Source organism: Nothoprocta perdicaria, unplaced genomic scaffold (genome assembly GCF_003342845.1).
Source record: "Nothoprocta perdicaria isolate Ctin4 unplaced genomic scaffold, notPer1 scaffold_13, whole genome shotgun sequence".
In the NCBI taxonomy this organism is placed as follows: Eukaryota; Metazoa; Chordata; class Aves; order Tinamiformes; family Tinamidae; genus Nothoprocta; species Nothoprocta perdicaria.
In genome coordinates, this window is record NW_020454427.1 from 6,612,149 (window position 1) to 6,882,405 (window position 270,257).

At 39.2% G+C, this 270,257-nt stretch overlaps 6 protein-coding genes and 4 long non-coding RNA genes across 17 annotated transcripts in view; 5 read left to right on the top strand and 5 right to left on the bottom strand.

The window, feature by feature from the left end:
* Positions 1-2,717, bottom strand: part of LOC112942615 — a 23,769-nt gene extending 21,052 nt beyond the window's left edge. Inside the window, exon 1 of the long non-coding RNA XR_003248415.1 lies at positions 2,528-2,717. This is a non-coding gene — a long non-coding RNA (uncharacterized LOC112942615). The remainder of the gene's footprint in view (positions 1-2,527) is intronic.
* Positions 2,718-8,135: 5,418 nt separating this feature from the next.
* On the bottom strand, positions 8,136-27,515 carry LOC112942614. Of its 2 annotated transcripts, XR_003248413.1 has the most exons (6): positions 27,359-27,515; positions 23,612-23,725; positions 15,073-15,131; positions 12,857-13,001; positions 11,920-12,015; positions 8,136-8,309 (listed from the first exon to the last, which is right to left on the bottom strand). It is a non-coding gene; the product is annotated as an uncharacterized LOC112942614 (long non-coding RNA). The 2 variants fall into 2 exon arrangements; XR_003248414.1 differs by lacking the exon at positions 23,612-23,725.
* A 94-nt stretch (positions 27,516-27,609) lies between these two features.
* TLR3 (toll like receptor 3) lies at positions 27,610-39,137 on the bottom strand. 3 transcript variants are annotated; one of them, XM_026033591.1, is made up of 8 exons: positions 39,125-39,137; positions 37,367-37,459; positions 36,253-36,308; positions 33,032-33,092; positions 32,243-32,691; positions 31,670-31,861; positions 28,955-30,783; positions 27,610-28,435 (listed from the first exon to the last, which is right to left on the bottom strand). In XM_026033591.1, the coding sequence occupies exons 5-8, from the start codon at positions 32,681-32,683 to the stop codon at positions 28,207-28,209; spliced, it is 2,691 nt and encodes an 896-aa protein (XP_025889376.1). In that variant the 5' UTR covers positions 32,684-32,691; positions 33,032-33,092; positions 36,253-36,308; positions 37,367-37,459; positions 39,125-39,137; the 3' UTR covers positions 27,610-28,206. The 3 variants fall into 3 exon arrangements, with proteins under 3 accessions (XP_025889376.1, XP_025889374.1, XP_025889373.1); XM_026033589.1 differs by having other exon boundaries at positions 33,032-33,118; XM_026033588.1 differs by lacking the exon at positions 33,032-33,092.
* Positions 39,138-39,414: 277 nt separating this feature from the next.
* On the top strand, positions 39,415-92,728 carry LOC112942627. The gene is made up of 3 exons (XR_003248419.1): positions 39,415-39,477; positions 51,475-51,620; positions 92,599-92,728. It is a non-coding gene; the product is annotated as an uncharacterized LOC112942627 (long non-coding RNA).
* A 1,963-nt stretch (positions 92,729-94,691) lies between these two features.
* SORBS2 (sorbin and SH3 domain containing 2) lies at positions 94,692-210,018 on the top strand. 2 transcript variants are annotated; one of them, XM_026033599.1, is made up of 22 exons: positions 94,692-94,722; positions 139,170-139,219; positions 145,717-145,809; positions 147,787-147,813; positions 148,770-148,891; positions 161,014-161,158; positions 163,410-163,585; positions 168,263-168,329; positions 169,255-169,299; positions 170,422-170,605; positions 172,286-172,400; positions 183,492-183,544; positions 184,091-184,278; positions 186,645-188,222; positions 191,205-191,296; positions 192,246-192,292; positions 193,079-193,193; positions 193,298-193,426; positions 194,397-194,600; positions 204,907-204,956; positions 208,140-208,246; positions 209,010-210,018. In XM_026033599.1, exons 2-22 carry the CDS (start codon positions 139,210-139,212, stop codon positions 209,069-209,071), a joined length of 3,609 nt encoding a protein of 1,202 aa, XP_025889384.1. In that variant the 5' UTR covers positions 94,692-94,722; positions 139,170-139,209; the 3' UTR covers positions 209,072-210,018. The 2 variants fall into 2 exon arrangements, with proteins under 2 accessions (XP_025889384.1, XP_025889385.1); XM_026033600.1 differs by lacking the exons at positions 94,692-94,722; positions 145,717-145,809; positions 186,645-188,222 and adding an exon at positions 121,397-121,444.
* Positions 201,488-228,985, bottom strand: LOC112942625. Its single transcript, XR_003248418.1, has 3 exons — positions 228,937-228,985; positions 203,379-203,531; positions 201,488-201,620 (listed from the first exon to the last, which is right to left on the bottom strand). It is a non-coding gene; the product is annotated as an uncharacterized LOC112942625 (long non-coding RNA).
* PDLIM3 (PDZ and LIM domain 3) lies at positions 223,499-243,479 on the top strand. 2 transcript variants are annotated; one of them, XM_026033601.1, is made up of 8 exons: positions 223,499-223,604; positions 228,244-228,395; positions 229,872-229,956; positions 234,359-234,426; positions 237,623-237,886; positions 240,231-240,358; positions 241,432-241,543; positions 242,310-243,479. In XM_026033601.1, exons 1-8 carry the CDS (start codon positions 223,512-223,514, stop codon positions 242,497-242,499), a joined length of 1,092 nt encoding a protein of 363 aa, XP_025889386.1. In that variant the 5' UTR covers positions 223,499-223,511; the 3' UTR covers positions 242,500-243,479. The 2 variants fall into 2 exon arrangements, with proteins under 2 accessions (XP_025889386.1, XP_025889387.1); XM_026033602.1 differs by lacking the exons at positions 234,359-234,426; positions 237,623-237,886 and adding an exon at positions 233,753-233,931.
* A 4,736-nt stretch (positions 243,480-248,215) lies between these two features.
* CCDC110 (coiled-coil domain containing 110) lies at positions 248,216-255,971 on the top strand. The gene is made up of 5 exons (XM_026033641.1): positions 248,216-248,275; positions 252,016-252,081; positions 252,704-252,814; positions 253,450-255,499; positions 255,964-255,971. Exons 1-5 carry the CDS (start codon positions 248,216-248,218, stop codon positions 255,969-255,971), a joined length of 2,295 nt encoding a protein of 764 aa, XP_025889426.1.
* Positions 255,972-257,687: 1,716 nt separating this feature from the next.
* Positions 257,688-268,566, bottom strand: CUNH4orf47 (chromosome unknown C4orf47 homolog). 2 transcript variants are annotated; one of them, XM_026033555.1, is made up of 8 exons: positions 268,459-268,566; positions 266,355-266,548; positions 265,233-265,452; positions 263,215-263,352; positions 263,053-263,128; positions 262,010-262,189; positions 259,887-260,059; positions 257,688-257,924 (listed from the first exon to the last, which is right to left on the bottom strand). In XM_026033555.1, the coding sequence occupies exons 2-8, from the start codon at positions 266,449-266,451 to the stop codon at positions 257,876-257,878; spliced, it is 933 nt and encodes a 310-aa protein (XP_025889340.1). In that variant the 5' UTR covers positions 266,452-266,548; positions 268,459-268,566; the 3' UTR covers positions 257,688-257,875. The 2 variants fall into 2 exon arrangements, with proteins under 2 accessions (XP_025889340.1, XP_025889341.1); XM_026033556.1 differs by lacking the exon at positions 268,459-268,566 and adding an exon at positions 268,243-268,344.
* Positions 268,567-268,699: 133 nt separating this feature from the next.
* UFSP2 (UFM1 specific peptidase 2) overlaps positions 268,700-270,257 on the top strand; it is a 12,120-nt gene continuing 10,562 nt past the window's right edge. For both annotated transcript variants that reach the window (XM_026033593.1, XM_026033594.1), the window contains exons 1-2: positions 268,700-268,821; positions 270,090-270,168. In XM_026033593.1, coding sequence (XP_025889378.1) covers positions 268,792-268,821; positions 270,090-270,168 — 109 coding nt within the window. In that variant the 5' untranslated portion in view covers positions 268,700-268,791. The remainder of the gene's footprint in view (positions 268,822-270,089; positions 270,169-270,257) is intronic.

Consider the following 270,257-nt stretch of genomic DNA (forward strand, 5'->3'; position numbering starts at 1 on the left):
CCATCTTCATCATACAAAGCTATTGAGCAAAATACATCTTCCACTTGTGTTACAGGTTTCAAAATCTTTCCTGAGAACAGGCAGCCGTGTTCTGAGGTCTAGCCTAATCCCTAGAAACTTGAAAACATAGTCCTTCACTCAAGACTAAAGACATGTTTATCTTCTCCAACGTCTCTATGAAGATGACGTAATCTTAACACATACAACCTACTTTCAAAAGCTTCAGAACATGGCAAATTGCTGGTATTGCTTAAATTTTCAAAAAGCAGTACTGCCCTAGGTCAGATAGCTCTCAGGAAGACAAAGGGCTTTTGAGCTCCTGCCCACTAGATAAAAGATGAACTATATCTAATTGTTTTCTTCAGSACATAATTTTAAATCCCACTTTAGAGCTCTTAGACTTTATCCCTGGTGAAATAAAAAAGTTAGTCCACTGTAATCAGGTACTTTGTCTTTTGTCACTGCAGATTTCCTGAATTCCAAAGGCATGTTAGGCTGTTAAGTACAGAAAATTAAAAAAAGTATTGAGGACATATGTTATATCATCCGTGGAGCAGATTTAATCCATGCCTCTCTGAATTCTCTGAACTGTTGTTTGCATTTAAATGTACTGTAACATCTAACCAATGCTCATTCCAGCTAAACAAACATCCTGAAGAACTCAACCAACACAGACAAGGTCAAATGGAAGACAGAAGCTCTGTGGAATAAGTAATGATGAAAGTTCAGGTGGTGAGAAAGGCAGAGGATAAAAACCCTGAAAGATGCAGACAGATATTTATCACAGAGAAGCTCCAGCTTACCTGCACAATCAGTCAAGTCCTGCCCAGGGAGTAGTTTTTAAGCACAGCAATTCAGGACTAAATATTAGCACCCAAACTCTAGATAAATTGCATAACAAAGAAAAAGACAAAAGAAAAAAGGAATTTTGGTGCATCAGCAACATGCTGAATCTAAGTTAATTGCCATTGGCATCCAGCAGGGCTAATTTGTCATGGGAGAATATTAAATGGCTTCCAGGTCCCAAGCTTAGTCTCTCACTCTTGCAGGGCAATGTGACAGCCCAGGGCACCACTCAGGTGTGCCAGCTTACACAGACTCAACTCACAGGTTTCATCAAGGAGGCAGCCCATGGTGCTCTCTTGCAGCAGAAAAAACACCTAAAAAAAATCATCCTCCTCATACCACTTAACAGCCYAGAATACACAGTGTAAAGATGCAGTATGAAATCCTGCAGAGCAAGTCTTGGCTACTAAACTGAAAGATGAACTACCCCTTGACTGAAGAGGGTCAGAATTTCCTTTTCATCATAGCTAAACTCAGACTTCTTATACCAACATCAGCTACCATTATAGTCAAAACTTTATTTTGACTTTAATGTAGCTGGAAATTCGTCCTTAATGTGTATGGATCATTTTAGCCATATCGGAAATGAGCTAACCCTCCGGGCTGAAAGTCTTTGACATCCTTTTCATTCTTGCAATATTTGAAAGCTTTTTTTTTTTTCTCCTTCAAAGGATGAGGCAAAGAAAACTTTCTCAAATGAAACTGCAAGTAGAAGTAGGAGTAGGAGAAGGTAAATATTGCCTTGGCTTAAATGTGTAGGACAGTTTATCTGTATTCTTGGAAAAAAACTGTCAGAATTATCACAAATGGCAATGCTCTTGATTGTGCTTCCTCCAAACTTCACATATCCATCAACAAGTGTAAATTACACCACTACACTTTTATTTTCTGTATTTATGTATATTATTATATAGTACTGATGAACAGAACTGGACCTGTGTATTCCCCCTTTTATCRTATCGCTATTTGTCATGTTTACGAAATAAAGTTGAGAAGTCAGCATTACTTCATTTTCTTTTCTTGCCTGCTTTATTATATGCTTGCATGCTTCAACTGCCAAAGTATATCTAGAGCTCTTTCAGTCTAGTCTTTCTTTACTCATCAGTAATTTCTGTGTAAGCACTAATCTTTCCTTCAGCCATAAATTTTAATCTTTTTCTATGGTTTCRAAATGCACTGGAATGGCAAATTTTTCTGCTTGTACTACTTAGCACTAGTATATCCTTTAGCTCCTTCTAACTCCTTCCAGGACGTTGAAGAGGTTTGCCAACCTTCAATGCTTTTGTCTTTAACAAAAAAGTATTTCAGCAGAATACTTAATTCCTTCATAGAAAGGGTTTTTTTTTTTTTTCTAAGCTCTTTGCTTTCTATTTCAAGTTACACAAGAAGAAAAGCAATATAACCCTTCCAGTATAAAGGACAGTTCTGAAACAAAAATAACCTCTTCTACAAAAATGACCTCTGAGATGAGGATGCTGGTATCTGGAGTCAAAAGRATAAATAAAAGCTCAGAAAATGGCAAGATTATTTATCTACACTTGGGTTCTTACAATTGCTTACAATACAAAGTGAAGGAGGAGTTTAATCAAAGACCACAAAGCTTAAGAATACCATTTAGCAAGCAAAGAAGATGTTAAAGCTTAGACTGTCGAACAGACTGAGAAACTGACTTCCCACTTACCTTATCCAGACTTTTTTCTCCAGGGGGCAACTGTCAGTAGCATCATTGTCCTTCCCTTGTCCTGCGTTTGCCTCAGGTGAAAGCTGCTCTGCAGAAAGGTTGTTCTCAAGCAGGTTGTGAGGTAACAAGAGAGTGAGACCCACACGCACCAGTGGGCAGTTTCTTCCAGTTACTGTAAGCGCAATATATCTTCCATCTGTGAAAAAAAGGAATTAGGAGGTCAATTTGGATACAGGKGTCTGTTTATGAAAATAGGTGCAAAACAATCAGCATTCAGAAGCTTCTGGCAGTTATCAAGAGCCATATTGGGTTTGAAAATTCAGTGTACATTTTCTGCTGATATTTCTTGTTTTCCATTAAAGGGCTCACATATAGGCCAGATGTTTTCCCTTGAGATAATATGAACACAACCAGAAAAATAATCATCCAAGTAAAAATGGAAATTTGCCAAGATAAATTCAAAACAAGATTTGAATGACATTTTTCTAAAATCAAATATTTCCTACATTACAAAATACAGAATTAGGTACTTTTTTTTTCTCTTTTTGGCACAGGAGGGTCAAATCTGTCACTTTCCCTCAGCCAAAGGAACTAGGGTAAAGTGAAAAAGTAAAAAAAAGAAAAAAGAAAAAACAACACTTGAATAAGCAATAAATTCAAATATTCCATTTTATATTTAAAATTAGGCTTTTTCTAGAAATAAGCCTACCTTTAATCATGAGAAAGSAATGAATGCCATCAAAACTTACAAAAATCATTTAGTGAAAATATGTTTTTCTCGCAAAGTATTTGTACAGTGTACTGAAAAATTAAAACTTTTAAAAAATAATACTGAGCTCAAAATTAAGGGAATATATTTTAAATACTTAATCAAAAGGTCATAACTCTCATTATAAACATTAACAGTCTAAAAATACATCCACACACTAGCAAAGCCTCTTATAATACTGCATCAAGAAGGGTAATCAAGCACACTAATTTGACTATCATCTCTCTAATTATTCATTCTTTACAAAGAGACTTTTCTTCTTGTATTTCTGACAACGTTACCAAGTTATGCAAGTTTGATTCACAACTGCTACAAAACCAACAGGGTTATACATTTATTCTCAAATTGCCACAACCTGTTTACCGTATCTCTACCATCTAGAAAATCTTTGATTTGTGGGAAACGTTTCACACACTGAATGCTAGCAAAATGGAAAATGAAACCATCCTCACCATGCAAAAACTTCTGATGACAGCACATAAGAATGAAGTTGCATAAGTAACACTGCACAAAAATCTCAGGTCAACTACTTACACAAGCAATCTTGTCTGAAACACAAGCCAACATTTATTTCCATGAAATTCCAGCAGCTGATTTTAATATTGTCTACTATAAGTTGCCATCCCAGCTACTAAAAAATAAGTATTCTGATCATTCTATTCTCCGAGAAAGAATCTTCCAATGAACTCTTTCTGTTAAATTCACAAGAAGTTCAATTCAGTTATTGTTGAATTTAGGTTTTGTGATGGCTTAGATTTATATTTCAGCAGTTTCATCTTCTGTATAAAGGTTTAGGCAGGTAACAGTGAGGGTTTACAGTCAGAACCACACATGTGACAGCTGAGTCATATCTCTTAAAATAATGAAAACAAGTTTCCTCAATATCACAAGGATTTTTGTTCAGAAAAAAATGCTTACAAGTACTAACTGTAGCTTATAAGCCTATGGGATGACCACAGGTCACAGTTTCTAGCTTTTTTCCTGCAATCACAAGAGACAGAACTTTTAAAGTGTAAAGGTGACCTTACCCAGTCCTATGAATTTATCAGTTCCAACTTTAAGAGAAATATCCAATATAGAATATTCTATAGAAAATTAAAAGCTGATCAACCCCATCCTAGCACAAAAATCATATATTTAGATATAAATCACAGTATGCAGACATTATGAGTTATTTATATTTTACCAGTGTGTTTTCATCAAATAGCACCTGGACGCCAGCTGAGAACTTTCCTTTGGATTAATGCAGATTGTTGCAACATAGGAGTTCAGAAGCAATAGCAAGAGATGCAGAAGTATTTTCCTAGTTTTCAGTTGAGAACTGACAGTTCTCCAAAGTGAAGTTCTGCCACCCCCTGGGATTTTCTTCTATTCTTGCTTTCATACCCCAGTATACACAAGGTCAATCTCAAGCAGACACGGTTAGAAACGTAACAGTGGCTTTTTAATTTTTTCATATGTATTTATGAATATGTGCAATGCCCTAGAATTCCTTAGGAAGGGAATCATGTGTGAATAGTGCCTGGCTAGCCTGATTTTATCAGCTTTCTTTCAAGGTCCTACTGTCTCTTAATTTCTCTGTGACATACAGAAAAGTGGATCTAAAAATATCCACCGTCTTTGAACTTGTTGAGTCCTATGAATTAAGTTACTATATATTATCCGCTATTATTTCCCAGCAATACACATAGAAGTGAAAACATTTATTTTAGACATAAGATATTGACTCTTATTAAAGCTCCTCTAGAACATGATCCTTTTCTCACCAGAGCTAATAAACGCARGACAAACTAGAGTAAAAGTGCCATCTAGTGACAAAACAATTCCGAGTGACATTAAAATACATGAAAAGTTTTCTGCCGTAATTTTAGCTCACTACACAATAATTTAAACAGATCGGAAGTTTACTCAGAGCCACGGTAAGCTTTCTGCAGATAGGAAAATACATTCTTTGAAAAGAAACAGACATCTTTTTTTTTCTATGTTTATGGTTCTTTCCATGCTACCCATTCTAAAGTTGTGCACTATATGAACTCTTTCATGTAGTAATTATACGAATTGTATAAAATTTTATTAAGTTAACCAGAAATCAGGTTGACCACCACTCTCCTAGCAAGACAGTTGAAAAGGCAGCTTCATTCAGTGAACCCCTACAGGTTTGCAGCTTCAAAGCATCTGTCAAAAGAGCCAAATCCCAGAAAGCTTTAAGGCTGGCATACCTTTTTTGTTGCATACTTTCCATCCTTCTCCCTTGGGACATCACTGCTTTCTCATCATATTAGGTGAGGTGCTGAATATACCTCTACTCCATATGCTGGGCAATACTCCAAAAACAAAGTATCTATGCTTGAAGCTTTTAAATGYTGAACCACGTGTAAGGCCAAGGGCGTTATCTACAGTTCAGGAACACAAAGGTTTTGTGGCAGGACTGCATATCAGCTGGCTCAACAGCTTCTTATCACACAAAGCAGAAAGCAGGTCTGTGCATCAGACCTGTGCTCATTATTCTCTAGATCTTGAGAAAAGTTTATGCATAGTTGGAGATGCCTGGGTGCTCTGTCATATTTTCAATTCCAGGTGACCAGAGATGGATACCTAATCCTTTGGGCTGCTCTTCATTCTGCAGATATTCTTGCTTGTTCCAATACTTTTGCCAATTTATTCAATTCAGTTGCAACTTGTCTTCTTCCTTCAACATTATACCTCCTTTTCTAAAAAGAATTGAACTGAGTCAACATTTAACACAAACCTAGCTTTGTTTACATATTTCCCTATACTATCTCTATGTGCTTTTCCATATGCCTTTTTTTTAACCATTCCCTAAGTGCTGCCACGACAAATGTGGTTAAGATAATTAAGTTATTACATTCAAGGGAAGAGAAATAAGAAGTAAAAGGGTGAAAGTCTTCAGGTGCGTGAAGGATAACAACATAGAAAGAGTGTTCCTTTCCATTGTGTCTAGTATAAGAACTGCTAGAATTAAACTGCAGGAAAGATTTAGGCCATAAGGGARAAGAGTACTGAGCAGAGATAGAAATAGTTAAGCATCAGAATAAACTGTGCAAGGTGATGGTAGAATCTCTTTCACCAGAAGCCGTTAGGGAAGAGGCTAGAGCAGCCTTGGTCAGGAGCGACACAGAGGTGGTTGATTGTGCCTCAGGGCAGGTAGGTGACTTCCCAAGACCCTTCCCAGATCTCTCTTCTAGGATCCTACAAAAGTTTAGAAAAAATAATAAATGGAAGGCAAGTATGTTTTATCTCCACAGCAAAACAATTGACATGAAAAAACTCACAACATACCACATTCCATAGTAAAATAATAGATGTATTAATATAAATAATGAAGTTGCCACCATAAAAAATGAGACAAAATCAATTTACTATTCTAGGAAATGCTTGCATATAAATGTATAATATTTCATTTCTGATGCTATTCCAACAGCCAAATTAATGTTGCCCTCTATTTGCAGTGGAAATGCATTTTTAAAATCACATAACACAGATATTTTATAAATGAAATGAGCTAGTTCCAGCTTTCTAAAAAATTCTCTATACATACTGAAAATTAGGTGGGGAATAAAAAWCCACATTTTAATTTAGCCAAGTTGTCCTCAAGTAATGACTGACACTATGAATTATTTTCTTTCCATCCAATACCTTGCTTTTATACATTTTTCATTACAGGAGAATAATCATTCTTACAGAGTAAATAAAGCTTATACCAAAAAAATTCCTTTGGCCATGAAACAATTTATCTGTGATACAAGAAAGTTCTGATCAGAACTGAAGCATCAATGAATAAGAGTGTATGGAAGAACTATTGCACTTTACCTCAACATTTTACTTTTCTTTCAGAGAAAAAATTAAGGAAAATCTAGATAAAAAATAACAACAGTGCTATAGGAATGTATCTAAAAATATCTGCTTTCTAAAAAGAAAGGTGATTGCTCATAAATATCTGGCTTCTGCTCTCTTACAGTGTCATGGTGGGGTTTGTGCTGCTTTGATTTGATCTCAGTATAAAAGATTGTCAATGATATWTGCCATTAACCAAAATATCAAAGCTTTAGCTATTTATGTTCTCTGTTAATATAAACAAACTGAAGCGCATTCTAAATACAAAGCCAAGGGTTCTTTATCAAAATAGAGATTATTTTGTGATTTCCTGCCCCCATCCTGAGAAATGGAGAGAATGGGAGAAGACAAAGGTTGTAAACAGACTCATTTACAGCAAGATATCAGAAAGCCTGAGCAATGTAACGCATATTAATGCCAATGTTTTTATCTATGAGTCTAAAGGTCTCAGTGAATTACATATTAAAGTGGTACATAAATATACAGAAAGGTCAGGTATTCTCTAATGWAGCTCTTTGTAAATGCAATCAAAAGGATCTCAGGTAGCAACCAGGGGCACCTGTAGGAGGCAGATCAAGAAAGTTCTGCTTTTCTGTTTCTATCATGTTAAAAATCTCAATTTTTACTCAGTCATGTAATCCCATTGAAGGTGTATCAACAAAGCTTATCTGGGTTCTCCATCTGTATCTATAAAAGTAAGTAAAATCTGTAGCAACTAATCTAAATTAAAACTAAAGCAAATATGCAATGTGATTTAATAATCTGATAATCTGTGCATAGTTTATTCAGTCTTTATTCAGCCTTAGCATTTGTGCATACATTGAAAAAGGTGACCTGAGATATATGCCATCTCAGCTCTGCTGTTCCCTGAAATTTCTTTGATGTTGTACTCTTCAYGTCAGTTGTGTGGAATTTAGTTTAACTCTTCTCACTACTAAATACCAAAAAAGCAAAGTTTAAAAGGAAATATTTCATACCTGTTTACTTTATGCAAAAYCCTTTGAAGTAAATAACTTCATAATCAGATGTCTATTTTAACAATYTCATGAAATATGGTTTTAAGTCATTCTTATTCTCACTTTAATGCTTGTAACTTCTCAGATGAACATCAGATATGCAGCTACATTACAAATGCCTGATCAGCGAAATTCCCAATGCCTGACAGGTGAAATTTCCACAGAAAATTAGGAAGATAAAATACATAAAAAGCAATACTGGAAAAGCAATTTACTGGAAATAACCTTCTAGCCTTAATTTAAAAATATTAGCCATAAAACTATTTTWAAAATAATGTTAATAAGTAATAGAATAAATATTCCACAAATAATATTTATAAATAAAATTTTATAAATAAATATATTCTATAGATAGATAAAAAATAGCACTTACAATTTAATTATTTGTATCTTGGTTCACTTTCCTTTGCAATTATGCTGCAAGGATAACATTTTAACTAGAAAAATATTTCTTATTTAAAAATCACAGCATTTGTGCACATGCTTCAGTACTCCAAATTACTCTTCAAGCAGGAGTTTCAAAGTGCTAGAATTTTTCTTCTAAGTATGAATGTGTCTTTCCAGTCTATTTACAAGGCATCCCTTTGAAAAAAATCTTTCCTCCAATCTTTCTTCTACATATATACACTGAGGGAATAGCTGCATTTCTTCTCTTTACACTCCACCTAAAAAAATCTTCCTTCCTTTCTTACTTTTCACATTTCATTGTTAGGAGCAGAACTGTACTGTTGTTTGATTTTTTTTTCTTCAAAGTTTAGAGATTACTCCTATACTACTCCTACAGTGAGACTATAGTAGTCTAAAGAAAACATGTCAATATAAAAAGAAAAATGGAGGGACCTGGAAGATACAAAAGGTAATTTAGATTTAGAAAAGATTATTTATGAATTTCAATAAGACAACATAYAGGAGACGACTATAATCATTAAGAACAGAAAATATCAGGCAATAAGACAAGAAAGAGGTAGCTAAAAATACAAAAGTGAAGCACAATGTTTTAATTGACAATAACAAGGTATAACAAAACCTGTTTGATCCTACAAGTATTCAGAGTTTGGCCTAAGTAATGACCAGGAACAGGCACAGGCTCTGCTTTCATTGCAAAGCRCAGAATGCAGCACTTCATATTAGCCAATTGTACCAAAAAGCTTCAAGCATTCACTAGAAACTTTCAAGTGCATATATGACACAAACAGAATTAGAAAGCTTTAAGTTCCTCCTGATCTTTGAAATGGATGAGATTCTACCTTTCATTTTTGTATCTGTGATACAAAGACAAAATTGCAAAGTAATCAAACTAATCTTATAAAAATCTTCTTTAGAACTTCAAAGTGAAGAACTGGTTTTATAACACAGAATAAAAAATGGAGAAAATCAAAAGATCAGAACCTCTTTAGTGCCTGAGTGATAGTGCCTTTAGTACCAGTCTAGTGCCTGACTAGAATATCTATATCTATATTTTTATATATATATCTATATTTAGAATATTTATATTTCCAAAAAATGAACAAGATCTTACTTTTACTTAAAATATATATCAGAGATGAAGAGTACCTTGGTATCCATAACCCTTAAATCTAAACCAAATCAAAAGACATTTTAATAGTTACCTATTTCAGAAAGTCGGCATGACTTTCAAGACAACACAAATACAATATCATCAAGCACTCTTATGTTGGTTGGAGTTCTTGAATTGGCATGTTTTATTTTTTTATTAAATGAAAAGGAATAAAGAAAGTAATAAGAGAACAGGCCTACAAGATCCTCCTGACATCTTAACTCCTACCATGCTGAGCACTCTGACCAAGAAAAAGAACAATCTCCAGCCTCTACAAGAATTTTTACATGAAGAACAGGTCTAGCTGAACAATGTTTAACTTGCAAAATTAGGCAGACTAACAGCTCAAAGACAGCACAACTAAAATTATAAGTATTTATCTGCACTGAAGGTGCTATTTTCAGAGCAGTAAGATTCAATAGATCAGTTTAGCTGCTCACCTACAAATAGCATTTATATTTTAATGTCTCCAGCAGATTAATTCTTTTTCAGTACTATGATAATCACCTTAGTCTTTCTCACAACAGATGAATGAAACCTAATTTACTAGTTATTCTCCTGTTGAATGCTATACCAKGAATACTATGGATAGTTTGAGTTTGAATCAGCATTTCAAGAAAGACAGGTAAAGCTAAAACCTATTTACTTGCATAAGGTGTTTCACTTCAGACTGCTTTGAGATTTACCCTACTAAGCCACAGTGCTGTCCCAAGAAAGGGATCAAACCTGCATTTACTCAGGGCTCGCACTGTGAAACATTTCTGAAGCATATGTAAAAAATTGCCATGGTTGTCACTGGTGCATCTTTTGTGACACTCTTGATAAGTGTCAGGCACTAACATCATGATTTCCCCCTTCCATATGCAGTCCTTTGCAGACACCTGGACTGCAAGCTGTGAAAAACAGGCAAGAATTCTGAAAGCATCTGCTGAAAAGTGTTCACATGATGCAAGCATTGTGAACTAGCACCTACTGCCGGGGCTCATTTAAGTTACRTTACTCTTCTCAAATGCTTTCGTTAACAAAATCAGAAGTATGGGCAGGATACAGTATCACATGGTAAAGGAAAACCCTACAGACTCCAATCTTCACCTACATAAGAGAATAGCTCTAGCATCTGTGGCTGACAGCATAATGAGATGTATCACGCTAATTTAGATTAGTATYAAAAAATATACTTTCTTATTTCTAAAAAATCAAACAGTAGTTTTAAAGACTCTATCCTTGCAAGCCATATTGATTTCTCATTTCCACAAAAGGAGAATTTTGACCATGGAGCTGAAATAGCTTTCCCCAGTGAAGGATACATTCTACCTTGCAGTCACTAGATTCTMTTCATAGAATGCAGAAGTCTGCCAATTGTAGGGTTTTTTTTTTCCTTCCACGAAAACAGATTTTGGTTTTGGTGACATTAGTCTGATTTTAGACTAACTCCAACAACATCAATTGCCTAAGACATCATTAAAAAAACACCCCACTGAACGATACTTTGCAGGTGCAAAGCTACTCAGAAGGACAAGTGAGACAGGCTGCTGGCAGGAAAGCTCTTTTAAAAGTCCYGAAAGCTCTGGAAGGCAGGTGCTCATAAGAAGCAAGCACAAGTCATTAGTCAACAAGCTTCAGGGTAGAGCTCACACAGAGCACGATGCATTTACCCTGGCATGTTCAGTACTATTCCAATGAAACTCAGGAATTATGCTGACATCCATCAGGCTACATTTGGCTTCAAAAGCAGCAGCTGAATATTCCTTATTTGTGGACAATATTTTTCTACAGCATCGTGTTATGCTTAAAGCTGATCTCCATGTAATGACAATATGATGGTAGTACAGGCTTAAACAACATATTCAATGTGCCCACTGATGATTCCTAGGCCTATGTTGACACTAAGACTGTGTATATAACATGCATACACTCAAAGGTGGAGTTGCTAATAAATTATTGCACTGGTGACATCATCTCCATGACTATCCTTGCTTCAAGCCTGAACTAAATGGGACAGTGACTACAGTAGCATAATTTCCCTATTACCTTGATTAGTAGGCCTGAGCAATAGATAGTTGAGGCTGAAGGACAAAGCAAGTGGAAGCATTGTTAGCTACTCTTGCAAGAGATTTGACAAAAAATATCCCAATCCCCACACACATGCTATGGGATAGAGAGCATAAAATTTATATGTGAATAAGTATCTTACCATTAATTTTGATGTTACACYGCTTTAAGGAATGTCCAGAAATAGTGTCATCCATCTCCACTGGACTCCAACACTCCTKATAGTGTTTCAGCATTGCTGTATTTCAAGTAAAAGGAAAATCTGTTTTAAAATGGAGCCGTTCAAAGCTTTTGCAGTATAATACAGTCCCTTCTAATTCTCTCTCAGTGAAAAGTAGGCCATGTCTTGCTCCTTCAGCATTAAGCAATTGCAGTTTAGAGAAAGACAGGATAGAGAGCAGCATCTGCTTGGTTGGCACTTGCTGCTTGTTGGCAAAGTAGAACAAGTTATGAGGGAGCTTGCAGAGAAACACATCCAGCTTCAAGTGGTTTGTAACAGGCCTCTGAGGGTACAGATTTACTGGGCATACAGACAGATTACAGCATAAACTTGTCAGGCTAGTTTCACTCTTAGCTGTGAGAATAAAAAAGGGAATGAATGGTGGGGAAGAAACAGATTACATAGTAGGAGACAGGGGAACAGCTGGAGAAGCAAGATGACTCCCATTGTGTCTCAGCAACACACAGCGCAGAGGAAAGAGTGAAGAGTTGCCCTTATTCCCTGGAAAGGGTTGCTCTGCGAATGTGAAAGATCAAGCATTACCAGATTTAATTTTTCAAGATAGGAAACTGTCTTGTAAATTAACGGTTTTTAAGATATATGACACTATTTTCCAAGGCAACCACATAGCCTTCCTTGCATGCTTATGTTCTGATAAAGCCGTTCTGAGTTCCTAAAAATATCACACACAATCAGAAAAAGCTGCACAAACATGAATATGTTACCTTTTTGTGGAATCATTAGTCCATGTTCCTGGCACATAGGTGAAGAGACATGAGAGGGCAAGTACACACCACTTGACAATAATTGACATTTGGCATAAAAACAATAGAGAGAGCTCCTCCCTGGAAATACCTACTTTCATAGTCACACACTCTGATATGGAGTAACAAAACACAAATTATTGTGGATAGCAGTGCACACAGCTTTCCAAGGAGAGGGTTCAGACACTGCTTCTCTGTCAGGTAGACGGTTCCAGCAGGTATCAGGAGTGGCAGCAACATCTTTCGAGAGAGCAGAGGCCACAGAATCATTAAGAGGAAAAGTAAGAGTCAGAAGAAAGTACTGGGGCTGAAAAAGTTATAGTTGTATGTGAAGATAATCCCAATGTCCTAATTCTAAAGCTGAATTCAAGCTGAAGGTGTCAATCTACAGGGTTTCAATACAATTGCTCCCAGCATTTTATTAATCTGCTGCTCCCTTATGACTCGCCCTGAGACCAGTCCAATTTGCCTCACAACAAAGAAAATACTCTCTATTAAAGGAGAGGTATTTCAGGAATAGTGCAAAATCAAAATAAACTTTTGCTATAAAATAAAATCTGAGCTATAAGCAAATCAGAATTTGTAAGAATTCATCACAAATCCTGTATCAAGTGCTCTGTAATAGAAATCATGCACATTGTACCATTATTTTGGCCCAAATTAAAATATCCAAGCAGCAACACATTTTTATATAAGAGAATACACAAGATTTCCATATAAAGATATAAGAGCTGCTTCACAGAGAAGTCCATGCTTTGTGCTTCTTATACATAGCGTTGTAAAGGGGGTAACAAATAGGCCAGTTTGTAGCCTGTATCTATAAAATTGATTTTTCTTAGCTCAAAAATGAAGAGAAAATATTTTTATAGAACATAAATTCAACTRAAAAAAAATTTAGCTAGTAGCAAGACTGTGGTTTTACAGCTCTCATTGCATCAAAAGCTATTCAAAACAAATACTTTAAAAAGGTTTTTAAATGCTACAAGAGGATTTAAATAGATAATCAATAATGTAAATTACCTTATGGAATTTGATGTTTCCTGTATAATATATAATACCAAAAATGTCTTYTGCTTATCTTCTAAGTGTAAATTTATATATACATATCAATGTTTTACTTCTAATAGTAAGAAAAATTACATCACTTCTGAATACTTTATTATCACATGTTTCTTGAGCCTTAGAAATTTTCCGAAAACTTGTTTTACAGCAATTCCAATCCAACTAAAACATTTCTTAAGTATTACTATTTGTCATAGATTTTGCTAAAAAACTGTACTACCCTAACTGTTCTCAAAGAAAATAGTTAACACATTACTGAGCATAAAACTATTACAGCTTTGCTCTGATTTATCAGAACRGGGAAAGGCAATGGCATTTTGTAGTTTGACATTTGCTAACTAAAGTAAATCATTAACATGCAGTTGCACTGAAATATGTACAGTTACTGACTTTCCAGGGTTTCAAAGGAATTCTACAAAACCATGCCAACTAAAGCAGTTATTTCAAGTGACTCGTGCTTACTGCAATAATCCTTTAGGTCTAATAGTATGTGGGTATTATACAGATACTGCCTCAATCACAGTAATTTCACAGAAAGGAGGAGATTCTGAAGCTCAGTTTCTGTCCTTCTCTGAGGCTGCTGAGCAGAGTAGCTTCCTCGCCTGACATCTGCCCTGTTTCCCACCACGGGGAATTGGCAGAGCCTCCAAGAAGAGACCATTGACTYCCAGCTATGCAGCTCACTGAGCCCCATCAGTCAAAACAAATCACAGCAAGTTGGGTTAGAGAAAACAGGGCTGTAACTTCCAAAGGGGGAAATTGTGTACAGCATAGTAAGCGCAGAAACATGAAGCCCCCACCACCACCTCTTGGACTCCATCAGCATCTAGGGCTCTATTCCAAAGGTGCTGCTAAAATTATTAGCCTTGCTGTTGGATGTGCAACTTCAAACCTCACAAGGGTTTCACAAGAATGAGTTAGAGAAAGCCTTAGTACAACATAAAAAACTTGCTCACACATGCGCGGCAGTGTGAAAGCACARAGCCAAGCAGGATGGTGTTAGTAAGGCTCCATTTCTGGTAATGGGGTTATGAATGTTAACTCAGTTCAGTGGAAACCAAGAGAATATCAAACCACTTCTTTTAGGACAAGACTGCAAACACTAACATGGACCCTCCCAACAAAATTGCTTTGCTCTGTGGTTCTGCTCACTCTTCACGTGCTGTTGTGTGTATTAGCATCTTCAACCTCCCCTCCTAAAAGGTTTACTAGTCTCTGTGTATATTTTTGGAATTATATATTCACTTACCATTATGAACTGAAGCAAACAAAGAGATGAAATAGAAAGTCAGATAAATCCAAGGCATCCTAAATAAAAAAACAAATGATTCTTTAGGATATGCTTAATAAATGGTACATTATTATTTTCATAAATTACCATAACACCTAAGTCATTTATATATATATTGTCTACCATTAATTCAAAATGGTAAGGAGAGTTACAAGCTACCACTGTGATAAGCAATTACGACTTAAATACAGTAATATGCAATATCATCAAAAGTTTTGGACTTTAGAGTTGCAAAGACACAGTAAGACTTGGATAGTCTCTCATTTTGCAGCAGAATAGTTCTTGTTGGTTAAGCTGGAAACAACATTTTATTAAGATGTTATTAACTATGACTCTCTCCTGAAGTCAGGCAGATACTACTATCAAGATAGCAGGCATTTGATTCACACACACCATTTGTAGCAYATTACATAAATCTTGTATCATTTCCTTTTTCCACATGCTACTGCTTAAACTGTGAGAAACTMACCACACAACACAATCCCTAGAGAAATCAACATACACTGCCTTGTTGCTATGAAAGCCTGCACTGAATATCAATTGCAATAACAAGGACATGTCTGAACATACAGTAGGACTGGATGAATGGATGAGGCTTGTTCTCTACTGAAGTAAAAACCAAAATAGTCTACAATTTGTTACATGTTACTGTGTCTGCAATGCTAGCTTGTCTTTAATATTTACTTGGAAATCCTATTCATTTTGTCAGTATTGTTACTGACTTTTGGCCATGTTTTCAGAGCGTAAATCACCAGCCTTGTAGAGAAATCAATAGACATGAATTCCACCAGCTGAGCATTAGTCTCTTGATGAATTTTTTACTAAAAGTCTAACCCCTGGTTCAGATCAGTCAAACTCTCTACTGTTAGCACAAAACCTACATAAAAAGCATAAACTTCAAGAGTAAATCCTTAACTGAGGGCATTAATGTGAAAGATTCAGACCCAAGTAAACAAAAAAAATGGTGCAATGCATGTGAATGAGCAGGAAATGATCCGTTGCTCATCTTTACCATTTCAGACACAGCCCAGAAAAGTCCCATCACCCAGCAAAAGATGGGACTTTTTATAATCATCACATCTGTGAGCTGCTGGCAGCGTGAAAGCATACCTCACTTGCTTTGAATAAGCCACTTACAGAGATGGCAGGTCCTTGTGCAATTACCTTACACTAACTAGTATTTAGGTAATCAATGAAGGAACTAAAGCTAAGCGGATTTATGCAAGAGGAGATTCTAGGTTATTTTTAACAGTGAAGACAGTCAAGCACTTGAGCAGACGCTTCACAAGCATGTAAGAAATGTTTAAAAAGACCCAGTACACAAATAACTTCTGACTTCGGTCACTCATCCAACTCTAGTGCCTAATTCCACTACAGGCAGCACAAGCTGTTACTTCARCTGAACAAAAGATTCCAAAAAGAGAACATACTAACACAAGAATAACAGCAGGATACAGAAGGAGATAATACAAGAGCTGACGTGAAAAGTAGTGTCTGCAGTGGGTATGACTGAAAGCTAAAAGGAACATATGTATGATCCACTTCTCTAAATCCCAGGGACTGTGGGGACAGCCATTTTAAACCACAGCTTATTAATAAGTGGGTTCAGAACAAAAACAACATAGTTAAAAGCCATATAACAACTCTAACACATAACAACATAAAAGCTATGATAACAATGCAGTCATCATATCAAAATAACGATGTAAAAGGCTGGATTAACTGCACAAGCAAGCCATTCATTTTGGTCTGCTGTAAAGAATCCCTCCGTTCTCTCAGAAACTCCTGAAACAACGCATGAAACAACCGCAGGTTTGGCTAGCCGCTTAAATTAAGAAGGAATGAATAAATAAAGTCAGCTAAGTAAAAATGTTTCTGAGTTGCAATAAAAGCCAGATTGTACTCCAGAGCTATTTATACCACAAACTTTACAGTACTATAAAGTAATCATTTGGTCTACACATTCAGAAGAAAAGAGGAAGTGGGGAAGTGATACAAGGATGCTAAACAGGAAGAAAAATGGACTGCATGGACAAAATGCTTAAATAAAATATATTGAAAGCTTCAGGGTTTTTTTCCCCATTAGAAGTCAGGAAATGTGTCTTATCACAAATTAAAGGCTTGATATAAGGCATAAATAACAAGAAAGGAATTTGGTGCTCTATAAAAAACACAAGTAAAGCATCAAAYATGGAAGGAAGGAATATTTTAACATTAAGGGAAAAGAACAAGATGAATGTGGAAGACCTGGCACAAAAGACAAGGGATTAACTTGCATAAAGTTTTAAAGATGAGGAGCTTGAAAATGATACAGGARGTCAAAGCCCTGGAGGAAGACTGAATGTTAAATGTTCAGTAGCAGATGATAAACAAAATAAAGGATGAAATTAGAGCATTTAAACAAAATTCCTGCTACACAGTAAGAGTTTCTCCAAAACCAAGATGAAAAGTTGAAATGAACAAATTAGATGGCATTTAGAGTTATCACAGTTTCAGTTTCTTATTCATCCTAGTTAAACTATTTTTAAAACATCACTTTTTGCCCTGCAGAGGAGATTGACTACAGCACTCTAAACACTCAAAGTTGTTACAAACTTCAACTTCTAATGCTGTGGACTCAAGGGGGWCAGGGGTGGAGATGGAAAAAATGGAATTATTCTCACTACAAATCTCTTTGGTACTTTACTAAGGAGACTGCATGAGAGGTCTATGCACCTCTGGGTTTATACCCATCCGATTGACAGTGAAGGTCAYGCTGTTTCCTACAAACTGAAACAGCACAGACATCTCACTAAGTAAAGCCAGAAATGCTTTCTAAAACAACAGTGATATTTGGTAGTTACAAGAATATACATCCYGCAGGGAGGACAGAATCTCCACTACAAATTAGGTCAGGTTCCTTCTCCCAAAGGGAAAGGCATGGGGTTCAGAGAAGGGGCCACAGTTCAGTATTTTAAGTTCTTCTGTGTCTCATTTGAGACACACATCACCAAGTCTTGACATTAGAAGCCTTGATATTAGGCCAGAGATCAAAAGCATTCAGGACATTTCCATCAGCCTGCTCTGCAGCTAGGAACAAATCAGACAGCTGAGTCCCTCCCCCACATAGTTTTAAATCAATTAGTTATGGACAGATTATCCTGTTTGCAGATGACTCATACCAAGTTGCAATGCAAACAWTTTTTTTCCTTTTTATTATCTCATTCTACATCCTACATTACTAACATGCAAAAACTTTCACAGACGAATCCTTTATTTAGCACATCTGTCTAGAAGAAGCTTCAAAAGCCAAGGAAAACRGCATTCTTCAGGCACTGCACACTATTCACACAATTGCACCCACTACTGAGGGAGCTTGGAATAAAGTTTTCAACCTTGAGAGCTGCTTCCACCACCTCCACATACTCACACACACACAAAAGCCTTTTATTTTCATCACTCCTAGCAGTAATCTTTGTCTACATGACATAAGAATGTGAGAAATACCCTACTGGATCAAAGTGATAGTGCATTAACTCCAATGGCAAGAAGTCATATTATTCAGGGAAGCAAATCTGTCCAGCATCTACAGTACATATTCCACTAGTATCCAGTCATGGGTCTCCAGGCATTAGAGACTACCATCCCTGCCCAGTCATTTGACATCAGTTTAAGAACATGTTTTCCATCATGAATTTTGAAAAATCTTTCCAATTTGCTGGTACTGCTTTACTTCTACAAATTCCTGTAGCAACAAATTGTGAAGCTTAGTGTCTGCTCTCTACCAAAAAGTCTTTTTCCTCCCTCCCCCAACCTAAACTCTTCACACTCATCTCCTGGCTTTCCATGCATTCTGCCTAGTTCTAGTGTTACAGAAGCTACCCACGTTGATTGCACTCACCAGTGGTATGCTATGCTCTTCCTGTATACGCTTAGCAAAATTCTCTCCCCTCTCTGACACTGAGACGATTCTTCAGGAGGTAAGAGCAGCRTTTCCATCTTGTAACACACAAGCACAATCGGCATGAACTGCCAAGTAGGACAGACAGTAAAGAACTTCAGTGCTAGATGCTAGAGAATGTGCTTCTGAAAAGTCTGCTGTACCATCAGTGTTCAGGGCTGAGTGTACATACAGGTGACTAAGATGACAGCATCAAATCTTTCCTTCAGCAGTCTGGACATTTTGAGAGAGATCTAGTGGGCTTTAGAGTTCCTGAAAGCACTGAGTTTGAATCAGCCTTTACTTACTGTGGTAATGCAAAGAAAACCAAGGTAGATGAAAAAGCATCCATTCCTGTTTACAATTGCTGTTCTTCAGCTTTAACAAGGTTAAGAAAATTGTAGCATACATTCACAAGTCATCCCTGGAAAAGCTTAACCAAAGTCACTCAAGAATATACACAGCAATTGACCCAGAACAGTAAGAAATTTAACAGATTATACATCTARCCTTCCACAGAAAAGTTATTTTAAGACAGCTATTCTATGCTTGGCTTGTTTCCTTAGAAATGACATAGGTCAGTGAAAGAAAAAATCTACCTTGGATGGAGATATAGCAAACATAACGTACCTGCTGAGCTTCCAGCACCACAGCATCTGATTATAGTTACTGATAATGCAAGAGGTCCCATAGCAGGCTTGACAGTTCGCAACTATGCAGCAAAATGACAGTACTTACCCTTTGTGGGTGACTGTCACTCCAGGCCCAGGAATGATTTTCATTTTGCACTTTTATTTATTAATGAACAGTGTCAAAAGCATTTCAGAGCCCTGAGATCTTGCTGTGAATGTTCTGATRTTTTAAGTATTGTTTACCTTATTTTTTCAAGAGAATGTTCACTCCATTTGAAGCTTGAAAATAAGAATCTTTCAACTGTTAAACTTTTAGTACACCACCTGGCAGGTCCCCTTCAYGCTGAATTACCACTTACTATCTTCAAACCTATATGTGGGTTATTGATGTTTTGGTGATTAACTAGTTTGGCAATGTTCATACAGTTGAGTTCTCAGTAAAATTCTGGGTAATAATCTTTTTAACTGCATGTTAACAGCTTGCCACAGTGTGGAATTTTTTCATATGTAGCTGAAATATTTTCTTAAGTAGCCTAAAAGTCACATTTGGCTCAAAAGATACCTTTGAAATACATCTCAGCTCCCAAGATGAGATAATGCTGAAAACCTTTGCCAAAAAACATTGCTCAGTGCAATGCAGCTCATCATCAGTAGCCCCACTTCCATTTATGTCACCGCATTAGTCGTGGTCTAAGCAGGAAAACCGCCTCCTGCTAGGCGGCTGTGACTTCATCTTGTGTCTCATTTTTTGAGAGCAATTGCAGAGCAGCTATAGGTAAAACCTACCAGAAATAAAAGTCTTGGTCAACAGTATATAGATATTTACACCTTCATGCACAGATGCAGCCATTGTCTTTGCCCCCAGGTAACAGCAGCTTCTTTCAGATCCAGAGCCCTGAGATCACTCAGGGCCTCCCAGAGCTGTCACTGCCTCTTGCTACTACCAAGTCCTCAGTGGTGGTTTCTATACAGAGCATTTGCAAGCTGCACTCAAAATCACTTGCATCAAAAGGGTGCTGCAGCTATTCCAGATATTTATCCTTCCAATATACTACACTTCAACTAAAGAAAAAGTGGAAATAAGGGAGCACATATTTTTAAATCCTTGACAAAAAGAACCACAATAACACATGTATAGCACCTTCCAGCATTGTCAGGCCTACTACTACAGAAGTTGAAAAGAGTAGATGATTTTTAATGCACTAWTAGGAATAATACCCTATATATACAGCACATCTTTAACATGGCTTGAACTTGTGCAAAAACACATTATCTTTTACCTATTTCTAACTGTGGTTCATTATAAAYAAGAATAAGTATACTACTTAGTTCTAGGAAACAAACAATTTCTTAAAGACAGACATTAACAAGTTACAGAAGAAAATGTTTAAATTATGAATTCATGCCAAGAAAAACACTATCATCTTAAATGACTGCAATAATAACGTTAATTAGTGCTTAGAGAAGGTGCTTTATTTCTTTCAATCTGATAGGAAGCATTTACCGCTGTAGGATCAAGTGTCTGAACAGGAGACAGGGAGGTGGCAACAGATGAACAAAACACTTGGAAGTGGTCCACAAGACCCTGAAATGCACATCCATAGGAAGATGATACAGAGAAAACAGTTGATTTTTTTATAATAGACTTCTTTCACCAGCATATTTAAGATTAATTTTTTTTCCATTCTGTTTATTAATCTCCAGGAAAGCCTAGTTGTTCAGCAAAGTCATAGAACTTGCACCTCTCTAAGGAATGTATTTTAAAAAGTCCTTGTACACAGCCCTGCAAGCACAGGAAGACCACAGTCAAAATACCAAGAAAGTGCTCCTTTCTCTGGGACTAAACCTTTCCTTTACCCTTGCTATCACCCCTTGCTTGGAGGATAGTCTTGAAGGGAAATGAGGTATTGCTGGAACAAAACACCGCCGTTTGCCTACCCCACAACTCCCAAATCTCAAGACTATACCCTGTAAAGGCCTTTGCTACCTTGGTGATGGACCCTCCATAGCACTTCCCTCATTTACAGGKGTAGAAGTGACAGCATGTACACCAAAGCCACTATAATCTCCAGCAAATACTCCAGAACTGGCCAAGAATACTGAGCAAATCCTGCTAAAACAACACACAGTCTTGCTGGAGAAGACTGCCCTGTAATGTAACTGGAATTCCCACCTTCTCCATCATGCTCTGCTGCAGACATGCCCACCTGGACCTTGCCTGCTCACAAAGAAGGGAACTTTTTTCCCAAGCCAGGATGCTCAACAGCACTTATTGTAAGTATAGACCATCTCTCTACCCCATAGCCTACTGCAAGGATTCCCTATGCAGGAAAGGTTACTWAAGCTAAGGAACCTTCCTTCCCCTAGCCTGACCCGCTTACAGAAGCTTGACACGCTACCTTAGAAAAGGTATGTTTCTACAYGGAAGCCTGTTATTTAAAAAGGAACAAGTCAGATTTTCAAAATATTCCCTACCACCCAATTTCACTGAATGAAGAAAAGGAAGTATGGATTTTAGATCCAGAGTAGATGTCAGTTTAAAAARAATTACACTGGAATTTGATCTTGAAACAAACATAAATCTCTAAACTACCCCCTCCCCAGCATTCTTTTCATTTGATAGTTTACTTAACTGGCCTGAACTGCCCCCCCATCAACAAAACATTGCCACACAAAAGAATTCCAAGGCATAAGAATTTTTTAGGWACCAGATCCCAGGATCTCTAATTCAAACTGTTTGATGAAACAGAGAAATGGTTGTTTGCAACGAAGCTGAAACGACTGTTAGTTTCTAACAGGTTACCAAAAGACCCCACCAAAGGTGCTAGTATCAACCAAGACCAAAAAAAAAAATCAAACTATGAACRAAGAGTGGACTTCAGCCATTTCTTGGAACAAACCTCAAGACCATTAGAGGTACTTTTTTTGTAATCAACTGTTTATAGGTAAGTTGCTATGRGAAATTGTATTTGTTTATCAAATTGTAGTTGGTTACTCAAGATATTAGCACACTCTCTACAAAAAATGCAACTAATTGCACACTAAATTCACTAATACTAGTGATCCAGCTCACTRCACATTGAATTAGTAATAAAATGCATATATGCAAAAAAAACAACCTTAGTATCCACAGCAGCAAAAGTAAACAGGAAAAAGCTCCTAGCATTTCAAAGTACTTTGAGAAAAATATTTCTTGCTTTTATCTCTTTTTGATATTTCACCTCTGACTAGTTACCTGCCAAAAAACTTCACAAAGCTTCACAGAAAAAAATAATACACAGMATATCAGAAAAAAGTTCAAGGCTACTCTTACCATCACCAAGGTAGGAGAACACTGGTACCTAAATGTTAATTTTGTAAGGTACTATACCTAAGTAGCACCTTAAAAATATATAGGAAATAAATACTTGGGTAGTACCTTATAAAATTAAAACTTTCCTCTATATATTTTGCCCTTATTTGTAAAGAAAAGCACATCCCAAAACAGTACCTTATTGCATTTATTCTTTTAGATCTGTGCAGTAATTGAATGTTAAGTGGCACTACAATGCTCTATATAGGTTAGCATGCATTATGATGCTACCTATTACTTTTAGTAGTTTAAAACAGGAAGCAGAGTCTGGGTTCTATTTCCATCTTCCTCTTAGCTCATCAAGTCACTTAAAACTGCATTTTCTAAGTGATTACTCATTTTGAAGCCAAAGCTTTTGAGCTACTGAGAAAATAAAGCTGGCAATAGAAGGGCATTCTTATATGACAGATAAAACTACCTCTTGTACAAAGTTGACAAGCAGCCTTTCCATGCAGATTTGCAATATTTCACAATATATTTTTCCGAGTAAGCAGATTTTTTGGCCACTTGAAACAATAATAGTAATAACAATTTTAAAATAGTTTTATTCATTACTATTGCTTCAATAAGATTAGAAGAATATGGCCTTATTACCTAAATGGCCAGCACATATAAAATCCTTTTTTGAAGTACTTCTTTAGTTTAGGCATATACATTCCCAGATAAGCATGGATCTGCAAAATTGAGGTCCTGGGACATGCAGGGTATCTACGAGAGAGAGGAGGAAATGAATTCAAGATATGAACTATTTGTGCTCTTTTGGGATACTTTGATTACCATCAACTAAAATACCTGACTAAAAAACAAGCATAATATGAATACTTTAATTTGTTAACTGATTATTCCTAAYAGATGGTTATAAATTTAAACAGTCTCTTCTAAAATGTTACAAATAACAAAAAAGCTCGGTCACAAAGGAATTCCATCTGGATGAGCAGAAACTTATGTGTAAATGCTAAATGATGCAATACCATAGTTGCCAACTTGGATAAATTCAAATCTGAGGTCCAGGTAAGGAATACTACAGTTTTCAATAATGCAGAGGCCTCTCCTAAAAGCTTAAGTAGAACCATCTAACTAAAAAATGCTAACAGAGGCATAGATTTTCCCTGTCAAAGTGACATACCCTGTTCCTTCTTCTGTACCTGTTTTGTGTGTGTTTTGGGTTTTTTTGACAAAGCCTAAAAGAATAAGCTCGAGTACTATGAATAAAATACTTGAATTTCTACAACGTGTCCAGAAAAATATATTACCATACTGTTCTTTATAAATGCAGATTAAGTCCCAAACTGAAAGCTCCCAGTTTATTCTGAAATAAAACCAACAGGCAGACAAAAAGACAAAGGCAGCAAAACAAGAAGGATTTGTGTTAGTCATATACAGTTTGATTATTAAACAGAAAATTTTCATCTATTTATTAGAATAAATTTAGAAATGCTTAAAATTGTTACCATCATCTGAGGGAAAACCTAAATCATCCCTACATGATGCTAGATGTTGGGCTTGACATTTAGTCAGGAAAGATCCTGGTCATCAGAGCAATTTACAGTGAAAAACCAAACTGTTACGAAAACACTGGTCCCCATCAATAAAGATACTGGGCCAAAAATAGAGAGCATCTCTTTGTTGCTGTGTAAAACTTGATCATTCTCAAAATACAAAACTGTGTGCTATTTGTTTTCCCTGAATCTAAAAGGGAGGTATTGGAGTTGGATAAGGTCTACAATCAACTGAGGGAAAGAGAAGTTGCCTGCAGAAGGATGGCTAGAATGGCTCAACTCTTCTTTTCGGAGCAGAGAAGGCTAACAGGCTATCACTCAAACTAATAATAGAGCAGTTGAAAAAGATTAAAAACCAAAACAAAAAAATACCCACAACTTTTCCCCTTCTCAATAAGGCAGGAGTGACTTTCAAGAATCAGTTGCTGCTAAAGCTTAGAGGCACACAGTATTACAGCAGGCTCAAAAGCTGATTAAAGGTAATCAGAGGCATCAGCTCCACAAACCACTTCCAAAAGGTATATAGTTTTTATCTTACCAACTCCAAAGAACATGAAAAGAATCACAGCTGAAAAAACAAGCATGGAAAGCACTCACTTACTGATTTGGTAAGCCACTGCACTACTGGTTAAACAAGCAGTTACATGGAAACTAAAGTAGAAGTACAGGTCCCACAAGCCACCTTTGCATTAGTGTGACAGAGGAATAGAAAGATGTTCTAGTCCTGAACAGTTAGAAAATTGAAAGTGTTTTCCTACTGACAAATAAAATATTTGCACTTTTCTAATTGCTAATATTAGCAAAGATAAGCACAGTTTAGCACCACACCAACAACAATTTCAGAGATTGCTAATATGTACAGCCTTGCACCTACAGCATTTTCAAAGCTACCGATAGGCTTTTTAAGGTTAAATACGCAAGCATATAAAGATTTTATGTTCCTCATAGCTATTTTAGATTTTTACAAGGCAGTTACTACAGCACGTGCTTCAATGCCCAGCTGCAACCTTGGCACACACTTTCACATTGCACACAGGTGCACGATCCATGCAGTCAGAGCCAACCCTACTCACACTTGCCAGCCCTCCAACTTTGGGCTGCTCAGTCTCTCCTGTGAGCCCGAGACTCCCTCTGGCAGCACAGGCAAAGGTGGAGAGAGCAGCCAAATCCCACAGGAAGGAAGGAGGGAAGCAGAAATCCTGCCGCCCCATATGCCAGGCACCCACTCACATGGCAGGGCAGCAGGCTGCAGGCAGCCTCCTCCACCTTCGTCTCCACCACCACCTCTTGCCCAAAGCCAAGCAGGGCACTGAGCAGGGCCTTGGCACTCACCCAGGTACRACCATGGCCCCACCAGCAGGCAGGAGCACAAGGCAGGGGGGAAAGSCCACCACAGCTTGCCCAGGAGAGGGTCCAGCACCAGCACCTTCATAGCAGCAAGGAGGGTGTCCCAGGCSCCAGGAGCAAACAGGGCCAGAGGGGCCTGCAGTAGGCAGCAGGGCAGCATTGCTAGGCTAAGCACACACAAGCCAGGCCACACTGCTTGCAGCAGCACGTCAGCAACAAGCACAGGGAGTAAAATGCAATGCTTTCTCTTCAATTAAATTCCTATCTAATATTAATAGACAAAAACAAGTGGCCTGTCATGAGTATAGCTCCCACTCGCATCCAATTCCACCTCTTTTCCAGTGCCCCGTTGGGTGCTGCATGGAAAGCGGTTGATAATGACACATTCTGCTCGCAGAGACTCTCCCTGTCAAGTCCCAGCCTGGCATCAGCCCCATTCAAAGACTCCCAGCACAGCAGCAGAACCATTACAGTCTAACCTCTTTTTCCCCATTGCATGTAGAAATGCTGAGACAAAATGTTTTTGTGGGTTTTGCTATAAAAGCAAACTGCTAAAATTTTCTAGAAAAGCCAAATTGAGACAGAATGACTAACCTGGATATTTCTTGTTATAGTTCAGATTTTAGAAACACAAGAACTTTCATTTCATGTAGCCTTTAAAACACACACACACTTGACACTGGGCATACTGAACATCCCATCCTTACACTGCTCCTCCTCAACCTTCAGGGCTTAAAAGCAGACAGGATTTGTCACCTGGCTCAGGGAGGTCAAGGAAAGGCAATGAAAGCACCACAACAGGGATTATCCTGTTACTGTAATTAGGGACTTCTGCCCTACCACTTTTCTTTAAACAAAGCCTTCCCTTTTCACTTCAGGATTTCCTGAGCAATTGAACCCAGTATATATACTTTTTTTGCTCATTTGGTTTTAATCATAAACCAAAAGCTTATTAAAAGTCAGTGCTTTTCATTCACACATATAAATCATTAAAAAGCTGCTTAATAAAAGTGAAATATTCATCTGAAAACCTATTTTCTAAATCAGTATTTCAGAATTCTTACAGCTAGGGTAGTATGGTATTGAAATGGATGATGGAAATGCCAACAAGAAAAAATCTCAAGGATCAAACACCTCAAAATTGAAACACATGYACAAGTAAACTTTAATAGAAATAAAAGACTACCTCAACTCTAATTTAAAATTACATGCTCAAGCATTCCACAAAACCAAAAGTGGTTCCAAACACTGTGAACATATTTCAGTAAATTGCTTTCTCAGTCTCCAAATCACTTCTAATCTACGGGTTTGATCCTTAATGCTTATGCAATTGCCACCTGACCCACCTGTTTCTATGGAATGTGTCAAAGTAATTCTATTTARGTTCTTAAACTACAGAATTTATCCAGTTTCTTCACAGTTGTTTTCAGCTAAAAATAAAATTACACAGAGAAACAAAAAAATTAATCTAATTAAGTTCCTCTGCCACTCTTACCTGTAATTGCAATCAGAGATCTATTTATGTTCCAGAAGTATCTGTACCTTTACTCAGGTCATACAGGCATACCAGGCCTTGACATGTTTGGTGTTGAGTTCAAGTTTCACTTCAAGGTCTGCATATAATGCTTTATATTTGCATATATCTTGAGACATCTCAAGATAGATGGCCTTTTGGATTTCTGAATTTCAGTAGAAAATAACTTTCAAAATCATTAAAAGTTGATTAAAACAGTTCATAGCCATCTGTCCTAATCCCATTAAAAAGGCTTAAGTAACCCTTCACCGCATGTTCTGAACAGTATGTTCCCAGGGTAAAGTTTCTTTGTTTCTCTCAAAGGTTTTTTTTAAATAAAGTTTTGCTGAATTCTTGCCTTTACCTCTAAAAGTAATATCCATATAATTTACAGTTTCATATGGAAAGTTTTTCAATCTATTTCACTGTTTCTCCTGTCATTTTCCTGAGATAAGCAGAATAGGGTCCATTCTACCTTCTCCACAACATTTGTTATCTTATTACTGCATTCACTTTGGTTTATTTTGAGACAATTTTTTTTTTTTTTTCATTACTTCTAGGACTTCAGTGATTTTCATGCTTCTTAATTCTGCWTTTTTTGATACAGACTGAGATGACTATCAATCACGGTCCATTTAAATATGTCATTTCAGCACAGTGAATCAAAATATCAGCAAGAATGTAAGTCTGGAAAAGTAAAATGTTACAGTAATGATTATATATTTTTCTAATATAAGCAATTGTTTTTTCCTTTCCCCCTGGCCAAGGCTTTTCTAATTGCAGAACACGCACAAAAGGGCTCCATGATTTCAAGTTTATATTTTCAAAATTCAGTTCACTTTACTATTAGACTTAAGTGCCATCATTAACTGCTGATGAAATGCATTGACTCGTTCTTCTTGAACTGGCCAGTTCAAAATGCAGCGAGATCTGAACATTCCTCTTCTCAAGGAAAGTGYATGATTCAACTTGTAGTCTGGGATATCATCAAGAAAGATCAATATAATGGAGTCACGACATTGTTCAATAGCTTGCTGAACCGCATGATATATCTTAAACCTAAAAAAAATAGTACAAACAGACTTTTTTTTCATAGGAAGAAAGGCCAGCATATAGTTCCCTTAACAGGGCAAATAACACATTGCAAAAACAAGTGTCAGGCTCAAAGTCAGGGCTTTTTGTCCCTTGTGTGATAAATCTTGTTCCTGTTTAACAAATTACCTTTTAAAACAAGAAAAAATCATTCCCTAAAAATAGCCAGTCTGCTCTCTCAATATAGGCTTGTTCAACATGGCTCTTTTCCAGAATGCTACTGAAAGCAGCAAAGATTTAAAGGCAAAAAAAGACTGTCACAAGCTTAACATCTCACCAACTATTGTTGTGCTTTAAGCACCATTCCAGGAGTGATGATAGTTTTACTTTCTGAAAATAAACTGAAAAAACAAAATTGCTACTAATGTATACATGGCACAATTAACTTCAAWTTTTGAAACTTTTAAAATTATGTAGCAGAGTTCTTTTAACTTACATTGCAAACTTATATTAAAGAAATTTATACAAATGTTATGTCCCACTCACCTCTTGCACCAGGGATCCTTCAAAAGATGTTCAGTCACAATAAAAATAATCTTCCTGCTCCTTCTTATACTCTGAATTGTGGCTTCAAATTCAGATATGCCTGCTTCAAAATCCCGTTCTTCTAAACAGAACTTAACACARAACTCATTATTTTCTTCCAAAGAAATGAAGTTCTCAGACACCCAATCCTTGTCCCTTTTTGCGTGAATAACATAGGCATCAAAAGCAAACTCTTCCGGCTGTCTGTCAATTTCTTTAAAACCAAGTACTCGATTTACTGAAATATTCCAGTAAAAAGCTATTCTCCAACCTTCAAAATGGATGAGAAGAACAATAAAGATGAGCAGCATTACTAAAGTAGTAGTAATCACAAAAAGTAGTTGAAATGGAGCACTGTCTTTACACGCTGCACTATCAAAATGCAATACCAGACTACCATGATATTTAGGTGGAGTGTTGCAAAGGTAACGGTTTTGCAGTCCAGGTATATATGTCCGGGTCACATTAAGCCACCCAACAAACCAAGCAATACTTTCACAGGTGCAATCAAATGGATTAAAATCCATCTCCAGTATCCTCAAGCTCTTAAAAGCTGGGCCAAACACTTTTTCTTCAACAGAGGTTATTAGATTTTTCTGAAGGTTCAATGAATTCAGAGAAACTTGGTCATCAAATACAGTTGCTGGAAGCAAATTCAAATTATTTGATCCCAAATCCAAATCATTTAGCTGAAACAAACCCTTGAAGACCTGAACTGGAATCTCATCAAACCCATTTGATTTTAAGTTAAGAATACGCAGTTTGGGAAGATCTTTTAAAAAAAGCACAGGGCCACCTGGATTTGCATGTTTCCAAAGCCGAGCTAAATTATTGTGCTGCAAATCAAGAATATCAAGTTTGTGAAGTCCATCAAATAAGTCATCTTTTATGTTTGCTATGTTGTTGTTGCTGATGTCCAGGACTGTCAGATTTTGTAGAGGGTGAAAGGGTGAAGGAGAAATTGCCARACTGCTGCAACCTACCTTTCTCAGCATCAGTTTTTTAAGGCTTGGTACAAAAGTGAATGATTCACTTTGCAAAATCAAGTTTTTGTTATAGGAAAGGTAAATTGTTTGTATATTATCAAGACCTTTAAATTCATGACCTGTGAGCTCCTGGCTAATTTCATTGAGGCCAAGATCAAGAACYTTCAGGTGTCTCAAGTAAGAAAATGCTCCACTTTCTATTGTAGAAATTCTGGTTTTTGTGAGGTTGAGAACCTGCAAACTGGAATTAGCAARTGATGAAAATGTTTTATTGGTTATTCTTTGTAAGTTTATGTTGCAGTTACAAAGACTCAGATATTTCAGGCTGTTCAGGCCTGTGAACATATTAGCAGTAATTCCTGGAAAATTGTTATTGTCCATTATAAGGTATTCCAAGTGCTGAAGCCAACGAAAGGAAAAATCTTCAATTTTCCCAGTAAGAGAATTTTTCAGATTCAGATATTTGACATTGGACAATCCATAAAGTGATCGAGAAGTCACATCAGTAATCTTATTATCTGCCAAGTTCAAATATTCTAATTTTGAAAGCCATTGAAAGGAGTCAGCTTCTAAGATGGACAGAGAGTTTTTGGAAATATTTAAAACAGTAAGATTTGTTCCTTGTAGTCCCTGGAAAGTTAACTTGCCAACACTTGAAAGCTTCACTTGGCAGAGGGAGAGTTTCTGAATTGCTGTGTCTGATAATTCCGTACAAAGTTTCCTTGTGCAATTTTCACCAAGCTCAACATTGTCCAGCACGAGGCCATACAGTTTTCCAATTGCACGTAAACATCCTGTATGAAACTTAAAAGAAAAAGAAAAGAATTGACATAAACAAGGCTCTCCAGGCTGATGCAGTGCATAGGCTCACTGAAACTCATACCAACAAAACAATGAACAAGTAGCCAGAGACAAGGGAATAGCATCTCAAGTATTGAAAGTTTAGGCCACTTTAAAMTACTTTGCAACTGAAGTATCAGTCATTTGCAGATGAATTCATGTGCTGAAGGTCAACCAGTTGAAAGCTCTGCAGCACTTTCACCAACACTCTTCAAAGAATCACATTTTAACACTGCTATAATCAGTGGGTATAAAAAGTWAGCAAGCAGTAAGATAAATGACACTTTTTAAAGAGCAGAGACTATTTTTTGCAATGCTCATTTCTGTAGAATAGCTTGCATGCCTAATACAAAGTTTCTCTGATGAGCAGATAGTTAAGATCCAAATTATTTAACTAGCCTTGCATAACACTTACCACTGGAAAGAAATCAAGGATATTGCCAGTCTCTGAATAGAAAAACATTATCTGCTGTTCCCCTTGAGCACATACACAATTTCTCTGCACAGAATATATCCAATTACTGTCCACAGAGCTACTGGATCTAACTCTTGCCTGAGACAACTCTTCTAACTTGAGTTCTTAATTTCTGTGAGAAAAATAATTTTATGCATTACTGACTGAAGATCAGGGTAGTACTAGCTTAGTTATGGGGCATGTTTAAACAAAGAGGTCCTTCTAAAGAGCTAAGTGCATCATAAAATTTATTCCTCCTGTGCACTGTGGACTTTATTACAACAAAATATTYATCTTTAACATCAGTAGGTTCAAAATTTAACCAAAAAAGCTGTACCATAAAGGATAAGAATAACTTCACTTTTACCCAGTTAGATTTCTCAAGTGTTTCCTTACCTCTTTCAGTGGGTTTGAGGACAAGTCAAGCTTACTCAAGGAAGTACTTCTAAGAAAATAGAAGTCTTCCTTTTTCAGTTCACTGATCTTATTTCTAGATAACACAAGCTCATGAAGGCTCTTCAGCTGTTCTTGTGATCCTAGATTTGCTGACTTCAAATTATTATGAGATAGATCCAAAGTATCCAAGTTCTGGAAAAARGTATTATATGAAAAATTTTTATTTACAAAAATATACTGAAATAGTGCATTAGCCTACAACTAAAAATATGTCACATGGCTACAATTAAAATAAATTTGTAATAGAAAAGAATTTCAAGCACAGTTTCTCTGTTAAAGAGGTTCCTCAATGGGATGCAGTAGGGAAAAGGGGATGGAGAAGCAACTTATAAGGATGGTTGAAACTCCAGTGCACTCTGATGCAGGACACTGTTGATTTTCCAAAGGAAAAAAAAGAATATACCARGCCCTTTTCAGAGGCAGGTAGGACATACCTTTTGTTCATACATCAGAATAMAATAGAACTACCGCTCTATACTTTATTTATACAGAAAGCATGCTTTTAAAGCTTACCTTCAAGGTTTGGAAAGGATTATTTTTAATTTCTATTATGTTATATCCTAAATTGAGCTCAGTCAAGTTGGTGCAGGAAGCAAAGACTTTGTCAGAAAGTTCATGCAACTGATTATGTTCTAACCTCAAAACCTGCAACAGAGGCACATTCTGACATAACTTTGGTTGCAGCTTGGAAATGCTGTTGTACCCTGCATTCAAATAAACCAACTGGTTGTAGCGGGTGAGATTCACAGGAGACAGCATTTTTATCTGATTATGAGAAATGTCCAAGCCCATTATATCCTCTGGGAGATCAGAAGGAACTTGAGTCAGTTTTCTGTGACTGCAATCAGCCATTTTATTTTTGATCTCACATGGCTCTCCAGTTGATATACACAGCAAACAGGTAGACACCAGGCTGAAAGATAAGCTGATCCCACAAAAAATGCCACTTCTCATTGCTTTATCTGAAAAGGCAAAATGAAAACAGTACAAATTATGTTCATTGACACAACCAGCTTGTCTAGTCCATAGATTTAACACATGCATCCAGATATCTCCAGGAGAACATTTTTATATAAAGAATTTTATGTTACATTCTCCACTACATCCTGTTTCTGTCATCAGTTGCTCTAATTTCCAATGGCTCAGCTTCTTTCTATTTCACTATACTTGTAGAGAATCAGATTTCTTATTTATTGAGTTTCCATTTAGTATCCATGAGACGTAAAATTAAGCCTTAATAGCTTTACAGGGGAAAAAAACCCTCARCATAGGTCTCAGTTCTTCAACAAATTTAGAACCTACCTGTCAACTTCAGTTTAACAGTGGGTTMGTCTCAGCATGATGGGCCACCAGATATGGAAGACTGTAAAAGCCCCACCACAGAATAAGCTATAGAGAAGATTTTAAGAGTATAAGATTTAAGAGAAACCCACAACAGCTTCTCAAAAGTCTAACCCAAAGCCAACAAGCTTCCTCTACTCAGCAAGCTGCATTTTTCTTGCTTAGAACCTGTTTTTTAATTATTATGATTTAGCCTAAAGCTCATTAGATTAACTCTTCCAACCCCATGACCAGTAATAACAAAACAACAAGTTAAACYGGCATGACATATGTAAGAAAAAAAGACATTTCTGAGCTGATGTTTTACACAGAAGCACCACCCACCATGCAGCTCTAGTACCATAACACCCCAAGGCAGACATCAAAATCTGCAGCCAGACAGGGCTTTAGCAGGCCCCAGTGCTGCCTGGCTCCACAGAGGACACAGCCATTCAAGAGGGAAAGTCACCCTAACACAGCCTGGGAGATCCCGCCAATGCCTCTCTGAAAGCAGCCTCCTCCACCTAGGGAGAGACATTGGTAAAAATCCAGTGTGAGGTGAGACAAGCAGGGAAAGAACCTAAATCATTTCACAAAGGACCACAAAGGAGAATTTAAAGCACACACTAATGAAGCCCCAGTTCTCTGTCAGGTCCTGCCTGGCACACTGGGAGCCTCCTCTTCCCTGCTCCTAGCAATCAGACTGACAGGATGGAATTAAAGTGTGAGGGGGGGATGCCCTTCCTGCAGGCAACCTGACYTGCTGCAGCCACTGGCCAACACAGCAGCTCCATCGCTGCAGCAGAGGAAGAGTGAGGACCAGTTCTGCTTCCTCATTTCTCTGCGCTGCCGGAAGAGCTCCAGAGGAAACCCAAGTGTGAGCCCATCTGTAACAAGGGCTTCATTATCACTGACTCCTCAGAAGGTCTTCTGTTTTAAAACAGAGAAATCAAGTAGCTGCCAGGTACACACTGCTCATGTGTACATATCATCAGCCGATCCTTAGGTTTCAAAGGAATAAAAATCTATATAAAACCACAGACATTTCTTAGGCAASAGGGAGGTCCTTTTGCTGCTTGGTCATCTTGGCTGCAGGAAGCCTGGAGGCACTTTGAGTGGGATAAAAAACAGGAGTGGAGTTTCTTCACTGGATCCCCTTCCAAAGCATGAAAAAAATCAAAGGAAAAGGCTGCAGAACAATATTAATGAACAGAAGTGAATCAAAGTTTCTAAAGCCACCAGCACAGATTTTAGGAAGTGAAGAACAGCACAAACATACAGTGAGCCTTCTGCAGATCCCAGGCTGACATTCTATCAATATTATTTTTGTGACAAGAAATACCTCCAGCCAGCTGGGAGCAAATGCATCTGAGTATAAGCATTAAAGTGTACACATTAAGTAAACAACAACAGTATTGATTTTGCTAACTTGTGTTACACAATTTCAGAGAAAACCCACGTCCAAATTATTACCTAAACTCACTCACCTTTTTTTTTTTTTTCTCTTCTTTGTCCCTCCCCCGATTTTCAGTGAAAAACAGTATTCACTTRCCACTGAGGGCTTCTTCAGCATTCGCACATGCAGGCATAGCACCGGCTGCAGCCCGCGAAAAGCAGCCGGGCAAAAGCGTCAGGGAGAGGGAACAAGAAATGAAAGCGAAAGCAGGAAGGGYGGCCCAAGGTGCAGGCCGAGGCAGGCCCAGGCACACGGCGCGACCACAGCCCGGCCTGGAAGCGCCTCCAGGGTGCTGAGCACCCCAGGACCACGGCTGGGCAGCCACAGGCACTGCAGGGAACCCCCTTGAAGCCCACCGAGGTTTCACAGAAGATGCATGATGCAAAATTATTCCTAGCTTATTCCTAGCTACATTTCAGAGTCTCTAAAAATCCTAAGTATATGAAACTTCAAATTAAATGTTTTATATTAAGTTTGACTGTGGAATACTACTCAGTCTGAGAACACAAAGCACAAAATGCTTCTACAATACCATAATTAGTTTCCYTTTTAAAAAGGCAATTCCTTTTTGTAGGAGTAACATTAAAGTTGAGATAATCAAGTATTTTCTATTGTATTAAAAATAGTTTTCAAAGATCAAAGTTATAGGTGCCACTCTTAGATGGGTCCTTCGGACACTTACTTCCCTCCCTTCCTTGGGACTTGATCATCAGTTTGCCAGAAGAATCACTCAAATGGCAAAGTACTGGGCCTGGTACAATTCATTGAAATCCATTTTTTCTGTTTTGCTAAAGAGGCAATACACTGCAAGAGGCTGAATTTTTTCATCTGCTGCTTAATACTTTGAGATAACAAAAATAACTTGGAACAAATTGTGGTTCTCAAGGACAAATGGCCATCAGGACAAATTACATAGTACCACGCACAGTAATAGCTGAGCTCRTCTCATCTAGTCCTGCTGACAGGAGATTTAATTACTTCATGCTCCAATCACTTCACTATCATTTTGCTTCTGGAAGAAATTTGAAAAAATAGTAGTCTACCATTCATCCTGATCTGTGTGAAAGTAAATTAAAATTGCAGAACCACCTAAAGAAATTATGAGTCACCACTTAATTCAGCACATATGGAARGAATAAACACATATATAATACTGGAAACCGGTATTCAGTATCCAACTAGTAATCCCCAAATCATCTAGGTTTCTAKATCCTCAGATATTACTGAGCACTCGGTAGGCAAGACAGAAGGAAAAAACCCAGTTCACTGTGCATCTACACAAGTAGCAAAATATTATACAAAGTTATAAAATTGAAATATGGCTCCTCATTGTCACAGGAGGACAGACAAAGGTTCCCTAGAGACAAATACGCTCAGCACTAAAACACAAGAAAATAAAACTAGAAAGGAGCATCCTTATCCCTGAGATGCATTTTTCTAGACTGTTGGAAAGTCACTTAGACCACAAAGATCTATAGAACATGTTCACATCAAAAACTATAGTCACTCTGTAACAAACGTAATACCTCCAGTAACTTGCTTTGGGACTGTCTACAACCCCTGTACAGAGCAAATTACAGAGTTGCTCAGCTCTGAGCACACAAACAGTATTCAACAGCTTGAGCCCTGAGCAAGTTTAATGCAATGACAGCCACACTGCATACTGCCTGAAAACCAGGATCTGTTTACACAGATTCAGGAGAGGATTAAAAAAAGCTCTRAAACAACAAAAGCTTAATAACTTTACCTGAGAACATCCTATGGTATGAAATCAGTCCAGGCACAGATGTTGGGTCCCAGACACTGCAGGAAGAAAGGAGGCCTCAAACATATTCACTCTCAAGGACTCCTTGCATTCTTTTGCATTTGCTTCCAACAAATACTGAAATTCACTAGAGAGCAATAGAATTCACAAGAGCAGTAGAAGCAAAGAAATAGTTTTAGATTCTTAACTCACTCAATACTCAGAGATACTAATCAGTATAGAAGCATTTTGTATGATCCTTGACAAAAGCTAACCGTCTCTCACATACTGAGAGTTTTCAAYCATCTGCTAGGATCCATTCAYAGAARTCTGATTTAGTATAGTTGATAYTCCCTAAAACTRTAYTTGAAGCTATTKTRCCAGTTAAGTTTCTGCTTATGGTAGTACTTTCAGCCACCTCTAACATCACCATGAATTTACAAAAGAAAATACCACTAGATGTCAGCATTAACCTTCTGCAAATTAGAAACAGCCATTCAGTTTCACAGAACAGTTGAGTTGGAAGGGATATGGATCAACCCCTGACTTGCTTGCAAATACACACAAATTAGGAAGATATTTCATAAAATTCAAGCTCCCTTAAGGAAATTTTCTAAGCTCATTTCCTCCACACTGAGTATTTTCAACCATCTGCTAGGATCCATTCACAGAAACCATCCTGCGAATTACAACAAAACTAATTTAGTATATTTGATATTCAGCTCCAAGGCTACTTGCACTGATGAGTATAACAGTTCAATTTGCTGAACCATATTACTTTGGTGGAATTGCAGAATACCTCATTCTTAATAACTCTTCATGTAATCYACAAAGCTAAGAAAATAAAGAAAAATCCAATAAAGCAAAAAACAGAGTTACAATAGTATTATACCAATGATACACCTCACATAATTCTGAAGAAACACTCCTTAGCTACTTTCCCCAAGACTGCCTACAAAATACTTAGCACAATTTTCTGGGGGCTGACTTACAAAAAAGCACATGGAAAAACAGAAAGCTGCAACATTTCACTTCATAAAATATATGCATAAAATATATGCACTTCATAAAATATTTGAGGAAAAAAATTCTCAAGTGAGTTAAGTTGCTCTCCTACCTTCATGCTTCCCAAGAGGATAAATTCTTTCTTAAAAAGCCCTTGACTTCCATTTCTTTCTCAGTTCTTAGTCCTTCCTTGTAGAAGTGAGATCTGGACAAAAAGGTACCCAAAGTTGTAATACTGTTATCAAGATTTTTACATGACTTAAAGTTGTTCCCTACAAAATTTAAACTCACCAACAAAAGTAAATCCTTTTATTTGCAGAGTATTTCATTGAACATTTTTAGATTTGTTTTAAGACAAGAATTCTGCATCTAAGACAGATAAATTAAGGAAGCAGTGGAAAATAATTTCAGTTAAATACTTTCGTCTCATGCAGTATCTGTAGGAGATTCATCTTATTAGATTGATCTTATTCATCTTATTAGATTGATCAGAGCTGAGGTACATGCAATAAACAGCCAGTATACCCTAGCTTAGTTAAATGAGAACAGTTGGACATATCTAACCATATACAAAATTGTCAGAAGCAGAATGTATTTAAGCTACAATTGTTTAACTATACAGTAATTTCTAAAGCCATTACTCTGGAAGCTTTGCTGTAGCACACACAAACTAAGTCCCTCCCCAGGCACCCACTAAGCAACCCAACAGTCCAGAAAACTGGTGCTTYTAGGCAGGCAGCTGGGAAAGAACATGGGTGAAGCTCAAGCCCTACATGGGCTACAACAGCTYAGTGCAAATGCTGTCTGAAAAGGCRCTCAAAGCCTAGAAAATTCTAGAAAAAGCTGTCTCAGTACAAAAACCAGGAACACTAGCACTGAAAATATCCATAGAGTAAAATAGCATGAGAGGCTAACTTATGCTACATGATCTATTTAATTTTTTTCCTGCTTCAGGCCCCCCTCACACAGGGGAGCATTTTCTTAAGTCAGCTGGATGAGATGCATCCTGCACATAAACACCATCTCCAGCACACATCCAACTCTGCTCCCAACCGCTCCCTCAAAGGCATCTGCTACTCCTGGGGAAAGGCCCTATGAGCTCTCCTRGAGGCCCCTCACCCTCCTATCCCCTACATCACCCACACAGCACACCCAAGTTGGATACAGCCACATCCTCTCCTAGACAGCCACCTCYACACAAGGCTGCCTTTGACAGGACCACTAACGAGCCCAACCTGAGGCACTTGGCTAAAAGGCACAAATGCCCCTCTCACAGGCTCCTTTCTCCCAAGAATACAACCCAGCTGATGACTGCCCTTACTACCCACTACCACTACACAGCCTCACACAGCCAAGAGAAGACATTCAGCAATGTTTGCCTCTACACAAGACTATCCAAACAGTCTCTACTCTGCATACTCAGGCCAGTGGAAAAGCACACACACACACCTGCAGCTCCACAAACAAAAAGAAGCTCTGCACTAGCACCTACTGCCAAACCACATCCTATCAATTCATATTAAGTCCTTCAAGGTTTTTAAGAAAAARTGACTAATGCACCACATTGATTTTTTGCTTTTCATCAAGACAAAGCTATTACCACCAAAAAAAGCCTTTTTTCCTGCTGTTGCCATCCCCCCCCCCCCCAAGGCTCCAGCAGTCTGCAAGTCCTTGTCAGGCTGAATCAATGTGCAATTGACAACAAAAAATTTCTTTACATTTAGAACAGTCCCAAGCTGAGACTAAAAGTAAGTGAGRAGATGCTGTAAACAACCAAATTCCTCTAAAAAGTAGGAATCAGCTTAAAAACAAAACACAGACCTCCATTACTCCCCATTCCCTCCCGCAACGACAAACCACCATCTCCTACCGAGATCTAAAAAGGTAACAACTCCTGCGGAGCACGGCCGGCCAGAACCCACCCCMGAAACGCGCCCCTAGCAGGGACAAGGGCGGTGCCGACGTGGCCGCCTTTATAGCCCCCAAGTCTCGACACGCCCTCTTCTCGCGAGACCTCGAGCAGCCTATAAAAGYGGCGCCCGACGCGCGTGTCGGTCGTTACTTCTGCACATGGTTGGTAACGGTTGCGGTTGCGGCGCGAGTGGCTGGTAACGGCTGCGGCGCGCGCTGCCTGGTGGAACGACTGCTTAAGATGTGTTTCAAGTGTCTTTATTTTGTGGATGTAGCTGARGAAATTTGTTGGGTCTTTAGTGAAAAAACCCTGTGAGAGTCTTTTTTTCTCTAAGTTTTTTTTGTTGTTGTTGCAAAACTGATATTGTCTTAGATGGTATAGCAGCTATAAGGAAATAATGGGGCTAGTAAACGTTTATTGTAGAAAACATTTTTCTGYGTTTGTAACTTGGATTTTAAGGCAGCAACAGTGGGAGATAAATGCTGTAAGAGGCATAAGTAGGTAAACACAACCTGATGTATTCAGCTGCTGCTTAAGATCAAGGGCCCAAAGTGATTTCTGTAGAGTTATGTAGCTCAACTTCTGTGAGGCATGAAAAAGCAGCAGTAAGTACCTTTATAAACARTAAAATATCTGTATGTCCCTAGTGYAAAAGCTCCAGAGAGCCAACAAGTGTGAGGAGATTACTTTGGAAGTGTAAAAGTTGTGGGTCTTGTTACAGAGTGCTGATAGTTGGTGTTGTGCTAAGGCCATTGCCTAGCTGTGACTGATTGTAAGTGGGAGATGTTGTAAAAAAGTGGAAGTTTGCACTGTGTTTCTATAAATATAAGTGTAAATATCTGTAGTGCTGCTATAATTCCCTAACAACCTTACCAGTGGTCTAGAAGGCAAACTTCTTAGAGACTGCACTTATTGCACTTCACTATTCCTATGAAAAGCTTACAAAATAGCAAAGATAGCAATGCACTGAGGATGTGAGCATCTCTTATGGTGATTTAAAGAGATACTTTTTCTCCTAGAAAAATCTGTTTTGATTCTTTGTTTCAGGAGGCAGAACACTCCAGGACACCTTTAACTAAAACTTTTGTTTCCAGAAGAACTGCAGCAGTTCTATGGAACTTACTTTGCTAAGTATAGAGTCTTGTGAGTGAAATAGGCATGCGGGGGCTGCAGCCTGGCGCAGGCCCTTGCCCTGCGGCCGCAGGCATGCGGGGGCTGCAGCCTGGCGCAGGCCCTTGGCCTGTGGCCCCCATATAGGCTCAGCAGTAGCCTGGCAGCCCTGTGTGGTCTCCAGTGGCAGCCTCTAGCCTTTCTTTTGTTGCTTTCCTCTTTACATTTCATGGGATGTTTCTTGAGTTTCTTTGTATAGCATATAGTATAAAACAGAGTAGCAGTCTTTGAGGGCTTTCAAATATCTTTTTATTTCTCTCYGTCCAGTATTATGTAATCACTTTTTTCAACTTAGTAGCCCAAAGTTACAGGTTTATGGTGAATCTTGGGAAGATATTTGTATAAGAGCTGCTGTATTATAATGCTTGACATTATTTTCAACATCATTTCTGCTTCTATTGCTTTGCTGAGAAGATGAGCCCAAGCCTACTGTAAAAGTGGCACCAGGGATTTTTGGCTTATTGTGCCTTAATTTTTATGTTGATCTGCTTGATAGAGGGACTGATTTTTTTCTCAGTGTTTCAGGAGTAGCTTCCTGTAACTTGCATTTAACTAGAGTATTTGCCTAGTGTTGTGTGTATTGGTTATAAAGAATGTGCTTGTAAGACACATACACCTATTAGTACACWTACACTAGACTTATTATGCTGGAGTTTATGGTAGAAATAAAAACACCTTGTGAAGATTTGATGTTTGTTTGATGGCTTTTGTTTTCACTTGATGCATCTATTGAATCTGAGTCTGACACTTTTCTTTCTATAGCTGCTGGTATTTCTTTGGTCTATGTGTTTGTGAATTATTTTCAACATGAATATGAAAAACAAGTACTGGTTTATTTGTGTTCTAAAGGGAAGATAGGGAATTATGAAATGGCCAATCAAGCCCTTTTTTAGATGCTAGCTGCTCCACTGGAGTAAATTCTCCATAAAGCTTTCACTTTAATGCTGAGAGTTCTTAAGTAATTTCTAAGYTGTGAAATAATTTTAGTATAGACATCTAAATTCAGGAAGTTACTCCAGGAGCTAGAACTTARCTGTTTGATCTTCCTGTAACCTTGGGAGCTAGGATTTATGTTAGCCTGAGGATTAGGAAGTAGAGAGGGAGGGTTAAAAAAAGGATATTGTACTGCCTTTGCACATACTGAGGAAGCATTGCAGCTTTGTTAAGGCTAAGCACATTAGTACCAAGTTGCACCAAAACCAAAGCAGCTTTCAGAAATTGCTTCTCTGTCTAGGTGCTTCTTCTGGCATCTCTGTTCTGTAAGTGCATTTGATAGTAACTTCAGGCTGAATTTCTCAAAAATATTTAGGTATCTTCCACAGGAGAGGGTGGATAGTAGAGATACAAAACTAAGCACTGAGAGAGCAAGTGCATGTGGTTTGAGTTTCCTTTTAATGTGAGGAGGCTCTAAACTGTTTTCTTAGACTTTTTTCTAGTAGCCTATTGGCTGTTTTGGTTATGAGCTCTTAAGTAAGCTGAGAAATGGATTTTACAGGTAAGAAGCAGGCCATTGATATAGGCAGGGAGGCTTGAGTGTGAATCCTCATTCCATTTAAGMGGTATGTCAGCTAATGAATATTATATCAATAAACCATAACCAATGTAGCAATACTGAACATTGAAAAGCTGCAAAGTTATGTAAGAAGTTTTGCTTGGTTATAGATTGTTTCCCACGCAAATATTAGTTGTTTTCAAACTTTAGCCTTTTGAGTTTTGAGAGTTTGATTTGTACACTTAGAGTGCTTCTGAATGCTTAAGACTTCTTGTTCTTTCTAAATAGATATAGTACACTATTTGATAAACCAAAATTGTTGCTATCTACTATGTATTGCAAAATTAAAGGAAGACCATCTGAATGAATAGTTGTTCATGCTGGTTAACATATTTATTTTTCTTGTCAGAATCTGAAACTGTTATTTTTATTTGAGACTGTACTTTTATTTGTCTTATGAAAACCTAAAATAGATCTAAGAAAGCTATTTTTGAATAAGCAATGCAGTTCATAATACCCTTCTAAGGTGGATTAGCTAACCTCATTTAACTATATCCTCTAGAGGTCTTTAATAACCTTAACATATTTTGTCACTCCCATCTGCTTTCATTTAAGGCTGATTATACTAACATGCCTTAAAACTGGAAACCACCTGACCACTCAATATTGTTTTAAGCAGATGCAGCTTATAGTATTTTGTAAGTGTAAACACAAAGCTTGCTATTATGAAGCTAATTCATTTTATTGGACTTGTCCTTATTTAGTCTACCTGTAAGCTTGGGAAGCTTTTAGGCTTTCTTGAGAAGCTGTWCTTAACTGGGACATGCCTCCCTTCCCCCAAGCAGCTATTACTAACTTGCTACTGTTGTAACTTAATTTTCTACATGAGTCCTCTGGGAAATAAATRAGCCTAACTGAGAGGCGAGGTGTTAGCTGCGAGTTCAGCATCTATCAGCTCAGACTAATGATGAGGTTTGATGCGGTAGGTTTGATGCTTCCCAACAGTGTAACAGATGTTGATTATGCTACTTTATTGTGCCTGAATTGAACCTATGTGTTAAGTGCCTGAGGCTGCCATGCAGATCACATGGCTAAAAAGAGGTAACACTGGTGGTACATGGAGTGTAATTCATTGCTCTCTAACAGCATGTGACAAGCAGACTGCAGCATTTCCAAGCTGGAGTGATCTCACTTCAAGGTATTCATCTTTGCAATACAAGTAAATGTTTCTGTCATAGCAGAAGAATTACAGGGATTGCCACAGTAGTAATGTGTTAGGCTGTATAGTGTATTTTAGAAGTAATTTTATTCYGTCTTTATTGAAGCATCAACTCTTATTTGACTAAACTGTGGATAGTTTCACAAACTGTTTTGCATTTACTGCTATATCAGGAAGTAGGGTAAGATGTGCTGACTGTGCACTGAAGTCTCATTTGTACTGTTTTTATAACTTCAAATGAGACTGAGATGTATGAGATTTAGTAAGAGGCTGGTACTAAGTGGTGTTATTACTGGTCTTCAGTCATATATTTAAAGAATGGCAGAAGGACTAAACTGTTGACTAATAGCTAATATTATTTGTATCCTGATTGCATAGTAGTTTGCAGTAATGGGAGCAGGGTTCTCTGGAAGTAGACTGATTTCTGCATGTCTGTACTCAGTGTTGCTGTTGTGGACTTGTGAGTATTGTCATAGATGTCTAATGAGGAAGCATCTATTGCAATGTTGACAATATCTTTTGTTTGCTTCTAGGACAATTTAAAGGTTAAATTGGTGGGTCAGGAGTTAAGACTTGCAGTAAATTGGGCTAGTATTTCTACAGGATGCTTGTCTTGTGATCAATGTCATCTTTTGTCTTCTCTCTGTAGCATATCTATCAATATTAATTGTTCTGCATTTGAATAAACAATTCTTCTAAGCTGGAGCTGGTGTTCCTTGTGCTGATAGTGTTATTGTTATCACAACTGGTGTTTCTGTGTGTTRACATTTATATTTAACTGGAATTTGTTTCTAAGTAGATATGGTATGTGTATATGTAACTAAATATTTTGACTCTGTCCAAATGTGCCATATCATGGAGTTTGAAGTTGTAAACAGGTATAATGGAAAATAACATATTGTGAAGTGATAGGGATGAATCAGAGTTGTGATCTTTGTCACCTTGCCAAGGTTACATCCTCTAAGCTTGTGTCAGTTTGTTTCCTGTGGTTTCCTCAGCAGCAGCAGCTCTGATTAGTGAATGGGATGTAGAACAAAGGTGAACAAAGATGAAATGATGTACTGATTCTTCGTATAAACAGCAAAGCCTGCAATATTGGGAATTGGAACCAAGGTACAGAATAACCTACTATTAGATCTAGTCCTATTTTTTATGGGCATATGAAATCTCTAAATAARCTCTACCAGCATCAATAATTCTTTRTATTTTGCTCCATATSATTGTCAGAACACTGGTGTGTCTGAAGTTGAATGAATGCCAGTTATACTGTGTTATTGGTCAACACCTACCAAGTTTGCTGAAGTYTRCTCTTAATTGCAATAGGCTTCCATTTATAGGTGCCACACTTCATTTTAAATTACTTTCAAAGAAGAATATTGCTCTTCTAATATAGCCTTGCAGTCTACCTTTCCAACCACCTTTAGTACAAATACCGTTCTGTTTGTGCTTATTTAATTTGTGAATTCTCTATGGTAAAGGTTCTTAGAAAAATTTGGGAAGACTCTGTGTAAAAATGTGAGCTTGATTTTGATTGTTTAAGGAGTTCTGGTCTTCAGAAGACAAGTTTGTCAGACTGCATCTGCATTCTGCGTAAGTATTAGCTTACAGAARTTATACTATGAATACTTGTTTAAAATTGTCAAGTCTTCTCAGGATACTAATAAAGACAAAGCYGGAATTGTCTAGAGTTAGGATATCAAGTAACTTTCCTGCAAATTGTTGTCTTTTGCAAGTTTGATTCAGTCTTAAACACTGTAGCTTTAAGAATTTGTAAAGTTAATTCTCTTGCTAGTATCAATTTTCCATTGTTATTTTATATGCTAAATTTATTGCATCTGCACCTGGTAGAACTGGGTCTTTCATTCAAGTAATGAGGCAGGAGAAAGGTTCTYCATTTAAAGTCATATTTACTGATTCTGTTAGACTGAGGTAGCTGTATTTCATTTGTAAATACTGAGGCCGATGACAAGGCTATCAAGTTGATAGGAATACAAATTAGAGGCCTCTAATGATGGAGTATCAAAGCTAACTTATAAAGAGGCTTTAGTTGCATTTCTATTAACAAGTATTGTAGTTGCAGAGGAATAGGTTTGTAGAATAAAACAGATGATGCTGAACACTAAATATCCATGCWACTTAAACATAGGAAATACTTCAAGATGATCCTAGAGTTAACCTGCACTGAATATTGCTGGGGGTGTACAGTGCATTAGAGACCTTGCACTTAGTGTTCTGTGTTGGCTTGTCTGTCAGTGCTAGGTGTATGTGTACGAATGGTTAGAGGAAGGYGTTTCCTGTGCAACTGTTGGATTCTCTATTTCTTTCTTTAGATGTATTGTTTCCACACTTTCAAATCTTTATATTCAACATGACAGTTGTATCTTATWATAAGCAAGCAATGCTTTGAATGTGAGTAAATTACGTTTTACATAATGAAAAGTCTCTGAAGAAACACTTTTCAGGGAAGAAAAAAGAAAGTAAACCAGGTAATATACCTAGTCAGCATGCATGGTGTTTTTAAGAGATTATTGGCATTAGCTAATAGGTAGATAAAATTCACATTCAGAGCATCTTGTATACTACAGAATCATAGTAGCAAAATACCATTTAGCTTTATTCCATTTTCTTAGTTTTCTTCTGTAGATGCTAGCATGATCAGAAATGCTTCTTGAGAATAGCAGGTAAGTGGATTAGGATGAATCCAAATGTTTATAAAATTTTCACCGTAATGTGTGCTTTTAGGGATGATTGAAGTCAAGTTTTTATATATTTCACCATATATATTTGGATATTGAACACATGTTCTGTGCTTTCTGTAGAAATGTGACTGCTTGTAAGTGACTGGTATGGCAGACTAATGTGCCAAGCTGCTTTTTTCTGAAGCTTTTGTGCTTACAACAGTGCTAAAATCTTGGAAATTACGCCCTATGTTTCATAGCAACAGATTAAGGAAATAGAGATTTGCAGCTTGTGCCAAAGATTTATGAAATACTAAACACTTGACAAGTATAGGAATATATAGAACTGGGTTTCTAGGTCTTAAATGTCTTTTCATAAAAATGCCTGTTTGCTTTTGGCACCAATAACACAATGTCTTCGGCATAAGTGTCAAAACAATATTTTAGTGGTGACATTACAGAGCTTGTTTAAGACCAGCTTGTGAAATGACTATAGGGATTGCGTGAACACTATCATTGTCCTATTACAGAAATGAAACTATAGGCATAACATAGAGACTTGGACAATCTGATATCTAGAAGTCTGTTTTGGTCTATGTAAGTGTTATCCTACCTGACATAAACTAATTTTGCTGATATTGGTCAGAAAATGATCTGTGTCTAGAGATTATCAAAACTTTCTTAATTGCTAATTCAGTTCTCTATTGGAATTGTCAGGTAAAAGTATATTTGGGATGAGAAAGGAATGGGCTGTGTTCTTGGTAAATGGAATGGCAGTTCTTTCTGGGTTTCCAATGTTAAAGTCAATGAATGAGCTTTTATTAAAGCTGARCTGTAAGTGTTGAGATTCAAGTATGTGGATACATGGTGTTGCCATAAYGTGGTGGGAGGAAAAAAGCTGCTGTCTATACTGTATTTCAAAGACTCTCTAAACTTTAAATCTTTAATATTCCCCATAATATTTCTCAGTTCTCCGCAACAAATTTTTAATCAATGTCCACTGAACTGAGGAATTGCTATCACTTGAGTTAGCTGCTTGATGAGCTCCAACGCTTCAAGTAATAGAAATAGTTTGCCAAATAATCCAAAATTCTGCAGATCTAAAACCATTTACCATCTATGAACCATTGCTATCAAGTTAAGTATTTAACGGTTCACTTGCTTGACCMTGAATGCAATTGTAGTTTTAAACTGTAAATGGCTTTGCACCTTCCTAATATTCAGATTCCTATTGACTATCTGCTTTGTTTTGCACTTAGCAAGAAAAGTTTTGTTGTGCTCAGAAGTGTGAATTGGTTTGCTCTGTTTGTGGCTGTTACCAGTTGCTTTAAGATCTAGGCAGTCGAAGTGTGARTGTCCTAGCTTAATCACATTCAGATATGTCCATGTCAATATGATTCAATATGGTGTTCATCAGCATGTATATGTATAAATTTATATATATTTGGACATACTGTATCTCTATTAAATTGACAGTGTACATACCCTCTGGCATGCGTGGGTTTGATACAAGTTCTTGTGCTTTCCTTTCGCACTCAACTCTTCACATGGTCTTTTTATTCTATAGGTCATGCTTTTCATAATTCAGCATAATGGTGTTTTCAAAGACTTCAGCTAAGTAAGATAAGCCCTGAAAAAGACAAAGGAAAAATGGTATGGCAGTATATGCAAACAGTACATCTTAAACATGCACATGTCTATTTTTGTCTAGAATAAAATAGTTTTTGAAAAGCATCTAGACTGTAAACCAGTGTATAMATCTGTGCAATACTAAGTTTCTTGGAACTATCAATTAAACGTTAGAAAAGGACAAGAGGAAACAGCTTCAAGAACTAAAGCGTGCCCCCAAAAAAAGTGGATTTACAGTTGTGAGAAGTTGGGGTAAGTATCTTTTCGTAAAGGCTTAATAGAAATGGTTTTGTCTAAAACAATTGTGAAGCAACCTGTAAGTGTAGTGCAAATGCAGAAAGACACAAAGGGCTTGAGTTGAAGAGAAAYAGAAAAGTAACTAAATAGCACCAGTAGTGCTCATGAATGTGGATTGTAATGCTTAATGGTTCTCAGCTCAGCTTTTTAAGAAAGGTGTGTTTTTAAAACTCACGCTTGAATATTACAGATGGTCTGATCGTTTTTCTCTAAAATTTTCCATTTGCTGTTTCAAAGTAATATATTCAACTGATGCATTTGTCAATGGTTCTTTCATGTTAAAGATAGGAAAGAAATAATATTTTGCAGGCTTGTATTAAGCAAGAAAGGACCTGTTGGGAAAGCTCTGTTGGTGAAAAGAATGTGCTGCTTTCAGTGCATTGTGAATGGCTGGATTCAGATTACTTCAGCTACTAGTATGTTGCAAAGGTGGAGTGCTGATGAATACAGCTTTCACAATAGAAGATACTTTGTGCTAAAGTAAACTGATCTCCTCAAGCTTCTATTAGACTAGTCCACTGACAGAAATGGTGGGAACTGGCTTACATTCAGGGTTTTCTGACCTATTCATATTTTGTGAAGAGATGGATTGAGAGAAACTTCTCTTTGATATGAAATATAATAGTTTATGCAGAATGTATGAACCTGAATAAAGATATATTCAATTTGAGATTATTGCAGATATATGTGCTTCTGATTGTTGTAACCACCTTCCTAGCATTCAGGTATTCAGAGAAATGATCTAGCTTTGCATACTAGAAAACTAGAAGTGCTTTCTATAGCATTTATGCTGTGCTTTATGGACAAAACCAGATTTCATCTAATTCCTGAAGGTATAATCTGTAAGAATTAGTTTATTTGCATTGACATTTGTGTTGCTGGAGCTGTTTTTTTCTTGTGTAACCTTTTTTTTTAATGCAGCAGTGCTTCAGTTAAGATAGGCCATAAAGTTATCTTAACATGCTGGGAAGAAATACTAACTGCAACAATTATTATGATTTGTACAAAGGCAATKAACAGATGAAATTTTACAGCCTGAACTGGAAAGTAAGTTTATGTCAATAAGTAGCACTAGTCTGGGTGCTACTGGCACCTGTGTAAGAGATGTGCTAGATATTTTTGTTCTTCAACTATGCAATGTCTCAAATGATTTCTAATATTCTCTTCATCCAGCTATACCAGGCAAATGTCATTATGCCAGTTACTTAGGCTAATTAGCAGTTTTCTGTTATATTTCTATACTGTCTGCTAAATTGTTTTATCCAAAACTGATGGATTTTTTGAGTGAAAAGCACTGGAAATCTCCTATTTGATACCCCCAAAAGGAAAAAAAACCTGAAATTTTAATCTTATCTCAGTTTTGGAACTAACTTTGGAATAATAATCTTGAAGTCAGATGGTATATGGAATACTCATTTGCTACATGAATTATTTTTTCTGAGTTCTTTTAAATCTTTGAAGTGCTTCATTGCTACCCTAAATGATGAATGTATAAAACTATCTCCTCTGTCCTCAAAGAAAAATGTTGTCCAACTTTACTAGAAGCACTCATTTTTTTCTCATTTGGAACAGAATGAGAGGCTAAGAAGGCTTCTGGGGTCTGATTCATCTTTGACTARACTTGCACAGTGAAGGCAGTCTCCCATATATTCTACAAAAGCATTTTCTGTTTAATTTACACTTTCTTTCAACAAAGTTGCATTTTTCTTCATGTCTTATAGCACTAAGCAAACTGTAATCCATAAATAGCCATAAAAGAAAATGAAGCATTAGTAGGTTGCTTTAGGATTAACTAGCCAAGTAGCCCTAGGTAGGCATCTTTTTCTCATGAAGGTTTGTACTTATGAGTGGCTGCAGTCACAATGTGTTGTGCTGCTTTTAAGGCTTTCATTAGTCTATTATCAATGCCTTTGCTTGTCCTGTGACCTTGCTTATCCTTGAATGAACTTGGCTTATGACCCTGCCTTATATTACAGTGAGCATGGTTTTAATTATGACTGCCAGCTTCCTTTGACCTTCATTACTGTGGTCTGGAAATTTTTCCTGCTGTATTTTTGAACAGCACTTGCAAAGCCTTTTTATTAGATTTTGCTATTGCTAACTTATTTTTAGCCTCTCCAGCCCAGTGCCTGTGTGTGTAAGACAAAGTTTGTCCTGCCTTTACTGGAACCTAACCTGTGAAAAAGTTTTTCTGCATATTACCTGATTGACCCAAGTCCCTTTAAGACTTAGTTTCCATCCAGTTGAACCATTATAAGTATTTCCAGTCCAAAACAAAGGGCTACATTTTGATTGTTTTTAAAAAGGATACCTTTAATGTTTTTCGTGCGTGGATTTTCATGRACAGGAAGAATAACAACTCTTTTTCCTTCTATTATAAATGAATGGAGCGGTGAACTCCTGGGACTCAAAACAGCATGATATTCAAAATGTTAACTTAARAGCCCTGAAAGATTAGTCTCCAGTGTTGTAACCAAGTCTGCAAAAGCTCTCAGCTTTCAGAGTCTAAAAGCTGATCTAGAATTTCTCAATGAATGGATGGAAGGAATGCAAGTACCACCRCTGGCTGCTGTGGCTGTGTTCCCCAGCTCTCAGTAGAATACGGGACAGCTTTCCCCTAGGATCTTCCTGTGGCTTTGGAAAGTTTGTCAAAATGAGGCTAATTGTCTGCTTTTCTGGTTTAAAAAATAAAGCCATCTTGGAAATTTACCCCTCTGATTCTATTACTGCATTGTAAACAAGTATCTGATAATTGRGCCACTATTGTTATTTGACAGTTTCTATTCTTGTGACTTTGTTTACTGGTTCATGGTATTTGTCACTATGAAAAGCTGTCTCACTGAATTCCAAGGAAGATTGCTTACCTTCATTAATTCATCTTCAGTATTCAGTAGCAAGTACTTTTACCGTGTTTTTTTTACATGCATCTGTCATGACTTGTAACTTCTAGATGCTGTCCAGAATTTAGTCYTATATTCAGGTGCATAACTTACTCCTTTGGCTTCTTTCAGAAAGATARTACTGACTTCTGAGTTGTAGTTTTGACTTAGCGAGATATTTCTGCACAGCAGTATGCATATAAAATTAAGCCTTTGCTATGTCTTTGCAAAAGCTTCCTTTTCCCTGTGTTGCTCTAAGAAATTAATTACACTAATCAAAAGGTTTGAAGACTTTATATATGAAAGCCTGTCACAGAAAAATGTTTTTCTGCTACAAGTGGAAATGTAATGCTTCCTTCTAAATTATGAAAGCTACCTAACAGTTCAGACCTCAAAACATATGAAAGGCAATCTGACAGGAAAGCATTGTAATTGCTTGAGTTGATTCTTCAGAGATATTATATTTAAAGGTGCAGGTTTAAAAACAGAATGTAGACACTAAAAATGCTTGCTCTGATGTAGAACTTAAGGGCTCTCTAAGGAACAATCTTTAGAGAGRATATTTTTCTTAAATTATGGATCTTTGATTGCTTTATTGGAAACYTAACATTTTGAGCTAGAATTTTAACATGAATACATCTTGCAGATCTGTTTGGATATAATGTTGCTATAACACAGAAATGGGGTTGAGGTTTTGAAGCATAATGCTGCTAAAAGCAGTTAGATAGCTTCAGTTATTGAATGATTTTGATATCCTTAGAAATCTGCAGTAAACTCCTCTGTTCAATAAACAGTGGGCTGAAGTATGTTCTTGAATATATTGACCCAGCTGTTAGTTTATATGCAAATTTGAAGGAAGAAAATAATCCTATTATCCTAGAGCTTCATCAAAACAGTTCACTTTGAAGAACAAGATGACTAAATTAAAAATGCATGCTTTACAGGCTATATCCCAGCTACCAGTGTGGATAGAAGGAATATAAGCCTTRCAGAAGGAAAACTGCTGCTTGTAGCCTAGATATATCCTATGACTACTGATCCTCGTTGGCTGAATTGTCTTCTGGGGAGTTGGCCTGTTGTGAAACATATGGTAAGTGTTTTTATTTTGTGCATACTTCAGGAGTGGTTTGCTRATTGAATGCAAAAAGTGATTTTGCTAACTTAAGAAAAATGATGTGAATTATGCTTTTGTGTCAAGAAAGCAGTTACTGTTTTCCAGTCTAAGACTGTCTGGGTGTTACTGCAGTAACTTGAAGAGAAAAGCCTTTTGGAGCCGGGGAAAAAGGAAGGCTCCCTTAGTTTGATAGAAGTTGCAGGGTAGTCACGACTTTCCATATGAAAGAGTAACTGAGCAGACTATTTGCCGTTTCTTTTATCCTGTTCTCATAACTTGTGAATGAAGGTAGACATTTGTATAAAGCACAGTTGGGTGACATGCCAATAGAAGCAAATCATGGTCTAGCTCCTAAGGGATAGATAAAACCCTTAGCAATGTAGTTAAAATGTTTTTTGCATGTTTTTTTCTAATTTTTCAAGAATTGCAGAATTCATACTTATAAGTTCAAACAGACTTCACAGTTAGGAATTAAACGAGTGAAAGTAGGCTTGAAAAAATCAAATTCCTTAACTGGACCTAATCCCTTGTGAGTTCAAGGTTTATTTCCTATGGCCAAATGCAAGCAATGCATTGGATTAGTTACTGTGGCTTCCAAAAATGCCTTAAAGCAGCAATGGAACTAAAAATGTTGTGTGCTTTCCTAGACAATATTATCTGTTCCCAGCAGCTCTACAAGCCTGTTAACTGTACAAAACGCTCAATGATGTATCCTGTGTGTCATTCTGTACATGACAGTGTAAGAGCATGCAGCTTAAATGCTGTAGAACTAGAGACCTGTGCTGCACCGGGTCTCAAGCACTCCTTAAGACAAATTCACAATACTTAARCCTTAATTTTGAATAACAAAGACCTTTTGCCATATTGCCTTAATTTCAATTGTCCTGAAACTTTGCTTTGTGTTCGTATGAGTTGAAAGGCCAGGGAGTTTTAAGGCACTTATGTAGTTTTGATTTAAGTTGGATGTTTCTGAGAGCAAGAAGACATGAAGTACTTGCATCAAAAATACCCCTTCTATAGACTGGAAAAACTTGCTTATGTTTGCTCAAGTCAAAAACCCTTAAAAAAACTCCTTGTGGTAATTTCGGTTAGGATTCAATATTAGTCCATTCCATTTTGCCTGTTGAGAGTTGCATTTTTGATAAATGTATTTCCAGTGATTGTGTATGAGGAAGTCTTTCATGTATCTGGATGCCACTTAAATCATGTAAGTATTTGTCATAGTCTTTTTCACTCTTGCTCATTCTGTGGATGTTTTGTCTGAATGTAGGACTAAGTGAAAGTGCACCAAAAAGGCTGCTGCTGTCCCAGAAGGTAGGACAGTGGTGAGGCTCTGAGTGCTTGATCCACTCTCACATGCCAGGATAGAGGTAGCCTTTCTGAGAATTGTTGTGATAGGGTGTTCTTGGGCAGTGCCCCTTGAAAGGTCATTTATTGTTTCCAAAAAACGTTAAAGTAAATGCACTGATATAATGTCCTAGGATTTAGAACTGATTGAAACATATCYGAGTTATTCAGAAATAGTATTAAATATGGCTATCTGATTTTTTATTGTGCCTTTTACTTGACTGCACTGAATGTCAATTGCTTTTTTAGTTTGTGAACTTCATAATTCTAATTTTCTTTTTGAAGAACTAAACCTTTATTTGCCAACTTCATAATGTTGCAAAATATTTAGCATCAATGATGAGTCAAGTGTCTCCAGTTCTGGTACAGAGTAACTCTTTCTCTATCTTTAAAATCTGTCTATTCTCTTGCTACTCTCAYTTAGAGTAAATGGGATAACTTTTCGTGTGTGGTTGATGCACTTAAATTTGCCCTTGGGTTGTTTTGAACTTTTGGTAGAAGGAAAAATTCACTTACTGGTTTGACTGCCATATTAATTTTTTCTTTCCTAAAAACATATTATCAAAGTGTCCAGGTAAAACATTTTGTTCATTGTTTTTCCTGGTGCTGACTTGAATTTCATAGYTTCTACAGTTCGTCAACTGTGTGTTAAAGACTATCACAATGGTAAGCAAGGAAACTTCTGGTGATTTTATGGTACTGCTTTCTGAATGTCCATTTATATAATATTATCTGTAACTTCTGTCAGTTATTTGCTTTAAGATTAAATGTGGTTAACAAACATGAGCTATGGTCCAAAAAAAAAAAAGAGCCAATACAGCTTTTGGTGCGTGTAAGCACTTGCTATTTTTGACTCCAGCTCTAGTGTGCCTGTGTTGAATGTTTGGTTTGTAATTAAAGGCAGAGAGTTCAAGTAAAAGTTACTGATTCTCCTGACACTGAACCATCTTGATGATGAACTCCTTTTTTATTAGCAGTTCTTGTTAACCTTGGTAAACACTGTGGTCCAAAGCAGACTGTTCCAAAAGCAACTTSGATGTCTGTGGAAAGTACAGGAAATCTATTGGCAAAGGCAACAAAAATAACAAAAGCTCAGATTTTTATGGTCCAGTTTTGGTGATGAAATATAACAAGTTTAAATCAAATGTGGCAAAGTTGGATAATGTTCTATTTGATCAAAAAAAGAGATTTTATATTTTTTTCCATGAGTGCCAAGATGTAGGTTCTCCAAACTGCCTGTTTTTGTTTAGAAAATGTGAAACTCAGATGAGTTAGACTGAGGGAGTTGGAAATTGCTGTCAGTTCAGAAACTGATAAAAAAAAAAAACTTAGTCTTCACACTTAGGGGAAAAAACAACTAAATTCCATGATTAACAAAAGCCATGGTGGAGCTTAGCTCTAATGAATTTTAATCATTATCTGGACCTGCTCGGCTCAAGTGAGCATGCATTAGCTGCTATAGAGCTTGATGCTCTTAAGATATCAAGGTGATCAGGCTCAAGATCTTTAAAGGCAAAACTGGAGTTTTTATTTATCTGTATCATTCTTAATGTTCTTGCCACTCTTGGCACTGGTATGTGAACACAACTGAAGTTGTGACTTTTCCTCAACTCTTTAGGCATCCTCATTCAATATTTAATATTGTGCTGCTTCAGAGGAGCTTTTCGGTATTTGGAGAGACTTGCACATTCCCATGTTTAGCAATGGCATCTGTCATGGGACCCTGATGCCCAGTAAAACCTGTAATGAACAGTGCATAGCATAACTGAGCTGCATAGGAAAGGAATTTCTAAAACTGAGAATGTTAAATAGGAACCATGTTACAAACCTGAACTCATAAGAAGGGTGTATAAAAATGCTTCACTGGATCTTAGGACTTTAATATTAATTTCTAAAGATTCATTCATTAATTTGCATGTGCAGTTAATGAGGAGGCAAAATCTCAAATTTACAAATATGAATCATTCAGCTGGGAAAAGAATTGACTTTATGGGATTCTGACTTCATTCTTTCTCCCTGAAATTGTCAGAGCAAATTCTATGGTATGTTTTTTCAAATGSGTGGATATATAATTTGTAGAATAAGTGCTATCTGCTATTGCATATAATCTGTGAATTCAATGTATTGCTAGGTTTCTTCATCTGAGGATAGTATTGCCCTCTTTATTCTCAATATGCTTGGTCTTGGCGCAAATTCAGATATTGCCATTTGAATTATTCATCTGTCCTTCAGCACTTGACARGGCTCAATTGCCTGCAATCATAAAAAGTGTGGAATAATGCCAGGGAGAGGAAAAAATCTTTTCCARAGGATTAGCATGTTTAATTCTGTTTAATATAGCAACTACTTGTTTTTCCCCTTAAGCTTATTTTTGAACCAATTCAGAAATCAAAATTAATTATATATTAATTCATTAAAATTACATTTGAAAAAGGTTATGGTCTGCAATTAAGATAAGCAAGTTGCTTGTTAATGAGAAACTAAATTAGCAAATATCACTACTTTGAAGCAAATTTGAAATACCAAAGGTTTCTACAGCTCTTTTTCCAAACAATACAGCAGTGGTTTATGTATTACCTAAAAGACTATAAAGGCTTATGAAGCTTTGATATTTTTCTGCAGTATGCCCATCCCAGAAATGTTCAGCATCTGGGATGCTTCCTGTGTATGATGTTTTTATTCATTACACTGTAAAGAGTTGCTTGATTGTTTTTAAGGGCTTCTCTTTTCTGAGTTTCCTAGTGTTGGGGGCTACCTTTCATTTTATTCAGAAACTGACAGTATTCAGATTTTTGTGCAGTTCTATAGTCTGTATAGAAGCTCAGAAACATACTAGGAAGAATCCCAGATGATTTTGTGAAACTTTTGAAGGCTGCATGTAGAGATATTGTTTAGTATGGCTGGTTTCAAGCTTATACTTCCTTTTTTATAYTTTTAGTTAAAAGTTTTCAGGTAGTTCAAGATTCCAAGTATGTGATTGCAGCTGAATGCAACTTATGCTTTCCAAGTCTGAGGGGGGAAAAAAGATGGCTGGAAACAGCTGGTAGCAGTGATTGGTCTTAAGCAAATCCATAGGGTTCTGTCTAGTATCTCATAAATGTTTAGAAAAATGCTTGAGTTGCCAATGTTGGAGTCATTCTTGTCCTGCTAGGGATTCCTTAGACAACATCCATTTCTAAACTGGCTGTCACTCTGCAAAGTACTTACCATGGGAACTGAATTTATATGACTAATTTTAGATGAATTAAGCTGTTGAGTGAAAGCATCTGGTTAACCTGGTGTCTTGTGTTTCAGCTCAGTATAGCAGTTGTCACAAGATGCTGATGAAGCCTAAATTTTTCTCTAAAGAGATGACATGCACTGCCAGTTGACAGTTGTTTCATAGCATCAATGAGGTAAGCAGATTTAAGCAAGTACAACTAACTCAGTTGTCTTAGAGGTCACCCAGATCTTCTCAGCTTGAAGCTTGAGGTGAAAAACTTCATGCTGGCTTGCAGTGTGTAGTCTAAACCTTTTCTCTTGAGAGTAGGTGATGCCAGGCAGTGAAAGAATCAGGATTTTTTGTAAGGATCAGGGAATTGTTGTGAGACCGCCCTGATTTTGTGAACCTGTTTTTAAGGTGCTTCATCTGGCCTATTTATCATGTAGGTTGTATAAACAGCAAATGGATGACTGTAAGTCCTAGAGTTATAAGCATGCTGGTGACTACCTTCTGTGAAGCCTGGATTAAGTTTGCCTTTGTTCTTGGAACTGCTTCTGCATAAATGTTGCATTTCTGAATATGATGCTCATGAACTGCACTAGCCAGGAATGTTGCTTTGCCAAGCGTAGTGATAAAATTCCTGGAAAASATGCCTGTGTGTTTAGGGAATGCAGATTACCACAAATAAACAAGAATTCATAGGCCGTCTAACATTGGTCCAAGTTAGACTTGAATTGAKTTACCCAGCTCATATGAAACTAATTAATGGAAGTGTGGTGCTTCAAGTTGTGCAGGCAAGCTAATGAAGCCATGTTATGTGAAAAGAAATGGTGTCCAAAGGTCTCATGACAATGGCATGCTTCCTACATAGTCAAATTTTAGTTCTATAAAGTTGCTTAATACTTATACCTGTTAAATTACCTCAGCTCCTATTCCTTTTTTTCTCCTCAAGTTCTTTTCTGTTATTTTGGGTATAGAAGATATATTTGTTACCTAAAATATCTGAATAGGATGGTGCTACCTGAAGCAAGAGATACTCCCTTGATACAAGTCAACACTTGAGTGCAAAGTATGGATTTTCATACACTTAACATTTGTATTTGTGTGTTGGTGTACATCTTAAGAATATAGTTTGGATGGTATATAATCATGTGAAGTGATTATAGAAGCTTTCGTGATGGCTTCTTGTGCCCATAAACATCTCAACAGTAGAAACTTTAACTGGTTTGAACACTCATCACAAATGGGTTTAACTTAAAAAAAAGCTACAATTGATTAAAAATGCTTCAGAATAAAGCTTGTAATCTTTGTCTTGGAATGCTTGGAGGGGAGCTACAGTGATGCATCATGAATGAGGAATTGTTAGTCTGCTGTGTGCATTGTGATCTTGTATGAAACATGACTTCAGTCACGCAATTGCATGGAGTGGGATGAATCCATTGTCAGCAATTTCCAGCTGAGGAAAGGCTTCTAAAGTTTTTTGTTTGTAATTGATAAAACTTATTACCAAGAAATATACACCTTTATGACAGATTTGAACCTCTGTGGTTGTATTGGTAATTGTAATACAGGCAATCATGTTACCTCAAGTGTTTAGGAGATGGAGTGCTGTGATGAGAATGGCCATGTTGCTTTATTAGCTTGTGTTGGTAACAGATGTCCTGAGTGATCTTCATCAACAGAGTAAATTTGTCCAGGGATCTCAGCCTTTTTTGAGTGATGTTTTGAGAGTATTTTTTAACTTCTAGGCTCAAACTAGAAGGCTTGAATCTTTCCTACAGTGTTTCAATCACGTCATTGCTTTGGTAATACATATTTAAATTGAGGTCTTTCAAATAGTTTTGTGTATTTTTACAGTTGAATGCAGTGTTGTATGCTTTCACAGTTGAGGCTTGGATGCAACTGAAGTTTTTCTCCAGTTGCAGTTGTTGAGCCATGAGTGCTGTGAGGGAGTGAGTTTTCCTTGTCCTAAGTCAATCATTAACATATTTAACTGCAGTAACACTGTCAACTCTACTAGTTTAAATTGCACCTTTCATGATGCTTTTCACTGAGCCAAAAGGTGAATGATTGYTCCATTGAAGGACAAGGATTTTGCACAGATAAGAATTTGGAACAGTATGTCTCCCATAGACTGTTTTTTGTGATCATGAAAGCCTCTGACCAGAGGTCTTGCTCTGAGGCCATTAGCCCTTAAAATTTAGGAAACAAATTTAAAGGTTGAAATGTTGGAAGAGATCCAACATAAAGAACCTTGTAATATTCCTTGTGCAAACACTTTTCAAAGCTCTCATTTGTAGAATCATTGATGTTGTGAAGCATGGGTACTTGGGGAGTGCTTACCATTGTGTCTGTAATCTAAAACACTATTATGGGGAGGTTAGCAGAAGTATGTGTTTAGGGATGTTTAGGAGAATTAGATTCTGTCTGGAAAAACACAGACTTCTTTCTAAATATGTGCTAGGATTGCGTCAGCTTTCCGTTATGCTAAGGCTTTTTATAGCTTGACTASTGCAAATGATCTCATTCTCCTAACCTGATAGTAAAGGAATCCCTTGATTAACTTGAATGGCAGCTGATAGTATGATATGGTGGTAAAAAAATGAACAGTAGTGCAAGAAGCTGCCTTTTTGCCTTATAGAATGAATTAAGTTCGAGTGATGATGCGTTTTTAAAAGACTGGAGGCTTTGTGCATCTTAGAAATCCTGCGTTTTCTTTTGTATAACATGAAAAAAATGAGACAGGGCCARTATGGGATGTGACCCAGAATGCCAACAGCATTGACTGCTTTCCACAGACAATAGAGTACAGGCATGGAAAGCCCCCTAGATCGGACTTAGTTCTGTATGTGCTGTAGACTTGAGAGGCCTTATGAGCATAAGCACGGGAATACAATTTCTGTGTCTTAATATGAAAGTACTACACAGAATTTTGGGTTGAACTGTTAAAGAAGATACTATAGGAAGATATAACTATGCATTTTAAGAGCTTTTTGAACCCTCAATCAATCCTTGTTTGCATATCAATTCCCTGCRGAAGCACCCTCCCCAAGGTCAGCAGGGACTTGGTCACTGTTCAGTCACTTCCAATAACTGGTGGAAGAGAACTTAAGTGCATCAACCATTCAGCACCAGACAATGTTCACTTTGAGCTATGGGATGTAGTGATTTAAATCACTTGATTAAATCTTTCTGAAGATAACTTCTCTTCATATACAGCTCTTTTTATGTAGCTCTGTAGCTACCCAGTTAAGGCTCCTAACTACCACTTAACCAAATGCTAGTGCTAATTTTGGCATTTCCTGTAGGTGAAAACCCTAGTACCACAACAGTTGTCTGTTTTCTTCCAAAACATACTTTTAGCCAGCTGCAGTATTTCTATAGATAATAAATTAAGCTGGTGAGTCGCAAATGTGCATATCACTTTGTAGACTCACAGTAAAAGTGAAGCCATTGACAAAGTGTAAAATAGTAATTTTTCCTTTAAAAAAGGGAGTCTACTCTTTTGTTTGGGATGTACCTGTTGAGATTAACTTGCTGAAGTGTGACATGGTTGATAATCAAAAAGCTAGGCTTCTGACTTCTGTTTTTAGTATTCTAAAGGATACTGAAGACAATTCTACAGTTGACTTGGTGTCTTGGGGGTACTAATATGAATATAAGGTGCCTTATTTTTGAATATAGCATTTTTGCTGCTTGAGCTATAAGTAAAATGTTAGTTTYGACTGCAGGAGAATTTCAAGAGGAGAAAGTAGGAAGGTATTGTCCATAAGGATGCTAATTCTATTCATTATTTTGAGCTGCTTATCAACTTAATCCCAAGCTAATAATGTATATAATGATTGCTTAATACTTGTGATACCAGTAACCTATCCTATAACTTCCAGCTTTAAAAGCAAAACAAATGTTTTCTAGGATGGGGAATGATGAAGTAGAGCAAACTAAGGATCTCCTTATCTGGCATAGCTAGGTCCAGACTAGTATATGAATGTTTGCAGCAGTACTTCAGGAGTATTGGAAACTGAATACATCACAACCTGCTGACTATCACTGTATTCCCATGTACATTATAAATATTTTTGACCCTCTGGCTATSAATAAAGCCTGACTCTGCAGTTGCAAACATCTTAGGTAGCATGTACAGATAATGCTTTAGTTATGTCAACTGACAATTTAATATCACCTTGAGATTTGATATCAGCATGAGTCATCTGCCCCCCTTTGATAATATTGATCCACCTTCTGTGGTTGGGAATGTGCCCTGCTATTTCTCTAGTTGTCCTTAACTTCAAAAATCATYCTTAATTTCTAGCTAAGCAAAATTTTACAGGCTTCCAATATAAATGCTGACCAGAATGAAAATAACTTGCTTAGGGATCATATTTTTAAAACAGAATACTTGCAGGGAAAGACTAAAAGAAACAATGAACAGAGATTGGAAGGAGTAGTGCTAAGGATCAGGAAGAAGAAATTGTGTTTCAAAGCAATAGATCACCAATAGACAGGACTTGAGAAGAAATTGTGTTTCAAAGCAATAGATCACCAATAGACAGGATTTGAAGGACTTGGGATGGGGGGGAAAAAGCAGCATATATGAAACAGTGCTTCAGAAAAGTGTGGAATTCCAGCTTTATTGTCCTTTGTAATTCATTTATATTAGCTAAATGAGATGTGAATTGTCCTTGGCACATACTTTTGTCTTGGATGCAACAAAGTTGTGGAAGATTAGTTTAGTTTCAAGTAAAATATAGACACATTGGGCATGTCCCAATATCTGGTGATATGGTGGTAAGCTCTGGTGATGGTGGTAAGCTCAGCAAGTCACCACATTTGAATGACTTGGTGCTAATGTTAGCAGAGTTGTGTACCCATTAAAGGTTTTGACAGGAACAGAGCAGTTGCCACTCAAATGTCTTGGCTATAGTTTAGATGTTACTGTTTTTGAATTTCATGCTGTATAAGTTATGGGAAAGGAAAATTCTTTTCAAACAAGAACTTAGAATCCTGAGTGCTCTTATTTGGGAGACAAATTGAAACTTAAATTAATAAATTGACARTTAATGCTTCTAAACTTGGCTTTAGTGTTTCAGTTGTAATGAAAAGAAGGATTTTGATAATTTTTGTTCCTTTGCTCTGGTAAACTTATTTGTATTTGTATGTCCAGACTACACTATTAGTAAGTTCCAAACTATACCCCCAAATTAATTTCTAGTTGATTGGAAAGATAGGAAGCTGAAATTTAGAGAAGAAGCTTTCTGCTKTTTCCTGATTTGTTCTGATTTTCAAAATTGTTCTATAATTCACCTGGCCTATAATAGAGTATGATAGTATATGGCTGAATCATAGACAGCAAATCATTTTCATCCTGGAGAATTTGGAAGTCTAATATTAGAGCCCTAATAAGTACAGTGCAATTATTTAAATTATCTTGTRGCAAAATTGTTTCTACCTAAAAGATGACCAATTCTCTAGAAAACCTATGTTTGATTACAAATACAGTGCAAGAAGTTCAGTGTAGTATGACTAATCTGCATATTACTCAAGTGTTGAATATAAACCTGGATTTATTGGGCATGCATCAGACTTGGCAAGCCTGAAGTGAATGTAAAGGACTGTTGCTGGAAGTGGGTGTTTCAGAGGCAAGCAGCTTGGGCTGTTGACTAACCTGGCAAAATGAGACAGCAGTGGAAGTAAAAATACCTGCTGCTTGAGGGGAAGGACCAAATTGGTCTTAGTATAATGGGATATTATGCTAGGGGATTGTTTGGGGAAATAGGCAAGCTGATGATGAAAGATCTAGGTTCCCACTGAGCCATGTAGTCATTCCTGCCAGCTTGCTTGTCTGTGTTGGCTTCTACTTCAAAATTGGTGCTACTATCTTTGAAAATGGAAAGCAGCTCAGATGAGTATCATTCATTTTGTTGTGTTGGATATCTGGTTTAATTGGTCTTTTTCTGGATYTCTTGAGCTGCATATTGATCATTTCTAGCTGGCTTTAAGAGGCTGAATGCAGTGTAATATTGAGCCACAGACTGATCTGAAAAGCATGTCCTAAGGAAACTACAAGTATAATCCAGATGCATTCATATGGTGAATCTTTTCACATCTAGTAAAGCCTTTAGGGATCTCATGAAAAAGTATAATAAAGCAAAGTCTCTTCAGTTGAGTATAACTGCTGGGTTGTACACTTAGTTGGTTTTGCAGTTTGAAAAATGCCAGAAGAACCTTATATCTTCTTTCTGACTGTGGCAATCTTTCTCATCATGCTCTTGCCATGAAACTTAGTAAAGCTCTTCTATTTGTTTTTTATTGGTACTAAAATGCTGCTTTTTGAGTTAGCAGTTAAGCTGTTTAAGAAGGATCAAGATTTTCATCTTGCTGGTCTCTTTCATCTTTCCCCATGAAAAGAATGAGTTGTAATAACTTTATCTTTACTTGCCTTTTACTGTGGCTATATCCAGAGTATCTAGATGGCTGATTTCTTGTTTTTACAGGGAAAATAGTATGCGTTTTCCAAGTGCTTGTGCATACTGTGCTGCTATCCTATAGTCAGAGACAGAAAAGACTAACCTTGTATACTTAGCACAGTGGAATTAAAAGTTATTTTACTGAATAAATATAAAAAAGCTTTTTCCAAGTAGCATCCCATTTTTATTTCTCATGTAAGGATTTTGTTAGAAATGGGTATGTTCCTAAGCAGGAGGATATGGACATAASTGCTTCTGTTCTTGTTATGAAATTTAAAAAATTGAAGTCATTATTGTCTGGAATAGTTTCTCCAATCTCTGTGGCTTGATTCTTTATGGAAAGGCAGTGAGTGGGTCTCAAGGGAATTCCCTTTTTGTTTAATGCACAGCAAACTGAGTGWCACAAGATAAACATTTTCCTTGAAGTAATAAGTATCATGGTAGGAAATGAGTTATCAAACTAGATGTCAGATCTTGGTTTCTTCAGCAGTGATTATAATTCAAAATGCCAGTCTTAATGCTTATTGAGATTTTGCCAAGTAAATTATCATTGTTTTCAGATAATACTGTTTTCAAAACTATAAAATCCACTGCTTTCTGCATGTCTTGACAGCAATCTCTTTAGCATCTCTAGGGTAGTCTTTGTCTAAAACTGAGATTATATCAAACTTAAAATGCATGTTTTGTAAAAATGGAATGGTTTCAGAGGGAATTTAAAACTGCATCTGAATTCTATTTTAGATGTCAGCTTCAAAAGCAATGAAGATCATGCCACCAAATCATCTGTTAAACACCTAAACAGTAGTCTTCACTGTAGTTGTTCCAGCCTTAAAGGCATCTAGTGTTATGCTGTCTAGTGTCTTACAATGTACCTGTTTAAAAGTGGCATCTGCTTTGCTGTGTTTTCCCTTGCTAAGTCTTATTGCTGGCCAAGGCCTGCTTGTACTTTAATCACTATTTCATRACTGCTCCAGAGATGACAGATTATCAGCTGCTTCATGTTGGTTTAAAAAAAAAGCCCTGACCTTTTCTACAAATAATTAGTGTCAATTATATTCCTCACATACGTTCTTTTCATCACTGTAGGAAGAGATTGAAAAAAGATTTTTCTGTTTTTGTTCTGGCAATGCAAGTTAAATAGCAACACAGAGCAAAGGATTCTTTTGCCTAGTTTCAGTACTGAGGTATAAAATAGGAAATGAGCTAAGAATCATCTGAAAAGGTTTGGGGTAGATGTTGCCTTTCCTCAAGTGTATTGGCTTATTGAAATACACTATTGTGCTAGAGCAAATGTTTGAAAACAATATGCTAGACTGTGGTTTCTASACACTAACAGAACAGCTCTGAAGATCCCTGGCATGTTGTGAACACGCTTCTGAAACTGAGCTTCAAACTGTTTCCATGAAGTTTCCTTTCATGATGTCTAAAAATATTTGCTATCCAAGACTTCAATTAAGGTAGTTGTAGGTAATAATCTGGCTTTTGATTTGAAATTCCTTTGGCTGCGTCCTTGGTCACAAGTCAGGATGAGATTGGGTATGCGTGATAATGCAAGGTAGATAAATAACTTGAATTTTTCTTCCAAGTAATGTTTATACTGTTGAAATTCTGGAGGCTTGTCCTGCATCAGATGTAGCATGATGCAGTGCAGAAATCTGCCAACTTCTACTTTGAAGTTTCTACCTACAGAGTTTAGGTGCTTAAATTACAAGTTTGTTGCTTCAGAAGTAGTGATAGGTGAATTAAATACAGGGCTTTACCTTTTATGAGGAGGCAACCAACTGGATATTAAGAGTTGTGGCTGTATGCCTCTCACTTTGGGTTTGGTCTCAAATAGGCTGGTGTTAAGACCTTGTTCCAGCAGAATTAATGTTTCTGTCCTGTTAGTGCTGAGCTTTTTTCAGTGCCAGGTATACTTCTATAATGGCTATTGTCTGCCTTAAATTTAGTAAACATAAAATATCTTTTCTTTCTGCCTTTTTGGAAAGACTAGAATTCTACTGAATATCTCAGCTGCATAGTTAAGGAGGTAAGAAGGTAAGCAACTAAGCAATGCAAACCARCTGGATCATCTTCATCTTATTCAGCTTAGAGCAAGGTATGATGCTTCTAGATTGTTGATTCCTGTCTTTTCTTGGGTTGTTTAGGTCATCCTGCCTGAGGAGGGAGATATGYTGAGGGTGAGTGCAGCACAACTGCATTTTTGGGCAGTGCAGTGTTCATCTGGGGCCAGCCAATATGCCATGCAGTACCTTGCTAGTATGTTAGATGGGTGCCTTGTATTGAGTGTTTCTTATGGTTACTTTTTTCACCCTTTGTTAGTAGGGTCTAAATTGCTCAACAAATGAACGTAGTAATTATGAGTTACTATGCTAGTTCATGAGCCTAAAGCTTAGTCCTTCAGTTGAAATACACTATCTGTTTTTAATCTACATTTGATGCTATCCTTTAAAATCCTTATGCTGTTTTTCCTTGCTTTGAAGTGTTTTAGTTACTATGGAAACATTAGTGAAATGAGCTTCTACATCTTGAATACATTGAAGACACTTTTTCTTCCTTGTGTGTGTGAATACAGTAGCTCTTTTCCTCCCACACTGTTGAATCAGCATCTCACTTCAGAAAGTGGTACTGAGCAAACTCATTACTGTTACCTCCTTAAAGCTGAATGCTAAATTTTTATAGTATTTGTGCATCTTGGTATTGGAGACTGACATTGCCCCCATGGGAGAAGGAGTGTCCAATTAAGCTTAAGCCCAACTGTGATTACAGAAGGAAAGAAGTTCAAGCTTTGTCATAAGCTGAATCTCTTGTGGTAGAAGACATACATGACAGGGGCGATGAGATTCCTGGTATGTCAAGGTATACTCCATAGAAATCAGCTACCAAAAAACTGCAAATTGGTAATCCCTAAACCAAGGTAGCCACTGTTGATAGTAGTTGAAGCAAGTCGGGAGTGCTGGGGCATTGTTTTGCTTTCTAGCATAAAAGGAGAAATGACTCTTGATGTAAAGAATGCTGCRGATAAGCTGGTGGGTACCTTATCAATGTGGCAGTTGTAGCAATGCCAGCCAGACATGGTAGTGTGACTTAGATACTCTGCAGTGGTATTTATACTTTGACAGGGTGTTTTGAGATKGATTTGTGACCTCATCTGGCATAAAAAGGTGCTGCCATGTTCTCAGAGTTGATAAAATAAAATCYCCCTTTGAAAATTTATTTTAAAACTTCACAGCTTCAAAGAAATTTGGAAAATGTGGCTTATTGGCTTTATCATACCTATTGGTTACAGATGTTTGCTCTTCTGTGTTTTCCACATCTTATTCCTTTTAACAAGTGATTATGCAAAGGCATTGCTAGCAATATTTCTTTCACAAGCTATTGAACTTAGGTTTTGAATAATTATTTTTCAAGGACAACCCTACATCAAGCTTGTCTGGGCTGGGAAAAAATCCTCAATGCAAGCCATATGAATTGTCTGCAAGCAAGGGCAAACTTACATGAGCTCTCAGGAGTGTCATAGACACACAGGACTGGCCCAGCAAGCTTTCTGTCACTTGAGCCAATCTAATCAGGCAAAACCAAAGTTTCTAAGTTGAGCTCCATAAATGTGGCTGTATGTCTAGGGAAATGTTCTCTATTTTTAGTCAGCTGGCTATCATCTGGCTCTTAACATTATGCAATGCTAAAAATATGGATAGGAGGTTGGGAAAAGATTGGAGATGCTATTGTATTTATTTTTCTAAGCAGTTTCAACCAAAATTAGATTGGTCAGAGTATTTAAGAAATGGATTGATAACCTGCTGGGCAGTGGTGCCTGGAGAAGTAAAATGCAAGAACATGCAGGTTTTAGGAGTAATTTGATAGATGGAAATGGGTTGTTAATTTTAAGCAATTTAGCTATTCCTGAATTTCACTCTGCCCAGACAGTGGAGGAAGGTTTGAATCATTAAGGCCTGTGTTCTAAGCAAGCTTGAAATAGGATGAATGATGTGGTGTTCTTGATAGAAATGTTTTGCTAAGAAATATCTTGGCAACACTTGAAAATCCATATTCCTGCTCTACTTTCTTAGCACTGAACTTGTTTCCACACCAAGCCCCTTTCCACTTCTCACCATTGTTGCCCACTGCTAAATCAGAAGCTAAGGGTCAATTCTTAAATAGAGGGTGGCTACAAGTCCCAATTACCTCAGTGCAAAGGGGGTATATAAATTGTCAAGAAGCTTTGGGAAGGAATATGCAGAGGAAAGACACTAACAGATTGCTAAATGGGGATAATGTCCTTGAACCTTTCTGGCACCTGCCATGAAGAGAGCTTGTAAATTTGCAGGTGGGAATTAAGGAAGAGTAAGAAAGTGAAGGCTCAAGTCAAGGGAAAAAGGAAAAATGGTTTTTTTCTTTTATTCTGAACTGCAATTTGTTTCTACCTTGCTACTTTGTGTCATGATTATCAGGTGAGTGCAAACTTACTCTGCATAGGAGTTGTCAGCAGGAATTTGATATTTATACATATGAAATCAAGAATGAGCAAACAGAATTTAATCAATCTGATTCTTATAATGAAGATATTCTTTTCTAGATGCTGGATTTGGTAAGACAGATTTTCAGTCTTATCCCCAGAGCAAGCATCAGAAGTCTCTTGTAGGTATTTAAGATCTAACCAGACTTAGTGCTCTTGCTCCAGTTCTTGAAGCCAGTGCTTTTATAGATTTCAGGGGATAGTTGCTAGTCTCTAGCAAGATACTTTTAACTGGTAATGATATGCTCTTGTACTCCACTGATTATACTGGCCAAAGTCTATGGTTTGACTTTGATGTTTCCTTGACATTGACACAGTTGGTCCTAATTATTTTACAACTTGGGCTAAGTAGAAATCTCTGCCAAGGATTGTGTGTGCCTGTCCAGCTGTAGTGGGGCAGCAGGTACCTAGATACCATAGACAAGGGTCTGTTCTACAGAGAAGTGTTGCTTGTGATAAAAACCTACTCATTTTCTTATCCAGTGACTAGATGGCTTAACACTAGATTGTATTTATCCTGTTTAATGCCCACTAACACTTTGGAATTGTTGCCTAAGGTGTGTTCAGTGTCATTATTTGGATGTTATGCTTGCAGTTTTTTGATATTTTTCCCTGTCTCAGATTAGAATAAAAAAATCAATTATTCTGAAAATAGTGGAACTTTTCTATTCCTTTTTTCTGGTTGATTGTGCAGAGATGGGTCTGGTGCCTGGGGAGTGGTTTGTGTCATGATTAGGATGCTTTTTTCAGCCAAGTGTTTTAACTATGACCCTGGACTCTGCTCACCATGAATATAAGCAAAAATTCCTAACAATGAATATCAATTATTGTGATGTCCATATCATATTCATGAGTTATCCATAATCTAGCCATGAATTAAGCTATGCATTTTGTCAGAATATTCTTCTGAGTATTCGTGGGAACTTAAACTTGGGCACGTAGGGATCCATTGCTTGAATGGAGGAACAATGATTTTGTATTGATGCTGGGAAATGCTGGTGAGAAATGATCTTAAGAACCTAATATTGATTTAAATTGAAATCCACTTTAGGTATGAATTCCTCCAGGTCTGTGAATTACATAGCTCTTCAATAAAACTGTCAGTGTATGACAGGAGATCAGGACTGGAGACATTTCAAGTAAAAATTCAACAAATAAACTATTAATCATCCTGACAATATTAATTACATAATAAATATATGATATGTCAGTTGTTTTCCCTATCACTTCACTAGGATTACAATTCACATATTACTGATATTTTAGACAATGGGAGGATAACCTTTATTTTGAGACACTCTATTCACCTGAATAGAAGTCGTTCTGAATGTTTGCTGTTTCATGTTAAAAGCAGACATTTAGAAACCTTGCTAAAGATCTCAAAACAGCATTTGTCCATTCTGCAGTTGACATGAATGATATCAGCTCAAGATTCTGTAAAAGACTGATGTTTTCTTGTTCCAAGTGGGTAAAGTGGCCTGGTAGGTAGATATGGGACATGTTTATGAAACTAGTTAACCATGTGACTGAAGGAAAATATTTCTTTTCTTCTCTAATTTAGCTACAAGTAATCTGAAACAATTTCTACAAATAGCTAAAAACTAGCACAGGACTACAGTCAGATTTCATATTAGCAATGAGGCTATAACTGTTTCTTGTGTACTAAATCATATCTGAAAATATTTTCTATATATGGAATAGAAAATAGTGTGGAAATTGCTCTAGAATTTCAATAGCTTCTTTAACATTTCTTATTGAAACATGTAGTAATACTGCAGTGCCTAGAGTTATTAGGTTAGGACACTTTCATCTTTAATTACAAAAGGACTTCAGGGTTTTCTTTAATTTCCAAATATGTACTTTCAAAAGAAAATCAGAGCTGCTTGTCTCTTCTGTCATGGTTTTCTGCCACACACTGTGCCTGTGTTACTTGCTGCGAGTTGCTTGTTTTAAAGAAATATCTAAAAAGTATATTTCCTGTGGAAAAACTTAACCAAATCTTTAGAAACAGATCTGTTGTGCTTTTGACATGTCGCATGTGAAAACAGCTGCATAGGATTGTGTCTGTTTAACAAACACTTGCACCTGCAAATACTTCAGTGTAGAACAATGTACAGAGTAGCTATTGCTGAGGAACAGAAAATATAAAGCAGGAGTTGGAGTTCGGCTGAGTGCTCAAGTACTTGGAGAATCTATGAACAAGTTTGTTCCTGGATAAAATTAATTCTTGTAGTGTTTTAGTTCACTTTACTGCCAGTTACCTGTTAATATTGATATGTTGGGAGTCATAAYCTGCAGTTTGCTTCTAGGCTTGTAGTCACCTGCCCCTTTGGAAAAATGCTGGTAACTATTCTATGCCTCAGCTTACTCATCAGCAAATAAGTCATTCTGGTCAACTGCTGCTTTGCCTGACCTAATCAGTTTGACTAGCCAAATGGAAAAAAGTGCATTTACCTCAGGTTGGGAAGCTCAGCACTGTTTTGATGGATGGTGCATTATTTGTGATTAGAGCACTTGAGTGTTCCTTTATGGAGCATTTTTCACTTTAATACAATATGAAGTGATTACAGAAGTCAAAAGGTCAGAAACATCTGTAATTATGTTAATGTTATTCAGGATGGCTGAGCAGTTGGCATTTTCTTATTTGGATAATCAATTATATCTAAGAATAATTACAGCAGTGCAGGAAATATAATGCTCTTAATTGCTACTTAGCTATGATCTGATCTTTTGGAAATTGTCCTGAAATTCCAGTTGCTTTTAGATTCGACTACAGTTTGTTTTAAAACAATTGCAGAATGCAATAAAGTTGCAGAAACTAAACTTCAAGTTTTGTTTTATGGAAAAAAAATCAAATTCTTGATGAATTGACTGAAAGTTCTGAGAAACTAATATTGCTTTAATGGAGGCGTATAGTTTTGTGTTCTGTCAAACCAGTTTGAGACAGTTGTGAACTTTGTGAAGGAAAATAGAGTTCAATTAAGTGACAAGTATGTTGATAAATATAAAGTCTAAAGACTTAGAGGTTTGTCATTTCTGCCTCCAAAATGAGGACTGTCAGGAAAGTTCTGGTGAAGGTCTAATGAGTACTGTTTTTCAGGTGTGAGGATTTGGGGGGGAGGTCTGAGCAACTATCCCTCTAGCAGCTTTACAGTGAGATCTTATTTGAATTAAGTGACTAGAGCTAGTCTAGTCTTCACAAGCTAGTGAAGTTTGTTTGAATTAAGATGACTAGAAGTTGAGCCAGGGTAGCAAGCTGTATTCTCCTTTGAGTCCTCTTAATCTAGCAGGCGCACAGTTATCTTCAAGCATGTAAGTATTTTGTGACTATATACCTTGCCCATGAATTTTTATATGATGGAAGTGGAGTTTCAACTGCTGCTTCTGTTGTCTGACTCTAGACTTTCCCTAGACTAAGGGGCACTGCCCTGGTGGCCTGTCTGAAGTCAATGCAGTCTCTGGCAGCATCTGGGCTTCTGCTCCTGGCTTGATGCTGTGATTTGCATGGATTTTTACCAGGAGGAAACCTCCTGCCGGGCTCTGCAGTGCATTAAACAGAGTTTTTGTTATTAGGACTCTTATGGAGCTTTTGAAATCCTTATATTTGGTAAGAACTGTAAACTTTACAAGGTCATCTCAAAGAGTTAGGTTCTCTCATGCTATGCTTCGGCAGTTTGAAATGCAACTGTAACTTGTTCATGCATTCATCTTCTAACTTTTACCCACTTATGGTACTGCAGAGAAGGAAAGATTGTCTGAGGATATGTCTCAAGGCTTATATATATTTTGCAGACAAAAGCTCAGGTCTTAACTGGAGGTACACCTACATTAGGAATGTATATCTAATCCTAAAGATTGAATTAGATAGATTCATTAAGTAGATTTTTTTAAAGCAACTTCTTTTCTACCAAGTTATTGTCCTTCCACCATGTGTTATAATGTGTTTGTACAGACCAACATCTTCCAAACCTCTCCCAGTTCTAACCTGTTTTAAAGCTTCTGTCGTCTTTTAAAAGCTGATGTGTTAGCCTCCTGTGGAGACACTTGGCTGCCTACCTTAGAATGGGTCAATGTATTAATCAGATTAAAATTTACTTTTTATTGCAAAGAGCACTTTGTGCAGGCAGTGGCTTATATGAATGCATTAACTAGCATGGAAAATGACTGACTACTGTCTGTTTCATGTTGCTCATTAATGAATGAGCTAGTGAACTAATGGAGAACTGGTATTACTATAATGCAGAGAGGTTTTGTTTTAATATTTTGTGTTAATAATTACTGGAGTAGTTTAATGTTCTCCAGCCAAAAGTTTTAGAATCAGCTTGCCAAATCAGCATCATTCCTGCTTTTCTGATTGGAAAGTACAGTTGGACAGTAGTCCTGGCACAGAAGGTACAGGACTGAATCACAGGAGCTGGAGCTGCCTGATGCTAGCACAGGCCTTCACCACCAATTGTGGGTTCAGAGATGTGAGCAATTAAATATTAGCAGAGAAAGTCCATTCTTTTTTTATGGAGAATTAAGAAAAAGAAGCCAAGATAGTAAATAGTGGGATTCCTGTTAAAAATGTTCCCAAATACTAAATGATTCTGGCATGCTAGAGCTCAACACAGCTTTCTTCCTCTCCTGAGGAGATGAGCACTCAGTCCCCTGCCCCAGGACATTTTCTTCTGGTAATATTTGAATGTTGGAGAAACTAACACTTGCTAACAAAGCTCCTGAGTAAAACTGCTGAGGAAGGAAATCTGTAAAATCTACTGCAGTGCCTTACTTGCTTGGGGCACCACTGAGTGACGGCAGCCCCCATCCCAGAAGGAGTCGGAGCACTTGGAGTGCTGGAGGTGCAGCAGCATCTTTTTTTTAAGCTGTGCTCAGAGGGGTCAAATCTGGTGTTGCTCTAAAACTGTAAGACCTAACAAGAAAAATGTCATGATTAATTATCCATACTAACAAAACCCCTGTTGGTGMCTGGGAAGGGATTGTAATAAAGCTTTATCAAAACAGATATTTGGCATTATTGTCTATTTAATGCAGCATGCTTAGCAGTCTCTAGATAATGTTTCTCAATGGTTTTCTAAGAACTTGAGGATTAATACCACCGTGTACTTACTAGCAGTTCTTTCTGCCTCCTGATGAATTGAGAAATGAGATAGTGGCACCTCTTGAGCAGTGGAAGTTTTTAGATGTACTTAGATTTTTTTCAAATGCCTCCTGTTGTTCCTGCTCCTAATGGAACTGAGAAACATATCAGGTAATACAACTATTCTACATGATGTTCATCAAAAGGAGACTTGGGAAAAAATATAACAGCTAGAAAGTATATGCAGCATTCTTTATCCAAAGGTTCTTGGAGATCTTGAAGCAACGGCCACACTTTTATCTTGAAGGCTGAGGTCTATTTGACCCTCAGAGTAATTGTGTTGACTATCTTGGAGTGAGGCTTGATTTTACTGATGGAAGGCTGAATGTTTTGACTTAAGTAATGGTGTTTCCTCAATCGGGTAGCCTTAAGATTTGTCCTGTTTATTGCTTTACCTGTGTAAATGAGATACTAGGTATAAACAAAGTATTTTCACTGTACACTTCCTATGGTAATTTGTGTTGAAGGGAGATGGTCTTTCTGCTTTGTATGAAAATATCGGCACTGCAAGGCAAGTATAAGCAGAAAGCAGCTACTGGGGTTTATGCTTGCATGCRTAAGCCTGCAGCAGGAGGGGTGCAGGGGGCTGTGCAGGAGGGGTGTAGGAGCGYGGTGTGCGCTGCCTGTTGGCGTTGCCATGGCTCCTGAAAGCCGGGCAGCCCAATGAGCTCTCTGCAGCAGCGCTGAACGGACCAGCCATTTTGCTTATGGAAAACAATGTGGCATATTTTGCTGTGCTTTACCACAGAATAAACAAAAAGAAATCTCCTCAGAAGAGGCAAGGAAAGGGCATGTTAGTAACTGCTGTAACTGAGCATGCTTGCAAGCTGCCATTTTGACAGCTGGCTGCTGCCTGTTGGTGCCCACTGAGCTGGGAAGGTGGAATGCAGAGTGGTGATAATGCTGCATATCTGCTGTCAGGCGCCCGCGGAGGGGTTTGTCTGGTAAAAGCTGCGTTTCTCTGTGGCAGCATCGCAGTGGCTCGCTAGCTGCTCACCAGGAGAGCTGCTGCTCTGCCAGAAGGGTGGTGCCCTTGCTGGAGTCACAGGCGCTACGGAMGAAGCAGGTGTGCGGCTCGGCTGGGCTGGGCAGGAGCCCCTCGGGTCGGTCTGCTGCCTGCTCCCGGCTCKGCTCCGCTGTGGCTGCCCGCACTCTGACACAAAGGGAAGCGGCCGTGCATCGCGCCCTGCGCACAAGGTAYGCCTGGCTCCGCGGTGCTTGTGTGCTGCGAAACAATACTGAACAGGGTTCCTGGCGAGAAATAGCCTTCGCTGATAGCTTTCCAGGGAAAAGAGACTTTGGCCGGTGACTTGCTGAAAGCTGTTTCTGAATTGATATAATTGGGGRTTTGTTAAATATCTTATCGTGCTGTGCCATATGGTTGCTGATTCAGAAGGGTATTTCCAATACTTGATAAATCCAGTGCTTGCATTTTGAGTAAGACAAAAGGTTTTTGATCCTCCTTTGTTCTCTAAAGTGAAGATAATACAGAATATAAAGCCAAACTTGTGGTTGCCTTAAATTGATTCTGTAGTCATGGAATTCATGCATTGTGTTCAGTCCCAATGTAACTGGTTTAAATTGTCCAACTGCTGCTGTGCTGTATGTAGGTCATAATAAAAGAAAAGCTTTTTCACTAGCTTTTGACAGAGTGCATACCTCAATGTTGTGCTTGATCAGTTTGTGGCACTTGTACTATGGTAGTGGTGTTGCAGCCAGCTCACACCTCCTCTTTAAAGATAATAGCACAGACTGTGCTACATGGAGCACAACACACCCATTGTGTCCTTCTGTTTGGCTTTCAATAAAAGGAAGCCAGCACTCCACATGGAGCACAAGCATGGCAATAGCTCGAGAAGGTTAAACTTTATTGATCAATCTGTGCTAAGGGTTTCTAATAAAATGGCAGAGAAAATACCATAAAGACCAAAGCATAAGAATAGCAAGTGGGTGAGTCCTTTGATGGGACTGATGCAGACCTAGAGTTCAAAAATGATTTTCTCTGAATTAGATATTAACATGTGCTTCTAAGATAAAAACCAGTTTGAACTAGGTCAGTAAAATGAGTCAGTCRGTACAGCTAGTGCTTATATCGAAAGTAGCATTTCATTCATGAATGACTAAGTGTTCTGAATAATGCAGATTCTAAAGTGCCTAATACAGAGATGCATTAAATAGCACTGACAGTTGAACCATTCTGATTCATTTAGGGTCTATGAAAAGGTAAATGATATGGTGGTATGAATTCCTACCTTATATTTATGTAGATTTAAATCAAATAATTTGTTTGGATAGTTGAGTGGGCATGAGATCAAGAATTTGAGGTTAGCTGTCCTAACAGTTCAATTAGTAACCAATGTTTTGTAATTATAAGCCAAATTCCAGTCTGTTATTTCTGTATTATGACTTGCAAAGGTATTTGGACAAATGTGTTCAGCAATTGTCCCTTAAATGAGACATTGCATTTGAAAACAATACAGGAATTGGTTGCTACTGTGCAATTTCTGAAAGTTGCGTCTTTATAGTTATTGTTCCAGGATTTTTCTTTATTAGGGAAATAACACCCCTTATGAACTTCTTAGGTATTTTATGGGGGACACATAGTACGTTGAAAACTACCGTGTTCCTTGTTCTATAAATTTGTGTCTACATTTGAGATACTGTATTTCAATTTTTGTAACTGAGTCTGTTACTACAAAGAAAAGCCTTAAACAAGCGTGGCTAGTTTTTTCCCTATTTTTTTGTGTGTAAGAGCTTTCATAAAAGAACACTAAGAAATAGATTTAGCTGATGTTTAATTAGCAAAATTAGCAATTTAATTTCTCTAAGATCTGTTTCCAAAGTGGTGGCTTGTCAGTAGTGGTCATAGGGTGCTGCAGTAGAATTTGTTTTTGAGGAGGAATTTAAATGAATTGGAGTAAGAAACACTAAGTTATACAATATAAACTAATTCCACATAATATAAATATAAATGAGTAGAATTTAGCCACTTAGTAATTAAATAAGCGTAGGGGGATTATGTGACGTTTTTTCCTTTGATCATGGTCAAACATGGTATATCTATAAACAGGTTTCCTAGAAGGCCTTGATATAGGGCAAATAGGATTTTTCTGTAGCAAAAAAATGATTTTCAGCCTCAGTTGAAATTTTGGAGGGGTTTAGTGACACTGAGATTTCCATCTGGTTTTATGTGGTTTAGAAGTCTGTTATGCAAAAGCAAAACTCTTCATCTGCAGTGATGTAAATAATATCAGCTGTTTTTAATATTGATCACCTTTTAAGATGACTCAGGGCTGATATGCTGTAATCATAAACAGGGTACTAGCAAAGTAAAAGCAAGTAGATTAACCCTAATGTATGTTATTGTAATAGAAGGTAGAAATTGTAATAGGAATTATAACAGAAATTATAAAACAGGATGACCAAAGTAGAATTAAGCAGTTTAGCAGTTGGTGTGTTGTTTATTTAAAAAATCATTAGCTTTGAGCAAACAGTGATAAGCAGCCACCAGAGCTGTGCAGGCTGTGGAGCACAGTAACCTTGGGAACTAATGTGGGAATGTTCCCCCTGCCTTGGCCAGCAGACTCTCCCCAGCAGTAGCCTCTCAAGTGCAGTATCCTGTGACCAACCTGCGAGTGTGAAGGGTTGCTGTGTCCAGAGAACACCCTCAAATATCAGATTAAGGTATGTGGTGTCATGTTACACTGTGCAATAGCCCTGCCAGATCAGGTGTAGAATATAATAGACCAATGATGAGGTTGCCATGATGAGGGGGGCAAATGGCATCTAATGTCACCTTGGAACAATATTTCTGCTCYGGGAAGGCTGTCTGTATAATGTGGGAATATTGGTTTATCATCCCTATGTGCTTATAAATTGGAATTGAACAAATGTGTGCTTTGACACTGTATCCTACTACAGAGCTATTGATCTTTTTCCATGCTGGTATTTCAATATTGCATTAAGCTTGTTTACTCATGGCCAGTTTATTTTCCCTGTGTGCTGTTGGGTATAACATGTAAAATTACTATTTGAGGTGACTCWCATAACTATATTCCTTGCTCATTTTTATTCAAACAATTAGTGCTTCTTCATTAAACTATTAGAATTAAGCTACTGTGGTGAAATACACATAAGGAAAAAGATGTCTTGTGAAATTATCAAGTTCCTTAACTGTAGCTTAAGGCTGGGCTAAAGCAAAAGCTAAAGACTTTCAAGGCTTTGATGTAATGGAAAAGCTCATATATGAGACTATGGTGTGATAATGGGGAGAAGTAAATACTGAAAAGGCCAACATGAGCCTTGCAGTGAGAGCCTGCTGAATGAGAGTTTAGATCTACTGTTTTATTTCTTTTCTAAAAACTGAATTGTAGTGTTTTCCTGTCCACATTGTTCTGTAATGAATACCCCATAGTTAGTGCTATTGTAAAGCAGCATATTCTAAAGACAAAGCTTTTTCTGTTATTCTGAGTTCATAAATAGATTTATTTTGTCATATTTCAGAACTGAATGAAGATAGTGTTCTGATTCATCCACCCTTAAACACTTCTTTAAMCACCAGGGAACACAGATACAGTTTTTTAACCAGATTAAAAATATAATTTGAAAAATGGTACTGAAGATGCCAGAAGTCAGAAGATAAAGGAAAAGTGAGATAACAAAAGCAAGTCTTTCTTCCCAGTAAGAATCGATAAAGTAAGCTTAATTTTATGATCATTTTCAGCAGATGATGTTGAAATATATTATCCAAGTTTTGCTTTCAAGTAAGACATTTTATTTAAAACAGTGTACACTGGTTAAAAGGGTAACTTAAACTATCCTAGGTTTAGCAGCAACCCCTGATTAGTGTTATCTGCAGGCAAGGCCTGTGTGCTTTGCCTTTTTCAGCACCCAAAATCTGACAGATTGCTGAGAGAATGCAAGAGAGAGGGAATCARTAATTGCAATTGTCATGGCTGAAAATCAAACCCCTGCAGGCTTATAAGAGGGGCAGAAAAAAATGTAAAATGAACTGGTGTCTAAAGGAGGATATATTTGTTTATAGCCTCAGTAGTTCTGCTAATATGGAATTGGTAGCTGCTGCTGAAGGTCAAAGCGAGTGGAAGAGTCYGTCTTACCATAGAGTTTAAAAAGTGTGTCCAGGTCCTGGCCCAAATCTGGTTGGAGTGGAGGGGTGGTGGTGGTTCAAGGGTAGCGAGCCTTAAAGGCAACTCTAAGGCTGCTTAAGGGGCTAGGGCTGGGTAGTGTAACCTGTGCAGAGGAGGGGTACCAGACCTGTATCATGAGCAGGCCAGCCACTGAATCTGCTTTTCAGTGTATCTCTGTCTTGTCTGAAGACTTATTAACCTTACCCTGAATTAAAAACTTCCCCGGTCAAGTGTGCCTTAAGAGTGTGGTTGTGTTTAATTAAACCATGTCTTTCTCAAGGGGATAAGCATCAGTAGGTACGAGCMTGAGAAGCCCCAGGAAGTGCAGCGTGTCACCTTGTGGAAAGGGTGTAGGTRTCTGCTTCCCATTGTACTTGTTAATAGTGTGTGATGAAGATGTGTTGGGTTTTTTCTGTATTGCTGGGGTAGATATTTGTACCTGGAGCAAGAACTTGAAAGATGCCTAATGACAGAGATCTGATAGGTGTCCTTGGCTGAGTCAAGGTGACTTACGTCTCAGTTGAGTGAGGAGTTATCAGTAAAAGGAGAAATAGGCATTGCTGAAACAAGATAAATAGGTAAAATTTATTTAATACTTTAGTTTATCCATTAAAATACATAGAAAAAAAACTTATAGTGGTCAGATTTGTTTAATATATGAAATGAAGTGTAGAGTAGATAGGAGATATAGGTAGACTAGATATAGAGTAGACTAGCAGAAAATATCTAAGGATATGTCAGTGTATATGGCAGTTATTAATAGGCCTTATGGTCTCTTGCCCAGAAGATAAACTATGTAAATATTAACAGAACAGCTCATGGCACACTATTTGAATTSTGTTCTGWTAGGAGTATCTTCCTAAAAGCTTATATTTTCATKTTTGATATTAGGGGATGGTTCTAGATTAGTTCTGATGACTTAAATACCTGAATTGGAAAATATGTGCATTACTATATGTTGTGCATACAGATATTAAACTCTATTGTCACTTATTCAAAGTATCCACAGAGGAAAATAACCCAGGATAATTGTGTAAGTGGTATAGCTAAGCCAGAAGCTTGACTGTTGTTYTTCTTGAAATATTTTTGCTTTCCCTTTTAAATAAGAAATACTAAGAAAACATAAAACTTAAAATACTTGTATGTAAATATATGGCATTAAAATAGTACTGGTAGCAAGTTGTCCAGTGGGGATGCAGAATGAGGTATATAGGGTACTGAAGCTTATTTCTGTCTGTATTTCATGTTTGTCTGTGAACCTTCTTCTCTAGTCTTTTGAGTTGCTGTGGTTCCTTAAGCCTATGGTAGATGGAGAGAATGAGGAGTTGATGTATGGTGACTTAATTCCTGAGAATGAGTGCTTGATGAAGGCTCTTTTGTGGATCTCTAGTACAGAATACTTTGATCTCTCTATTCAAGTAGCCTGTGTGGGTTATCATAAAGGGTGACCCTGGCTTTGGCTTGGGTTTACAGCTGCAGCTTTTAGAACTGAGGCATCTGTGAAGGTTTTCCTAAGGATTTTCAAAAGCGGAGTGTAGCTTCTGAGGCAGTCCAGAACCATGGTGGTTGGCCTGGGTACAAGGGTACAAGTACATAATGGATACTKCCATTCTGAAGGTAAAGATCACATTATTGGCCTTTTTAGTCTCAAGCAGTTAGTGTCTGATGTAACAACTTTTTTTCTGATAGGAGGTATAGTAAGGGCTTTATACTGGTAAGCAAGCACTAACATCCCAAAGAGATGCCAGTGGAAGATGTTTAGTATGTATCCCTAAATCATAAAGCATGTGTATCTGACAGTTGCTACTAATCAGTCATGCTATTTTACCCATTTTAATAGGCAGCTTCTGACACAGCAGCAGTTATCAGCACATGTTTTTATTTCTAGCTTTAGTTCTAGTGAATTTCCAATGAATGGGAAACTTGTCGCCCTAGTATTCTTCCAGATACCAAATTCATGGTAACTTTGTTCAGATTTTTCGGAAGGAAAGCAGACTATTTTAGGAATCTCTAAGAAATTTCAACGTAATTGATGCAGTCAAATGGCTAGCTTTGAGCAGGAAAAATCTAGGAGGTTAATCAAAGCAAGTGCTACTGTACAAGAGCTAAGTGACATCTTGACAAGTTTGACAGCAGAATAAAGACCAAGGCAAGGACTTTGTTTTGACATGCACTCAGATAATAAAGCAAATCAAGTCTGTTGAGGACTTGGTTCTTTGAGGGTCACTTTGCAGATCGAGATCGTGCAATTTGAGACTTAGCTGTTACCAATTCTACCTTAAGCAAGTGTGAGGTTTCTCATTTCTCATTTGTGTACCTGTAGATTTACATTCATGTGCTTTTGACAGTGGCGTTCGGTTCACAGCTGACTTTCTTTTTATGGCCTTGTATCTGAGCAAAGGCCATGTTTCAGGACAATTTGTCCTTCTATGTCCTAAGACCAAGTTGTTTTTAATCTTGCACCTATTCTAGTTAATGCGTAGACTAAAGGTACTCTTTGGTGAAGCATTAGGAGAATGTCTCCCAGCTTTTAAGGTAGTTTTTGTATGAAGAAGACCAAAATATTTGCAGAGATACTGTATTAATCTCATAAATTGGTTTGCTTTTCCTGCTATTATTGGTGTCACTATCCTAGCAATTGATTTACATTTTAGAAAATTAAGAACCACAAATGGACATAAATCCAGTAGTATGACTAAATGTTATGACCTGAACTACAAGAGTACTTTTCTGTTCATGTGCAGATATTTTACTGTACTCAGAAGTACAGGTTGGGGGCTGACCTGGAAAGCTTCTTGGCAGAGGACGACTGGGGAGCCCTTGGTGGAAACACTTTGAGCATGAGTCAATTGTGTGCCCTCGTGGCCAGGAAGGCCAGTGGTGCCCAGAAATAGGATGAGGCAGCAACTGAAGCATAGGCAGTTGCACTGGAACATGAGGAAAAGCCCTCTTGCTGTGAGGTTGGGTGAGTGCTAGAACATGCTGCCTAGACAGGTTGTGTCATCTTGCTTAGAGATGTTCCTAAGTAGCCTGGGCACAATCTTGAGTCTGCCCAGGTGACCCTGCCAGGGAAGAAACTAAAAGATTCCCAGAGGTTCTTTCCAATTTGAACTGCAAATCAGTGTCTCTTAGTTTTGACAGGTGTTCCCTGTATGATTAGTCCTCAGATAGGAGATACTGAGATAAGTGAATCATTTCTTAATGAATGCATATTAAGGATTCATCCAAGTTCCTATTTGAACAGAGGTTCTTATGTTTAAGTAATTGTTTCTATTAAATTTTAAATTATTATCATGTGTAGAAGGCAGTGTTGGGGTAGAGCTCTTGGCAGTAAGTGCTGAACAGACAAGATGGAGCCAGCTTGATTTCCAAGATGAACTTGAGCTGTTTGCACATCAAGTGCTCTTGACCTCCACTTAACTGTCCTGCCACTGCTTTGATGGTTTCCTGTAAGCAGCTGGGCCAAAGCGTGACTGCAGAAGAGGTTTGAGGAATGAGAAGATAGCAGCTTTAGACAAATCTGGGAAGCATTCCTTATCATAATTCCATCTTTGCATAACAGACTAATTTATCTGTGGCAAAACTGAGGAAATACTGTAGAGGGCTGTGAGGAGAGCTTTGGGAACCACAACAGAAGACAAAACATTAAGAAAACTCTTGATGAAGGGGAAGAGGAAGGGGATATAATGGGTGCTGTGGGAAGGAGCCAGCAGGACTGTGTTACCACAGGACTGGCACTGGCATCATTGCCCCAAAGCAAGAAGTTGGAGTGGCCTCATCGGGTGCATTTTGCCTAAAGCACTACAGAAGGCTGGATGCCCTGAATTACTGTAGCTGCCTGACAAATGTCTGGGTAGTAGCATGCCTGGTAAGGGGCGAAAAGGAGGCCAACCTGTTTTCTCTGGAAAAACGTTTTATTATTTAGACTCGAGAAAAACAGATATGGGTGGAGGGGAAAAAGATGCTCCTTGAGAAACTTGAAAGCTTGGTATCTAAATCCTCTGTTAGAAATTATAGAAAGGCCTTACTTGCATTGCAGTGAAATATTTTCTGTGACCTATACATGTTCTGCCAAGGCCTAGCATGTATTTCCTTGTGTTTTGGTTTTAAGAGGTCTAATCCCTGAAAAACCGATTTCTTCTGCAATTGTATCCCTTCCTATTACATCTTAGCACTGGGAGACCCAAATGCTAGCTTTTAGTGTCTGTTCCCAAGCACCTGAAGCATTTTAAATTTGACCCAAGCTTTCAGTTTTTCACGTGTTGGGTAGCTTGGGACAGGTGACAATTATGCATGGCTTAGCTTTGTGGTGTTTTTATTATACTTGGAAGACTAGTCAATCCTGGCCATTAAGGAGAAAAATTTAAATTGGAAAGGAAATGTTTTCAATTCATTTTTGGTTTGTCATTTTTGATTGCTCTATTAAGGCTGCCAAGTGAATGCTTTGTGGGAAATGTCTATTTGCCAGTGCACAGTTTTCTAATCACATGAACCTGAAGTTGAAAGATGGCTTGAGTTCAAAACAGGACTTAAGAATGACTACTGTTGGCTTTATTACACATAATCTTCTTGCTCTAACTTCCTGACATCTTTGCTTATGTATCAGTTTTGATCAGACTTTCCTAGGCTTTTATTTCCAGTATGTTTAGGAACAGCTCCTCTTTGTTGTAAGTATGCTTCTCAGCTGCTAATCATGCCGTGACAAAGTTGCCCATTTCGGACCTAAAATAGTGCTCTAATTACTGAGGACCTTTTTACACATGCCCTTTTGGTTCGTGAATGCCAAAAGCAAACAGTGCTATTAATGAACCCTCAAGGCTAAGCGTGGAACTACAGTGAGGCCCATCTTCCTTTTGAGTGCACTGATGGTAAAATTTATGCTCTTCATTTTGTACAACTAAGCCTAACAGTGAAAGTTCTTGTGATTTTTCTCTCTGAATGCAATGATAATCCTTCCTGAATTTATTAAAAGTAGCTACAGGAAATGTGTGCTTTTAAAATTGCGTTGAAAGGGGCTTAATCTTTTTTAGTTTTCTAATTAAGTGCTGCACAGAAATTACTTAAAATTACTTTTGGAGTGTTATGTAAGGAATTAAAAGTGAACAGAAGTGGATACACTTGAGTCTCATTTAAGCATTAATACCTTTAAATTTAGATTGCTATTTAAGCCCTATCATTGTGTTCTCTGTGCTTGGTAATATGATGCCATTGAACGAATTAGCTAATGCAACATCCAGTCCACTTATTCTTGGAAATGTCTGTGTGGTGGCACATGTGTATGTGTACACACCTGCAAATAGTTTCTCATTTTTTTTGCATATTCTTGTAGATGCATGATTAGTTCTGCCCCCTGGAACTGGATGAGCACTAGATTTAGCCTCAATTTTTGTTTGCTTTTTCATCTGGGAGCTGGCAAATGCTTAAGTGGCCTTTTACATTTTCATTGTTTTAATTTTGTATCTGTATGAAATATTGAGGCTTGAAATGTCACTGTCTGAAGAGGCTCAAGGCTACTGTGTCTCAATGTTTTAAATTTATGTATTATTATTATAACAAATGTGTATAAACCTTATGTATTGCTTTATATGACATCATTAGATATGGCCCAAGGGAGTTGTTAGCCTAGAGTTTTAATAATATTCCAAAGACATTTCTGTTCAGAAAGGTACTATAAGAGTTGGTCTGAAATACACAGCTTACAGTTTAGATTTTTTTGACCTGACTTGCACATGTCTGGCTCAATCCAACATTCTCTTTAGCTGTTTTTATAATGAATAAAACTATGAAGACTGCATAAAAACTATGTTGCATCTCCCTCCTCCCCACTGTGGTACTCTGGTTTTGAATGATAGTCTTGAACTGTTTGGTATGTGCCACTTCTCACTCTACTGATCAGAAGAATGCAAAGGCTTAAAAATTAACATTAGAGGTTTTCTTGACTTTCTGCGCAAGTAATTGGTCTACTTCCTCTAGGACTGAAATATGTGAATCAGCTTAATTTGCAAATTGGAGGCATATTTCTTACTAAAAGGTAATATGAAATTTCATATATTTTAAATACTATATTTGTAATTTTTGACTTTACTATCCCTCATTCTTTGTGTTTATATAAAGTCTTGAAAGCTAATATCTTGATCTGTATTATCTTTGCGGAGAAATCCGAAAAGAGAAGTATGTTTAAATTTAGTAGAAAAAAATACTTTAGCTCTGCAAATTTCTGTCTTTCCATGTAGGTAAAGCTTTTGAGACATTTAAAAAGTGGAGTGTGGCAGAAAATGCAGATGACATGCTTTAAGTGCAAACCTTTGTCAATCCATCGTTCCTTGCAGTGATCTTTGCCTAAGGAGGAGAATTGAGTATTTCTGGTATGGACAGGTCTGAACTGATGAAAAACTGGAGAACCTCGAGGCAAGAAATGTTTGAGTCTTTGTTAATGACTGAGTGACTTTGAAAACCAGAGGCTGCTGAAGTTCTGTGCAAGTAAGCTTTCTAGGAAGGGAAATACACCTTTCCAGAGGAAATTGTGACTAGACTGTGAAACTTTGGCCATATGAAATGAAATAACTGCTTTAAATCATTACGTGTTGACTTCCACTTCTAATGGATATTCAGGCAAGTCTTTTTTCAGCTTGTTGAGCCTTATTACTTTTACTGTCATGGACTTAGGTTTGTGGTATATAGAGAATTGCTGCTCTCCTTTCCCAGTATGCAAAAGAGATTAGCCATGTAATTTTAGTTGTTGGTTTGCTATTTAGAAAAGTACATACAGCCCTTCAACATGTGATACTATGCACCAAAAACTGAGACAGGAAGAAAATGTTATTTTTAAAATGACATCTATATCTTGTGGAAGAGGCTATCTGTGCACAGAGAAGTCCAGTGGTGGAAAAACCTGACTGCAGTTGGTTCATTGTGTTAATGAATTCCATTAGTGAACTAAGAGGGGAATGAGGAAACTAATGTTTAAAGTCCTTCAATGCCATCCATAAGGACTTCTGTACTGTTATCACTGCACCTGTCAATTAAACAAGGATCTAGCTTTGTTAGCTGAAAATAGTTCTGACTTGCAAATAAATCAACTTAGAGCAACCTGGCAATGTAGCTTTAACATCCTGTGTTGCTTTATACCCGTGAAACATCAGCTTATTCCTCCTTGAAGGAAAGTAAGAATATAGTTTCAATGAGTAAAACAGCCTTCACTCATTTGGAACACAATTAGTGGTGTTGCAGGGAATACAAATACCAAACACATTTTGTAGATTTCTCATTTAGCAACAGTTGAAGAAAAATGAAAACTATTTATTTTGTATGCTGCTGTTAACAAGCAAAATAAACAAGTTCAGCAGTGACTTCCTGAGTCATCCTCAGAGTCAGCTAAGACTAATTTATTTATGGACTATCCACTGGAGGACATTTTAAGCATTTTTTAGCATTTTGCTAAAAATGCTGAAGTTCAAGAATTTCAAGTATTCCTGGAAGCCAGGAATTCCTTTCACTCCATCCTACTAACCTGAGGAGCTGTCATATCTCTACCTGCAGAAGTTACTGTTTTCAGGAATGAAAAACTGAATAAGGAAGGAACAGTTGGTTTTGGGAATGGTATGGAATTTTTCTCCCTGCGAATTAGGCTGCAGGAGGTGATTGTCCTGGTCACTTTTCACCAAAAAGAAACATGATTTAGTAGCTGTCTGCCTGCTGTGACATTCCCCTTCTCTAATATATTTACATGCCTTTGATTTCCTTGTGATTTACATGCCTTGTGATTCTGCCCCTCTACTCAGCTCTGGTGAGGCCGCACCTGGAGTTCTGTGTGCAGTTCTGGGCTCCCCAGTATAAGAGGGACATGGAGCTTCTCGAGAGGGTCCAGAGAAGGGCAACCAGGATGATTAAGGGAATGGAACATCTCCTGTACGAAGAGAGGCTGAGTGAGCTGGGCCTGTTTTCTCTGGAGAAGAGATGGCTGAGAGGGGATCTGATTAATATGTTTAAGTTCAGGAAGGGAGAATGCAGGGAGGAAGGGGACAAGCTGTTCTCACTGGTGGCCAGCGATAGGACGAGGGGTAATGGCCACAAGCTGGAGCACAAGAAGTTCCGTCTCCAGGTGAGGAGCAACTTCTTTACTGTTAGGGTGACAGAGCAGTGGAACAGGCTGCCCAGGGAGGTTGTGGAGTCTCCTACTCTGGAGGTCTTCAAAACCCACCTGGATGCCACCCTGTGCCACATGCTGTAGGTGTGCCTGCTTGAGCAGGAAGGTTGGACTAGATGATCTCTAGAGGTCCCTTCCAACCTTGAATATTCTGTGATTTTGTGATTTCCTCAGTTAAAACTGCTTTGACACAATTGAGGTGTCAAGGTTTTCTTAAGATCAATTGAAAATTTTCTGAGATGTGAAACAATTCCTTGTGTAATTCCAAGACCAGCATATGCTGTGAATATCAAGGTAGAGAAGCTTGGGCCTTTTGAGGCAAGTGTGAGCATGCTCTTAGGTAATAGCAGTAAGCTGTGTATATCCTGTGATCATGCTCTTGTGATTAATTACAGGTGAATCTATATATTGAGGCCTTATTTATCTACTTAAGTGCAGATGGGTGAGAAAGCACGAAATTACTGTCTTGATCTTTCTAGGAATCACTAGCAATTTGGTACATGTTAAAGCCTGTTCTGGGGGGTGTGGGTCATGCTCATTTTCAGAAAGCTTTGAAGCCTGATGCTTCTGGCTAAGATGTGCATTGACCCTATCATACTTACGCCTTTAACTTTGTGTTCAGGATCTTGCAGTATTAAAGCATTTGAACTTCTCTGCAAGTAGTTCTGTTTACACGCTGTAGGTAACTTTTTGTTTGGTTCTTATTGTGCAGGCCAGTGTCACGAGGCCGGAAGCTGGTAGGCCCATTTGAGCTTATTAAAAGCTTAAAGGTGAGAGCAACCAGTGCAGTGGCCCTTGCTACAGAAAAGGGGATTGATTCCCCTATTACCTTCCAAAACAGTGAATCAACTCTGTCCTTGGATAGGATGATTTAGATACTCAATTCTGGAAGATTTTGGCCAATGAATTCTAATTTGTCTCTTGTTATTTTACTTGTTTTTCTATCGATTGAATCTTGGTGATAACAGTGGTAGTGGCTAGACCTGCTTCTCAGATTCTCCTTTCCTGATACTCTTGTGCTTTCAGGCACAAGCTGCAGGTAGCAGCTTTCTTGGAGGCCTTAGGAGCAGGAGTTAGCTTGTCTGGCCCACGCTTTTTTACAGGACTTTTCTCCATCAGTAAACAGCCCAAAGTTGAGCCAAGGTGGAAGCAGGGGGATCTGCAAATGGCAGAGTCCAGTAGTGACATATACCCGATTTCTTGAAATCTGTATTGTCCTTGCGGCCTGAAAGATTCATGATTGTCGTGACTGAAATGGTGTGAACAGCAGCCTGACTTAAATCACTGAGGCAAGTGTCTCAGCTTGGCTGACTTAAGTAATTTCTGTGACCTTAGTTGGCTGTTTTTCAATTAGAAAAAAAAATCCAAATGCTGGTCTTGCTGAAAAGCTTATTTTGTCCTTGAGCTCATGATGCTTTAAAAAAAAAAAAGACCTAAAACACAAAAGGGAGTTTGGGCTTATGTTCTGAAAGGCTGAAACATTACCTACTTGTACATGGAAGTTTTCAAGGCTTTGTACTTTTTGAAGTTTGGTTTTAGGCTGTATTTTCAGTGGATTCTGTTAACAGAATGAGTATACCTACCTAGAAGAAAGTTGAGGGAAGATGATTAACTCTACCTTGCCCTGTTGCTTGACTGCCTCCTAGTGATACTTCTGTGCTTGAGTTGACAAGTATCATTCCCTGTTCCCTGGGATCTGGTGCCTGAAAGCTCCAGTTGTGAATCTACTACAACTACTTTCTGTATGTATTTTAAACTTAGGTGAGTAGTAAAGCCATTTTTTTTTCTGTGGGACACTTATTTTGTCTGTATAAACTTGGCAGCATAGCAGTTTTTCTGAAAACTAACTGTGCTATTTGAGAAGCCTAAATTCCTATTAGTGCAATATGTGGAGGTATAAGACAGGCTGTATCCTGGTGATTTACCTAAGAACAGAATAGTATTAGGCCTTAAGTTGCTATGTAATATGGAGCATTGTGAAGCAGAAAGAAGGACTAGGATGAATCAGTGTCAATCAGGTCTGTTTCTCATGGAAGAGCTGGCTTGAGGATAAGAGGGCAGCCATGGTCCTGCAGCCTGAGAATGGCAATGCTTGTTGATCAAGTGTTAGTACTGCACAGTCACTGAAAGACAGGAAATTATCACCTCTTCCAGGTGAGTACTCCTAGATATTAAGCTAAAGAGGGTCTGGCTCTTGCTCTAATACATGAAGCCTGTAGTTCATGGAGGATTGGATGGTGTCCCCGCACGGCTGGATTACAGCTTGCTGGTGGTTAGCTTGCCTTTCAGCAAGGTGTGAGAAGTGACTGTAAGAAAATCGTTCTGGAACGTCAGCCCTGCTCTACAGTACCTGTGGCAGAAGTTTCAAAGAGCATCAGCGTGAGAAGTAGGGTAACACAATCTTCTGCTGTTCATGATGTGTAATGGCTGCTTGTGCCACTCAGGCAATGTTGATCAAAGTCAAGTTTGTAAGTGACAATTGCCATTGTGGCCTTATCCAAGGTGAGATACCACTTGCTGGACCTGCAGGAGGATTTGAAAGACCTGGTGTCATTATTGTGAAAACGTGCGCTCTTTGCAAGTTGCTTTCATCCAGAGTTAGTCTTTTAAACCCCCAATTAGCAAACTCCGGATTTGGGCACAGGAAACCCTTTTGAGCAGTTTGTCCAACAAACCCAGTCATTTAAGCTTGTGAATTACAGTGAGCTTAGCAGGTTTATGGTCCTTGTTTGTGTGTCACCTGAGGTTAAGGTCTTAGATTTGCTGTAGTAGGAAGAAAATACAACCAAAAGAAACCCCACCCCACAATAACTGAGCCCAGCACTCAGAGTGCAGGCAGTGACCTTGTGCAGAGTTCTTGGAACAATAGCCTAGCAGTGGATATTGAGCAAGACACACAATAGCTGCCTGTTTTCTGCTTCCTAAAAAAAGCTTCATGTTTACTTCCCTATGTACTTTTAACTGTTTACTCTTGGAACAGGGCAAGGTAACTTTACTAGCAAAGTAATGCTTTGAGCAGGCCTATCATTCTGCCCAGTTTCGCAGTGATAGATGCAGTGACCTTTTTTTTTCCCTATATTAGAGCAGTAATGTCGCTTGCTGTCAGTTCTATGCAACTGGCACAAGTGTTGGAAGTAGGTTGCAACAGATGCTCAAGATGACCTACATCTCTAGGTAATGCTTTTCCTCTTGAAGTGTGCAGCTTCAGACTTAAAGTTAWAATTAAAGTTATAACTTTATCATTTTATATATATAAACAAAGCAGCAAGTACATTAAAATATCGGGATTCTCTTAATTTTTAGTGTCATATATTACTCAGAATGTATTGTAAATTGTTAGAAACTTTAGTGACTAAGAAAGCTTGGTGTTCTTGAATTCTTACACCGCATACTTAGTTTTGATGAAGTGAATTAAATTTTCTTAAAGATGACTAGTGAAAAAACCCTAACACTATTCTTTCTAGCTTCTAGTTAAAAATGCATTCATTTGCCAGAAAGATATTCTTTCTTGATAAGCATCTGAGGTAGGTTTCTTTGTTCTTACCCTGTTGCATCTCAAGCTTAAACTTTATGATTTTAGATTCTGACTGTCAAAGCCTTTTAGATCTTCAGAAATATCCAACCATCAGTATAACCGATAACATTTTCTATCTTCTGTTAATATCTATTAAGATTCCCAAAGGCAATTTTTAAAGGTATATAGCAAAATCAGGTTAATGTGATAATGAAGTTACTCATTCTCAAACCTTTTCATAAAAGTCTAGAGTTTTCAGCCTAAATTGACAGACTGCACTTTATCATAATCCTTACGGAGGGAACAGACATGACAACTTCCAGGCTGTATGTCTGAAGGCAGCTGGTGTCCTTTCAAAGAGCACAGATGGACTCTTCTGGAGAAAAGCCAAGGCAGTTCTTGGGGTAAACTGGCAGGTGTCTTGAGCATTGGTCCTGTGGGTGCCAAATGAAAGCCTGCTTTTTTGCTTGGTCTCTTGAGCAGTCTCTGTAGTGTGTGAGTTGTTAGTAGAAACACACCTGTAACTGGTTCTGAAGGTGTCTTGGATACTTTTTATTGGGTCAGAGTCTCTGATAACTCCTCAAGTAGTTTGTGAAAGCCATTTGAGCAATAGAATTCAAAAAAGAGGTAAGGGAAAAAACAAAGCTTAACAGTTCCAAGTTTCCTTTAGTCTTTTACAATTTCCAAGTGTTTCTAGTGTGTTCCAGAGGAAAACAGTATTCCTATGTTTCTATATAACAGAAAATACTTGTAGTCATCTTGCTACCTCAGCTGTATTAGTGAGGCGACCAATTCATGGTCAATATTTGAGGGAATTGGTGGAAAAGTGCTAAGGTGGGGACCCTGTATTTGTTTCTGAATGTGGAGGGCTATTTTGGGATATTCTGAGATACTGGAGAATAGAGTTGTTTATAAGGGGAATGTGCTAATAGCAATTAAAAGTAAGTTTCCTTCATGGACTTCAGCTAACTTCATACTTTGCTAAGCTTTGTGGAAAATAAGAGCTCTCTAACCAGAGAGCCCTATAGCCCTGAGATTATGAAGCCATGAAGTAGAGACAAGTGCTCTGTCTCACACCTGTAGTATCCAGGTGGGTTGCAATTAATTGTACCTGAGGGATGCAGATAATTTCCTGCTTCTTGATGTCTTGAATGAAGAGTCTATTGCTGCATGTGCTGGCACAGATATACGTAGGAGGTAGACGGCTTCCATCAACCACGGGCTTCAAGCATCTGAAACATGTTTTGCTCAAGTTGAGAGGGAGAAATATGAGTGTTATTCTCTGAAATATCTTCATACAGCAGTCTTGGTAACTCTGGCAGGGTTATCTGTTCTATTAACACAATCAGGTGATAAGGTTTCTCTGAGGTGGCTGGCTGGTACATGGGATATTTATGACATGTAATGTTTCTCAGACAATGACTATCAGATTTATATCTAATCTGTGGGAATCCCAGTATATACTGAAATAGCGATATTTAAAAAGTTTAATAAATAGTAAAAGTAATAGACAAGCCATAATTTACGAAAATCAGTTGCAGAAAACATATGAAAAATGAAGGGTACAAATGAATTAAGCTCTACCGGTAAGTCAGGGAACTTGGAATATGTGACTGTTCTGAGAAAATGCTGCAGGAAGGAAGTAATGAATTGCCAAGTGCCTTGCATCAGTAGCTTGGTAGCAAACTGCTATGGCTGAGCAGTGTTTTTATACATTCTACTATCTTCAAGTTTGTCTAGTATGAAGATGTGGCCTACAAGTACCTGTTGGTTTGGCTTGTAACCACAAAACAAAAATGTTTTGGTTAATAATAGAGTGTGGCATCTGACGCTACAAGATTTTGGTAAAATACAGGTCATGTATTGGTTTCATGCCTACAACATGTAAGCTCTTGGAGTTATAAATTACTTCAACTTAAGTTAAATATAAACTGGGCTTTTTAACTTGTGTGAACAAGTTTGTGGTGAAATAAGTCCTAAACTAATACTGAGAATAAAGCAGCAGCAGTGATTAAACAGGTTGGTATTTAGTTTGTGGCATTGTGTGTGTGAGATTTTTTCTAAATGGCTGCTTTTACCTGTAGCAACACAAATGGTTGAGGTGAGAGCAATTTTTTTCAAGCTAATACACAAAATCACACCTGGCAGCTTCTCAATTTTGAGTGAACTTCAGCTAGTATTTTGAGTCTTGAGCAAGTATTTCTGTTTGTTTCTAATAGCCAGCATTGCTTTACCACTTCAGTGTTTTACTAAATAGCTTGTGAATCTGGCATCCTGTTTCAGGTGCCAGTATAACTCAAACAGTAAGTATTTGTAAATGAATAAGAAAATAAAGTGACACGGGGTTGTGTTACAAAATATTTTCAAGTAAGTCTACTTAGCTCCAGGGAACAATGAATGAGAATGTTATATATAACGAAATATTAAATAATTTTAGGTCACTAGCCTGTGTTCTAGATTTTAAGTAGAGAATAAGTTCAGATCTCTAAACTTTCCTCTGAACATAATTAATAGTCTCAGTGGCACTATTTAGCTATGGGGATGTATGTGAAGAATTGTTTTGAAACAAAGTGAGCTTTATCTGTCCCAGTTGCTAAGGCTTATAGAGGAAGCCTTAGGAACCTCCAGGAAGTTTTTATCTGCAGTGGAAGATACTGGAGAAAAAAAAAAAAAAACAAGCAAGTATGGTGGATTTTTCATTTGTTTAGCTTTACCTCTGTTGTCTGAGGTTTTAAGTCATTAGCTTTCCTGTACCAGCCAAAAGATTATTGGGTCTTTTTTYATAATCATTAATTTGCTTTGCTTCACACTTAACGGATATATTATTATTGTCATTCACTACTATTATGTGAGAGTACCTGCTTGAAATGTGGTTAAGAAAGCAAGAAGACTTAAGTCACTGAATAGCACCTGGTGCAGGAACAGTGTCAGCAGCTCTGGGTTGCTAACCTTCCAAAATAGCACTGGTGCTGAGACTGGAAACTCAGATGCAAGGTGGAAGCAAACATCTGGCTTCAGGCTTAGTCAACAGATTTATCCTCAGATATGTATGCTAGATGAGTGAGATGCACTTAGATGTAAACAAGTATTTCTGTTTGGAAGCTTTCTTTGTGTAAAGACAGCAAGCATCTTCGGAGAAGGCTGTTCTCAAAGCTAATTTTCTGACTAAATATCTACGGTGACTCTTTTGCTGAGCTGCAAATAATGTAGTCTTCAAATTCCYAGTCTTGTTTTTAATAAGTTTTTCCTTCACCACTGGTGCATGTTTTGTACTGTTTCTTTAAGAATTTGGACAATGAACAAAATCTCTGCTATGGATTTCCTGGTATTTTTTTAGTTTGGGTTGAGAGTCTGGTTCTTCAGTACTGCATTTTCATTTTGATTGTAGGCAAGCCCATTGCTGCTGAAAATAGCTCAAATGTGCTTAGAACAGAAGCAGTCAGCAGCTGAGATTCTTTTTCCTTCTCTCTTGCAGGCTCTTGTAGGCTCTTGTATGCAACATAAACTTACTAGGAGAGAAACTTTCATTAAGGGCTAAATAAACAAGATCTGCACAGACTGAAAGTTCTCACTTCCTCTGCACTTGGGGCACGGCACAACTTGTCCATCTGGTAAGTTCTATTTTTTTTAAGGTTTTGTGTTCCTGCCCTTATCACTGAATATCTTGAGTTTCGAATTCGTAGTGTTCAGATAAAAACTCACTTCTGTCTTCTGTACGTATGAAAGTATGAGWACTTAACTAAAAGCATTACTGTGCTTTTGAAACTCTTCAAAATAGATCTTTTTTGTTTAAGACTTGAAGTAGATTTCTTAACCTGTTTATCTAGTATTTGTTCTTAGTTCTTATAATGACATTATTAGATGTTTTAATGTGAAACTGAAGATGGGTTTGTCTTTTTGCCTTTGTTAGTGAATTAACATTCAGATTTTTAGTACCAAGTATATTGTGTTATGTCTAAGTTTAAAAATATTCATTCTTGAGTCATTGYTTGCTTCATTTTGTGTAGATAATATAAGCACTATAAGCAATATTGATGCACTAAGGGAATAAGCATGTTCCTCAGCACTTGCCTTTGATCTGGTTATATAATAGTTGTAAATTTTATCCTGTTAAGGCTACTGACTATGTTTTGCGTTTTTGATCGTTATACTCCAGACAAACCTTGATCTTATAGGTATTACCCGAATGCTACCTAAAACATTAAGGTTTTGTCCTCTACCTTCTATTTTGCTTTGTGACTCAAGTCTTTGAAAAGCAGCAGATCAAAGCTTTTTGAATATTTTCTAGGCTTTCAAATGATCAGCTTTTTTCTGTGACTTTTCTAAGTAGCTAGCATTGAATGACAGCCTTACAGATACGTAGTTCAACAAATCACATATACTGTGGTCCTTTGGCTTAACACAATTCTTGTGTGTGTGTATATATATTTTGTGCCCATGTTCTGCATTGTTTACTTTCCAGGCATTGCTTAAAAATTAGTTCAAAAAATGAAAGTCTGATTTTCAAAATATAACTTAATTTGAATGTAAAGTAGTTTCTGCATTATTTTCACAGGGGAAGAAATCAGACCACTGCTTCTACATRAGTTATTTTAGGAACTTTCTAATTCATTTAAGTTTTACTAGGAGACTTTCCAGCTTTCTTATACAAAAAGTGGTTTCACTGGAATTTTTTAAGTCTGTATAATTTTATCTTGTTCATTTTTTCAAAARCTTCACTTAACTCAAGTGTTTTATTTGACAGTTTTTCAGAAATAGTGAAAGCAAATCTGGTTCAATGTGTTGTGTTAGTGTGGTGTTTTGGTGCATGTGAATCATGGATCTAATTCCCCTTTCTCTCTTTCCTGGTAGAAGGCATTAACAAGGAAATGTAGATATTCTCCACAAAGCTATGGAATTTCCAGTGGCAAACTTTAATACTTCGTGCTTCAAAGAAAACCATTTTCCTTTTCTCTCTCACTTTCAATTAAGCTGTATCCTGTTTGGATTAAACTATCTTCTACATCTGTCTTCCACCTAAAGCTACCCCTTTTTCTGTACTGTAGATCAGTCACCCTGTCCTTATATTTGCACTGTGMCTTTCACCATACTCTAGTAAATGCTTGTCTTAAAGTGGTAGTTTTTATTTAGAAAGAATGTACTGTCTTCTGAAGAACTGAAGCTTTCAAAGAATTTAAGGCTGTTTGTATGGCTTCTGAAGCAAGTGATAGATTTGAGGGAAACAATGCAGAAATTTAACAGGCTTTGATTTCTTTTTTCTTGCAGCTATGTCTTTTAGAATAATTAGCCTTCATAATAGACAAAATATTTACTAAATGTTTTCAGTAAAAGTAGTGCTTTGAATTGTGTGAACTAAGGGCCGAGGATAGTCTATTGATGGTCATTTATTTCATGTATCTTTAAGTGTGGTAAGACTAAATTTGCCTGGCATTCAATTTTTGACTGAGTAGCCACCCTCACTTACAGGAACTTCTATCTGGCATGTGGACACAACCCAAGCTTGAGCTGTGTGAACTTGGCAGTAGTTCAGCTTACAGGAGGAAATCTCAGGAGAGCAGTGGAATTTCTGTATTTGCTTAAGTCTGCCTCTGCATTCATGGTGAGCAAACAGTAACATTTTGTGCAGGTTCCTGCCTTTGACAGTGTATCTTTGTTCACTTCCCAAAGGTGGTGTCAAAGGTGTACGCCATTGAAAAAAATAAACTTGATTTTGTGCTCTTACTTTACTCAATATGCTCCTGAGGAGCCCTGTGAGTGTGGAGCAGCCTAGCACTGCTGCTTGTAGCTCTTTGTGCCTGAAGAATAAAGGCTTGCTCAGAGTAGGGCAGGTCATGCAAGGAGCTCCCTGCTTGCTGCCCTTTATACTTCAGAGGAGGGCTGCGAGGCAAGGGGAGTTGAAGTTTCTGTTTCTGAATACATTTGGTCAAAAAGTGCCTCAGAAAATGATGTTTTCTTGCCTGTGTAGAAGTTTTCCAAACAGTTTGTGTGGTTTATTGAGCTGTTGCTGTGAGGGAAAAGTGCATCTTGATAGTTTCTTGTCAATGAGGAACTTAATACTGATCTATTCTTTAGTCACCATGTGCCTGTTGTTCCCACTGARTGGTCTAAGCTCCTAAGTTTTATGCTTCCTGTTTTCTAGGGGATCCAGTCTGAGCAGGCTCAGAGTGATATGGTTGTGCTAGCAGATCAAAAAGCTCAGACTACATTATTTCTGTGTTAAACCAATCTTCTTAAAAATGGCAAGCAAGATAAGGTGATGGAAGGAAATAATTGGTGTGCAAGGACATCATRCAAGTGCACCTTTCTCCCAATCCCTTTGGGTGGGGCTATAGCAAATTGGAGCTGCTGAGACTGTGCATGCTTATGTTAGAGCCTTGTTCTTTTTCCTCTGGGAAAACGAACATTATTTATTCCACAGTCTGAGGTGGCAGTAGCTCAAAGAAGTTTGGGATTATTTTTTATCTACCATCGGTGCTTTATTAGAAAACTGCTTTTATTGCCAAAGGTTATCTCCTCAACTGCAGTAATAAAAGGTGGCAGTTGTTTCCAGAGCTTAGGCTCTACTCTCCTTTTTTAATAGATRTAAGTGAACAAGGAGGAGGGTAGGATTCTTGTATTCCTACAATGGTTCATCATGGGTTGTTTAAGGTTGGAAGGGACTTTTAGAGATCATCTAGTCCAACCCCCTGCACATGCAAGGACACCTAGAGCACGTGGCACAAGGCTTTGAAGAAAGTGCACTTGTAYGCTGTCTCTTCCTGAATAATCACTTGTCCATGCATCTTTCTACCCTTTAATCTTTTTTCAAGATGGCTTAAATAAGGTCTAATATGCTTATGTTCATATGCAATACTGCTGTTGTCTCTGTATATTAATGACTTAAGCTACTAGTGAAACTTTAATTCTTAAGTTCCTAAAGACTTAAGAATGCTTAGAAACCTCTGTTGACCTTATTACTGGAGGCAACTTGGGTGCTTTAACTGCTTCAAAAGTTAAGATTGCTCATCAGCACTTTTCTATAAATGCAATATAAATGCTTAAACATTTTGCAGTTCCTAAATTTCTCTTGTCATGGATCATTTTACCACCAGAAGCTGCCTACTTTAAACAAATCAAGTAAAATGAAGTTTAAAAGTATAACTAGATAACTTGCCTGAATTCCTGGAGCATAGGCTTTAAATATGCCTGGTGAAGTATGTACATGCTAGTGGCAAAACATTCTGCCTTCTGCCGCCCTGTGTGGATTTCTCTGCTTTGTGCAAATAGGATAAACACAAATCCATTTACTTGGGGGTAGCTGTATGGTTTGTCACTTGGTGGCAGCTGACTTGCATGGTGATAGCTTAGCAAAATGGTTAAGGGACAGGCGGCTGGTCAGCATGATGTTGATCTGCCTGCCTGTGATGCTGGAAGTCTCATCCAAGTGACTTTAACATCTCTGTTTCAATAGCAACACGTGCCAAACATTTGCTTGTAAAAACAAATGTTTGGAAGTCAAGGAACATTTGTCCATGTAGGTATATATTAAATTACCCACAGTAGTAATAAGGAATGAGCCTGTAATGAACAGAGTTGACTTCTGATTGGCATTTGAACAAGAACTGTCAACACTTTTTCCTGCTGAAGTACAGCGATTATGGGAAAGTTGGCAAAAGCCTTGCTTTTCACTAATTATTTGGATCTCTATACTGCTTGGATTGAGATTGAACAAGAAGCAATTGAGCTGAGTGCAAGTGGTTGAAGCCTTTTCATGCTTAATGGAATAGACTTCAGTATATGCTTGACCAAAAGGTTTATAAGAGTTGGAGCAATATTTCCATTGTAAGTCTGGGATTTTTTGAATAAACCTTTCCTGGGCCGGCAAACAGTCATGCAAGTTGGGAGAAAATGTGGATCAACTGGTTGAATTGTTTAAAAAGGTTTATAAAGTATATATTTTTCTATAATGTTATTTTTTAGAACTTAYGGGTATTCAGTGTTGCAAACTTTGTCTATCTTCCTGGTTGCAAGTTATGTGACCCAATGATGAGTCTCTTCATTGTAGATGAATAGACATACAAATCAGTAGGGTGTGCAGTATAGAAACATTTGCTCATCAGGAGAGATTTACTTATCTGGGTTATGTTTTAAATGTTTCTCCCTTGATTATATGAACTGAAATACTAGCTTTTGCTTCTGCTTAAATTGCTGTATTTTAAATGAAAAGTTTAGTAAACTGGTCAGTAAATGCTCTGCAGAAGTCTTTCCTATGTGTTCACATGACCATGGTTAGTTGGCAAAGAACCTACTCTAGGAAATTCTAAAACCTAGATGCTCTATAAATAACGTTTCTGGATCTGGCACAGTGGACGCTGAATTTTACTGCCTTTGAACTGATGAAATTTTTGTACTTAATTTAATTTTCTCCTATTTCAGTTTCACACTTGATACTGTTGTGATCTATTCAAATTACGTGGTTACATCTAAGCAAGTCTTCGTGCTTATTAATGATGGATTGAGTTCAGTGGTGAATAGAAAAGATGTCTCAAGTATTAGAATGTAACATCCTGCATCAAAGAGGCACTTCATTTATTCATTAGTTTTCCTGACAATAGGCATTATGTGCAACCTTCTCTTTTGTAACTAGAGTAGCTTAAACAGATGTTTAATGCATAGCTATTTCTCTCATCCTACCACTACATAATTTCACAAGCAGTGTGAATAACTTGCATGTTCCAATGTGTGAACTGCCTGCAATGTGACACTTAAAACTTGTGAGTTTTCAGGCAGGAACTTACAGCAATAACTCCTTTTCTCAAGCAAGGGGGAAAAGATTCCATGAATTAGCATTTCATTAGCATTAAATCATGTTGTGAGCAGTATATTCTCAATATACTTCCAAGTCATTGGAAATGCATTGCTTCTGGTGGAGCAATTCAAATGAAAAACGATTCTGGGAAATTAATAATAACATGCAACTAAGGAAAAGCTTATCCTTTCTGTCCCTTCTGTTGAAATGATTGGTAAGGAAAATGTGGTATGTGCTTGTCTTGACAGAATTGCATATAATGAAGCTGTTATGGTAGCTGGCACTGGGAACTACTGGTGCTAATCAAATTTAAATACTCCTAGCCTAACCATGTAAATTGGTGCCCAACTTTGGGCAAGTGGACAAAACAAGAAAAGCTCAGTATTTTGTGCAAGAAAAACATCTCTAATATTCACAAAACTATGCAAGGCTGTGTTCATCTAGACTGTGGAAGTTGGCTTGGCCATTCGTACATGGATATGCCCAAACTCCAAATATGGGCAAATATGTCCAATTTTTAATCATTCTCTTACATCCTATGTTCTATGTGCTGTTTAGGTAGCTTAGGTTTCTTCTATTCCACTGGCAAATAACAAACATTTCTTTGATCCAGAGACCAAGGGAATTGCTGACCATAAATTGTGACTTCAAGTTGTGACTGCTTTTCCATGCCCTATAGTTTACAGTCAGGCAAAGGATAGATAACAGCAGCCCTAGGTTTCTAATTTCAGTCTAACCCAGACAAATGATGAGAAAATTGTTACACTCGCATAGCAGTTGGCCAGCTAAACAGTCAGCTAAGGGCTTTAGTGAATTTGACATGGGCACTTCTGTGCTGGCAAGGCAGTAATTCCACAAGTGAGACTGCCAGTATTTCAGTTTAGCTGTGGCCACTTCTGTGTCTCGAGTAAGCGAGAAATTGCATCTACTGTGTTTCTCCAAGTCCCTGCTGCAAGCTCAACTTAAGATATTGAGCTGATTTCTCATATCTCATATTACAAAATCTGCCTTTCAAGCCCAGATGTCTTTGAATGTTTAAATAGGTCTATGACCCCATGAACATAATTCAATTCCTGAATTAGTTTCAGATATGGATGTGACAGCAGGGGAAGAGAAGGATAATGTGCTAAAGGAAATGAATTTCCCTGTAAGGATATGCTTATCTTGACACGTCAAGCTGCTCATCACGTGGTTTTTTGAGTAACTATCCCTTGAATGTTTCAATTGATATAAAACTGAGATTCACAAATATAAGGGTTTTTCTTGCTTTCTAAATAGACTCCAGAATTTGACCTTTGCTGAAAATAACTTCTGGCTAGGCGGATGCCACAAGAAGACAGAACTATGTGAGGGCATGTGGTCAAGGCCCAGCTGTTTGGCCTATGTTTATCCTGCTGTGCATGTGATAGACAAATAGAAAAAAATCATGAAATTTGGAGCTAAAATCTTGCCTAAATTGCTACTCTTCAGGCTTAATATAAAAAAAAACCTGCATTAAAATATTACTTGAATCCATTCTGTTTTCTATATTCTATCTTTGGTTTTGCTCTTACAATGAGGATCAAGGGCTCAAATTTTTKGAATCTCTAGGTTATTTCCCAAAGGGGCTTGTACATAACATAGTTGTCTCAATGTAACTATTTTTGGTCAATGCTTAGTGACACTGTTTCAAAGCTTGGGTTTGCAGACATAAGTTGTCTGTGCTTAGAAAGCTCCTTGGAAATTTTTGCTTGTTAAGTTTTTGATGGTTCAACTGCCTTTAAAATGTGTTAATGTTCTTTGAGATGCTTTGTTCACTTTCTTGTCTCTACTACATCTGTTCTGGTTGACACGAAGTTAACCATGAGTGAGCAGTGTGCCCTTGTGGCCAAGAAGGCCAATGGGATCCTGGCCTGCATCAGGAGGAGTGTTGCCAGCAGGTCRAGGGAGGTGATTCTGCCCCTCTACTCAGCTCTGGTGAGGCCGCACCTGGAGTAYTGKGKKCAGTTYTGGGCTCCCCAGTATAGGAGGGACGTGGAGCTTCTCGAGAGGGTCCAGAGAAGRGCAACCAGGATGATTAAGGGAATGGAACATCTCTCRTATGAAGAGAGGCTGAGTGAGCTGGGCCTGTTTTCTCTGGAGAAGAGACGGCTSAGAGGGGATMTGATTAATATGTATAAGTTCAGGAAGKGAGAATGCAGGGAGGAAGGGGACAAGCTGTTCTCACTGGTGGCCAGCGACAGGACGAGGGGTAATGGCCACAARCTGRAGCAYARGAAGTTCCGTCTCCAGGTGAGGAGCAACTTCTTTACTGTKAGGGTGACAGAGCMSTGGMACAGGCTGCCCAGGGAGGTTGTGGAGTCTCCTWCTCTGGAGGTCTTCCAAACCCGCCTGGATGCCACCCTGTGCCACATGCTSTRGGTGTGCCTGCTTGAGCAGGAAGGTTGGACTAGATGATCTSYAGAGGTCCCTTCCAACCTTAARTATTCTGTGATTCTGTATGGTTCCAGTRAAAAAATCCGATCTCCAAGGAATATTTCTTGTCCTAGTGGAGAATGTTACTGGAGCAGTTACTGGGAGCTACTTTGTTTCAGTGTGTAGCATGATGAAGGTTGATAAGTAGGGAGCTCCGTTTTGGCTTCACTGTGCAAGGCTCAGCTTCTCCAGCGGGGCATTTCTGCCACATCCTCACTCAAGAGACAGCAGGAAGGACAGTCAACCTTGTGAAGATGACTGACTCTATAAGCATTGCCTCTAATGCCTGAAATGACTCATGAACAGAGCTGCAGATGATACTCCTTATCAACAGATTGCTTTTAAAAGCTGCGTATTTTTCTGATACACAACATTCTGCTGGGTAAGGAAAATTGTCTGCTATTGTCTAAATGCGCCTACCAAAATGCATTTGTTAGAGTTGAAGGTACATGTAAATGCTTTTGTGAGATGTGTATTTGTAACAGCAAGGGGGTGCTATAAGAACTGTCTATTCTTTATTAAAAGTTAGAACAATCTTTAGGAAAACTACTTTACAGTTGAGTGAGATTTGACAGGCTTGGTGCTGAGGAAGTGGTGTGGAATAGGGTGAACATGTATCAAGACTGGAGGAACTGGAGGAAACTTTCATCATGTGATTAAGGAACTTTTTGTATCTTAGATGATTTGRGGTATTGGGCTAAATCCTCTGGTTTGGGGAGGAGAAGACTGGGAGTGTGAGGGTGCAGGTTGCTCTGCTTAGGTGAAGGAAAGGCAACCTGTCTGGCAATCACCCACAGCTGCGTTTTTGAGAGCTTCTGTAGGAATAGCAGTGCTTAGACCTCTGTAGAGGTTGGTTTTAGTGGAAAGAAACAAATATTGGAAGAAAAGGAAAGGATGAAAACAGGTAGTTATCTGGAACCCCTTGACTGTGCAAATATTTTGGTGTTCGACAAGTGGACATGTGTATGTGCACATAAGTCTTTGCATGTGGCAAAATGCTTCTCATGATATTGGAGTGGATATTTCATGGCTGCAGCACAGATGGGAAACTTCAGTTTTCACTGGGTTTACTTTTTTAAGGAAAAATAGTTTAACCTTGTTGGCATGGTTTCTCATCTCTGAAAKAAATTGTCTAGTGCTTCAGAGATTCAGGTGAAGAGATGCAGCTACCATGTGTACTTTTCTAGAGCTTTCAATTGCATGATTCTTGCAGGAACAGTATAGCAAATATTTGTCATGTATGCTATGGACACAYTGACACTCAAGAAATCTTGTCTCTGGTTTAGTCAATGCTTTTGAACAGCCTGTATGGCTAAACAGTTTTCCCTTCCTGGGCCTGCTTAGCTTGCACTTTTAAAATGATCAGGTCCTCATGACCTGGTCAAAAATACTACATTGGCCAAAATTGAGGTCTCAAGCATTGCTGTCTTGAGCAGTTGCTTGTTTTCACTTAAGTGTGTTAGGCTAAGAACTTGGTAACTGGTCCTTTTAAAGGACCAAGTTGAATTTGAAGTCAGTGTGAACCTGTCATCTATCCTTGTATTTTCATAGTCAGTCTTAAGTCCATCTCATTTGCTCATCTATTTGAAAGTGTATGTGCAGAACACTGTTAGGTTTGGGGTTAATTCTCATTTCATGCAGATACYGCATGGGGTGTCTTCTGGCTGTGAACGTATGTGCAACATGGCAGGATATGGGACCTGCCTTGTCCTCCATTCCCATGGGTCTACATGACCTGAGGACTAAGGCATTTCATCAGGAATGATCCATGCTGTCATTAGACATGTGGACTCTTCTCAAGTTGCGGAGTTGCTTACCTGAAGTCATTAATGATCTTCGGTTAGTATTGCAGTATTAGAAAACACAAAAAAAAAACTATTAGAGGGTCATATTCCATTCTTTTGGCAGACCTCTCCTCCATTCCAGTTTACTCCAATTTTTCACTAAGATTCAAGAATAAACATTAATTTTTTCATGATTGTATTTATAAAAAYAGTTTTAGTGAAAGTTTTGTAGGGCATAAGTGTTTGCAGATTGCTTTGAATGTAGCTCTTTCMAATTGTAAAGTCTACTGTCTGATTTCATAATTGTATTACCCTAATTAGGAGGAAGGTAATGAACTCCAGCAGCACCAGGATTACCATGACTGTCTGGGAGGGCAGGCAGGCTTGTGGATTGTTTTTAGTTCTACCAGAGCAAGGCTAATTACATCTGTGTCCTGCTAGAAGAAAGCTGTTACCTAAAGAAACATGTTAAAGAATATGGACTAAGCTGAATTTCTAAAGAGTGTATTTATTCCTTTGTTCTTTTCAGGTGGGATATAGGTAGGTGCTGGTGACCTGAAACTTGACCTCTGTGTAAGTAAATARTCAGCACAATCCTGTGTGTGCTTCAATGCAGGCAGCCCAGCAGCAGGGCTTGGGTGAGAGCAGGCGTGAGCGCAGCGCTACCTGACTGGTGACAGCAAGGTGGACTACGTAGAGAAGTCCCCCCCGCCCCCCTAAACTGTCCTCTGCCACATGAAGGATTTCAATACTGGCATGTTCAGAAACTTCCARTGCAGAAATCTGGTGTTTGATATGCTGGGAAAAATGTGAGMAATGACAGAAGACAAATTTAAAAAAGGTATTACTGTAAAACATCTGTAAAGAAGCACTGTTGGAGCAGTTTGGTGTTGATTGTGTTAAGCCATAATATGTTATTAAGAATCTAAACTGAAGTTCTAGGGTGGTTCCTTGTTTCATCTGTAAATTCTGTGCAAGGCAGTGTCAATGCTGATGTGTTACATTGATTTTRGTGGATACTCAGATGGATCTTCCAAGAGGGATTTAAAAGGGGTATCAGGTCTTTAGTTTTTCTGAAAAGGAACATTTTATTTAAAATTATTGRCTCTAATTTTCAGTTTTAGAAAAATTGCAAAGCTTCAGTGAAAGCACTTTCCTGGTGAATAGCCTGGGTGAGGACTACTTTTTTGCATATTCTAGTAGTATGTAAACATCTCTATGTTATCTAAGAGCTGGAAGCTCTAACTTTTCTTAAGCTCTTATCTTTGCAGTTAAATTATAAAGATATTTTGTTAGATCCAATGTCTTAGAGGCTGAAAATAAATTATAAGTCTTGCTTCATTTTAAGTAAAATTATTTCTTTTCCTTTGAATGTCCTATTTTGTAAGCTAAGTAGTGCTGATGATGGGGTTCCTTTGACCTTATGAATCCCTTTCATGAGAGAATGAGCTAGGATTATGACCACATCTTATTAGCAGAATACCACTCCACAGGGATTTCATTGGTTTTACTTGTGTCTTTGCTTGTGTACTTGTCAAAATTCACAGCTCTGAACTAATATGTATCCTCAATGTCTAGACCTACTGCAGTTGCACTGTATGCAGAACAGTTTTATACTCTGTGGAGGATAATGTATTTGGATTATGGTGTGTGCAAGCACAAGCTGGTGTTGGTGTCTGCAAAGCTGGAATAGAATTAAGCCATGTCCAGTCAAAAGGTTACTAKGAAAAATGGCAGTGGGTTATTGTTGAAAGTAGCAATTTATGACAGTGAGAATAGAGGTAGATGAACTCACTGAGTTGTTTTAAACCATCTGTTAGAAAACTGCAGGTGGTTTGGGGTGCCTAAGGCCAAGGCTTTTTAAAAGAAGAAATCTCCTCAAGGGAATGATCCTGCAGTTCTTAAGTGATGTAGCAACTTGTAACCAATTAGTGAAATGAAGGATTCTCAGGAATCAGATTGTAATGACAGATGCTGGGACTCRCACAGATGTGTAGTGAGAATTTCGAAAACACATGAACAATGCTAGCTCAAACCACTTCCAGCATTTAAAATATTTCTGAAAAGAGACTGGAGACCTTCAGTCAGAGGGTGACTTTCTTAATTGAACACTTGAATTTCACTATTTAAGATATTGTCGGGATACACTCTGTTAGTAATAAGTATTTGTGAAAATTATTATAAATACTTTACATGGTCAGTACTTTTCTATATTCCATCAGGAGGAAATTTCATCTGGAATAGGCTTAATCACATCTTRAAAGTGTCTGTTACTCAAGCAAATATGAGGTCCTAAGGAAATCATTCCAATTTAAATGCAATGAATCCTCTTCCTAATCTGTGGTGCCATCTGTTGTGATTTCTTGCATGAGTCTGCCTCATTAAGTCRTGTTTTTCCCATGGTATTTTTTGAGAATTTTGGTTTTACTTGGCCAAATGCGAATTATCTAACCACAGTTTGGAAATACACTACAATTGGCACGTAGTCAGAAGTTAGGCTAGCACCAGCTAGGAGGTGGTTCTGAAATGTTGTATTTAGCCTAAGTAATTTCATTTAAAGCTCTACCATGTTCTGAATGGCTGGCACTGGTGTTACTGGTAACCTTGGAATTGCAGGGTACACATATTGGTGAAAAAAAGCCATCTTTTGTAGGTATGTAGGGGAAAACACTTTGAATGTTTAAGCTAGGTCACCTCACCTTAAGCCTGCACATTGCCAATACTGTCTTATGTAAYGGATGGTTTAGTCAGGGTTGTTCAAGGGAAGAAACTTTGTCTGTTTCTGGTCATCTTTGTCCTGTGTTTGGAAGATGATGTGCCAGAGCTGCTGCAGAGGGCACAGGACCAAGTGTGCAGGGCAGAAGCCCCCTCTGGTCAAGGTGATGGTGTGTGTGCTTCTCCCTTGGCTGTGGCACCCCCAGGTGTGTATGTCAAGAGGGAAGGTATCCAGGCAACCAGGCAAATCCCTCCTGTGCTGCCACCTGTGGCTGTTGGGGATTTTCTGATAGCTAGAAAATAAGCTGTAGAGACATCTTGAATGCTTCTTAACACAGGAAAGGTATCGATTTTTTTGAAGTGAAATAGATGTGAAAGATGAAAAATGAATACCAAAAGAAACAGCTGTGAAATTACCTTGATGTAAGACTGATAATTTGAAGCTTTAGGTGTTTGACTTGAGGATGGTAGAGGGAAATTCTGGTAATTTCAGAAGCTCTTTAGGTTGCTCTTTTCCTTTTTGCCTTAAAGCTATCCCTGAAAGAGTTTGAAAGCAATAATATATTAGCATTTCTTTCAATGGAAAGCAGAGCCTCAAGMCTTGGAACTTCAGCTCCCCAAGGCAGTGTTGGTTTCACAAAATTCTGTGTTCCTAGCTGATTACATGAGTTTTCCATCTTAATAGTATTCTTTCCAGTCTTCACAAAGCTAGAAAAAACTTTCTATTTTCAAATATGAAATTTTCTGATTATAAGGTAATGTCAATTTATCACTTCATATTAAAGATTGCTGCCATTGTAGGAAAACTCCTTAATTTCCTGATTAAAAAARGTGACTGAAGGTTGAAGTAAACATGCAGACTCCAAAATTTCCTCAATTAAAWATCTAAAAGCTGTCTCTTCAATCTTCAGATTATAATCCAGTACAGAATATGTAGAGAGATTTTTATGCGAATACTTTGGTTTCCATTTCAAGTGGCTCCAGGATACTAAGGCTTTTGGTTACCAGTTAGATGTTTTTGGGGTAGTGATGAATCTAATGCAGTCTCCTGGGATGCATTGTGGCTTGCATATCCATCTAGCTGCTTTTATAGAGAAAGTACCTTTCATGTTTACTTACCTTTAAACAGAACTGGCGCTGGCTTCTCAGAACTTAGCTTGTTACTCAGTGATGTGTTAAAGTGTCAGGAAAATCAAATGTGGTCTCTTGTTGATCTGCAATGCCATCTCAGAGGTAGAGAAAATCATTATGTTTAATTGAGWTCAAATATTTATTAAGCACTTTTAGATCAACTGTACTCAGTGATGGAGAAATTGTTTGTGGGTAATGTGCTGCACTAGTAATGTATGAGGCAGGCATGGTTCAATAAGCCTGTGCAGAGGTATTTCTTGTGGAATGCTTTTCATCTAAGGAAGTTCTATTTACTTGATATGTCTTTTTCCCCATCTCTCAAATACCTGAATCAAAATATATTAAAAAAAACCTATCCTATTAAAATTGATAGACTAAGGTGCTTACGGACACTTCCTCAAGCACTACATGTAACTTGTCACCTGTAATATGAGTATGGGGTTACTGGTATGTGAGGTAGTGCTGGAAATTTGTTCTGTGACTTCAAGCTGTGGCCTTCAAAATATTTACACCACAGTCCTTCTCTTTCCTGTTGAAGGCTGGATTCTTAGAATTCTTCCCATCATGGGAAGTAATGAAGCACAAATAGGGATCCTCTTGTGTTAAGCATTTGTAAAGCAACTTGCACAAAGGTATCATGATTAGCACTGGGGGAACATAGGTGCTGGCACAGTGCAAGTAGTGGCTTGAAAAGCCAGAAAAATAAACCTGGATCCAAGCAAAACTGAACACTGAAGAAACTGAGATCTCATTTCAGTCTCTTGCTAGGGGACCCATCTGCAGCAGGTGGAACTGAAGAATGACTGGTTCAGACTTGCCTCACTCTCTAGCTGTGATACTTGGCTATGGCTTCTGCAAGATGTGCAACATCAGGTGTCAAGATAGGAGACAGCTGAGCGCGAAGCTGTTCAGTCTGTGGTATTATGCTCTTGTTTCTCAGTGGTGTAGAGTTCTCCATACGGGAGCTGAGGCTTTCCTGAGGTGACCACATTTTGCAACAACAATTGCAATTGGTTCTTTGTACAGAGTCATAATTCTAGCCAAGCCTAGATTCTTAACAGTAATCACAGGGCAAACTGACTTCTCTGCAAAATGAAATTTCAAAATTAGGATTGACCTTTGCAAAAAACCAAGGAGTTTCCTGCTCAAAGGRAGTTGCTTTCTATGCTAAGTATAGTCTCCAAACCCCAAAGAAATTATATTTGCAAACTAACAAAGATAAAAGGAAGCCTTATAGCCTCTGGTACTCCTTCAAAGCTTCAAATGTAAATGGAAGGATTGGAACTAGGTCAACCACTTACCAGCTGTATTTTTTTAAATAGTGCCAAGTGTTCTGCTATAGAAGGAGGTCACTTCTGTCCTCCCTAAGTTGCGAGGCAGTGGCAGAAGAATGCTGCTTGTCAGTGCCCTGCAGGCCATGAATGCAGCAAGTTTCTGACGTGGCTGCTGCAGTGCAGTTATTTAAGGGGTAACGAGGGGTAATGTGATCATTATTTTAAAATCAAGTGGAAAAAGTACAGGGGCTATATGTGAAAGAGGAAGTGCCAACTGTTCAGATCTGTCAAAGTGAACTGTTTCTTTCCATCAACAGCCCACAGATTAACACTTGTCATAGTAGTGGCCCCATTCAATGTTTAACAAGTAAGAAGAAACTGCAGTTTTTAAATGTAATAAGGACATTATAATATAAATGCTAATTTTGATATCARCACAATCAAGCTATTGCTTGTGCTCTGTGGGCTTTCTGCTTTGGAGGGGTCTGTTTCAGCTGCAGCAAGGTAGCTCTGCAGTCACACCCCCAGTCTGGCATCTGATGYAGAGCAGGGCAGGCAAAATATTCATGTGGGGTGTGTGAGTAGGAAGGAACTTGGTGGGCAGTCACTGAGGGATCTCTGGCTACCTGTTCCCACATTTGAGATTCAGCCCAAGTCTGTGTAGTGCTTTTCATCCTGTTGACTCTAATTCCTGAGAACTTTCCAATCAATTGAATTAACATTCTCTTACTGCACTATTTTGTCAGACATKACGTCAGAAGTAAACCGGGTCTGATAAGGTCAACTGCTAAAAGAAAATGGGATGTTAAGTATTTTTATGGCTTTTGGGGTAAAGATGTTTCCAGAAAGTCTTTTATGCCAAGGCAGGAATATTTTCCTCAGAAATATCCATATTCTACTTGTCAAATGCCACCTGGGCTCATGCATGCTTTTGTTTTGGTATTGATGCCCAAAATAGAATTCTGGGAAACAAGAAAATGCTGTAGCTGTATGAGCACTAATAATAGGGACAGATGTGTGTAGAAATCTTAATAGTATATGAGAGTTATATTTGGTTAATATTAATAAGCAGTTCCTGAGAAATTTGCCTCTTTCAAGCCTAGGCAAATACTTTGTGGTTCCTGGTATCTCACTGCAGGTTGTGTTACAGCTGAAAAGTGAGCGTGTGCCTGTAGAGACAATTTGTTGTGAATCCCGTTATGTTTTAATCAAAACAGCTGCAATAACACTAATATTGGTAGTCCAAATTAATAACAATTTCATTAATTTCTTAAATAACACTGTACACACACAACTTGCTTGTGTGTCCTTTTCCTGTTCTCTGGTGTTGTGCCCACCTTTCCAGTGTCTCCCTGCATCCCTAAGCCTGTCTGTTTTGGTCTTTGGGAGAACAAAGAAAGCTACTGTGAGTTGTCAGCATCCCAAGGTTCTTCACGAGGAGGACCTTTATGGTGGGTCTCTTCCATTTGCTGGCAGGCCTCTTTGACAGAGTATTCCTAGCTCTGAAGCTAAAGCGGGTCTGGCAGCAGCTCTGGCTAGTGCACAACAGCTAAACCAAGCTGAAACCYAACTCAAGCCAATATTGGCAAGTTTCAAGACCCTGTGCTACTCAGTGTTACACAATGGGCCTTTCAGTAATAGTGGCAAAATTTATATTTATGCTTCTATGGGTCTGAGCAAGGTGTAAACCTAGAAACTCATTTTTGTCACTTGTTTGCACTCCTGCTTTCTGCAGTAAAAGGAATAGCAGTGTTTACAAGCTATTAGATTTGAGTCTATTAGACTCAAGTTGAGTCTATTAGACTCAAATCTTAGAATTTCTCCTGTGCTTCTGGAAGCTACCTCATCTTTTGGCTTTGTCTACTGCCTACTTATGCATACAACTAGATTTTGTTCTCTTTTATGCTTTACCAAAATGAGTCTGGTAAGAGGTTTTTCCAGGTCAGGAATGTTTATTTTCCTATTTTCTTTGTATATTTAGTTATGAAGTGTGCTGTCCTTCCAGCATTTCTGGAAATGCTAAGCTTCCAATTAACCTTTCAACTGAAAGTTGTTCTCTTTGTAGCAAAATTCAGGTTGCTGTGTTTGGTGATAGAACAGTTTGGAAGGAGCTAGCACAGGGAAATCCATGTAGTATGGGAGGATTTTGCAGTGGYTGCTGAGACTGACAACTGACCTTCGCTAGTGACACAAGACCTACAATTTTTACCTAAGAGCAAAAAAGTGACTAAAATACTCTCAAAGTATGTTTGAAAAKAATGGAGATTATTGAGATTTTGAGTAATTGAGATTATTGGTATGGTGAAAGCACCTTTTAATGGATTTATTAGTTGTACTTTTATTTCATCATTAAATAGAATACCTTCTGGGACTTTACAATCTGACTTYGTAACAGATGACATGATGTACATTAGGAGAAAATTTTCTTCTCCACATTACAGACTTTTCCTTCTACAGTGTAGGAGGAGTCTGTATTAGATTCTGACATTGCAGTTCTAGAAGAAGAAAAATGTGATACCTATGACCTCTAAAGCTGAAAGCAGATTTAGCAGATTCTCAATGTAATTGAGTCAATATTCCTGAAGGAAAAGACACTCTCAGCAGAGCCTGACAGCTGCTGTTTAGCCAATTGCTCCACTGATGAGGACAGCAGCTGAACCACCAGCTCTCTATGGACTAAACTAGGATAAGTATTTGTTGATGAGTGTCTGAGAATGGTAGCTGAGGGCAAAATTTTTGGCAGCTGGGCCAGTGAATATCAAGGCAGTTGGAGCTAATGCCTTGAGGAGGCCGATGCCACAAGTCCCAAGGACCAGATTGCTGGCACAGAAACGCTGGAAGGGCTGTCAAGACACAGGATGTGTTCTCAGATCCAGCCTAACATTATGTGCACTGTTTCATATGTGCAGTACTAATGAAGTGCGGAATTTTGGGCTGCTAGCCCATGTGCATCCAAATACAGGATTTACATGTGATTTTTCTTTTTGTCTATGCAAATTTTATCTMTTTTCATACATAATCATCTGAAAAACAGTAAGTGTGTTGCTGTATGTGCAAAGCTGACCTCAAATATGGGTTGGGTAAGGGCTGTGCCAGAACTATACCTGGCTATTTGAACSTAGGAAGGAGATATATTCTGGTTATAAAAGAACATGATATTTAAAAGTAAACACTGGAAACAAAAATTGAGGGCAGAGCCATGAGGTTTTAAATTGGTATGTACRTGTGTTCCAGAAGCAGTATCATAAAGATTACCTTGATGTAAAGCAGATGCTTCATTAGTTCTGTGATGTTTTGTGCTACTTACTGTGGCTGATTAAGCATTGTATGCTATTGTAGGGATTGCMGCTATAGCTTGGTATGAAAAAAATTGACCTTGACACATTTTGAGCTGCTTAATTAACAGTATGCTCAATAGGAAATCAGCATCTTATGTCATGGTGACATTGCACCCACATGCACATGGAAATAAAGCTAAAGAGTAAAGCAACTTACCTACCTTTAAAATGGCCAAGTACACTGCAATTCAATTTACTGAACAAAAATTGTTGGCAAATTATAAATCGAGATGATATCTTTAATCTTTTCAAGTGGTTAATGAAAGTCATTAGATGCAATCATAGATAAATACAAATAAGATTGTTTTAGTGTACATAATTACATTTTTATCTATAATATAGATGACTGGAATGTGGCCATGTGAGCCTGAAAAGCTTTAGGCTTTTCAGGAAGGACAGGCCAGGAAGGYGAGTAGTGGAGTTGTGCTTTATCTGAAAGCAACTGGAATGTATGAAGCTCAGCATAGAGCAGGATGAAGCGCAGGTCAGGAGCCTGGGGGTGAGGATTAAAGGGCAGGCTAACAAGAGCTAGATCTGTTAGAAACAGATGGTCTGGTGGGAAATGTGAGAGTTGGGGACAGTCTGGGCTGCAGTGGCAACGAGAGGTTGGAATTTATGATCCTGCGTGGAGGAAGGTGAGCAAGAAGTAGGATTGCAACCCTGGACTTYAGAAGAGCCAGCTTTGACCTCTCCAGAAAGCTCCTTGGAGGAATCCTGTGGGCCAGAGCCCTAGAAGGAAAGGGGGTCCAGGAGAGATGGCTGATATTCAAACACCACTTTCTGCAAGCCCGGGATTGATGCATTCCTACAAAAAAAAGTTGAGAAACAGAGGATAGGAGATGTGCATGGAGGGCAAGGAGTTGCTGGGTAAGCTTAATGAGAACTAGAGTTCATGCATGATGTGGAAGAAGGATCACCTTCACATGAGATGAATGTAAGCACATTGTCAGAGAATGTAGGGATGCAACGAGGAAGGCCAAGGCCTATCTGGAATTAGAGTTAGCAAGAGATGTCAGGGACAACAGGAAGGGCATCTACTAATATATCAGCAGCAAGAGGAATATTAGGGAAGATGTTAGACTGCTGCTCAGTGGGGAGGGTGCCTTGGTGATGGAGGATACAGAGAAGGCAGAGTTACTAAAYGCCTTCTTTGCTTCAGTCTTTACTGCTAAGGCCACCCCCCCATGAACAACAGAGCCCAGATTTGAGAGAAGCAGAGACAGGAAGACTTTCTGCTGTTTGAGGAAGACTGTGTTAGGGATTATTGAGTCAAACTGGTCACCCATATATCTACGGACCTGGATGAAATGTACCTAAGAGTGCTGAGGGAACTGGTGGGGGTTATTGCTCAGCTCCTCTCCATCTTAAAGAGGCCATGGAGAGCAGGGGAGGTGCCAGAGGACTAGGAGAGCCAACATCACTCCAGCCTTCAAAAATGGCAAGAGGGAGGAGCCAGGAAACTAAAGGCCAGTCAGCCTCACCTCCATCCTTGGAAAGGTGTTGGAGCAGCTCATCCTAGAGAGCATCTCTAGGTATATGAAAGAGGAGGTAATCAAGAGGAGTCAGCATGGATTCACCAAGGGGAAGTCATGTCTGACAAACCTGATAGCCTTCTATGATGGGATGACTGGCTGAGTCTGACAGAGCGCACCGTGAGCAAGTTTRCGCATCATACCAAGCTGGGTGGAGCGGCTGGAAGTCTGGAGGGCTGTGCTGCCATCCAGAGGGACCTGGACAGGCTGGAGAGTGGGGCAGAGAGGAACCTCATGAGGTTCAATAAGGACAAGTGCAGGGTCCACACCTGGGGARGAATAACCCCAGGCACCAGTACAGATTAGGGGTTGACCTGCTGGGGAGCAGCTTCACAGAAAAGGACCTGGGAGTCCTGGTTCACACCAAGTTAACCATGACAGCAGTGCCCATGTGGCCAAGAAGGCCAATGGGATCCTGGGCTGCATCAGGAGGAGTTGCCAGCAGGTCAAGGGAAGAGATCCTGCCCTTCTCTGGTGAGGCCACACCTGGAATATTGTGTGCAGTTCTGGGCTCCCCAGTGTAAGAAGAATGTGCAGGTTTTAGAGAGGGTCTAGGGGAGGGCAGCAAAGATTATTAAGGGACTGGAGCCTCTTTTGTATGAAGAAAGACTGAGCTGAGCCTCTTTTCTCCGGAGAAGAGAAGACTAAGAGGAAATCTGATGAATATGTCTAAGCACTTGAGGGGAGAATGTAGGGAGGAAGGGGTCAAACTCTTCTTGGTGGTGGCCAGTGTCCTATCGGACAAGGGGCAATGGGTATAAGTTGAAATACAGAAGTTCCATTTCCATGTGAGGAAGAACTTCTTTCCTGTGTGGGTAAGAGTCCTGGAACGGGCTGCCCAGGGAGGTTGTAGAGTCTCCTCTGGAGATCTTCAAACCCACCTGGAGGCCACCCTGTGCCACATGCTCTGGGTGTCCTTGATCTCTAAAGGCCCTTCTAACCTCGACTGTTCTGTGATATAAGCCAAACTGCAGCCTGCTTCCTAAATTTTGTAGGGACAGGGTAGTTTATTTACTTGGGTCTAGAAATCTAATGCCTGCTATGTTCTGTGGTGAACCTACATGGGACAGTGAGCTCAGTCTCTGAAATGGGACAGGATGTGTGATGAAGGATTTTGATGCCTGAGCAAGCAGGAAAGCGTGCCAGGTATGGAACAGAAAACACATGAAMATGGCACTGTACCTGAGCTCATTAGCTTCATAGGGAAGATGTTTTAAAATGAATATGCATCTGCTGACTTCTTTGAGCAGCTGATAGACTTTTTGCATGTGATACTAAAATGCTAAATGTACAGAATGAGCTGTATTTATGTGCATTGTTCCTACAAGTAATGTGCATTGCACAACCTGTCAGCCTCTCCTCTCAAGGACTTGAGTTTTCCACCATCCATATTTTATAAGTGTTATTTAACCCATTGCCAAGGGTGGCATTCCCCTCTCCTGCTGCTCCCTCCCATATCTATTGCACTTCTTGCTCATTTTTTCTCCAGGAATGAATGCTGCMTTGTTTGTTAGTTTGTTTGAAATCAGTGTGCAGTAAATGCCTGTAGAGCATGGCTTTTAAATATTGGAATGAGTAATTCCTATGGAAGAAAGGAAGAGCAAATTAAGAGACTAGGAGAAAAGTCTGAGTATCAACAAAATCTGTTGACATTTGGAGTTCCTGGCAAGCAGCAGCTCTTAGATGTTAGCAAGCTTATCCACATTCAGCCCTGAGGTTTTTGTCACTGATGTTACTTTGTTCTGCAGATACTTATGTGTGAAACAGGGTCTGAGGAAAATGGCTTTTGTGGCAGCTCCTCAGAAGAGCCAGGCCCCTCATCTACATCAGCTGTCTCTCTTCCTTATTATTATACTTTTTTCTTAAAGACCAAAGTGTCAGAATCATGCCGCGAGCTTTGTATGTGAGAGCCTTTGAGCAAAAAATGAACACTAACAAGGAAAGGCTAAACAGCATTTGGTATAACAACCCTGTTTTCTTGTGTAGGTTAAGTGCTTCATTCCTAGAAGTAGAGCACTGTTATAAACATATCATAAATAGCCCACACGCAATATGTGCAGTTTATGGATTTATAAACTGTTTGTTGGCTGTGTCCTGTGTCAAATATTTAATAGTATTCAAATAAATGATCAGTGTTTTAAGGAACCTTTTATTGCTGAGGAGATTGTCAAAACCCTTCTGAATTCAAAGGTGTTTTGCGTTACATTGGCTGTTTAGCGAAATGTGTTTTTAACAATATTACTCATCTTGCCTTATAGCCAATGTAATATAGCATCAAGAGGTGTAGTGGCCAACTTGGCTTATTGTTCTCTATGTATTAAGCCAGACAGCTAATTTGCAAATTCTTTCCCCCTGGCTCTTGTAATGCCAAGCTGTTAATATTCTGATGGCTGAACCCTCTGACTCCAACTGCAAATTCAAATTTAATGTTATCAATAGGACACACATAAGGAGCTGCATCCAGCCAGTGAGATAAATTGSTTTGCAGATGGGGAGAATGGAGGACCAAGAAAAGAGAGAATCATCTTGTGATTTCCCCTGGGAACTGCAGTGTGCATGAGCGATATATCAGGTATGTAGGAAATCTGCCTTTAATGTTCCCACCTAACAGGGCTGCCCTTTTGTTGCCATGTACCAAATGAGAAGGCTTTGGATGCTTTTACTATATAAAGATATGTTTACGTCAAGGAGTTTGACATTTTGTAAACTCAAATATTTTTTATTATTAGAAAAGAAGCATCATCTTGTGGCTAGATATGGCGAAAATATTTGCAGTGGACTTTTTTGGAGTGAATTATAAAAATATAGCGTGTATAAAATGCCAGGCAAAGCTGCAAGTGTAAAAATATCCCCAGACATGCTCTGTTGCAAAGTAACAGTTAAAGCTGCTTTTCCAATTCCTATACTGACCAGAAAAGTTTAGAGCCTTTAGATAAGGTTGTGTGCAGCTGAGTGTGCAGCAGGAACGTGTCTGCTTTCTGATACCCTGGAGCATTGCTAGAAATGTGAGTGGTGGATTTCCCCCCTGCCTTGCCTCAGGCCTAAATCAGGTGCACAGTGCCTGCTTGCTTTTCACTTGGAAATAACTCCACTTTACGCCAACTATCATCATCATGTATCTTTGAGAACTGTGGAATTCAAGAGTAGATACTCAGCACTTTGAATCAGAACCCTAGTGTTTTGAGATCAGAAAGTTAGGAGCAGTGGCTTGTTGCAGTCTGGATAGCTGGTGTTACCACTTGTAGGAGATGAATGGGAGCCCAGTTTGCCCAACATCTGTTTTTCAGACATGGCCATATAGAGGGATCTACTGGAAAACATGTCAACTTGTGTTTGCTAGAAGAATAAYGATAGAATATTAATTTGTCCTCACGCTAATTTTTCTGAATTTCTTAAATTCATTGTAGATGGTTCTTCTGTATTGGCTAACTGTATCTGTATGGAGCAACTCTTTTTATTTCACAGTACGCTTCTAATTTGGCTAAAACTGGTCAGCAAGCAGTCCTTAGACTGCCAGCTCTGTTTGCCACTTCAGGAGCAAAGTTCACCCTGGACTCCCTTGTTCTGAGCACAAATTCCCTGTGTTTGCCCAAACAGCTGGCAGTGGCACAGGGAGAGCCCACGGGAGCCAGCAGCAAGCCCGGGTGATCCTTGCTGGTGGAATAGGGCTGATCAAATGGCCCTGTGCCACAGAGCACACAATCTGGAAATTGTTACAGTAATTGCAAATATATCCCTTTGTCTAAGAGCAAATCAGGAGACACTATAGAGACTTTCCTATAATATGATCATTTTGTGATTTAGGCTTTACTGTGGGAAGGAAAGCAGATAGAAAAAAGTTAATAAGCACACGCATCTGAGCATGGTTCTAAATATTGCTTCTGGCTGCCTGTGGCCTTGCTTTGTATTGATTTAATTTTCCCTTTCTCATGAAGAAAGTTAAAAATCACAACCTCTTCCCTGCCTTATTTTTAAGTCTATACTTAAAAAATTGTGTGGGACTGGGACTTTCTGATGCACCTTTCTCAATTACAATCTGAATGCTTCCTCATGCKTTGTATAGAATAAAAAGAGTTTAATGAAAGGGTTTAATGAATCTCACGAACAATTGTTTATGTACAAAAAGCTATTTGCACGTATGCAGGCTGGGCATGTTTCTGAATAGGACCTATAGTCACCTAATTAGACACGCATGGCATTAGCAGGAATTTGTGGTACTTGCAGGACTAGTCCAAGGACAAGGGATCCCTGCTGAAAATTTTCCATTAGAAAGATAATTGCAGAGCACAAGGCCTTTCTGAAAGGCTTGCCTCTTTTTTTCTTGTTCTTTAATTAGGTGGTGAGATCAGGATCCAAGAAGACTGCAAATAAAGAAATGTTTTCTGGGTAGTAGAACTAAATATGCTGGCAGTAACGGGGGAAACTGGGAGTCGGGTGGGAGGGCATCTAGGTGCTTTGCTTACAGCTTCAATATGGCTTGTGATATTTCTCTACTGATTGAATGTGTCATACTGATGACTTAGTGCTTTGTGTTGCCTTATGTGGTGTCTTGCTCTGGTTCTTACTGATAGTTATCAGTAGGAAGATGGTCAAAACATTTCTTCATAATTCTAAGGTGAGACTTCTGGGGGGTTTATTCCTTCACCAGCTCCTTATTGGGCTAGGTTGTGTGGAAACACAACCAGGGGTGTGAAAACACTGCCTAGTGCGATATGCCACTTAACTCAAGCTTACACAAAATGTAGCCCTTCTGTGGATTCCATGGGGAAAGTGAGCTCTACTCCCTGGAAACACTAGGGATAGGCAAAGCAGCTAAGTGCGTTAAAAAGTTCTCACTGGTATCAAGGATAGCAGGAACTGCTAAAATTGGATAAATGGGAATTTTTCAGAGGGTACCTATACTTCTGGCTGATGTTGGTTAAAATTTCAAAGTTATTGAAAATCCTAACAGATACTCAAGTGACCCAAAGGTCACAAGTTCATAAGCAGCTCAATATAGATACCTATTGTTTTTATATCTTATATTGTAACTCCTTGCAATAATTTGTTCTTCCACCAMACTTTATGTAGTTATTGATATAAAACTGTGGGTGCTATGGGAACTTGTGATGGCCATGAATATTAGATTTCCTATAAGCAATGATAAAAGCTTTAGTTATGAAAGAATGCAAACCTGGAAGCAACATATGGCTGATGATGTCCCATTAAAAATATCTGATCATGTTGGTCCTAGCTTGTGAGAACAGCTGTGTGACATTGCTAATGAGAAAAAGCAAAACAACAGAGATAACTACCTATTTCTGTCCTTTCTTCTTTCAGATATATATATGGTAGTTTGAAATATTTATTTTTCCTTCATCCTAAAGTAAGCATTATTCTAATAGGTTAAAACAATCTGTTTTTTTCTCCCACTTAAAACAAGCTTAATGGATTCTTTCTAACCAGCTAGACAAAGTGTGTTTCATAGTTGAGGATTTGAAAAAGAGAAGCACTTAAAGCTGGCATTAYAGTCATGTTTTGCCTTGATTCAAGCTTTGCATCTTTTTTCCACTACCAGTATCCTCATTGSTTCTTCCTTAGATGAATAAATTTAGGAAAAAGAATCAATGTCAAAAATCAGTCAAGCTCCTTTAATTAAGAATGACTAACAAAGCTGTTTATGAAAAAGCTAAATATGACATGATGTTGCTTGCCTTGGAGTATTCCTTCTTGAGCCATGAGCTGCTCATATGGCATGGTAGCTTTGGCAAGTAATGCGATAGCAAAAACTGTTGAAACAGGAGTCAGTTGCCACTGTGTGAGCTGTGGTTGMTAAATTTATGAATCTTTATGGAGAAGAGCAGGAGTCTCTTTGAAGCTACTTGGGGTGAGTCTGTATGATGATTCTGTCAGACTGCAGCACTGAGAGCCCTGTGGTGCTCACATTGGTCCCAATGGGAATGTGCCTGGTGACAGACCATGTTCTGTGAGTAATCAGTGATTAAGAAGGTAGTCTTTGATCACAGATCTCAGTTCTTCTGCATTAGGACTTCTAAAGACTTCTCTGCAGAAACTCGTGTTTGCCTCTTTCAAAGATGATTCTTGAAAAAATAAAATCTTTCCAAAGATTTTGCCAAAATCTTTTCTTTCCAAAAATGAGCTTGTATAAATTAAAATTGATTAAATGTTCTATAAGCAGATCCCAGTACAGTTTCTTACTGATGAAACTTAGAATCTGTATTCTAAAGCTAAGCTACATAAAATGCAATTATTCCTTATCTCTGCAGTGTTCACTTTCACTCTACTAATTTTACACAATGCACCAGTTTCAGGCTCATTCTGGGGAATGTCTAAGCCCTTTCTTTTTCTTCCCAGCTCATTTACTTGACTGCTGCTTTCTTGGTGACTATTAAAATTCTTTTTTGCTCTTCCTCCTCTCCTGCTGTTATCCTYTTTTTAATACTAAAGGCAGAAGAATGACCATTGTTTTTAACACTGCAGGGACTTCCATAGCCAAGAGCAGCAGTGCTGTTCAAGCCTGCAGCTCTGGAGCTGTCACACTGTGCGCTTCTGAAGCGCAGAGATGCAAGGCATGTCTGAACAGGACTGCAGGCCCAACCTGCAGTTGTTAGTAATGTGTTTAATCACTTAGTGCTGTAAGGCCATTTATTTTGAGAAACTATTTGCAAGAKTTTTGTTAAGTTCACTTGATGCTAGTTGAACAGCTTTTTTGGAGAGGTTTTTCAGAGCATTTGTGTGATCTGGCTCTGGCTGCATGTAATGTGAAATTAATTTGGATTGGGGGAAGGAAAGGGATCAGGATATGCAGGCAGAGAAAGGTTATAAGATTCTGCAGAAAGAAAATGAACAAACTGTCTTTGGGAAAAGTGTGTTGAGTGAGGAAGAGAAAGGATGATGCAAAATTACAGAAACCAAATTGTGGTCTGTGATCCTGAAGGAGCTACTCCATTGCAGATCAGAGCTTTGTGTTTAGACGTCTAATTTTCCCCACTGATATCTGCTAGGTACTCGCCCATAATACACTATTACTCCTTCTGTTTTCAGCGTCTTCCTTGCCACTTGTTTTTTGTGTCCTTTTTTTCTGCCTGCCATTTCATCTGTTAAATGTTTAGCTTTTCACACACCTATACACCTGTGAAATCAATGTACCTATTCATAATTATCAGGTGTATCATGTGCCTTGTTCCATCATGATACCCAAATATTGTCATGCTACTGGTGCTACACCTTCTGTTGATTATTTTCAAAATTTTAATACATTTGCTAAGGTAAATGGGCTGAACCACAGCACAAATGAAATAGAAGTCTTAGTGTTTAGGCAGGTGATGCACCTGTGTGAGGAGTTTTTGATTGGGTTTTTTTTGGGTGGGATGAGAGACATGACATTTGAGTGTTGGGTGATTTCTTGGCAGCGGGAGGTGTAAGCACTTCTGTCTGCTGAGGTTCTGACTGATCCTCTAAATAGAGATAGCCATAAAAACATTTCCCTCTATTTTCCTCTTGGACATTAACAGGTTTCCTTCTGTGTATTTAAAACCCATATTCTGACTGGACTTCCATTCTGTAAAATAACAGGAAGGTGAAACATTCTCCATTAGTGCACCTTACCAGAACCAAATCCGTCAYAGAATGTCAGTCATGGGGATTGACAGATCTCTACAGAGATCACRTTCTCTCTCCTGCCCGGAATGGGGCTGAGTTTGCAGTAAATGAGAGGAAGCCTTATGTGACCTAACATCTGCAAGAAGAAATTTGTTCTCCATAAAGCTCTTGGTATGATGGAAGATAGGCTGAATGTATGCCATGTATTCTATGCTGTGACCTTYTGCGACATTCCTGTTTCAGTACCGGTTTAATATTGGAGTGGTCAAAACTGGATGCRGTATTTCAAGTGCAGCCTCACCAGGAYGTGAGATGAGGGGAATAATCACTTCCCTTGACCTGCTGGGAAGCTCTTGCTAGTGTAGCCTCCTTGGCTGTCAAGGTGTGTGGATGGCTGATGTTCAGCTTGATGTGTATGCTGATCTGTAGTCCTATTTTACACAACTGCTTCCTATAGGCTCCATGTGCTGCATTGACTTATTCCATCCCAGGTGCAGAATGTGGTGTTCATTTGGGGAACATCATGAGGTTCTTTTCAGTCTTTGAGATCCCTTTTTTCAGTCTTTGAGATCCCTTCACTGTAACAGTCACTTTTCCCAGTCTAGTGCCCACCACAGCCTTCAGGAGTGTGGAGCTGGTCCCTCTGGTGAAACCTCCAATGAGCACTGATGTGCTCTTGCAAGGACTCCTTTGTTTTTTGGGTTGAGACAGATTTATCAGAGTGGYAAGCTGACTTTTGGATCAAAGGAAAACAAAATTCCCAAAGTTCAATGCAGAATTTCTGGTAAGCACATTTTTTTTCCTGCTTCCTGGTCAGAATATTTTCATTCAAATATTTTAATGGAATGCCAGACTTTGCCAGAGGTCACAGACTGATTCATTGTTCTAAGCTGAGAAATGAATCCAAATATCCTGCGTTGAATCCAGCACCTAAAACAATAAGTATCTAAAACAATAATTAATTTACTCTGGAATCTGTTATGCTTAAAGGAAGCTGTAGCAGCCTAAATACAGAGAAAAGCTCATTTAAAATATGCCCTGGATTGTCCCTTGTGGCTGTGTGAGTGAGCTCATGTCCAAAGCTACTGCCAGGGCTGAATGGCTCAGGCTCCTGGTGTTGGCCACTTAACCAGCCTTGTTGAAAGCAGTGCAGGGAAGGTGACCCTCATAAAGCCACTGGCTGCCTGTGCTGGTGTTAAACTCTTTCTGTATCAGTTTGCTCACAAATAGCTGCAGGAARGAGGCAAATAAGCAGCAGAGTTGTTGGGTTAGGGGGAATTGGCGGCRGCTGTGACATCGGCTTGATGTGGTGAGTCGGCCCCGGTGGAAGTGGCGGACAATGAGGCCTTGTCCCGCTACGCCCATGTTTGTTTCCTGCTGCGACCTTGAAGGAAGTGCTGTGCGTCCGTGGCTGCCTGCAAAGGGCCCGGAGCTGCTCAATGGGAGCAGCTGGGAATGACCTGCCTCACCGCTCACCAGGCTGCTGCCTGTCCTCCCTGCCTGTGAGTCATTCAAGCAAAACCATGAAATCAAGTAGCTGCTAAACTTACTTGAGAGGCTTTGGAGTGTAGCACCTCGCTACAGCTTAGCTTGGCATTCCTTCACCCAGCCTTCTTGAGACAAGCTAATGCTTTTAACTTTCTTGCCACTTTGGGCATGAACTGCATATAAAAAAAGAATGCCAAGGAGTCCTTTAGGACAAGGTAGGCCTCTTTCTTAAAGCTCTTTGAATTTTATGTTTCTTAGTCCTCTAGGGTTTGATAGATGGGATGAGCTTTCATGCATAGCATGGAAGTTTTCAAGGATCCCTTAGCAGACTGAGGCTGTGTGAGGAGGAGGGTTCTGCACTTTCTCCACCACTTGAAAAGAGGCTCAGAAAAGTGCTGTTTACTTGAATGTGTGTTGATGTTTATGTAGCAGGTTGCCAGATCAATTTTGGTTTAAAAACAGAGTCAAGTCTGCAAGTTCTGTTTAAGATTTTGTTACTCTGATAATAGTTAACTCTCTCAAGATAAGGGAATTTGGGTATTCAAATTACAGGAGAAGTTGGGGTATGGGCTTGCTGTGCTCAGGTTTTCAGAGCACAGAAGTGCCCCAAAAACAGAAATGTGGAGTCTTCTCTACTTCAGCTACTTTTACAGCTGTGCTCACTTTAGTTAGACACTTGAAGTTAGACACAGCTAAAAAGGACTCTGTTAGCTTAGAATATAATTCCTTAACTGTGGAATTACATAGGTACTGAGGAAATAGTGTATAAGCTTTGCTGTCTCGAAGTTTCTCTAATAAAAACCCATACAGAAGTGTTTCTTCTTAACAGGCTCCATTTGCGTTAATAAAGTCTCCACARGCCATTAGTAATTCTTGGCTGTATGGAGATTGTACTTCTGTAATGGGAGAAGATTGAATTTACCATACCTGCCTCGGTAGYCTGGGTGGATTTGCTAGTCACTAATATGTGAGATGCACTTAGTTTKTGTGAGCTATTTTAAAAGCTGTTATGTGGAAGGAAGAGGTGATTGAATTGCTCTATAATGGTACTTAATAGCAGTGGCATTTTTTGACTGAGGTTTTTTAGGTTTGTAGTAGTGATTCTTGGAAGGCTTCTAGTGCCAGTTCTATATTGTTCATGTGAATCAGTGCATATGCATGTGCTGTAAATGAGAATAAGGCAAATGCTCTTCCTTGATTATAATTACATTTATTGCAAATCAAAACTGTAAGTTGTCTGACAAAACTCCAGAATTATTTTATCAAGTTACCTGTCTTGCTTCATGGKGCTTCCAGGTGCCAGTCCTCATGTTCGTGTTCAGTGGGATTCAATACATCATTTAACTCCTGYATTTGCTTTCTACTGTCAGAAGGGTGTAATTTCTAATACGTATCCTCATATGTCTTWATATATAAACTTAAAATGTTGTCCTGTTTAATGTTGAGAGACTATTGCAAGTTTTGATTTACTCAAGAACATGAACTGTAACCAGTAGGTGGGTACTGTAGATGATTTATTCATGTGTTAGAGTAGTTTGTATTTACACAGTGTCTTGGAGAACAAGAAAACCTGTGTGCTGCAGGTGGCGAGAGAAATTCCACAGTGTGCAGTTTCGGCTTACACAGGAGTCTTTTTGTCCGAAATATTTGAATAACTGTGCCATGACTAAATGTTTGGACCCCTAACTAGTGCAAGAGAACATTATTGACTGTCAATTGGACTGCACTGATTGCAGTCAATTGGACTGCACTGATTTACAGCAGGTGGGGAAATAACATAGTGTTTGTGTACTTCACTATTTCCAAGAAGGGCTAGAAAACAGAAGAGTGTCATAGGTTGGTAAATAGACATTTTTTTCTAAGGCCTAATCTTCCCCTCTGGTTTTTGTTTCTGCTGATATGGCTCAGCTGAAATCAGTACATATTTGTAGCAGAGTGCAGGTCAAGCATATAGGTTACTTTACAGGGCATCCACAAAGTGTCTTCCCTTGGGAGTGGAGTGTTCTTGAATGTGACTTTTGAGAATTCCAGACTGTGTGAATGAAGAATAAACCCAAGCATCTTAGACTGGTGCTAAATATATCTGAAGCATTAGAGAAGGGTGGGATTTGATTACATAAAGACTGTTTTCTGTAAAACAATTCTAAAAGTTGGTTATAATTGTGGTGACCAGATCAGTAGGTATTTCTTGAGTGCCCATATGTACCAAGTAGCTCGTGTTTCTTCATCCTTCTGTTTCTAGCTCTGCTGGATGAAATCTTCCAATGAGTTTAGGTAGTAAAATAGCTTGTCCCTGTAATCTTATGTTTATTGTTTATAGTATTGTTCTTCATAGCGATTCCTAATGCTTATTTGCTTTGTTACCTTTCTTGAATACTGCAAACACTTAATCTCACAGTGGTTCTCAGATCCTTCCCTGCAGTAACAGCAGCAAACACAGGAGCCTTGACTGCATGCTGCACTGTATGAGAATAAAACCTAGTTTAGGTTTAAAACTTTGAGTAGTTTTCTAAGTTATTAGATGAGCTCCAGAAAGTTATCTTAATATCAGTGGAAATAGCTGATGTTTTGACATTTCATAGTATTCTTTGTGCTAGTATAGACAACACAGCTGAATGTATGTTTATATAGTATACTTCTGTCCCTGTTCTAAGCTTTTCAACAACTGCAAAAGATGAAAGTGTTCATTTCTTTATTTTTAATGTCTAACCTATAGTAAAGCCATGTTGTTTGGTTTTACTGTATGATTAATGACTGGAATATGGCCRTTTTCCAAGCAAGGTTGCCTACGTATTTCTATTTTTACTTGATAGTTAGAATGAGTACTGATAGTTTTCTGGTAACAGCATTGGATTTTTATGTTACACAAATTATTATTTCAAGAATAACCTGCTCTGCTGTCTTAATTGTATTTCTTTGAATTTTTTTTTGAAATAGTCRTTATTTTTCTCTTTTTCTGTGAGGCCATGAGTATACATGTGGCTTCTCAGAAGTAATTGTCACCCTGAGCACCCATGCTGGACACAAGCCAGCAAACGCATCAGAAGCAACTGTCCCTTGCCTGAGCACTTAATGGGTCAAGTTATGTTGTTAGGTATACCAAAAACATCAAAGTCCAATTAGTGCATTACCAGTGGGAAGCAGTGTACAGGGGCTTCAAAAATGTATGAATGTATGGAGGAGGAATTTAAGCATTTGCTGCCAGAGAGATGGAATTTACTGTAATAACTCAAGAGAGCAGGGAAAAGMAAATGTTTTATCTTTGCTGTATAGATGTCTGGTAAGGCTCTTGTTTTACCTGGTGTGGTTGAAGTCTTCAAGGTAAAATAGGCTTGTAAGCAAGCGAGTGTTGCTATATCAGTATTTAAGCAAAGGTGCATCTTAACCAAAGGTATAGGACTGTGTGGAGTTGCAGAAATTGTTGGGAAAGTACTACTTTGTTTTACGGGAGAGACTTTGACATTTGAGAAAATCTTCCAGACTTTTCAGCCAAATCAGGACTCCAATTTGAGTCCTGATTTTCCAATTTGAGTGGAAAGACTGGATTTTTTTCTTTGTTTGAGGGGAGTTTGTTTTGAGACATGTCATTTGTGTTGCGCTTTTGGGAACATTTACTGTAAGCTAACATTCATAAACCTCAGTCTAGCCTTAAAATAAAACATTTCATTTTATGAAAATGAAAACAGGATCTTTCAGGAAGATAGTAATTTGGGGCCAAATCATTTTTTTGTATGACTAATTCTGACATTGTTTACTAAACTCTACAATACCCATTAGGAATTATCTGAATGTGCACTACCAGTAATGTTAAACAAGAAGCATCCAATCTTTGAGGAACAGACATTGGAAAGAGGACTCTTAGAAAGAGAGGAGGCTTCAAGGGGATGAGATGGAGTAGATGAAGTTACAGCTGAAAGGCCAAAAGAGACTGTTGCCATAGCCAAGAAGTGGCTTGATCTAGGAAATGCTGCAGTCATGTCATTGCTGGTACTTGGAGAAAAAAAGGTAGGACAACAGCTATTCAACACCAGACCCTTCAAAAACAATGATAGGGCAAGACAGGTTAGAAAAACAATAGCAAATATAAGTAATGAAAAGGAGAATTTTAGCAAGAATGTGGAGTAGGAAGAAGCGACACAATTTAGGTGTCAGAGCTAGTATAAATCACTTGCCCTCTTCGTTGCTCAGAAATAGATTGGTTCTTTTKTGAAAAAAGATCAGACCATTCATGTGTTGTAATTAAAATTCCTTCACAAGCAAATTATGTTACTATTTTTTATATATATATGAAAATATATATCTCCACGAGTTTTCAGAATTGCTTTGTTTTCATTAGTCCACTAGATTAGAGATCATCTCCTGAGTTCTTTTTATTTAAAAGTAGGATAGAACATCTTCCTAAAGATGATACCGGTTTTTCAAGTGTAGAGCTGATAGTACTGCAGGCTAATTATAAGGTAATTGCTTTGCGGTGGTCCTTTTTTTTGACTGATATTGCATTTTTTAGGTTTGTAGGTATCTTGTATGCTGCTTCCTAAGCAGCACCAGTGCCTGGCATGAGAAACAGAGAAAGCAATTGTGTTCTCAGTTTGTTAAGCTGAGGAGTTTGCCAGAGTTGCATGGATAGGCTTACTTCATGGCTTTGTAAGACTTCAGAACTAATTATCTTAATTTCTTTACTGGAGGAGAGGAGTTCCTTTTAAAAATAGGTGTACTGTACATTTAAACCCTCTTGCCTTTTCACCAGAACAGTGCAGGTGAATATCAATAACTCTAAGCTTCTTTAAATTCATTAGCATTGATTTAATGTTGGCCCTTTGATTGATTGGCCTGATCCTTTAAGGCAGCAGCTTGCATCTCTACTTATCTGCCCTGCAGATCCATCTGTATGCAAATAATGTTCATGTATGCATTTGCAGAATTATTCAGTATAAAATAAGGACTTATGCTTGGGGCTTCTGGGAGTAAAAATGGTCATATCTGCACATCCTTGTGTTGCCTTTTCTCCTGTGCCAACACTGAAGATGCTCCATAGGCTCCTGGGCTGTTCCCTCTGGGAGGAGCYGTGAGGAGCCATGTGGGCGAGCGCTGTTGTCCAGGGCTTCCCCGGTTCCCGGCTGCAGGCTGCTCCCCTCAGCATAAGAAATAGTCGAATCTTCTGGAGAAACCCTGATCCTCAATCTAGCTCCGAGTGAAAGAAGGGAAAGAGTAGAGGCCTGACCAACAGATACACCTTGTATGTGGTGCTCCCTCTCTGTTGTTTGCTGGTAGCTTTGTGCTAGAAAAAAAATGAATTTAAGACTACTTGTTCAAATGAAGTTTATAGCACATTTAAGCAGCTAGTTTTATTAAAAATTATAGAATTTATTTACCCTTTCATTTATTTTGAACCTAAAGAAGGTCTCTTACAAAATCTCTAGCTTTCTGATTCTAATTTGTTCACATTGAAATTTATTCAGTTAGTTTTCCATTTCTTGGGCTATTTGAATAGCTTTTCAGGGGGAAAATTATTATGAATGCTTTTTAGTGGCTTATGCCACCCTAGTATGTTGAAATAATGGAGTGCCCTTTAATGATATTTCTTTTTAGTGTTTAAAAACCAAATCAGTGTGCCAGTATGTTTGTATTTGTGTGCACTCACCCAAAATAGAGGTTATCTCTTTGTCGTGTGAGTTTGGGTTGAGAGGTTCTGCCCTAACCGGTAGCAGCATCTAATCATCAAGAAGATACCTTTCAAAGTGACACTTTGCAGTCCATGGTATGATAGGTGACTGTAGTTATGAAACTATAATTAAGTGTGTGGGAACTGAGAACATCTGCTAAAGGAATGGCACTTACTGTAGTCAAATAAAAAAGGAAAGAAAACTAAACAYTGTAAAAATAGCTTCAAAAATGTTACAGCTACCAGGTTAATTAACTAATGTCCTCAAATTTTGTTAAATTAACTRGGGAGTTAACTCATGAAGGCAAATGTGCTGTGGCACACCCATGTTATCTATCCTCTTTTGTTATCCCTCCTGTGCCTAATGAGGTTGAAGAGCTGGTGTCATAGCAAGGCCTGGAACTGATTCCCACCTTTCATGAACCTGGCAGTCCCTTGTACTGGCACTCCCTGTGTGACACTCGCATGAGGAACAAAGACTCCCTCAGTAGTGGTTGTGGCACCTTAGGAGAACAATTGCAGGAACATCGAAACTCATCTGATAACTTTGAGACAACATTTCGTTTGGGACTTGGCCTAAAGCCACTGAGAGTCAGTTGAGGGTTTCTATGGGCCTCCCCAACCCTGGGGACTTACCCTTGGCAAAGTTCACTGCTGTTAAAGCAGAACAGGCAACATGTCACAACACTGTTGAAAGAAATTTGACTCCCAAACTGCAAAATATTATGTGCAGAACTGCATGATGAAAAATMTTGCATTGAAATATTTCATTGTTCATACCAATTATTGAAGTCATGCAGCATTTCATATTTTAGGTTCCTGGTTTGGGTTGAATGACAGATGATATGATAGCTTTGAAAAAGTTCACCTATAGCATAGCAAGGTTATAGGCTTAGTTGTGGCAATGTGGATGTGAACTTAAACACAGCTTTGTGAGAATGTGGCTTTACCTGCTGTCACACAACTTGTCCCAACTCTGTATGCTACTGAAAAAGCAGAGGGCTGACAAAGTCAGAATCTCTGAAGATTCATTCCCACTGCACATGAACAGAAAATTGGATTTGAGTGCTTGAATGCCTTTGAGTGCTGAGGGTAATGTAGGGACCGAGTGGGACTATTAGTGTAATTGCTTTCACAATGAATCTGGAGCCCTCTGAAAATAAGGTGGCGATTTTGTGTTCTTTTAGACCCTCTACAGACCAGTCTTTGAAGTGGAAACGGCTGCCTGTTGTTTGAAGCCTGAGGGGAGTTAAGAGCAATAGACTGACAAATTGTCTCTGGCAGAGGGAGGCAGGATGGGAGGCAGAGAAGGGTTTGGTTTGGAGGCTGTTGGCAGTAAAACTGGAGATTTAAGCGAGTTTAATGGTTAAAGGTAGGACTGGCAGGGAGGGAATCTAGGGCTTACAGTGTAGAGCTCAAAGTTTGCTGCAGTTGCTAACTTTGTTAGGTGAAAAGATGGAGACTTGTGCAGTGATACCAGCACATTCAGTGCTGAGATGGTGCCAGTCAAACTCCTGAATTTCCTCTTTCTTTTGGAAGAAAAGATAATCTAGGAAATGATGTAAGAAAGAACTACATTTGCGCTGTGAGGCTGCAGAATGGAAAATGCCATAATTAAAGCTATCTGTGTTTTACTTTTTCTGTGCTATATGGATGGAATTGTTGTGTCTTAGTTTGCTACTACTGCAGGTGCTCAGGCCTGACCTCAGCTACTGGGAGATGGAACTAGAGTTGTGTAAAATAAATAATAAAAATGAAGTGGCCTCTTGTAGGCTTTTTGTGGATCCTTCTTTCGTTTGCTCAAAAGAGATTGCATGGTAGTGGGAGTGAAATAGGAGAGTCAATAGTAGTGGGAGCAGGCACTCCGCATGGCCATGGCGCAGGAAACCCTGACCGTGAGCAAGAGCAGCTTCCRTGTGAGGGGACCTGAGCACTGGATCAGGCTGCTCTGCTTGTGGTGTCTTCCATGCAGCGACTTCAGAGCTGTCTGGACATAATCACGGGCCAGGTGCTGCAGGTGACCCTGYGTGAGAGGGCTTGAAATAGATGGTCCCCAGAAGTCTCCCAATATCAGGCACTCTGTGCCCTTGTTCTGCATTGCTGGGTGATCACCCAGCCCTTTTCCCCATTCTAAATTCTCAATTCTGAACTTGGTCCTTGTTTTTATGGGCCTGGTACAGACCTTAAACTACATCTGTGGAAGTGCTGAGCACTTGTATGCAGAGTTTGATATTGGAAGGAAGTTTGGTTAGTGCCATCCAAAGTAGTCTAAGAATTTGGGCCCCAAGTATTGTCAGTTCAATTACTTAGATCTTTCTCATCTTTGGTCTCTCTTTCAAATGAGGATGCAGTGGCTTTCTGACCTAAAGCTCATGTGTGGAAGTGCCAAGCTATTGTAATGATGAATGTTTTAAGGCAACTAACAGTTCTGTCTTTGCTTGGTTTCAGTTGTTATAATAAAGTTAAAGCTATATGCTGGATAATTATCACATGTTGTGAAGATCCTTATGGGCTAAACATCATTCTTAGTGTAACAGATAACTTAAACATGGCTTTTTAAAGCAATTAAAAGCTTGTTTTTTGCTAAAATTCTTTAAATACAATTTAAAAAATTGCTCATAGCTGCATCTTTTATATACAATCTATGTGGCTTCTCTAGAAATGCTCAGGGAGAACATGCTCACTAGAGAAATACCGAGGGTTTGACTAGTTTTGAAGACTTCTGTAAATTGCAAATATTCAAGACAAGTTCTTAACTTTTTTCTTTTTTTTTTTTGCATTGTGCATGGTCTTTGACTTAAGTCTTCAGGCTGCCCAAGAATTCCATTTAAATATTCTTGAGGTTGTTATGTATACACAGCATGGCTTGCAGCCTGTTTTATTATTCAACTTACAGAAATGAGAAGCAACAATTTCATGTTGATAAAGGATGATCTTATCTCTGGCCTTCCTGAACCCATGTATGGAGCCATTTCTTTCTCATTGTGYGAGCAGTAAGAATAAGAGTGACAGTGCGTTGTATGATGATTTCTCACCAGACTGGAAAGTCAGATATTAAAATAATGGATATGTGTATGTAAAAGCATGAATTGAGAAGGGATAAGGAGATAGAATGATCATAATAAAATATTGCACTGAATTAGTCAAGATTTTACTCCACTAGTAAAAATACATTATCTGTAGTTGCTGGAGGAAACGGGGTGGGGGCTGCTAATCAGTGCTTTGCTTAGTAAAGTTAAATCTGGTAAATGTAAATTTGACCTCACAAAAAATATGTTCAGGCAGAAAGTAAGTTATTGCTTGTTATTTGATTATTTCAAGTATMTGCAGCCCATGTTGTCTGATCCAGTAACCTCTTCTGGTTTGGCTGGTCTCTTGACATTTCTTAACCTACATTGTTATGGGGAAGGATTTATGTTTTGTTTTTGTTTTTCACTTTGCCTTATCGCATATGCTCTCACTGTAGGTAGGGAACATTAATCAAGGGTCAGCATCCCATAGCTCTTGAGGCAAGACCTTATCTTTTATCTTTCATGGTCTCTTTAGTGTATTCATAGGTGCTTTGTAGGTTCTTGTTTGCTTTTAAGTCATTTGTCAGCTCCTCCCATATTGGGGATTATCCTTCAGGCTTCTCATGTGTTTTTTTGTTCCCTTTCTGGCTCTAACACAGTAGTCTCTTTGCAACTGAAAAATCACTTTTTCTTTTCAAGTTTGTGAAGGATRAGCCTTTTTTTATGCCTTCTCTCCTTGTTTACTTGAGCTATACCACTATGTTTAAGCTTTGTGCACTTCAACAGGGTGCTGTTCATCATTTGGTGTGAATCAATGAAGGGTGAGTTAAAAAGAAATCCTAAATGTTCTTGTTGAGTTAGGAATCATTAGCTACTTGAAATGAAAGTCTCTGATTATGCAGTTTGGGAAAGTGTGAAATATATTTGTAAAAGATGCAAATAAGTTTGCCAAGCTGGTTGTTCGGTTTTGATGTGTRGACGGCTTTTTTTCCTGTGTTTTAAGAGCACACAGTATTGCTGCTACTAAATACTGTCCTGTAAGCAGTTAAGCCTTGAATGGGATTGTACTTGTGCTAAGAAGCACTAAGATTTTTCAGATGGATAGAGAAATAAAAGCTAAGATTTGGACCAGTAGCATGGTATAAAGCAGTCTGTTGACATATTTGTTTATTTTAATGAGCTTGTCAGGAGGGAAGATAAAAGTTTATAGCATCTGAGCTGCTTGAAAGCATCTGAACAGTGTCTGAGTCATTGAGGCTCTGCAGCCAGGATATTACARGGGCTGAGCAGCTGTGCTGTGCCAGGAGGCAAGTGTGGCTTTAGCTGCGTTTTACTGGTTTGTACTGGAGCGTAATGCTGCTCATCTACAATGTGATCTGTTGTCGAAGTCTCGTGTGTGTCATGTACAGGGGGGCAAGGCTGCAGCTCCATCCTTGAGCAAAAGAGAGGCTTGTTGTTCCATGCAGCCTGGCAGCTGGGGAACCTGCTTTAGCTGTGGCCTCAAAGCTAAGCTCCTAATCTGAATTAAGGTGTTCTGATCATGCCCCATCATCATGTTTTTTGATCAAGTTTTGTTTGAGAAATTCATTGTTCCTTGCTAATGTGAACACTGTCTTCTGAACTGAATCACACTAAGGCAGTTCAGCATTCCAGGTGGGTTAGTGGTCAGAAAAGCCATACAGGAGATGGACACAAATACTTCTAAAATGCATACTGCTTTGGGTCCAGTTTGTGCCTTTTTTTTGACACCATGGGCCTACCCCTTTGTTATCTGAAGCTGTCTTGTGTCTGATGAGGTTCAACCTTCTCTTAGAGCTTTTATTTTTTTCATGGCACCCACAGCCCCCGAAACCTTACTTTCTATTYCACATGCATTTTATAGAGTTAGGGTATCTTATTCAGCTGGACCTTGATATGGTCTGTATTATCCATGGGAATTTYTTGCAAAACTTATTGCCCTTTAATTTTTTGAGACCTCTACTTCTCTGTTGAACTTTGCTGAAATTGGCCAAAAGGTTTAAGTGCTTGTTAAGAATACTGTAAGTTACTCTGTGTAATCATATTAACTTTGTTAAAAAATAACAAAGATTAAAATGTTACGGGAATATTTTAGTTCATCTAAGTTACCCAGGTTTTATTCCTGTCTTTATGAGTATGTTACTAAAAAAGTTAAAAAATGAATCCTGATACTTCAGCATACTTRCTAAGAATATGTTATGCTGTCTTATGTCATCCTGTACATTGGTCTAACCCTSTTTAAAAATACCTACAGTATTTTTATTTATTTTACAGTAATTAAGCATGTTTTAAAATGCAAAAACTATGAAATAGTTTTTTCATGAGTGAACACTCTTTCCACTGTTTCTGATGGTAGTGGTGTTGACTCATGGAAAGTACTGAGATATCCACAGAATGCATTTTCAGATGGAGGTTTATGCATGTTTAGTCTCAAATTCCTACCCAGTAGAAAGTAGCAGGAATGCAGCATTTACTRTCTTGTATCCATAGAGGAATTGACAGTTCTACTTATGATACTGGAAACTCAGTGACTACTCATTTGAAAAGGTTTTGAAATAAGTGGCAAAAATAAAATTGTATTATGTTTTTTCTTAAATGCAGAGGGTCAGTGAACACAAGTGTAATATCACAATGCATTTTAAACAAGAGTACAGCTCTAATGTTACCTGGGGTTTATGTCTTGAGAAAGATGAATAAACCTGGCATCCTACATCTAATTTTCTTGGTCTTCCTGCAGAGATTTGGGGTTAAATTTTAAAGCATGTTTGAGAAGTTGACATAGTAAGCTGAGTTCTAGGCACATATGTGAACGGATGCATTCCCTAAAAGATGGGTCACCTGCTCATGGTGGAAAGATTGGTGTGCCCTAAGTTGGCTCTTGGTGGCTCTTCATTGTATAGCTTCTGTGTTTCTAGAAAGTSATCTCAAACTTGTGCATCAAACATGGTACCAGATAGCAGTAGCCACTGASAAGAAAACTGGCACAGAAAAGGTGAATGAAATGTTGAACTAAAGACACACAATAAACAGCCTTGTCTTCTGGGCATCTGGATACTGAGATTTTCTTTGGAGCATCAGTGCCTCACTGAGCAGAAATGCTGCTCCCCCAGGGAGAAGCAGCCTGTTGGGCTGCCTCTCTGAGCTCTGGCTGGCCTGACAGGGCCTCTTCCATGCATGTGTTAACAARTAAGTTTACCTGATGAGAGAACTTTCAGACTGCCAGAGGAAACATCTGCTGAGTTCTCAGTACTGGGAGTGCCCYGAAAGCAGATGGTTTTTTTTCCTCTTACTGAATTGTGTCTGTGGACATTAGTGCTGCTCTCCTCATGACCTCTTCTTGAGCAGAATTTGTGGCTTGACTGTAGGCAGGTCACCTCTGAGGAAAGGCAGTCAGTCAGTTTGGCACCTTGGAAAATACAATCCTTGAAATATATTTCCAGAAGTGTATACTTCTGAAAAATGTTTGGGACTAAATGTTATTAGGAATTCACTCTGCACGCATCTGCACTAATAAAATCTAATGTTGGAAGTTTTGGCTTAAGAGAGTCCTGTGGTGTTCYGTTCTGATATCAGTTCCATGTGAAAACTCTTTATCCATTGCTCATTGGCACTAGTAAGTTAGGATAAATCTGTGGATTAGAGATGCAGTTGTGGTGACTCCACAAATTTACCCTGGGTAGGCTATAGCACAAATATGTTTAATGGCTTCATATGAAAAGGAAAAAAATCCTTTGAGTTTTTTGAGGAAACCTATAATTCCCTAAGTCTGACTTCTTTTAGTCAATATGAGCAATAGTTTTTCCCACCACCTCCTTTTCAAGCACTCACTTGCTGATGTGCTGTGTATATACATCAGCATCAGGCACCCATACAATAATCTTAAATCATTTCCAACCTAAAGAGCAAGTTAATTTGAACAGAGTTCCTGTAAAACTGCAACAAAGGAAACCAAAAGTAAGAACCAAAAATAACCTTCACTGAATGTTTTTATATTATTAAAAACAATAATAGATGCCTCAGGAAAAGAGYGAAAAATATGAATTATGTTCAAAAGGGGGACTCCTTGTTTGTCTTTATACTGGAATTAATAAAATTTCCTGTAAGGTAAAAGTTATTAAGCGGTTGCGGAGTATAAAAGTAGCAGTCCTCTTTTGTTGCAGTAAAAGTCTGCTGTAAGATATGCAGAATCCTGCCTGCTTGAACAACACTCATAGTATTCTTCTTGCACAATTGCCTTTTATGAAAAAGGTTCTGCTATTGAAGTAACTAAGATGTATTTTGAGATGAGAGTCAAATTACACATGTATAATTAAGTACAGATGTTCAATACCAGCTAGTCAAAAGAATGCACAGCTAGTGAAAAATGTGCTATAATAGGAATAAATGCTTCAGCCTCAAGTTCTTTGACCAGAGATCACAAACTGCAGAATCTGTAAGTCAAGTCATTGCTACTCCTGTTTTCTGCTCTGCCTTTGAAGACCCTGCATGGGCATCACCAGCCCCTTGGTTTCCGTGAGCACACCAGACCCTGAGGAAAGCAGAAAATCAGATTGACTCAAAACTGTTGTCACAATGCAATATTTGTAAATAAGCCATCTTCGCTGTCAAGACTATTTTCCCTATGCTTGTCACATACATTAACAATATGAGATTGTTTAACTCTCAAAAGAAAACAATGATGTTAGCTGGAAATTTTTCACTGAAGTGACCAAAAATGTAATAGAAAGCCTTCACAATTATATGGTAATTAGTTTAAATTGAGAATACCAATTTTAATGCATCTGTTYAAATGTTTCCTACTGATTCTGTATGTAATAGCCAAGATTGCCGTAAAGAGGTCTTAATTTAGAAGCATGTTGTCTTCCTGCTGTAGACTTTGATTGCTTTTCTTTTCATCAAATAGTTTTTCTGTGTTTCATGAAGAAAAGGGGAAAGGCAGAATGCCAGTGTCTGCAAGGCTTGGGTTTATAGCCACCTCAGTGAAAAATGCCCATTGGTAAAACAGCTTAGGGTCTGTCCAGAAGTCTCCGTGTCATCAGATTTGGCCCCTTCTTTGAGATCACCACATTTTTCACATAATCTTTCTTCTAAGTTTGACCCCAGCACTCCAGTGCACGTGAGGGCTCCAGACGTTACAGCTGTCACGATCAGCACCCACTTTCTAATTTTCAGCTTCTGTCTATGGCAAGTGCAATGGTTGTTGGTGGGACAGTGCAGGCCCAAACACCTTTGCCCTCCTAGCACTGTCCACAGGGCCTGCAGAGGATCATCACATCCTTGGCAGTAGTGGGAGAGAGAGCTGGTGCTTGTTCTTGATACAAGATCTCACCAGAGCCTTGAGTAATGATCTTAATATTCTGGTGGCTAGGCCAAATATGCTGCATGTCAGATATTTCCTACATCAGTTTAGTAACACAGTGGAATTGGAGGGTCTTCAACTTTTTAGCCCTGACTGTGACTTAGTAGAGCACAGCAGAAACATGGTCCAGATATCCATGATMTTTCCTTCATCATATATCCAGCCTCTATATCTGTTCTTCACCCAGGCCAGAAATCAACTACGAAGTAGACTCCCTGCTAAACAAGCTCTCCTGATTGTTAGCTGCCCCTTGTAAAAGAACCTCTGCAAACACAAATCTCCTCTGCTTCTCCTGTGAGATAGGCCAAGATTTCTTCTGCTTCTCCTGTGGGATAAAGAAAGTTGTTTTCTTTGCATCCCAGCTATCTGTTTCCCCTTGGGTAAACCAGCTAATGCAGGTTTTGTAATAATAGATCTCTCTGATCTAATGAACAAACAAAAATAAATCAGTTATTTTCCAGTCAACTTTTATTGTAATTGGACAACCCATCTGTACTGATTCATCTGCACTTTAATGTATGAGAGATGCTCATCTTGATAAGGTTGGATGTTGGAGCTCTTACCTTAGCTCTCTGGGTGCTCTAAGGTCTCATCAGGAATGGAATCAGTCTCTAGCAGTGGAGACAGGCAGCTTTCATCCATGAACATASTGGGGGAGGCAGAAATTTTCATGACTTCTCACTAACCCTTTTTATAGCTCCATATAAATGTGGAACAGAAGGGGTGACAGAATGGTTCCCTGCAGTTACCCCACCGTTCAGGACTTTTCAGGAACAGAAGCAATTGCAACAAGCTCTCGCRGTCTCCTTTGAGAAAATAGAACCAGTCTTGGTGAGATTCCTGCAAGGGTGTTTTCAGCGATCAGCTGAGGTCATCTCTTGATAATGTATGTAAGAGATAGGCCGGTTTCATGGAATAGCCTTTAGAGAAACTACAGCAGTTACACCTGTAGTTTTATTCATCTAACAGACCTATTTTTGCACATTAGGGCAAACATCTTCTTACTCATCAGTTCTGCTAGCCAAAGCTTGTGACTGGAGTCCTAAAGATGGCCCTGGGTCTTGCCATGGGAAAGCCAGCATGCWGCTGTAGTCCACCAAGTCAGCCTTCCTTTCCATCATCTTCCAAGGTYAGGGGTGAGGCTGGCAGAAAAGCCACCTGCCCCAGATGGTTGGAGAGCCAGCTCTGACCTTGCAAACTGCTGGATGCTAGTAGCACTTTGTGGCCACACTGTCACCAGGAGCATTCCCTCTGCTACRGGGGTAGCTCTCTAAAGGCAACCAACCTGCCCAAGCTGGTTGGTAGGCTCATTCTTTGGTCAGTAGAGACTTAGGTGAGAAATTTCATCTCACCTGTTTTAGGGGATCTATATTGAGAGCTATCTACAAAGTAATTTGCACAGAACCTCTTGTACAGAAGTATAAAGCAAAATTTGATAATGTGATATTATTCTACCCCACAGTTTTGCTTGAAATGCTATGAATTGATATATTTCTTGGTATCTTCCTGCCAGCATCACTAAGTGTTTGAATGCTTCACTAGCTCTTTACCAGCCATGAACCCCACATCATTGTGGGTGAGCTCCAACGTTTCGGCCAAGTGGCAGGCTGCTTGTTTGGGTGAGGGGAGTTCATATTGCCGTATATGTGTGCCTGCTTTTCAGTTTTGCAAGGCTGATTTGTTCTTTTGCAGAACAAGCTGACGGAGAAATCCTAGTGGCCTGTGTGCAGTCTGTCTGTGAGTGTCAGCAGCGCGGCCTCAGCTGTGCAGGCAGAACAGCTCCTGTGGAGGGCAAGGTTGTACTAAGAGCAGGTGCAGTTTGTTAAGACTYGAGCAAGAGTTAAACACACTATGTAAAATATGCTGAAGCCACCTGCAAGAAATTCTCCTGGCAGTGCACTGTTCCAGGAGTTCAGTACTTGGCTGACCTGAGATGTGTTTTATAGCTCATTTTTGTGGTATCATCATTGCTTCAGTTGCAAGCTAAAGGAAGACTTCAAAATGGTCTCTCCTTTAGCTGCCTGAAAACATTCCAGAAAGGAATTAAGAGGCTTTAAGCATAATTTGTAGCTGTTAAGCAAATTCAAAGTTACAGTCAAAGATAATTTATCAAAGCCAAACAAAATAAAGTGTACTTGCTTTAATCTTTAAGCAGTCTCTTGGGAATTCTCAGAAGTGATTTACTGGCAGCTACAGCATAAATAGAAGATAATAAAACTTTATTTACCACCCAGATTTATTTCTGTAGTTCTTAGTAGTCTTTTTTTTATAGCACGGGTCRTTTTGGTCCCCGGATGGGCTTTCAGTAGCAGCAGAGTACAGAAAAATACTTCCGAATTAGGATTATGATTTATCATTAAACAGTGTTTCAGTTTTCCAAGCAGCAGTGAATGTGGCTCAAGTGTGGGTACRAGGGGAGACTGTAACCCACGTATAGCTTCAGGGGTGTAGTTAATGAGAGAGTCTTGTGGAGGTTTCTTGGAAATTTGCATTGATATTTGGCTGTTTGTTTGTTTTAAATGTTAGTGTTTTGAGTCTCCTGTTATAAACAGGATCTCTGCGTGTCCTTTCCAKCTTATTCCAACATATGTAGTGTTATATTTCCAGAAAGTGCTAAAATGGGTTGAATAAAGCTCTATTACTTCAAAAGTTCTAATTACCCATTTGCTTTATCTTCAATTTGAGGAGACAACAGCCCAGGGTGTTTGAAGATCTTCTTTACCCCTTAATTTTTTGGCCCCTTAATTTTGTCAGCCCCCTCAGTAGGACAAACTGGAGCAGGCAGCAGCAGGCACCACACGCAGTCAGCAGCGTTTTCACCAGGGCTTTTCTTTGGAAACCTTGTGTGTGCACCACATCCTCCCTCCTACCTCCCTTTATGCTCCTGCAGTATCTCAAAGAGGCAGGAGAGGAGAGAAATTGAAGTGTCTGATCTTAAGATAAAGCTATARTGTAACCTGATAGCAGAAGGGAAAATATTTTTGTAGTTCACCCCTTGATACACCTTGGTAGGTAAGAGTAGCCTTTTGGTTAAAGCAGCATGTCCTGCTTCCTCCTCAGTTGTAATTTTTGTTTTGTTTCTACTTGTTTGTTTGGCAGCACTGTGCAGTGTTGGGATGGCTAAATAAAGGGGTTCTAGTTGTGTGTGCTTTCTAGGTTAATGCAATTTGTGCATATTTGAGGGTAAATTATTGCTCTTGAAAAATGAACAAAGATGGGTTTGGAAGCCAAGCATAGTGGCTTGGTTCCATGGATTTGGAAGTCAAACATAGTGACTTGGTTCCTCACCTACTAAATTCCTTGCAACCCTGAAATGGGTCCCCATGGGGACCAGAGGCGGCCCCAAACCTGGGCTTGGCAAGAGAGCAACAGTCACAATGTCAATGTTTGCAGAAACAGCTTAAACTCTGATTGAAAATAAGCACAGCTCGCTCCCATAGCCTTTGGAAAAAGCTAATAACTTTGGCTGCTTGAAAAATGTCAAAGGCTTGCTCCATATATCTTTGTTTGCATAAAGGASGGCATGAAGTCTATAAGCAGCCTTGAAAAATATTTCCACATTCCTGTACCTACCAGAGTTCGTTCTAGTTCATAGTTTCAAGACCAAAAATGAATCACTTCATAGCCCTGAGCAAATGTTTAGAGCAGAGGATTAAAAGTTGAAAATAGCATCACTTGTAATGGAAGCAACCAAAAAATAGAGTTGTTTGTGATGGAAGCTCATTTTTAACATTGGAGGATCAAGTGGTGCCGATTTAATTAAAGCCGTGTTAAAATGGGACTGTCGTTTGTTTGACGTTGATTCTCCGCCCCTCCAGAAAATCCTACTGCCATTTTGTACCACGTTCTCTTGTCTTGTCCAAATTAATAGATGGTTTTATTTTCTGCAGGGAATCTGAAGACTTTTATAGCAAATCGTCCAGGGTCAAAATGAATACAGGTATGCTGCTTCTATATGTTAAATTTTTCTTGTTTCTATACACTGTTGAATAAGCAGAGAAGGTTCCAACTTTATATGAATGTTCATGGATTAACACGTAGTTGCTGATGAAATTAAATTGTCAGAACATTTTAACAATGTCTGCTTATGTGCTTTTGTGTGCTCCATATATAAAATTTGCATACATGTTTTCATATGTATGAATATATATGGTTATATGACATATACATGCATGTTTAGCTTTGTGTTTAAGTTATCAGTTGTGTTAGTTATGTGTTTGTATGGCTTATGCAAAGATATATTGTGTAGTGGTGTGAAAGCCTTGGAAAAGGGATGTTAAAACATCAACTTTTCTTGGGAAAAAAGCCCAGGTGCTTTGAAATGCTTTTATTTCTCTTCTCTGCTGTCCTTCAATTAAACATATAGASTGACCTATGTTATTTGTTACATTTGTATAATCAGGAGCGGTTAACTATGTAATTAACTTGTATTTTCACTCGGAGTGTTGTAATAGAAGTGTTGTCGTTTGGACCACCTGAGGTCCTGTGCTCTCTAGAAGGTCCTCTAAAGGGCCTGTGACAACGTGCCTCGTGTTTGAGCCCGTATCACTGAGGTCAGTGAGAGCGCAGCTGGCCCCAATGGAAGTGGCAACAGGCCATTAGAGAGCAGCCTCACGAGGACCTGGCCCTGTTGGAGTCTGCTGCAAACTCAGCTGCCTGCGCGTTAGCTGCGCCCCRTGGYGAGAGGCGCTCGCCGCTCTGCGCTGCCCGTGGGGGCTGCGGAGCCCGGGCTGCGCRTGCAGGGCTCCGGCGGCTTCCGCGGAGCCCGGGCTGCGCGTGCAGGGCTCCGGCGGCTTCCGCGGAGCCCGGGCTGCGCGTGCAGGGCTCCGGCGGCTTCTGCAGGCTGGGAGGTGGCCGTGCAGCCACTCGTGGTGTGACAGCACTGTGCCCGCATTCCTGCAGCTCCCAGGGGCCCTTTGCTCTTATCTAGACTGCCCTGTTAACCGCACTTCCTGGCTTCCTATTGTCTTGGTAAGGGCTGGAATTCAGTAGCACAAGAATCTCGTGCGAATTTCTTATACTAAGTTAACATATATTGGCTATTTTGAAACTACTGCATTCCTAAATACAGTGGTAAATAGGAAAACAATGCATCTCAGTTGAGTTTGGGGTTTTTTTCCCCCACAGTTTTGATTGTTCTCCTGTGTCTCCAGCACTAACAGGTGGGGGAGCTTGTGGGGAAGGCTTTGATAGGGAGTATGTTTACTGAAATAGTATTCAAAATCTTCTCTATTGTGTTTTTTCCTAAACATGTCAGTTTGGGTAATTAGGGTAGTARTCAAAGACTCCTTCCTTAGCAGAATTGTGATTTCAGAAGTAACTCAGCTAATCATCACAAATTTGACTACGATTAGGTTGTGTATTGCGGTTCTATGAGTAAAGTGACAGATGTCATTTTATAGCTTGTGCTTTGAAAAAATGCAGATTCAGCATCAGTGATTTAAATTACCAGTTTGTGTTACTGTAACTCTGCAGCCCGAGTTAATTGTTCCACATTGTACTGAGATTTCTCCTCTAAACCAGAAAATGTAATCTAGGAAGCAGAGCATAAAGTGAACATCTATCTGTTGATAAAGTGAACAACCTATCTGTTGATAAAGTATCAGTTTACTAAGGACAAAGATGGCTGAGATGAAAGCTGTTGTGTGCATTGTTCTGCTCTGGTTGGTTCTCCTCTTGTTCAGATGTGCTCTCTGCAAACATGAAGTGACTGCAGCAGCCCTTTTAAACTGCCGGATGTTTTGCTGCTTTATGATAAGTGTTTGCTAATGATGCAATTGGATTTTGTCAGATATTGATTTGCCAGGTATGCTGCAAATTGCTTTTGCGGATAAATGTGTTTGACAGCAGCAAAGCTGGTAGACTGGTGCATATGCAGCTTTAAAAAGAAAATGTAAATCTACSGCGTGGAGAGGGCTCCTCTAATCCAGTGTTCCTTGTGGCTGCAGACTTGGCAGTGTGTCYGAGCCAGCCCCACGAAAGATATTTTTGTCTACAGAGAAAATGTTTTGAAGAGCTTTGATTTTCATTACTCAACCATATATGGGAGGGATTTTTTAGCATTTTAATTCTGTACCACAGGAAGGAAAATTCAGCAGCTCAAGGCAGCTATAAACGTGTTTGCAGAGGCAAGGCAATAGACAGAAGCTGAAGGGGTGGTTTTCAGAAGTACCAAAAGCACTTTGGCTCATCGTTCCTTTCGACGTTCAAATTGTGTCCTAGCTTAAAAATAGTAGTGTCATAGAATGCATGTCTTTTTAAACTTRGACTAAGCAATCATTAGCAGAAGAATATGCAGAAACGAACTGAAGGCTTTTAATCTACAAATCTTCAAGCTCTTTGCCTATTTCATGAGCATCACTGTCTTGATAGTTTGAGAAACTGAGGCAAAAGTTGATTAGTCTGTGAAGTTCACTTGAGATTGCAGCTCAGGGTAGATGTCCTTAATGCTCATGTTATATATCTATTCATGTAAAGCTGATGCTAGATGTGAGTTAATTGCATTGAAAAGTAACAAATGAATATAACCTAACAKGCAAAAACACATACTTTGTGACTATCTATAAATATTTTTGGCTAGAGTTTCACACAGATAGTGCTTGATAAATGCATCCAGTTTTAAAATGATTGAACAGGTCAGCTGTTCGCAGTAAAGGAAGCACATAAAGAGCAGCCAAGGTTGGAAAGAGATGCAGTTCTGAAAGCCTGCAGGCATTCTATGCTTGTTAAAATTATTAATGTAAGTCATCATGTGGACTAATGTGTTATATTTTGTCTGGGAGACAAGAATAGCAATTATTGGGTCCCTGCAGAGTGCCTGAATTGATTGTGAAGCCATTTATAGAGCACCGTAGGAAATTATATGGGCTTGATTATTCAAGCCTTCTCCTACAAAAAAGAGTGTTTTAAAATCATTATTGTTGTGATTTAGCAGCATGAAGAGACCGTCTAATACTAGGTTCCCCTGCATAGTCAGCTTGCAAATGGGCAGTAGGATAGAATCTCCTTGGTCTAAAGACCTCAGAATTTGAAAATCTGGTATAGGCCAAAGTGGGGGGAGAGCAGTGAGCAGAATAATGATCAACAAATGTTATGTTCAGCTACTGTTTCTTTCAGTTGTAAGAGCCTGTTTAAAAAGGTCCTTACACCGACTGCTTATTCCTGCTTCTTCACAGGAGGTGACTGTCCTTTCATCTGTGCCAGCTCAGGAGTTTAGGCTGCTGCCTTAACTGAACTCTTACCTTAACTCTGAATGGTGTTTAAAAATAAAAAAATACTTCTTAAAAGAAAGTGGTGATTTGAACTGGCTTCATTCTGATTTGGAACAGGCTTTGACCAATTATTAAACCCGTGCAAGCCCCAAGAAGGCATCTTGGCGATCTCAGCCACTGCCCCTAGATGCTGGTCAAGTAGAGATACAGCTCGGGGCGATGCTGCTTGTAGTGGGAGCAGATGTTGCCTTGTGCATTTGGGTGGAAGAGGTTTCCAGCACCTAGCACTTCTGGAGGGTACCAAACTGGAGGGATTAAGGAGACAAGGAAGTGAGGAAAGRTGATAAGGACTGGAGAAAGGCTAACGAGAAGTGAAGGTCAGCAAGGACAGAGGCAACAGCGACCTACAGAAGGGAAGAGAAGGCAGCCGGAGGCAAGCTGTGGTCTGCGGCCGGGTACGCGTGCAAGGGCGCTCACGCTGCTCGCTGGGAGCAAGCTGACACTGCTCACCTGCCTTCTCCTGAGAGCAGATGTTTATTCTGCACTGGCCTTRGCTCCTTTCTGTTCCTTCTCTAGAGGTAAATTTGTTCCATTGATGCAGCTTTCAGGAAAGGGGTCTCTGCTTTGCRAGGTACTGGCAGAAAGGCGTATCCTGTGGGGATGCTTACCTCCCTCTCCTTTCTCTTCTGCGGGACCTGCTAAGTGTTCTTAACGTCCTTCCCTTGGTTGAATGGAACCTATAGGGTTTGCAAAAGGATATGTATCTTGATAGGTCCAGGTTTGAACTGTATGTACATTTTGATTATGAATTATTGCCCAGCTTCATATTCAGTTATCACATCCAAAACTGAAGTGATTCGGCTCTCTTTTGTTTAAATGTTGAAACAATGCCTAGGAATACGTTACTGTCAGCCCTGAATAATTCATTATGGTAAATGAGAGATGTAAAAAGGATGGAGGATGTGGAAGGAGTCTGTGTGTACATGCATGAACATGTGCACGCATGCATGACACTTTAATACCTGCAAGCATTTYATATGGGTTGGTGTCTTGCCTCTTTTGTTTGTAGAGTAGCACTTGTGCAATACTAATTGTTTGCAGTTTGAACATGAAATGAGATGGTAATCTTTAATTTGACCTCCCTTTCATCACTGTTAGTATTTATATTAATATTTGCTGGTAATTTGATGGAGCTGTGAGCTATGGTGGCTTCTGTGTGCGGATGAGCTGAGCAACTGGAAAACTGGCATTGGGGTGCAGCATGTGGGGCTCCTCCAAGCCTTGCTCGGACATTAGGCTCAACAGGAGCCTGGCCTGAGTGAAAATGGAAGGAGAGTTGCAGCAACGCTTGCGTGCCCAGGCCTTCGGTTCTGGCTGGGTATTCTGCACTGCTCCATCTGGTGCATTTCTGCAGCTCTCTAACTGATCAGTGCGAGCTGATTCCCTTCTGTTATTGCTCGTTCACGCTGGCACTGAGTGTTGTTGCTGCAGGTGTGGGTTTGCCTATGGGTTCCTGTAGATAGCAGTAAGCATTCTGCGTATATGCAGACAGTCAACTGCAGTGTCCGTTTCTGCTTTCCTGTATGAAGCCACATGAAACACTTTGCTAGGTAAGAAGTCTATAAAACTTTGACTCACTTATATCAGAAAATCATTTAAAGCAGAATTTCTTGACGTTATGATGACAGAGTATTTGTACTATTAATTCCTTTTCTACAAGGTGCCTTCCTAAGATGCACTTTATTTTGGATGGGCTTTAGCAACACCTTTTCCTTTCTTTTTTCTTTGCCATAATTCTCTCCTCTCCTCTATCCTTAGTTTATCTCTTCTGAAATTCAGGAAGGCAGTCCTAGAAAAGGCAAATAAAATACAACTTAYCGTGACTAAACATGTGACAGAATAACAAAATTGTATGTCTAGTAGCTTATTTTAAGCCAAGTATGCTGTCTAAGCCTGGCACGTTTGCATTCCATGCCCATAATTAATTCCAGGTAAAGTCTTGCTTTATATTATTGCTGGCAGAAATGACTTGGGCTTTTGCCTCGAGTGTAAGAGCTGGCGGTGATTTCAGAACCACTTCTGCCTGGGGAGGGAGGTGACTCAGATGTTTGTCAGCATCAACAACCACTTTCCACCCATCCCAGTAAGACCTGTGGCCGGGCGCCCTGCTCTTTCGGGGGAGTGTTGGAGTGAGCAGGAGACACCAGGAGCTGCCTCTCCTTGGAGATGTGGATTAAATACAGCCCGGTGGCTCAAATTACTGATRGAATAGTAATGCTTTCTACTAATAGTAACAGGCTTCTTTTTAAGTTTAATTTTATAAAGCTTCATGTTCCTAGAACTGTATTCCTTTGAATACATACAGCTGAAAACCTGTAAGGACCACTATGATGGTTGTGTCTCCCCTTGACTCCAGTGGTGGCCTGCATTGACATCTTAGTAATATTAAAGATGCAAGTTAAAATGATGGTTCTTATATTGGAGAGCAGAAAAAAATTTTAGTTAAAGATAAGAAGAATATTGAAGCTAAATTGTGGGAAAGCTACCTACTTAATTGTAGCAAAGAATAAATAGAGAGATATGCAAGCCCCAGATGCTGTAGAGGAAACCTCCCTATGTTTCTAGTTTTTCATGGTGATTTCAGATTTCAATTTCTAATTATTCTCTCAGGAAATTATTGGGCTCCAGATATTTCCATTAGATAGAGGCAGGTTAGAACAGGGATGTTCCACCAAACTGAAGAAGTACATGCCGTTCCTAGCAATTGGTTCCTTGCGTTGAAGGGTCCAAGGAAAGGTACAAAAAGGCTCTGTTAGAAGCTTAATTTATGAATAGTGTCTTTCTAATGCATACAATAAAGTGATTTGCAGATTACTGATTAATATCACCCTGGAACGTTTAATCCTTCTTCTCGATTAGTTGTTTGTTCTGAGTAATTAGCCACAAATAAACAGTCTTGCAGCCACCAGAATGTATGTATTTACCCAGTGGATTAAGTATCAAATATTTGCTTTCCTCTTTTTCTAGGGGGTGTTTATTGCATTGAAAGCTTGCGAAAGCTTATGTTTTCTGCTGACCTGTTATTTTTGCCCATGTACATGCAGCTGCAGCGGTTCCCTAACTGCATGCTTATTTTCCTGTGTGTTTGGCCTATGTCCATGTGCGCTGTGTGGCATGTGCTTGCTCCTCCGTCCGGGCTGCTGTCTGTGTTGTTTTGTGCTTCCAGATAGCGGTGGGTGCGCTCGCAAACGCGCTGCCATGTCTGTCACATTAACAGCCGTGAAGAGAGTTCAGAGTTCTCCAAACCTGCTGGCTTCAGGTATAACAACTAACCAGTGATAAGCTGCCCCTTTCTGTCCGCACCATTTCTGCAGTATTACTCCACAAGGAGGAGAGGGGGGACCATATTTTCCATTCTGCTGACAGCCCTGTGAATTAGTTCTCCAGTGCTCCTTAAAACACAGTCTTATTTTCTGTCTGACTGCACTAGTCGGAGCGTTAAAAGTTCACACCAAACAAGTACAATAGGGGAGGATGAATGAAGGATGAGTCAGAAAATACTTGCAAAATCAAGTCTTTGTTTTGTACATCTTTTCAAGTATGAGACAACTCCACAGGAATAAAAATTCTGTTGGAATTTATGGAACAAATTTGGTTGCTCCTCTGAGGAGAGTGGAAGGGTCATTGGGATTACTTTGTATATAAACTTTAGGAAACATTGGAATTTTGTTTCATAGCAACTCTTGTCACCAATTTCTATCATTCCAGCCTATGGTGCAAGCCTCTCAGTATCTTGGGGKTTTTTTTTGCACTTACAAGTAATGATAAATAGTGCTATTGGATCTGTTATTTGAATGTATTAGATGAGTGCTTATTTTAAATGATTTTTAGCTTGTTTAAAAATGTTGCAATTTAAAATTCTTTTTAAAATATTATAATGATAAGAAATCTTTAAAAGATCAAATCTGCCCTAGATTGATAGTATGTTGGTCAGACAGCTGCTGTTTTGCTTTGGACTGACAAAGAAAGCCTAAGGATCTTTCTGTGATGGGCCACTCTGACAGGATCTGTAGGCATCCTTTAGGAATTAAAATAAGCCTTTCCAGCCCATCTTAATGGAATGATTTTTTTCCTGATATCTAGATTTAAAATGACAGAAAAAAGGAGAGAAAAAAAAAATTATTGACTGCCAGAAATAGCAGTGACTAAATAATAGTAGCTCTCAGTGCACTATCATAACCCTCTGCAGAATYTAGTTGTGCAATAAATGCCAGTTACCTGTGGCATAATATTCTGAGGCATAGTTAGGTAACAGATGGGAAACTGGACATACAAARCTCATATATGTGTATATTATATGTATAGAATAGTCTTTTCAAAATACATCATTCAAAGAATTTTCCTAGGAAAGGGAATTTGTCTTCATTTTAAAAACTGCATGTTTGACGCCATGACAAGTACTGTTTCACAAGATTAATTGGTACACTTGGAATTACACCAGAGCCTTTAAAATGGCTTCTGAAAGATATTTGGCCTTAATATGCAGTAAACTGAGTGATGATGCCTTTGAAAGACATGTATAGGAATGCTTCTGTCTCAGCAGCTGGACCTGTGGGAGAGGGGGAGTATAGCTTTTTTAGGGGGAAGGGTATAYGTTTTTCTTCTCCCATTCCTTTACCTATTGCCTGTAAGTGTCACTGATATTCCTTGAACTCATAGGTAGATTCTTTTAGTAACCATAGCTACTGCACTCTCTAAAAATATATACATATGTGCACATGTAGGTATGCCTGTATATCTGTAGGTATCAAATTCCTAGCAGGGTCCCTATAACCCACCTAAATTTTAGCTAGCTCACAGTTTGTAATGATTAGTTGCTGTTTGAATCAATAGTTTAATTATTAAAAAGAAATAAAACTCGTACAAAGATTTACTTGGTGATTTACAGATGTTTTCCAGTTTTTCGAATTTGGTATTAACCTCTTCATTGGRTCACTGTGATGAAATTAGATTTGATACCCTACCTGCAGAGTCATAGCAAAAGAACAATAAGTAAAAGTAAACATGTCTCATCACTCAGATCACTGAATATTGGGCCAAATTGTTTTCCAGCTATAAATATGTTATATGGAAATAGCCCTGTGAAAGAATCTCCATACTAGGACACCACAAAGTATTCACAAGCTAGGAACTTCGAACTAGATGCCACGTGCAATTCCTTGGTTTAAGATGTTGTCATTCTTTTTATTGTTATTTTTATTTCTGATACAAATTAATGTTGATGTTTCTTTTTTAGGTTCTGAATCTCAGTCTCCAGATTCAGGTAAATAAAACTGTTCTTTATGCYTCTATGTTTTACCAATGTAACTGTTTTGTAAATGGATGAATTACAATCATTTATTTGATTTCATTCTYCCATGTATCTACATTTCAGGAAGCACCATTAAGCTTGTAATAATAATTATAGGTGGCTCGAGACCTCAAATTCCGGGCTTGCTTGAGAAGCAGCCTTTCCTGTAACACAGTAGCATGTTGGCAGAAAGTGAGTTTTATAAGAGATTACAGGCTGCTGATTTGCCACCTTTACCTCGAGTGGCCCTTGCTGCTTCATTTTTAGACTCTTCCTCAGGCGTGCATGTTGTGCCCACCCCACTCAGCAGCCTGCTCACATATGTTTCTCACCATCTTTCAATATTTTGCCGTTGAATCTGTAACTTGCTGAAGCAGAAATGGTATTTCCCTCTGCATACTGGGACAATRTCTCGAGGCTTCTTCAGCTTAGATGATAAAGCTAAAATGTAGTTGCTTGGCTAAAAAGTAGGAGTGTCATTCAGATTAGGAAATAAGGCACACTTATTCTAGCAATCGGATCTTGTCATGAAATTGCCATGACCAGATGCCTTTATGTGAGCTGGGATGTTCTGCAAAATGTGTGGCCCAGCTGTGAAATTCAAGAATTCATCTGTTGGATGTACTTTAGCCTGCTTTGTGCAAGGGCTGAAACAACAAAATTCATTTATGTGTGTGCTGTCGAGAGCATTAAACTGCTGCCAACAGCCTTGACAATGCTTGAGTTTTCTTAATTTTAGAGATAAAAGGGGCAGCTTTAAGGTTATTCTCATACTTCCTTGATAATATCAGCAGCAGCGTTTGTTCTGCTATAGCTAAACATTTGTAGCTAAGTAGTTGGTTTGGTAGTTAGGTTGCTTGGTGATGATTGATGATAGCAATACACAGATCTACTGATCACTAAATTGGGCTTGATTCCCTCACGAAAAGCTTGGAGGTCGTRTGATGGAAGTAGAGAGACCCTGAATGGAGACACTAGCAGTTCGTCTCTCACAGCAAAAGGTTTTAGGAGTGTGCGGCCAAACCTCCAGGATAAAAGATCACCAACTCAGGTAAGCTGAACGCTCCAAGTTGCATGCTTTGACATGTGTGTGGGTTGATTTGGGGTGATATCATATACAGATGGGATACCCCTATAGAACATTATCCTGATGTGTTGCAGACGGTGCAAGTCACCTGGGGACATGCGCTGTCACGAACTGCCTTACTGCACAGATCAATTATACTCTCCCAGGGTGCACGTCTGCAGCTTAAGACAAATTGTTTCAAAGAGTAAGATAGCCCACTAAAGAGAGTAGGTGTGTACAAATAAAGCCTTTAGGAGTATTGCCAGATGTCAGAGTATTTACTAATATTTTCTGCTTCAGAGAAATGCATCTGTCACCAAATAATMCCTGAAAAAAAAGGTTTTGTAATTTTAAGGTAGATGATGTCTGCCTATTTTGCAGAATGATATAATGAGAGCATGATAAAAAAAAATGCTTGGAAGCATACTTATTTATACAAAAATGATTAACATTTCAATGTTAATACTCCTTCTGTTACTATTTTAATTCAAAAGTTTTAAAAGGCTGCGTGTGTATGTGTGAGCTGTGAATAATAGCTTGTCAGCTGAGATCATGGAGGAATTTTAGAAATAATTTGCACATATATGAGCAATTTCAGTCAGAATTCTCTTTCAGTAATAATTTGTTAAAAAAAGAAAAGACCAGAACGTTGTGGGCTCCCTTCTGATCCCACTTTGCTTTTCCCGTGAGCAAGTGGAATATTTCGTTTTCTAAACACCAGCTGTACAACTCTATACCAAAACAAGTCAGGAACCTGAACAATTTATTTTTCCATTGAGTTGAGCAATGTTGAGATGAGGCCTKAGTTCCTTTTATAGAAGATAACAGGAAAACTCAAGATTGACTTCTAACATTTACTTTCTTTCTGTTTCTTCTTCCTCAATGTTATTTTGCTGTGTGTGGATGCTTTTGGCAAATAAGGTGCCTCTGCCTCCCCCTAGAAAAGAAAGTTTTCAGAGAGCAAGAATAACTAATCACAAGGAGGACAGAATTAATCTCCCGGCAGTAACAGCTGGGCCAACTAAACACCTCCCCATAGAAACTGCCTGCTGCACTAACGAGGAGTCTGASCAGAAGACGATGTCTGCTCAGATATCTAACACAAGTGTGTCCTATGTGCAAAAAATCACCAGACCGCTGGTCCCGGWGTCCAGTGTGGGCACGAGCACCGTAGCTGGCATTAGTGCTGCTCTCTGCCAAGGCCACAGGCAGCAGGCTCAAAAGCGTAGGGTATCTGCCCTGAAATTAACCCACACACAAGACCCAGCAAGTAGCGTTGCCTGTAATGCCCAGCAGCAGCTCAAGCCTGTTGAAGTGCCAGTATTTCCACAAAGGCCTGTTTCACCTGCCTGTAACCCCGTGCCTGAGATACACACAACATCTCTTTCCGTTCAGATAGCTCCCATCCCTGACAATAAAGCAGAGCCTGAAACCCAAGAACATCCACCTAATATTTCTCCAGACACTTCAAAGATGCCTTCAAAGGATTTGGGACAAAAGTCTACAGTTCCACCTTCTGCACAGGCTGCAGAATGCCATGTGGTATATTTAACTTTTCCATCTTTTATTTTAGATCAGTCATGAATCATTTAACTCTCTGTTTAGTTTTACTTACATGATCAAAGTTAGAACCTTGTGTTTTCTGGGTAAAACTACCTGTTGAGTGAAACAGAACTGAACAAAACAAAACCTCAAGTTTTTAGAAAAGCATTTCCAAAAAAAAAAAGAAAAAAGAGAAAGAAATTTCAGCACAGTTGGTCTGGAAGGTAACTTGTTCCTGTGAGAGGTCTTAATGGAGTGCAGATGCTCAGTAGGTCATGGCTGCGTTATAGGTGAGACATCTGTTTGAGTGGTCCTTCTAGGACTTGATTTAAAGGTTTTATGCCGCTGTAGGTGCTGCAGGAATCGCATATAGATGGAAAAGGGTTATGTTTTCTTTTGTTTCCTCAAATGCAGCTCTGCCAATTTGCTAGACCCATAAAAAAGCATTTTCTGAGTCAAGTTTGAGCATTGAGCAAGGCTAGACACCACTGTCTGCTTTAGAAGGAAATAGGTAGAATAAAATCTCTTGAGTTGACCAACTCTATATCAAGCGTCACAGCACATCACATCTTCTCTGTGTACCCTGTACGGCACGTACCCTGTGCCTGGCATAGAGAAATTTCTCTCAAGCATGTTCATCTGGGAAAGGTCTCATCCACACAAGATCATATAGGAAAGATGCCAAAGGTCTCTCTGAAGGGTCTGTATGTTTATGCTGTAAGAGATGTTGTCAAGCGTCATAGCAAATATGCACACTTGTGTGTGCATGAGAGATTATGTGGTTGTATTTAAAAAAAATACCTGCAGGAGGCCAAGATTTTTCTGATACATGTTTTGCTGTGCACCAGTGATACAAATTGTGCATTTTTCTATAGTTCTTCTGCTATTTATTAGTTTAAAACAAAAGTTAACAAAACATTTCTGAGACCTCCAGCTATATATTGGAAAGAAATGTTCAAAACCATCGTCAAATGCAGCTTAGAAATAAGTTTCTATTTAAAACCTGCAGAGCAGGACATAGAGAACTTGACTCAGTAAATTTTGTCAAAAGCAACAAGTCCATTCAAGTGAAAGCCACAGTGAAGGAATAATGTCAGAAACAAATGAAGGAGCAAAAAAGCCTTTTCTGGTGAATGGGACAGTACTGTGCAAAGATTATAGGAGGCAGATTTGCAAACATTTCAAATATGGGCAGTGGTGGATGCCACCAGACAGTAAAACTCAAAAACGTGACTAATACAAGTTACGGCTTTATATGTTTTCACTTAAATAGCAGTTTGGCCTGTTCATAGAATGATGCATTTCAAATTCTCTGAAACAAAGTCCTTGACAGCTAGAAAATATTAAGGAAAACATCTTTTATCATCTAAAATAATATTTATTCAAACTCAACATGATGAACAACAATTTATTTTCTAGCTTTTCTTTTCCCGTAGACATTGCAAGGACAAATTTTGCTTTTCTGATTTTAGAATCAAAAAAAGCCAAAATTTTATACAAAGCAAGCCAAAATAATACTTAGGCTGGTATGACAGTTCTGCAAATTTATTTTTCTACTTTTCCCTTGGTTCTGTTGCAGAGACAAAGATTGGAAATATGTCAACTGCATTTCTTTGAAGAAAATGATAAAATATGAAACTGATTACAGAGATGAATTAGAATATAGTCAACTTTTCAAGCCACATCCCTTGGCTGATCTCTTGCCTGCAGAATTCAGCTGACATTTTCCCAATGTTGATGATGGAAAATATTTCTAAACATGGGTGTGAGAATGTATGTCTGATATCACAGCCAAGCAGTAGGACTAGTGGGTTTTGCTAGCTGTGTGTTAAAACAGCATATGCAAAACCGGAGCACAAATCAATGTGAGTAGTGTTATAAACTATAACATCAGGTGAGATCCCAAAGCCAATGACCTGTTAGCAACAAAGAATACAGCTGTATGTCTAAACAGCTTCCTGATGGGGATCTCTGGTTCAAATCTCAATGTCTTTTAGCTGATGCCAGAAAATTTGCCCCCCTAGCCCTGTATGTCATGGTAGTTGTGAAGTTCACTATTTGTGTCATATGGACAAGTCATCTTCCGCATATATGTGTAGTAGCGCTCCCGTTAATAGCCCTTGTTCTGGGAGCTCTACAGGGCTTTGCACAGCAGTTTCAAGCATTTGTGTATGCACTGATCATAGGCTGTCAACTCAAAATTGCCTCTTGTTAAGCTAAATCCTCGAGGATGCTCTCAGGCTCCACATTAGGCCTAACAGGAATTTTCAAAGCTGCTGTAGAAGTTCTCAAGAACAAAAACATCCCAAAAGTCAAAGGCACCATAAAACCCAACAACTCTCCCTCCACAACAGGGTTTGTGTTTGGAGGGTGAAGGGATGGGAGTAGCTAATYATCACTTCTCAAATAGTAGAGATGATGTACAGAATAGATTAAATACTGCTCACATGTGTGGGTGTCTATATATGATAGTACAAGTGCATTTATATGAAGCCAGAAAGTGTGAAAAAATACAGCTGAGCATGAAGAAACAAGAGACAGCCAGTATGTCCCATATGGTCCAGCAAGCTCCTACAGAAAGACTTTGCAATGTTCTGGAATGTATCTTGTCTGTGCTCCTGTTTGCACTTCATTTTAGAGCTCATCTGCTGGGACGTTGGGAGCAAGCAGAAGTGTGGTATGACTCACTGAGTGACATTTTATAAACACTCCTACTCAGAAAGGTTAAACCCCTTAGAGGTGTATGTATAGTGAGAAGCATTCAAGCTACTTAATATCGGACTTACTGGAACAATGCTACTGTCATGAGAGATGCTGCTCCTCTAAAGCCTGCTGCAGATATAGGGGAAATAGCCCAAACTGCATGAGCAGAGAAATTAGTAGTTGTTAATATGAGATTGTGATTGACAAATTTAGTTGTCCACACCTCCTATTAAGCACCAGTTCTAAATTGATGAAAAATTGAGCAGCATCTTCTGTAGTAAACACCTGGCATTTTTATCCTTCATTTTGTTCCTGCTTTCATCAGTGTCGCCTTGTTCTGGACACCGCTCTAAAACTGAGGCTGCAAAACCTGGCTTGACTTCCACAGATGAGYTGACACTTGGCTAATGCTGGTGTCATGAGAGGAATAGAGGCTATTAGGCTGGATGCTTAGGAAATTTTCTTTTGCCAGCTTTATAACTAACCTGTCAAACTGGCTCRAATGAGCCTAGAATTCAAAAAAAAATGTTCCTGAATTGATTTATATAATGTAGACGTTACCGTTTGTTGTGTATTGACAAGGTACTGAGTGGTGTAGAAAGCAGAGGAGACAGGCTTCAACATTGTGGGGACAGGCAGCAAGCCAAGGAAATTGAACACATAATTTTCATTTTACTTTGTGCTGAACACCTTCCCTATACTGAATTTAGAATATGCAGATTAGTAAAAATGGATATAGAAATACAACTTGCAGCATCAGTTTGGAAATTTTGACATCAGCCTACAGCAATGAAACGTCAGAGGTATTTTTACCCATTTGTGTAAGTGTATGGGTGTAATCTGAATGTCTACTAAACTTTGCGTATGTATTAACAAAATGMATTCATTTATCCTTGAGTTTTCACGTGTCCTGACTGTTGAAGCAAGGCCAGCACTTTGGTGTTATTAGTAACCTTGCACCACACTGCAGATCTTTCATTAATATGATTAGTGTCTGATTTTAAAACCAGTACTAGGGTCACCTGTCCAGTTAATTGAGTTGGGTGCATAGTGTGAGCTTCAGGCCTGACGTGCTACTGTTSTATGGGAGGTGAGCATTCCTAGGGAACAGCAGAAAGCTTGGCTTGAGATCTTAAATTCACACACAATGTTGATACTCTGCCTCAAGGGTCAGTAGTGAAACTGCATCCATCAGCTCCACAGCTCAAGCTAATTACACAATTTGCATTATTTTACATCATTCTAATGGATGAAGTTGTGTGGCAGCTAATCCACCTGTTTCTGGTAGCATTTTGTGGGATATGACAAGAACAAACGTCATCCGAAGGACAGTGAATTAACCAATATTAAAAAATAAAAATTAAAAAAAAAAGAGGCTTTGAATGTGTTCAACCTGGTCCTTCAAGTATTTTTCCCAATGATCATAAATACTGATTAGTAGTAGCCAGGTATTTAAAGTTTACCAACACTCATGTAGAGAGAAGCATTTTTTAAATGATCGAWTCTGTTTCTGAAAATGCTGCTTTCAGGCACCATTTCAAACACTTGCAGTRCTACAGGGTAAAGGCTCCACCAGCCAGCATATTAAAATTTTACTTTACAAGCTGTGAGACTTCATGTTGGGAAGCAGTAACCGGAATTGCTGCGTTCCTTAACACGTGATACTGTGTTCTCTTTAAGAATTTAGCTTGGTGAAATCAGCTACCATTTGCCAAACACAATATACTTAATTGTGAGAATCTAATTTTGTTTGCTCTCTGGATGCACCCTGAATATCCTTTCCTGTATTGTCTGTCCCTCCTTTTCTCAGGTTTGCAGGCAGTAATCTCAGTTTGTGTTCAGAAGGCTGCTTTAGTTTTCCTGAGTCTCTAGAATTACCTGTTATCATGAAGGTTTAGAGATTGATCTTGGTATTTTGGCTCAGACACATTTAGCTACTTCTGTGGATGCTGAGAGGATGTCTTGTCCCAAGGAGGTCAGAGCTTCCTATTGATACTGCCTTAACTGCAGTACCTCCAGGTTCCTGTCTTTGGCTGGAGATCTTGATTTGAGACTTGAATGCTGGAATTGGGCATGAGTGCCAGTTCAGTGTTCACATTTTGTGTCATTTTCTATCTAGCTGTGAGCTGCAATACTGTGCACCATTACCTGCTATTTTTTATGGATATGCATGAATTCATGCATCTTAAGCCCCTTTATTAGGCTATAAAAACASCTGTTTAGGCTCCACATGTGGTTGCTGTTCATGAAATTGTTTTAATAGTATTTCATTGCATTCCGAGGCATCCACTGGTAAATTAGTTTTCTCAAACTCAAAGCTTTTGCAGTCATGCAGTACTTAACCTCTTTGAACTGTGTGGAAACCTTTTGTTTATTTTTTAAGCTGCAGGTTTGAAACATTGCTCAGAATAAAATGTGCTAACTGCTACAATTACTGCTTTTAGCCGTAGCTCTCGGCTATTCCCATGCACTCTGTAGGTCCGGTAGCGCCCAACAGGTTTTTTCCAAAGCATTTGGAGGAAGTGATGGATATATGTTCACTTGCCTAGATTTTCTGAAATGTTTGTTCATACAGATGGCCTTACCTCATTAAGACTATTTGTGTAAATTCCAGTTGATCTCAACAAGAATTATGGAGCTGGGCCCCCAATCACCTCTAATAAGCAGCACAGTTTGGGTTATGTTCCAAGTCTTCTATAAGAGATTTAAAGATATTTTCAGATTGTGGATTAAAATGCCAAAATGGCATTTTAATCTTAGATTAAAAACATTTTCAAAAGATTAACGATATTTGCATACCCCAGAACACAGGAAATAAGCATGGTGTCATCCATGACAATGTGATATCTTTAAATAAAAGCTGACTTTATTAAGTAGCAATTACTGACTGTAGTATCTTACTGTCCTCTATTCTGTGTGTATTTAAAATCCTGAATAGCCTTTCCCTGAAGCTATTCAAGGGTTCCCCAGCTCTATCAGAAGCGAAGCCATTAGTGCTGAAGTGAGTAGTATTTTGACATACTGGACAACATGATGGAAAGCTTGTGGCTGACAGATGGTGTAGAGGGATTTGTAGAGCTGTTTAACAAAACTCAGCTTGGAAGCCAGAAAGTAACACGGACTGGATGCCAACAGGCCTTTCCTGGGCCTTTAATTGAACAAGTTGAATGTACAGGACTTGCTCTAGCCCACCGTCCTGTGACTGATTTGAAACATGGGAACATAAAGCTCATACAGGATGTGTTATCAGAATTGCTCCCATGAGGTTGTTCTCTTGTAGAACAATGCTGAAACCATGCAGCTGCTGTGTTTTGTCTCAGGACTAGATCATCCCTGTCCTTTTCTGTTCCCACTCCTTTCTCYTCACACTTAAACCAGGTACCCTATTAATCCTTGTGTCCTCTAATGCTGAATCTGCCAACCTTGCACTGTTACCCAGTAGGCTGGCAGGGTGCTTCCAGGGTGCTTGAAATTCTAAGGCCATCCAAACATTTTTATCGGTGAGGCAGTGGAGAAGATACATTCAGTTATTAATAAAGATTATAAAGAAAAATCTTTATAATCTATAGTTTGCAGGTCATGTGAACATTCAATTCTAGGGTTTCCATTTAGCTTACAGTCTTGTCAATCTGTACATGACAGTTCATCTTAAAATGATCTTTTCCTTGGAGGGGAAAAAGGGGCAGCGTTTCTGCTGCTGGAGTTGCAGAGCCCTTTTTCCKTGTAGAAACGAGACGAACATATGGCATTCACTAGTCTCATATTTATGTAAAGTATAAAATAGTGTGAACTTCATCAGGGCTCAAGTGAGATCATTTAATCTGTGGAGCACGTTATGAATATTCATCCCCAGCACACTATGGTTTCTGGCATTGCTTCCAGTAGTATTTGATGAGTTCCTTTCTTTCAATTTTTTTCCTGCTTTGTTATAGTGCGTGGTTGATTTCTTTCCTAATCCATGTGAATGTGAACTTCCTAGGGCTGCTGAAAAACTTAGGCTTTTGTAATTCTCCTACACACAGCAAGAGGCAAAGGGAAAAGGTTTTATTCATTTGGTAATCTATTTTCTTTTCTTATTTTTTTTTTTCCTTCAAAACTCAGCTTGGAAACCAGAAAGTAACTGCCCCTGTGATGGAGGTAAATGCTTCACAGACACACAGACAATCAGCAACAGAAGCTTCTCCACTACCTCCTCCTCCTCCTGTGGTACCAGTTAACAGAGCCTCTTTCTCACCAGACAGTGGCACCCATCTAGTGTCATACTCTTTGCCAGCGCTTGGTGATTTGTTGCCTTCACGCTTTTATAAACCCCCAGCCCTTTCCCCTTTTCCATACAAACCCCCCTTCCTAGCTCCCGAAGGCGCAGTCCGCAGGAGCGATGCAGCCTCTGTAAGCGCAGACTCTGCCCTGAGCGAGTGCTCCTCCCGCCCGGCGAGCGAGTCCTCCACAGCCCTTCTAGACGAGCTGCAGACTTGCAGCTATGACACCACTGACTGCTCTGAGACACCTTCCCCAACCTTGAGCCAGATGTCCGCGCTCTCAGATGGCACCACCTTAACCAGCACTGCTGCCACCTCTCATGTAATTATCCTTCCTTTTTTCCGCCTCCGTTTTGTTCAAACAGGTTGTCAGAGGGGAAAAGGATTCAAATTTGTCTTGTCTCATTATTCAGACACATATTCTGTTAAGAGTTTTCAGTGTCTGCAGCCTGAGAATACATTTTGCAATAGTTATTAGCAAAAATAATTTGCATAGCAGATACAGTAATAGTCAGGGAAATGACACCCAGTTGTTGCAGAGATCAGTGCTCAGCCAAGGTTTGTACCGGGCATTTAGAATAAGTGAGTCATTCAATAAGTATCTGATCCAAGTGCACTAAATGAAAGGGGGCTGTTGAATTTTAACAGATTTGTTTATAATACTTAGTGGTTTACAGGTTTGCAGAGTAGCCCTTTGGGCTACTAACATTTTTTGGTTTACAATGATGTATAGATTTCACTAATACAGCTTGTAAATTCGTAGTAAATATTGGCCGTACTTAACACATTTTTTTTCCTTCAGCCATGACCACTGACTGCATGAAGTTGCTTCTGTTTTCTCTCCTCTAACTAACCTTTCCCCCTTAAACACAGTTTCTTACAGGAGTGAACTTCATAAATAATCTTGTAGTTTCTTAGTATCTTTTTCCTTTTCTCTTGGTTAAGTCAAGGAGAACAGCAGTTTCCAATTACATGCTTTCTATGTACATTCAATTTTCTCTAGTTTAGTACACTCATGTATGAGTAAACAGAAAAGGGATAGAATTTAGGTCAAATCTATATCATTTTCTCATTTCTTTTGGGATTATCTGTATGATGAAAATGAGTCAGAAGTGGACCTTCATTTAGACTCAGCAATCTGGTGCTGAATAAAAATTTTGCATCAAGACCAAAGTTTTACGAGGTCCCAGCAGTGTTCCAACTTGAACTTACCATGCTGAGGTATCAGTGCAGTCATTTACAAGTCTAATCAGAACACTTGGTCTATAAAGAGCAGAAGGTGTATATGTTTTTAAGCTTTGTATAAATCTTCTGAAAAGTAGTTTGATCTCCAAAACTTGCAAATAGCCCCTGAGCAAGTAGCTACCCACAGTCAATGCTCTGGATGCTGTTTAAAAGATAACAGGCATGTAAAAGCTGTCATTCCTAACTCTTTCCAAAGAATCAGCCCTGTAAATCTGCATACAGCCTGGCCTTGTAACCAAAGAGCGTGTTTGGTAGGGACTGGTACTGAAATAACACACTGCCACTACGTGACTAGCTACGGGCTGCATGGAGCATCTGTCTTTTCTGCTAAGCTACTTGTGAAATAATCAGCTAACTGCATTTTTTCTTTGGGAAATGTTTTTGTAAGCTGAAATGAGCAGCCCTTCCCTTTTCCCATGGGAAGGGATGTATCATAGTCTGCTCTGGCCAGCACTCCTACTCTTAATGGCCAGGCAGGTGTGGACTTAACAGTGTTTTGCCATTAATGGATAAGGAGGAAAGGATGAATCTTCCATCAAAGGAAAAAAACCCTGGGACCCTCCTAAGATCCTTATAGAGAATGTACCTGAGGTGAAGATCAATCAAGAGGGAGCATAAGGAAAAGGAGGTTCTCCCCCTGGGCTGGGCACTGCCTCCTTCACCCAATGGTGAAGTTGTCCACTTATCGTGTAGGGGCACCTACATGCACATTCGTGACTGTGCAACCTGTCTTTATGAGAGGGAGCACTGCCTGGTGGGTGAGCCCTGCTGCCTCACCCAGCCATTGGGGAGAGCCCAAAGATCACACCAAGATGGAGAGGTTTTGTTACAGAAACGCACAGGAGCAGCTTCCCCGTTTGGAAGGACTCACACTAGTTCTTTCCTAAGAGAAAGAAATACCATATTAAATACCTTGCTAAGGAATAAGCTTTCCAGAAACGGCAACATGAAGGAGAAGAGAACAGGCTCAACCTCTAAATAGGGTAGAGATACATGGCCTTATCTGAGAACCTCATCTGAAAACATTTCTCCTCATCTCTTGAAACGTTCCCACTGCTTATTCAGCTCTAGTGCTCTAATCGCTTCAAGTACTTCTGGAGGATGGGTGTGAGAAATGCCAACTTTGTTTACATTTTGGGTCATGATTATTCAGAGATTAAACCTTTTGTGTTTAAATGTTTAATGGGCATATCTCCACAAGACAAACTCTTCAACTTAGCTCTAACAGATGGCATTAAAATGCCAAGCCCTTGAGTGCATCGCTGAGCTCACGTGATGCCATGGCTTTGCTGTCTTAGCCCCTGGAGGCTGAGGTACCAAAAACTTTATTTTTTTTTTCAAAATATAAACTAATTTTTAAGAATATAATATTAACGTGCCTTTTAAYGTATTTTTTCTTTGCTGTCCTAAATAGTCTCATTTTATTAGYAAAATTCATATTGTCGTACAGATTCTTGCTCTTTCAGTTTCCTGGTTGTATAAAACTGAGGAAAACTTCTAATGCTCCCAGTTCTGTGCAGATGTAAAGAAAATAACTATTCTGCATGAACAGAGGGGCTGCAGGGAGCATCTTGCCCTGTCCTGTGGAAGTGCCTGCTGCTGTCTCACGCCCTGCAGGGTGCTGCCTCCTGTTAGAGCCTTGCGGTGCTCCTTGGAAGAGCTCTGCAGCCCAGGCCTGCGAGTGCCAAAGTCAGGGGCAGGGAGGGAAGGGGTTTCAGAACTATCTCCTGTGACTAAAGCACCAGTGGCTTGTTATGCTGCAGGATTGCCAGTTTGCTTTTAGCTTTTCCTCTTCACTTACTGTTTTTTGCTCTCTTTTGCTGTTGGGAGGCTTGCCTCAGTGGCTCTTAGTGTAACTGCGATAGCTGGCGCCGCAGCGTCCCGTAGTCCCTTGGGCTGCCCGCGCTTTGGAAGGAGGCTCCATCTCACTTTGCTTTGCGGCTCCTGACAAGACGTTTCCCGTTCCCCTGCAGCGTGTGTACAGAGCCCCGTTAGCAGCAGCGGGAGCCGTGCACAGGGAGCGAGTGAGCCCAACAGGAGCCTCTCCTGCCCCTTTGTTCMCTTCCAGCATCGGACTTACCCAGACCTTGTTTGTGCAGCTCCTCTTCACTGCTCGACCACGGTCTTCGTGCCACCTGCCGTGACCGCAGTGCACTTCCTAGGCAGCTCTCTCAGGGGAGAAGGGAGGAGGCACAGGATGCAGAGGGAACATATTGTGCTTGCTTTGCCTTGAGTTTTGCGTTGCAGCGAGCGCAGATCCCGTTGCAGCGAGGTACCTGGCAAGGGGTGCCCGCTGCAGGGGCAGCCGCGCGGGGGCTCCGCGTCTCCGTTAACGGGATGTTGTTTTGTCTCTCTCAGGCTCAGGTCACAGTGAATGGCAACTCTGGCACTGCTGCCAGCCCAGTGAGCCACTTTCAAAGGCCTTTTTCCCCTTCTTCAGCCTTCCCACCACCAGCTTCTCTCAATTCCAACGTTGTTATCATGCAGCATGGCAGTATGATGGGTAAGCCTTGCACGAAACGTTTACTTTATGTGTTATGCAGCGTATTCTGATTTGTTTGGCTGGGATTGCAAACACTTACAGAGTACTCTAGAGCCATAGGCAAGGTACTGTCTGCTCTGTTATCTTGGGGGCCAAAAAGAAATAATAGTGCAGGAAAGAATAGTGTTTACTGTTAGCTACGTGGAGTTATGAAGTTGTATCCCTTGGGTGCATGAGAGTGGCCACTCACCACTCTTTTTCAGTACCTGTGCTGAGGAAAGAGCCTAAATGCAGGTCAACTCRCACAACTCCCTTAGGATTTTGCCCACTTTAAGAAACCAGTGGCCAATTTTCTACATTGCTGCTTCCCACAAGTTCTGTAATCTGCAGTGAACGCACTGCCACAAAGTGTGCATCTCTGGGCCTTTAAACACCTGAAGTCCTATCAGTTTAAAATTTATTTTTCCTTTTTCCAGGGCATTGCTTTTTGTTTTGTTTTAAATATTTAAATGATCAGTCGCACAAAGAAGCTTTCCATTTTGTCAGTATTATCCAGTTTTGTCAATACAGTCACTTGCTTGCCCTTTTCTTTCTGCCAGCATTTGCATTTTTAGATAACATATACATGCAAAGCTTCTTTGAATGTGGTCCTAGCGTTTGCTTCTTGGTTGTGCAGGCAGGCAAATTAAATGACAGTTCCAGCTCGGGGACTTAGGGCTCAGGTAAATGCTGCTTTACCGCGTCCACGCGATAAGCGCAGAACCTGCCTGCATGGGCTTCTCCACATCCCAAAGCCCTGGGTTCTTTGTTTGCTTCTACTTTTCTGATCTTAGTCTTTACCAATTTTATTTTAGAAGTATCTGAAGCAAAGGAAATGTCTTTTAGTTTTGTGCATTGCTCATGAAAAATCCCACTAACGGCAACAGTTCGAAGCCTACAAAGAGTGAAGGCTTTAAGTCCCAACTGTTTTCTAAATTTGACATCGTGCGCTTTGGGAAAAAGGCCCAAATATTCAGACATTTGCCCCACAGAGCTGCCCCTCACCATATATGTGTAGTACTGGGTTATTTACAGGATTTYGAACTTTGAATAAACAGTCGAGACAGGCATGCCAAGTACAACTCTTTACAGTAGTAACAGGCAGAAATATTTGAATTAAAATTAGAGCTTACTGTAACTAGACACTTTTCACTGAATTATATCACAATTCAAATCTTTTGCTTCAGAAAAATCAAAGATTTTTAATATCACCTGAAAGACGATTGTAATCTTCACCAGTAGCTCTRGAAATTTATCTTTGCCCCTACTCTCCTTTATCCTGCAGTAGGGATGCATCGTGCCTGCTCTTGCACAAAAACACAGTAGTCCTAATGGCCCACAAGTAGTTTGGTGAAGAAACCCTCTGCTTGGGGACACGGGCTCTTTCTCCTGCATGCAAGAGAAAATTACCTCATCTACACACCAGAGAATTTCACATGACGCATCCTAGCAGTGAAGCGTTTTTTGTTAAATCATTGACTCGCTCTGAATCTGAGGTGAACAGTAACAGCGATGTATTAATTTAGTTAATTATTAAAGGGAGATTTGCAGGAGATTAATAGAAATATTGCTAGGGACCAGCAGCAGCTTGCAGTAGACCTRAAGCCCAATGGATGGATCATCAGATGGATGCCAAATTTTGGAGGTTCTTTTGTACAGACTGCACAGTGAGGTACTTGAACATACCAATAAGGACATGAAAACTGTATCCAGGCATTTCTTTCAAAAAATTGTTATGCATCAGAACTTAATGTTTCTAACATGTATAATGTRAATCTTTGTCAAATGTTGAGTGAAATCTATTGCTCTGCTTGCAGGACAGTAATTTTTAATATTGTGCTACTTTGGGGCAGGGGGAGGAGAATATTGTAATTAAATCACTACTTCAAAGCAGGGGAAGGAAAGATGCAATTTTGCCTTATAGCAAGAAAGGCTGTGCTACCACTGCCTCCATAGATTTTGCAGGACTTGTGCTTCTTTTTTCCTTTTTGCATGRTTAAGAAGCTGTGAAAAAGTGTCTCTAGCCTACGAAATTCTGAGCTGAACAGCTTAAGACGTTATCACGCCTCTAGCTCAGGTGATGTAGGAGGGAGCCGGGGGCAGCCCCGGCTAAGGTGATATATTTATGAATGCGTGGTTGTCATCAGCCTCCTAGCGCACGTTGGAATTRTGAAGCTTGGCTGCTGAGCCCCACTATGCCGTTACACAACGTTGTGCCACGTTATCTCCACAGAGTCCACAGAGACATACTCGCAGCACGTYGAGCCTCTTGGCAGCAGCGCCGGCACCAGCACAATACCCATCTGTAGATCCTCAGAGGAAGAGAAAAAAATTACAGTCATTAAAGCGCCACATTATGCAGGGATTGGCCCGGTAGATGAATCTGGAATCCCTACAGCAATTAGAACGGTAGGAAATTCTGGGGAATCTGTGTGTGAACTCGCACAATGGTGTGATTGTTGGTAATGGGTTTTTCACATTCTTCTGGTCTTATATAATGCGGGATACAGCGCGCGTAATCACGGGGCCCATGAATATAATATTGTGTATTGAAGGAAAAGGAGCCTGCTGACAGGGGCATAATTGAGCAGCCTCATGTTTCTAGTGTTAATTATGAGGAGTCAGAATTTTGTCTCTTGTGGCCTTGCCTTTTGGAGATGGGCAGTAATTGCATTTGTCATGTCATTTTTAAAAACTAAAGAGAATTTTGCACACGCTATATATATGTATAGGTGTTTGTGTGCATGCAGATATAGTATATACATATATTTATATGTATACATACATACATGTGTATATATAAAAACCTATCTCCCTCACGTTCCTGCATTTTGGGGCGGGTATTTTTCTCATTCCACCGGCRTGGCGTAGAAATGAGTCGTTTCACCCGGCTAACTACCGGCGCGACGGAGGGGAGCGGGGACGGGAGCGCCGCACACGGGAGCCCCCGGCGGCCGCTCTCCCGCGGGATTGCGCCGGCGTGCGGGACACGCTGCCCGGGCAGCCTCTCCTGGCTGCTCCCGGGGGCGCAGCCGCGGCTGCCAGGGAAGCGCCCGCGGGCCGGGCCGCTCCGAGAAGAGGCAGCTGGAGCGGAGCSGGAGGCAGCATGAAGGCGGCGGGGCCCTTGCAGGTGAAGGTTCGCGAGGTACAAGGATGGGGCAGCTGTTGGGTTTATCCTGCCTGGCAACCCTGGCGCGCGGGGCTGTGTTGTACCTGCCAAGAAGTGCTTCCGTGCATTGGAAACTTGGGGGGAGAATCAGGAATTGATGCAGAGAGGCAATAGGGAAAAATCAGAATAAGTGGTAAAAGGGGATGTTTTTAGTAAGAATGGGGGGAAACTTTGGCATTTCCTGCTGTCTTTATTTTTGATGTAGACAAATAACATGAATAGAAGTCTTCTAAGCAAGTAAATTTACTTGCAACAGTGCTGTAGCTTCCTACCCTTTCTTAAAGCGAATATGTTCCTATATGTAAGATGCAGGGTTTTCTTTCCTTTTCTTTTTTAAATAGCTGATTTATTTAATGGGTGGATATTAGTTATATAAGAGTATAACAGAAATCCCCCTCAAGTGTGCTTAATGGAGCTGGCAAGCTGCCAAACTATATTTAACTTTCAGATCAGATGGTCTGAATCTSTAAGATTTTCTCCTGAACGCCTGCATGCAATTTGAAGAGTGACATTTTTCAGCCRCTCTTCTTTTATGTCGTTTCAGTTTCACAATATCTTGCAGCCTTTAACTTTAGTGTGGCAGCAATGAGTCCCATGATGAGATACGAGTGTAAAGATGATGCCTGTTTGTCTGAGGGTGTGTTAGACGGTGTGTCTGCCTTAAATGCCACTTTGTGCAGCTATTCTGCCTCCTTAGGATTTAGCTGGAGATAAGGGTGCTTTCAAGATACTCATCTGGGATTGCATTTACATATTGACAAGCGTAGTTGAGCCCACGGTACCCTAGTGGTGTGAGGACCAAGGGAATAGAGTTGTCAGCAAAAGTGCARGTGGGCAGCTGGGCAGCGTCTCCGCGGAGGAGCGCGGCCCCGTGCAGGAACTGGCCGACGGGCCGGAGCCGCGATCCCCGCGGGCTGCACGCGGCTGTAGCTGCAGTGCTGCTCTTTATCCAAGGGGATGCAGTGCTCCCTCTTTCTGCAAGGTCAATGGGACYCCAAACAGGAATCCTCTCCAGGGAAGTTCAGACCTGCTCTGTGTGCAGGGATAGAGAAGGTACAGAGTGGTAGAGAAGCTTTGAAATTAGTTGAGCACTGCGTGAAAGTTCAGACATCTCTGATTCATCGATCCTTAGGAAAAAGGCAGCAGCCTTTCAGAAAAGGAGCAAATGCAGATTCAGGTGTGATTGACAAACTCTCCTCCCTTTCTGTTCCTGCAAAGCRCCTCTGTGCAAAGCTGCAGAGAGGGAAAGGCTTCTTGTAAAGCGCTTCCTTCTCTGGGAGCTTATGTGCCATGTTAGCACGCAACCCCGGGAGCCTTTGAGCTCCTTCCAGCTCGGGAAAGTGCAAGCCTCAAGCCCAAAGTTCAGGTCATTGTTCAGTGTTGCTGCAGTGCCAAGCCCTGCCCCAAAGGTGGTGAAACTGCAGGGCATTAAGATAAGGTCTTTGCAAAGGAGTGACTAAAATGTTCTCTCATTAAAGCTTTCAGTCAAATGGCTCAGGCAGACTCTGCCGCTGCCAGCTGCCTAGGAAAGGAAAAAAAGAGATTCATGGAAAGCAGCAGGACTGCGGTGTTCTAGTAGTATTAAAAATGATTGCTAAAAGGATGAATTTGCAGATAACTATCAAAACAAGCATGCAGAAAACACTTTATTTTGTCAGAAGGAAGAACTTCTCTTCCATAGCTGGCGATGGAGCATTTTAGTGAGGAAAAAAAAAAATTATGTCCGCTGAAAGTCATAAATGAGTCCTTTAATTGTGTGGTTCTATGGGCTGGTCACTTACCACAGTGTTGGGGCACTTGTGAACCCAAATTGCAGATGCTTTTGCTGTCTGGAGTGCTGCCTGGCTGCTGGTGATGCAGGTCCGTGGTTCGTGTGCTTGTGGTGCACGTGCACGGCCACCATTTACTGCAGCAACACATGCAAAGCAGTGTGGCATCTGCAGTGACTTGCTGCCTTGGCATGCTGCTGATTTCTCAAAGAGTTTGGCTTTTGATGTTAGCGAATATAAACTGAGAGAGTATATTCTGGAATTCATTTTTTACATAAGGATACATCTTGTGTGGCTTATAATATAATGCAGATTGTTGACAGAGGCTTTGATGGTGGGGAGCGGGGCAGGACGGACAAGGAAAACATGTTGGGAGAGAGGGTAACACAACCTTCTTCCCTGGTCACGTGGAAGCTGCTCCAAACCTGCCCTGCGTGTGGCAATTTTTGTGGGTTTTTGGAGAACCTGGCTGTTCAGGAAGGTRTCTCTGCATGTTTGTCACTGGGCGAGCAGCAGGGTCCTCACAGGAGTATTTTTGCACTGTTTCCTATCTCTTAACCCTGATTCAAACTCAGCTGGATGACTCCTGCAGTCAGAGGGGTGGTGTGGGCCCCTGACACCAGCGCTGTCTCCTGCTCCTGCAGGACGGGAGGGATTTCCCAGAGGGAAGGGTCATGTCCCTGGTGCCATCGGAGCTGCTGGGCTTCCCTGTGAGCTTTAGAGCTGGCAGGGCCTTGAGCACCCAACAGCCTCCCTGCTTGCAGCCCTGAGAAGTCCTTTCTACCTGAGTTCTGCTGGGATTGATGCTTAAATTCTTTGGGAAAATAAAATGGCCCAAATTTACTTCTGAGAACCACCTCTTTGTCAGAAATCAAAATGTGGGTGGATGGGGAAGGGGCCTGGGCTGGACACAAAGCTCTCTCCTTCGTTTCCCCCAGGCAAGCCTCGTGGAAAGCATAACCTGCCACTACAATTATTGTCCCCCCAGCAGATCTCTGAGTGTTCAGATGACCCTCAGCTTGGCCTTTAAACAGACTCCAAAAGCCATTTATTTGCAATTTAATGAGCTGGTTTTTTGCAATCTCTCCTCAAAATGTGGAGGCTTCTTCTGCCTAGTTCCTTACAGTAAGAGCTCACCAAGTTTAACAATATAAACATATGAGTTTTAACAAGAGCAAAATTCAGGGCAGAAGTGTGATTCCTATGGAGCCATATATGAGGATCTTCAGAATACCTTTGGTTGTAAGATAGTTTTGTTCATCTGAATTAAATATTTTGCTAGTCAGAAAAACAATTAAAATATTAGGACCTAGGAAGAAGTAGGAAATGCTGACAGTATATTTGCCTTAGAACAGTCCATATTGCTTAGATTTCTGAAATACTACCATCATGTCTCAAAGAAATATGCCTCCAAAAAAGAAAAGGTAAAAGGGGGAAGGAGAAATAAAATCTAAAGCATGAGCAAATGTTAATGTGAAAAGAGCTTGGGACTTTGGGACTGCTTAGTTTTCCAAAGTAAAGATAAAAATTAATGGGTGATATTAATAGATAAATTATATATACCTACTTTCCTCTTTGCGAAACAGAATAAGACAAGACTAAGTTTCCTGGAAGGGCAAATTTCATATTGATAAAAGTCAAAACCGTTTGCATACAACCCAAAGCTTAACTCCTAAAGGTCATGTCGTCTTAACTCTTTTCTTGGTAGCATTCCCAAGTATCTGCAATAACATTTTGAAGATAATTTAAGTCAGAAACGGGCAGGTATTAAAAAGAAACTCTTCCTAGAAGCTTGTAATAGCTGAGGCTCTGCAGGTCATGCATGGAGTCGCTGTCAGGTGTAGGGCACTAAGGTAAACTCTCTTCTAGCACCAATTCCTACATTCCTAAGCACTGCAGTTCTTCATGGTCAGAGCCCATARCTGCGTCGGTGCTGAATGCCTTCCAGAATTGGTTGCAGAAATTTCTAGATGAAAAAGCAGAATACACCCTTTGAAGTAACAGGTGTCAAAACTGTAATGTCGAATAGGGGGACAAAATGTGCGAGGTTTAACTCTGTGTCCAAAATAGCTTTAAAGGTTTGATCAGATCTGTCCACACAGATAACTTTATTTCTTTGTTAATTGTTGAAAACTGTATTTTATTTAGACGGTTGACAGGCCGAAGGATTGGTACAAGACAATGTTCAAGCAAATCCATATGGTTCATAAGCCTGGTGAGTATCTCTTTGTTTTGGCTGTGTGTTTCTCAGTATTTAGAAATGCACTTTTCTGCCTTTTTGTTGGCTGCCCTGTAAAAACCCAAATGTTCACTGAGTAGGTGATAGTGGATCAAATCCAAGGGTTAAATTGGATCACATATTCGATTTCCAAAGAGTTACCTTCCTCTGCTAAAAGCTGAGCCTTTATCGTGGGTTTACCTTWTTGCTCAAGATGAGTAAAAGCCGACGTGCTGAAGGCAGGTGCGGGAGCCGCTGGGTGCCCACGCGCCGCGGCCGCGCGCCTTGGAGCCACGCGCGCTCATAGGCCGTTCGGGGGGGCACCTCCTGTTCAAACTGCCGTTCTCCCTTTCGTGCCATGTCAGCTTGTGTTGAAATGGAGCCTTGGTGACGCTACTGGTTTTAGAGTTACCTTCCGTTGCCACGGTCGACGTCCAAGGCTGTTAAGAAACYGCATGAACAGCGTTTGGCTCCTCGTGCGCTGGGGAAGGAGAGGGCTTCACTGCGCTGAGGTGCAGCTTGCCTCCAGCGTGGGGGCACYGGGGAATAAACACCGGCAACAGGGAAAAATTGTGGCTTCCCAGCTCTGTTCCCAGCTCTAGTCACGTGGACAGACATTTGAGGTGGATTGTCTAAATAGTTTCTAATAACACTGACAAAAGGAAGAAGTGAGGAAGGGAGAAGGGCAGATGAGCAGCTATAATTTGCAGCTTGGGCTTAACCTGAGACCCTGCAGTGCGGGTGTCGTGGCCAGGCAGGGCTGTTTTCCCCAGCGAGGCGAGGGGCGTGTGTGTAACGGGGAGAAGCGGTGCAGGGGCCRCGCGCCTGCGGCGAGGGGAGAGCGGCGCTTGGTGCCTGCCCCTCCGCGTGGCCGCGCCGGGCTGGCCGGGTCGCACGCCTAACGTGTGTGTTTCTTTTGTAGATGACGACACAGACATGTATAGCCCTGCCTATGCATACAGTGCTGGTAGGAGTCGTTCCTCCCTCTCTCCCTTCCCAAGGATGCTTTGTTCATGTCAGCAAGTAACAGGGGTAGCCRGCCAGCCAGCCAGGCTTGCTTGGGGGGGAGGGTTGATGTAAACATGGCTTTTAATCATTTTGTTTGGTCTCCGTTGGTGTTTTTCCATGTCATTTTTCCCAAATCAAACAAGTTTAATTTTGGTTTCATCCTTGCTACAGAAATGTATTGCAGCTGTGGGTCTCCTCCTGCAGATGGAATACATTGTAATACTGTAGCTTCTGACTGCACTGCATTTATTTTCACTAATAGTTGTGACTAACTCGGCCTTTTCATGTCAAAATGAAAAGGGAGTTGCGGTGTGAATGTACAAATGCTAATTACATATATGGAAAGACAAAGATAGTTGAGAGGATTGTCCTTACGGCACCTTTTTAAAATATACAGTAAGATGCTTCTGTTCTGCGCTCTTGTTCATTTGTGCTATAGGCACCTACGTTCATATCACTTAGCTGCAGGAAAGACATATTCATCCAAAGCTTATGTAATGCATGCATCTTTCAGAGGTGGCAGAAATATTTCCAAGAACCAAAATTAAAAGTGTGATTACACTGTATGCACAACCCCCCATGATGCCTTTCGCAGAAATCCCATTGGAAATTCTTCCATTTCAGTATTGGTGTCGCGCCAGTGCGAGCGCTTGCATGTGCCAGGTTTTGGAGATGTTGTTGGAGGGCTCCCGCTTCCCAGTTGTGCCAGGCTGGAGTGAGCAGTTCCACAGCCGTGGGCTGCCCCCCTGCTCCTCCCGAGCCTGCCGGCCACGCAGAGGCAGCGCCAGCCCCGGCTGTTAGCAACAGGTCGCCATTAACAGCCCCGATAGACACACACGGCCCTTAACCCTGCACCCCTGCTAGTTGTTAGCCGTGCGTACCTACCTGCGGGCCTGGAGAGGTGTTGGCACATACCCGGGCGTTACAGTGATCCACATATTATGTAAAAACAACGTGCTTTTCCTAAAGCCATAATACCTTTTTATAACATGACAGCTCTATGAACTGTGAGGTCTTGCATGTCTCCTGTGCTGAAACGGCCTCTCACGCTGTGACTCTCTGTGTTTGCCACTGTCATTAGGAAGCTACAGTCCATCCTTCTCTGCCCAGGCGCACCCAGCTGCCAAGACGCAGACGTACCGGCCGCTGTCCAAAAGCGCCTCTGACAGCAGCTCCGATGCCTTCAAGGTTTCCTCCCCTCTGGCCCCTCACGTGCCGCCTCCGGTTCCCCCACATCGTCTGCGGGAAAGGTCCACGTCAGAAAAGTACGTTAATGTATTTTCACTCTTCTTGGCACGTGCAGCAATCCCATAATTACAGGATGTCACGAGGGATGAAACACCAGCAGTACAAGTAACGTGGCTGCAAACATACCGTGACTGCCTTTGCTGAGGGAGGGCGATGTGGTCAGGGATGTCTGCGCTGGTGCTGGGGGTGTCCTGCCTGGCAGTGCCAGCTCCTCAGCATGACCTGCTCCTGCAGGCAGTGCCACCGCGAGCACCGGCGTTTTGCCGGCAGCCCTGACCTGCAGGCTGTGCCTTGGAGCCATCTGGGCCATAGCGCCTGTCCCGCACTGTTGTCCTAAAGCAGGAAAGGCTCTTTGTGGTGTCCACCAGGAAAGGGATGAGACCTAAATGATTCAGTAAATAGGAATTCAAGGAAGGGGAAGCGCCAAGGGTATAACAGTCGTCTCTCATTTCCCCAGAGCTGTGAAGAATTTTATATTCCCCATTTTTTTAATCTCCATCTGTGTTTTTGATAGATGAGATTAAAAGGACATTTCAGATTTCTTACCACTTCTCACTTGCTGCATGAAAACAGATAAATCAAGTCTGGTAGCGGTTAATTCCTGTTAGTTCAGGAAATAACTGCTTATCCTACTGATAAAAACATGAAAAATGCTCTGGGTGCATAAAAATCTAGAATCCTCCCCATTGCTGTTGGGACTAGGTCAGGAACACAGTTTTTTCTTTAGTGTTTATGTATTCTTTGTGTTAATATAGTAATACATTATTCTATATTTTTATGTACATCTACGTACATGTACATTTCAATATTGAAAACATTTGTTCTTGTGCCATTTGGGTGCTTGCACTTAGCTTATACCTGCTGAGCTGAACCACTTGGAGTCGTGCATTTTAACCAGGTTTGGTTTTGTTTGTCCTTTCAGAAATTTATGGAGAGATCCTCTCTTTATTTCTCTTACCTGTAATCCTGTGACTGAGCTTGGGCTTCGTAGATACCTCGCTCAGCGACTGTTGGGTTTGGCTGCAGYTGAGGGCAGGCTGTCCAGACACCTGCCTGGCATTGGAGTCGGGCTGCCTGCCAGAGGCCACGAGGTCTGGATTTTGTTAGCCAGCCCTAAGTGGTTTTGGTGGCTTCCTAACACCGAAAGGGAGACCCCTCAGAGCTCCTTTTGTGGAGCTTGATGACAGCCCCTGCAGCAGCCAGGCTGGATGTTCTGCTTCTCCTCACTCATGTCCTGTGCACGAAGACACGTGGCCCAAGTGCAGACCCTCTGGGCTAGAGGATGCCCAGCTCCTYGGTTAGGCTGCGCCTGCTGCTGAGAGCTACTGCTAGCCAGGCCCTTCGTGTCACTGGAGAATCCTCCCTAAATAATAATAAATTAGAGATTTGAGGAGGTGCGTTGTGGTATTGTGAGTGGATATGTCAGAAAAAAAATTAAACTGATCCTCTTTAGAGTATGAGGAGTATGGAAAATTTCCATAATTTTCCAACTCTACTGCATTTACCTGCAGCAAGGGGGTTCAGGTGACACAGTGGTCAGAACGGGGGGCTGCTGGGCCAGACCTTTCACAGTGAAGTCTGTAACGAGAAGGGCTGCCGAGATTCACCTGTGTATGATGTACGTGTGATGAGCGCAGCTCTAAAGCAGTTCCCGTGGGGAAGCCTGTCCAACTGAATTGCTCCTATTTGTTATTTAGAAATGCCTGGGACCCCCCTGACAGAAAGGTGGACACCCGCAAATTCCGTTCCGAACCAAGAAGTATTTTTGAATACGAGCCGGGCAAGTCCTCAATCCTTGAACATGAAAGACCGGTAAGAGACATGAGCGAAACGGTGACGTACAGGAAGGTGTGGTGAGAGATCTTGTGTTTATTTGCTGTTGATTATTAATGCTTTGATTATTGAAGGTCCTTTGTCAAATGTGATTTCATAGGAATTTTTCTCTTTTCTGCTTTTTGTGTTGAAAATGTGTGTTTGGTGTATTTGTCAAACTTAATTATTCCAGCATTATCAAGAAATTGAAGAATCACTGTGCAAACGTTATGGATGATGCACAGAATTATAAATTAATGGAAGCTGTCTGCTCTAGTTAACATGCCTGTCCAGCACTCCTTTTTATTTATCACGTTTCCTGTGGTATTAACAGCACATATGATACCTGATTAATTAATGCATAAAAATAACCTGTCTGTGTTTTCAGGACATGTCCAATGTCCTTAAGCAGGTTTTGATCAAATATTGGAACAGGTTGTCCAGAGAGGCTGTGGAGTCTCCATAATTTCAGGTGTTCAGAGCTTAACTGGACAGAGCCCTGAGCAGCCAGCTCTGATCTGGCCTGCTTTGAGCAGGGAGCTGGACCCAGCAAGCTCGGGAGGTCCCTCCAGCCTGAGCAGCTCTGCGATTGCATTAGCGTGTGGTGAAAACTCTTCATTCCTGCTTTCGGAATGGTGCTTGCAATGGTGGATTTTTCAGGAAGGTATCTGATAACACCAAGCTTGCTGCATGCAGAAATAACCACTAACATAAGTTTTCATTTACTGAAAAACGCTCTTATTTATCTTTATGCTCTCTCAATTCTTTATTACTTTAGTAAACTTAATTTATATCCATGACAGTATATTCTTTTCTTGGCATTTTTCTTGAGGTGCAACTGGATAGAGTCCAGTTTGATAGAAGCGGTTTATTAACTGTTACTCAATTATTATTTGYTCATCTATTACTGCATTACACATACGTTCTTAGAATTTAGGAGTTTAGGATAAATTAATCAAGTAGTTGAATTTTAGAACACACAGTAGGTCAGTAGCGTGTGAAACGACTGTACTGAGGACCTTTCCTTCACGCCTGCGCCGCCTTTGCAGGAATGTAGCTTTGTTTAGCTAGAAAATAGGTGTGTGGTGTGAAATAAGGTTTTGCAAAACTGATGCCTTTTTTTCAAGAAGGAGGTTAGTGTTTCTGCATGGACTATTAATTAATCTGATAAGTTAGCAGGTTCTCCCAAGTTCGTGTGAATTTACTATTTACTGTCAAGCTGAACTCAACTTATTATATTCAAAAAGTGATGACATTTGTTCTGAGCATTTGTTTGCTTGCTGCGCACACTCAGGTTTGCCTTTGCAATCCCACAAAATAGCAGCAGATTCAAGAGTTAAAATTTTAAAAACCAGAGTGTGTTTTTCAAGAATGCCCTCACGTTTCTCACAAACTACTTTTTTCATGTTACACTAGTAAAAAATGAATAATTCAATACTAGAACTTCATTGCTGTTGAATGTAAACCTAGATACATACATACAAGTTTGCAATTTTAGTGATCTTATCAGATGAGGAAAAGTGTATTTCATAGATAGCTCCTGCAGAGTTTCTTTTTTTTCTTTTTGGAATTGCTTATTCATTTTATTTTGGATGCTCTCATTTGGGAGGATGGCTCTGAGCCCTGCTGGCTCTTTGAACATCAGTAGGTGTAGAAGAGCCTTAGTCACGCTGCGCTTAAGGAGCTGCTTTAGCCAAGGGCAGCATCAGACGTTCATTGTCCACAGCTGAGACTAGGAGCCCGTGTGAACAGGAGCAAACGCCTGTGCAGAGAACAAGGCTCTGCAACCGAGGAGATAATGTGTACGGACAGAATGGGATGGGGCCTATGATTCACACTTCTAAAGCATCTGAAAAAAAGGAATTAATGTAAAATGCAAAAGTGCTGAGACAAGCATAATGGTACTTCATAGCAGAGTAAACTCTCAGAATTTTAGTAATCTGGAATTTCTGCTGTTGATTAAAAAACGTTTAGCTTTTTAAATTTCAGTACTTCCTTTGAGACACATTACCAAAAGACTTGGTTTCACTAAAGCATTTGCCTTCCTGTGTTCATAGAACCTGATATGGGAAGTATAATGCCCAGCTTGTTACAGCATGATCAGCAGCATAGCTGAAAATACATTCCTGTGAATCTAGGATAAGCTGACATGCAAAAAATACTGAATTTTCTCTAAATCCAGATGAAAACTGCAAATTTTGAACTGTTTCAGTAGTTTGATTTCACTTTGACAAAGTAAAAATATTTCCTTTTAATGTATAAAATAGTTTAGATGATACTAAAAGAAAAACATTAAGTGAAACAGGAAATGTTAAACTTTATWAAGTAGTGTGGCTCAATATTGTAAAATATGGTATTTATAACATCTGAATTAAATTTTTTTACTATATCAGTTTTACCAAATCAAGATAATTGATTTTTTCTCCAACACATTTCAGTGTTTATGGTACTGCATTTCTGATGTCAAACTCATCTGCAAAATTACCCACTACATTGTATGATATTAAACAGGGCACATGCATTTGTAAGGTCAATTTTCCTATTATTGATTTGGATATTAAACTGGCAACAGTAGGGATTAGTATAGGAACATGGGAGTAATGTAATAAAGTGAAATTAAATGTAAAACTAATAATTAGGGACAAAATAATTTAGCAGATAGGAAGGATTCACTAGAAGGAAAGATTCTGAGAAGTAATACACCTGATTAAAAAAAATAAACTTAAATGGACACATCATTCATGGACATAAAGAATGGCTGTAATTTCTGCTGCCAACTCCTGCAGTATCAGGCAGGGTGATATTTTTTTCTTCTGTAGCCTGAGCTTTGAAGAGTGGAAAACATCTACGAAAAATGGGGATTTTTTGTTGGCTGGTGCTTTGAAAGTATGACTAAAGGTATGAGAAAGCAAGTTATACAAWTAAATTGTAGACTAAACTGCATCAAAAAGTCCTCTTACAAAGAATGACCTTAGCCTGTCCAATAACCTCCCGTGAAGCGGTGACGCGGCCGGGCGGCGCGGGAGAGTTTCTGCTGTGAGCTGCAGTCTCCGCTTTCTGCCTTTCTCCTCTTTTCCCTGCATAATCCCAACTGTGGCTGCGTTGCTTGAAGCGGGCGCTTGTCRCCAATAAACAAGCTGGGTATTAGAAAATGCTACTCAATAGCTGATCCCAAGTAGCGTTTGCTATCAACTGAAAACGTTGTTTTAAGTGTGCTTTAAAATTACATCAGAAGCATTTGGGTAAATCATACATTTAGGTATGTTATGATATGACATTACAAAAGATACGGACAGAATACGTCAATCTGCTTGTGCCTGAGAACTGCAACAAAATCTTGAAATAGTCTAAAAGAAAAACAAAAGCTTTCTGGAGCCAAGCCAGATTTCTGTGCGTTTTTCCAAAGAAGCTTTGGCGAGGCGCGTGGGTTTGCAGGTGCGAGGTGCTGATGTGAGCGCAGGTCGTGGCGCAGCCGTTAACTGCCCCATTTGATCCGTGCCCGTGACCGCATCCCTGCGTGTGGGGGGCGGCGCTTCCCGAGCAGCCGCTGGCACGGGAGCAGGCACTGCAGCCTGGGCAGGGCCCCGCAGGACCCTCTCGCCACCGCCGCTGCCCCCTCTGCAGCCCCAGGCAGCTGTGCCCGCAGAGCCCTGCGCTGGCTCCGGCCTCCTCCCGAGCAGACGGGCCCTAACGCCTCCACACGCGGCCTCTTCTCTGCCCCCGAGCACGGAACACGGTGCTGCGCCCTGGAAGCGCCTGCTGCCAAGGGCAACGTTTCTGTGGGTGGAATTGGGTGCSAATAGCTCAGCTGAGGCGGCAGTGGGTGCTCGCGCTCAACTGTGACTGTGCTTGGGGGAGAAGCGGGAGCAAAACCCAAGCACAGCTTCACTCCCTGGCCCCGCTGGGCAAGCAGAGCCGCGCCAGTGTTTGCTTCCGCCCCGTTAGCAGGGCCAAGGCTGCCCCGGCCGGGAGGTGCACGGGCATCGTGAAGGGAGAGCTGCTGGAGCTGCAGCTGTGTCCACAGAGAGCGCGAACAACTCCCTGCAGTAGGAGCACCAGGTAGCTCCCAGGGGCTGCTGGGCTGGCATCTGCTCAGTGTCATCAGAAACTGCAGCAAAAGTGCTGCAGGATGTTTAATTGAATGCTCAAGGACACAGAGAGAGTCATCTCTCACCGAAGACAGAAATACCGTCTCCTTGGATTCCTCTGGTACACTGGCAACAGCTCGATTCAGGAGGAGGAAAGTGTTACTTTTGTAATCACCGTTATCATTCTTCGTGCAGGACCTGCCTCCTCCTTTGAGGGCTCCTTTCTGGGTTACACCGTAATCAGTGTCCAATTTCTGATAAGTACAGTTGTGGAAATACAAAAATAGCTTTAACGGGAGGATTTTTTCTGCTTCAGAGATTTTTAAAGCACCTCTTCCCTGTAGCTCTGTGCCGTGGGGCAGCTTGCATCAGATTCTGCACAGGAAGCAGAGCTATTTACAAAATAATTGAGGCAACCGCGTGTGCAATGGATGCAGCGTCCGCAGCGTTGGGAGCGCTAGCGTCCTGCACTCCCGCGTTTCCCTGCTGCTTGAGCAAACCAGGCACTTGCTCTTGTGACCTGAGAAGTTTTCTTAATGCTGCCTTCACCTCCTGCGCTTTCCTTTGCCATGAGCATTTTCCAATGAATCTATCAGTATATTAAATGCTGACATGCATCCAGCTTGATTAAGTCAGCAAGCCTGTGGGAGACAAAGTGTTACAAAATAGTGCCAAAACTAATATTATGGAATGTATATTTTTATTCCTTGTTTTTGAGCATAAGGATTTAAACTGTAATGGTTGCGTTTCCTGGGTCCAAGTGACTTCCAGTAAGCCTGGTGCTGGCTTGGCTCAGCTCAGCGCTTGCCCCAGGAGTGCAGGACACGATGAACTAAGCCTGCCTCGCAGGAGGGCCGGGAGTGGGGCCGGTGCCGGGCAGGCGGAGTTCCTGTGCCAGGCACGTGGGCACCTTCCCGCCTGCCCTGGGGCTGCCGGTCGCTTCCAGCGACCTCCCAAGCAGGGCCCTCCAGCAGCGTTCAGTGCTCTGGATACTGCGATGCTTGCAGAGGTGGTCAGGGACCCTGCTTGGATTAAAACAAGTTATTTTAAGATACTTAACATTTGCTGTTTGCTGGAAGAGCAGCATCAACAACAACAAAAGTATTGAAGCYAGTGGTCAATGACAGGACTTGAACAAAAATATTCTCCATCTTAAATATCATCCTCATTCTTTACTTTTATTCCATTCCTTCCCCCTATTTGTTTTGTGTGTGTGTGCATGTGTATTGTTGAAGTGACCCAGCATTTCCAGCACTTTGCTCAGTGTGCCTTTTCCTTCCCTTTTCCTTCACAACTGCTCCAGACTGATCGCATAAATCCAGATGACATAGATTTAGAAAATGAACCCTGGTATAAATTCTTTTCAGAACTGGAGTTTGGACGTCCGGTAAGTGAGGACAGAATATTGATGTTTAAACTTTAGGGAAAATATTTTTTTAATGAGAAATTTTAAAATGACCAAATTCAGCAACCACCCACCAATGAAGTTAATATGACTTTTTAGAGAAAAGTCAGTAAGATGGTCTAATGCATGTAACTATGGTTTGCTAAATTGACCCTTAATTTGCTAGTGACTTCAGTAGCTTTAATATTGACTGCAGATGAGATAAACTGTAGGATATATACATTTATGGGCAATATAAGTTGCATGCTAAACAGGACTGTTTACTGTTCTTTAATCCAGTGAAGTAAAAAGATTCATAAAGTTAAACTGTTACGAAGAGCAGAAAAAAAAATCTGTCTGCATTACTGATGCTAAGTTACAAATCACCTATTTTACTTGAAAAAATTTTCCAGCTGAACATGTGCTTGAACAGAGAGATTTTAAATCCRCTCCTATTTTCACAAAAATCCAGGTCCAAAAATGAGTAACGCAAATGTGTTAGCTTAGCCCCTCTTCAAGCTGTTCCATTCAAAGCCATAATCCTGAAAATCCCCATTTGCCTGGAAGGCCTGAACTCCCAAGATGCCTCCACTTTTCACCTTTTTGGCCTAGACATTTTTAGTTCTTCTGCATATACTGCAGGCCCAGCTAGATGTAAGCACCAAATACTGTTAAGGTGCTGTAATTAGATTTAGTTTAATTTAAACAGTGAATTTGTCCTCGAAGCAAGACTCACGATTAGGTTTCACTTCCTCCCTGCCTTAACTCCTGGGCTGAGGATGCTCCAGCTCTGCCTTCCTCCCTCTTGCCGGGATGCTTGCTCAGGCTCCGTGGAGCTCCAAGTCGTTCTTGCAAGACACCACAGTTCTAGGAGGAGGAATGAAAAATGTCTTCCCCTAAGAACTGCAACAAGGTCGCTGAGCTCCTGACAGGTGGAAGGTAACTTGAAATCCCTTCAGGAGGAGGAGGGCGGAAAGGAGGGTCCAGGTGCTGCAGTCCCTTTCACATCTACTGTAAGCCACAATCAGAACTTGGTGACTTCAGTAAGAGCAGAAGAGAGGATAGGCATAAGCAAACCAAATATATTCTTCTAAAGCTTTATTTTTCTAATCCTACCTTCAAAAAATATGCATTGAATATCTCCTAAAAATAGAAAATAGTTAACTATATCTGGGTTTAATTCGTTGTCCAGTGTTTGTAATATATTGCATTTAGCACTAATCAACTTTAATCTCCTTTAATCTAGCCATTCAAACTGTTTTAATTSTCTTTCCTTTCTCTAGGTAGGCATAAACATTCTTCTGAAAATCATGTCAGCAATATTTTACAAATACTGATAATCTGTTATTTATTTCTGTAAAATAAAGCATATTGAGAGATTTCCCCAACAACACACAACTGATATGCTTTATCCTCTCCTGTTTTACTAGTATTCGAAACTGCTAGTRTTGATTAAATCACTCAATCTGGACATTTTACTACCTAAAATTACTAACRTTTTATTAAGATACTTAATAAATTTAAAAATACTTTAACACGTTCTTCATTCCATTCTACCCATACATGTCACTCTTGTATCTGATGCTGTCAACACTTCGTTTCTAACTGTGTCACCTTCTCCACGTTTCACTCCTTGCTGCCATTGACTCTCCTCCATTCCATCTCTGCACTTCTGCTTATGTGATGCAGCCACCTAAAAAGCTTTTGGACTATGTTCACGACAGTTCTCCTGGTGTTTCCAAAGAGGTAAATGAATGATTCTTGTTCAGATGAATCTCTTGGGGAAAGGGGTTGGTGAGCTCGCTGTTGGTACCTGAACTTGGTAAAASGCACTGGTTTCTTTCCAACAGCCTCGAGACATTTCTCATTCACAACCACTGTATCTCTGTCTTCACACCTTTCCAGATCACTAGTACATATGGATGTTGATCTTATTACCCTAGGAACTGTGAGTCCACATCCCCCAAACCTCTCAGTGATTAACACTCAGAATTACACAGCAGGCCGTACGTCTCTCAGTCTTKACAAACTCCCACTTCTTCAGAGCTGGGCGAGCGCATTGGCTTTAGATACAATTAATCTAAATAATATTTTTTAAATATCTGTCTGCAAATTCTGAATGTTAGGTGAAAGCCTTTGTRGCTGAGCTATTATTTCTCATGTTGGAAATCTGTAAGTGCAGAATTGATAATCACTGCCATATGCTGAATTAAATGCATCAAGATGAGGTAGTGGCGCTCGCTGCCCTGCTCTGAGTGGGAGCGATCCAGGACTCTGTTCCTCCTCCCCTTCCCCTGCTCAGAGTGTTAGGGCAGAAGTCAGGGAATCCCATAATGACCTTCACAGGGTGCCTTTACTTCATCCATATTTGCTGTTCACTCTCTTCTTCCTTGGTGCCTCTAGGAATTACACTGAAATTGAGGTCCAGGTTACTCTGGTTTGGGTTGAARTTTTGTACGTGGGCCAGAGACCCTYGTGCTCATGGGGCGGGCAGTTCTCTCCGATAATAAACTTCTAGGCTCCAGTGACACTTGAGAATAATCTCCATGCTGGAGAAAACCATTTAAAAGTCTTAGTATATGGTTATTTCAAATATAATCATGCTCAGTAGGCCTGGGTAAAATAATTACTAAATAATACCAATTTCATATTTAATTTGACAATTGTCTCTTAGTAGGCAAATTATCTTAGAAATTGGAAAGGTTTTGAAACTTGAATCTTTGAATATGTTATATTATGCAAATGTACACACAAATTTTGCAAATTACAAGAAAATTAAATATTTTTTCCAAGGAGGCAAAATATTACAACAGAACTAGCTCAAGTACTAAATTCGGCCTTCATGCAGACCTGCTTGTTGTTTACAGCTTTTGCCCATTTGTTTTTCGCCTGACTTCATTTTCATTAAAGCCTTTGTGCACGAGAGCGACTAAAGCACTGGCTGAAGTGTAAGACCAGAGCTGTGTTCTTGAACAGAGCTGAATGGGGGCTTCCAAGGCAGCCCCCACTGGGCAGCTGGGGCAGTTGGGCGCTGCCTCCGCTCGGTGGCCAGCAGGGCGCTSCCTGGGAGCAGGGCCCGGGCCGGGAGCGCCCCAGGGGCTGTGCGTGCCCCCGCGGCTGCCACGGCAGAGGCAGGAGGCCTCGGACCCCTCTGCTTCCCCCTGGGTGTGAGTGAGGGCTGCCGTTACGGAGCTGTTGGTTGAGGGTGTGACGGTTTGGTTGCAGACCGACCTCATTATATTGAATGTTCTCCTTAAAACCCTGAAGGTGGACAGTTATGGGAGAAGGGTTTTTCTCCTAGTAAAGCAGTATTCCCAGCAGCAGGTTGCGTGCCCTTGTGGCACCGCTCACATTCACATGTTTAGGTCTTTTGATTTTAATGAGCGGCGTTGGGTTGCAATACCTAAAATACTTTGGTTTATACATTACTCATTCCTGTTCTTCACTTTGTTAATCCAACCCTCAAATTGCTTCTTTTTTTCAAGTTTCATATTTAGATTGTTTATCACCTAAGAATCGGGTAACGACAGATGTCTTAAAAAAAATCCAGTTTCACAGGGAAAGCTTGTGAAAAAATATTTTCATTTCCTTGCAGAAAAAATAGGTGGCTTTAGCAAATAAAAGCAAATCATATATTGCTGTGCTAAAACTTGTTTGTCCTCCGGATGCTTGTATGCCCTTCCAACAAGGGAAAAAGCCAAGTGTGGAACGTGAGTGCCGAGAGCAGAGCTGCATGTGCGCAGACAGATCGGGTCTGCTCTGCTGCACGGTGTCCGTACTGCGGCTTGGGGTGGAGGTGCTGCAAAGGACGCGTGACCAGCAGCCCCTGCTGTTGAGCTCGGCACTGAAGCACTCCTTGGAGCTTTTATTTTCAGCTCTGCTCTTTCTTCCATAGTGCAGCCATTGGAACAGAGCTGTGCGTTGCCAGCACTTGGTTGCCACAGTCTGGAAATGCAGGTTATAATGCAGCAGTGGAAGGGCAAGGAGAAGAAAAAAAAGGAAATTCTTTTAATTCTCAATTTAAGGAAAAAAGAAAATAAGTATCTGTTATATGGCACAATGTAGAGCATTACAAGTGTCTGTTGTTGTTTGAAAGCAGTTTTAAAGCCTGTGGGCTAGTTCAGCTCTGATGGGAGCAATTTGATTCAAAAGGAAGAATCTCATCAGAAGCAGAGAAATTGCCTCAGCTTCGCCTCTGATGCGTGACAGAATGTTCACAGTCCCTCAAGCCGCATCCCCCCAGAGCCTGTATTTCTTGGGAGGAGCATCTCCTGGCCGTCTCAGAACCAACGGGGAGACTGGCAAGCTCACCACACAGGGTTGAAGCAGAACAATCTTTGTGCATTTGAAACAAATCAGAAGAATAAGTAGTTATAACCAAAACCTTGTTTACTTTTTTTTTCTTAGACATTTGAATATTTTGAAATTTCCCACAAAATGAAAAGCAAATGAGAGTTGGAGGGATGATGTGCTGTGCTGAACTGTCCGAGGTCACACCAAGAAACCCCAAAATAGGCCAGAAATGAAATTCTTTCAGTGCCAGGCCAGTGTGCTGGTCACTGGGGTGCGGGGCGATGCTGCCTCTCAGCGAAGCACAGAGTTACTGTACTCCAGTTTATCAACATGACAACCTCACTCACTTCCACAATGCCTACCAAAATAAGAGGAACAAGAGCTGTGCACTGACTCCTCAGAGGATAGGGCTCATGTTTACTGTGGTTATCCAGCAGAAATCCCTGCTACTCCAGTTCTGCCACGGTGTTATAAAGAGAACGTGAGTCCCTGCAGCTGGCAGAGCTGAACGGCAGCTCTGGCCCCAGTCCATCGCTGCCCTCTGAAATGGTACCGCGTCAACTGAAAGTAAATTTGCCCTTTGAGAGATGCTGCTTTGTGCTCAGGAAGAAAGTGCACAGGGACCAGGCAGTTCATTCCCTGGATAGCAAAACGGGAGTATCGCCTCATTCTGGCTGCAGCCTTGAAATGCAAGAAATGATTGCTATAAAATCAGAGGTCTTTTAACATTGAATTGGTAGCATCAGTAAAACTACAGAGTAGCTGCAATAGCTCATTCCATCTTGCAGGCTTTGTGTAGTAGCTACTTCCAAAGCAATGGAAGACTGGCCTCCCAAGGAATGTTCTGCTGCAGAAATCGTGTGTCTTTTGGCCATGAACAGAAAAAGTTTCTGAGTATGATCAGTTGTGGGATCAGTTGAGTGACTGGCCTGGAGCTCTGCAGACCTTACTTGTGCATTTAAGAATTATTTATGTGATTTCTATGTTTTCATAGTAAAGTTCATACTGTTCTGTATCCATTTTTGAAAAGGATATAAAGGAACAGGACTCTGGATCTTTATTAGCAGTTCTTTAGAAGAAAAATAATTTTTACCAAAATATACAATGAAAAGAAAGCTACTGATGCTTTMAAGAAAGTACATAACTTCTCAAGAAATAGCACAATATTGGTGTGCTGGAGTGCACAGGATGATAATCATGATAGAGTTTTTATAGGCTTTGTCACAGAGTAATGTTTCAAGCGAATAATCAAACATTATAACTGGAAATTGTTAGCTTTTATATTTCAAATATAGACCTAAAGCATTCATTTATTTGTTTCCACAGACTTCCTTGTATCATCACTATTCAACAGACAGAGGCCTGGACAGGCCCTCCAGGTAAGGAGTAGAGCCAGGTTATTTCAGCAGACACAGATGATACAGCCTGAGCTTTCTGTTTGTCCTGAAGCTGGGAGATGTTGGGAAGTCATGGATTTTAACCCCTGGTTTGTGAGATACCAACAAAATAGAGGTGTGCGGGGAGACAACATTCCTCTTTTGATACCCAAGTGCAGCTCTTTGTTTTACTGTTTGCATTCGAAATATRCTACCCTGTAGTTTGGGTCTTTTACTAAGATTTGGAAAATTATGTAGAAATACTGACTAAAATAATGAGGTTCTTTTGTTCAAGAAGATTTCTTTCAGCTTTTCTCTGTGAAACAGTGTTACAAAGTTGAGAGCAGTGTTTCTCCCCTTTCCCTATCTGTGATTATTTGTTCTGGCAATGTTTAATCCATAAAAAGAATGCCATAGCTATGGGTCTGCAGCTGGACATTTTGCAGTGTTTACAGCTCTGTATCTCCATAGCTCCAAGCTTACTCCTTTATTCCCGATGAGTTTCCTGTCTGGGAGCTAGACCGCTGCTAACGCGGATTGTCTCCGCAGCTCTGCGAGCACCGCGAGTGACTACAGGAAAAGGAGGAAGTCGGAACCCGCCGTAAGTCACCAGAGGGCTCACAGCGACCAGAGCGCGGGCAGGCCCGGGCTGGGCCGCGCCGACACGCAGGGCTCCTGCAGCAGCCTCCGAAAGCCCTTCACGAGCTCCTCGCCCTCCTCGCCGTCCCGAGCAAAAGGTAGGAGGGAGGCGCGGCTGCCCGCAGGGAAGTGCGCGGCACAGACAGCGTGCGAGACACGGCAGTCCGAGCAGCTGCCTGCTTTTGCTCGGCCACGCTTTGCTAGGAAAGTTCTTCTTTGAAGCACCAGCTTGCAGTCTTTCATGAAATATTGATTTATTCTTACATMATTTTAAGTTGATTAAAAGTTGGGTGTGTGAATTTTTTTTTTATTTCAGTTGCTCATTTTAGGAGAAAAAGTTGATTAAATGAAGAATACGATTGAACCCTTATATATAAACTAAGGAAGTTTTACTAAATGCATTGTTTCTAATAGATACAAAAAGTCAATTAATACAAATAATATTTAAGTTGGAAGGATGTGTTTGCATAGTAATAAAGCTTTTAAATCTGTAAGTGATGTCTTAGACATCATCATCAGTTATCAGGACCTAATTTTAAACATAAGCAAATGTCCACAGTCTGACATTAAGACTTTTGGTTTTGTAAGTCCATTAAATATTTAGTGCATCATATACAATCTAATTAGTCCTTTTTTTTTTTTTTTTAGTTACCTGTCTTTCCATTTACTGTCTTCCATGTCCCTCCAGAAAAGAGATACTTGAATCAGTTTGTTTTGTTTTGTTTTGTTTTAACCAAGAGAGATTTCCAGGAAAATACCAAGTGTACATAGCAGAAACAATATATAGAATAATAATTACTGTAACAGCTTTCCTTGCCTTTCATTTCTTTTGCTTTATTTGCTTACTGTATTTTGTAGCTATGCTTACTGGTCAGCCTACAGGTGTATGAGGGGCTGTCTTAATCACTGGGAAAAGACAATCCCATCTCAGAGCAACACAATATTTAGKTTGCAACAAAATAAAGGAAAAAATTAGGAATATTAAGAGCGAAGTGTTGGACAAGCAAATGTATTTTAAACCCCATGACTCAGTGGTAATTTTAGAAGTGGGTAATCTCATATTTGGCATCCCAGGCAAGGTAGGGAGAAGTTGGTAAGTTGCATTTACCCCACTGGTTAGAAGCAGTAGCCATGACTTCAACTGCCTGTGCTTCAGAAGTCCTTCCCTGGCAGCTTCCCTGGCAGCTCTATCGCTCCGTTGTCTCGCAGCGTGATGGCACCTACTAGGACTGTGTCGCTGTTTCCTGGAGTTAACCATTCTTTTAAATAAGAAGCATATGATGCTTTGGGTTTTTTGTTTGTTTGTTTGTTTTTGTTTGTTTGTTTGTTTTTAGATATTGATCAATACTGAATTGAATTAGAGTTTGGTCTGAAACAATCTAGATCTTAAAAATGTAGAATCCAAAACTAAACAAACAAACAAACAGAAATCTAGAAACTAAAACACAAGGAAAAAAGTGTCTGAATTGCTGTACTGACTACAGAGTGTGACAGGTTCCAGCAAAAGCTCCTGGTGAGCTTTACAAAAAGGATAAGCAAGTTATTGGGAAAAATATCTGAGAATTTGTAAGGTTTTCTGGAAAAAAATGTAGAAGCAAACGGATGTGTAAGAGAGATGTAGAATGGTTTATAGTGTTTTAATGTGCTTTCGTAGTCTTCTTATTGTTAAATTTATTTTCCTGCTGCACATCAACAGCTGGGAGAAATTTCGTATTTGATCATATTTAAAGATTTCTTTTCTTTTTTTTTTTTAATAGAATGTGTGATTGTTGCCAACTGTCTGAACACTGTTCACCTCAAAAACCCTTATCAGCTTCTTTTTGAATGTATTAGTGCAAAGATCAGCATTTCACACATTTTTAAAATTTACATGGAAATAATTCCCTAATGCTCCTGTTTCAATATGATTTAATCTTTTGATCAAGCAAGGTTTTTGTCTATTTTTGGCATTTTCTATAATTAACATATGTATTTGAATCTCTGAATGAAGTTCCAAAGAACTAAGTTGTGTGCAAACATGGTAAATCTAGTTCTTTCTCCAGAGATGGTCTTGACTTTTGTCTCTAATATTCATTTATCTCAAAATTACRGTGCACTGAGATGCACATCGCTGTTTTTGGTTTTATCTTTAAGTCTTTTGACTTGCTTCACACTTGGTGGTTCTTTCCTTATGGATTTTTTTTTCTGATTTTTACTGAGTTAACATCTCCAAAATCATGAGTTCTTTCTGATGTTCAGATTATCRTTACTTTTAAAACTGGAAAATTGAAATAGCTTGATTACTAATTCTTCTCTCCCAGTCTGTAGCAACCTATGTGTAGTGACCTAAATTGATAAGTAGCTGTATTAATTGCTGTCTCTTTTCTAGTCTTTCTAATATTTACTGATATTATTTCCAACTTTCTGAACCTTTTAATTTCTGGCAATGTCTCTTTTTTACCATGCTGCTCTATGGATTATAAAGGTGGGGATATTAGCAAAGTATATCCATCCCTTTACAGTTATTCAGTGCCCAACCACAACACCTCAAATGAGTTAGATTACTGTAGCACTTACGGACAACATTTAGCTGTTCCAAACGATTCCAGAAGGGCGGTCAGCTACAAGAACGGCTGGCAAATGACTCGCCAAAATGCAGAAGTCTGGAGCAGCACAGAAGAAACTGCTTCTCCCAAGAGAAAATCTCGCAGCTGTGACGATCTGTTAACAGACGACCACGATAGCTATCCTGATGCACAGGCCAAGTCTGAGAGCATGGGCTCCCTTTTGTGTGAGGAGGACTCCAAGGACGCCAGCTCCATGAGCTGGGCCTCCCCGTACGTCCCGGAGGGCCGTGGTAACGGTAGGTCAAGGGTTCGGCACAGATCGGCACACGATGCTCCGGGTTTCCTAAAAATGTACAAGAAGATGCACCGCATCAATCGCAAGGACTTGATGAATTCCGAGATGATTTGCTCTGTGAAGTCAAGGATATTGCAGTATGAAAAAGAACAGCACAAAGGTATCCTTCAGGGCTGGAGAGAGTCTTCTACTGAAGAGGTGCCTAGAGACATGGTGCCAACCAGGATATCTGAATTTGAAAAATTAATTCAGAAGTCAAAATCGATGCCGAATCTAGGCGATGAAATGYTGTCAGCAGTTACCCTAGAGCCTCCTACAAATGGCTTGTGTCCAAAGCGGCGATTTTCTATAGAGTCCCTGCTGGAGGAAGAAAGCGAAGGGAGACATCCCCCTCAGGTGCAACGAAACTGCAAGTCTAAAACTCTGGTGCCAATTCATATCGAAGTGACCAGTGATGAGCCACAGCGGTCGCACATGGACTTCTCAGACAGTGATCAAGATGGAGTGGTTTCTGACCTCAGCGACTTCATCCAGATAGAAGGTTCATCCTTCTGCAGTGAAAGCGACTTTGACCACTTCTCCTTCACCTCATCCGAAAGCTTCTATGGATCGGGCCATCACCACCACCAYCACCACCACCACCACCACCGGCATCTCATCAGCTCCTGCAAAGGGCGCTGCCCGGCCTCCTACACGCGCTTCACCACCATGCTGAAGCATGAAAGGGCTAAACAAGAAACCTCCGAAGATCCTAGGAGACAGCAAGCAGAATCTGGCCTCTCCAAGATAGCATTCCTAGTCAGCCCAGTGCCTTTCCGGAGGAAAAAAAGCGCAGCTCCCAAAAAAAAACCCGAAAAGACAAAAAGTAAATCATCTGTATTTGAAGCACTAGACTCTGCGCTTAAAGACATCTGCGACCAAATTAAAGCTGAAAAAAGAAGGGGAAGTTTGCCTGACAACAGTATATTACACAGACTGATTAGTGAGCTGCTTCCAGACATTCCAGAAAGGAATTCGTCTCTTAAAGCTCTGAGGAAAAGCCCCATGCACCAGCCTTTCCATGCTCTGCCTCAAGATGGTGCTATTCACTGCCCACTGTACCAGAATGATTGTGGAAGACTCCCCTTTAGTGCCTCTTTCCAAGATGTGGACGCCACTAACAACAACAGCCAAGACAATGATAGTGCACTGTGTTTCCAAGGTGGATTAACCTTCTCCCTCTGTCTTTGTGATTGACTTGTCCAGCCTTATTCCTTCATTTCCCACCCTTTCTCATTTCTTTTGTGTGTATGTGTTTGYGTGTGTATGCGTGGTCTATAATGAACATTCATCCCACAAAATCCTTAATGAGGAAAGGATGTCATTTTTCCATCAGTGACTAAGGCAGACACATTTGCTTTGTCTATTCACAAAATTTAATAATCTGTACAGGAAACAGATTATTCCAACTAATACATAGATTATTATTACTATAATTATAATGGCAGCATTAAATTGAGCAAGGAGCCTGGCTTCCTATAGCTGACTCTTAAAGATAAGTGTGTTTTCTTTATTTTTCCCCAAAGAAAAAAAAGACCTTACAAAAAGTGAAAGAACTCAAAAGTGAAAGAATGCAAGATGTTAATATCATGCAGGGAATGCATTTAAATAACTGCTGCTATTTAAAAAAAAAATCTATACCAGAAATATGTTGTACCGCATACTGTTGTCGAATGCAACTGAGAAAAATGCTGTTAAGTCTGCCAGCTGCATAGAAATTTGATTTAGTTTTCTCATAAAAATAYGCTAACCCTGCTGTGCTTATAACTTTTTGTGAATAGACAAAGGTCATTTGAGGAACATTCCATTTCCCAACTCCAACAATACAATTTCCAATTTCTGTGGCAGCAAAATGAGTTCCTCTCATAGAGTTTTAATACATCTATGAAGTTTTGAGAAATACCCTTCCTTTTGAAAGGGAGTCCTCAATAATCAAACCTTGAAGGATACTGTCAAGGTGAGTATAAATTTTGAAAAGTCCGTCTTGACAGTGATCTTGTTCTAAAGTCACAGCTTTGAGGTGTTCATTGCTCTGCTGCTTTTTCTCATGAAAAAAATAAAATTACTKGAGTTAAAATTTTAAAGTTAACCTTAAAATTTTAAAACACATTAGTGTTGCAGCATTTGTGCGCAGAGGCATCCACTAGGTGTTTCAGACAGGTAAATATCTTTTGAAACCCTGTGTCGTTTATTTATTTTTTAAAATGGTAAGACTTCTGTGTTGAATTCTGCTTGCAAATGTACAATTGTCCATAGAGGAGCATTTGTGAGGATTCCAATTACATTGCAAAGCTATTCTTGAAGACACAACTGGATGTAAGGAAGTGTGTCTTTATTAGCTTAATTTTACAATATAGTAATTCTTACTCATCTAATTTATCTTTAATCTCACATCTTTTTCTGTAATTTTTGCCAATGCCATACTAGCCAATATGTATTTCAAGACAAATCAGAATTGAAGCAGTCACCACCTTTTCTTAAGTGGTTAGGAAATAAGTAGTGAGGACAGACTTTAGTAAAAAGTGGCTGTAAAACTCAATTCAAAATTGAATTAGACCTGAGTCATGATCAAGATTAGCCCTTAAAGTAATATTATAGAGTCAAAGCTTTTGGGAATCCCATATATATACAGGGATATCAATGAGTCAATAATAACTTCTGGTCCTTGAGAATAGGGAAATGCTATTTCAGAATAAGTTTCGTTTCCTAGCAGCTTATGTGACAGCGAAGGAGCCTGGTGTGAGGGAAGTGACCGACTGACTACTTCCATGTCCATGAAGTACAGATCAGTGTATGAGAACATGGCAGTGGCTGCTATCAGCACCAGTCACAGCGGAGCTCTCCTGAAAAAGGTCCCTATTTTGCTGGCTCCGCTCTGCTTCTCTGGCAAAAACAAGGCATTGCAGAAAGCTCAAGGTCTTATCAACAGGAGCACTGAAAGCAAATACCAGGCACAGGTGGCCCAAGGAGCTCTGCAGAAGTTAAAAGAAACTGTTCTCCCTAAAACTGTTTTTCACTCYTTTCCTTCCCACTTCTTTCTGCTGGCATTTACGAGACACAGTACTTGGAGGCATTACCTCTTTGGGCAGGACACTTTGTCCCAGGACATTCCAGGAACACTGCCCATGATGAGGCCCAGACACCCTTGTTAGGGTTGACATGCTTGTGACTAGCAACGTATATAGCCTGATTTTTCCTCCAGTGAGTTTATCAATAGCCTCAAGTCCTGTGGTTTAGCAGACAGTCCACTAGTGGGCACTTAAATTTTGTTCTTCCATAAGACCCAGCAAAATGGATTAGATGCTTTCAGTTCTGTTTGTCCAGTTGTGCTTCTTTAGAAATCTGTAGGATTACTAGCAACAGGTTATGCGAATGAAGAGCAAGGAAGGCCGAGGTCAGACAGATGCCTCCACTAGTAGCTATCACTGTGGCATTGGGGAATATGGTAGTTAGTCTCAGGAGTAAAGAGGAGATAAAATAATTCCTTTATATTTTCATTTTACATTGGCTACTTGCAGGACTATAGAAACTAAGATTTTTATTTTATTAAATACACAAAAAGATGTATTCACCATCCTGTAATATACTACCCTGTAATAAACAATAGTGAGCTGTCCTTTAGGAAAATCTGCCACATAGATTGGTGAGTACTGATCCATCTCCATCTCCTCAAACAGAGTTATTATTACTGTTATGTTCAATAACCAATGATTCACTGCTTTCTCATTAAAGCATGCTGTAATCATGTTGCATGCATGAAATAATCTGTTTATATTGGTGACATTGAGGAAATGGTTCTTGTCACTTGTGATGAAGTGTCAGTACTGCTGTCACTCCATTTAGTCCAGTAAGGCGTGTGCTCCTTAGCACAAGAAGGCATTATTTTGCCCTCCTGGTCCTCCATTACACAGTCCCTGAGGCCTTTGCTTGAGAGTATCTTTTTTCTTTTTTTTTTTGTTTAAAATGCTCTTTAACTATCATGTCATATTTTCTTTCTACTAAAGGTGAAATAGGAGATTCCAGATTTCTTCATGTCTTTATATTTTTGTAGATCCCATTAAATAAACCCAAGTACTATCAAAGATTTGAGCTGTTTTTGCATAATTTACCAGAGATTCATCTCATGATGTTCTGTTTTCAGTAGACCAGGAATCCCCTGGAAGCCATTCTTCTGCTTTCGCTGAGGTGGGACGGTGTATTCCCAGGGAGAGAAGAGGAACTACRGACAGAGGAGAGGTAGCTAAATATGAATAAATAGCACAGCAGCTTGCATATGGAAAACCAATAACATTGCAAACATTGCAAGACAAAATTGGGTTCTAAAACGCTGTAATGATCCAGGCCAAAGGAGCATTTAAACATAATTTATCATTAAATGGGACAGAATCCCTTTTTCCTTTAGGAGACTGATCCCTTAAAAGAAAAGTAAAAGAATATCAAGCTTTGTAAGATCAGCTGCATTTTCTACTGATGTTTAAATGGATGAGTCAGGGTTGACTGAAGGGGGCATTTGGCACAGAAAAGAATAGCAGGTGCAACTGGGAAAAGTCTCTTGTGAAAACCAAAGTTTACACAAGCAGCTGCTTCAGGAGCTTCAGGACTGACACAAGGAACATTTCTATTTCACAGTTGCTTATGTTTTAAAAAGTGAAAGCACTTACCGTAACAACAGTTTCTTATACTAATGATTGGGAGGAAGAAACGGAATCAGGCATGCAACCTCCAGTATAAATGGCAAAAACAACAGAAAATAACAAAAAGTATCAGCATAGGCAAAAAACATTCAGTCTCCTAAGAGTGGTTCTAAATGTAGACATTGAAACACTCTCCAAATAAGTTTTAGGGTGATGATTGTACAAGTTTCATGGTGATGATTGTATTCAATCATCAGCTATTAGCTAACATATTATATGCTAATGTCTATAGACTGTAAGTTAAGATTTTCCACTGATTTGATAATGTTATAGAAAATAATGGTACGGTTACAGCACACCTTATTTTCAAATTGATCTTGTAGTTTAAGATCTAAGAGTGAGTACTGCATAAGCACCAAACTCTGTATCTAATAATTCACAGACTAGGCTCAGCTTTTTCTCCCGTGTTTAATCTTAGTCACATTTTAAAAAGTTGAAACATTGTTTACCATATAGTAATATTATGTGAATGTATTTTGCCTACTTTTCAGAAACTGCCAGCTAGAGCTGTATATGACTTTAAAGCTCAGACTTCTAAGTAAGTACTAAACTTTTGTTCATTTAAGAATTCATAATTCAAGAATGATCGAGCACTTGCTTTGGCTAGCTGCTTTAGTAGCTAAATTTCCACAACAAATGCCATGGATGCAGAAGATACCACCTGTTCTCCTAGCAGACTGTGTGAGACGATATTTGCATTTCTTAAATGATTATATTCATTGCATTTGCTTAAGCACAGGAATGCCTATGCAACGTCAGCCTTCCAGCTCAGGGGCGCTGAGTGTCACCCCTGCACGGGGAGCTCTGCGTTCACGGAGAGGGGTGTCAGTGCACACGGTGCGGTGCTCAGTGCGCCCGTGTGGGGCACCCAGCTCCCAGCTGGGCTGTGAAATGAAAAAGTTGTAGAGTAGAAGCACTTCAAACGGTGCTGCTGCACAAGGGTAGTAAGCAGGCCGTGGAGACATGGGACACCCTTCAGTAGCGCTCGCTGCTCTTTCGCAAGGACCACCAGCTGGGCTGCCGTTATCTGACCCGAACAAGAGGTCCAGAAGGCATCAGAACTGCATGCAGACCCAGAGTGCTCTTATAGAGACTAGCAATATTCCTTGAAAGTCCAGGGTAATTCAGTAACTCACCTAGAGTTTCTGGGATGCATAATGGGAATCATAACTGGTGAATCTACCACAGCTGTGGTACTTTTTCTCCAAATGTTTAGTTGCTAGATCCTGTTTCAAAGTTGAACTGTGAAGTCCTCAGAAACCTCTCAGGCAGAGGAGTTCAAATATAAAGCTGTCAACATCTGATTTAAATAAATCTGTTACAGAGAGCTGTCCTTTAAGAAAGGAGATACTGTCTATATCCTCAGGAAAATTGATCAAAACTGGTATGAGGGTGAGCACCGTGGAAGAGTTGGAATATTCCCGATTTCTTATGTTGAGGTATGTTCTCTGTTTTAATTTTTTGGATTAGTTGGGGTAATAGATCCCTAAGCTACATGGGAATGATGKTTTTTTTTTTTTAATTTTTTTTTACATTTTTGTAGAAACTTTCTCCCCCAGAAAAAGCACAACCTGCCAGACCACCTCCCCCTGCACAGATTGGAGAGATTGGAGAAGCTATCGCCAAATACAATTTCAGTGCAGACACAAATGTGGAGTTATCGCTCAGAAAGGTACTGTTTTAGAATTGTTTTTATCAAAATACCATTGTGATGTCTGTTGCTACACAGAATTAATTTATAGTAAATACTATGCTTTGGTGCAGTATACCATGGGCTGCTATTATCAAAACTCATTGGCTTGCTTTCCTTCATAGCCCCCTGCAAATATGTTGTGCCATAGGTTGACACACACAAAGATCTGCTGACTGCTCAGTCTTCTTGTCTAAATTTCAATTATTCATTTTTTTTCCTGTAAAATTATTTTTTTTTACTCTTGTAATCACCATGATAGGGTTTTAATAGAGAGGAAAAAAAAAAAAAAACTCATTTTCATGAGTTTTACAGTCCTTGCAAGTATTTCATCATTTCATTTCATTTATATAACATTCTTGCATCTTGTCTACGCACATCTTGTTAGTAACATTATTACACATGAGAATGTTTAATTTGAGGCTGGTAGGACAGTTGGATATTATTATAGAGCTTTATTATTAAATTATATATTCAGTTATAAGATTTCTTAATTATAGTATAAGTTTTGTATAAGTTCTGTGGTTTGTTTTTCTCTTGAAATAAGATGAAGAATACCRTTTACTGGTGCTGATTTTGAGCCTGGTCTAGCGCTTTTTGATGTCTCTGTGTTTTCCATTCATAAAAGACTGGTGAACCCCAAGGAAGTCCAGCAAAATCAGGAATTGGAATTAAAAGGATTAGGAATAGTTTGAGGTTTTTGTCTCTCTCAATATCCCTATTTATGCTTATTGTAGTGGTCACAATTTTGACAGCCAGGTCTTGTGCACTAGTTTTCTATTCTGCTGTCCCACTAAGGGTGATTTTAGGGCACTCAACAAATCCATGAAAATGAAGAAGATCCTCACAATTAATGGGAAGTAGCACTGCAGGGAAAATAATCCCATATATTAAGAGTCAAAAATAAACTTTAACCTAGCTTCTGATAATTTCTTTTCATAATGCATTTCAGGGAGACAGAATAATTCTTCTTAAGCGAGTTGATCAAAACTGGTATGAAGGCAGAATACCAGGAACCAACAGACAAGGCATCTTCCCGGTTTCCTATGTAGAAGTCATCAAAAAGAATACATCAAAAAGCAGTGATGACTACCCTGATCCTCCAATACCCCAAAGCTATTCTAGTGACAGAATACATCATTTAAGTTCAACTAAGGTGAGCAAAACTTTTCATTATTTATTATTTTGCTAGTATCCCTACAGTGCTATTATCCCTACAGTACAGAAGGACATGTTATTTTTTGTTAAAATGACAAAGTGCAATTTATGTACTAAGTGCACTATATATATTTTCTGAATATGTAGAATTGTTTTGCTAGCTTGTCATTTTGATGCCAGAATTCCTGCATTCTGCCAAGATTTTTCTCTCCTTTTTTTCATTAGCTATTACATTACTGAGAATAGGACTGAACAAAATTTGTGCAGAAAAAAAAAATAACCCACAACGCAAGACTTAATTTTAGGCATCTTGGGCAGCATTTGAGCATCATGGGTATGTCCAGCAGACTCTTCATCATCCTGTGTGAAAACGGTCTCGTAACATCCTTGTTCTAAAASCTTACAGTCCCATTAGCAAGCAAAGGGCTAGGGCAGGTAAGTTACCGAGGAACACTGGCTTGCCAAGACTAGTTCCGTGCCTTTCAAAAGTAAAAGAAAAAAGCAAGCATTCTGTACTGTAACTTTCCCYTTTTTTTCTTCCCATTCACATTCCGGGGGAGATTCTTGGTGTAAGATAGGCTCTTTAGAGTGATGTGACAGCACTGTTTAACTCAGTAAGGGAAATGTCATCGCATTGTCAACAAGTTTGGAGTCAGATCTTTTAATTTTTCTCACCAAATGGCTGTGGCAGTTTCTAAATTCTTTTTCTTCCTATAGCCACCACAATTCATATTACATAATACTAGAGAGCATTCCTACATTATGCTTTATCACTCATTCACGAGATTTCATGGTCATCTACTCAGGAAATACAACTGCTTGGTCAGTGACAGAAACTAGGAGAACTTCTGCATGCCAGCTGTCATCAGCATTCATGTAGGACCACCCAATGCTTCTGAACTGTAAAGAGGAGAAACTTTCCAGATCTTCTTCTTTACATTTGTTGTTTCTCTTTCTAGCATTTGTATTCTCCAGCTGTGTATTTTGTGTGTAGCATGTAAACTTTTTATCCTGCATTTAATTAATTTGAAAATTCTGCTCTGTAAAGACAATTAGCTGGTTGTGATCACTGCCAGAACAGGTCTTTTCTGTCTTTCCCAAATATGCCATGATGCTATAAAGAGCCATAGCTCCTTATATTTCCATGCCAACAAAATTGTTGAAGTGAAATAGCACCAAGGTCCATATCCCCATAATAACTTTAAATGAAAAAGAGTGAAATCGTGAAGACTCCCCGAGATATATGTGGAGGATTGCCCAGAATTTTCATTAGATAAGTCATCTCTGTTTACAATGAAAAATAATCCAGAAAAAAAAGAAAGATCAGAAGGTAAACCCTGAAGTGCAGAGCCTTGCACTGTGCAAGCTGTGAGCACTCCAGAGCATTTCCGAGGCCAGTCTTGCTCTGAGGCCAGTGTCATCAAGCACAGTGAGCGTGGGGCTGCAGGACCCTAGATGTGCTGCACGGTCGTCTCCATGTGCTCCACAGCTCTTTGACACAGGAGGAGGCAGTGACCAGGTTTGACCTTGACTTGGGCTCTAGGAAAGGATGCACTTAGTCCTTCATAATGAGTTGCCCTCATCACAGTAGAAGTTACTGGCCTACATTTTCCCAGCACTGGGTATTTTTTAAATGCTAATAGAGTGACCTCATTACTTAACAGCAACAGGACACTTTTGTAAATAATTGGGTGTCTAACATATCTGTTCTGTTAAGAGAGGGAGGAAAAAGCCCCTCTCTGAAAAGGGAGCCTGTGTGGGGTCATGTGCTTCTAGCCTACGTCAAAAAAAYGATTCCACTGGGGTTTCCATGTTCAACTGTTTGAAAATGGTAMCACCATGCAAGATGGCATCTTGTTCCTTCAGCAGTCCTGAAAGTTTGCTGCAGTTTCCCACAATTACTGTTCTCACTTCTCCTACTATTTTATTTGTATTTGGGCAGGGTTTGTAAAGTGGGATAAACTTTTGTGTCACTTCCTGCTACTAGAGCAATTGTGCTCAACTCCACTGATCTAATGGCAACAAAACTAAATCAGCAATTTAAGTCAAAGAGCAAGCTTTGCTTTGCTGGATGTGGGCCAGAACCTCTATGACATCAGCTCTAGTGCAGCTTGTAGACGTGGGGAATTGAAAATGGGAGCGTATCCTGACCCCTGTTATAAAGCAGAGGCTGTAGGTGGCTGCTCAAGAGAAAAGATGAAGGGCAAGAGACTATTGGCCAAAAGGGGCTACCAGASTGCACTGTATCACTGTGTATGCTTTGGCATAAAGGATTGCTGTAGTAAAGGTTTAACTGTAAAGTAACACTGTCTGCCTCTAGAMCGCTCCAGCAGAAGGTAAGTAATCTAATCTTCTTCCCATTCTGCACTGTTAACTTCAGAAAGCTAAATTATCTTCCCTGTCTAGAGCCATACCTAAAACCTGAAGTAATCCAGATAACCTAGAGGGATGTGCACCTAATTATTTGGGATAATTTTAACAATGAGATAAAAATATTTTCTGTTCAAGTTTAATGTTGAAGATTAATAGTTACAAAATGCAATTTCAGTATTTACTGAAGCAATGGATATCTACTGATGCTGTGTACGTATGACTCACCAGTCTTTCATTCTTACAAAAGGACATTTATTTTACCAGAAGGATACTTCAATCAATATTATGTAACGGTACTCAAAATACACTGCTGTTATACTGCGCTGTCGCTATTTTAAAAGCATTGTTGGCTGCCTACATTCATTTGGAATTGAATGTGTCTTTCACAAACATTGATGTCATTTTGAACTAATAGTTACTTCTAAAGAAAAAAATGCATTCTGTAGCTATTTGTGCCATGATAAAAGTATGCAATGTATTTAAGATGTTTCTTAAACATGTACTCAGAAAAAGTGCAAATATTAACAGTAGGATAATGAGAAATCACTCTAGTTATAGCTTAAAAAAATACTTAATGCCACAGTGTAATTCTGATATTCTCAAAATAATAGTAATAGTTTGGGGAAGACTATACTAATTTCAGTTCTATGATTTAATAACTTGTGACAAGCTTACTACCAAAGCACCATAGATAACATAACTCCAGCAGATCAAATGCAGGTTGCCCTCATGAATGTAATGATTCAGATCTGTCTCCATGTTTGACATTTAAGCTGCAAGCCAGAACCTGATACAGTTTCACTTTTTAAATATCTTTTCTGCCTTCTGATTCATGTACTAATGATTTCAGACACTCGTGCTGACTGAAATGATACTCTACAATCCAAACACCGGGGCTTTTTCTTTCCCAGGCTCCTCATATCTTAGATCTGTCATATTTATTTACTTGAATTCCCATGTGTTTCTTATTTTTCAAGTTGCCTTTTCAAGCACTGTGCCCACTTCCCAGATACCATTCCTTCTCTTGGTCACATGTTGATGAGAACCTCCTTCAGGCTGCTCCTAGCGACTGCTTTTCATGGGCTCTTGACTTTTCACCTGCACGCGTGGGCACCTCACCTCCTCCTCCACCAGCTCCAGACACTTTTCTTTGTGATGCAGAAGAACTCAGTTCTTTGGTCTTAACAGCATCCCCCTCTGCAGCAATTGCCCAAAGTAATTTCATTCACCAAATTAAGGACAATCATTTTATTTCACATACAGAGCTCCCTCTGAGCTCTCCTATAGCCCTTCCTCAGCCCTTTCTTGCACCTACACCTGTCTCATCTGCAGCCAGCTCTCCTCATGACACAGCACATAACTGTATGAGCAGCAATACCGAACCAAGAAACGAGAAAGACTTGCAAGGGATACTTGGCTCTTTAGTTGCCAAAGTAACTAGAGATTTGTCAGATACTGCAGGAGAACATGGTCACGATGGCACCATTTCTGGTATTCCCCTGCCACATAAAGGTGGCTCCGWYCCCWGGGTGGTAGATGCAACTGCTGAACWTGAAGAGGAACTCGGTAAAGGAAACCTGTCAGTTAACGCAGGGGATCAGACAAAGCCTCAAGAATCAGACTTCTGCAGAGGAGCACAAGACGCCACAGAAACATTGCCAAGTCTCTACATAGAGGAGGATCAGAGACATGACAATCTAGAATTTCCAATAGCAAGTAGAGGAGACACAAGGGTATATAATGAAGGATACGCATCACCGAATGCTGATAAGGTATTTTGATGTCATGTCACTTCTGTGTTCCTATAATTTTGCCCTCTCTTCCCTTCCCCCTCTCCCCCCCGTTTTAGATTGTGCACAGTCCCAGCTTTACCTTTATAACAGTGCATTGGATAAAGAAAGTTTGTCAGGGTTCGGCCAAGCCCCTTGTCAAACCCTCCAGATTTAGGAAAGCGAGGTGCACACCTCTGTAAGCTCCATGGTGTCCTGCTTCTGCTGCTGCCTTCCTTCCCCTCTAAGCACATCAGCTGCTATCAGAATTCCGATGGGAAGAGCCAGAGAACCATTCTCCTTGCTGGCCTAGCATGTGCCACCCCTTTCAGAGTGCGAGGCCTCAGCAAGCAAATCCTGTTAGCACTTTTCAGAGGGAGGGAGAGACGTGTCTTCCACAGAGACCCAGTAGTTCACACCTCACATGTGTCAATTCAGCAGCTGATATATTTATGATCGATTCTGTTATGAGAATGTCTATTAATAACAGATTAGATGGATTATAGTTGGCAGTTGAAGAAATGCTTCCCCCTATAGCCTTCCCCAGTCCCTCTTTTGGACAGCACAGCACTGTGCTAAGCCAAATGTGTGCTAGCTGCTAAATGCCACTGTGCGGCTACACACCATGTGTGGTTTCTAAGCAGAGTTTTAGAACACATTTTTTCTGTCCAGCATTTATTTCAACAGTCAGACTGTTCAGGCAATTAATTTGCTGGGCACATACAAATATGTAAATCAAACAGAATAACATGTGTCCAGGCAGAACATGAAACTAATTTCAATTGCAAAGCTCTTGCAGGCCTCCTCTACCTCTACTTGAGTGGAAAAGCACCACATTGGGGAATTCACTAAAGACAAGGACTGTGTGAAGCCAAGAGAAAACAATAAAAACAGAAATCCAGTTCCATTAATAGCAACTTGTGTTGAGCTCTAAGAGCAGGGATTTTCTCCCAGAATAGCAGACTGACTAATGATACAAGTAGTATTACACTGCTGACTTTTCATGTTAGTTGCATGACCCCTCACTGTGCATTTTATGTCCTTCACACCTGGGTTTCCTACAAACCCGCTCTCCCTTTTTCTTAAATGGTTAAGCCAGCCCTTCTTTCCGGGAAGGGAGGGTGGGTGGGGAGGCCCCAGGAAAGTTTAGGCCTCCTTTCCACCTTTCTTCTAATCCTGCATTTCACTCTGCCAAGGCACCAGCTCCTCACTCTGTCCCTACATCTGCGTCTGCTGCTTCCCTCTCCCCTCCTCTCCTCCGTAAACTCTCACAGGGGCAGGAGAAAGCCTCACTGCCACCGAAGGTAAACTCCTCMTTTTGAATACGGTTTGCTGCAAGTCTTCCCTTATGTTTAATAAGGCTAACCCGGAGTTTGATCTTTTCGCATGTATTGTCTTCATTACTAATAGTAAATAACACGTGGAATATTGCGATAGGCCTTCTTCAAATGAAAAACAAGGGAAAAACTTATACCATTATATACAATGAAATAAGAGAGATACTACTAATAGGGCAGGACATCAACTCAAAGTCTTGTACCAGGACTTCACTCTTACTTAATTCAGGGAAACAGAACCTCATTCAAGCACATGAACCTTAGTAACATTTGTYCTTTAAAAGCATTTTCAGGTTCAAGATAACACTTAGGCAAAGAGTCATTACATTTCTTAGTAAAGCACTATGCAGCCGAGGGTAATACGCTAAACACCGATGCTGTTATCCAAGGAGTGGACAAGGCCCTTGTTCACAGCCTCATTTGTGTTGACATTGCAGCTCTGTGCCAGGAAAATAAAATTAAAAAATAAGCTGGAGAGGGGCACAATCAATTTCTAGGTGGACAGAGTGAATTCCCAGTGCAGCTTAGACCCAAACTGCATTTCCACTTCCAGAGGGAGGGTTCCAGACTTCCAGAGGCTCACTTTTTTTTTTTTTTTTTTTTTTTTTTTGAGAAGGGAAGAAAGCTCTGTAAAAAGTATGAAAGACTATCAAAAATAATCATCTAATATGTAGCAAAAACTATATACTTCTTGAAAAACATACCCTACAAAACTGTGTGTTAATGCAGAACCCATATGTGGTGGATCTTAAGAAATCTTAAGAACCACTATTTTTGTCGCTTTTTCCTAAGGAAAGAAAAGGTGAAAAGCACTATTTTTTATCATGGACTAGGAATGCTCTACCACATAAAGGATGGGTTAAAACAACCTTGCGTTCCCTTTCTTTTCTCCGTTACTCTCCCCACACCTAGAAAGGGTTTGTGCTTCTCTACTGGTACCTTCCAGTGGCAAATAGTCACAAAACCCAAAGAAGAGCTTTCCAGTTTCAGCACTCCTTTGCCTCACATCTCCTTCAGTGCTGACGTTTGTCAGCTCTTTAGCTGGTTTAACAGTGATCTTAACCCTACTGGAATTGTTCTTCAAAGTACTTTCCATCAAGTACTTAAAAGTGCATTTAGAAGGTAAGTCTGTTGTCTTTTTAGCAAACGCAAGCTGCAACAGTTGTCATTGGTACCTTTTGGACCCCTATGGTTTTCAGCTGTTTGCACTTGTGCTTTCTACATTATTAACTGGGTTGCTTCCGTGGATACATTTGTAGTGGTGGTTCTTACACCAAATGCACTCTGTGTGTGATTAATCTTTTAACTGTACAAGTGTATGTGGCTGAACAGCACACCCTTGGAAAGAAAAAAGCTACTGCTGCTACAATGAAAATACCATCTCCTAACAGCACTGCTCCTTACCTGCTCTTGTAACATGCTTGCCTGTCCTTACCAGGGAAAGCATGTCCAGTTTGTTCACAGGAATGAAGCGGCAGAGATCCYGTGGTGCTTCTTACTGAAGCTCTCAGCTGACACAGTTTTTATGATTTCTCTAGGCTGATTTAAAGAGAGAGATATTTGTTATGGGTAAGCCTCCTCGTAGCCCCCTGATGACTAAGAGATCCTACAGCTCCCCTGTCAGAGGTCACAGCTATTCACACAGGGTATGGTTGTGTATGCCCAGTGTGCAGTAACAGCGTTTCCGCATAAAAGCAGCTCCGTGTCTAGTCCCTCAGCGTTCTGCTTTTGTCCAAGTGTCTGAGTACTACCGACATACCTTGTTTTGCTCCTGTTGCGCTTCCGTGCTCTGTCTCAGTAGAGCCAACAGGGCTGTGTGTGCCAAAATTTATGTTACAATTCTGTAAATGTATTGTATATCTGCAGTAGTACAGAGTATTTCCAGTGCTAGAAAAACATAAGCGATCAATTCTTTACATGATTTCGCCGTTTTTTCTAAATGGATCCTCTTGTTTCAAAGTATTTCTAGGTTACTAAAACTATCCAGCAGTCAAAGACTTAGAATTCATTGCATGTACACAGGCTTTAGCAAAGCTACATTCTTGGTTTTTTTAATGCATGTCCTCCTTTTCAAAATATTTTGTTGCTATGGTAATTGTGTTGTATTCASTTGCCACTGCCCTTGTTCTCCAAGCGCCGCTATTCCAGACCGCATGCTCCTCAGCCTTTCACAGCAGCCTCACACTGCAACAATTCCATAGCCTGAAGCTTACACTGTAGAGTTTGTTTAGCTGAAAAATCATATTCAACATATGCAAAAATTCTTTATGAGAGTAAGAGTTTATCACTATATGTTACTTTCAGTTTAGGACTACATTATTTTCTGCATTTCTTTCTTAGCATTTGGTCCTTAAAACATAACAGGATGAAATATTTTCTATGTAGTCACTGCTGATCTAGGGGTACTCTCGTGTTGTTTGCTCCATTTTTAAAATGTTTTCTTTAAAATATTCCTTTTTTTTTTTTCTAACTTTAAAAAAAGTCCTGTAATATTTTGGCAGACTTTTGTTTACTACCAGCTATGAGAGGGTACTGTTTGCTCCATCACTTAGCCAATTCAACGCTAGGCAGGCCAGGGTTCATGTATTAGGAGATCCAAGCTGGCATGAGAATTGGAATAAGCCCTGTTTCAATTTTACATGAATGGCAGATGTTACTTCAAAGGAACAATATGCCCCCAGTACTTCAAGGGAATTGTATGGATCCATATTGAGTGTATCCACTATTTTAATTACAAAACTAGAGTCCATCTGTACCTACAAAATGTTTAGGAATATGAAAGATTATTATATACGAACACACGATCATCATGCCAAAATAATAATAAAAAAATTGCTGTGCAATTTTTATTAGAGTAAGACAACTTACTCTAATAAACATTTTGGAGATGAGACCCTAAAAGCCTAAGATTCTTACCTAGGAAATATGAATTGAGCTCAGGAACTCAGAAATATTTGGAAGTTAGAAATCCTGAGCACCAAGAACTTCCATGGGAGATACATTCCGTGGTATCTCCTGGGCACGATTAACCAGGACTTGCAAGATCCCTTCCAGCCACTACCACTGTGTACAGGAATAAGAGCTTAGAGGGAAAAGATGATGTGCAGAAGGCTTCTTGATATGAGTTAGGATAGTATCTAGACATGAATTCAGATGAAGGGAATTATCCAATCTCCCATCATTGAAAACCTTCAYTCACCTTGATCTTCTCTGTCTGCTGTTAACAACAGTGCTTTACTAGCCATGAAATATATTTAAATTGTAAGCATTATATAGAAAAAGATAATATTGACCTACCGTGTTTCTTCCCAACGTGGTACGTGTTCAAAGCATTAAGTCATTTGTAATACTGTTGAGGATGTTGACTGTCACTGTTTGCAAGAAGATCCTTAGCCTCGGTCGAGTTCTCTGGTGTCTTTGACTATCTTTGGCATTAGCTCAGTTACAGACCTGATGAAAGATTAGCAGAGAATAAGGTCAGATTTGAATCCAAATACCAAGCCATCTACCCAGTGAAATATTTTCTTACTTGACACCAACTGTTGAAGGATGTTTACCAGAAACTGAAATGTCTAAAAGACACACCAGAAGATAGTCAAAAAAAAATTAAAAACAAAAAAAACAAAAAAACTATTTGTCATTAATAAAAAAATTGTTATTCACTAGCCTGCATCATTAAGCACTCTACCATTTTTAAAAGCATCTTCTACAGACTATAAAGGTGAAGAGGAGAATATTCAGTGTTGTCTGAAACATCATTAAAATAATTTAAATACCTCATCTGAGAATGTTGGGGGGGAAGCAACATATTTTAATATTTAACTTCCATGGTTAATTATGATGGCCTTTTCTCATAGAAGACTTCTCATCACCTTTAAGAGTAAGCTGAAGGAAAATTTATTAGAGTAGTCTAAGGAGACACAAAGCACGGAGCAGTAGGACAAATTCCACGGTATCAAGRTCAGGTTGCAGTTTTCAGTTCATGAAAAGAAAAAGAAGTGGTGTGTGTTGTGCTTGCCCCGCACGCTGCCAGAGCGGGTGCAGGACAGGATTTCCCTAGGAAGTTAATATTTTTCTTTTCTGTCATTGCCAGATTTCTTAGATATTAGTGATGGTGCTCAATTAAGAATGAAAATAGTTCTTTTCATAACTTTGCACTGGAAATACATACCACTTTCTCCTCTTTAGTAGAAGTGTTAATTGTTGTTTTCACACAATTACATGCGTTCTATCAAAAAAAATTCTGCTCTTTGCCTCCCAACAGCCTGCATGACTTTGTGCTCCTCTTTCAGATCAAACAGTATCAATTACAGCATAGCATGATATGCCTGCCAAGTTAGTACTCTATGTGTGTAACGTAAATTGGGATGATGTTTGTCTATGGATTTTCTAAACTGCCGTTAAGTTTAGCAGATTTTATTTCTGCTTAGCTAAAAAATATATGTTGCCTAAGTTATGTATAATAATGCTCCCAGTTCCACCTGATTTTTTTAATGTTATTTCTCTTTCAGAGTTAGTGAAGAGGTAGTAGGYTCTATACTGAGTTTTTACTACAGTACAAATAGATTAAGTCATATTTTATTTTAGTCTTCATTATACTGTCCAAAAATCTTACCTTTAAACCCACAAAGCTCTCTTCCTTGCCTTGTCTCGTAAGAACTTTGTGAGGTTTGTTGCGGGGGCTGAAGGGGTTTTTTGGCTTTATGCAACGTAGAGTATGAGAATATGAGATGACAACATCTCAAGAGATGGTGTCAGGCCACTATCCAGCTACTTGAAATTCAAGCTATATATCTTTATTACATTTCAAATCATTTCATTTCAGCCACAGCGCCCTGTGTTTGCTCATGAAAACATACACACTGGGGGGGAACCGTAAGTATACTTCTTGTCTACTAAACCCCAAACCTAATATTTATATAATAGCCATTACCTCCTCAAATAATGTGTTCATCTGCCAACTGCAATTACAAAGAGACTCAGAGAATCACAGACAACTGCATGATGTAGGAACATCTCTAAGAAGGTCCCAGAGYCTAAAGCCTGGGCATCATCATCATGGTGCACATGCAGGATAGGTAAAAATAAAAGGATAACTTTTTGATCTCCTCACTATTAGTTCTCAGTAGAATGCCAGTTGAAGATTTATTGTTAATTCAGTTCATCTGCTTCACTGACTTGGCACCAATTATTCAGAAACAGTTGTGGATGACKACTGAAAAATAAATGGGTAATGCTGCATATTAGATGCACTGAAACCTTCTCAAAAATGGGAAAGCTCAAAATAAATGTTTATCATAAAACAAGTAATGGTATTTGGGTGCTTATTATTGCTATGTAAGTACAGGACAAGATTTGTAGTCTCACATCATTGAGACCAATAGCAATCCTTGAACTAGCCTCAGAGTGCTCTGRAATCAGCCCTACTAGCTGAAATCTCCTTAGTATAATTAAGTTTTAGCACCTAAAAATATTTAGAATTTTGGCTTAGTCACTTAAAGAAATGTCAAATGTCTCTTTTTTCAAGGAAGAAAAGGAGTTACTCAATAATCAGACCACAGATAATAATTAATGAAAAATGGACATTTTGGTTGTGATCTCACAGAAAACTCTCTCAAGCTACTGTCCAGTGCCTTTGGGCATACTGAAGTTTCTACTTCTATTTTGTAGGCATAATTATCCAATTCATTTTTTTGCAACATACAGACTCAGACTAGTATGACTGAACTAATTTATGTCTAAAAAATAAATAGAAGTATATTTAAATTGCCAACCAGTCYTTCTTTAGTTGGTCAGCATTGCAAATGGCAGTAGAATCTTTCATGTTTAAGCAAGTATTGAATTATCAGAGACTGAAGTGCCTAGGAAAGGATTAGATGGAAATAACTTAGATTTCTAAAGTAAAAACAGTGCTAATTAGGAAATTCTCATTGTATTTTAGTAACTAATTTATGACACATTACACCTACAACTTTTGTATTTCAATTTATAATTAATTAGTTCTGGAATATCTAACTCCTTCCTCCTTCTTAACATGATTCAAAGTAGTTGAATGAAATATCAAGTTAAAAAAAAAAAAAAAAAAACTTCTCAGATTTGGGGAGGTAAAAGTCAGCTATTAGAACCGGAGTTAAAAATCACATTTTCTTTCAACCAGTCTCTTGTTTCTCCAAACCAGCAACATGAAAAGGATCATGAATTTATTATATAAAGACCTATTTAAGCAAATGGAAACTTTGCCTGATGAAACAGAGCCAAATCAAATATTCTGTACCAACCAGTTTGATCAAAGAAAATAAAATTAAAACCTTTGATTTTTTTTTTTTTTTTTTTTAATATAGTAGGGGGAGGGAAAAGCATTAAGTTTTCAAGTCAGTGAAGTGTTACGGGTAAGAAAAAAAGATCATGATGATGATAATGTTTTGTTTCAGTATTTTGAAGTGACAGTTGTTGGCTCTGTAAGAGCGACAGAGCTGTGCCCTAAGGCAGGCAGCTGGAGCCGGGGCAGAGGGGCTCAGAAGAGCCGCCTGCCTCCCTCTGCCTCGGCAGCCGAGCGGGGGCTGTTTGCCAGGCGCGCTCCACTTAAACACAGGAATCATAAGTACTTAGCAGCACGCTTTCATTTCCAAGAAACTCTACTAAACCCAACATGAAATGAACAATAACAGCTTTGGTAGTCTCATACCTCTTTGCATTCTTCCACCTTGCATCCCTCTTCAGTCTCTGGTGGTAGGGAGACAACTCTGTGAATGCTGTCTCAATTTCCATCCTTATGGCACCCAGCTGAAGCCACTCGCTCACCCAGGGTTTGCTCTGATTTGGTTCTGGGGAGGATGTCAAAGAACTCAACCAGGTCTGTGCTCAACTCCTCCTAGCAGGTTTCGGCTCRGGTATTTCCACCTTTCAGACACCTACTACAGCTACTCGTTCTTCATTTTAGTGTCCCTCACCTATGGGGAACTGCACGCATATTTTTTGTATGTGCTTTTCCTCTAACCTYCTCCCCTATTTTAATCTGTTCTATTATCCGTCCAGCTCTGAGACTGCTGTGGCAGGCTCAAGGCAGACATCAAAGCCTTTATATCCCAGAGAGAATTTCCTTACTTGTGGTTTTTCACTATGAGGAGGTACACATCAAACTTGGGAACAGTATCRTGTTCCATCTTCTCAGTTCCTCTCTTTTCCTTTTGTCTACCACAGAGGGATAGGCAATTCTAGGATTTTTCTTCCCAGATTTTTTTTCCACCCTGCTTTCACACTTTTTTACTACTTCCAAGAACTCCTCTTCCATTTAGACAGGAAGATTTTGRAAGATCACGTGTTTGAACCCAGTAGGTATTTGTCTCACGTTTTGTCCTGTTCCCAGGATAGAATATATAAGGAAAAAAAACCTACAACACAGGACAAGCAGAGGAGGTCCTGCCAACAAGGCAGCAGCTCTTGGGAAGCCTGCTCGAGGAGAGGAACAAATCTGAAAGATGCCTGGGCAGTTCCTGCATCAGCTTTCAGCCAGGATTCAGGSCCCCTCACGTGGTTTATAGCCTCCTATGCAGTGTACAAGCACAACTGAAGTAAGAAAGGTGCCCCTGCTTTCCCAGTAGCGATTGCCCTGGGCCTGCCCCGCAGAGGCACTTTAAGTGCCCCAGCTCTTTGCTGGCCTGTGTGACAGAGCGCTCAACTGCAGGCTTTGCTTTCTGGTGGCTGCTGCTGAAGGGAGGCGAGAGGCTAGCCCAGAGGTGCAGGGGCTCACCTCTAAAATACTGCTGTTGCAAAAATATTACAGTCTGTGTTTAACCAGCCCATTTAACAAATGAACCAGCTAAGGAGGAGTCACGCTGGCCCTGAGACCCCAGCCTTTCGTGTCTGTTGAGGTACCTTTCAGATAGAGCAGGACACTTGCTGTAGAATAGCCCTAGCCCTGGCTCTTCCATTAGGGAAAATACAAACAGAGGGGGAAGGGGTTTAAGTGTCACTTAATGTCTGAACCACTCGTCTACTTCAGCGGCGATACAAAGAACTTTTACTTCTTTTTAAAATGCATCATTTGTCCTATTCAAGGTTTCAGGCTCTATATAACTATACTCCTAGGAATGAAGATGAATTGGAGCTCAGAGAGGGAGATGTCATTGATGTGATGGAGAAATGTGATGATGGCTGGTTTGTGGGTATGTTCTAATTTGGTTGCTTTTTCATTTATATTTTTTTCATTATTTTTGCTATCCTCAGTTTGTTTGGTATAAATTTTGTATTCCATGTATTTAACTTGACCCCCCAACYAACATCCACTGAAAATAGTGGATACTTTGGAGCAGCTGGCCACAAATGCACACGTGCTCTCAGCWTGTCGAGAAGTGCTGCTGTGCTTCACGAGGCACAAAATGAGTTACACACCATTCTGCCCATTTCCATCGAGACTGATGATGTAAAACTTATTCACATTAATACCTCTACGGATTTGGCCATTTCTGAGATCCAAGTATTACTAAACTCATACAGGTTTCATAAATATGTCTAGAAACAAAGTGGCTCAGTCACTCCATAAACTTTCACATACCCTCTGGCTAGGTTTTTTGTCTTGCTAGTTCTTGGCACTTCAAAAAATCCACATTATTCCATTACAACAGACAGCATTTAAGTGAAATAATTTTCCTGTGCCAAGCTGAAATTTCAACACATCAGATTTAATACAAATTTTAATCAGATAGAACATCTTAATCAGATACGCCTCTTCTATTTGTTTTTTTCCTTCCCCCAGTTGCAACTTACTAAAATTCACAACTCTCAAATGAAATTTAAAGTAACTCAGCTGTAAAGAAAATAAATATTTTCCCATTTGCAAAATATTAAAAACCAAAAACACCACACACACACACTTTCATGGTGATTTCCTATTGTTTCCCATCTTTCATCTATTGCTTCTAATTTCAGGAACCTCAAGAAGAACCAAATTCTTTGGTACTTTCCCTGGAAACTATGTCAAGAGGCTGTGAATTTTTTCCCTACTTATTTATGCTGCATCTCTGCAACACATCTGCATAAAGCTGCTAGAAAACATGCTACCCAGGTCTGCTGTTTTCTTGCTTGCAGTCTCAAATAGAGGCCACCCAGTTCATCCTCATCCCATCCCATCCGCCAAMGCTCCCAGCAGTATTACAGCAACGACTGCAGCGTGACTAGCTAAACTTTGCTGAAACAAGAGGAAGCCTTTCAACATTTAAGTATTTGTTGYTTTAAACATTTCGAGACACAAGAATAGGAGAAGTCTGATGACAGGTACACAGGTGAATTGCCAGGAGGGACTGGGGTGGGCTGGTCCTGTTTGGAGCATTAGTGGTACTATCCTGAAGCGTAATGGGAAAAAATATACTTTAAACATGCACACATTAGAGAGAAGTTGCTGTTTACTATTAAAAAGTTGTTTGAATTTCAAAATTCTTTTTAGCTTGGCAGCTTATGTTGCTTTCACTTTGCTGTATCACAAGTTTGCCTATTGTACTGGTTTACAATGTATAAAAATAATACAGATTTTTTTGCCTGCACTTGTTATGTTTTAACATATGCACAGTGATTGTAAAATCTCAAGCAAGCCTAGCGAAGAAAGAGGGGAACTTAAAAGTGTCCTGAATGGGTGCAATGGTATTGGCTAAGCCATTTTTCTTTTTTCCCCCCCAAAAAAAGCAGTAGTGGTTTCTGTTAAAAGGTAAGRAAGTGCAAGAGGCATGAAACCTTGGTAAACAGGATTTAATGACAAGGCAGACAGCGATATAAGCATAGACTATAACCCGCTACTGATGTCTGACTTTAAATGGTTGTAATCCAAATGTTGTAATAGTCAGCAACATGAAATGTGAGAGTTTAGTGTTTTTACGTATCACACGACTTTTAAGCAGGACGTAAACAGTGTTAGTGCAAAATTTTCTAACATAGCCACCTGAAAAATATTCACAAGTATCATGTACTGATTTTATTTCACTGCATATATACGTTAAGAAAACCTGAGTTACACATTCTTTTTAGGAATTTAGTATGAAAAAAAATCACAAATATTGAAACTGATACATTTTAGGTTTTTTTTTCCCCTGAATGAAACAAGTATTTGAAAACATACACTTTTCTTAAACAAAAGTAAGCATAAATAATACATGAAATTAAGGCACACAGTGATAATGACTATGGCTTTATACAGAAAAAAAAATCAGATTTGGTTTCTTTGGCACCTTATAGATGGCAAAAGCTTTTACTGTATTTCTCATGGGTAAAGGATTGAAATTATCAAAATGTATTTAGTTTCTGTAGCATTTTGTACATATGTTTGCTTTATTTTTTTTTGTACAGAGCCATTTTGTTGTTGATTTAAAAAAATTAAGTTCTTTATTTGATCTTTGCCCTTTTCCACACACAAAACATTTCAGTGCATTTTTCTTGCCCCACTTACCATAAGGATATCTGGATAGTGCAATTCTGTAAAATAGCATTTTATGCAGAATTTTATTAATTAAAATATGGTTTTACCAGCCAAATCTAAATGTACATATGTCTTTATTACTCAGAAATGTCATTAAGATGAAGGTAAAGAAACATCTTTGTGCAGCATACCTTTATTATTGCAGATTTCATGGCAAAAGCTTTATATTTCAGAGGCGTTCAACTTTAAATTAGATCTGCATGCAGCTTTGCTGTGAAATTAATACCTATCTTTGATGCCATTTATGATTGAAGACAAATATCTGTTGCCTGTGATATTTAAAAAGTACTGTTTCTACTCTGTATCTGATTTTAAAAAAATATACAAGTTTTTCATACCTGGCTTTCAGGTAACTGACTTTGAATTCTTACAAGCAAAAGGTCTCAGTGGTTTGGGGTTTTTTTTTTGATTTCTGTTTTTTTTTTTTTTTTTTTCCCTCCTTGAATAGACTTCTAATAAATTTTGCTTGGAGTACACAACCGTTTCCTCCCATCATTTCTCAAAATACACCTAATATAGAACGGAAGCGTTTGGTAATAGTTGGCTTTAATGCCAAAAAGTCAAGCTTTTCTCTTGCATGCAACTTGTTTCCTTGCAGCTTCCCCTGCCACTCAACACAAGGTAGATATATGGACAATCAGCCCTGCCCTTGCCTGGCAGCTAAGTACAGTTCCCAGCCGGTCCATTTCACTGTCATCGTGAAGAAAATCTGCATCCAAAAGCACCATTCTAGCTTTCCTCCAGTGGCAGTGCCAATACAAGGTGACTTTTCTGTTGCCACAGCTACCCTGCATTCCAGCGGCACAAAGGTAAAATACACAACTGTGAAACCTGTCAAAGATTCCCACACCATAATTCTTCTCTTTGACTTAACAAAAGCGAAGTGAGAGCTCCTCTGCAAAGCAACAGCATAGAAAAGTCAAAAGCTAAACAAAACCAGATTTGGTGGATCTTCTTGCAATTAGAAGTTTATACTTGAAGTCCTAAGCAACAAATTGAACAACTTGATGTTAAAGACACAAAAACAGCTGATGCAAGGCAAGCCCTGCCCCCAGGAACACTTTTTACCACGTCTTACACATGCTCCTCCAAGTCACCCTGGCCTCCTTTGCCATCTCCCCCCAAAGACTGCACATGCTGTACTTTCTACAACTGGAGAATGCCAGCAAGCTGCATTTTATTATGACTCATCTCTTCCTTCGAGTCCTATCTACACTCATTTTTTTTTTTACCTTTACAATAGCTGTGCTGAAAGAAAATAAATCCTAACAGTCAAAGTACAACCTTTGTCAAAGTACAACCTTTGTGTAGCCAAAGGTAATGCTCGCAACAGGGAAAACTGCCAAAACGCCACCAAGTGACCTCCTTGGGCAGYGTAAACACATCCCTACCAGGAGAACTTGCAAGTTGGACACAGCCCTACTCAATGAGGCTCTTTCAGGTAAATGTGCCCTTCCCATGAAAAGTTTAAACCTTCATCTACAGCTCCTCTTAAAGCCTTGTGAGGCAGGGGAAGGCACAGCGCATGAAGCAAGCCCACGTTGCATGACTTGTCCTCGCTGCTGTGCCAGCCTGCGTGCCAAACAGAGCTGGAGCTCCACTGACCTCCTGCTTTGTACCACACACCGGCAAAAGCAACAAGATGCAGGAAGCAGTGTGCCTTACTACAGTCCTGCGTGAAGTCCTGCGTGACCTGCGTGAAGGGTCTCCCGGCAGCTTTAACATTCTGTTGCCAGCACTGAGGCAAATCATGTTGTCGTGTTACTCTGCAATGCCTGGTATTTACTAGTTGTCTTTAAACGCTGATGTACAGAAGGGTGACAAGAACACAAGGTGCTTCTTGTACATTTGAAAAAGCAACACAAAAGCTCATGTGAAGCAGACATTATGAAGTAAGGCATTCTAGAAGAGCCTTAGGTCATCGCTAAGTATATTCTCTTACAACATCTATAGTTAGTTACATGGTGAAGCCTTGGCCTTGCTCCAGATAACAGCAAGGCCTGTCAAATTCCAGGGCCAGAATTTCTCTCAAGGATCGTAGTTGTCATAGTGTTTCCATGATAGCTTGAAACGGGAAGTACACAAAAGAGAAGCCCTGAGGCAACTCTCTGGTTTGCCTCGTGCAGGCAAAGGCCAGACCCAGCTTGGCTGCTGCCCCACAGAGCAGAGCCCCTTGCTCCCTCCAGCACCCAGCCCACAGCCTGAGCCCAGCACCCATTTATGGAGCAAGGAGGCTGCCAGACCACAACGCGGGCATMACCGCATCATCCACACATGCAAAGCAGAGGGAGGTAGTTAAGCTTTATTTTCTACAACTCTATAGGTAACCAGCATCATACCATTTGTTTGACTAGAGGGCAAAAAAACTGCTGTTTGAATTTCATCTTCTCCCTTGTTATCCAGGAAATTGTTATTAAAAATCATAGTTAAACACCCCACAGTAGCTCTTATTCTCATCAATATACTGGAATCTCTCTCGTTAGCAACTGAGAAATATTATTCTACGTACTGAAATACAGTGAATCTACGTACTGAAATACACTGAAATACAGTGGAAATCCATGAAAAAGCAAATAAAAGAATCACTGACCAAATTCTTGCTCACACTATCCCAAGTCAGGTACTATTTAGGCCAAAGCAAGAGAAGCACATGACGGAGAGGCTCTCTTATCCATGTATTTTGTGTCACCTCCAAAATAGGAAAATCAAAAATTTCAAAATATGAATATGAAGCGATTAAACTAGGGAAGAGCCTAAATAATCCTGAGGGAACAATTTTTGGTCAAATCCTGGCAGTTACTTTACCAGCTTTGCACTCAAAATTCCCACTCCTATGTGACTCCCATATAAGACACTACAAGGCATAATTCTGTAATGTTATATATAGCTTCTGTTTATTCAAGGCTCAGAGTGAAGCTTAATTTGCATGTCATAGCASATTGGGTAATATTACCCAAAAAACATTCTTTTTAATGTCTTAATGTCCATAACAAACATCCCAGTACAATTTTCTGAACAGCCTTTAAGTTCTGTCACATCTAATTAGAGCTAGAGGTTCCCACTTAACAGAATGACATCACATCACAAGTGACACGGGGCGGGGGGAAGAAAATGTGGACTGACAACCAGCAACACGTTGCTAGGTTTATCTTTGGTACAGACACACAGATCTTAACAATTTATGTTTCTCACTGCCAACATAAATAACAGAATTTGAAGCCATTACTTCATCACCATTTTACAATGCTCCAAGTAACCCTCCTGCATTTTCCATCCACCACAGAAGACAGTAAAACACATTTCAATAAATATTCCCAGAATAATGTAATTACTTCTGTTTTCACCAGTGAAGAATTATCAGACATATATACAGTGATTCTTGATCTCTCCCCCTAACCCTTAATCAAAAAAGAAAAAGACTAAAAAAAGATAAGAGGGTAAAGGAGACAAAGCTGTATTGCAAGCCATTGATTCCCTTCACAAGAGAAGGATCCTAGTTTCACCTAGATCCACTTTAGGTCATTTGCTCTTCCCCAACTGATTTTTATTGCTACTTTTATTTGCTAATTAAATACTATAAAAGATCTGGACCTTTGGCGCTTTCTTGGCTGTCTTAAAATATCTCAGTTTCCTTTTAATAAATTGTAATGCTTTTTAGAAGCCACGCTGAAGAGCAAATGGGCTGCCCTAAGCGCCGCAAGAATCACCTAGCCTTCAGTCACTCACATGGGGACGTTTCCCTGACACAGGGCTAAGGGCTCAGCCGCAGAGAGCTGCGTGGCCGGGAAGCGCCTCCATAAGCGACCACGTCGCTCCACGGGGCCGCTCCGCTGCGGCGCTTTGCTGCACAGCCCCCGGGCCGCCCCCGCCGCCCCTCACCTCCTGCTGCCCCCGCTGCCGGGCAGGGGCTGGGGCTTGCGCTCAGCCTGTAATGTGAAACAGGCACAAATCCCGACTGGCTTCACACCTGCTAAGGGCTTTGCTTACGCTGCCGCTGATTCATCTGTTAAACATAGGCACTTTGGCTACATGGCTTTGGAAGTACTGGAGCAGGTGAGAATCAGCCCCTCCTGCCTTACACCGYACAAGAGATTAAATTAAAGCATCAACATCTGAGGAAGGAGAGAGCAGTATTTATACGGCACCTTTTATCCAAACAGCTCTACGGACTATTTATAGCCTCTCTTCATCTGCTACCCCAGGCAACTGTGAGGTACAAGGYACAAAACACTACACGCAAACTGAAGCGGTCAGTATGAAAGCCATATCCCACCCAAAGTATTGGAAATATCAAGGACATGACAACTATCTGCTCGTCACCAAGCCATAYCTACATATCAGTGTTATGAAGTAAGCAAGTTACTATAGGGGTGCAAGATTTCTGTCAATGGCCAGAGGAAGAAAAAAAAWGGGCCTATGCCTACGTCAGCACTAGGTAATCATATCTAGCAAAGCTCTAAGTCACAAAAGATCTGTTCTTTTAAAGATGGCACCCAAAAAAAGAAGCCACTCCCACCCACCCACAACCCTGACTTTTCAGCAGCAGGCATCAGTTTGATGCATGGTAGCACCGTGAAACTACTGCTTAGTATTCAACTTCTCTTGATCTTTTGCACCTCTCCTTCCCTTGTTTACTTATTTTATCAYATACTAAGAAACTGTACAGAGCMGGAAAGCAGAAATCAGCCTCCTGCTGCCTATTCAGCTAAGYACTGGAACAGGCTGCCCAGGGAGGTTGTGGAGTCTCCTTCTCTGGAGGTCTTCAAAACCCACCTGGATGCCRCCCTGTGCCACATGCTCTGAGTGTGCCTGCTTGAGCGGGAAGGTTGGACTAGATGATCTCTAGAGGTCCCTTCCAACCTTGAATATTCTGTGATTCCACCTTATGTATTTAATCAATGGCTAAAATCTTAAAAATTACTASATTAAACTGTGTCCCTTTTACATACACATGCTGTACCTCCAATAACCTGTATTTCTCAAACACCTTTCTCTTTAAAGTCTTCCAAAGCACAAAAATCAGAGGTGGAGGCAATGTGATTCCTGARGGAGAAAGCCACGCTGGAAATAGAAGCGGGCAAGATCAGGGGGAGCCGTTTTCAGGCCCTGGAAAGGGGATACTTGGCTGAATTAATGGAAGCCAAGTGTCATGAACCACCTTCTTCCTTCACTATACACACCTTGTAGTTCTTCCTCTAGGGACAGGTCCCCAAGAAAGCCTGAGAAAGACAACTGTTCAATGAAATGAGGCTAGGAAGACCGAGATCAACGTGGGAGGATCTGAACGCCTATAGCTGAACGTGCATCTGCACACATAAGGTGTTTCTCAGAGCTTGAGCTCCACAGGCCTCTTAATGCCACTCCTCAAGGTGTCCTCAGCTACTTTTTACTCTTCTTCTACCACTCTGCTCCTTCCTATCAACTTCAAAGACAGGAAGATTATGGAGAAGAAGCCACAGAAGCACGAGAGGTGAAGGCGGAACAGCTCTGGGGYAAACTTACCTTTGCACTGCCCCGCAGATGCCTCATGCTGACCCTGTGAATCACAGTGCCTGTCTCTACTGGTGCTGCAAGCAGAGCAGTTTKGCCAAGTGAGAAATGCTGTAATTCTGTGGCAGCCAGCAGAGGCTCTGGCCCCTTGGAGCCCATTTCCCGGATGGCTGTTAAGAGCATACCTGCCACATCTTGGGCATTGCTTGCATGCCTGGAATGCCAGAAGCTTCCAAAAGATGCAACGTTCCTGCTGCACCAAGCCATACCACATATGCTGAACAACAGCTTCCATGGCACATAATCAGCATTAGTTAGAAGGTCCTGACTTTAAACACCTCGATATCCTCTAAGGTGAGGCTACTTTAGCAAGCCATTTTTAAGCTCTGGAAAGCGTAATACCTATCACAACTGCTAAAATGCTATTGACAGGCTAGTGAAAAAACTTCTCAGACAAAACAGTAAAAAAACCACAGTTTCCAAGTCTTTAGTTCTACAAAAATTTTCTGTCAGAGGAGGTTTACTCGTGTTCCAAAGTGCTAGCTGTATATGCTGTGATTTATCTCTGTCTTCATTTTGTAGAAACAGGATTTCCTTTGAAAAAAAAAAACTGTGGAGGGATTATCCTCAAATTCTGGCCTGCATTTCTACAGTACGAAAAAGCTTCAAAAAGTTAATGTTCCCAACTATAGTATGAATAAATAATATTARCTCGCAGTTAATATTACTGATAGCACACATCTAAAGATAAATTCCCTCTATCCTAGAATAAGTCAATAGCAGACACAAAAATACTAGTTTTAAGTCTGTGTGCCCAACAGCTTCCACACTATCTCTTTAGCATACAGTAGACACTGATAAAACTGTAGAGTGTAGCATATAACATTTCTGCCCCATCATGGTTATAGCCTCAAACACACCACGTTTTCTTTGAATCCCATCTGAAAGCTACCCACTTACCCCCACACTCACTAAACAAAAAGCAAACAAATCCAGCAAGAACAAGATGCCTAATTACTTTCACTCTTTTTTTTTTTTTTTTTTTTTTTGCTGATAAGCTAATTTATGGACATGAGCAAGTGACAATATCCCTTTAACAAACAGAAATCAAAATTACAATGAAGAAATACTTCAAGTACAGTCTAAATATAAGCGTTAAGCCTGAATAACTTCAGTGTACATCAGAACTTCCCGAGATCCAGCTCCGTGGCTAGCTACATTCTAAAGCTGCCAATCCCTGGCTCATCTCCCATCCTTAGACTTAACTAAGCAGAGCACCATATTCGTCTTTCAGCTGTTGCTGTTTGTTATGACCCAATAAACATGGATAACTCTTCCATAGCAACTGCTGTTAAAACGTTAAAACCAAGCCACAAGGTAAAAGAAAAATAGATAATGAATACAGTAGATTTTGGAATTTAAAATGACAATTACATATTAAAAAAATTCTCATGTCTGCTTCTTAAAAAAAAAAAAGATTAAAAGATTTGGCATTTAGGACCACAAACAAATACAGCCTCACATCTGATCTCTTCACCAATTGTGTAAGAGGTCTCATCTCATGGGAGACTACAAACTATATCAAGAAATCAGTCTAGAAGTTTGACATGTGCCTTGGAAAAAGCCTGAACTGCTCTGCACTTAGAGCAAACACAGCTATTCTTTCAGACTTTATGCAAAATAAACTACTTTTYATTTCAAAGCTTCCCGAATGTAGGCTTGGTGTCACTGGACTAATACAAAACCACAGCAGATGCCCATTAACACGCACTGACACACACAGGGTACTCAATGGAAAAAACTCCTATCAAATATAGTGCTACAGGGTGAGCTGCTGCAGACCATACCCCAATACTTAAAATTCCACTGACCTCCCTAGTGTTTCCTGTTGCCTACGGGACTCCCAATACCTGGAGCAAACCCAAAGGGAACCCCAGGGACACAGCTTCAATGGCATTCGTGCTGCTGGAACGCAGCTGCAGATAAGGACTTTGCTCAGCTCTGGTAAATACGAAGGTGCACTTCTGCAGCGCAAAAGCTATAAAGAGCCAATTAAAATGAAAGTCAGGAGAGAGGCCAGAAGAAATCAGGAGCCCCAGTCACCTAAGGCAGGTGACTTCTTGTTCAAGAAAGCAGAAAACATGGTGTTTCTASTGGAAAAAAAAAGATACACCCTCAAGCTCCCAAGCTTCGTGGAAGCTGATGGAAGTTTTACCGCCAGCTCAGAGAAGGACGAGATTTCTCTCATCATCCCCTAATGGATGAGAACTATATTACTAATCAAAACACTGTGGTCTGGAAAGAAATCAGAACATTATGGTTTGGAAAGAACACGAAGAAAGAAGACTCAAACGTAAAAATGAACCTCTCGATTCCCCCAGACCTCTTCACCATCCCTTTGGTAATTACAATAAACTTCCCTCTGGAAAGGATCAGCAGGTTAGGGCTACCACATTGCAAGGAAAAAAATCATTTTAGAAATATAAAATGAGACTTTGTTTTTATTACAGGCAGTACTGGATGCCCAAAGAGTTATGTTACAGCTCTTGAACACAACTGTCATTACACACCTAGTGAAGTATTTTAACTCTTTTCCTGAATGTATCTTGCTCTATAATATGACTTATGAGAGATCTCTTAAATCTAACAATTTATATCTATTATTCATTCCAGTAATGCCAAGTTGCAAGCACATCAGAAAAGAGTTTAACAGGCAAGCACCTGATGTTTTGTTTAAAAAAAGGTGTCCACATGTTAATTTATGAATCTTACTGGACTTCTGTTGTGCTGGCACAAAGGCTTGCTAACTCCACTCCAAGTTTACTCTTCTGGAATGAGTTTATTCAGCTCTCAGTGCCAAAATGGGCTTTAAACTTTAAACCAAATAAGGCATCAGCTTGCCAAACTCGGAGGTGACGTTTGATTCTAGCTATTAAACAGAGCTGAATCTCTGATGCCTAAATGAGCCAAGAAGAAAAACAAATTCTTCCTTACAGTCAGTGCTGCAGTCCTAGTCTTTAGGATTCTCCATCAGCACTGCTATAGGCTGTCAAAGGACCAGGAGAAACCCTACTACATACACAGAGGAAAAAGCACGTTCCCTTAGAAATCATTTGGTTCTTAGAAAAGTAATCAAACATGCAAATGGTGAAATGTGTCACAGTTTTCTTTTGGGGGAGGGCTAGAAATCCCAATTAAAATGGGAGTTGATGTTACATCAGACTCTCAGAGGACAGGAAACCTCTTTCCAAGTCACGACACAACTCACGCAAAACAAAGGCACATAGAAATTTGCTAGCAGAACTATCTCCAGCGATCAAAACATTAACCAGAACAACAAGAACACAGATGAAAGCTCAACAGACATACGTCTTAGTTTGCAAACACATTATAGGCCAAGGTTTTGAAAATAAAGATGAATGGCACCTCAATGCCTAAATGAGTAAATGCTGAATTGGCATTCAGAGTAAAGGTTGCTTTTAAGTACCTCRTTATTTTATATACGCCCCCAACTCCACCTTTGCTTTTTTTTTTTCAAAATTAGAAGGAAAACAAGAAAATCCATGCCTAAATTTCAAATAATGCAAAAGTTATTTAAAATAGAAGATTTTAATCTACTTGCATAGACATTTATACAACAGATTTTTGTAACATTATTTCAGTAAAATATTTATTTTCCATTTATTCACTAGTTAGTTTAGGTCAGACAATTAACAGAGACTTTAATAAGCCTCCACTTGCTAAGTAGGAAATCTTCTGGAGAAAAGGAGTAGATTATAAAATAGAAAAAAAAGTCTCAAAGGAAGGAACAGTTCRGCCAAATTGTTTCAAAACAAGGAAGAGAAGCTGAGAGGAGGGGAGAGAAAGAAACAGAGTTGTAGGAATGCCCTTCCCCAGCACATGGGCTGCATTTACAGCAGCTAATGCTTGGGAGAGGGGTAYGAAACTGCAGCCCCTCTCCTCCTCTCAGATAGAGCACGAGAAAAAATACCAGAGCTGTTTGTCATGACAGCTAGGAAAGAGAAAGAGGATTTCTCCTTTGCCAAGAAAAACTCAGGGTACTGCTAATTTATCAGACATCCACTAACCAAAAGCTGATACAGAAAGTTCAACTGGATCCAAGTTATTAACCACTACTGCTCCCTGACCTTGCAAGTTGGAATAGCTTGGGTCTGTAGATGAATTGTCCTATTTTACTGCTTTGGGGGAGTGTTCTAAAATAAGAAACTTTTATTAAAATGAAGCTTCCTCTATACTCTGAAACAGAGAACAGGCCATGCAGTAGGGAATATTCTGGCCTTTCACCTCTGAAGAGCCAGTTTAAGAACATGCTGTTCCATGTGTGCAAATGATGTTCAAACTGCTTTCAGTATCCTAGGCTGCTAGTGCCTAAGTTTCACATACAGAGGCTCAGTTTAGTACAGTTTATCATGAAAGAGACTAAGCTCCAAATTAGGACAGGAGGTTTATCACATTTTCAGCTTAAAAAGTACATATACATATGCTCTGAAAAGAGTTTTATTTTTCCTGCCTCTGCCACGTTTTTTTCTTGTTTATATTCTGCAGCCTAGAAMATATGAGATGACTCTGTATACACTAATTATAAATAGAGATTAAAAAAATAGCAAAGTCTGTTAATCTGTTAGGAAGACATTTTCTTCCATGGAGGCAGGGAAGCACTGGGAAAGAAAAAGGGAGTATTTGGGGTGACAGGTTCACCAGGAATGCGAAAGCAAGCATCCCAATAACACCAGTGGTAAAGGATACTGTGCCATGGGCATGGCAACCTGGTTCCAAAGCAGGCAAGGTCTCTTGGTGTGCACTGAAGCCACTCTGCATCTCCAGCAAAGTCTATCTCATGCTCRTACTCCAGTATGCAAGATGCCTTAAAACTAGACACAGTATAAGAAAGTTGTCCTTATTTCATTGATAAGAGAGCACCTCTACTTAAGTGAGTAACAGTCTCTCTAGCTTCAATCCAATTCAGTTGATCATCTTAGTCTTGTGGGGTGGGGAGGGAGAAGAAAACACAATGAAACACTTYAGGGAGAAACAACAAAACCAACTTTCTTAAAAGCAGTCACTGAAAGAAGCTAGTAGACAGYCCTAAGTAGCAAATATCAATTCATTACTGCCTCCTAAACTGGATTTTCTTTTGAGAGTTACCAAAGAGTAAATAGACTTAAAGCTCAACTAGTGTTACATCAGTACTACATGCTCTGGGTATCCCTGCTTGGGGTTTGGACTAGATGATCTCTACAGGTCTCTTCCAATCTCAACCGTTTTGAGATTCTGTGATTTAGCAAACACCGTCTTGAACAACAGCACCTTGGAGAGCAAGTCATTCTCCCTATAAAAAGGACAGAATACATTTTGGAGCCTTTTATAAGGGAATCCAGAGCTCAATCATATAATAATAACTTCCACTGAAATTAAGAGAAACTGCCCGCTTGGAAAAGGGTTCAGCCCACCCAGTCCCTAAGTATATCTTGTAATATTGCAAATGACACAAAAGCAGATCAAACAAGAGGACAAACTTTACAGACACTCTAACCATTTTTTTTTAACCAACTAACAGCTATCCCAAACTGCCCAAATATCCACCCTTCCTTTACTTGACAAACATTCAAAGTGCTTAGCAGGGTTTGAAAAAGAAGAATTTGGAATAAGCCTCCCAAGCGAGCAAGTTGTTATGCAAGTATAGAATGCTTTGATACTGGAAACTGTCAAGGTCTGATCATAGGTTTGACCTGATACAGCAGTTCTCATATCTGGATGTTTTTCTATCCAAAAGCACTGCAGACTTCACTATGAGACTGACAATACTCAATAACAAAAAAATCCATGAAGAACTTTAACACATCCAAAAGGTTATGCATTTCCACATACAAACCAAAGAGAATATAGGATTCACTAGGAAAAGTGAAAGAAAACMCGTAGCAAACATTGGCGTGTTTTCATCTGATACAGTATTACTTAGTGAGATTTTGACCTTGAATATTTACCTTCAAAACATACAATATATTTAAACCACCAAACTAGTACCCGTGAACTAAATAGTTGCCTTGTCTTACTGTTGTAATAGTTCTATCTTCCTTCAAATCTGTACATTAAGCTATATACCCACAAGCTCACGACAAACTTGCACCAAACTGCAAGCAAGGATTCATTTTCTAATTCCTTATATATTCATCATCATTTTGGGGTGCTGGATAAAGTTGATTTGTTTCTTAATGGAAAAGTCTTTTGAGCCACAGATATCAATTCAAATCATAAACACTTTTACCAAAAATCTCTGAACATGCACAGCAAAAGAAACATCTAAACTGGCTACAGATAATATGAAAATAAACTCATATAGTGAGCAAAAGCAGATACATCCTCTGTCATAAGAAACAGAAAAAAATCTTCTCTCAAAGGCTGGAAAATATATATATATATATATGTGGATTGTTACTATATATATCCTCATTAGTTTTTATTCAGCTGTTCTATCCAAGCTCAGAATTGCTACTGACTCATTCAAAAATAAATGTGACAGTAGACACTGTCAAAAAACAGGCCAAACTCTGGGCAAAGACATGCTTGAAAGAGCATCATTGTGTTAATATACACATAAAGAGAAATCTGTAACAGCATGATAAAGAGAACTAGAATACTAGCAGTGAAAAAAAAAAAATCCTTCTCTTTTGGAGTAAAATATAAGGGACACAGAAGTCAAAATAAAGCAGATCAAGCTGATGCAAGATGGCCAAAAGGACTGCAGGGTATAGTAACACCAACAACCAAGAGAAGGCAAACACTACTAGCCTAGAGAAAACTCAGATTACTATGTTAGGAAGAGATGCCATCAATTAATATTTCATTTCTTTGCCCAGTAAGAGATGTGTGTATGGCATCTATGAAAATGTTTCAGGCCACTAATTACTTGACAGTATTCCAGTTGCTGTTGCTTAAAGATTCAGCTGAAGGGCTACAATGGCTACAAGAAAGAACTTGCTGCATAATAAGGCAAGACATAAAACAATACTTTGAGAAGGAAATATTACCATGAACACTTCTGTTTACATAAAAGAGGTAAGGTAGCCTAGTTAGAACAGTGTGTGGCTGGGTTAAAAGCAGCCCCGGCAGTGGAAGCAGCTGTCACAAATGCAGCACTGCTTTAAGAAACTAGAGGGACACTGCAACCCGATGCGTACTGAGCGCAGGGCTTAAGGGGCCGCTGAAGCAGCAGATAAAGCTGATGTATTTGTTGTAAACTTTCCAGCATTGAGACTTTATTTGTCCGAGGCTGATACTGCCCCCATGGGTGGAGAAGCCGAGGGGCCAGTCGACGTCACAGGCGGAGCAGGGATAAAGAGCAGCACGCGGCTGTGCCATAAGCAGAACCCCCCCGAGCCCGGCTGCCCTGTGCAGCAGCAGGTTGCTGACAGCCCCTCCTCGGCAGCGCGGCAGCCAGCACAGAGCCCTGCACCATGCCGCAGAACGTCATCCTCCCAGGACCCGCGCCCTGGGGTTTCAGGCTCTCGGGAGGAATAGATTTTAACCAACCCTTAATCATTACCAGGGTAAGTATCTGGTCTATTTTCTATTACGTTCATTTATGTTTTTGCYCTTTACTTTTGAGTTCAATGATGCAGATGAAGCCTTAAGTAAATTAGAAAGGAGTTGTTACTTTTGAGAAGTTAGCTGGAAGCTAATAAGTTTTATTAAGCGACATATTTGTGGGATTACTTTATTGCTCAAAGAGTTTAAACTGCCTTTCTATTTATGCCTCAATAACTAAATTCCAGTGCCTCAGTACTAGGAAAACTGTGGTGTTGTGGCACCATTTCCCCATGCATTCAGATGGGAAAATAAGTTTTGAGCTTATTAAAGTCAGACCCCACTTCCATCATTTCTATAAGTAGCCAGGGCGACTACTGGGAGAACAGACCTCTCTGCAGCTGCTCCTCCTGTTGGGAGGTTTGTGCCTCGGGAACTTTTTGTGCCAACTTCAGAGGATTAACGCAACACCCACTTACGCTTATCAAGAGCTTCGATTGGCCAGCAAAGGCAATTGATCTGTGTCATTGATCTCTATCTACAGACACAGATCTAAAAGAAGGAATACATATTTTTATAAATTGTGTATTTTGAAAATTGTGTTTAAACACATCAGACACTAGAATTAAATTTCCTTATATTTTTGCTGCTTTTAAGTACATCAGGCACACCAATATGGGGTGTATCATCTCCTCCTACCCTTCAAGAAGAAAAAAAAGCACTGCACTATGACTCAATATATACACTATGTCTGGTATTAAATAAACGCCAGGAGTCTTGAAGGATGGATAGCACTGGTGAGGCCTTGCAGCAAGCATGCTYCTAAACAGGAGTCTGGCGCTGGTTAAGCAGCAGCATTTCACACAGCATAGAGCTACAAATTAGTTTCAATCAATTATTTACTCCAGATTTATATAAGCCTAACAGAACTCACCTGTTATTTTAACAAGAAATAAAGCCAAATAGTATCATTCTTTTATGTAACCTCATGACAAATGTTAGTAGGACATAACAAAACCTTTGGAGAAACAGAAAAAAAAAATCCCTCTGGATGTTTTTGGGGCCTTCGTTGCCTTTTATGGGCTTCCAAAGGAAAAGTACTTTCCATTATCTCTAACGAAAAATATTTTAGCAGTGTCTGGTTTGTATTTTCTCTGTGTTTAGATTAAGTCCAATGAAGTTTAAAACTGCACTAACAAAAGATGTTACTATAAATGTAACTTTCTAAAGAATAAGCAATTTTACAATTGACTCATACCTAACAAATGCCTCACAGGGCACGAGCAGATGGCTTCTAATAAATTATGGCACTGCTTAATAAATCACATTTCATGTAAAACTATGAAATTATAAAACATTTATATGAAAAGGAGCATGCTCAAGTTTCCTCAGTTGAAACGCAGGAATGTAAGAGAATTGTTGTTTAACATTAATATTTTTATTGCTGTAATATACACCCAGAAGAAACCCCAGTAAGCCTTAACGCAGGGGCTCCCAAGGGTTGGTGCAGAATTCATACGCTCCACTTTTTGGGGCCTAGACYGTCCTTTTGACAAAGGCATTACCCGCAATGCATCCACATTTGACACAGTTGTCACAACAGGAAATATTTTTAGCCATTAGAACAATAACATAGAAGCTGTTTTTTGAACAAAACACTGRGACAGACGTAAGTTTGGTTAGCTGTATCTCTTGGTTAACAACCAAAAGTCTTTACCAGGAGTTGTCTGAAAAACAGACAGCACAACAATGAGGCTGCAAGGTGATTGATCAAAAACCTACCCTTAATGAAACAGAATTATTTCAGTCTATTTTGACCAGAAGATAGCATTTTAGGTTAAATACTGAGATGAATTTAAACTTAARTTCTAAGTCATGTTGAATAAAGCAACATAGAAACTATTAAATTTTATAGTTTGGAAGGAATGGCAAAATCTGTTATGAACTCTAGATTTGCAAGTTCTGGTTTCAACATAAATATCTTAACATTCAACATCTTAATTTTACAGATTGTAATGAGCATATTTACTCAACTCATATTAATCCAACTTTATGTTCATCTACTTTCCCTGCAGATGTTCTTAATTCTCTTCTAAAGAAGTTTTACACATCTTTTAAAAATAACTTTATAGAGTGCATCTGTTTTCCAAGTTTCATAACAGATATTGCCCCAACACACATTATTCCTACAGTATTTATTCCTACAGTACAGCAGAAGAGACATCCTGTACAGCCCTGTGCCTTGCAGATAAAGGCTAGACCTGCCACAGCCCCCCACAAGACTTCTGTCTCGGGAAGCAGGGAGCAAGCACCATGGCCAACACTACCCATATGGCACTCACTGGGGCAGATAGCTCTGCTCCCCAGAACACAGGGCAAGTAGGGTCAGCACCTCCACCAAGAGGTTAAACAACTCAGCTCCTGAGTAGGGAAATGCAGATTCCTGCCTGCTTCCCTCTTTGCTGCCACCATAAGGCCACCAATCATTTAGTGCTGTCCCTGCAGTCAGGGACAAGAGTAAGAAAATCTAAAGAATAGCACATAACTTCACAGTTTAGGTTCTGCTGGCAGCACAGCTATTTACTTTGTCAGGCAGATGCTGCTTCATGAGCCAGGGTCCTATCTCAATACCTTGCTGTAGTATGCCACAGACAGAGCAGATGGTTTGTTGTGTCGTGTAAAAAGTAATATATATTGATTCTAAGGGTCATTCAAGCAAGCTTGGGCTCGAGAAGCATCGAAGCATAGCTGCTTTTGCACTTTATATTTTGAACATGGGAGCATTAGCAGACAGACACTCAGAAGCCAGGACTTCTCATGTTGCAGGCACGTGCAAAATGACAACGTGCAAGGCAAARGCAGGAGCCACTTCAGGTTACAGCAACAGGCAAGACTGTAACTCTGCCCCTTCGTTATTACAGCTGTGTAAGTGGTCTCGGGGTAGCTCATTTACACTCACAGCTGTTAAAAGTCTGAGAAGCAGATAATTTCAGAGCCTCCAGATTTAGAATTTACAAGCAACTTCTCTAGTCCATACTCAAACAGATTGTTCAGGTACCTTAACACTACATGCATCTTTTTGGTGAAYAGAAGGCAAAAGCCTACAACTGGCCAAAAGTACCAACTCAGAAAGTTCCCTTAACTGACTTGGTAATAGCACGTGCCCTGCAGTTTGATACAGGGAAAACAAATATCATCTCTATCTTTTTTTCCCTCTTTTTTAAATGCTAACAGTCAGCGCTGACACCCGCACAGGCAATGCAGACCAATCCATTCAGCAYAGCTGGGGTTCACAACATACTGAAGACACATTGGGCAGCTTATCCCATATGATATTTCTTAGTCTTCTGAAACACTTTGTTGCTTTTAATCACTCAGACACTACTTGCTTTGACTTTCACAGACCACGCAGTGAAATTAACTCTGTTCCATACATTTAAATTCACACATGGCAGACTTTTACACAAAACAAAAACCAACCAACCAACCCCAAAAGTGCTGCTCCCTTAAGCCAGTAATCACACGTGGCTACTTCACACTGGGATCTGTTTGCTTAACCATAAGCAGTTAAGGTTATTTTTAGATGCACCAACCTGTCCCCCTCTGCTGTTCCAGACAGGCTGAATTCCAGAAACTCTTGTGCTATGTCCATTCTTTTCATGTTTTTKTCTTGGTTGCTCAAGGTCACCTAAAACAGCAATAGGTGCCTACAGCAGAGGATTGAATCCCACTCAAAAACCAATGGCTCRTTTAAACAATGAGACAGTAGAGGAAGTCAGATGATGCCAAGTAAAGATTTCTAGAACAGGCTTAACTAGCAGCCAAGATCATGGCCTCTCTACAGTGAAACTTTATTTCTGTTCTGAAATAACCACTTCAATTATTTTAACTGTGATATAGTAGATAAGCAACTACGTAATAAATAGATAAAAAGCACAGAGAGATAAGCTTAGGGCTCTTTCTGTAAATATCACCATTTTCATTATGTTTCCAAGAGGAATGGGACTTGGTACTTCCAGGAGCCCAGAATCTGGGATCAGTACTTGTAAAGAGCACAATGTAGCTTTGGTATTACCATAGCTATTACTCAAAAATAGAACACAAGAGGCCAGAACAATGGGAAATACACTAAGGGCTGTTACGGTTCCTTTAAGTGCTGTAAAATCACAAGTTGCTTTCCATTGCGTGCAGTCAATAGGACATCACCTATGTGAACACTCAGTAGTGTAACTGCCCCAAGCGTGCTATTCTGTTAGCATACAAAGTTGCAAGGGAGAATTTACCTGCTTTTAACAAGTAAATTATCCAATAGAGACTAGGAAGGAACAAAGACAAGTTACAGTAAATACAGAAAACAGGCATAAACTATTTAATGCAAAAATGTGAAGGTAATTTTAATCCAGTTTGAAACTATGATGTACAAAGTATTTACAAACTATGTACAAAGTATTTAAATGATGAGTTGAAAATTGAACTATAGAGAGACTAGCAAAATTATGAATTTGGTTTCTTATGAGTAGTCACAGTTTTTCATAGGCCTGTCTTTCCCCACAATCCCACAGAAAACAGGGAAGTCTGGTAAAGTTCTTTTTTTTTTTTTTCTATCAGATTTTTAATGTATATATGGTGCTTAAGAAGGTTTTTTTTTTTTTTCTCCTCCAGATTACACCTGGAGGCAAGGCTTCAGCTGCCAACCTGTGCCCTGGTGACACTATTGTGGCTATTGATGGCCAAAGCACAGAAAACATGACGCATAACGATGCCCAAGAGAAAATCAAAGCAGCCGTCCACCAGCTTTGTTTGAAAATTGAGAGGTATGTATACATGCACATATCTGCTCACTACTGAGAGAAGATGTGACCTAGCTAAGCAAAGTAACTGTTCAAAATTGTTTAGAAAACCATGCAAAGCCTTTTAAATAACACATATAAAGATTCACTTCACCAGCTGCAGATCAGGCTAGAGTCTCTAGTCACTTGTTTCTTCAGGCACAGGAGCAGCTTCCCTTAGGCTTCCCTCACTACATATACCACAAGTTTCACACCACCTACTGCTTCTACTGACTTCACAAACCGTACCTTGGTTTTCTGTGAACAAGTAACTCTTCAAGTGCTTGTCAGCTAAAACTCTGAGAAGTGCCACAATCAAAACCTCAACCAGCCACCCATGTGCATTTCTCTGTGAGCAAAGCTCCCTCACAGGAACAGGCAGAGCTACTAAGCATTATCTTCCCAGTTAAGGGAAACAACACCTCATCAGGCTTTCAGGACTTTTTTAAAGCGCATTTCTATAGGAAAAATGCATTTCATCAAATAAAAGATTTGCAAAGCAACATACACCAAATCTCTGACTTACCACAATCCAGATATTTTTGCTTTTCTTCCTCTCCRCTAAAGCCACCAAGAGAAACAACCTGCATCACTCCATTTCCTACGGGACTTTGCTCCACCTTTAATCTAAATCATCCATCATGCTTCCCAGCTGGCTCCAACAAGCAACCAGCTCTGACCTACCGGAGGCCCTCAGTTAGCCATGGCATTTTATTACAACTGACTACCCTATTTCTTTCCAAATAAGGATTTTTTTTTTTAAAGAGCATTATTTAATTACTAGAGCCCAGAGGTAGGTTCAGAAATTTCTATATTTGATTCCAGGTTCTATTGCAAGTTGATATATATCATTTAGCAACTCTCTCAGGAAAGAATTTTCAAAGTAAGGTAAGTATAACTCTGCATATGAAACATTTGCATATTTAAAAAATTAAATATTGATACTTACATAACCAACAGCACTACTGTGAACACACTATACTACTTTTTACATTATTTTTTACATTTCACAAATAAATACATGAGTTTAAAATGAATTGCAAAACTTCCCACTGACAACAAAACCAAAATTGTAACTGACGTTACTCAAACTTAAAGAATCACCTGTGCTACTTCTATTGAATATTCACTTTATAGGTAGAACTGCACTCCCCTTACTTTGAAAAGCAGACCCCAAATGAATGTTAGAATTGCATTAAAAAAATCTTGTTTATTATTATTAATTTAATCACTTATTATTCTAAAGTACTGAGAAGTAAGTAGTAACAACAGATATTAATTCCTGATGTTTCTACATCTTTAAAAATACACATTTTCCAATGTTAGTTAACTATAGTACACAATATATTTTGTTAAAGAATTTTTAAGCCTATAGAACAAACTGCATTTTATTTTACTTTTTTTTTTTTTTTTTTTTTTTTTTTTTTTTTTTTTTTTTTTTTTTACTGCTTTCTTCTGTAGGACAGAAACTAAATTATGGTCTCCACAAGTATCAGAAGATGGCAAAGCACACCCCTTCAAGATAAATTTGGAAGCTGAACCACAGGTACGAATTCTTATAACTAAATTATCCATCTCAATTTGTTTTCTTTTCCCCACTCTAAATGATCTCACTCATAGTCATTAAAACTTTGGATAGCATTTCATCCACCATCTGCCAGTTTAAGCTAATGTGAGTCATAAAATATACTATATATACATTGTTTTACTTGATGTTTTTAATTTTTCTGAGGAAAAGAAAAAGAAAAATCTAACAAATCACACCACATTCTCATTTTTCTTTAAAATAAGATGTATCACACAGTTTTGTTATGAAAATACCTCCTTTCATTCAAATATTATTTAAGTCACTTTATCTCTTTTAGAGAATTCATCAGCATATTAGAAAGGTCTTCAAACTGGACTTTAGTGTCAAATTCTAAAGTTATGTGCCTATGACATCCCCAAATCTTGTTGATGTTAGTTAGAGAGAGGTCTATCACTGCTGCTTCTCTTCACATCCATACATTCTGATATTACAGCACAACACTAAAAGTTATGAAAATGTATCCATGTTTTTTATAGCAAAAGCTTATTCCTTTTACACGAGCTGGGCAAATCCAACAAACTTAAATTCTCCTCCCTCCTCAACCTCACATGCAGAGCCTTGCACAAAGCTCCCAGCAGTTTCTATATCATGAGCAGACAGCAGCTTGGTAACTGCACCTGGAGCTTCACTCCTCTGCCGTTTCTTCCTTACCCTCCAAGAGTGTTTGCTGTATTCTCAAGAGGGGTGGCAAGAGAGGCCAGGATCAAAGCAAGTATGCTAAAGTGTTTATTCATGGTAGATTAGCATACCACCCCAGGTTAAATTTAAGAGAGGATACTTTTTCAACAAATTCTGTGTAGTGAATAATGCCACCAATCTGTTCTCGCAGATGCACTCCCAAACATGAATATGGCATTGCAATGCTCCAAATCTACCTTTTCCTCCCAATCTAAAAATCACTGTGATAAACAACAAGGCAAATTTCTGTAGAAATATATAGCCTTATATAACTTTTTCCTCCAGTAACAATCCAACATGGAACATGAGTTCCACGTTCCAGTTCTAGTATATAACATAAAGCAGTAAATGCAGACTGAAAACCACTCCCAAAAGCTCCTTATGGAATTCTGCATTAAAAAATAGCCACCTAATTTTGTTAGTCTTTAACAAACTACAGTGTCATGGATACATGATAGGAAATAATAAATTGCTTGCAGTGTAACTGATGCATTATTTTCTATAGCAAAACAATTTAGAAAGTAAGGATCTCAGTATAAATAGGAAGAGGAAATATATCTGTCTAAATGACAAAYTTTATGCCCATTTTTAAAAGAACCCTGCATTATAACTTTAATAACTTTAACATAATAACTTTTTGTAAGTACAAAACAATGTTGCAATCTGTAGATTTTTTTCCCATTTACTATCTGCTTTTAMCCTCATATGAAATGAATGAATTTGTTTTGATCACAGTAACTATCTAATTCATTTTCTTAGTCTTCAATTTGGTTGGTTGGTTGGTTGGTATGATTAAAGATTTGACCAAGGAAGCCACTATACTTTCCTTAGAGATATAAATATACTGTAAATAATATAAATATACATAAGGCAGTTAACATATAAACAAAAAATATTTCTATTATACAAAACAAACGTATACTACAGTACTGCTTACAATCAAGCTTTGAAAAATGAATGTACTAATTAGCTTTGAGGACCTTTCCCCTCTTCCAGAACAGCATTCAGAGATAAAATCCGTCAGTGATGCGATACCTACCAAATGTAAACGTCCTGTACCGCCATGCCCATTACCCCCATGGTGATCAAYATATGGTCCTTGCTGCATTCATACACAGTGGGCTGCTGCCTCAGACTTCTGGGGGCTACAGTCGTTCTAGTTCTCATGCCTCTATCAATGAAAAAGGTATTTAGCCCTGCAAAAAGGACACCTGTCTGCTATAAAAAAATAAGAAATTAAATACTGTAATTCACTAATATTCCTGATTAAGAATTTGAATTGCATTCCTTTTTTTTTTTTTTTTTTTTTTTTTGCTTAATTTTTGAACTAAAGGAGGAATTTTCATTGATTTTATCGCATCCAATAAACACAAGAGCTGGACTATTTTTGCTGCTGTATGTTCTGTCGGTGACATTTTATATGAATAGACAAACTAAAAAGAAAATAGAATTTAAGCCTAACTAACTGCAAATTCTTGTCTCACAATTTAAAATTGTAAACTTGCCACATGTCTTCTGTGCCGTTCATCTATCAAGAAATAAAAAGGGGATGAAACGACAGTGTTCACAGTTGGTTTTGTTTTGTATCACACATTTACCTTGCATACATAAATTAACTTAAAATCCTTAGAGATTAATATTTTTCATAAAGCAGACCTGATGCTAAACTGTAGTAATCATCTCCATGTACTAATATCCTTGGTCAGCTGCAGCCCAGTTCTGCCAGACAGAAACAAAGGACTGCAAGTGAAATCATTGTGCTCGTTTACCCAACTGCTGCTTCTGTATTCTGTGCTAGTGCACTGCTGCTAAACATCTCAATTTGGTAGAAGTGCTTTTGCTGTATGCATTTTCTGGTTGCACATCCTATATAACCATGACTTTTCTGTGGTCTCTTAAAAAAAAAGTATTTCTGAAACTGTTGTTTTAAATGAAAGCATAAGGCGTGAATCACATTCAGGATTTCACAGCTGATTTTTCAATTGTTCACCAAAACTTTGAACAGAGACTTAATCTTGTCTGAAAAARGAAATAAAGCTTTGAGGAGTTAATAAAAACCTGCAGATGTCAAAAATATGTGCACATTTGTCTAATCTTACTATCTTTTATTCTGAGGATTTGAGTATTCAAATTTATATATATATACATACATATATATATATATTTTTTTTTTTTCTGTAAGAACCACAGAAGCTGCTCAGCAGGTGACAGTACCGTTCCTCTCACAGGCTGTACCATTGTGGATTAGTGACCTTATCAGTTAAGGTCCGTCTAAACTAAGGTGTCTGTCCCCAATGTGCCCAACATGAGAATGTGTTAATACAGACAAAACTCTTGCCTGTCATCCATGAAGAAGACAGGAAGCTATCTGAAATGACATTGGAGACTTTGTTTCCAGATCTGATCTCTACACATTCCCCAACTGGAGGAAATGATCTGGACCAATAATAAATAAAACCAGAGGGGGGAAAAAAAAGATAGGCAGAATTATTTCCCATTTATCCATTTCTGGGTTTATTTTTTTACAATGATTTTTATATTATCATTGAATTATGCAGCATCACAATTCTTAATGCATAGATAAACCTCAAGTACTYAATCACTTCAGAAAGATGGCATCAATCTGAAGTCTGTTCAAGACTACTGCTGCTAAATGTCCATCAATGTATGACAAAACAGCGGAAACAGAACCATAAAGGGAAGCAATTAAGCTAACTATATATGAAATGTTTCTGTAAGAATAAACTACTGAGCAGTGTTCCTACAACAGGTTCTTACAGTATTCACCTCTTAAATTTCCTGCTAAATTACTAAAATTTGTTTACAAATACAGAAGGCCTTTTTTTTTTTGTCCTGAGGCTGAAAAATAATAATCTCTGAATGCATATGGCTTACATAGCATATAGAAAATCAACGGAAAAGGTATAGTATGCTTGCACCAGTTCAAATATAACAGAGTCGCAAAAGTAGAAAAATGCAGAGATTAACAGAGATTAACTGATGTTGTCAGTTTTACTCATTGCCAGCTTTGGTGTGCATTGTAGCTTTGTGTATTTTGTCTGCCTATTGTGTACAGGAATTCAAGCCTATTGGTACAGCTCACAACAGAAGGGCCCAGCCTTTTGTTGCAGCAGCAAATATTGATGCCAAAAGACAGGTAGTGAGCTCCTCCTATAACTCTCCAATTGGGCTCTATTCATCGGGCAATATACAAGATGCTCTTCACGGACAACTGAGGGGGCTCATATCTCCCAAGTGAGTACTGGTGTTTACTTATATTACATGCTCATTTGTGCTAATAGCATTGTTTTGTTTTCAGTTAAAAAGTCCAGCTCTTGCTGTTTGCTGATAATCAGGGGGCTAATCGAGTCTCCAAATCTGGTGATCAATGAAGATTTTTTTTTCCAACACTGAAAATGATACATTCAGCTGTGTGGTGGCAGCTCTTCAGGTAGYTAAAATTTGCTCTCTGAATTAGGCTGCAAGACTCTGTTTCACACTTCCCTCTTACACTTGGAGTCTCTAAATACCAAAGTGACTATATTTTGAGGCCAGGAATGTAAAAAAAGTAAACATGATTACTTCATGTTTTCTATTTTCCAAATTTGGAAACTAATTTTTGTCTAGAAATAAGCATTTATATAGACTGAAGGAAGTTATTTTAATCCTCTTTTCTTTTCAGGATATGAACTACTTTGAACACAAGCACAATACTCGGCCCAAACCTTTCATAGTCTCAGGCCGAAGCAGGTTATAAGCTCTGAGTGCTGTGTTGGCTTTGGATGCATGGTGTTATTTTTTAATGGATACTCACACATCATATTAATAAAGAATATGGATGCACTTGAAATCAGCTCGTAGTACTATATAATGAAATCCTGAAGTCCTAATGAAGAAAATTGTTGATTTGCAGAGATCAGGCTTGAAATTCAAAATTCTCTTTCCAAAAGAAACCAGGTCCTGATTCTAATCTCATTTATACTGATACAAGTCGGAAATAAATTGATTCATTTTACACTACAGTGCAGCACTGGATATTACATATTTTGAAAACTATGGAACTAAAAATTCTTCTGTCCAAGTGGGAATATAGATAATTTGTTAATATGCTAAACAAAAGATTAGCTGGTTACATCAGTTATCATCTAACTATGCAGAGGTTGCCAAGTTTACTCTTCAGCAGGCTCCTTTGTTCAGACAGCAAGGTGATGCAGGCCTAAAATTGCAGTACTACCTGATGCCACAGGTATGCAAAGTTCTCAAATGAAGAAAATCTTACACACTTATGTCCATCTGTTTAGTGTAATTTTCCTCTTTCGTAACTGGGAATGAAATACCTAACATAGTGATATTTTTAAAGTCTTAGAGGGGAAAACAATGCAATCTCTATGGCTAAAAAGGCAAGCAGGCTCAACAGTGCTTGAGTGATCCAATATATTAAGATGGTATCTTTTATCTTTTCTAGCAATTACCGTTTTTACTCGGGGGTTCAGTGCTCTGCAAGTCATGCTGAAGGTTCCAAATGTCTGAAGTTGTTACACTAATTTAAGTCTGATGAACTGGTTCAAAAAACCAGGATGATAATTGATTTTCATGTACAATGGACAATCTCACACAGAGTTTTTGTGAAATGTATTACATGTTTCAAGCACCTGTGTGATAAAGAGACTGTAACAGCTGCGTAGGGTCTCCATCTGTTGAGAAGAATTAACAGTGCAGTTTCTCAGTGAAGAAAGAGCACCTGTGTCTCCTAGCAGCCTGATTACGACACATGTCCTCTAACTTGGGGTGACAGCTACAGGTACTGACTTGCATTTTGGACCATTAGGTACAAATGGGTAGGTCAACACCTAATGCCTCTTATAGGTGCACAGTATTTCAGTGAAAATATGTAAGTAGATGGTCACTTTCCAGTAGGGAAAAAATGGCAAAAAGTTACCTGACAGAAGTGCAGAAACTTTCAGAACCTTAGTTAGGTGTGATCTACAAGGTGCTCTGACATTGGAACAATCTGTACTTAGGAGTTCCCACATCTCCAAGGAAGAACACTAMATCTGCAAAGCTGTAGTTGTCACTGTTTGCCCATTCTCTTTTCACCTGCCTGCCTTTTTGTATATCCTCTGTTAAAGACAGTAAAAAACAAACCTCCACCTTGACTAAATGTCTCCGTAGGACAGCCAAGGCCAGATGAAAATAAGATTTTCACTAAAAGAAGACCTTAYAATGGACATTGGGACTGAACTAACAGAGTTGGTATTAGTGACAATTTTAGATTTTATTCTGTCAAAAGTATGTGGCAGTTTTATACATTATTATATCTTATTTATACCTTACTCTGCTTAACATTGCTTGGCTGCTGACCACAGCGGTTATGCCTTTTCTATTTTTTTCCTACTATTTTCCACTTACTAACACTATCGGCACTGACAAAACTTATTTTACTGGATCTAAGGGTGGTCTTCATTTTAGAAAAAAAAAAAAGCCTATATATGTGCAAATTGCTCTGTGTTCTCTTTTTAGCTGGCTTATGCTTGGTGAAGAAATAGAACTGTATGCTTGGTTTAGGATCTGGTTGTCTTCTCTAGAATTAACTTTCTTCTGATCTATCTTTGATGACAGAGGATGTATTTCCCCTTACATTTTTGAGAAAGTGGTTCTACACAAATTCCCTGGTGAATCAAAGGGAGAACTTGATTCCCCTGAGTGGGAGTCTACTCAGAAGGACTACTGGAAGTGATCATACTGTATTATCAAACTGTATAATATAGGATTCTCCCTGGTTTACGCRGTACCGATTACCTTGGGAAGAACCAACTGCAACCATAGTATGCAGGTTGGAGCAAAAGGGTTAAGTCATATATCATCCTGTAACTCTGAATATGACTGTAAAAAGGCTGCTTTATGCATTTTTATAGTTACAGGAAACAAATATCTCTGAATGAAGAAAGCCTCTGAGATGCTGTAGAGTCAAGTGTTCAAAACAGTAACACTGAAAAAGACTTGGATCTTCATGGAGGGTCATAACATTATTTTATGAGTTCTTTTTCAGAAATATTAAATTGGTGTGTAGTAACTCCAGTATGTAGGGTAACATTGCTATTTTTCYAAAAGGGTACATCCTTTATTATATATAAAATGCTTTAAAATATTGAGATATCAACTTCAAAAGCCTTCAAAAGACCTTAAAAAGGTCTGCCCAAAATGAGTTCTCTAATTACACTCATTGTTCTTGTGAAGGGCCACTTTACATTCTATTGGAAACACTGTAATTTAGGAATGCAAAAGTATGACTGTTTATTCTAACATTTTCTTTTTATAAATTCAAAAATGCTTAAAACAACAAATACTTAAAAATTCTAAACAAATTGTTAAGCTAACTTTACAAGATTAAGAAATACTTTACTGTGAATTTTAAGAAATCTAGTAAAAGTCAAACATATAATTCTGCACTGCTTTTTAGAAGCCTCTTCAACTATGCACTGAGATGGCTTGTGAGGTACAGGACTGGTATGTTTAGGATTCTAGTACCGCATATGTTTATTGTCACTGGTACAGACAACTCACAAACTCATTTTTCCCACTGGGATATGTTAAGAATTACTCATCTAGAACAAAGAGCTTCGGAGAGACTTAATTAACCCTCTAAGGAAATCTAGCACTAAAAGTACAACATAATCTTCTCTTCTGAATTGTCTTTGATAAAATACATACCAGAATTTTAAAGAATCATTTATAATTGACACTGATACTTTTTACGAGAAAGTACTTTTAGTGAATAAACATACTTTTGCTTTTCTCTGTTTTGTACACTTTTGCTCTTTCTCTGTTCTGTAGTGTGTATATGTTTTCAGCTTTGTTAACATCACCATCTTCCTTTCCTCTCCTCTCTCTTGTGTATAATCGGGAATGCGCTGCACCCGGCTCGGTAACCTGCCTATTAACCCAGTGGATGCAGCACTCCTTCGGGGATTGACTGTGGCAGTGGGCGCAGCACCCCCTCCTCCATTAGCACTGTTAGCTCCATCTGCCCCACGGAGCTGAAAGCCGTGTCTAAGATGGCCCCTAACATTCCCCTGGAAATGGAGCTTCCCGGTGTCAAGATTGTACATGCCCAGTTTAACACACCTATGCAGTTGTACTCAGATGACAATATCATGGAAACACTGCAAGGCCAAGTTTCTACAGCTCTGGGGGAAACACCCATAATGAGGTAATTGGAGCAGTATGTTTCATAGTTATGAATACGGAAATTTAAAACATACAGAAATTTGTGAGCTTTAATATTATACTGGTTCTAGGAGGATGTATAAAAGGATTACAGAGAAGCTTTTTCTTTTTTTGCATTAAAATACAAATAATCCATGATTTTTTWAACCCAAAGTATTTAAGGAGTCTTTCAGTATTTACCAATAAATACTTCATATGCTATAACCTTGTATTTGTAGCTAATTATAGAAGCTGACGGTACTAYCTGCACTGTCAGCTAAATGATCACTCCAAGACGCTGATTCCCTCCTCAAATTTACAACTATTTTTTATTTTTACCATAATCAGTAATTATTTAACAACAATTTAATGACTTATTAATAAGAAAAGCAATAGCATTAACTCCAAAGGATTTGAACTGTTGAAATGTAAGTTATGAATCTCTGAAAATCTTGTAGATGTTAATAGGATCCTAGTTACTTATTTAACAATGATGCAGTACAACTCATTCCATACCACTAGTTCTTATGCAAAAGGAGCCATTATTAACTTTCTAGTATGACTAATTGATCGCTGTAATAGTCAAAAGCTGACTTATGAATTTTGTCCARTGCAACAGGTAATGTAGGAAGATAAAGTGCAGATAAAGATGAAGATCAGACAACAGAAAACTCTAAAACTCTAATCCTTCTTTTTTTTTTTTTCAAAGCACTGTTCACATTCCTTTAACTTTTGCATCATCTTTTCTGTTTTACAAAAGTATTTAAGTTAATAATTTATAATGTAAATAATGTAAACTAAAGCTAACTAATAATAGTTTAAATAAGAAGTATTAATCATTGGCACCTCAATTAAGAAGGATTAATCACTGGCACCATAGAGCCTTCTTCAGCACCTTGCAGATTTGGTCTGTTACTAACCATAAAAATCAACATTACATTGAAGCAGATAAGTTTATGCAGATCTCAAGAAAGCAATGCTGAACTTCATGAAATATTTGCCATGATTATATTACTCTATTGCGTGATTATTTATCCTCAATCATAAAAATTAGAGAAAAAAATCCAACTTGCTTTTTCTTTATTCTGAAATAAAGTTTGGAGGCCAGAGTAATCASATTTCACAAACATCTATGATATTCACAGTTAATAATTCACTCTGTATAGCTCTGAAATGTTTCTTTTGTTTTGGGTTTCCTCTTCATTATTTATGAACTTTGAAATGTTATTTCAAGCACTGTCTGATAAGTTCTTTTGCTTTAGGAACATAATTTTATATTGCTTGTTAGTTTAGTTTTTAGAATATTGGTATTTTAAAGAGAAAACTTCTATAGATTACAAGCTTGTAATGATAGAAGCTAATAGTGTTTACTTCACCTGTTTCAAAATGGCTCAAAGAAATATGGTTAGTAATGAAGATGAAAGCAATTAACACAACCAACAGTAGTCATAACCTAGCTGCCAAACTCCTGATGCTATCACTGTGTCATGTTAGTCTGGATACGACCTTGAAAAARAAGAAAAAAGCCATGAAAGCCAAAAGCCAGTGTATTTTGACCTTTCTAATTAGTCTCTGYGGCGGTAAGAAGTTTACAGATGGTTTGTGTTCAGGTATTCCATCAGTACRTGTAGTCACCTTCTCTTCCCCTCAACTACTCAAAATGTTATTATTATTATTTCAAAACATGTAACACAGTTTAATGTACCATGAAACATTCTTCATAAAGTTTGTGAATAATAAGCTCACGARTCAATGGAAATTCAACCATGAAGTCAAGTAAGTACTAATTATCTTAGTCAGATAATCTCTGTATTAACTAGTGATAGAACCAAATTGGTGATAGAACCGGAAGTGAGAACACCATCATGATACTCTCCTGAAAGATTCATTTCTTTAGATTTTGGCTGATCCCATGTAAAGCTATAAGCTTTGATTTTAACCATGTTGCTGAGGTCAACTGCTACAAAAATGGATTTTTTAATACCACAGAATAGCACAAAAGACCAACTGGTAGTGCAGCAGCTGATCACAGGAATGCAACCACTTAGAGGTTTAGCAACAGGCCATGGCATATTTCAAGCAGCCATTAGAGCCAGAACAGCGATTATGGAAATACTGTTTCGGGTTTGTAGGTTTATCTTTGTTAGAATTCCAACGCTACCTATTTTCAGTGCATTTGATCACAAGAGGACTATACAAGCAATGCTATGGTAGGAAAAAATGTCTTTCAGTAGTTCTAGAAACTGATTGTCTTGTTTACTGAAATCATATTCTGTGTCTGGTACAGCTAACTGCTTTAAAGTTATGTTTGATAATTGTTTTATTTGCTGTTTCTCCTTATGATGCAGCGACCCGGCTCCCACCTCAATACCTCAGTCTGACGTGTACAGGATGCTGCACGGYGGCCAGGAGGAGCCCAGTCAACCCCGCCAGTCTGGCTCCTTTAAAGTGCTCCAGAATTTAGTCTCCGAAGAAGGTGATTTTGTTCAAAGCATTGTTAGTATGCGTGTGGGAAAAGAGAGTCTGAGAAGAAAACGAGAGAGATGAGAGCTGTAAGAAATTCTGAAAGCCTAAGTCTATGGTAGATAATACACCAGCCTCCTAATTTTCTCCCCTTGTCCTCATAGCTATCGATGTCCTSTGGGAATAAAATGGAGGCGTTAAAAACATTTTCAGAATCCCTTCTCACATTTTAGCACTGTTAATATGTAAAGCTGATTTAAACTTAATTGGTAAATACCAATGATATGAGGGAGAGGAAAAAAAAAAAAAGTTATCTCCCACATCCTGGAAAAGAGAAATTTAAACTAGATCCTGAGATAAGTTTCACACATCCCCTTTTCATTATAAATAATACTTTTTTCATTCTAAATAAWAATTGAAGAAAGCAAAGCCATTTACAGTCACGATTCTTTCAAATTATGAGGATTTTGAAAATCATTAGGAACATTATTAAAGGCTACAAGTTTGTTTAATTTATAATGAGTAGAAATAATAAAATATAAATAAAATTAACCTAAAAAGATTTTGCATCTTTTTACCAGAGAAGAGGTAAATGAATCTATTTCTTTATATATATATTTCTGTGAGATTTTGTTTCACATTTTCTTATTTTTTGCTATAATATTATATTCATATCATGTCACTAATCTGATATACATTGGACAAGTTTATGTAATCTCAATTTACTGTTGGGTTAGTTACACAAATAAGAATTAACCTTTTCAGCAATAGAACTTTACTGATGTGCTATGTTACAATCAAATCCTTCTCTTTCTTTTGTTATACCAAAGGCCTACTGTAGATAAGTAGCTAGTTAGAAGATGTCCATAAGGCAGCATTGAAGAAGGAAGGCAGATTGGTCATGGAGAGTTTTTTTATTTATAATTCCTGCTTTTTTGGTACAGCTACAAAATCTTCTTTGCAGGTCCAAAGGCATGGGATCTATGCTACTAAACTTACACAGAGTAACTTTATTGTTAGTTGATATAAATGAAAGCCTATAACTAAAATCAGAATTAAATATTTCCAAAATGTTTTGCTTCTCAGATGGACGTCCCATGGGTACAAGAAGTGTGAAAGCACCTGTAACAAAGATACCTACTGGCACCGCAAGTGCCCAGAAAGTGCCACTGTGTGACAAATGTGGAAATGGCATTCTGTAAGTTGCTCCTTTTTAGTTATAAAAATCTCAAGTTTAAGCACTTATTTTAAAAAACACCACCACAAAATGAACGAATATTTTCAAAGTGATGATCTCAGTCTAGCTGAAAAATGCTTCTGGAGAACAGAGACATTAGAACAATTCTAATGTAATATGTTCATAAGCACGAACCTTAGACATTAATGCAGATAAGTCAGTCCCAGTGATGGACCATAAAAGCTTCAGTTAAGATGCCTCAGGACCTTTTGCAAGTCAGTTTAACAGAGAGAATGAAACTAGCAGTTACTTTTACTAAATTTATAATACATATAGTATATATGTAACATGCAGTTTATAGATTCTCAAAATTGCTTAATAGCATAAAGTATCCTTCTAACAATCTAATGAGAGTTTCTAGGATGCTTTCTGAGCCTACTTTGAACCTACAGATAATGAGCTCAGACCACAGCAAGGAAATGTTTTTTAAACTTGTTTTGTCACCTTTTGATTTTTTAGACCATTCTTTCTGTGTTATCACTGAGATTTGGCTTTCCAACGAACTATGGAGTTCTCAAAATATTTATGGCTTTTTATATTGCACTTATTCAAAATCAATTTTTAGCCTCCAAATATATTTGCAGCAGTTCACAAACCACCAGATGAATTACCTAAAGGCCTTAACATAAACACCTAGAACTTATATTTTCTCATACTGCAGTTTCTTCTCACTTAAAATTCCAATGAATTTATTTTTATTTTCTCTTTTTTTATTCTTTCCAAATAGAGGGACTGTGGTGAAGGCTCGTGATAAGTACCGGCACCCAGAATGTTTTGTTTGCTCTGACTGCAATCTGAACCTGAAACAAAAGGGCTACTTCTTTGTGGAGGGACAACTATACTGTGAAGCTCATGCACGAGCTCGCATGCGACCACCGGAGGGATATGAAGCAGTTACTGTTTACCCAAAATGCTAGTCTTRCATTAACACACAAATCTATGCATGCACACGAGAAGTCGTTAACAGCTTAGAACAGCAATCCACTGTCAGGACTTCTGTCTGAATCCAAATCAAAGCAGCTATTTTACCAGAAGAGAACAAAACCAGTTGGTCATGTCTGCAAAAAACATCTATTATTCAATTATTATTAGTGTGCCAAATATAGACTTTGCTTACCTTGCTTTGGATTTGGGATTTATTTACTTAATTTTCTGATGCAAGAAATGTAATAAGGAACTACTTGATACAATAGAAGGGCTAGTATAATAAAAACCTCTAGTAAAAAGCAAAATAGAACTTCTATGTTGTTTTAATGATTTGCAAAATGCAATGAAATCAGCTTTCACTTCACTTAGCAGAAAGTTGTTGAGGCACACGCACCCATTAACTGTTCATGGAAAACAATTTGTTCTCTAAATTAAGAATGAAAGTAAATGTAAAAGCTTTTCCCTGGGAATGGTAGTTTTTGCCTCTGAATCATTCAATTCTCATAATAGAAATGTTAAATTAAAACTTAAGCAAATTTACTAAGTTTTATGTCAAGTGTACAAGATTAATAGATTAGTTATGAACCACTTCAGTGGCAAGCAATCATATATCATTTTCCCATTCTAAAATATAAGAGGCTTAAAAAGTAAGAAAACCGTGAAATCAAAATAAGAAGCTGTATATACCTTAAATTTATTCTAAAAAATCAGATGCTTCCCAAAGGTGCAAATACAATGTCTACATAGTCAACATTTTCAAGTTGCATTAAAGTACTATTCCAGGATTAAGTCATTTTAAAAACRTGTGTATCACTGCATATACGTCTGCATAACAAAAGCATATAGTGATGCACCTTTATGTAATTCTGTTCCTCACACATCAAGGAGGCTATATGTAGTATTTATAGTTTTCTACTGATAAAGTCCATAAACTAAATCTGAAAAACYTTTTGAGGGTAAGAATGCACATAATGCACATAATGTCTATTTTTACAAACCTGAAACATCATTGGTGTTTTAAAGTAATTGCTTGATGTTCATTTCTTTGTGGAGTGACTGAAGGTAAAAATAAATCTACTACATATGATTAAGATTCTGGGTTGTTTTTTTTTTCCTTTGGTATGAGAAATGAGCAAGTGTGAGTGTCAAGTGATTTAACAATAATAGAAGTTTGGCATATTCAGCATCTGAGTATGCCTCAGATGTATCAAAACCTCTGGCATGAATGAAACACAATTTTAATATTAAGCATTTCAATAGATAATCTGGGCTTACTTAGCTTCTAAAACTGAAACTGAAAAACAGAAATTGCCTGTCTCTAACAGACCAAGCATACTCTCAGGAATATAGCTACAAAAACTGTCAGGTTAAAAGAAAGTCACAGAATACAACCTGATGCCAAATCTTTGAGGAAGTTCAGTTTGCATTGCATCATGATATGGTGCTATTTTAAGAGGTTGGAAGACTTTAACAGAACGAGAGAGTAAGCATATCTAATTGCAAGTATCAACCCAATGTGAAAGCCTTTAAACCAGTACACAGAAAAAAAAGATTTTCAATTTATGCAMATTATAAAACCCTTGGTCCTGATAGAGGAGAAAAACAAGAAATTTTATCCTGCAGTCTTTTCAGTCTGGGGAAATGAAAGATAAAGGAAATCTCATGTTCAAGGCCACATTTTTATCTCAGCAGGGCGTCAGTAGTTCCCAGAACAATTTCTTTACAAAGTGTCCAGCTAAAGAACTGTTCACTTTATCCACTGGCTTAAGAATGACATAGTCAGTAAATCCGGATAGCTTAATGCTACAATGTCACACAGCTATATCCAGATTTCTTATAAATATATACATATATATATACACACACACACACACACACAAGCTGTAGAGAGCTGTGGCATTTATTTTTAGGTGGAGAGAAAGATACTAAGTATGATTTCACATGCTTGTTATCCAAACTCTTCAGATGTCGATCAACAGGTGTGAAATAGCAGGGCTATTCTGGGAGAATTGAAAAAACTTATATGAAGCAGTAATTCTGCTTCACCAAAACTGTGTCTGAAGGTATATGGATTAATGAAAGGTTGTTTTTGCATCTTCTAAGGCAAACGCTTTTGCTCTCAGTTAAAACTGAAGTATTATCAACAATTTGAAATCTAAAAACTTTTTAAGAGTACTTAAAAGAAACTATGCAGTTCCACTTGCTCCATAACTTTTAAATTTTTCTATTATATATGCAAGCATATGCTACAACTAACCATACATAGGCACAAGCTATGTGAGTGCACAAGCTGGTGTCCATTAGGATGAAATGGAGCTGGAACAAGCTCTCAAGGCACACTGGTAGTGCACACCGATTGCTACTGGGAACTCAGACCACCGAATCAAACCAGAGCTAAATAACCTCCCTATAATGCAGACATCAGGTCCTCAGTACTAACTAATCTGCTCCTACTGCAACACACTGCCTGCCTGAGGTTTTTCTTGTCACTTTTATAAATTAAAAGATTCCTAACTGAAATGAAATTACTGATCATGATTAAAACTAGAGATAGATCCAGTCTGCAGAAGACGGAAGAAAACTTCAGACATAACAAGATTCAGAGAAGTTTGGTCAAGACTTCTGTTTCAAATTTCTAGGAACAATATAAAAGGAAACAAGCATACAGTTAGATACAGATCTGATTTGCATGTAAAATATAGCTGCTGGAGTTAAAGTCTRCCTTAAGGGGGCTTCTTTAACCCTCAGCACTGCTATACTTCAACTAAGACTAAAATGGATACATTTCTACTTTTAAAGTACGTAAATTTAAACATGCTTTCTAAGAGTTGTTGGGGAGTATGTTAAAACCTTCACATATGAGRCACTTGATTAAGACTTTTGATTTGACCTTACAATTATTTTCAAGGATTAAACCTCATTCTTCTGTTTGCAGGACTTCTGTGCTGCTCAAGTATCACTGCTCTGGACCTCTTGCACCTTTTCTTAGAGCAAGAGGATTCAAAACTATAACCACCTGCGATGTATAAGATGGAAAGTGTAATTGTTTCAAAGTCAGATTCTTCCCTAAGATCTACCTTGTATCACTTCATTATTTAGAAGAAAAGTGTGTATTACAAGAGTACTCAAAAATGGCCCCACTGCGCCTAGCATTATATAAAAATAAGAAATAATCGCTCCCCCACAGCTTAAAATCCAGACAAAGCAGACAAGGCAGTTTCAGTACAGAAGGGAAAATACACAATAAAATGGTGAACAATATGAACATTTAAAAACACTGTGTTCTTTTGCTTTTTCCTGATAGAAAGTGGTGAGGTGATGTTGAAATAAAAGAGCTGTAAGAGTTACCAAGTGAAATAAAGGCATAAATACCATGGAAAACATTCAGTACAAAGAAAGAACACACCAAGTACCTGTTACTAGTGGTACACCAAGACTCCGGCATGTAAAGTCCTTATATCAGCTGATCATGCTGTTGGCTAGTCCCTAACAATTTGTCTTTTCCCTAAACTCCAATAAACTGCAAAAACAAGAGACTTTGCAGAGGCCCTTATTCTACTAACAGGACTAGTTCTTTACACTTCTATTTGACATGTTTGTCACAAGTTTGACTATAATGCAATATAATCACAGTCTTGGGGATTTAGTGAAAACTCTTTGACGGTAATACAGGATTATATCTATAAGAATGTTCACTTATTTCTTCTCTGCCTTCATAATGCATGTACCCTTTCCTATTTTCACTGTGATTTGTTATGAGATCCTTCTCTTTGCATGCATATAGCACATAACTCTGTTAAAATGCCTTTTATGTATGCATAGCCCACTCACTGCCTAATAACAAGTGACCTTCCAAAATCATGAACTACTCTCTTCTCTGACACAGTATGGAAGACAACCATTTCAGAGATGATGCACAGGAGCAGTGAGATACAGTACCCTCTTTCCTTACAGGTACACACCAGAAGCTAATGAGATAAAATCACTTTATCAAGCATAGTGTCTTAATGCCCTCATGACACAAAGGCTGTTCTTCAAAAGTCACACCTAAACACAGATGCATTTTTTGATGTCTGTTACCATAAAATAGTATCAGCTACCGTACTCCCCCAGGCAAAAGCCAGGACTGACTACTAGCATCCAGGTAAATAATGAGTTGTCAAGTCAGGTTGCAGTATTGCACTGGATATTGTTACAGTTTGCCAAAAATTTATTAAATTAAATTTCATGGAAACAGTCCTTCCTCCTAAATGCTTGAAAGAGTTCAGACTCCTGTCCTCTACACACTAGGAAAAAAAACAATATAGTAATCTGGAAGTCAAACAATTGATCTCTTTCGCTCAACTCTAAGGTCAGACAACATTCCTAACTGTCTGACCTTTTATCTTAGTCCTACCAAAAGTAGAGGCTACTGGACACATTGTAGAAATGAATTAGTAAAGTCCTAACGTGGACAATGTGGTAGATTCGTTCATATACATAAAATTCAGCAAGCTTGCCACCAAAATCTAGTGGCAAACTTTTTTTTTTTTTACTCTCTTTTTTAGTACCATTACTATCATGATAAGTGGATTTGTCTTAAACAACCCTGACCTTGATACTTCGGTCCTCCCTGAAAGACATCAGTTTAAGTGCATTCGAGAGTAGCTCTGACTCACATACTGCTTCTCAGGTTACTGGACCAAACTAACATCTTCAAATCTTTAATGTAGTCTAGCTCTGTGGTCAGCCCATCAGAGCCTAATGACTCACATGCTCAAACACTTACCATTACAATGTTTTAATAAACCTGCCTAGGTTGCACCTGTTCAAAGGTTTGTGGAATGAGTCCACTCATCATCTGACAATAATCAAGAGGTGACAGCTGCACTTGTAGCTGATTCTAATATTTCTATCGTATTTAAGGGCTCTGACAAATTTAATCAGCTGTTCACATTTAACCCAGATTTCCTGAAGAAGCTCATGGCACTATTAAGTTGTAGGACATACAGTATCAAGGTAGGTTGGTCTCAAACACTGCAATGATGAGGACACTGAACACTGCAGTGTTTCAAGACAGATTTTTCTTTTTTTAACAAAAGCAATCAGTGAACATTTTTGGTGACTGTAAGGCTTGCTTTAAGATAGGTGCAATCAGTGTCAGATTTTAGTTAAGGAAAGCACTAGCAATCCCTGGCAATCCTTGAACACTCCTATTAAAAGAATACTTAATGTTTCTCTAAAGCTTTTCATGAGATGGTATTTGAGTAATGAGTAATTTGTAAAGTATTTTTCAGTATCATTAATGAGGGGGAGTGTGTCCAGCAACAGCTTTTGAAAAGACACCTTTTTTTTTTTTTTTTTTCTGTATGTTAACTACTAATCATACCTGCTTTTTGGAATCATCATTCAGAAGAATAGAAGGGAAAAGCATAGTTCCAATCAGGTCTTCAAGAAGTAACAATATACTTTCATCTTAGAGAATGCCAACTCAAAATGACTACCTGTAAGACGTAAGAGAAAAATTCTTAAAAGGAAGTGAGCATAGGATTCACACTCAATGTTTCCCCGTCCCTCTCACAAAGGAGAGGGTTTTCAGCCAGTGTAGTTCACCTACCTCTCTTTCCCTGCAATCTGACCAGTCAGACACATATTTGTGTCATATGATTCATTTTTCCTACCAAAGCCTTTAACGTGACATTAGGCATCACATTTACCCATGACAGCATGTCCCAGCTTGAAAGGATCACTGGCCCTCAGCTCTTAAAGCAAACAGCAGTGGAGAAGGTGAGCAGGTCACCGCAGGTATCACACATACCTACTGTGGTCCGCCCAATCCCATTTGGAAATGAAGGCCAAGACTCTCCTCTGCACACATTAACCTCCATCACCTATACAGAGAACCAGAGTCTGTGCAAAGCCAGTTAAAGATTGTCCCTGTTTGCTGCCTTAGTTCTTTTTGCTCTTGTGTATACAGGCTGGGATGCTTTCCAACCTTCATTTTTACAATTACATTGAGTCTTCTTCTACCAGGCTTATCATATTTGATCACCACTAAAATTTGATACTGAATTATGGACTCTGTAAGCTCTTCCAAGCTAGCTCAAGAGCATAAAAATGTAAAGAATGTATCATAACCTTCTCTACCTCTTTGCCATTTAAAAATAGTACATTTTGAAAGGTTTGTTCTTTCTTGGACTACACTACTCAAATTCAGTAGTGCAGTCTCATAACTGACAAGCTTGTCTTTGACTCATGTAACTGCATGCTGCTAATTAAATCTGACACCTTTCAGAATCCTGACTTACTCATTTTCTCCTTTTACCTTTTAGTGTCTCCTTAAGGAGTTCTTAAGTTTTGTCCAATTATTGCTCCATTTCTGAAAAGATTCTGATGCACTGTTTTTTTTTCGTCTGCAACTGCTCTATTTTATCTACTCCTTCCTTTCTTCTGTTTCTCTGCTTTGCAAAGCTTCTGTCTGCTTTTGCCAGCATGTCTTTTATGTAATTTTGAGTGGTATTTTGATGAGAAATCTGTTGTGCAATTAAGGTAATTCTGTATCATAAAAACAAGCAATTAAAATATTATAGAAGAGGGTTCATAAGGGAAGAAAAGGCAGCTTCATATATCTTCATTGGCTGCTACCTATAGACCTCCTGGTAATACTGAAYAGACTTGTGGTATATGTAAATCCACACGCACACATCAGTGCAAGAGCTCACAGATCTTAACATTTCCATGTTCTTTGACAATGAAAATTCAGTATTTTGAGAAATTGGATTTGCTTGCATATCTTAAGGACAAAAAAAATCCTAAACAAAAAAAAAATCAAAAACCACTATTGAAATATTAAGGACTAATCATCTCTCCACCAGTTACTCCCAGTAAAAGCTTCTGACTCCAGTCTTTTCTTGGAGTGCAGTGCTGAACCTTTGAAGCCCAGTGTCACTAATGTCAGAGCAGGATCCAACATAAACAGAAATTGTAAGTAGAGAAAAAAATTAGTGTGGCAGTGTGCACCATGTTGTGCACCATAACCACAGACTAAGGCTTTATGCCACAAAAATTGAAAAAGAAAAAAAATGGAGGGGGAGTTTGAAGAGTAGGTAGCTAAATATAATATTTGCATATTTGTAGCTGTTGTTGTGTAATAGTCCTGGGCTAATTCCAGGATGAACTGTTRATGAACTTCAGCTGTTCATCAACAGGTGTGAGATGGGTTCACTAATCTTAAAAACACATCTGACCTATTTAGAGTATCTGAAAACCTTGACTCTTAAAGCTCTTAAGGACTCTCTTAAGGACTGACAGTCATGGTCCCAACTTTACTCTCTTATCTACGTAATTGCAAGCTATCCTTCCATAGARATGTTGATATTTTCCATTATCAACATGTTTTCCTCAGCTGAATTACAATCTTCTGATGCTATAAGTTCATGTGCAGTCTTCTGGATCAAAACTTTATGATGATTAGTGCCATGACAGTGTATAAAAAGGAAAAAGCTCTGAAATTTCTTCAGCATCAACCACCACAAAGGCTAGTTAGCAAAGTATACTATGTATTTATCCACTTTCTTCATACCTATTAAAAAAAACAGAAATAACTACATACAATTTGAATATAGAATAAAATTTTCCACTTGCATTCAATCTTACATCAATAAATTCCACCAACCAGATGTTTAGCTTTTATATAATACTGGATTTTTAAAACGTATACTTTCCTCTGACTAGGTTTGTTACAAAACCGTTAACACCTTGATCCAGGTAAAGCTTAAAATTTAATTAACTTTATGCCTGGTAGTACTGCTTTCCCAAAGAACATCAAAGCTCTACGTTTGCAACTGCTTTTGTTACCAGACTTTTCCCATATATGTACAGTTAGAAGTGTTACAACTGAGCTATGAGGAGGCTTAGGCTTTTACAAGTCTTAGCAAATGTAAATAAAACTACAGGCTGTGCTCACCAGTTATTTAATTGCATGGTGTACTCACATGAGTACAGGCTCCTCAAAATGAACACCTGCTTTATTACTTCAAGCAGGTATCACAGAAAATAGGTAACACCAAATAACAGTGAATATTGTCCATATAACATTTTAGGGCTCTAGCTATTTAGGGAGAGAATCCTTTTCCACAAAAGAATGCAATGTTATTGACACAACTTGTTTAAATTAAATAATGCATGGCAGAATATTACATTCAAATTTGAAGGGCAATCAATGTCAGATGGGCAAAAAGCAAGCCCACAAAGAGAGACAACTCAAGGAAATCTGTGCAATGAAAACTTAAATACCAGGGCGSGACAGGGGGGAAGAAAAACCACTCGGCACGCAGCAACATTTCCCTCACATTTCCCAGAGCTGCTTTTGAACCCAAAGCTGAGCCAAAGGCTGAGCCTGGACACCTCGCAGCTCTGGGGATACCGGCGGGACAAGCTATGATGCCCCTATAGCGGGACTACACCTCAACCCGCCCGGTCCCCCCCCAAAAAAGGCAGCAACTCGCTGGTGGCAGCAGAGGGGTTTTGCGCTGCTTGCCGCCTTGCTTCAAGCACTCACTTCGCAGCCTCCGTGCGCGGCTCGGGGCGCCGGGAGCACCGAGCTGCTACTGCTACCGCCGCGCCGCGGCCAGCAGCTCCAACGACTGTAACGGTTCCAACGGCCGCTCGCGCGCGGGCGCACGCGCGGCGCCAGGGGGCGCTCGCGGGGCAGAAYGCGGTTACCTGGCAACGCCAACGGGCGGCGCAGGGCGGAGGCCGTTGGTGCGGGCGGGCGCGCGACATGCCGCGCGGCGCCGGATCTAGTGAGTGGCGTCCGCGCGGGCGGCGCGAGAAGCGGCGTGGGCGGGCGCGACGGGCGCCGCCTGCCCGTAGGCGAAGCGCCGTTCCCGCCGGCTCCAGCGCCCCGCATCTGCAGCGCTCCTGTGTTTAACTTTCAGGCAGCACCACAGCGGGAGCAGAGGAGCCGATTCCCCCACCAACAGCCCTGCACGTAAGCGGACTAGACGCCAAGTTCCCCAACACTGAGCGCTGAAGCTCAGATGGGCCAGCAGACCTGGGCACCTAGGGTGGTCAGTGAACATGAATGAGCTAATAGGAATATAAATACAAGTGACCACACCACTTTGCTAAGTGTTTGATAATGCAGAACAGCAGGATTCCCAAATTCTAATCCTAGGGTCAGTCCAACCCTGAGAGACAATCTCTGGCCTGGAAGGATGAGYTCCACCACGGGCACGTTCCGAATTCGGTTTCAGTACAAGGGCTGAGAGCCCTAAGCAGTGCCAGGTACCATGGTGCGCRTTAGTGCTGGGAATAAGGTGCCCATGAAGCGCTATGCCGGAATCCTCTGGGACTGCAGCTGGTGACTAAATGTCCTCTGAGGAGTCGCTCATGGGCTGGGTAAAAGCAAGTTTAAAACTGGAGAATAAAAAAAYTGACTTTGACTGAAGAAAACATCCCAACTCACTTCAATATTTTAATAAAATGTACCATTTTTTTCCTGAYATTTACCTTATACATTGCAGATTCTGCAGCAACAGCTGGAATCCTTTAAAACTCTTCGGCAACAGATTCTGGAGAATGTTAACATGGTAAAAGCAGGTCCCAAATACTCTTAAAATAAATAAAGATAGAAGCTGCATCCTCATGAATTTTTAGATACTGCCATATGTATTTTAACTGCGATCTAAAATTATTTTAGGATTGTTATGCACATTCACTATGTTCAATCATCTGCTAATCCTAAAACAGCTAATAAAATAATCTATTTACATGTTCTTGTTGTGCCCTAATCATAGTATTATTTGAAGGCTTAGAAAGACTAAGAAAAAGTAAGAGAAACCTATAAGGAGAAAGAAACATAGCAGGGAAAAATAGGAAAGGGATAGATACCCTTTGTATCACTATAAACTCAGGGAAGCTCTGTTTTCAAATAACTTGATTCCACTTTATGTCCCTGTCAGCAGACAACTGTTTCAAACTGCCCTGCTTCACACAGTGCTTGGAGCATTTTTATGCCTTCATTTTTTCTTATTCTTTATGTAGAAACAATAACTCTGATGCTGGAAGGATACATTGCACATTTTAGGTTATATGTAATTCCATATTCCTCAGCACTTCCATCCAGTCTGTCTCTTCTAAAAAAGAACTTACTGATAAAAATAGGATTTCCTAAAAACTAATTTTTTTTTTTCTGATCTCAATTTTTTCCAGGTACAGTCTGCAATCAGTGAGATACTAAATAAAAATATAATTGAAATGAAAACTCCACAGTGTAGCTCAGGCAAGATACTGATGATTGGCACACCAAGTGATGTATGTCTGGTACGTTCACCAATTTTTACCTACAAACAAGTTTCTCTTTGAAGATGTTGCTGCATTATGGGTTGTGAGAGTTGCATGTTTTCTGGAAAGTAACCCAAAGGATATCGTGGGGACAAATAAAATAGTATCTTCTCCCTGAGGCTTCTCTCTGTAGTACAACTCTGATAAAATTCTGCCACAAAAGAATCCTCAAAGTCTTGGGAAGACCCACGTAATGGTTAAAGCTCAATTTATTTTCTGCACAGGCAAGACTTTATTTAATCAGCTCACTTGGATTATATTTAATGGACATGAAATGCAACACAAGGAGTATAGGGAGGCAGAGTTCAGCATCAAGAAAAAAAGAGGAAGGAGAAGATCGAATAAATGTTGTCCTTGCCCTATGAAATGCAGCATTAACCCCACTTTTTCTGCCGACTTAGTGTGAACTCCAGGATTCCTTTATTTCATAGGGCATGGGATTATAAAACAATCATTTATACCTGTAGTCTGTTAGCTCTCTTCAGTCATCTCTCACTGCATAAAATATTTAATATTAATTTGATTAAAAGTGGTTTTCTTATGTTTCCAGTGCCTTTTTTCTTTTTCACAATTCTTACAGTATAACAGGTGTTTGTTTGTTTGTTTGTGGGTAGCCTGCAGAAGAAAATCCTGAATCATCATTTTCTAATAATGAAGTTCATCATGATCAACAAGCTTGTACTGACGGGCATGTGGAAGCAAACTGCAGTACTGGAAACATGGTCAGTGATATAAAAATAACACACAGTATTTCACTGAAAACCATAGCAACTGGAAAGGTAAAAAATTCGGAAGATATAATGGGAAACACAATACTCGCACTAAAAAATGAATATAAATGCCATTTGCTACGTGACACGGAATTAGAGACAGAGAGCTTAAATGCTGCCCATGAAAAGGTAATTTTGAATGAATCTAAACTTTCCATACTTTCTCCCACATATGGCAAAGAATTTTATGTAGCAGACAACACTAACTGTCCTAACAAGTCATCAAAACAAGAATTTCAGAAGTCAGACGATAATGATTCTGATTTGTTAGAACATGATATAGTAAAATCTGGCATTTTATGCAGAGCAAAATTAAATAACATTAAATCAAAAGAAACTCCTGGAATGGCAGACTCTTTAGACAGATCACATATTGTTTCAGTTTCACATAAAGAAAGTGACCTACATCTTGATCAAGAATTTTATAAGGACTCCAAATGTGTCAACACATGGAGTTCTTCTCTAACAGCATGCAGGGAACAAACAGATTCTGAGAGCAAAACTGTGCAGAAAGAATTTCAAAGCAATTACAGTGAGGGTGACAGTTTCCAAGTTAATTTTTTTTCCAAAATGGTGAAAGATGAGTTAGTAATGCTTGATCATAAAAAGCATCTAGAAAAAGAACAAAATCTGAGTATTTTAAATGAAACATTACTAAGGTTTGAAAATCAGAAGTTCACTAAAATCAAAGTACCCTCTGAATGTGATGAGAAAACTGAAGAGTTGCAGAAGTCCCTGAAAAATTCTGAGCATTTGCAAAACAGAGTACATGATCTTGAGACTGAAAATCTGATTCTCAAGAACAAAGTGAAACCTCTTAATATTACAATACATTCTTTGAAAGAAAAAATATCAAAATGCAATAAGCAAATTCATGATTTAGTTGAAGAAAAGAAAAGGATGCAAAGCCAGTTAGTCAAATCAGAAGATGACAATAAGGAAAGCGTTAAAGAAGTAAAGAAGCTGTTAAGCAGATGTGAAGAACTCCAGAATCAGAAAAAAATCCTTGAGGAAGAGAGAAGTCAACTCTATAATGGAAACCAATGTACAATACAAGCACTACATGATTTTCAAATTAAGAACCAGAAAGCAGAGGAAGAGATGACTGTTGTTACCTGTGAAAAAGAAAGGCTCAATGCAACATTAGAGTCCTTGCAGAAGGAACGTTCTATGTTACAAGAAGCAAATAAAAAACTTCAGATAGACACATCCCAGCTTATGAAAGAAAAGAATTCCCTAGAGGAAGAGCTTGAAAGAAATCAGAGCGAAATACAGCAAATGAAAGAAAAAGAAACTGCAACAAAATCTGAACTGCAGACCCTTCTTCAGTTAACACAGGCACTAGAGGACAAAAAAAATAACCTTGAAATGACCCTGCAAGAATGTTCTAATACTAAAGAGATGCTGCAGAAGGACTTTGAGAAGGTTCAGTTTGAAAAAGCTCGTACAGAGAAGAAGCTCATGACTGAACTCCGATATGCAAAAGCAGATATTGATCTTCTAAAATCTGATTTGACCATTGCAGACAGAGAACGCGAGAGGTTATCAACGGCAATAACTAACATCACTGAGGAAAACCAGTTACTTAAGAAAGAGCTGCAGGAGTACAGACAGGGAGCTTCCAAATACGAGAGTGACATTAGAAAGCTGACTGAAGAACGCCTGCTGCTGGAGAACCACCTGCGGAGCGTGGAAAATGAGCGCGACGTCCTGCAGTTCGAGTTCCGCCACCTGCACAGCGATTACACTTATCTCCGCGGCCGAGCGGCTGCCCTGGCGCGTGGGCAGGGCAAACCTGGCCACACTTCTGGCATCATGCAAGATAACTGCTGCTCTGAACCTTCCCCTGCCATTCCTGATCCAAAGCATGCCACTCTGGAATGCCGGTCACAAGGTAGGCAATAGCTTTTGCAATACAGCATTTTGTTTGTCTYTTTGTTTTCTAACTTCATGCTTCTAACTTCACCATTTGGCCCCTTCATCCCTTCTTTTTGTTAGTAAGACTATTACCAACGCTGTATTTTACTTCAGGTTTTAACTAGAAAAAAATATAGTTTGGTTATTGCTACCGTTAAGTCTGATGCCATGTTAAGAATACCAGAAAAAAAAAAGATTTTTTCTGAAAAAGAGATTCTACAGAATGTATGTATTGCTATAAAGTAAAACCACAATGAGGGTTTAGAAACTTGAGTGCATAAAAAAAGTTTGGAAACTTGACTGCAGTGAGCTCTGCACTGTTCTCTGAATGTGGTAATTCTTGGGTCCTTTTTTTTTGGTTGGTTGGTTCGTTTCCTGTTAATCTACAGCAGGCTCCTGCTTCAAAGAAATTGTAATGAACATTTTTCTTTTCAATTTTAGAATACTGAAATTCAGTCTTTTTTTTGGTTATGTCCTTAGAATGACTATGTCCTTAAAAACAGTTTATAATTTTTTATGAAGTTTCGCAGTAAGGAATTTCCTATCTTTTCATATTTGGCCGAATTCTACTGATTCATGCCAGTAGATCCTTACACAATAAGTGGTCTACAGAAATTTAACTGTGACAGTTTGCAGCAGATGGAATTCTGCCCCTAAGGTTTCAGGGTCAGAAAAGTGTCTTATAACCTGCTAGAGGAACATTTTAATATATACAAACAAACCAGTGACAAACCAGTCGCTTCTGCAAGAAGTCCTAACTTGATTTAACTTCTGCCTACATACTTTTTAGATGACATATAATGCTGGTATAACTTTAATCAACACAAGGCACGCTTCTGTAATAGGCTGGATTGGTTTTTTTTGTTTGTTCATTTGTTTTCCCTAAATTAAGCTTTATACGTTTTAATTAGTTTCCAGTATTCCAGCTTCGTTAGAGAGTGAAATGATTGCTGAAATACAAAAGAAAGTAGAAGAGGAAGAATCAGAAGAGAAGAAGCAAAAGAATGTAAAGAAGAAGCTCAGCGCAGACTGTGCTACATCTGTGCCGAGAGAGGCAGAGCTCAGAACAGCAGCCAGGAGGAAGTACAGAGCAGTTCGGCCCACCTAGGAACACAGAGCCTCGCAAGTTCACCAGTGAACAACCCTGGCATATTTTCCKGACGTTCTTGTAGCATAAAAGGGCCTGGGGTCATCACAAGTACCATCAATAAGTGCATGGTCTCAACAAGAAAGGAAGGAAGTCTCCCTAGGAACAATCCTATGTCCTAGGATTTGAATAGAGAACCATCAAAAATTCTGTATAAATTAATATTTAAAATATTGTTGAGTGCTACTGATCTTGAAGGGAATTTACGCCTGTATAACTCGTGGAAGACCTGGCCTTTTTTTATTTCTTTTTTAGGATTTTCACTGATGTCACAATAACAGTGAAGATACCACTCCAAGAATATTACAGTTGTGAGATAAATCTTTAATAAAAGTGAATGTTGCCTATTATATTGTTGCCTGCATGTAATAACTTGGAAGCATAAATGCTGATTGTTTTAATTAGCTCTACCAAAAAGAAATTTCTTGCAAATCTTGACAAAAATTATGAAGATGTAGGTAAGATACACAGCAGGGATTGTAGTTCCATTTGGAAAGTAGCTACTTTGGAAGACAGTTGAGACTGAGGTTCCTTGCATGCACAGAAAGTGAAGTTAAGCAGCTGTTAGGGCATATGGCAGCACTTAGATTTGCCAGGAGGACAGGTAAGCAGATGCTGGCAAGTAGAGATGACTCCCTTTGTAAAGGGCTGTGCGTGCTCTGATTGTGAACAGCACTTGCTACTGGTCATTTTGAGAAGCTCATCCTACCTAAAAGTTTGATATTTCATAGGATAGTTCTCACACAAAAACAGAGTCAAAAGGGGTGACACAAACATCAAATTTTATTTCTTCCAAAGGGCAACAGTGAAATTAGTTTCACTGTGGATAATAAGTGACTTAGTCACTTTAAAAGATAATCTCTTTCTTCCACTGCAATGTATTGGAATTTTAAAACCTAAGTTACATGCTATAAGGTTTTGTAAAATGTATTTCAGAAAGCATGTTACGCTGTAAGATTTTAAAATAGCTTAACTTAAAAATATAATCTTGACATTAATAAATATATATTTTTAAATATTTATTTTAGATTGAGATTTACAAACCAAAGACTATTCTCAATAATTAAACAGACTGGATTGACCTATGTCCCTTAATTCTACACTTCCTTTTTTTTTTTCCTGTTATTATTTACTTTAAATGTTGACTGGCAAACATATTAAGAGTTTACAGAGCCTAAAAAGTATACTTTATTTCACTGTTTGTACCTAGTACGATGCCAAGCGTGCAGTCTTGTAATTCGTTGCATTTAATGATCTGAAAAATAAATGAAGAGAAACTTATTAGATTTGTGTAGAATATACTTGCACAAAATGTTTTTCGCAAAAGATAAARAACAGGACTATCCCCAATCCTGTAATTAAATTTAATGACTTAGTGCACTGTGAAAACCAATTGATTAACTCTGAGAGCAAAAATTTACACTAGCAAATCCAATTGTAAGATTAGGGTTTAAATGTCATAGAATCATAGAATTATAGAATCCTTAAGGTTGGAAGGGACCTCAGAGGTCATCGAGTCCAACCCAACTTTCTAAGATAAACTTTCTAAGATAAACTTTCTAAGATAAACTTTCTAAGATAAACTTTCTAAGATAAACTTTCTATTGGAAAGAAGACAGAGAATTGTAATTCAAGAGGAAGCTGACATTCTGAAAAAGTATTTCCCAGTATATTTCTTAAACTGTAGGACCTATGAGCTTCATAGTTTTAATAAATGCTGTTCCCATTACATTAAATTTAGGAAACAAAGAAAAAAAATCATTTTTTTAATTGTTTGGAGGGAAATAGTCATGGAGAATTTAAAATGCTAGCTTTAATTTCTCTCCGGAAATTCATTTAGATTTCTGAATTTGTTCTGCCTTTACAAATGAGTACTCAAACACAGCAAGTCTTCATAGTAAGCTGCCTTTCAATTTCAAGATGTACTTCACATACAAGCAATTTTTTTCCAATAAAAGTATCTCATTTGGAAACATGATTTCTTAATCAGTTGGTGAAATAATAATATGAACAATTATACTGATAAAAATGCTAGTCAACCAGTATTCTTCTTCATTTTTAATAAAGGAGCTCTGTGTACATGGAAGGTTATAATTTCTTGCACCAGCATTGCTAGTTGCCGTTTTTTTGGAGTATTTATTATCTTATTTTCAATTAGCAATAAAAGGCAGTGTGGAGTGATATATATCTTCTATTTTGACATTTTCAACTGTCTCTGCAACTTAAAAAGTAATCATGCACATTCAGATACATGGTAAAAGAATGAAATTAAATGACCCAGCAACAGATGGATAAGGAAGCTGTATGTTTTAGACTTCATGTATCGTATATAAAAGCGTATCACAGACATGAAATAGATTCTGCCAAGACAGTCTTTTCAAATACTGATCAATTTCTGCGAGCATGCTTCATGTTACTGTTGGAGCATGAAAAGAAGAACAAACAAACCAAACCAAAGAAACAAAACCACTCAAAATGCAAGAACACCCCCACACACACTTCTGTACTTAGCTCTTCCACATGCAAGTCTTAGAAGTCTGCATTTGGAAGTGATTTCTCTGAATAATTCTAAAGAACATGGTCTTGGTTATCTGCTTGAGTTATAATAGAAGCAAACAGACAGTAAGTTTATTCTAAATATGTTATATATCACCAAGATAAAAATGTAATAAACCCTGTGTTCATGTACATGTACATSTACATGTGTGTACATTCTGTAAAATAAACCCTCGACAAAGAAATTTTAACATTACATAATGATGTTTATGATTAGGATAACTCTTTTGAATCCTGTGGCTTCAAAAATGTCACAGGCCTAGGTTACCTAGAATTCCATTTGCCAGCAGAGGGAGCCAGTTACATTGAATAAACAGACAACAAAAACAAGTTTTGATTTTAACACAGAATACATTTTATATATTTTAGTCTTTTTATATTTAGCAAGTCAGAATAGATTTTAAAACTTATTTTAACATTGGTACAGCCCTTTAAAGTAACCTGGATTTACAAAAGAGAGGAATAAATCTGGAAAGCCCAGTTCCTTTTTCTTATCCTTTTGCCAATAATTAGCTTCTTATAGGGAAAGAAAACCTAATTGCTTTTATATATATTTAATGAGTTAGTTTTAAAAGAGTCATTTACTTTAGATAGTAATAAACAGCTGGGCCATGACTTTTGACTGACAGCATACATGAAAAATTAACTTAAAGCGGCTTACCTTGTGACATTTAAAGTCATTATGCTTTTAATAGGTCTGCTTTTTGGTCCAGGAGGAGGATGAAAAATCTGTCCCCTTTTATTAGCTGGGACTGCCACAGATTTTTTAATTACATAGGGCTCATCAGAATGGCTTGGATAAGGATCAAATGTACCTCCTTTCATGCCCCCTGCCTAAAAAAAAATAAAAAATAAAAAAAAAAGGAGGAAACTTCTCACCATGTCAATTTATAAGGCAATTCAGTTAATTAAAAAATTTCTCATGCAAAAACAAGTATGAATACTGTATATCAGGCTGCATAAAATTACATATAAAAAAATAACATGCTGCTTAAACTTGCATTGGAAGCTCTTAGGAGAAAAAGAGTAATTATGTTGATGAATTCTTGATTGAAAATGCATTTTTATAAGTCTTATGAATTATGAAAAATCTTAAAATTGTGATGGAAAATGCAAACACATAACCCACTAAAAGGAACTATTATACTGTGTATAAAATCGGGCTTGTTAAGTCACTATTAGTTCATTAGCACACCTCCACATCCAGAAAAAATTGACAATTATTACAAACGAAAAAGCTGGGGCCTTATTATCAATATATTTTCTGACCTATAGGACTGAACAGAGCTAAATACCAGAGTCTGTTGAAGATGCACTCCTGAAAARTGCAGCAGTTGAGTGCTGCCGTGGATCACCTGAAACAAATGAACATGTTTTCCCATAAAAATATGGGGGAATATGCAGTAGCCTGGGAAGCACACACAATTTAAATAGTCAGGGACAGTATAGACAGCATGAAGGATGGAAAGCCAGGAATAGGATCAGCAGCATCGTGGTCTAGAGGACATTTTMAGTTTTCAGCAGCTGACTTTTAGGAACAGATCAGTATTCCTGAAGATCTCAGGTATCTCATCAGTGAGGCCGAATACAGCCAATGTATACATAAGCGTTCTCGCCACCTCTTTCTGAATTACTTCTATTTGCATCTCTGGCATCATCTTCCTGAGATYAATCAAGCTCAAACACATCAATCAAGGGGGAAGGACAGAATAATCGGAAATGGTGGTTGGCAGAGCACAGTACTAARTGATTCCAAAATGAAGAACAGAAGTGTGACAGATTGAGGAGGTGTTACTGTATAAGGTATTTAGAGTCATTTAAGAGGGTGATTTATGTATCTGTATCTTAAATCCATTTTAAAATTACATTAAGATTTAACCAAAGCATCTTAGTATTTCATCTCAAAAAGTAGGTCAGGAGACATAAAGGCAAGGAAATACGCACACTTCCACTGTTTTATAAATGCACTGTTTTATAAATTTATAAATCCTCACTTAGATTTTAGAAGTAACAGCACTAAGTAAATGAACTAATGAAGGATGATTTCCTCTGCATCATATATTCCTATATATCTCCTTTCCCACTCTGATAGCAATCCCTGACTCATGCCTCCCAAATCCTCTCAGCTGTTTTTATTCTCATCCTTTCCCTCCTTTTTCCTAACTACTCAAGAAGTAACGAATTCTGAAGCTGACTCCGAATCTGTATCTGCTGATAGATAAACAGAACAAGTAACTGTCTAATAGTTTCCTTTCCCTAAGTAGAGACACTCTATTGAGTCTTTCTGTTCCTTCCGGCCACGCATTTCCATGATATTTCTAGAAACTATCCTTTAGAATTTTGTCTAAATAGGCTTAGAGTAATCAATASCTTCAAAAATTCTATGCAAGCAACTAATAGAAGGCCAAAACAGAAGCAAATTTCAATTTGCAACAGTAATCCAGCTTTAATGTCATGTATTGCATAACCTTTCATGTTCATCTTTTTTTTTGTGCCAGTATGCAATCAATTACTGTTAACAACATTATGCAGGTTTTAAATAGAAACACTTCTTAAAATACCTGAAACTGGCTAGCAGTGCTCTTTGGCATTAGGTTGGGTCAAACAGCATTTCTTTGCTATGTAAACTGAAAACAGACTAAACTGAATAATACCACTTCCCTTTTCCCCTGTAAGCAAGCAATAGCAAAACTAAACACTGATTTCTTTATGTGCTCTAAAGAAAGCTTTTAGTAGGAAATACTTGCATACCTTTTGTATGCAGCAACTATAAAATAAACTAACCTTTTTAGCAGGAGAACTTGGTTTAAAAGGTGGTGCAATTTTCTTTTCTGGAGGTTGTTGCTTAACTGGTGGCAAAGGTTGGTCACTAAAATAGGGATTAATGTCAAAATATTCCCGGGGATAGAGATTTAACTTGAAAGGCCCTCCTTTAAGCAGACGTCGATGTTCCTCTCGTGCTTTCTGTTAAAGAAACATTTTGCAAGAAAAAGTCTTAAGCATTTTAACTGCGTATTATTCACCTAAAAGAAACAAATAAAAGCATTTAAATTCAGCTCACTGTAACTTTCTTTGCTATTGTTTCATCAAGGTATTTTATATTCCCACTACACATAATGGAGCATAGAGACACACTGACCAGGCAGCACAGTTACTAGGAAAGTATGGTAGAAAAATGCTTGGAAAAGCACTCTGTATTTAAGGCACATCTGACTGTACTGTGTACCTGTATCTTGGGCAAACAAACTTACAGACATGACTGAAAATCCTGCCTTCATGCATATCACCTGCATAATATGCTGACCATACTGTCACTGTATTTATGTGGGCTTAGTGATAAGATATGCAGAAAGATGTCCTACATTTTGAGTACCTCACTAAGTTGAGYTCCTCTAAGAATTGGTTCATTTAACCACGGGAGCTGTCGATTGCTCTTCCCAGATTCCATATTCAAATAAAACAGGCAAAAACTAGCACTGCAAACAACTACAAGATGTATGAAATGCATCCTTACTAATACAGATCACTGAGGTGGATTCCAYGGCATTATCTCAGAGCAAATTCCCTATCACCCTCTTTACCCAGTTCATAAGATATAATTCTGCATCCTTCTGTTCTTAGTACTTCTCACTATCTGCACCAGATGCAGAACTTCGAATCCAAGTTTGCCTCAACTACAGGTAACCAAGCTGCTGCTTCTCATCTCGTTTTTATCACTACTTAACATAAGGTAGAAGTAGTAGTAATGTTCTTGCTATTGGTTTTATTTGGTCATAAGTAATTGTAATAAATGCATTAATATATAATAAAGACAAATATTTTTACACCTTTGCATCTATTCTTCCAGCTTCATACACTTCAGGGGCATGTGGATATTGTTCACCTATGGTAACATTTGCATATCTGTTAAAAAAAAAAAAAAGAATAAGAAGTTAACAAAATAAAACAAAAAATTCAAGAAACATATAATAAAATACTTGAGAAGTTACCCATATCCAGTTCCTTTCTTTCCTGGATTAGTATAAAAATTCTTTCCCGGAGGAATGTATTTTTCTTTAGCTTTCAGTTGTGCGCTGAAGTATGCATATGGACCTCCTATGGTTCCATAATAGCTGCCCAGTCCACATCTAAAAATAGCAAATAAACATGTTAGTGAATGCTTTGCAAAAATTTTGAGGTTTCCAGATCTAGTGTAAAATAACATTCAGCAGAAAAAAAAAATACTGTTTCAAAAAAAAAAAAATATATAAAGCTTCAGATCGCTGTGCATGGATCCATTATTATAGTCAATCTGTGTACAGCACTAGGGACACAAAAGAAACAGATGGCAGCAAAGATGAAGTTTTGCAGCAGACAGGTTTAACACAGACAGGTTTAACAAAGTCTGACTTCCGCTTTTGTTTCAGTTTTGCCTCAACAATCCAAAGGAACACATTGTATCTGTATTCACAAATGCAAACATGTTGGCACAGTTCACCACAAACCTACTGGACTGAGTCACCCAGAGGAATGGGTTCAACACAGGTGGTGCTTCATGATAAGAACGTGACATTGCCTGAGTGGCAGTATCCTTTTGATAACCGAGGGGCAGGCCACATGGCGACCTGGGTTTTTTTTCTTGGATGTGGCTCGTGATGTTAAGGACTGTCTACCTTTCTGTCTTATCACAGAAGAAGAGCAGAGAGACACAGCTCATTTAGGAGAAACATCTCTAAGATGAATRTGTACTTCTCAAAGTAAGCAACCATACACCTACCAAGTAACAAAGACCCAAGACAAACTGATGAAATAGCTGGAAAGACAACTTGGTCCAACTACAGTGGTAAAAAAAATCTCATATGCAACAAAACTGGGCAAACTGACAATGCACTGACAAACTTTATCTTGGCATTTCCTAGCATTTAAGTCCTTTGCAAACTTTAAATGTCATCTCAGCTTTTWATATATACCAGTAACATAATGACAGAATATAGACAAATTAAGGAAATAAAAGGCGCAGACATCAGTCACATCTTCAGAACATGACATCTTTGCAACCTCTGAATTTCCAGCCAACAACAAACCTGGCTCCAGCGTAAGCAAAAGATTTCCAAGAGCTGCTTGCTTATCATTCAGGCAACCAAGAATAACAGTGCTGATGCAGCTCTGCTCTACYTCCTTAGCTGCATTGGTGCCGGTTTTGGACATAAACTTCCATAACTGCTTGAGGATTTTAGCATAAGACAGCCTAGCCACCTTTCCAGTCTCTGCTTTGTGCTGTTCTGCCAACCCAGATTTAGGAGAAGATAAAGAACCTGTCCTAAAGTTCATGCCTAGAAGAACTTGGGAGCCTTACAACAAGCAAGAGAGTCTGAGCTGCTGCACAGGGAGCCAAGAAGAGTGTTTGTGGAGACATGTGGAGGAGGGCGCCTTGGCAGGATTCTGTTGTAAGCAATTTGGTGGAGACTTTTCTTGTAAGTCTTGGTGAAGCAGAACTCTGAATCCAGAAAGAAAGTGAACAGGACTGTCATCAACTGACTTGGATGCTGTGAGAGAAAAAGCCTGGCCTGTTATTCCTAATGCTTTTGCAATATATATACTATATCTATTTTGAGAGGCTCAGAAGTAGAAGATACCATATATGACAAGTGCAAACAGGCTCCCTTCTAAATTAAAATATTAATTATGTAGACCCTTTTCCCAAACTCATCTTCATTTTAATTGAAAATAGGAAGCTAACAGTGCAAAAGCTGTTCACAGCAGTAGACAGTTACACAAACAGAAGATAAAACTGAGCATCAGAAATTCATTTCTATGAGCATCCAACCTTCCTTTATCTCTAATGGCTTGCTGACATCCATAATTCTGCACTCAGCACTGTGATTAGCACTACATCATATACGTCATATTTATCTTTCCAAAAGAATAATGTTATACTCCCATTGCAGGCTTTTTATTTACTGGTGGAAAGTTATCCGTCACGTACAAGAAAGAAAAAGATTTATTTAAACATTTTGACAACACTTACGGCAATTTGTCTCCATTACTGGGAAGAAAAGCTCTCCCCAAATTTTTCTTTGATTCTGCCAGTCTATAGCGCCTCCTTAGCTGAACAGGATTTGAGTAGGCTTCACCATCGAAAATTCTCACAAACTGAGGCTCAAAATAACCTGCCTGAAGAGCTGACAATGCCTTGCTCCCCCCAGGTAACATCTGTCTGTTCTTGCTTGCAGCTTCATTAAAAGGGCCTTTAAAAGAGTAAGCATGGTAAGTAATCATTTGATGCCATTGCTTCTCTTAGCCTACCTTAAAACTCTAATGGATCTAGGTGGTTTAACACACTGGTAACGCACTACAGTTTGATTTTTCAAATCCTATGCAGCAACCAGACATATCTGAAAGAGAATGCTACAAGAGGGTATTCACTGTACCAAGTTGTAGATCTAATCCCTAAACTTTTGTTAGGGGAAATGGAGATTGGCTACATTAGCCTGGTGGTTCAGAGCTGCAGCTGATGCCCACTAGCAGTATCTCAGAGCAGCACCTCCTCCCCACCCATTCTGAGACCAGGTAGTTCTTTAAGTGCCTTCGGTCAGGTGCTCTGCATGTACAGCAGCTCAGAGCTGGTGATCCAGCTCTGGTGGATGTGTTCATCACCGACACAGCATCACAGCAGTACATCTGTACTGGGAACCCAGGATTATTCCATGGTCCCGCTTCAAGGGGCTACTGCAAGTCAAACTCTGCCACTACTATTTACAAAAATTATCTTGCTCAATGAATAATCCTATGGAACAAGTTAAGAAATGAAGGATGTATACGTCCTTCGGTATTCTCCCTCCAAAAAAAATGGAGTGGAGAAAGGGGAACTCACATTTAAGTGCACAACAACTAGTCTTGCAGAGAAATGCACATCCTAAAAAATTTTAGGAATCTATTATGCACACATATTTTCAGTTTTGTGATGGATTTTTCCTTTCTTAAAYGTTATTCCAACGCATCAAGCATCTCTCTCAGCAGAAGACTGACCTGAGCAAAGAACATGTTTGAAAAGACAGTTGCCTCTGAAAGCAAATGGAGCCTTTCTGAAATTAAATGGATACTAGAGGTATTTCTATTGCTAAACAGTGATTAAAATGAATGTACTTACGCATATAATGTGAGACATATTTATCTCCAATGGAAATATAACCCATTTCACTGAAGAGGCCAACCCTCTCCATATCACTTTTTCCATCTGCAGGCATGGTTGGATCTGTATGGCAGGGCACAGCACTAAAGAAGGTAGAAGTCTCCTTTTTTCACTTGTTAATAGACCAAAAAAAGTCTATAAAGAGTCCACACCTGCAAAACAAAACAAAAAATTATTTAAAGTAAAAGGGTTTTAATTAAAACACTACCAATAAATGAAATATGAGGAAAATGACTGGCAGCTTTGGTATCCACAGGACAAACACACTATGCGGAATTTAGACAGCATTATGTTTGTTACACAAATTCAAAGCAGCACTTTGTAATAGAATTGTAGCTACTCTCACTCAAGTTACATAGCTTGGATCAAAATTTTAAATTAGGTATCCTAAGACTAATAAGATGAGAGGYTTTTGTGGCATTAATAGCTATCAATAACATATTCCAACCATACTTTCACTTCACTTTTTGAGTGACATCTACCAATGCTTTTCACTCACTTTCTAACAATGGCATAGAAGGATGTATATGGACAAGTCTGCAGTAAACTATAAAAAAGCCTTTCAAATTCCAGTTCCAAGTACAATCCAAGATCTGTTCATGGTAAATACCTCCAATTTCTCAATTATTTTAATGCAAACAATTTACAGTATACTTCAGTTTTTCCTCCTCATCTTCCTTTGGGCCTTATACAACCAAGGGAAATACACAGACAACAACACCAAGGAAATCAGGCACTTGAATATATAGCAGTCCTGCCACTAAAATTACTACAAATTTAACTCCTAATATGAAAACTAATAGAAATGGGAATTAGAATCAGTCGGAAGAACTGCCTCAAGAAGGAAGCCAACAGGACAGAAGCAGTGAATTTACTGGCAATTGAAATCAAAACAAGAAATTGTTAACAGGCTAGGAAAGCTACTTCTTGAAAGTCACAAAGAATTGTTAAAATATTATGAATGTGCAAACGATACAAAACAAGTAGCTGAAGTTTTGTGTCCATAAAACTGATGAAAACAAGGAAGCTTTCCACTATAATGACTTACACATTAAAGGACTTTCATTCCATGTAAGGGAAGTCCTACATAGCATTAGCTATGAGGGCAAAGGCAAGGCAGAAATAACTACGGTAGAGAGACTAGTAACAGACACTACTTATATCTGGTATCTGGGGTGTCAGAGTARAAAAGCAGCAGTAGAAGAGCACTGGAAATACATAAAATAGCAATAMTAGAACATGGTGGTTTTTGGTTTTTTTTGCCCCAACATGCCAAGGTCCACATCAAAACAATGCAAAGCACAACATATGTTCATCAGAAACATTGATAAACTTGGCTCAGTACACTTTTTTAATAGTTGACAGAATTATAAACYGGGTAAGGAATTAGGCTAAAGGGCAGGCAGTGGAAGCGAGGCTGGAAGATACAAGAAGGCACATCCTTGGAAAGCCCTGCAGTTTGCTGCCATGAAACGAGCTGGCATCATCGCTGAGGAGGACAGGCACAGGCTTCTGGAACTAAGTACACCTGGAATTAAATTCTGAAGTGTAAGTAAAAGTTACTGACTTAGGGACTAACAGGCAGGATTTCTGCTGTAGTCCCACTAGTTCWGAGAAGCGAGGCCGACTAGCAGAGCTGTAAATGAGCAGCTTTGTGCAGCAATAGACAGGTAAGCTGGCTACAGGTCAGCTACTCCTGAGGAGTCTTCCAAGGAGTTTTGGGAAAAGAGAAGAAGTACTAATACCTTACTGCCACGACCTGGGAAAAAATAAATAAATAAATAAAGCTTAGTATGCAGAATTCTGGTTACCAAAGAGTTAAAGGAAAAAACAACTCAAACCAGACCCTGGGCAGTTTGGGTATTAGATACTGGRCTGTTAGCGGAAGAATTCTCCGAGAGAGGAAGCACAGCGGGCAAATCTCGGCTGCTACTTCCAGGCCGAGCCCGGCGGTATTCACGAGGGCGAGAGGAAGCCGGGCGCGGCGCGGCGGCGGCGCGGGTCGCCCGCAGTTCGCGCTCGCAGAGCAGACGAGCGGACACGGGTCACCCCGGGCACCTACTTGCCGGAGCGGCCGCCTCACTAGACACGAGCAGGAGGCGGGAGCCGCCGCCATCGCCCGCCCCCCGCGGCGACCGTTGCCCGGGAGGCGGGAAAGCCCAACGGACCGAACAAGGGAACTCTCTGCTTCCCYCCCCCCCCCCCCCCGGCGGTTTTCTACAGTGGTACGGCCCGAAGCGACTGCGGCTGCGCAAAACGCCTGAGGGCGGGGAGGGAGGGAGGGAAGGAAACCCACCTTCGCGCACCTCCAGGGCAGTGGTCACGTGACGAGCGGTCGCTACCACCCCTCACGTTCGGCGGAGGGGGGGATTTGGAGTGCGCGTGCGCGAGGAGCATGCGGGCCGGCGCGCCGCTCACGGATGTGGTGAGGCCGCCGCTCCGCCAGGGCCCGCGCAGAGACGGGGCGGGACGGGACGGGACGGGGGGCGCCCCGGGGCGGGCGGCACCGGCGGCGGTGGGGCCCCCGTAGCCGCCCGGCCGCTGCCGCCGGCCCTTGTGGGGCCGCTGCGCCCGCTGGGCGCCGGGGCGAGGCCGCGCGGCTCGTGTCGTGCACGGGCGCAACGGTTTTTAACGGATTTCCCCCCGCGGGGAAGCCGGGAAGCCGTCGCGGCTGACGCGCCCTCTCCGGCAGCCCCTTAGCAGGGCAGCGTGTTGGCTTGTGTGGCATCCCCACCCGCCGTGATTCCCTTTCCCGAGCCCCTTCCTGAGCTTGATTCCTAAGCTGCGGTCGGCCAGATGCAAAMCCCGCCGTTTCTAGCAGCCCGGTGTCCGGAGCGCTCTTTGTCGGCTTCATATTAGAAGTGGGAATTTTGTGTGGATCAACCCTGTCCTGAATGACCACTGKGTAAAAACCACCCTGCTGCATGAAAACCACGGTGGTCCTTCCCGCGCGCCCTCTGAGGAGGGCTTGGGGTCCAAGCCCACGGAAAGGGCCGGTTGTGGCATGCACTTGGTCTTATTTTTGATGCGTTTATTTCATGAATACAGCTGGTGCTGCATCGGGAAGGTTCCCACGCTCGGTTAGCATGCGGTGACGTGGTGAAATCTTTGCCAAAGCTCTTCCTGCAGCTCTTTTCACAGACTCTTGCACAGACTCACAAACTCTTGCAGTCTTTTCACAGCAGCCAAGACTGAATCTTTTCCTTGGGGGGCCTGCTACGTTTGGCCATACCCACCCTCTCTTGGTCAGYCAGCTTTTCCTTATCCATGTACCGGTGCAGCTGTTGTAAGGGGAAGGGAGTAGCTGGGAGGTGTTTGTGCCAGCTTAAGCAGCGCTGCTGTCCAATGTGAAACGTCAACCTGAGTGCTAGAGGCTGCTTCCCTCCTTTCCCTGTTCCTAAAGCTGTGATTTCTTAGTGAAGATGAATGTATCCTTGTAGATATGCTCAGGTATCTTTTTGCTCTGTAATGATCAGTCGTCCCCAGCTTGTTGAAAGTAAGCTCTCAAAACAGGATGCAAAACCTATATATTGAAGGAAAAAAAAAAACAGTTGTAGTTTATCCAAATATTTGTGAATGTTGAAAAGTACATAAACAGAGTTTTCATGTACGGATAGAAGTGCTTCAATAACTGTGCTTGAATTGTAACTTCAGATAAAGCATGTTGTAATAACCTTATTACTTTTTCCTTAGGTAATTYTGGAAGCTATGGACATACTCTTCAGAATACGAGGAGGCTTGGATCTGGCATTCCAGCTTGCAACTACTGATGGTATGCCTGTAAGACTATCATAGCTTTCTTAATAAAAATGTGACATTTATATAGACCTTAGTTAACTACCTACAATGGTGAGGTAGGGT

Excerpts from the sequence above, each read along its gene's own strand:
- CCDC110 (XM_026033641.1), top strand. The coding sequence starts at position 248,216 with ATGTCCCAGCTTGAAAGGATCACTGGCCCTCAGCTCTTAAAGCAAACA. Across the intron at positions 248,276-252,015 it reads AGCAAACAGCAGTGGAGAAG|ATTCTGCAGCAACAGCTGGA; the intron begins GTGAGCAGGTCA and ends TATACATTGCAG. Across the intron at positions 252,082-252,703 it reads TTCTGGAGAATGTTAACATG|GTACAGTCTGCAATCAGTGA; the intron begins GTAAAAGCAGGT and ends AATTTTTTCCAG.
- CUNH4orf47 (XM_026033555.1), bottom strand. The coding sequence starts at position 266,451 with ATGCCTGCAGATGGAAAAAGTGATATGGAGAGGGTTGGCCTCTTCAGT. Across the intron at positions 265,453-266,354 it reads ATATGTCTCACATTATATGC|GCCCTTTTAATGAAGCTGCA; the intron begins GTAAGTACATTC and ends ACTCTTTTAAAG. Across the intron at positions 260,060-262,009 it reads CAAGTTCTCCTGCTAAAAAG|GCAGGGGGCATGAAAGGAGG; the intron begins GTTAGTTTATTT and ends ATTTTTTTTTAG.